The 283,333-nt window shown below is 45.6% G+C and overlaps 10 protein-coding genes and 1 non-coding gene across 20 annotated transcripts; 7 read left to right on the top strand and 4 right to left on the bottom strand.

Moving 5' to 3' along the window:
• Positions 1–13,480: 13,480 nt before the first annotated feature.
• Positions 13,481–13,610, top strand: LOC121474357. The gene has a single exon (XR_005983367.1). It is a non-coding gene; the product is annotated as a small nucleolar RNA SNORA33 (small nucleolar RNA).
• A 26,882-nt stretch (positions 13,611–40,492) lies between these two features.
• On the top strand, positions 40,493–58,474 carry MEIOC (meiosis specific with coiled-coil domain). Its single transcript, XM_041725987.1, has 8 exons — positions 40,493–40,558; positions 41,119–41,253; positions 44,418–44,575; positions 47,302–47,406; positions 48,277–50,149; positions 50,733–50,867; positions 55,257–55,437; positions 55,866–58,474. Exons 1-8 carry the CDS (start codon positions 40,493–40,495, stop codon positions 56,093–56,095), a joined length of 2,883 nt encoding a protein of 960 aa, XP_041581921.1. The 3' UTR covers positions 56,096–58,474.
• Positions 58,475–59,380: 906 nt separating this feature from the next.
• On the bottom strand, positions 59,381–69,692 carry CCDC43 (coiled-coil domain containing 43). 2 transcript variants are annotated; one of them, XM_041726414.1, is made up of 5 exons: positions 69,455–69,692; positions 65,365–65,452; positions 64,334–64,469; positions 62,624–62,682; positions 59,381–60,988 (listed from the first exon to the last, which is right to left on the bottom strand). In XM_041726414.1, the coding sequence occupies exons 1-5, from the start codon at positions 69,656–69,658 to the stop codon at positions 60,801–60,803; spliced, it is 675 nt and encodes a 224-aa protein (XP_041582348.1). In that variant the 5' UTR covers positions 69,659–69,692; the 3' UTR covers positions 59,381–60,800. The 2 variants fall into 2 exon arrangements, with proteins under 2 accessions (XP_041582348.1, XP_041582349.1); XM_041726415.1 differs by lacking the exon at positions 62,624–62,682.
• Positions 69,693–84,593: 14,901 nt separating this feature from the next.
• On the top strand, positions 84,594–116,622 carry DBF4B (DBF4 zinc finger B). Its single transcript, XM_041723927.1, is given in 14 exon segments — positions 84,594–84,856; positions 85,012–85,077; positions 96,625–96,779; positions 100,806–100,991; positions 101,601–101,651; positions 102,431–102,518; positions 104,698–104,774; positions 106,694–106,727; positions 108,173–108,218; positions 110,828–110,944; positions 113,344–113,452; positions 113,584–113,708; positions 114,562–115,260; positions 115,262–116,622. Coding segments are annotated over 14 exon segments (1,995 nt in total). The 5' UTR covers positions 84,594–84,789; the 3' UTR covers positions 115,437–116,622.
• A 5,742-nt stretch (positions 116,623–122,364) lies between these two features.
• On the top strand, positions 122,365–140,029 carry ADAM11 (ADAM metallopeptidase domain 11). Of its 3 annotated transcripts, XM_041723701.1 has the most exons (27): positions 122,365–122,435; positions 122,903–123,078; positions 131,163–131,239; positions 131,430–131,496; positions 132,491–132,576; positions 132,667–132,742; positions 133,133–133,199; positions 133,268–133,335; positions 133,688–133,762; positions 133,854–133,925; positions 134,128–134,294; positions 134,720–134,804; positions 134,931–135,021; positions 135,157–135,208; positions 135,714–135,813; positions 135,896–135,967; positions 136,081–136,173; positions 136,534–136,614; positions 137,155–137,205; positions 137,320–137,383; positions 137,605–137,704; positions 137,930–138,049; positions 138,143–138,311; positions 138,404–138,518; positions 138,606–138,696; positions 139,356–139,373; positions 139,892–140,029. In XM_041723701.1, exons 1-27 carry the CDS (start codon positions 122,372–122,374, stop codon positions 139,905–139,907), a joined length of 2,313 nt encoding a protein of 770 aa, XP_041579635.1. In that variant the 5' UTR covers positions 122,365–122,371; the 3' UTR covers positions 139,908–140,029. The 3 variants fall into 3 exon arrangements, with proteins under 3 accessions (XP_041579635.1, XP_041579634.1, XP_041579636.1); XM_041723700.1 differs by lacking the exon at positions 139,892–140,029 and having other exon boundaries at positions 139,356–139,546; XM_041723702.1 differs by lacking the exons at positions 122,365–122,435; positions 122,903–123,078; positions 131,163–131,239; ... (2 more) ...; positions 132,667–132,742; positions 139,892–140,029 and having other exon boundaries at positions 133,186–133,199; positions 133,268–133,331; positions 139,356–139,546.
• Positions 140,030–159,073: 19,044 nt separating this feature from the next.
• On the bottom strand, positions 159,074–210,681 carry GJC1 (gap junction protein gamma 1). Of its 3 annotated transcripts, none has more exons than XM_041727046.1 (3): positions 210,207–210,681; positions 165,361–165,436; positions 159,074–164,226 (listed from the first exon to the last, which is right to left on the bottom strand). In XM_041727046.1, exon 3 carries the CDS (start codon positions 164,204–164,206, stop codon positions 163,016–163,018), a length of 1,191 nt encoding a protein of 396 aa, XP_041582980.1. In that variant the 5' UTR covers positions 164,207–164,226; positions 165,361–165,436; positions 210,207–210,681; the 3' UTR covers positions 159,074–163,015. The 3 variants fall into 3 exon arrangements, with proteins under 3 accessions (XP_041582980.1, XP_041582981.1, XP_041582983.1); XM_041727047.1 differs by lacking the exon at positions 210,207–210,681 and adding an exon at positions 209,653–209,830; XM_041727049.1 differs by lacking the exon at positions 210,207–210,681 and adding an exon at positions 209,118–209,406.
• A 6,916-nt stretch (positions 210,682–217,597) lies between these two features.
• Positions 217,598–220,198, top strand: HIGD1B (HIG1 hypoxia inducible domain family member 1B). 2 transcript variants are annotated; one of them, XM_041726333.1, is made up of 4 exons: positions 217,598–217,698; positions 218,561–218,711; positions 219,275–219,409; positions 220,054–220,198. In XM_041726333.1, the coding sequence occupies exons 2-4, from the start codon at positions 218,612–218,614 to the stop codon at positions 220,116–220,118; spliced, it is 300 nt and encodes a 99-aa protein (XP_041582267.1). In that variant the 5' UTR covers positions 217,598–217,698; positions 218,561–218,611; the 3' UTR covers positions 220,119–220,198. The 2 variants fall into 2 exon arrangements, with proteins under 2 accessions (XP_041582267.1, XP_041582266.1); XM_041726332.1 differs by lacking the exon at positions 217,598–217,698 and adding an exon at positions 218,307–218,471.
• EFTUD2 (elongation factor Tu GTP binding domain containing 2) lies at positions 219,406–266,476 on the bottom strand. The gene is made up of 28 exons (XM_041726331.1): positions 266,323–266,476; positions 262,221–262,329; positions 254,517–254,682; positions 253,296–253,374; positions 250,966–251,041; positions 250,424–250,489; positions 249,605–249,640; positions 247,649–247,739; positions 246,634–246,716; positions 242,803–242,969; positions 240,302–240,426; positions 235,579–235,642; positions 235,113–235,203; positions 232,533–232,668; positions 230,038–230,165; positions 228,991–229,184; positions 227,492–227,603; positions 226,958–227,098; positions 226,200–226,301; positions 225,156–225,238; positions 224,260–224,346; positions 223,697–223,823; positions 223,408–223,495; positions 222,647–222,765; positions 222,385–222,479; positions 221,735–221,888; positions 221,480–221,587; positions 219,406–221,136 (listed from the first exon to the last, which is right to left on the bottom strand). Exons 2-28 carry the CDS (start codon positions 262,323–262,325, stop codon positions 221,041–221,043), a joined length of 2,919 nt encoding a protein of 972 aa, XP_041582265.1. The 5' UTR covers positions 262,326–262,329; positions 266,323–266,476; the 3' UTR covers positions 219,406–221,040.
• A 205-nt stretch (positions 266,477–266,681) lies between these two features.
• On the top strand, positions 266,682–270,932 carry CCDC103 (coiled-coil domain containing 103). 4 transcript variants are annotated; one of them, XM_041725975.1, is made up of 4 exons: positions 266,682–266,758; positions 267,731–267,882; positions 268,431–268,563; positions 269,447–270,932. In XM_041725975.1, the coding sequence occupies exons 2-4, from the start codon at positions 267,740–267,742 to the stop codon at positions 269,897–269,899; spliced, it is 729 nt and encodes a 242-aa protein (XP_041581909.1). In that variant the 5' UTR covers positions 266,682–266,758; positions 267,731–267,739; the 3' UTR covers positions 269,900–270,932. The 4 variants fall into 4 exon arrangements, with proteins under 4 accessions (XP_041581909.1, XP_041581910.1, XP_041581911.1 ...); XM_041725976.1 differs by having other exon boundaries at positions 266,717–266,788; XM_041725977.1 differs by having other exon boundaries at positions 266,729–266,758; positions 267,737–267,882.
• Positions 270,933–272,207, top strand: FAM187A (family with sequence similarity 187 member A). The gene has a single exon (XM_041725973.1). It carries the CDS (start codon positions 270,969–270,971, stop codon positions 272,205–272,207), a length of 1,239 nt encoding a protein of 412 aa, XP_041581907.1. The 5' UTR covers positions 270,933–270,968.
• Positions 272,208–272,913: 706 nt separating this feature from the next.
• Positions 272,914–282,313, bottom strand: LOC121474205 (glial fibrillary acidic protein). Its single transcript, XM_041727110.1, has 9 exons — positions 281,827–282,313; positions 280,885–280,945; positions 280,595–280,690; positions 279,566–279,727; positions 278,067–278,192; positions 277,646–277,866; positions 277,008–277,051; positions 275,158–275,243; positions 272,914–274,486 (listed from the first exon to the last, which is right to left on the bottom strand). Exons 1-9 carry the CDS (start codon positions 282,288–282,290, stop codon positions 274,445–274,447), a joined length of 1,302 nt encoding a protein of 433 aa, XP_041583044.1. The 5' UTR covers positions 282,291–282,313; the 3' UTR covers positions 272,914–274,444.
• Positions 282,314–283,333: the final 1,020 nt, after the last annotated feature.

Here is a 283,333-nt window from a genome sequence, read left to right as displayed (position 1 = left end):
CTCAGAAATGAGAAAGGTACAGATCCCAGAGCCAAGTGGAACCCAGTGTAAGTTCAAATAGCTGGATGCATGGTCAGCCAATCAGATTAAAAGAAGAGCTCTCCTGAGGCAGGGCGGAGGAGGGTAGAAGGAGCTGGGGTCTGGGGCCAGGCCCAGAGGGGTAAGGGTGGTGAGGTGGACACTGGAGAGCTGTGTGCTTGGCGGGAGACCAGGGGTTCTAAGATGAGGGCTGGAATGGGCGGAGGGGGGATGTGGCCTAGACTTGACCCCTGGAAGCCCAGACGAAAATGTCTGGCATCAATGTGAGGGGCACGGAGGCTCCTGTGTGGGGCCCTGGGCAGGGGAGAAGCAGCCTCTCTTTTGGTACCCCTGTGCACCAGGTAGAGGCAGGCACAGGGGAGAGAGTGGAGACTGTCCTGTCACCCTCCCCCAGGCAACCTGGTGTCTCTGAAACCCAAAGGCCCCAGCAGCCCCTCCTGCCCTTCCCTGCTCAGGCACAGTTGGTGACAGAGAACCAACTCTGAAATAAACACCATATAAGAACAACAACCCCCAGAAACTCCAAAGGGCTTTGATGTCGGGGCCAAGGGTTTTGACTAAACAAACTGGAAGCGATTTAGGCCGGAACGCTGGCGGCATGCTGAGGCGGCTGCAAGGGGGATTAATCGGGCCACCAGGAGCTAGGAGGGGACTCTCCCCTCCCTGTCCCCCAAATCAGAGAAGCGCAGGTGTGGGCATCTTCCTCATTTCCGTCCTTCCTCCTGCCAGAGGGCTGGGCCCTGTGGGGACCCTATGTCCGCCCAGCAAATGCACGGGGAGGGCAGGCAGGCGGTGTCCTCCCCATCTCTCCCCACTCAAGCCCCACTCCATTGCCCTCCATTGCTACCAAGTCTTCTCCTCCCCAGCTAGTCCTTACAACCAGTGTCTTATAAGGAACAACTCATTCTGGGAATAGATCTTGCCGCATCTGAAAAGTCCTCAGCCCTGTCACAGACATCGACAGCCGTCAGGTCCAACTAGAGAGTGAGGAGTTCAATCCTTGGAGCCTCATTGATTTCCTCCCTAGAGGGTGGCCTCCCTGAGGACAGGAACTGTGTCTTGTTTGTCTCTGCTCCCTGGTATCTACCGTAGTGTCTAATGAAGGTCGCTAGGAAGTACATGTTTGTTGAGTGAACAAGTGAATTACCGCTTGGGGGAATCATGGTGAGTGAAAGTTCTTGCTCTATCATAAGGCTCATTTCCTCTGCAAAAAGGCAATTCCCAGCTCATAAGTGGGCTTTTTTTTTTTTTCAAGATTTATTTACTTATGGGGCCCCTGGGTAAGCTTCACTCTTGAAGCTCAGGTTATGATCTCAGGATCCTGGGATAGAGCCCTGCGGTGGGCTCCCTGTTCAGTGGGGAGTCTGCCTCTCCCTCTCCTCCTACCCCCCGCCCCACCCCTGCTCCTGTGCTCTCTCTCTCAAAATCAAAATCTTTTATTTATTTATTTGAAATAGAGTGAGAGCATGCAGAGGGAGAGGTAGAGAAGATACTCCTTGCTGAGCAGACACCTAAGGAGGGCTCCATCCCACCACCCTGAGATCATGACCTGAGCTTTAAGAGTCGAATGCTTAACCAACTGAGCCACCCCAGTGCCCCTCATAAGTGATTATAAGTGATTATACACATACACACATATATATACTGTTGATACAAAATGTATGTGAAGTGCCCAGCCCAGGGTAGAGTGTGCACCAGGTACACCATGACTGGTCACAAGTATGATTTAGGCTGCATCCCAACTAGTCTGTATTTCATTTGTAGCAAAAAGAACCTACATTTAAAACACCTGGGTGGCTCAGCGGTTGAGCGTCTGCCTTGGGCTCAGAGTGTGATCCTGGAGTCCCAGGATCAAGTCCCATATTGGACTCCCTGCGAGGAACCTGCTTCTCCCTCTGCCTGTGTCTCTGCCTTTCTCTCTGTGTATCTCTCATGAATAAATAAAATATTTAAAAAAATAAAGAAATAAAAAATACAGATCGTATTTATTTATTCATGAGACACACGGGGAGAGAGAGAGAGAGAGAGAGAGAGAGAGAGAGAGGCAGAGACACAGGCAGAGGGAGAAGCAGGCTCCATGCAGGGAGCCTGATGTGGGACTCGATCCCAGGTCCCCAAGATCATGCCCTGGGCCAAAGGTGGCGCTAAACCACTGAGCCACCCAGGCAGCCCCTAAATAAGATCTTTAAAAAAAAAAAAAAAAAAAAAAAAAAAAGAACCTACATTTGTGAATGTGCACAGAGGGGCTGAGAAGAAAGAGGCTCAATTCTCCTTCCAGGGTAGCCATTCAGGCAGGCGGGCAAGGCAAGAGCATCTCCTTCCTCTGCCCAACCTTCAAGTGTGAAGAAAGCAGAAGAGTTCTGGAATCTTGTGGTGGCTTCCACCATTAAAGACCCCACCCCCAAAAGAGCCCCTCTGCTCTGTAAGGAGGTTCCCCCTGGCTCTTTCCTCTGACTGTACCTTGGCTGTTTCTATCCCTCATACCCCTTGCTGAAGGCCATCTGCCTTCCTGCCTTTTTTTTTTTTTTTAATCTTAATTACTGTTTTACATTTAATCACTAAGTCTTGAGTAATAAGATCCAAAAAGGATTGGTGAGGTCTCCCCAGGCTGGACTGACTCTCACAAAGGAAAACAAAACAAAAAAAAAAAGGAAGCCATTCAGAGACCCACACACATGCTTACACACTTTCTTAGGCAGACATCCATGCAGGGTCCTGGACATTAAAAAAGAAGTACCAGGAACACAGGTGTGCCGCACACACATATGGACACACTTAGATATACACACATACTGTCTCCAACACAAGTGTCTACACATACACACACACACACACACACACACACATTAAGCACCAACAAAGAAACCCCAACAAAGTGGCGCGCGTACAGGGACTCACGGGAGGCCTGATGACTGTACTTCCAGCTTCACCTCCCAACTCAAGCACAAAAATCTGTCTCCAATTATCTGGCCCGTGTTGGGAGCAACAGGAAATCCAGAGCTGCCTGTCTTCTGGGGGAGATGCCGGGATTTCAGCCATTTCTCCATCGTTGAAAAACAAAAGCCTTCTGGCCTCACGTCCTTCTCTCTGCGTCCAAGTCAGCTGGGGCTAGAAGGGTGTGGGTGGGGACCGGAGGGGGTGTAACATGGAGCCTAAGAACAGCTTGACTAAGAACCGCTTAAGGAGCCTGGGAAAGGGGCCAGGGGTCTCTGAGCCCTGAGCGTGAGCCTTTCAACCTTCGTCCCAAAGACTGAAGAGGGCAGTGGCTCTGGTGGAGAATAGGGGCCTTCGGCAGGGACCTTGGAAGCAGTAATGATCCTAGATACCAGCTCGTAATGTGACAATGCAGCACCGTGGAACCACCACCAGATTTGCAATCAGACTGGGCTCAGGTCCCAGATCTGCAGTGAGCCAGCTGCCAGTGATCTCACTTCTCAAAGCCCCACTTAGAGAATGGTGGTGGTACCAGTGACACACCCTTAGAGGATGTGAGGTGGGCCCAGCACTAGTGTAGCTGGGGAAAGTGACCATGAAGGTCCTTCCTGGCTGTGGGATGGTCTCCCAATCAGCCAAGTTCCCCCTAGAACTGGGAGCTCTTCTGGTCTCCTTCAGATGCACTTGCTACTCCCACAGAAGAAAAAATACTGGGAGTGCCTAGGTGTCTCAGTAGGTTAAGCATCTGACCCTTGATTTTGGCTCAGGTCATGATCTCAGGGTTGTGAGATCGAGCCTTGCATTGCAGCCTGCTTGGGATTCTTTCCCTCTCTTACTTCATGCCCCCCTCAAAGAGAGAGAGAGAGAGAGAGAGAGAGAGAGAATATTGTTTTGAGATACTTTGAGTCCACTCCTTCATCCTCCTTCCCTTAGCAGATGGAGCAGCTCTCACCATCTTGCAGCTTTCCCACTTGGCTGCACAGCCCACACCCCAACATGCCCATTCCTGAAGTTCCTTATGTCAATGGAAGTGGCGTGGGGTGGTGGAAAGACCACTGCATTTGGGGGTCTTTCCTGTTTTTAAAGGCAGCTACCCCTAATTCAGCCCAGCCTTAACTTCCACGGGCAATAGGCACTCCACCTGGCTTTGTTTGAGGGAGTGTTAGAGATTGTGACTGCAGGGGCGCCTGGCTAGCTGGGTCAGAAGAATGAGCGACTCTTGATCTCAGGGTTGTGGGTTCGAGGCCCCATGTTGAGGGTAGAGATTACTTAAAAATAAAATCTTAAGGAGGGGCCTGGATGGCTCAGGTGGTTAGGCGTCAGACTTGGGCTTGGGTCCTGAGCTCCGAGTTCTGGGATGGAGCTCCAAGTGGAGCCCTGCATCAGGCTCTGTGCTCAGGGGGAGAGCCTCCTTCTCCCTCTCCCTCTGCTCCAGCCCCCCACCCAGTGCTCAGTCTCTCTCTCTCTCTCTCTCTCTCTCTTTCAAATAATAAATAACATTTTTAAAAAAATAAAATATTAAAAATTAAAAAACAGATTGTGACCATTATATGGCATGGTTCTCAAGGGCTTTAAGGAAGGAGCTTCAGAAAGACTCTTGACACAACCCTAGTCCTTCTCTGTGGCTTCAGCACTTCATAGAATTTGCAGTTGGGAACCTACTGCTCTATGAAATAGTATTTAACTGTTTTAGTCTAAGTTCCTCCACCAGACAGGGGTTCCCAGAGACCAAACTCTGTCTCCCCCATCAGACGGGGAGTTCCGGGTCACGCTCTCAACACTCCAGTCAGGTATTGGCCCAAGCACACCTGGAGGACTGTGTGCTGTGCTGGGAGGGCAGCGGGTCTCGACTGGGCAGCCCCTCCCCAGCCTGTGGAAAGGGAGAGGTTTAATCCAGACTCTCATGGGCACTTGAAACAAAGGGATGCTAAACCCATAGAGTAAGCTGGAAAGGAAGAGTCCCCCTTCTCTTCTTTATATGTGAAAGATCTGGGATGGGCTGACAGGGTGGATGGGGAACAGCAGAAATATGGGGAGAAGGAGAAGGGAATGAGAAGAGGGGAATATGTGAGTGCCACTTGGTCAGGAACAGCTTTACACAAGGGGGCTGGAGGGTAATGAGAGGGTCCCTTAGGGGGGCCTGCTTGACACTCATCAACGGTGTAGCTGGGGCTTGGGTTTCCACTGCCAGTCAGCAGACACCTAAGATCCCAGAGCAGGGTCAGAAGCTCAGATGACCCCCTCTTCTCTCTTGGAAAGCATGGAGAAGACACCTTATCTTCCCCCTTTCAGGCCCCCACCATATGACTTTTTAACAGGGATTCCCAATGTGGGGTCAAGGGCCATGAAACAGTCCAGCTCTGGAATTCACAGGTCCCTGCTCGGCCTGTCCAACCTGGCCCTCAGAGGATTGCTCAGAGAGTCCACCCACAGTCCGAGCGGCCCTCCTTTGAAGGCCAGGCAGAGCGGTTCAGCTTTCCAGACTGCGGCGGGAGTGAGTCACGGTCTAACAATGTGATCTGTCAAGTGCTGCAGCTCCCTGGGCTGGTCTTGCCCACAGCCTCTTGCCGCCTGGGTTCTCCCTGGGCGTTCCTCAGTCTCACCAAATGTGGAGCTCGTGCTGGCAGCTTTTCTGTGCACTCCCCGCCAACCCCAGCGCCAGTTGACTTTTATAGTATAGCAGACCTGATGAGGGCCCCCAGCCAGAGAGATGGTCCAAGGTGGAAAATGCCAGAACTATGGGGCACCTTTCCCAGGATTGGAGTCCAGACTCAGAGTGAAGAGTTAGGGCCGAGGGAGAGCAAAGGGAAAGAAACTGAGGTCTGTGTGGCAAAGATTCAGATGAGCATGGAATTCAGTACAGGAGGTCAAGAGTGGATATGTACCCCAAAACTTTGAACAGTATATATATATATATATTTTAAAAATATTTTATTTATTCATTCATGAGAGACACAGAGAGAGAGAGAGAGGCAGAGACACAGGCAGAGGGAGAAGCAGGCTCCAGGCTGAGAGCCAGATGTGGGACTCGGTCCTGGGACTCCAGGATCACGCCCTGGGCCAAAGGCAGGCACTCAACCGCTGAGCCACCCAGGTATCCCTGAACAGTATACTTTAAAAGGGTGAACTTTCTGAAATGTGTATTATAAATATCAACGAAGCTGGTTTGTAGGGTTTTTTTATATTTTAAAAAAGATTTTATTTATTGGACAGAAAGAAAGAGAGAAAGAACAAGTAGGGAGAGCGGCAGGCAGAGGGTCTGCAGGGAGCCCAACGTCCTGGGATCAGGACCTGAGCTGAAGTGAAGCCAGATGCTTAATCAACTGAGCCACCCAGGTGCCCCTGGTTTGTGTTTTTTAAAAGACAAGTGTCTGAGTGGGCTGTAGGTGAGTGTGTTCCCACAGGGAGGTCATTCATGTTGGCCTTGTGGGGTAGGTAGGGGTGAAGGAGAAGATGTTTACAAGGACCCGGCTGCCTCTAGGTTTGAGTGGATCTGGGTTAGACTAGAGCAATGGCACCTATGTGGATGGTGGGGTTGGGACAAGCCCCTGCCCATGGAGATCCAAGTGAGACTCATCCAGAGCCGCAGGGGAAGGAGAGAGATGGCTTTCCATTTCTCCTTCCAAGAACTCAAAGTGAACAAATGCTCCTCCTTCCAGTCATTAGACACGTTAACCATGGTACCCTTTCTCATCCAAGGCCCATCCAGAACTTGTTGGCCTTGCTATGAGCCTCAATGTCCACATTGGACACCCTGAAACACCACCACCCAAATGACCCCTTCCACTGATTCAGTTAACAGTGTACATTTCCCAACAACCTTGAGACCCACCCACAGAAAACAAGGCAAACAAGGGATGCATCTAGTCTCATTCAGGGCTCTTATGTTTTCACTCTTTTCATCTGATGTTTTTAATTCTCACTTTTGATTTCCATTGCACAACAAGGCAGGATATAAATAACATTTTTTATTTTTTGCCATATTTATTTATTTACCCATGAGAGACACACAGAAAGAGGCAGAAACATAGGCAGAGGGAGAAGTGGGCTCCCCATGGGGAGCCCGATGTGGGACTTCATCCCAGGACTCCCGGATCACTACCTGAGCCAAATGTAGATGCTCAACCACTGAGCCACCAAGGCACCCCTAAATAACATTTTAAAAATATCATTTGCAAAACACTTTCATATACATTTTTTCTTTTGGTGCTCAGAACAGCCCACGTGGAAGGTAAAGTTTAAGCTATTTCTATTTTGAGGCCGAGAGAAATTAAGGGACTCAATTAAGGTCACCTGGCTATTGAACAGTGCAGTGGGAACAAAAACTCATATCCAAACCCTGAGATATGCCACTTTCCTCTGCAGAAGGCACCAGAAGCAAGCCCTGGAGAAGGACCAGGTTGTCTTCCTGCTGTCTTGCCAGTGTACACATCACCACCCAACAATGCAGACAGGCCTTTAATGGAGAAGTGTCTGTGCCCATCTGCTCAATGTGGGAGACCAGAGCCGCAGGAGAAGGAGAGAGATGGCTTTCCATTTCTCCTTCCAAGAACTCAAAGGAATGTTCCTCCTTCCAGTCATTAGACACGTTAACCATGGTACCCTTTCTCAGCAAAAGGGCAAACAAGACACTTTTCTCCTAAGCCTTAGGCACAGGTTCCTACTGTTCTCTGGAAGGCTGATAGGATCTCCTGACTTCACTGGGGCAGCTCTGCCTTAAGACCCCTTTCAGAGGAGAGTCCACAGGGGTGATTGCAGTGGTGGTGGCCGTGGGTCCCCAATTCTTCCCATTTTCCAAACTTAAAGCGGGGAAAGAAAACAGGCCACACAGTCAGGAGAGCCTCTTTGTTAACAAACATGGATCAACTATAGGTGACACAAGGATGGGTCACACAGTCTCTGCTTCCCAGTCTTCAGGCTGAGGTGCCACAGGAATGAGGATGCAAGATACAGCAGACATGAGTCATGAAAGAAGTATACACGATGAAGCCAGACTAGGGAACTAAGTGGGAAATCTGGGGGATCTGAACAGAGGCTCTCAGGTCAATTACATTTGGGAAGGACCCAGAAGGATATGTAAAATTCATCTTCTTTCTTCTTTACAAAAATTTATTACCCTTACTTTTTAAACAAAGGGTGGGGTGGGAAGAGAGAGAGAGAGAGAGAGAGAGAGAGAGAGAAGCGGGCATCATTGATGGAAGGGGAGCAAAGAGGAAGGTGTTCTAGGCACAGGAGGCCTGGCAGGGGCAATGGCACAGGGATGGAATGTGGGCCCACTTGGGAAGCATTGAGTAATTCAATTTGATTGGGCATGAGGTAGTGGAAAGAAGGACTGGAAAGGTAGACCAGAGCCATATCACCACGGGGGCCCCTAAATTCCAAGCTAAGGAATTTGCACTTCATTTAGTAGGCCACAGGGAACCTCCACAAGTGACTGGATTACAAGTGTGCTTTAGGAGGAAAACTCCAGCAGCCATGCGTGGGATGAACTAGAGGTAGAGGTCCCATTAGTTAAGCGACTAGAGAATGATGTGGACCTTCATATGGACGCCATTCTTGGGAACCGGAAGGCAGGAAGATACTCATCCAAAGCTCCCATGTCTTGATTCCATCTTTATTCTGAGGACAGATACAGAGATGAACAAAGACACAAGCTCTAGCTGATTCATATATAGCCTTGTGGAGAAGGCAATAAAGGAGCAGTTATCCTGCAATAGGGTCAAGTGCACAACAGGGTCAAGTACTCAGGGACTGCAAAAAAAAGGGGGGGATTTGAGAAATGGTTCAGAGATTTCCCATGTAGAAAAGAACACTGACCCTCACATTTTTTCTTCCCTGATTTAGTCTAAATAGTGCTGCTCATAGATGCATTTGTGTTTAGCTGGCATCTAATCTGAGGAAGTTTTGCCAAGCCAATCATAGGGCAAATGATCCCACTGAACACAAACAAATGTCCAGGTTCTCTGTTCACCCTCCTAACACCTAGAGGGGGAGGGGTGGGAAAACCCAAGCAGGGACTAACCCACTGGACTGGGTGGTTTGAGAAGCCCAAGGACCCAGTGTTAATTCTGACCTGAAGACACATGTCCCCACCTCTCAGCTTTGCTTAATTGGGTTACAGGAATTAGTCTTGAGAACAGAGAAAAGGCAAGAAACCACATTCTCCTCACTCTTAAGCCTCTAAAGAAGAGGTCAAGTGAGGTCACCCCTGCTTGACCTGGTGAGGATGGCCAAGCAAGGAAAATGGCTTTTTGGGAGATGTCATAAGGCAGGCCAGCAAAGGGCAGGCAGGAAGAGAGAGGGAAAGTCAGACCAGGGACAGCTGGGGAGGATGCCCCAAGGTGGTGCCTGGCACAGAGGAGGCCTCTGCTAATTATTTTACAGATTGCATGAATCAGCCCCAGAGGTCAGGGGGCACTCATTTTAGGAGAAATGCAACTAAAATGGCAGCAAGAAACCACCTTTCACCTATTGGATAGGCAAAGATCAGGAGGCTTGGTAAGATTCTGTGTCAGTGAGGGTGTAGGAAACATCCCCTCCAATGTCCTGCTGATGCAGCCATAAGTGGATAGCTTCAGTGCAAGGCAATTTAGTAGTATGGATCAACATTACAAATGTGTGTAATTTGCAGGCAAGCAATCTCACTTCTGGGAATTTATCAAGCAGATATGCACATGTGCAAAGTGACCTATATACAGTGTATTTATTTGCAGCTTTGCTTGTAAGGTACGATTAGAAAATAAAATAATCGGGGCTGGTAAAATTGATTATGGCTTATCCTCAATTAAACACAGGTATTATGAATTATGACATGGACTGATCTGTAAGATCAATTGTCCAAAAAAACTACAGGAAAAATAGTGTGTATAGTACGCACGATTTGTGTGAACAATAGAAAACAACATATGCATGTTTGTATGCTGTCCTGAGTATAGGAAGAAAAATACATATTTGCTTATAAAAGCATAGACTATGTCTAGAAAGAAACACTAGAAAACTTGGGTTTGCCCCCCAGGATGATGAACTGGGTTAGCTGTGGAGCGGGAACATTGTATACTCATTTGTACCTTTAAAATTTTGTGCTAGGTACAAGTAGTACTTACCAAAAACATTTTTAGTACAAGCAAATTAAATAGGAGAGAACTGGTCAAGGAGGCTTATGGTTGTTTCCTCCAACAGGGGCTCCCGGAGCAGTCCTGTCCCTGTGTGCTGGTCTACAGCACCCCCTGCTGCTGCTTGTGAGCACTCTCAGCGCAATGTGGGTGTGGGGGTGACAGAGCAGGGGATTCTTTGAGGGAGCACTGGGGTCTCTTTAAACAAAGAAAGTGGAAAAAAAATAAACAAAGAAAGTGGAAAGGACGGCATGCAATATTGGAGCTGGAGGAGATTCAGACAGGACAGGATGTGCCCTGTGGCATCAGAGGTGTAGCAAGCTGGGCGCTGGGAATGAGCAGTCCTGGGTTCGAGTCCCGACCCTACCCTCCCTGGCTGTGTGCTCTTGGACACATGACCCTCTTAGTAAGTCTCAGCTCTTACCCCGTAAATTGCTCTAATAATATTTACCTCTAGGGTTGTTTTGAGGATCCAGTAGGGCACAGAGTGTAAACAGTGCTTTAGAATCGGAAAAGAGCTATAAAATCTAGGGGATTATTTTTAACTAGCCCCTCTCATTTTATGAGGAAATAAGAGGTAGTATAGGGCAGTGGTTAAGACAAGGATTCTGCAGCCAGAACTGCTGGACTTGGAAGCCTAGTTTTACCACTCATGGGCTGGGATGATCTAGGGTAAATTAATTTGGAGACTTTCATTTTTCGTCTATGAAATAGGGTTAATAATGACATTTTCATATGTTGTTGTGGGGATTAAGGGAATAAATACACACAAATAAAGCATTTGGTATAGTGTCTGGCACACATGAAGTGCTGAGTAAGCATCTGCTATTATTGATTCCTTATAAGATCTACAATGCTTATGTACCTTATGTAGGACCTTGACACATATGAGCGAGTCTTACCATTTTATAGGTGAAGAAACTGAAGCATGGAAAGGGGATGTGACTTGCCCAAGCCACCCAACTAATGAGTACTAATAATTCTCCTTCCAAAGAACCTTAGGCATCTCCTGGACGTTAGCACTCTAGTTCAGAGGGCATTCCCAGGTGGGAGTGTATTTCTTACTCCCCGCAAACTGAAGAAAAACTGGACTGGATGGGGGATGGAAGAAGGTGGGAGAAAGGGGGGCATGAGGAAGAGAAGCTGTCCTGGGGGAAGATATGGAGACTAGGCTTGTGGGGAGACGAGAGGCATGCTGTGTCAGAGTCTAGGAGAATTTGGCAAAGAGATGTGGCATGACCAGGAAACCGAGTGGGAATTGGGGGTCTGGGACACTGAAGAACTTAGGGGAGAGATTCAGGCCAGGGGATTTTCAGGGGATTTTCAGCCAAATTCTTGGTAGGGAGGAACTGAGATCATGATGATAATGACCATCCTCACTGTTGAACAGTTATTTCCTGAGACGGGCAAGATGGTGTAGTGGAAAGAGCACTAATAAGAATGTTTAAAAAAAAAAAAGAATGTTTTGATCATCTATGATGTGCCAGGTGATCAAATGCATGGAGGTAAAAGACTGCTCTTTGCTAATCGGGGGCCTGTGGGCAGTTTTCTATAACTTCTGAGATTCTGTTTTCATAACAGGCATAGTAATCCTTGATGGCACTCTCATGGAAGATGAAGTTAGGCAACAATGGATGTGAGAGCCATCACGGTGCCTGGTATCCTGAGGGCACTCACGAATGTCGAATGGAGCATCCCTGTGTATGGCACTGAGCCAGGTACTATGAAGGAGACAAGAAGCACAAGATGATGGGGCGCCTGGGTGGTTCAGTGGTTGCGCATCTGCCTTTGGCTCAGGTTGTGATCCCGAGGTCCTGGGATCGAGTCCCACATAGGGCTCCCAGCAGGGAGTCTGTTTCTCCCTATCCCTATGTTTCTGCCTCTCTCTGTATCTCTCATGAATAAAGAAATACAATCTTTTTTTTTTTCTTTTTTAAAGAAGAAGCCCGAGATGAGAATACTGCGGCCAACGGGCAGGCTTGAAGTCTAGTTGAACAGACAGGACACATAAAAGGTTTAAAGACAAAACCAAATGAAAGTCACCATTTTACATTTCAAGGACTGGAATGAGTAGCTGAACAGTTTGAGGAATGAGCACCCCACCAAGGGCTGAACTGCTGAAGGAGGCTCCCTGAAGACGTGTGAGTGAGACCTTAGGGGACCTAATTCAGTTGAGAAGAAGGAGGTGTGCCCCAGGTGGAAAACAGAGTAAACCTACAGGATGAGAAAGCAGTGAGCAGAACTAGTGCTTACTGAGTGCCTGCGCCAGATCGTGCACTTTGCCTTGGGCTTTCCCAGACCTAACCTTCCTGGATCCTCACCACCACTTGTGAGTGCTTGTCTCTCTCCCCGTTTTATATATGAGGGATATTGAGAATCAAAGAAGTTAAGTAACTCACTTATGATCACTCTTCATAAATGGGTGAATCAAAATTCAAACCCAGAGCTCTGGCCACAAAATCCACATGAAGGAACTAAAGTCAGCAATATGAGGCTAAGGAAATCTATGTGTTACACTCATTCGTTCATTCAACTACTATTTAGTGAGTGTTTGCTATGTGCTAGGCATTGTGCTAAGTGCTGTCTGGGCCACCATGAACAAAACAGATCCCTGCCCTAACAAGGCTATATAGCATGGAAGGCTGGCAGATTTTAAAAAGATCTATAGCCAAATAAGTGCTATGAGGGACACAAAATGAGAGCGACTATGAGAGAATAATGCAGGTCCTTGGTAGGCTGGGGAGTCAGCACAAGCCTCTCTGAGGAAGTCACATTTAGGTGGAAGCTTGAAGAATGAGTAGAATTGGCTGAGGGAAATGGAGTCCCAAGTCAGAGGAGCATTCCAGGTAAAAGAAATAGAAAATGCAAAGGCCCACAGGAAGAAACTAGAGACTGTTTGGAGGAGTCTTGTGAAGGCAGGAGGGTGCTGAGGGGAGGCTGGGGGGTGTGGCACAGGCCATATAACACAGATCCACATACACCACATTAGGAACTTTGGACTGGATCCTCAGTGCACTGAGAAACCAGTGATGGGTTTTAAGCAGGAGAGTGACGTAATCCAACTGATGTCTGAGAAAAATCATTCTGGGATGCTGTGTGGAAGAGGATAAAGAGGCCAAGAGCGGAAGCAGCAGCAAACTGCAGTCACCTTGGAAGGCTGGTGGTGGCTTGGATGGGGATGGAAGTGTGTCTTGAGGTGAAGTACTGAGAATGAAGTGGATATGAGGAGGGTAAGGAGGGTTTTTGCAAAGTTCACTCTGAGGTCTGAAGATGTAATTCTAGAGGTAGGGAAGTCTGGAGGAGGAGCAGATTTGGGACAGCAGGGAGTGGGCCAGGAGTTTACAGGACTGTGGGCACAGGGAAGGTGGGAATATGATTTGAAAATATTCAACTCTAATCCAGCCAATGAATCTGCTTACCTGAATGTGTTTCTGCGGAAATTTAAAAATCGCTGGCAATAGTAATGCCATGCTACAAACCTTAAAGACATTGAAGTCCTTAAGGTCCCTGAAAATGGCTATAAGAAATTTTAATGTTGGGAAACATTTCCCTAAGACATGAGCTAACTTTGTAAAACTTCACCATAACTAGTGCTAACAACTTGGTAGAATTTCTAAATGTTTAAAAAATGGAAAAAAATTGAAAATATTCAATCCTTTTATAAAACAGAAATAAGTTGGTAGTTTGTTGGGACACCTGAGTGGCTCAGGGTTGAGTGTCTGCCGTCTGCTCAGGGCATGATCCTGGTCTAGGGATTGAGTCCCACGTCGGGCTCCCTGTGAGGAGCCTGCTTCTCCCTCTGCGTATGTCTCTGCCTCTCTCTGTGTGTCTCTCATGAATAAATAATCTTTAAAAAAAACTGAAGAATGATTTTTAGATTTTTTTTAAAAAATTTTATTTATTCATGAGAGACACACAGAGAGAGGCAGAGACACAGGCAGAGGGAGAAGCAGGCTCCATGCAGGGAGTCTGACATGGGACTCGATCCCAAGTCTCCAGGGACACACCCTGGGCTGCAGGCGGCGCTAAACCGCCATGCCACTGGGGTTGCCCTGAAGAATGATTTTCTTTTTTTAAAGATTTTATTTATTTATTCATAGTGACACAGAGAGAGAGAGGCAGAGACACAGGCAGAGGGAGAAGCAGGCTCCATGCAGGGAGCCTGACGTGGGACTCGATCCGGGGTCTCCAAGATCACGCCCAAGAATGATTTTTTTTTTAAAGTTGGTAGTTTATAAAATACAAGTGAAACATTTAAAGATGTTTGGGTTTTTTTTTTTTTTTTTTTTAAGATTTCATTTATTTGGGGGAGAGAAAGCACACGGGTGAAAGAGCAGGAGCAGGGGGAGCGGCAGAGGAAGAAGCAGATTCTCTGCTGAGCAGGGAGCCCAACACCAGGCTTGATCCGAGGACCTGGGTACCCCGGGATCATGACCTGATCTGAAGGCAGACACTCAACCAACTGAGCCACCCAGGCGCCCCTAAGATGTTTTAATTATAGGTGACGAGCTAGTAAGCAAAATGTTAGATATAGAGGTCATAGAATGTGTTAAATAGCAAGTAGAGCATGTGTGGATAGGACTAAGGGATACCTAATATTCACAAGGCACCTGCATACTAAGTAGTCATGGCATGCCAAATGCATAAAAGGTACTAAATATTTATGATATCCTAAACATGCATAAGACACTCAAGGTGCTAAATATACCAAAGGCACTAATATTCAGCATAGACTAAATGTACCTGGGGACTCAACGACCATGATGTTTTAATATGATACTTTGGTGACATCTTTGTCATGCCGTATGACCTTTGGCGACACACCAATGTTCCCTGTGTACTCTGCCCAAGATACACAAATATACTCATGGCTGCTCAGGAGGCTAATTAGCGAGTTACAGCTACGGCCCTGAGTACTTGTTCACGTGCCTGTCGTCGGCCCAGTGCACCTTTCCATCTGTGGGTCCCCTTGCTTGAACGGCAACTCTGGTCCTTTGTAATTTGAGCGGAGAAAGCTGATGCAGCAGAAATACAGAATACATTGACATTGCAAACCCCCGCTTAGGTAGTGTGCTCCTTCCACCCTGTTGTACCCTACTCTGAGCTGATAAAGAAGACCCCTCCCTCTCCCCTTGCTTCTTGCTATGTGTTTTGACTTCATAAACCATGTGATTTGAGCATTAAGCAAGATTCTTTCTATACTGCGACCTTAGGGATAGCTCAGCTGATCGTGAACATGGAGGCTAACATCACAGTATGGTAACAGTGGATTTCCCACCCAATAGAATTCATGAGCATTTTTTTCTTTCTTTCTTCCTTTTTTCTTTTCTTTTCTTTTTTTTTTTCAGAAAGAGAGCATGTTTAATGTGGTGGTTTGGAAAGATTATGTGGCAGCTGAATGTGGCATGGACTGAAACAGGGAGACTGAAGGTAGAACAAAGTCAAGTCCTGGCTAGGAGCCTGGGACCCCAATTCAGTGTGGGGGCACTAGGAATAAAAGGGTAGGGTGGGTTTGAAGAAACATTAAAGAGGAAATATCAGCAGAATTTATGGCATACTGGCTCGAAGTAAGACCTTGTGGGTGGAGTCAAAGAACTTAAAAAATTTCAAATGTGGGGAGTGAAGAGAGTGTTGTTAGATCCACTGAATTGAATGTGGAGAACCAGAGGAAAGAACTGGCTTGAAGAGGAAAAGCATTAGATTTTAGACCAGTTAGTTGCAGGTGCTCAGGGGGCCTAGTTAGTTCCGGCAATGGCCTTGGCATTAACTGATCCTTCTCTCTATTCCCTATATCCACATAGTCACCAAGTCCTATTGCTCTATCTCCTAAAAATATCTCCAATCTGTCTCTTGCTTTCTCTTCATGCTTACCTTACTGCCATATCTCCAGTTCAGGTTCTTGTCCTTTTTTTTTTTTTTTTTTTAAGATTTCATCTCTTTATTCATGAGAGACACAGAGAGGCAGAAGCATAGGCAGAGGGAGAAGCAGGCTCCCTGCAGGGAGTCCCATGCAGAACTTGATCCCAGGACCCCAGGATCACAACCTGAGCCAAAGGCAGATGCTCAACCACTGAGCCCCCCAGGTGCTCCAAGTTCGTGTCCTTCTCTCAGGTTCTTCCAATAAACTCTAGCTGGTGCCCTCTCACAGTCATCTGCTTCTGCAAAGCAAGGAGGGTCATGGTGGTGGGGGGTGTTAAATAATTGTTCTAAATGTATAACATGGCTTATTATGCCTTTGCTCTTCTTGCTGCCGTTGTGGATGGCTGGGGAGAAGAACCATCCTGGATCCTCACCACCACTTGTGAGTGCTTATCTCTCTCCCCATTTTATACATGAGGGATATTGAGAATCAAAGAAGTAACACACTTATGGTCACTCTTCATAAATGGGTGAATCAAAATTCAAACCCAGAGCTCTGGCCACAAAATCCACATGAAGGAACTGAAGTCAGCAATATGAGGTTCTGTGTTCTCCCACGCCAAGCACTGAATCCAGGAGTGTTGGGAGGACTGAGGAGCTTTGTTGCACTCAAGATAACTGGCCTGAAACTCTCTGATGATTTGCTATTGTGGAGGGGACACAGGCCATGAGCAATGCGCAGTGTCCTGTAGTCGCAGCCCAATAAGGACACCACAAGACCCTGGGGAATGACAATGAAGGCAGGGTACCTGGTTAATAGTTATCTCACATTCTTGTCAGTTTGGGACTTAGACATGGGAATGTAAGATGAGGTTGTGGGAGGGAAAGAGTCACCCCAGAAATGGAGTGGTATCAAGGCTTCATGGTAGAAGGGGTCAGAGTTAGGGTCAGGCACAGAAGGCAGCTGAGTTGTGGGGACAAAAAAAAATCATATTCTGAGTAGAGAGTTAAGGATGGAAGGAGCCAGCAAGAATGAGCCATGGGTTAAACAATCAAAGAGGTCAAATCCAGGGGGTTCTAGGGCAGAAAGAAAAAAGCAGGTAGCAGAGTATGGGTAGATCAACCAAGTGTAGTCTGAGGAATCAAGTGTCAGGGAGTAGGAGTTCAGGCTGAGAAACTGGACAGTAACAGGTAAGGCACCACCAGGCAGAGAGTTGTACCTCAACAGTCAAGAGGTCACTCCAAAAGAAAAGAGCAGCAAGAATGCAGCTAAAACCATTCTAAGTCAAGAGGGGCAGGGGGTCTCGATTTCCCAATTAGGAACAGACCCATTTTAGGGTGTGAGTTTCTTATAACTTGACAATGATTTTTCTATTATCATCCTATCTTTTGCCTGGCCAGGGATGTTTTTGAGGCTGCCCGGAAATAACCATGAACATATCCTTAGTATTTATCCCTATGCTTGTCTGAGCCCAAGGATCCGCTAGTCATTCCTCTGGGAATGAAATCAGCCTGCATATCTTCCAGGGTGAGAGGATGGGGAAGAGACATTTGGAGCTACCCAGGCTGGTGGCTCACTGCAGATAACCAGTTCCACCCCCTTGTGATCAAAAGCTTGAGATCTGAGAAACACCTCCATGCAAGCAAGACAAATGGAAGTTTTAAAGAGGGATGATGAGGATTTTGTGGGAGCCAGTTCTTCCCTAACTTGCCAATCAGGCCTCAGCCACTCTGCATTCCCTGAGAACAGAATTAAAATAGGTGCAATGTGACCTATTTGATAATGGTTCCAAAGCATTCTTCAATTAGTTTATTTTCATTTATTTTTTTATCATGTTGCTAGAGTGCAACAACCAAAAGCTAATGTTGAACCCCAGCTAGGCCATTAGTTGAATGGCCTCAGGCAAATTACCTCGCCTCTCTGGCCCTCATTCTGCTTATTTGGAAAACGAGGAAATTCAAATTCATGATTCCTAAGCTTCCTTCCAGCATGAAGGGCTTTTAGCTCATCATTATTCCCAGTGCTCCACACATACCCTCACCCCCTAGAGCACACTCAAACTCAGCATGGAGAACTGGGTCCTGCTATTACTAAATGAATGACTGTATCGCCTAGGAATCCAGGCTAAGAAAGGGTCATTTGATAAAAAGTTATTTTTATTTTTTAAATATTTTATTTATTTATGCATGAAAGACATATATAGAGAGAGGCAGAGACACAGGCAGAGGGAGAAGCAGGCTCCACGCAGGGAGCCCGACATGGGACTCGATCACGCCCTGGGCTGCAGGCGGCGCTAAACCGCTGCACCACCTGGGCTGCCCAATAAAAATAGTTATTGATGGTAGTTCTTCTCTAACATTCTTTTGAAGAAGTCTTACAGCAGTTTTAAAAATTGTCAGTCCACTTGACCTAAGTTGTTCATTATCATCACTTATTATCTCTCTAAATTCTTTATTAAGCATCTAAATGATGATAACGGCTTAGTAGTTTCTAGCAAATTAGAACCATGATGTCACAAAGCCATATAAGCAGGTAGCAAAGATGCTATCATTAAATAAGCCCCAACTTTTTAAAAACTAGATGAATAAAGTTTTTTAATGAATAAAAACTAGATGAATAAAATAAATAAACACTTGTTACTAGAAACAAGTGTTTTGTCCAGTCAGAAAGGTTGTAGGAGCTGCTAAGTGGCCTGGCTACAACTCAAATGCACACCTCCCATTTCCATATGTGCGGCCTCTGTCTTGCAAGAACACAGATCCAGGACTACACCATCCCAGAAGTGGCTGGCTTTCTGGAGCCGTGAGAGGTAGGTTGTGCTGGTGTGCCCAACTGATTAGAATCTGCTGAAATCTCCCTACCCCCCTCCCATGCCATACTTTTTAAAAGCCCACCTGGTCTTTGTCCCATATACTTTCCATTCTAATTTAAAATGTGAGTCTCCTCTGAGGTAAAGCCAATCCATATATTTCTTTTACTTTTTTTTTTTTTTAAGATTTTATTTATTATTCATGAAAGACAGAGAGAGAGAGAGGCAGAGATACAGGCAGAGGAAGAGCAGGCTCCTCACAGGGAGCCCGATGTGGGACTTGATCCCAGGACTCCAGGATCATGCCCTGGGCTGAAGGCAGGTGCTAAACTGCTAAGCCACCCAGGGATCCCCAATCTGTATGTTTCTGATTTCATTTACACTAAATTTCTCCAAAGTACTCTCTGATATCCCTGAGCTTCACACATTTTCTAGAAGAAAAGAGGGAGACGTCACATGTGGGAAGACTGGGAAGAGATGGAGCTTCCAGGCACCCATTGGGATTTTCCCCTTTAGGAAAATGATGTCTCTCATCCTTATGGTGGTTGCTGTGACTGGCTTCAACCCCAAATACCAGCTCCAGCTCTAGCCAAGGTGACAGTTATAATACCTGGACTAGTCAGCATGGGACCCCATCCAGAATACAGAATATAATAAAGCAAGGAATGAATTTGATCCTTGATAGGTTGGCCAGGACATGATGGAAGGTTGTGAGACAAGCAATGACTCTTGGACCTGAGTATTGATTTAAAAAAATTTATTTATTTATTTATTCATGAGAGACCGAGAGAAGGCAGAGACACAGGCACAGGGAGAAGCAGGCTCCTCACAGGGAGCCTATGTGGAACTCGATCCCGGAACCCCAGGATCACGTCCGGAGCCAAAGGCAGGTGCTCAACTGCTGAACCACCCAGGTGTCCCTCTTCCTAAGTATTTAATCTTATACCTCAGCAGAAGGGCTTAGATATTCCCTCAAGGCAAACCTGACTATAACAATAAAAGTAAAAACATGAACTGGGATAACATGATGGGTAGCCTTTGATGGAGAGACTAAATGGGGACAATGAAGCATGGTAGAAGGTGCTGTGTAGAACCCAAATCTGGGTTCAAAGCTTGGATCTGACATTAAGCCCAGAGACTTTGGGCAAATTACTTAACCTCAGTAAATATCATCAGGAAACCTCCACCCCAGAAGATGGTCCTACGAATTTTCAATGAGGCGATGTGTATGACAGGACAATTAATAGGCCCTTAATAAATGGCAGGTCGTAGTGTATTATCTGAAAGTAAAATGCTGTATGTTGAATTCTCTCTTAATTCCCATTTAAATCACACTCCAGGCAGTCTCTGACACCCCACTGAGTCCAATATGGAAGTTTTGATAACAATCAGTCAACAATAATTTAATGAGCCTGTGACTGTAAAGCCAGTGCCAGATGTTATGAGGATGGACTGGAGAAAAAAAAGTAGCAGGTTTACAAAGTTGTTGAGGAGACATAACACAAGTTGCAGATGCTTGAGAAACATCACAAAGCAATTCAGCAGATTAAAAGAATCCAAGATGAGTTTTGGGCTACTGGGGATGCAAAAGTAAGCATGGGGGATACAGGGGTAAGACGGAGAATAATCTTAATCAGGAAAGGCTTCTCTATAATTCTGAACTTGGACTTGAATTTTAAGCTTCCTTAATGCATGGTTGACCTGAAGCCTGGGATTTTATAATAAAAGCACAGGTTTTAGTGTTAAGATTTTGTGTGCAAGGGCACCAGGGTGGCTCAGTCTGTTAAGCATCTGACTCTTGATTTTAGTTCAGGTCATGATCTCAGGTTTGTGAGACTAAGCCCCGCATCAGTCTCACACTCATCATGGAGTCTGCTTCAGATTCTCTCTCTCTCTTCCTCCACAACCCTGGCTCATTTTCTCTCTCTCAAATAAATAAATCTTAAAAAAATTATCTCTTTCCCTCTGTCCTTTCCCCCCACTCTCTCAAATAAATAAATCTTCAAATATTGTGGAAATAAAAATATTTTTATTTTATTTTTTTATAAAAATATTTTTTTAATTTTTTTTTATTTATTTATGATAGTCACAGAGAGAGAGAGAGAGAGGCAGAGACACAGGCAGAGGGAGAAGCAGGCTCCATGCACCGGGAGCCCAATGTGGGATTCGATCCCGGGTCTCCAGGATCGCGCCCTGGGCCAAAGGCAGGCGCCAAACCGCTGCGCCACCCAGGGATCCCTATAAAAATATTTTTAAAGGAGTAATCCTACCAGATACTAAAAAATATCTTGAAGCTACAGAAATTAAAACAATATGTTATCAGCACAGGAATAGATCAAGGGGACACAATGGAGTCCAAAAGTAGACTCAGGTGTATTTGGGAAATTAGTATACACTAAATTAGACAGTTAAAATCAATGGGAGCAAGATGGCTTTTTCAATAAAGGTGGTTAGGACAGGTGGCTAGCTATTTGGGAAAAAAATAAAGTTAGACCTATACCTCACAGTTTACACCAAAATGAATTCCAGATGGATTAAAGAATTAAGTGTAGAATTAAGTGTAGAATTAAATGTAGAAGGATAAGAGTTCTAGAAAGAAAATATGGTAGTACTTTGTGTAATCCTGGGGTGATGAGGGATTTTTGGTTTTTTAGGTTTGACATGAATGAAGCCCTGGAACCAAAAAGGAAAAGATTGATAAATTTGACTACACACATAAAACACAAACAGAAGCAACTTCTATATATTCTGTATGGTAAAAATTACCTTAAACAAAGTTGTAAGACAAATAAATTGGAAAAATACTGGCAACTCTTATGATAGATAAAGGATTTCTCCATATTGGAGAAAGAACGTTTACAAGTTAGTAAGAAAAAGTCAATTACTTCTATTGAACATGAGCATAAGAATGGATGATTTATTAAAGAAAAGCTTAACAGTCAATAGATATATGAGAATATGTTTAACTTGGGGATCCCTGGGTGGCGCAGCGGTTTGGTGCCTGCCTTTGGCCCAGGGCGCGATCCTGGAGACCCGGGATCGAATCCCACATTGGGCTCCCGGTGCATGGAGCCTGCTTCTCCCTCCGCCTGTGTCTCTGCCTCTCTCTCTTTCTCTCTCTGTGACTATCATAAATAAATAAATTAAAAAAAAAGAATATGTGGGGATCCCTGGGTGGCGCAGCGGTTTGGCGCCTACCTTTGGCCCAGGGCGCGATCCTGGAGACCCGGGATCGAATCCCACGTCGGGCTCCCGGTGCATGGAGCCTGCTTCTTCCTCCGCCTGTGTCTCTGCCTCTCTCTCTCTCTCTCTGTGACTATCATAAATAAATAAAAATTAAAAAAATTTTAAAAAAAGAATATGTTTAACTTAATTAGCAATTAAAGAAATATAAGTAAAACCAACAAGGAGATTGTATTTATTGCTTACCAAATTGATGAAGAAAAATATATATAGAATACCCAGATAATAGATCCTCTCAGCACCTTTAGTAAAGGTGTAAAATAGTATAACTTTTCTGGAAGGCATTTTGTCTCATGTATTAAAATATTAAATGAACTTATTCTTCATAAGACAAGTAAAAAAAAAATAATAGGTAAAAATTAGGGGAAAATCCTTAAATGTTAATCAATAGAAGATAGGTCTATACTACTGAAATATTATACAGTTAGTAAAAATTACATACTTTGAGAGCACCTGGGTGGCTCTGGTTTCAGCTCAGGTCATGAACTCAGGGTTGTGAGATTGAGCCCTGGGTCTCCTCTGTACTGGTATGGAGCCTGCTTAAGATTCTATCTCTGCCCCTCCCCTCCTCTAAAAAAAAAGCATACTTTGATAATGCGTCATAATATATTGTTGGTTGGAAGTGTTGCAGAATCATATTACACTGCAGTATGACCTCATTTTTTAAAATTTATTTTTTATTGGTGTTCAATTTGCCAACATATAGAAAAACACCCAGTGCTCATCCCATCAAGTGCCGCCCTCAGTGCCCATTACCCTGTCACCCCCACCCCCCACCCACCTCCCTTTCTACCATCCCTTGTTTGTTTCCCAGAGTTAGGAGTCTCTCATGTTCTGTCTCCCTTTCTGATATTTCCCACTCATTTTTTCTCCTTTCCCCTTTATTCCCTTTCACTATTTTTTATATTCCCCAAATGAATGAGACCAGATAATGTTTGTCCTTCTCTGATTGACTTACTTCACTCAGCATAATACCCTCCAGTTCCATCCACGTCGAAGCAAATGGTGGGTATTTGTCGTTTCTAATGGCTGAGTAATATTCCATTGTATACATACACCACATCTTCTTTATCCATTCATCTTTCGATGGACACCGAGGCTCCTTCCACAGTTTGGCTATTGTGGACATTGCTGCTAGAAACATCGGGGTGCAGGTGTGCCGGCGTTTCACTGCATCTCTATCTTTGGGGTAAATCCCCAGCAGTGCAATTGCTGGGCCGTAGGGCAGGTCTATTTTTAATTCTTTGAGGAACCTCCACACAGTTTTCCAGAGTGGCTGCACCAGTTCACATTCCCACCAACAGTGCAAGTGTATGACCTCATTTTTGTAAAAAGAAAAAAATTAAAAATCATATTGCTTATTTTTGTTTGTATCAAAAGTTAGTAAGTCTGGAGGTCATATACCAAACTATTAATAGTAGATACTCTTAGAAGAGGGTGGAGAAAATAGGAGGAAGAAACTTACATTTTACTTTGTACATTGTGTAGTGGTTTAAAATGCTTTAAAGTGGGGCACCTAGGTGGATCAGTGGTTGAGTGTCTGCCTTTGGCTCAGGTTGTGATCCCAGGGTCCTAAGATCAAGTCCCACATCGGGTTTCCCACAGGGAGCTTGCTTCTCCCTCTGCTTATGTTTCTGCCTCATGAATAAATAAATAAAATCTTTAGGAAAAAAAATAAAATGCTTTAAAGCAAGCATATATTACTTTTACCAAGACAAATTGGAGGATTAATTATAAATTATAGAATATTTACATAAGGGAATACTTCAAAGGAATACATATCATATACTAATATGTATGTATTAGTATTAGTATATGTGATATATATTAGTATGTATTATATAATTAGTATATATACACATCTATGTAAAAAATCTCCTTCTAAGTTTATGGATAGAGAGATTTCCATAAAATATTGTCTGGTGGGGGATCCCTGGGTGGCTCAGCGGATCCTGGAACCCAGGATTGAGTTCCACATCAGGCTCCCGACATGAAGCCTGCTTCTCCCTCCTCCTGTGTCTCTGCCTCTCTCTCTCTGTGTCTAAAATAAATAAATAAATAAATAAATAAATAAATAAATAAATAAATAAATCTTTAACAAATATATTGTCTGGTGAAGATGGCAGGTACACATCACAATGTATCCCCCATCTCTTTTATAATGTTTCCTTAAAAAAAACAACATAATAACCAGAAGCCCCAAAGGGGGGGAAATTTTTACAACTACCCTAAATGTAATAAAAGACAGACACACAAAGATGTACATGAGTGTGATAGTGCGTGAACTCATCTATATAACTATAATTTCACAACTGTGAGGACAGAAATTAAAACTAAAAATCTTTGAGCAGCATTTAGTATTTACCAAGACCATGTTAAATAATGCTCAGTGTTTCTGTTTGTGATGTGGAGAGGAAAATTAGTATGACATGTGCTTTCCATTATGCTCATGCATGTGTATATACATGGAAGGAGAGAGACTAAAGTCTTTGAGAGCATGGTGGGATCTCTAGGGACTTTTTCTTTTTTCTTTAACCTATTCTATATTGTTTAACCTCTCCACAAGCAGTATTATCTTTGCAAACTGAAAAAAAATATTTAAGAAGTGAAAATTAACATAAAATGTATATATTTTTTTAACATGAGTTTTTTTAGTAACTGTTCCCAGCATGAGGAATTCCTGAAAATGTTTTCTAATAGCATACTGGTCAAAGATTATGTCAAAGTCATGACCCAAGCAACACCCCTACCCTCAACATTTGACATTTTCCTAAAGCCAAAAAGAAAGCCCAGACAACAAAAAATAAATAATCAAGATGGGGGGTGTATGAAGCTGGGAATGCTGGGTAAACAAACAGTACAACTCTCCAGGCATGGTTTGATCTTCATATCCAGTGACGTGACCTGCAAACCACATCACCACAATCTCTGTAACTCCTTTTGAAGATCATGTAGTATCTCTGACTAGTACAAAATACAGTTTCCGGGAGACGCCTGGGTGGCTCAGTGGTTGAATGTCTATCTTCAGCTCAGGGAATGATCCCAGGCTCGTCATAGGGAGCCTCCTTCTCCCTCTGCCTATGTCTCTGCCTCTCTTTCTCTGTGTCTCTCAGGAACAAATAAATAAAATCTTTAAAAAAAAAAAAAAAAGAATATAGTTTCCCACCAGGGCTAATCAGATAGAAACCTCCTTTCGCCTCAATTAGAGAAGTGCAAAAACCATACACAGGTCCAGACAAAACCAGACCCAGAAGTCCCCTCCAACTATTCTTTATTTGGGGATTTTATCTGTACAACACCAAAACAACTCCATAATTGGTAGAATTTACTCAACTGACAAAAATTAAGTTAGTGAAGTATGTCAATAAAATATCAACACAACCCATTAAAAAGTGGAAAGTTTCAGGGACAATGAAGGAGAATGAAAACCATAGGGGAGGAGAAGAGAGAATGTTCAACTTAAAAAAAAAAGTGGAAAATTTCGATACCAGTGTCTTGGTCTATGCTACATAATACCAACTAACAACTTTGATTTACAGTTTGAGAGACTGTTATTTTTCTTCTTCTAGTAAATCTAATTAGGTTTCCAACAGAAATTTTAAAAATATTTTATTTATTTGACAGAAAGAGAGAAAGCATAAGCAGGGGAGGGGCAGAGGGAGAAGCAGATGTCCTGTCAAGCAGGGAGCCCAACCTGGGGCTTGATCTCAGGACCCTGGGATCATGACCTGAGCCAAAGGCAGATGCTTAACCTACTGAGCCACCCAGGTGCCCCTTTAATTAGGTTTCCTAGATCAAACAGTTGCTATTTATATTACATGCACATACATTTAGTCTGGAAAAAAAACCCTATAGTTTATAGGAAAATATGTTATTGCAGAGTCATACTCATGGTTTAGTGTTTTTAAATGGCTCTTGTGAGCATTGGTCACCATTGAGCCGTACTGCATTAGAAAGTATGATCTCCACACTCTGGTTTCTCTTCAGATTGCATAAAGTTTTCTTTCTTTCTTTCTTTCTTTCTTTCTTTCTTTCTTTCTTTCTTTCTTTTTTTTAAGATTTTATTTATTTATTCATGAGAGACAGAGAGAGAGGCAGAGACATAGGCAGAGAAGCACGTATGATCTCCAGCAAATCTAAAAACAAAAACAAAAAAACAGGTGGGAGACTCCACTGTTAACCATATTGTCTCCACATATAAACCTTTGGTCTATTCTCAATCCCTATTCCACCCAAATCCACTCAGCCTCAAAGTTATGCCACCTCTCATGCGCTCTCTCTCAAATAAATAAATCAAAAAATTTATCCACGGGCAGTCCGGGTGACTCAGCGGTTTAGCGCCGCCTGCAGCCCGGGGTGTGATCCTGGAGACCCGGGATCAAGTCCCACATCAGGTTCCCTGCATGGAGCCTGCTTCTTCCTCTGCCTGTGTCTTTGCCTCTCCGTCTCTCATGAATAAATAAATAAAATCTTAAAAAAAAATTTATCCACAACACAGTTATGAAATAGGTTTCTGGTTATGTAGTTACCATGACTGCTGCTAGTAAAGAATAGCCCCTGATCTATCCCTCTTAACTGAAAGGTTGTAGGAAGCCAGGCTTCTCTGTGTTTTTTTTTTTTTTTTTTTTAGTTTTATTTATTTATGATAGTCACAGAGAGAGAGAGAGAGGCAGAGACACAGGCAGAGGGAGAAGCAGGCTCCATGCACCGGGAGCCCGACGTGGGATTCGATCCCGGGTCTCCAGGATCGCGCCCTGGGCCAAAGGCAGGCGCCAAACCGCTGCGCCACCCAGGGATCCCCCTTCTCTGTGTTTAAGATGTAGAAGGCAGAAGAAATTCTTGTGCTACGCAGGAGGCTGAGAAGTCTGTTCTTTCATTTCTAGCCAGCAATCTTGGGATTCAATCTATGGGTTAAAAATTTTTATTGCCTTTACTACCAGATGAACAAGTTCCATCAGGATATTTCCTAGCTTTTCATATTTATACCAGAAGAAGTAAATCACATAACGGTTTGTCTTTTCAATATGATGATAATAGTAGGTGAAATATACACTTGCTTTCTAGAAGTATAGACAAATTCGCGTTGCTCTGTCTATGCTCTCTCATCTTACACTTCGAACTGAAAAATAGCTGGCTGACATTATGAGGACACATTGTGGTTGAAGAGGAGTGACATTCATGGAAAGTTCTAGTCCTTTCAGCCAAATGACCACTGGAAAATGTCCTTTTGAAATCAGGTAGACATTTGCTGAGAAAGTTGTTCTGCAAGCAAAAGGGAAGTAATCACTATCAATGTTAATTTCATTGTCATGGAAAGCATGGGGAGGCTGGCAGTCAAGATTCTGGTCCTTGTGGTGCCCTTAACAGCTACACAATTGTGGACAAGACAAATCCCCTCTCCATGTCTTGGGGTAAGAGGGGAATAATATACTTTCTTTGCAAAGACAGGGGATGGCCCAGATAGTCTCAAACTTCCCTGACAAAAGCTTTGGGAATCCCTGATCTCAGCTGAGTTAGCATTTAATGTGACACAGAATGGTCAAGCTGTTCTTGGCGTGGCTCACAGAGACCAAAAATAACAACCATCAAACTCACCATCACCTACATCTTTCGCTGAATTCACCATTCAGTATTCACCTCCAAGCTTTTGGCCAAAAGGCATAGGTAAAGCAGTAGTTCTCAAAATATAATCTTGAGACCAGAGACATCAGTGCCATCCCTGGACTTGTTTTAAAAAATGCAAGTTATGGGGCTACATCCCAGATCTATTTAATTGGAGGCTCAGGAGTGGGGCCATTTTGTTTTTTTGCACATCCTCTTGGAATTTCCAAAGTAGGCTGAAGTGTAAGAACCATTGGCATAGTTGAAACTCTTCAACTGATGGCTGAAGACAGTCAGGTGGCTTATTAACCAAAAAGAATACATACACACACACATACACACACACACATATATATAAAGCATTATTGTATATTATATTTTCCTTCCCACTAAAGAAAGTGGGGCAAACCCAGGATTTGCTTCAAAATTCATGAGGAAATACCTTACTACTAACTTGTCAGGGAGTCTGATCTACATGATGCCAAAACGTCCAGGTAAAATATGAAATTTTCTGCAAATAAAATATTTGCCATCTAAGCTTTAAAATTTTGGTTTTGGGTTGCCTACTTGGCTCAGTTGGTTGAGCATCTGACTATTCATTTCAGCTCGGGTCATGATCTCAGGGTCATGAGATCAAGCACTGACTTGGGCTCCGAGTTCAGCAGGGACTCTGCTTCAGATTCTCTCTCTCTCTGCCGCACCACCCCCCCACTTGAGTGCATGCCCTCTCTTGCTCTAATAATAAATAAATAAATAAATAAATAAATAAAGAAAGAAAGAAAGAAATAAAATTTTGGTCTCAAAAAACTTAAATGCTATCCCTTTTAAAAAATAGCACTAATGTGGCCGCCCCACAGTTTACTGATTATTTCCAAAAGACATCAGCACTGTCCTGGGTTGTAGCAAGTTATCTCGGTGGTCAGTGATTATGATGATAATATGAGAAGAGGACACCTTACTACAGACTGGGAGCTGCAAACAGTGATTGTGATCCTAGGAATGGCCCTTTAACTAAGAGGCAATTCTTGCAGGAACTATCAGTTCTAGAGCCAGCTCTGGCACCACCAGCTCCCATCTGCACTTCTCGGAGCCTCAGACTTCTCATCTGGACATTTGAGGATTGGGCCAAATGATCCCCATTGGTACTTCTAGATAAAGAAATTCTTCAATTCGACAGTTCTACTAACTTGAGTCTTTCCACATTTAAAAAAATATTATTTATTTATTTATGAGAGACACAGAGAGGCAGAGACATAGGCAGAGGGAGAAGCAGGTTCCATGCAGGGAGCCTGATGTGGAACTCCATCCTGGCACTCCAGGATCATGCCCTGAGCCAAAGGCAGACACTTAACCACTGAGCTACCCAGGCATCCTGAGTTTTTCCATATTTTAAATCAGAAAAATTCAGAATTGGAAGGAACTTTACAGGTTGACCTGTCAGGCCCTTTGTTTCACAGAGAAAAGTGAAGCCCAGGAAGGTAAAGGCCAGAAATCTGGAAATCACTTGGAGAAGAACTGGAATAAAACACTATGTCACTTGATCCCCCAGCATATTTACCAAGAGAAATCCCTGATAGATTTCCCTCTGAGTGCCCAATATTTAAGATGAGTGCGACAGGAAAGCCAGGTTTGTTTAGGGTTTACCTATGCGAAAGGGTTCCTGCCTCTTCCCACTCCCAGCCTAGGGTCTAAATTCAATTCAACCATGGAGTCTAAAGACAACTGTCCAGAGGAGAGAGTTCTTAAATGAAAAAAGATGCAAGACCTCTCCTTAACTTTGACAATGATGTGTGGTTGAAATGGGGAACAACACCTCTTAGTGAGGCCCCTTTTAGTCTCTAATATTCACATCATTACAATGTTCAGGGAGTTTGCAACAAATTAGTTTATATTAGAAAGTTAAATAGTCCTAGGAATAATCAGTACAGCAAGGAAAGAAGGAATGAAGGGCCTGTGGGTGTGGGGTGAAGAGAGGAGAGAGAGGGAGGAAGGGAGGGAGAGAGAGAGAGAGAGAGAAACTCCAGACTGGTGCCAATCTACTAAGGAATGATGTTATTATGGGTGGAAGGAGCAGGCTAAAGAGGGAAAGCCAGGAAGAGCACTGTTGCCAAGAACTGTTATCAATTAACATTCTGGAGACCACAGCCATATTTCTCTTCTTTGGGGATCCTATAAAATGAGACCATAAAGATTCACTGAGCCAACAAGACTTTGGTTGCAGATTGGTGCGGGTGGTAGGGAAGAAGGATTAAGAGGCTCCCAAAGGGATCCAGACCTCTGCTTCACTAGAGTGGAAAAAATAATCATAACGATTTCCACCATATATCTGGCAGAACAAGAAAGTGTTGTAGAAGCTAACTAAACAGGCTGAGAGTAGGCATAAGCTGCACAGAGTGAGAGTTTTAATTCAAGAGGTGTTGCTGAGTTATGAAAGAAAGGGACCAATCCTAAATCAGAGCTTACCTCTCAATTTGATGGAATTATTAATCCTGGTTCTGTTGTTCTTAAGAAGGATGGCCCCAGGGGCACCTGGATGGCTCAGTGGGTTAAGTGTCCAACTCCTGGTTTCGGCCCAGGTCATGATCTCTTGTGGAAAGTTGGGCTCTACACTCAGTGTGGAATCTGCTTGAAATTCTCTCTCCCTCTCCTTCTGCCACCCCTCCCCCTGCTCTCTCTCAAATAAATAATAAAATATTTAAATAAATAAATATGCACTTATACATTTATTTATGTATTTATTCATTTGAGAGAGAGAGCTCATGAGTGGGGAGGGGGCAGGCTACAGGGGTAGAGGGAGAAGGACAAGCAGGCTCCCAGAGGAGCAGGGAGCCCCATGTAGGGATGGATCCCAGGACCCTGAGATCATGACCTCAGCCGAAGGCAGATGCTCAACTGACTGAGTCACCTAGGCACCCCAATATATAAAATCTTAAAAAAAAAGAAGAAGAATGGAGTGCCTTTTGAGTGTCTGCCTTCAGCTCAGATTATGATCTCAAGGTCCTGGTATCACTCAGCAGGGAGTCTGCTTCTCCCTCTCCCTCTTTGCCCCTACATCATTCTCTGTCTTAAGTAAATAGATAAAATCTTAAATAAAAAATAAATATAAATAAATAAGGGTGCCTGGATGGCTCAGTCGGTTGAGCCTCTGACTGTTGGTTTTGGCTCAGGTCATGATCTCAGGATCCTGGGATCAAACCCTGCATCAGACTCCCTGCTCCTTGGGAGCCTGCTTCTCCTCTGCCCCTCCCCCAGCTCATGCTCTCTCTCTCCAATAAATGAATAAAAATTCTTTAAAAAAATAAATAAAGGGACGTCTGGGTGGCTCAGTGGTTTAGCACTTGCCTTCAGCCTAGGGCATGATCCTGGAGTCCCTGGATCGAGTTCCGTGTCGGGCTCCCTATATGGAGCCTGCTTCTCCCTCTGCCTGTGTCTCTGCCTCTCTCTCTCTCTCTCATGAATAAATAAATAAAATCTGAAAGAAAAAGAAAGAAAGAAAGAAAGAAAGAAAGAAAGAAAGAAAGAAAGAAAGAAAGAAAGAAAGAAAGAAAAATAGATGCCTGGGTGGCTCAGCAGTTGAGAGTCTGTCTGCCTTTGGCTCAGGGCATGGGGATCCCCATCCAGCGATGGAGTCCCACATCAGGCTCCCTGTGAGGAGCCTGCTTCTCCCTGTCTGTCTCCTTGCCTCTCTCTCTGTGTCTCTCATGAATAAATAATTAATTAAACATTTTAATAAATGAATGAATGAATGAATGAATAAAAGAAAGAAGGCACCATGTTTGGAAAAAGAAGCTATCGAACATTTATCTGTTCCTTTTTGCTGGGTTCAGAGTTCCTTATGCAGTTCTGGAAGGCAAGAACATTTTGGGCCTACCTCTCTGATAGCCTAAATAATGCATAGATCAAATCTTGCAATTCCAGGGGGTGCCTAGGTGGCTCAGTCTGTTCAGCATGTGACTCTTGATAACAGCTCAAGTCTTGATCTCAGGGTCATGAATTCAAGCCCTGCGTTGAGCTAAAAAAAAAAAGAAAAAGAAGATTTCTGTGCCAAATCTTGCAACTCCAAGATTTGAGATTTGGGTAGTAGGGGTCAAGGAATTGGGCCTAATAGCAAAGCAGAGGTTGGGAACAAAGAGTAGGGGCAAATTAAAAGCAGAGTCCTCTCCCAGAGAGTATGTGGAAGCTGATAGTCTAGAACAAAGCTTAGCCAATATTTTCTGTAAAGTGCCAGATAGTAAATACTTCAGACTTATAAGCCATAGTGTTCTTGCCATAGCTAGTTTTTTCCTACTATAGAGGAACAACAACCATAGATAAATAAAAATAAATGAGTGTGCCCACGTCCTGATAAAACTTTATTTATGGATAATGAAACTTAAATTTTATATAATTTTCACGTATAATGGAATATCATTTTTTTGTAAAATTTATTTTCAACCATTTAAAAAATTTTAATTTATTTATTCATAGAGACAGAGAGACAGACAGACAGACAGGCAGAGGGAGAAGCAGGCTCCATGCAGGGAGCCCGACGCGGGACTTGATCCCAGGTCTCCAGGATCACACCCCTGGCTGCAGGCGGCGCTAAACCGGTGCACCACCGGGGCCGCCCCCATTTAAAAATTTAAAACCATTCTTAACTCATGGGTTATATATATATAAACAGGCAGTAGGCCAGATGTAGCCCAGGAACTATAGTTTGCAGACTCATAGTCTAGAATGATGCTGTCTTAACAGAAATATAATGACAGCTACGAATGTAACTCAAAATCTTTTAGTAACCCTATGTCAAAACTAAAAAGAAACAAGTGAAATTAATTTTAATAATGTTTCTTTAACCCAATATATCCAAAATATTTTAATTTCAGTGCTGTCAATATAAAAATTACCAATGAAGTATTTTACCTTTTCTTTTTTCACACTAAGTTTTAAAAATCTGGGGTGTAGGGGATCCCTGGGTGGCTCAGCGGTTTAGCGCCTGCCTTTGGCCCAGGGCGCGATCCTGGAGTCCTGGGATTGAGTCCCGCATCGGGCTCCTGGCATGGAGCCTACTTCTCCCTCCTCCTATGTCTCTGCCTCTCTCTCTATCATAAATAAAAAAATATTTTTTAAAAAATCTGGGGTGGGGATCCCTGGGTGGCGCAGCGGTTTGGCGCCTGCCTTTGGCCCAGGGCGCGATCCTGGAGACCCGGGATCGAATCCCACATCAGGCTCCCGGTGCATGGAGCCTGCTTCTCCCTCCGCCTGTGTCTCTGCCTCTCTCTCTCTCTCTGTGACTATCATAAATAAATAAAAATTAAAAAAAAATAAAATAAAAAATCTGGGGTGTATTTTACACTTATAGGGCATCTTGATTCATTCTAGCCATATTCCAAGAGTTCCATACCTACATATGTCTGAAGGCTATCATGTTGAAGAGTAGAGGTCTAGAACAGTGTTTTCAAATTTTAGCTTACATCATAATCACTTACGAGGCTGTTAAAATGTAGGTTTTTTTTATTCAATAGGTTTGGGCAAGGCCCCCAAACTCTATTCCTTTTTTTTTTTTACTTAGAAAAAAATATTTTATTTATTTGAGACAGAGAAAGCAAGCAAGAGAGAGAGCAGAGGTGGGGGAGAGGGAGAGGGAGAGGTTGAAGCAGATTCCCTGCTGAGCAGGGAGCCTAATGCAGGGCTCCATCCCAGGACCCTGGGATTATGACCTGAGCCAAAGGCAGATGCTTAACTCACTGAGCCACACAGGCATCCCCCAAACTCCATTTCTAACAAGTTCCTAGGTGGTGTTGATGTTGTTGATCTGGGGACCACACTTTGAGAACAGCTTATCTAGAAACTGAGCAGTAAGAAAAAGTAGAGAAGGAATTAGGAACCAAGAATATGTACAAGCAAGAGGTAAAAAATACCTTAAAACAGTGAGATACCATTACACATCTATTAGAATGGACAAAATTAAAAACACTGACAACACTAAATACTGTTGAGGAGATGGAGCAACAGGAACTCCCATTCATTACTGGTGGGAATGCAAAATGGCACAGCCACTTTGGAATACAGTTTGGCTATTTCTTATAAAACTAAACATACTTTTACTGTATAATCCAGCAACCATGCTCCTTGATATTTTTTGTACAGTTGTACACAAAAAACTGTACATGAGTGTTTATAGTAGCTTTATTCATAATTGCCAGAACTTAGAAGTGACCAAGATGTCTTCAGTAGATGAATGTATAAACTATGGTACATCCAGACATGGAATATTATTCAGTGCTAAAAAGAAACGAGCTGTCAAGTCATGAAAAGACATGGAGTAACCTAAATACATATAACTAAGTGAAAGAAGCCAATCTGAAAAGGCTACCTATTGAATGATTTCAACAATATGACATTGTGGAAAGGCAAAATATGGAGACAGTAAAAACACCAGTGGTCACCAGGGATTAGGGGAGAGGGAAGGATGAATGAGTGGGAGCACAGAGTATTTTTAGGGCAGTGAAACCTTTCTGTATGACACTATCATAGTAGATACACATCATTATACATTTGTCAAAACCCACTGTAAAGAGTGAACCCTCCTGTAACTATGGATTTTGACTGATAATGTGTCAATGTAGGTTCATTAATTGTAACAAATGTACCACTCTGGTGCAGGATACTGATAATAGGGAAAGTTGTACATGTGTGGGGGCAGGGAGTATATGGGAACTCTCTGTACTTTCCATTTAATTTTGTTGTGAATCTAAAACTGATCTAAAAAATAAAGTCAATTAAAATGAAAAAAAGAAGAAGAGCAAGCACCATATCATCTGGCCAGACAAGCAGTAGGGCTCCAGATCAGAGGTAAGGACCTGGAAAGAGAGGTAGAGCCTTACAACTAGGTAAGGCTTCCATACTCTGCTCTCCAAGGGTTTTTTTTTTTTTTTTAATTTATGATGGTCACACAGAGAGAGAGAGGCAGAGACACAGGCAGAGGAGAAGCAGGCTCCATGCACCAGGAGCCCGACGTGGGACTCGATCCTGGGTCTCCAGGATTGCGCCCTGGGCCAAAGGCAGGTGCTAAACCGCTGTGCCACCCAGGGATCCCTCTCCAATGGTTAATGAAGTAGCTTCTCCAGGTTTTAACTTCATAGGTGCCCTGGGGATAGATATAGCCTATAAGAACCCTGCCTGATTAGGGGCCAGCTCAGAACCTAAGCAGGCTTTTGCAATAGAACAGCTACCTCCAGGCTCTGACAATCTGATAAAGATACAGAGTCCCATTATTTAATACAACGATTATAAAACAACCTAACTTTCAGATTGAACCTATAGGTAGGTCCTCTCACAATATCTTAAGACTGCTCAAATAGAAAGAAAGGTAGATAAAATAATATAGAAATTTGGGCTGGTTAAAGATTTCAACAATTAAGTGAGCTGTGAGTTTTCAGGAAGATCCTATAAATACAGAATTTATTTCCCACCTTATGGGTATATAATCATACTATTTGGAAATCATACGTTTCATGAATGTTCTTTTAATTTAATTATCCTTGGGAAGGAATCTTACTTTTAGTGGTACATCATAATACACAAAGCTTTGATAGAACTTTAAAAATGGACCCTGTCATAACTTCTTGTGCTCTGTGGCCTAAATAAAAACTCTGGCTCTTAATTTTTTTTTTCAGAAGCTCTTTTCTGGTTCATTGTGTCAGAAGACTTTTCATTATATAGTCTGGGGACCCCTCAAATTCAGGAGAAATTTAAAATCCTAAAGGAAATTTACAAAGACATCTATAAAATATGTCTTTTTCTGGTGGCACTCTTCTATGAAACTTTTCTAACATCTGGTTCCAATCAAATATTGAGAAATAGAAATTCAGTTTTGGAGGGCAGTTCAGAACTTTTCATTTTACAGTGAAAGCCCTAGTTCAATGTCAATGCGTAAGTTTAAATATCAAATATACACTCTATTCTAATCAAGAAATAAAGTCATACATAGAAAAAGATCAAAATATTAAAAGATGAGGAAGAATGTTATCTTTGAAGGTATGGAAGAGCTTGCCATAGGAAATGCACATTAATATTATATTTTATAAATATTAATCAACTCAAGAATTTCCCCACACCCCAAGCAGAAACATTTCTTCAGCAAAGGTAAATGCATGATTTTTTCAGGGTCTCATCTCAAGATAAGTGGAACCCTACAAGTTTCCTGGAACACAGATTAAGAGAGAATGACCTGGAAATCCATCAAACAAAAAAGTTAAAGCAGAAGCTAGCTTACTTCTTACCAAAAAAAAAAAAAAAAGGCTGCAAATATAATGTTAGACAGTCAGAAAAACACTACTTTGAGTACTGAAAAAAAGGGAGTAGTTTCAAACAGCTCTAATAAAGAGCTGTTTGTAAGGCTTCTGTCAACCTTTTTAAAAGAAAAAGGTAAGTGATTCAGCCAGGAAAATAGAGTTTTGGGAGGAATAGAAGAAAAATTGCAATTCAGGACAAGTAAACAATGGCCAACCACAGGCAAATCCTGGGAACAAAATGGGAGAGGTCCTTCTACAGAGGTAAGGAAGAAATTTGGAGGGATGTTATTTTTTTTTAAAGATTTTATTTATTTATTTGAGAGAAAGAGCATGAGCAGGGGTAGGGGCAGAAGGAAAGGGAGAAGCAGACTCCCCACTGAGCACAGAGCCAGATGCAGAGCTCCACCCCAGGATCCCAGATCATGACCTGAGCCAAAGTCATAGTTAACTGACTGAGGCACCCAGGCACCCAGTTGGGAGGTATGTTTTGAACAAAAGTTCACTGGAGGAAAACAAGAGTTCAAAGCGGTGGCAGCCTCTCACTGGCTGTAGATGAGGGCAGCTTGCTGTTACTGGGCTGAGAAGAAATCTTCCTTCTTGCTGAACAAGGCAAGCCAGGAGGAGTGTAGTACAGGTGCGAAAGAAAGCCTCCCCTTCATGTTTTTCCAACTGTAATTTTGAGTTAAGTTTCCTTAATACATTTCCACTCTTCCAACAACCTTTTAGAGGTTGAGAAACCATATATGGAAGTCCAGTTAATTCCAGAAGGTATAATTAAGATAATTTAAGACCTCAAGTCAGAGAAGCCCATAAAGAATTGCATGGTTTGAATCAAGGTAGGTTTGCAGCCCATTCAAGTTGTTGGACCACTAGTCCATTAGGAAACTAGAAAAGCAATTCATTTAACATAGATGAGCGTATACAATAATCCTGCAGTGATTTAATGATATACTGACTTGGGATTATATGACTGCTTTCTTTCTTTCTTTTTTTTTTTTTTTTTTGAGTTTAAGAACATACTTTATTTTTGATTTTTATTTTTATTTTTTTAATTAATTTTTATTGGTGTTCAATTTACCAACATACAGAAAAACACCCAGTGCTCATCCCGTCAAGTGTCCGCCTCAGTGCCCGTCACCCATTCCCCTCCAACACCCGCCCTCCTCCCCTTCCACCACCCCTAGTTCGTTTCCCCGAGTTAGGAGTCTTTATGTTCTGTCTCCCTTCCTGATATTTCCCAACATTTCTTTTCCCTTCCTTTATATTCCCTTTCACTATTATTTATATTCCCCAAATGAATGAGAACATACACTGTTTGTCCTTCTCCGATTGACTTATTTCACTCAGCATAATACCCTCCAGTTCCATCCACGTTGAAGCAAATGGTGGGTATTTGTCGTTTCTAATTGCTGAGTAATATTCCATTGTATACATAAACCACATCTTCTTTATCCATTCATCTTTCGATGGACACCGAGGCTCCTTCCACAGTTTGGCTATTGTGGCCATTGCTGCTAGTTTTTTTTTTTTTTTTTTTAAGATTTTGTTTATTTATTTGACAGAGAGAGAGAAAGTGGGCAGAGGAGCCTGATGGGGGTTCGATCCCAGGACCCTAAGATCATGACCCGTGCTGAAGGCAGATGCTTAACCTACTGTGCCACCCAGGTGTCTCTACAGGATTGCTTTCTTTAAATTTTATTTATTTATTTATTCATGATAGACAGAGAGAGAGAGAGAGAGAGAGGCAGAGACACAGGCAGAGGGAGAAGCAGGCTCCATGCCGGGAGCTGGACTTGAGACTCGATCCTGGGACTCCAGGATCATGCCCTGGGCCAAAGGCAGGTGCTGAACCGCCGAGCCACCCAGGGATCCCCTACAAGATTGCTGTCTATGAAGAATTAATTCAGAGTTCTCTCTGGCATGGAGATTGTTCCTGATGGGATGACTGGTGGCTTAGCAGTTGAGCATCTGCCCTCAGCTCTTGGGATCCAGGATCGACTTCTGCATCAGGATTCCTGTGGGAAGCCTGCTTCTCCCTCTGCCTATGTCTCTGCCTCTCTCTCTGTGTGTCTCTCACGAATAAAAAAAATAAATCTTTTAAAAAAGAGAGATTGTTCCTGATACACTTTGAACTTTTAAAAATATGTATTTTTTTTTGAAGTTGAAGTTTTAGTTGGGAGAAAAATAAAATCCTATTATTCTACCACACAAAACATTTCTAGGAGGCAGGCTGACTTTTTTTCAATGAAACTGAATATTTTTGATACAAAACAAAATGTTTAAGTATGTGTAAAAGTATAAAAAGGGATTCACTAATGTAACTGAAGAGTACCACATTGTACATTGTCTTCCAGAGTTGCAAAACAAAAATAAAAACAACAAAAACTAACCTTATATATTTTGGAGAAGTGTTCACAAAAAATAACCTTATATATTTTGGAGAAGTGTTCACTCTGCACTAATTTTTAAGGATGGAATAGGTTTATTATTTTTTATTTTTTTAAGATTTTATTTATTGACACAGCGAGAGAGGCAGAGACACAGACAGAGGGAGAAGCCACCTCCATGCAGGAAGCCCGATGTGGGACTCGATCTCCGGTCTCCAGGATCACACCCCAAGCTGCAGGCGGCGCCAAACTGCTGTGCCACCGGGGCTGCCCCAGGATGGAATAGGTTTAAATTGTTTCTAGTTATATAAAAGAATGTTCTTAAATATTTTTTTAAATCCAATCATAAATTCAGATTCACATAAATATCCCCAAAATAGCAAGGAAAAAAAAATGAGTTTGTTACTTGAGGGCACCATTCTGAGATGGGCCAAAGTTACTGAAATGTGATCCATCTTATGACATCAAACTCTTTTATAGTTGCTCTGATATAGGAATAGTCAATAAACGGAGAAAGAAGGTCACCATTTCCCAAAAAAAACTTTATATTCAGACGAAGGCAGAGAATACATAAAACATTACATATTTCTAACTCTAATTTATTATTTTTAAAAAGATTTTATTTATTTGACAGAGATCAAGAGACAGAGGGAAAGAGATAGCGAGCACAAGCAGGGGGAGCGGCAGAGGGACAGAAAAAGCAGGCTCCCCTCTGAGTAGGAAGCCTGATGTGGGGCTCAGTCTCAGGGCCCTCAACCGACTGAGCCACCCAGGCATCTCATCCTTCTCATTTAAAAAAAAAAAATTATTTATTTTAGAGAGAGAAGCGGAAGAGGGAGAATCTCCAGCAGACGACTTGTGTAGCCGCACGGCCCAATGTGGGGCTTGATATCACTACCTGAGTTCATGACCTGAGCGGAAACCAACACTCTGACGACCGAGTAGGCTACCCAGGCGCCCCATAACCCCTTCTCATTTTAATCTGAGGTTTGTGTATATCTTTGGGTAGGATTGTGCACCCCTCCCCCCCACAACATACACATTCAAAATGAGATCTTTCGAAAAAGAAAGAAAAGAGCGGAACAGAAGAGATCCAAAATAACTATCGGGACAATATGAGCCAATAAAATTTGTGCCCCTATACTATCTCCATTTGCTTTTGTTTCCCCCCCCCCCATTTGCTTTTGAATTAAGGAACATCTTCCACTTTATTGAGCTCTTCTCAAGCTTTGATTTTTAAATATAAACAACTTAAAGGTGTTTGCAGCATTTATGATTCTCATCTTCAATATTTCAATGCACACAACATTTAGCAATGCTCCAACCACTATCATCTCTCCAAATGGCCCGGCCCACGTAAATGGCTTGTCTGGTGCAGGTCAGCGTGCACCTTGTTCAAGGGTTGCATTAACACCAAAACGCCTTCATCCCCATGGTGGCCTGGAGTCAGAGGGCATCGCTCCCTCGGAAGGACGCGTTCCAACAACTCTCAACTCCACAACGGGCTCCTCACCTTCCGTAAATGGGTACGTCTACTATTCTCTTGGCGTCTCCAAAGGATTCTGGGAGTTATGGGAGGGACCAAGTGGCAAAAAGGAAATGCACAGGTGACAAAAAGGTGCGCAGTGATAGGTGTAGTATAATCAGCCAGTTGCTGAGCGACTTCTCAAATCCTCCGATCACTTCTCCCATCCGGTAGGCCCGCACTCCTTCCCCACCTTCCATGCCCCGCCCCTCTGCTGCCCTATTAGCCAGTCACCGGGCTGCTGCTTGCCAGTCAGGGCCAATCCCGAACAGGCTTACTTTGAGCGGGAAAGGCTCAGAAGCTAAGGAAGAGCGAGGTCCGCTAACGGCCTCTTCTTGGCCTTGTCTCTAGGGGGTAACAGGCCCGGAGGCGGTTGCCTATTGGCTGGTCAGCGGGCCAATGACGGGGTGCGAAGCGGGGGGCGGGCCTCACACGAGGGAGTGGGGTGGGGCGGAGCGGGCCGGTGCGGGGTCGCGTGCGGGGTCGCGAGCCAGGGGTAGGCACTGTAACGGCCTCTCCCCCCGCCTCTCCCTCCCCGCTCCGGCCCCGCGACCCACAGACCCGCTCCAGGCAGCGCCCGGGGCGGCGGCGGCGGCGGAGGCAGCAGCAGCGACGGGGTGCGGGCTGAGGGAGCCGGGCCTCGACGCCCCCCCTCACTCCCGTGCCCCAGGAACTGTACCTAGTCCAGGAGGGGCTGGGGGCCCCCATGGAGGTGAGAGGCGGAGACACCTGCCCGCTCCCTCGCCCCTCAGGCCTGAGGGAGGGACTTGAGGTAACCGGTGGGGACCGTCAAGGTCCGGGTGGCGGCCGGGCTTGGAGGACGGCGACGGTGAGGGGCCGCTGAGGAGCAGGCGCGTCCCCAGACCGGTTCTCTGAGGAGGCCGCGGCCGGGCGGGAGAGGGCAGGTCTCCAGGGAGGAACCCCGACGGGGCACCCGGGCCGCGGGGCGGGTCGGACGGGGGGGTGGTGGCGGCGCGGCGGCCCGCAGGCCCCGGCTTGGGGGGCGCGGCGCGGGCTTGACAGGACGGACCGGCTGGGGCTGCAGTAGCCGCGACGCCGGGGCTGCGCCGCCGCCTTTTCCACCACATCGGGCGGCGGCGGCGCTGAGGTAGTGGCCGCCGGCGTGGGCCTGTCAGGGCCGTCGAGGACCGCGCCTCGGGGTCGGCAGAGAGGGAATCCCGGGGACAGAAGCGCGGGCCCGGTGATCGGTGCCCTCGGGGTGGATTCTGAGTTGAGCTGCGCGAACAGTGGCGGTGCAACAGCCGCCCGCCGTTCCAGCCCGGCTTTGCCGTGCGTGATGCCTCTCCCGCTTCCTCTCCCTGTCGTGCGCAGCCCAAGGTAGCGTTCCGTGGAGGTGCGAATCGCTGCTGGAACCTCGGTGCCGACCCCAGCAGTAGACTAACGGATGTGTTCAACAGCGTGATGCTGACTGGCTCCACTTCCTTCTATGATTGCTACAAATCACAGGTCCATCCTTTGTTAGAGGGTTGTTGTTCTGTTTGTTTTTAAATCAAGTCGTTTACCCGGAGCCCATTCACCTAAGTGTTCAGATTGCTCCAAGTTTAGGACCAGAAAGCCTATTTTTTCTTCCTTTCCTTTCTTTCTCTTTCTCTCTATTTCTTTCTTAAGCCAGTCACATTTTCAGTAGAGTCTGCACTGCACATACTTTCAAAAACAAGTCAAGGGAGATTTTTCATCGATTCTTGTTATCATTTTGTCTTCAGTGTAACATGAGGTCAGACATGTAAGAAAACCCACTTTGCTTAGTAAAACCTTAAAATAGTTTTTCCTTCAAAAGCATTTATTGCAAGTCAGCACAAACATTACTTTTTTGATAACTTGAAAGTGAAGCTTTTCTGTATTCCTTCATTTTTCTGGCCTCCGCAGTGTCTTAGATTACATGCTACCTTTTACCCCACCTAAAACATTTAGTTTTATCAATCGTATTAAATTTGGGCTTAGGGTGGTGTGAGGCATTTCCATTTGAAATTATTTAACCAGGACATCAGTGTTGATATTGTTATACTTTGAATTATAACAATATCCCCAAATAAATCATTTTATTTAATCCACACTACAACTTTGTATAGCATTACATCCAGCGTACAGACTGAGAAACTGAGGCTCAGAGAGCTTGGTTAATGCTTTAAGTGACAAAGCCCAAGGGGAATGCAGGTCATTTCACCACCAAGACTAGTATTCATTCCACTGCTCTCTATAATGTTTATACACCTCCTAAAATTTACTTGGATTTAATTTCAGTCAACTAAGTATATCAAGGATAAAAGTGATACATTTTGCAGTTATCTAGACTGATTAATATACCAGCTCCAATCATCTGCATACTTCATTCCCACAAATGTTTTAACTGAAAAGGATCCAGATATTTAAAGTATAATCATTTGAATCCACCGTGTTACTTTAGCTTTTATTTTATCCTTACAAAATTGAAATCAATCTTATAAAAGGAGTTTATTTTTCTAATCCTCAAATTTTACTTTAAAATGTAAATTAAACTCTAAAGAATGCTTCTAAAATGCAGTTAGTTTCAAATACTGTATATCTTGTTTGATATTGCATAACCTGAAAATACTTCAAGTCACTATCTCAAAAAGATGAACAATTATATCATTTTTGGATGTTTCACACCTAAAAGACAGGTAAGGTGGGCTTATGATAAAAACTTCAGAACTAAAGGAATAAAATTATGAAAGGTTCTCAAGAAAAAACCCTTTGTAAAAGTTACTGCTAACTAAGAAATTCTGGAAAAGTAGTTTTTAGTGACACACTTAGCAAAATTACTTTGGTGCCTCGGTTTCCACAGCTTCAGAATAGTCCACATGATATCTAAAATTATAATGTGTAGCTTTCAGATAGCAGTCATAACCAGAATTTAAATAAATGGTTGTAAAATATTTGAGATTCCTAAAGGTGCGTGATTGGAAGAGATTTTCATATTTTATTCATATAGTATATAAATTCTGTTATTGTTTAAAGAGTTGTATTTTAATTATGTCTATGATGAACATAAATTTAAGAATACTTTGACCTAAGTATTCTTGTCTTCTCAATGTAAATTTTAATAGAATAAAAGCAATTAGAAAATATTTTTAGTCATGATTATATTTCCTTTGTATTTATAAGAAAATAACCACTTCTGTGTCCAGATATCTATAGTTTTTACATCAGGTTTCATTTAGAGTTAAAAATTATGAATCTATATTTCAGACTTCTTTAAAGAAGCATTTTCTAGAATAAAATATATTTCAGTTTAATCTTTATCATGTGTTAAATTCATTCTATTTTAAGTATCTAAAATTATTTTCACTGAACATCAATCCCTTTTGGAAAGAGGCAGTATTTTATTTTATTTTATTTTATTTTATTTTTTATTTTATTTTTTATTTTATTTTATATTTTATTTATTTATTCATGAGAGACACAGAGAGAGGCAGACACAGACAGAGCTGCAGGTTCTCTGCAAGGAGCCTGATATGGGACTCGATCCCAGACCCAGGGATCATGCCCTGAGCCAAAGGCAGACAACAACAGCTGAACCACCCAGGAGTCCCAAGAGACAGTATTTTAAATCAATAAAATTTTAAATTCAGACTTTTTGCCTTACTTACTCAATTAGCTTGGTTTTTTTCTAATTGTAATAATATAATAATAATAACTTTTAAATTTCTGAAGAGATCATAAAATTTTATATATCATGTCATTTTTATAATATCTCTTGGAACTAGAAGCTAGGCTGAAAATTGAAGATATTATTTAAAAGGTCCTACAGTAGGAGTAAGGTCTTGAGTTTGGGGTTAGTTTTGTCACCTATCCAGCTCAGTAACTTGTAGCCTCAGTTTTCCTCTTTATAAAATAGAATACTCATGTCACAAGGTTAAATGAATATAATGTTCTGTGGAATTTCTTTGAAAACTCTGTATAAATGACATTCACTGTTTTACACAGAGTGGGGGCATTAAGACTGAATTTTGTAAATGATCTCTTGAAAATAACACTGGTAGTGTCCAAACAGCATTTATCTGTTCAGAAAAAAGTGCAGTAATTGTAAGTGTTTCATACCAGGGATGAGCAATAAGTAAAGATCAGATCTGCCAAGTGCCTGATTGTGTAAACAAAATTTTATTGGAACACAGCTATGCCCCTTATATATTGTCTGTGATTTGCTTTGATGCTAGAATGGCAGAGCTGAGGTCAACAGAGGGCTTAACAGCCAGAAAACCCTAAAATATTTATTATCTGGCCCTTTACAGAAAAAATTCACCAACCCCTAGTAGAAAACAAGCTTAAGTGGCTAAGTCTAGATTTTAAATCTCCCAACTCTTACACATGTGTTATTTCCTCTATTTTTTTTTAAAGATTTTATTTATTCATGAGATACACAGAGAGAGAGAGGCAGAGACACAGGCAGAGGGAGAAGCAGGCTCCATGAAGGGAGCCTGACATGGAACTTGATCCTGGGTCTCCAGGATCAGGCTGTGGGCTGAAGGCGGCGCTACACTGCTGAGCCACCCGGGCTGCCCTGTTATTTCCTCTATTATTATTTCACTAATATTCTATAGTAAATGTAATTTAGATGTGTCTGATATGCAAACATGTCTTTAAAATTGCAGAGTGAAGACAGTGTTGACCTAAGGCAGACCTATACTCCACTTTCTTCATCAACAGAATATTCAAGTTCTGTAGATTCTTCACTTTTTTATGCACCATGGTCTACTTATGGAGACGATATTAAACAGCCTTCTAATTCTCAGATCAATGTAAAGAACAGGTAAATTAATAAATCAGATTTTCCAGGCTAAAGTTATTTTTTAAGTTTGATTACATGGGAACCCAATTATATTAGCTCTTTGTTCCCTATATCAGCATTTTAATGTCATGGCATTACAATTTGATGTTTATCAAATTTTTAGAAACCTTAAACTAGCAGTTACGTATATATAATTTTTAGCTCATTACTTTTTTTTTATTCGTTAGAGGCAACCCTTACTGAATAAATCTTAAGTTCCTCTTTCTAAGGATAACTTATGTAAATGAGTTACAATTTGATATTTTTTCATCTAGTTCTAAATTTTCACTAATTATTTTCTTCACAAGTGTACAATAAACAGAATCTTATAAAATGTAAGATAGTTTTAGATATTTTTCAATTCCATTAATAATAAAGGCCTACTCTTATGCCAGATCTCTCCTATGGGGGTATTAGAATTAACATGCCAATATCATCTCTACCATTATAGATCTTACAATAATGATTTGACCTAAGTATTCTTGTCTTCTCAATGTAAATTTTAATAGAATAAAAGCAATTAGAAAATATTTTTAGTCATGATTATATTTCCTTTGTATTTATAAGAAAATAACCACTTCTGTGTCCAGATATCTATATGGATAATAATGATTTGACCTAAGGACTTGCTGAGCACAAGTATAGTAGGTTTAAAGAATGAAATATAGGATATTGTGGGAGCCTGTCACAAAGAGAAGCCTAAGGGTGTGACATCTACCTTTATTTTAATTATATAAAAGGGATCAGTTGATAGAGGTTGATGCATCTTTAGTTTAATTGGAAAATAATTATTTTAAAAATCTTATATGTTTATTCCTTTTTTTTTTTTAAGTAAATCCTGTGTCTAATGTAGGGCTCAACTCAGGACCCTGCAATCAAGAGTTGCATGCTTCACTGACTGAGCCAGCCAAGCTCCCCAATTTTTAACATTTTTCAATTAATAAGATTTTTAAGAGGGGTGCCTGACTGGTTCATTTGGTAGAGTACGTGACTCTTGATCTCAGGGTTGTGAGTTCAAGCTTCATGTTGGGTGTAGAGATTACTTTATTATTATTATCTAGAGAGATTTTATTATTAATAATACTATTAATAAAATTTATTAGTTTTTTAGAGCATAAGCAGGAGGGGGAGAGGGAAAGAATCTCGAGCAGACTGTACTGAATGCAGAACCCATTGTGGGGGTCAGTCTCATACCACCCTGAGATCATGAGCTGCAACCAAGAGTTGGTTGCTTAACATACTGTACCATCCAGATGCCCCTAGAGATTACTTAAAAATTTGAAAATTTTGGTAAGTTCTATAAAATAGTGATTTTATTAGACTAATATATAATTCTACAGAATATTTTTAATATTTTAAAATAATTTGATATGTGTTCATTGAAGAAATTTAGATTCTACAGAAATATACAAGAGAAAGCAGAATTTCACTTTAACCTTTAACACTTCCCAATAACAACTATTAAAGGCTTAGTATATATTACATTGAATTTTTTTAGATATATACTAATAAATTATTATCCAAAAAAACTTTACATTGAATCTTTTTGAAATAACACAACATAGTGGAAAAAGCACTAGACTTGTAGGCAGACCACTTGTTCAGCAAGTGTAGTTTGGCAAATTACATATGCTTGCAAAATACAAGTTTCTTAAAATCTCAAATGCTCATTCTTCAATATCTGATTACTAATACCTGCCCATCCTATGTTATGAAGATCAATGAAATGTTTGAATGTTATGCAAATATAAGATATATATTTTTTAATGTCCTAATACTATAAAATATGAGAAAACAAGAAGTTATAACTTAAAGCAACATACTACTTCTAGGAACAAATTACTTTAAATACATAGGAGGTAAAACACTAATTTTCCATCTCCTTGTGGTTTTTACGTTTTTTAAAAATTTATTTATTCATGAAAGACCGGAGAGAGAAAGGCAGAGATGTAGGCAGAGGGAGAAGCAGGCTCCCTGTGGGGAGCCTGCTTGTGGGACTCGATCCTAAGACAGCGGATCACGCCCTGAGCCAGGGGCAGGTGCTCAACTGCTCAGCCACCCAGGCATCCCGGTTTTTACATTTTGTATTATTTAGACATTAGTCACAAGGTAGGATTTCTGGTACATGGAGCTCTGGTTACTTTAGTAAATATTTAGGGATAGCCCACAAATCTGTTACTTTAAGGGACAACTGCAATATTAGTGTGATATCTAGGATGACCGTATCACATTTCACTTTTTAAATCCAATATTTGGTCTAAAGAGTCACAAACATAGAGCAGCAGATTCATATGGCTTTCAAATCACAGATGAAAAAACTGAGCAAGTGTTGATGGAATAATGTATAATGGTACCAGATACACTTTTAGAAAGAGCCATGGTGCCAAGCCTGTCTAAAACATCAGAGGTCAGAGATTTATATCTTGAACCTAAAATGAATAGCATGTGTTTTGGACAAATAAGAGTTAAGCAAACATTGTGAACTAGACATAGGATTTGAAATGAAGGAGAAACACTTACAATAGCCTAGGCATTATGCTAAAGTGTAAAATATTCTTGAGTTCCTGTTTCCTCTTTATTTGAAGTGATGGTATAAATCCAATCCAAATATTTTATAGAAAAGTAATGGTATAATAAGTCTGGAAATATAAATCAATATATTTCAGTAGGAGGAAAAGAATTTACACGTGATATTCATTTATTTTTAGGATTCAAACGGAAAGAAATGACTATGGCAGTGAAACAGACTTATATGGACTTGTGTCTAATATTTTGGAAGAACAAGATAAGTCACAGCCATATTTTGCTGAGGGGTTAGTATATTTATAAGCCATGTAGTATATAGTAAGCTTTTAAGTTCACGTATACTAAATTACAGTATTTATTAGCTTTTATTTTTACTTAAATAGATTTACTTGATTTTCATGAGGTACTTGTCATCTAATTGCAAGCTTCATACTAAAGTTTAATTTGCTATTAAGAACTTTAATTTGGAAAATTATTCTTGCATAATTCAGAGCTATTTCCCTTGAGTTCATGAGCTAAAGTTTGGCTTAAAGAGTATAAATTCCAAAGAGCTTTTATAGATATATCCCAAAGAATAAAACTATCATTACTGCTATGCAAAAATACGTATGGAGTTTATTCATATGGTAAAAAAAAAAATTTAATATACTGTGATTATTTTGGGGGGTGTGGAAGCCATATTACCCAAATGTCTTATTTCCTAGATAGGGAAATATGCAGTACACATGTAACCAATTAAAATATTTTAATTTCAGTAATACTTTCAGCAAAGCATATCTTTTTCATTTAAAAAATTGCAGTCAACAACATTTTTATAATCACCTATATAATAACCTAATTAAAGGAAAAACTTATTTTGTTTTCTGCTTTCTATAGATAAACAATTCATGCAAGACCATGCAGTCACCAGCCTCAGACCTTAGTTAAGATTTCTTGGGAAGGTATACCGAAGACATTTTAAGATTAAAATGCATATTTATGTAGCATGTGACACATTTCAAGCAATAGAAAATTATTTGGATGTAATAGTAGTTTATAAGGCAGAGTTAGAAAGGGACAATGAGGCAGTATAAGTATTTTGAAAACCTAACTTCTCCAATGAGGAAATAAAGTCATTTAAAACCTAAGTTGTAATTAAATATATTTACTTGTTCTAGGACCTGCTCCTCCAATTTAAAGTCAGTTTGGCCAATGAACACAAGCAGATTTGCAGATCACCATGACCTCTTAACAGAAACCAAAAGGCCAATAGATACAGCCATCTCTCAGCAAGCTTTTTATAGTGGTGAATCTGTGTCAACAGTGGAAAAGCAATACCTGCATAATAGTAATCTAATACCACAACAAAAAGTAGATGAACTTTATCATGGATTTACTGGTTTAGACCTTGAAGAACAATGGATGTACCCCTCACGAAGTGATCATTCTAACTGTTACAATATCCAGACAAATGATACAGCTAAGACAACATTCCAAGATTATCCATTTATCAAAAACTGTTTTACATCACAAACTGGTCTGTCTGACATCATGAAAGAATCAGGAGTTGATACTTACTCTTATGGAAGAGAGAAAATATGTGCTAAAGGTCTTGAAGTACCATTACAGCAAAAAAGGGCAGAAATGTTTCTTTCTCAATTTAATAGATACAGTGAAAATGCAGATTATTGTAGATACCCAGAATATGTTCATCCTAATAAGGCTAAGCTTAATAAGTGTTCGAATTTTAGTGTCCAAGATAGTAAAAAATTAGCTAATGGTACACCTGAAACACCAACTCTAGAAGCAGACACCTATACCAAGTTATTTCAGGTTAAACCAGCAAATCAGAAAAAAATGGAGGAGACAATACCTGACCAGCAGAATTTCACATTTCCAAAAACCACACCACATCTGACAGAAAAACAGTTTGCAAAGGAAGCAGGATTCACTGCTGATTTTGGCATAAAATCAGAATATGGAGTAAAACCTCACACAGCTTGTCCAGCTAATAATGATTTTGCTAATGTCACAGAAAAACAACAGTTTACTAAACCTGACCCCCCAAATTCAGAGTATTTTAAATCCATGAATTTATTATCAAACTCAGCAACATTTTCAGGAGGTATCAACTTAAGTAGACCAACGTGGATGAATGTTCAAACAAAAAGTAACACTCCTATTCCTTATCGGAATCAAGGTAACTTGATGAAATTAAATAGTCACTTAAGTGTAGCTTCAAAAGGTTCTAACCATCCTTCAGATTTCCCCCAACTGTTACCCACAAATTTAACCCCAAATAGCAGTTTATTTCAGAAGTATTGCCAAGAAAACCCTTCAGCATTTTCTAGTTTTGATTTCAGTTACAATGGTGCAGAAAGAATTCAATCTGTCAATCACATGGAAGGACTGACAAAGACTGGAGAAGAAAATCTCTTTGAATCAGTTACTGATAAAAAAATAAAGCAACCAAATGGATTTTGTGATAACTATTCAGCTCAGCAGTATGGGATCATTGAAAATGTAAACAAACATAATTTTCAAGCTAAGCCTCAAAGTGGACATTATGATCCTGAAGAAGGTCCAAAGCATTTAGATGGCTTATCTCAAAATACATATCAAGATCTGGTGGAGTCACAGGGTCATTTTAATAGCCACAGACAGGGAAGTGGAGACAACAATATTAATAGCCGTGTGAATCGCACACAGGCATCATGCTTTTCTAATAATTATATGATGGGAGATTTAAGGCATAATCAAAGTTTTCAACCACTTGGCTCAAATGGGTTTCCCCTAAGATCCACTCACCCATTTGGCCATTCAGTTGTTCCACTGTTGGATTCTTATGATTTGTTTTCTTATGATGACTTAAGCCATTTATACCCTTATTTTAATGATATGATGTATGGTGATAATTCCTTTTCTGGTTTCGTGCCAACTTTTGGATTTCAAAGACCAATTAAAACCCGTAGTGGACCAGCCAGTGAACTTCATATTCGACTAGAAGAATGCTATGAACAATGGAGAGCATTAGAAAAGGAGAGAAAAAAGGTAACATAGAGCTATCCATTTAGAACTTAGGATATTCCCTCTGCATATCTTTATTTTGTTAGTGTAGTTTACAAGTACTCACCTTATTTCTAAGCTTAATTCTTCTATAATGTACAGTTTTTAAGTCCATGACTGTAAGGAATTAGATAACTTAAAAAATTTGAAACTTAAAAAAATTGCTATTTATGTAAAGTTTATTTTGCCTATGAAGTAGACTCTTAATGGGTTAAAATTTTAATTCTTTTGGGGTGCCTGGCTGGCTCATTTGGAAGAGCATGTGACTCTTGATCTCAGGGTTGTGAGTTGGAGCCCCACTTTGGGTGTAGAGACTACCTAAAAACAAAATTTTCTTTTAAAGTTCTTTTAATTAAGTATTAAACTGTTGGTGCCTTCACATATATTATATGCATTAAATATGATAGAAAAATATGGTGGTATTTGGTTTGTATTTGTTACCTTTTGAAAGTGAAAAAATTTTAAAGTAGTGATTTTCAATTTATTTCTTAGGCCTAAGAGAAATGTTATTCAGGATTGGATCATATTTAGAAAATTCGGCATCTAAAAATTATATAATTTTTTACAGACTGAATTGGCTCTGGCCAAGAATTACCCAGGAAAAAAAGTATCCAGTACTAACAACACTCCAATTCCAAGGCTGACCTCCAACCCATCTCGAGTTGATCGCTTAATTGTGGATGAACTTCGGGAACAAGCCAGAGTAAGCTGCAAAAACACCCAATAATGGATTTTTTTAATTGCTTGATAAAATTTAAAACAAGTCAGAGTTCTGAAGGATTTTTTTTAACCTTTATTTTTTCTAATATTTTTATTTACTTATCCATGAGAGATACAGAGAGAGACAGGCAGAGACATAGGCAAAGAGAAAAGCAGGCTCCATGCAGGGAGCCCGATGTGGGACTAGATCCTGGGACCTCAGGACCATGCCCTGGGCCGATGGCAGGCACTAAACCACTGAGCCATCCATGGATCCTCCTGAAGGATTTTTTTTTTTTAAGATTTTATTTATTTATTCAGATAGACATAGAGAGAGAGAGAGAGAGGCAGAACACAGGCAGAAGGAGAAGCAGGCTCCATGCCGGGAGCCCAATGTGGGACTCGATCCCGGGACTCCAGGATCACGCCCTGGGCCAAGGGGAGGCGCCAAACCGCGGAGCCACCCAGGGATCCCCTCCTGAAGGATTTTTAAATCACATTTATACATAACTCTGAAATATATTCTTTGCCATGTTTGGTCCTAGAACTATAAGTAATACTTAGGAAAAGGGAAATAACATCCCCCCTTAATAATTTTATTTTATTTAAAGATTTTATTTATTTATTCATGAGAGACACACAGAGAGAGAGGCAGAGACACAGGCAGAGGGAGAAGCAGGCTTCCAGCAAGGAGCCTGATGAGGGACTCCATCCTGGACCCTGGGATCATGCCCTGAGCCAAAGGCAGATGCTCAACTGCTGAGCCACACCCCCACACTTAATCATTTTAAAAGTAGGTTTAGTCATTTAAATAGCTCCTCTTTAAGAAACCCAAATTAGGGGCGCCTGGGTGGCTCAGTCAGTTAAGCACCTGCCTTTGGCTCTGGATATGATCCCAGGGTCCTGGGATTGAGCTCCATGTTGGGCTCCCTGCCCATTGGGGAGCCTGTTTCTCCTGCTGCTTCTGCTGGAGCCCGCTGCTGCTTCCCCTGGTTGTGCGCTCTCTCTCTCCCAAATAATAAATAAATAAAATCTTTTAAAAAAAACAAAACAGGGATGCCTGGGTGGCTCAGTGGTAGAGTATCTATCTGCCTTTGGCTCAGGTCATGATCCTGGATCCTGGATCCTGGATCCCTGATCGAGTCCCACATCCAGCTCCTCGCAGGGAGCCTAGTTCTCCTCTGCCTATGTTCTTCTCCTCAATGTCTGTCATAAATGAATAAATCTTTAAGAAAATAAAATAAGGACAGCCCAGGTGACTTAGCGGTTTAGCGCTGCTTTCAGCCCAGGGCGTGATCCTGGAGACCTGGGATTGAGTCTCACGTCGGGCTCCCTGCATGGAGCTTGCTTCTCCCTCTGCCTGTGTCTCTGTCTCTCTCTCTCTCATGAATAAATAAATAAAATCTTAAGAAAAGGGGTGACTGGGTGGCTCAGGTGGTTAAGCATCTGCCTTGGGCTCAGGTCGTGATCCCAGGGTCCTGCGATCAAGCCCCGCATCAGCTCCCTGCTCAGAGGGGAATCTGCTTCTCCCTCTCCCTCTGCCCATCCCCCCACCACCTTGTTCATGCTTGCTCTGTCACTCTCTCAAATAAATAAATAAAATCTTTAAAAAAAAATCTTAAAAAAAAGAAAATAGTCTTGTTTTAGAAAATTAGTATATCACTTCAAATGTAAAGAATCCTGATAGGTCATTTTGTAATTTAAATTGCAAACGTATTATTCCTATTATTTCCTTTGTAATTTGAGAATTTTCTATAATTTTTTTAAAGATTTTATTTATTTGACAGAGCACAAGTAGGCAAAGTGGCAGGCAGAGGGAGTAGGAAAGGTAGAAGCATGCTCCCTGCTGAGCAGAGAGCCCAGTATGTGGCTCAATCCCAGGACTCTGGGATCATGACCTGAGCCAAAGGCAGATGCTTAACCAACTGAGTCCATCACCTAGGCACCCCTGAATTTTCTAGAATTTAATAGATTAGGGTAAAGTTTCCCCTTTTTTGACCTTTTCTTAAAAACTTATACTGCTTTCGGGATCTCTGGGTGGCGCAGCGGTTTGGCGCCTGCCTTTGGCCCAGGGCGCGATCCTGGAGACCCAGGATCGAATCCCACGTCAGGCTCCCGGTGCATGGAGCCTGCTTCTCCCTCTGCCTATGTCTCTGCCTCTCTCTCTCTCTCTCTGTATGACTATCATAAATTAAAAAAAAAAAAAAAAAAACTTATACTGCTTTCCAAATATGATGAAAGATATCTGGGAGGGGTGCCTGGCTGCTGCACTTGGAGGAGTGTTTGACTCTTGATCTCAGGGTTGTCTGCTTGAGTCCCATGCTGGGTGTAGAGATTACTTAAAAAATAAACTTAGAAAAAAAAGGGGGGATGCCTGGGTGATCCCAGGATCTGGAGTCAAGTCCCATGTTGGGCTCCCTGCAGGAAGCCTGCTTCTCCCTCTGCCTGTGTTTCTGCCTCTCTCTCTCTCTCTCTGTTTCTCATGAATAAATAAATCTTAAAAAAAAAAAATTGGGGATGCCTGGCTGGCTCAGTGGTATGCCTTTGGCTCAGGTTGTGATCCTCAGGGCCCTGGGATTGAGTCCCACATCATTCTTCCCCACAGGGGGCTGCCTATGTCTCTGCCTGTCTCTTATGAATAAACAAAATCTTAAAAAAAAAAAAAAAAAGATTCCTAGGAAAAAGCATGCAGTGAAGAAGACAGCTTGCTTCTGTGATTGAATAAAAGCTATTTCAAGAATTAGAAAAATCAACAGAGTATGTTTTATTGAACATCAGTTTCTTGTACCTTGTTGTCTTTAAAATATAGATATGAATTACTTCAATGGAAAAATACTGATTTTACTTAGCTTTCAGTTGGTCAGTTGAAATTCTTTTATCAAATTTGTAAATTTGTACAATGGATTTATTAGGGGTATAGTCATATACCAACGTGGATTATAGCCAGATGTTAATGTTAATAAAAACTTCAATTTTATATTATTTTCTCTTAAAACTATTCAAGGTTAAAATTCCTTTTTCTCAGTAATATATTTCTAGGCAATATATCAAAGGATTGCAGACTTAAACTTTTTCCAGCTTTGCTTATGCTTCACATTAATTTAGATTATGTTTATAGCTGTTGTAAATTTTTTTTTTTTTTTTATGATAGTCACAGAGAGAGAGAGAGAGAGAGAGGCAGAGACACAGGCAGAGGGAGAAGCAGGCTCCATGCAGGGAGCCCGATGTGGGACTCGATCCCAGGTCTCCAGGATTGTGCCCTGGGCCAAAGGCAGGCGCTAAACCGCTGCGCCACCCAGGGATCCCTGTTGTAAAAATTCTATCTATATTTAGAACATTAGACCAGGGGATCCCTGGATGGCTCAGCGGGTTTAGCGCCTGCCTTCAGCCCAGGGCGTGACCCTAGGGGACGCATCTAGGGGACGCCTAGATGGCGTCCCCTATTGGCTCCTTTAAAAAAAAAAATTTATATATTTATTCATGAGAAACACAAAGAGAGAGAGAGAGTGAGGCAGAGATACAGGCAGAGGGAGAAGGAGGCTCCATGCAGGAAGCCTGACGTGGGACTCGATCCCAGGTCTCTAGGATCAGGCGCTGGGCTGAAAGTGGCACTAAACCACTGAGCCACCCGGGCTGCCCCCCATTGGCTTCTTAATTGAGAAATATATTTCTACTCTCCAATCACTAAACACCAAGTTCCTATGTGAATTTTAAAACATTTAGTTCCCAAAGGCAATTACTGTATTGATTTTCAAATCCTAATTATTGAAAAACTTCTCTTAACTTTTATACATTTCAAGTTTAGAAATGGAGATATTAGGTGTATACAACTAAAATATACTCCCCTTACTGGTATATTAGATTTAGGGATTCCTTAAAACTACCTCTAGTCAGTATGATTTGAATATTTCTGATTTCCAAAAGGAGAATATTGGAAGCCCAGAAAGGACCTACTGAGATCAGGATTAATCAATCTAGGACTTCTCCCTTTTAGCGCTTTTTCCCCCCTTTAGATTACAGTACCTCCTATAAATAAATGTTCTATTTGCAGGCTGTTCTCTTATTTGCCAGAAACAATATTAGATCTTAAATTTGCACTGTCAGTGACATGGAAATATTTGAATGTTTGATTTTTTAAACTGTTGCTCATTCCCATGAACAGATTACTGAACAAGTAGGTACAAAAGGGTGACTTTTTTTTTTTTTAAGGCTGACTTTACATCTTTGTTTTCCTCAGCATGGTATCAGGATAGAGTAGGCATTCAGTTATGTATTAGATGAATATTATTGCTCTCCTCTCTATTCTGCTTCATTGAAGATTTGTCCTTACTTAAATTAAAAGACAGGGTAATGTGGTTACATGCCTTATCAAAATTTAAAATGTTTCCCTTAGGTTGTGACTCTATTAGGCAAAATGGAACGTCTTCGAAGTTCTCCCCTTCATGCCAATATCTCTACTGCTCTTGATAGACACTTGGAGTCCATTCACATTGTACAGTCACGTAGAAAGGATGAAATTGTTAATGCTTCAAACAGGCAAAGGCAAGGAGTTCCTAGATGCCAAGATGACAGAGGTATGTGTTAATGCATATTCTTTTGGTAGGGCAGTGAGATAATTTGAATATTGTTAAAATCAGATTCTGAAGTTAAAAGGTTGGATTCTAAAATTTACACTTTCCTAAAGAATAAATCAGTAACTGATGCCCACATAATTTACTCTAAAAGTACTTTGATCAGTTTTGTTAATTTTACTCATTTAATTATAACTCTGTTCTGTAAGTCTGTGTTCTACCCAAAGCATAGTCATTGTCCTACAAGTCAGAAATAGAGTATGAACAATTTTAAATATTAAGTCAAATACTTTAGTCCAGTCAATAGCCATCCTTCTCTTATAAAAATAATAATGTTTGATCATTTAATAGCACAACATTGTGCTTTTTAAGAGTTGAGAGATATATAAAATGTGTTTAACATGAACTGATCCTGAATGGTTTTTTTACAGATGTTTTTGCCCTTGCTTCAGCAATTAAAGAGATGTGTGTGGCTACTCGGAAAGCACGTACTACCCTGTGGTGTGCACTGCAGATGACCTTGCCAAAAACAGCCAGTACAGCTGGCCAAACAGATGTGGAAAAGGCTTTACAAGATATAGTAAACTGTGAAGATAAAGTCCATGAAAACATAAATAGTAGCAATCCAATGAACCAGAGAGGTGAAGCAAACAAACATTAAGGAAATGCCAGCAGAAAGAAGAATAAAAAGCTGATAAGTAAATGTATCAAGACATGCTAAAAAATTTTAATGAACTTGTCAAACTTGAAAATTTCAATACATTAATTTTCTTTCAGATTTAAAGTTAATACCTTAATGAAGTCTAACTTCTATTTAAAAAATCTTTTATTTGGAATGAATCAGATATAGTTTAAAGTGAACTCAAAGGGAAAGTTGACTACTCTAGTAGGAGTTCCAAGTAGCCAAAGATAACAAGTTTAAGTAAATTAAATATTTCCTAACAGCTAAAATATTGCTTAAGCCCATTCTGCAGTGCAGGTAAATGCAAATGTGAAATTGTTCTAGAAAATAAGTTTCATTTAGGTCTGCCTTAGTAAGTATAATTCCAAATAATGAATCTAAATGACTGTAGCCCAATTACGGCTACAGTCTAGTAACCACGACAAGTTTTGATTGTGATATAACAGTGTTTTCCTTAAAAAACTGGATAATACCTAGGAAACAAAGGAAAACAAGGATGAACCCAATATTCATGTAAAAATTTAATATTTAAGATACTACCATATTTATAAATTTGAAATCTTAGTGCCTAAGTATATGGAGGGAAATGCATCTGATTCTCCTAAATTAGTGATAAAAGTGCCAGTGTAAAAACCATGCAAGTTACTGAATATAAAACCTGTTCAATCATTTGTGTATATTCTTTAAAATTTATACTATCAATTATTACATATTTCCAATTTTAAAGTATTTAAATTGAATCAAAAACAAAACATTTCCTTTATCTGATCTTTTAGACTTGATGCATAGCAACTAAAATAATGACTATTGTTTTAATACCCTTAGTTTGCTGCATTTTATGAGGGTATCACGAAGTTCTAAAATGTATTTTTTAAGGTTTTTAGTTTAGTTTGCAATTGGTTAATGTATATTTTGTGTAGCTGTGTTCATTAGTTTGCTTCTGTATTTTTTTAAAACAGCTCTTGAAAGCTTGGCCTTTTCTGTTTCTCATCACCTAATATCTTTGTCGGAAACCCGAGTAATTTATTCATTAATATGAAATGTTGGTATTATGTGACTCAGAAGATCTTGGGTTTTAACATTTCTAGCATGAGTTAAACTATAATATAATGTACTGATGAAATTTAATTGAACTATCCTTGACTAGAAACACTAGATTTTTTAAATGTTGGTGTTTTTCCTAGTTTTAGAAATCTTGGTATTAAAGAGTGTAATCACACCACATAAATTTTCTTTAGATGATGTGCAGAAGTAACTGATTGAGAATGCAGGAGTAACTGTAGGGAGAAACATTTTGATCACTGATATGCTTTAGAACTACCCAAATGAATTACATTGAGGGTAGTCAAATAAAATAGATCACCCCACCACACTCACTGCATAGAAAGTGGTTAAGTTTGACATAAGACATGTTGGATGTTATGAAAACTAATATTGTACTGAATTTAGTCTCTCAGGAAAAAATTAATAAATTACTTTGTTGAAAACATTTGGTTTCTTTTTTTACATCTTTGTATTAGTTTCTAACATTAAGCGTCCTGCAGATAAACCAATCAAATTTCATTTCACTGATAATAAAATTTAAAACTCAGTGCCAGTTCTTAATATAGAAGAAAGGATGTTGGTAGACAAACCACTGCCATTCAGGTATCCTTGCATTGAACCTAACATCTTTCAAAGATGAAGTTTTTACTCTGCCTTTATATTAATCCAGGCAAACCAGAGTAAAAGTTCTGGGGAAGTTTTAACAGGACAGTGGTAAGAAATGAAACACTAATCCATTAACAAAAACCAAACACAAAAATTCTTTTAAATTCTGTTAATCACATCACCCTGCAAATAATTCTCATATTAGTTGGTTATCCCTCTGTAGTATACTCTCTAAAGGATAGTTCATAGCCAGCCCCGGTGGCTCAGTGGTTTAGTGCCACCGTCAGCCCAGGGCGTGATCCTGGAGACCCGGGATTGAGTCCCATGTCTGGCTCCCTGCATGGAGCCTGCTTTTCTCTTCCTGCTTCTCCCTCTGCCTGCGTCTCTGCCTCTCTGTGTGTCTCTCATGAATAAATAAATAAAATTTTTTAAAAAATAAAGGAATGGTTCACATGTATTGTCCTTCTGAATTACAACCGAGGACAACAAAAAATACATATAATTAGTAAAACTGATAAAATCAATGCTCCTATCCTTTCTAATCCCAAAGAATTTGGTGTATTTTTTTTAACATACAAAGTAATTTATATAAAAGTGGTTGAAAATTGCCTTGGGGATCCCTGGGTGGCTCAGCGGTTTAGCACCTGCCTTTAGCCCAGGGCGCGATCCTGGAGTCCCGGGATCAAGTCCCACATTGGGCTCCCGGCATGGAACCTGCTTCTCCCTCCTCCTGTGTCTCTGCCTCTCTCTCTCTCTAGGTCTATCATAAATAAATAAATCTTTAAAAAAAATAAAATAAAATTGCCTTGAACTCTATCAGCATCCTTCTTACTTGAATAATCTGCCTATAAAGTTGTAGTGGGCTGGAATTAATGTTGTGAATGAAATCTTGGTTCTGGCCTAAAATGTCCATCATACTATATAAAAATACTGGTTGTTTAAAATTTGCCCTTTGCAACATTGAACATTTTAGACATAAAGGATTTATTAGCACCTGAATTAAATGAATAACCTTACTCAGCCTAATGAGCTGATCCTTTTTTCCTGCGCCAAACCGCTGCGCCACCCAGGGATCCCTCCTATTTAAACCCTAGTTCAAAAAATAAATAAATAAATCTTAGTTCAAGTATACACCTAACTGTAATATACATAATAGAGTCCCATAAGAACTGGCTACTATTATAACACTAAAACAAGTATTCTTCAGGGGTCCATGGATATAACCTGGCTCTGCTTCAGATACAAAAATCAAGGTGAGAATAAATCAAAAATCCAAAATAAGGGTTAATCAAAGAGGTGCTCTCATAAGCTATCTGTAGCCACAGCCTATTGCTACTGTCACAGAAGACAAAGACTCCAACATAAGCACTTGTAAGGACTTCAAAGTCAATTTACTGACTTCCAAAAAAAGTTAATCTTGCTAATCTCCTAATACCCAACCTCACGGAAAGGAAAGTGGAGGCAGAGAATTTGATTCTAGGAAGAGGTTCAACTAACAGGAGAGCGTATTGGGCTAATCAAAACAAAATATAAAGCAAAATTCAACACACTGCTAAGCGACTGTTCACACATTTCCATGAATAGCTGGAAGGAATCAGAGTAAATCAGAAAACAGTGATTTAAATAGTTTATTTTTTTTTAAAAGATGGTTACTTTTTAAAAATGCAATGCCACGGTTATAGGAGTGTATAGAGATGACACACCTTTTCCTTAACCATGCTTTTTGACCTTCTGCACAAAGGTAAAAAATTTGGTTAACCTCTTGGTTAATGGTATAAAACAGAGGTTGGCAAACTTTTTCTCTGAAGGGCCACACGGTACATATTTTAGGTTTCATAGACCACAAAAGGTCTCGGTCATATATTCCTTCTTTTACAACCCTTTAAAAATGCAAAGTCCATTGCTGACTTGCACTATGCAAAAACAAACAGCCAAATTTGCTTGCCTGCAGTAGTTTGCCAACCTCAGGTATACAATACCTCTTTTCTGTCTTGTCAGGGAGATTGCTCCCTTCAGGTTTCTTGAGTCGGCTGCCTGAAGAAAAGGCCTTATTTACAATTGAATGTGGCTTGTGACAAAAGTAGAAATGGAGAGTTTCTGCTCACTTTGGACTCTCCCAGGTTTTTCCCATTCACTCATTAAATTTGTTGAGCACCCACAAAGTACACTCTTAAATATCTTTGTGTTAGCAGAGATTTCCAGTGTTTCTTCCTTAAACGCATGGTTCCTGAAGTTTCTCTCAACCTATAATTATCATGTCTTTATACTCCTGTTTTAGGGCAGATCAGGATTAAAATCTCTACTAGCACTCAAGGGCTCATGATTATAAAAAATGAATCTAGCTAACAATGATATTCTTCCACTCAATACACATTCTTTTTCAAAATCAGCCTCGATGAGGAAAAATATGTAACTATCTTTATTTTTTAAAAAGATACTTCTTTTCCCTCCCACGGGCTGAAGCTTTAAAAAAAAAAGTCAAATCTAGAATATCTACATCATTTCTTCCGTTTTCATAGTTCGTTGCCATGTTAACATAATATCTAGATCCAGGTAGGGCTCTTCATTTGTTTTCTATTTCATCCATAAAATAATACATTAAGGGGTAAATGCTACTTTCAAAGTACTTTACACTCCCAAATTTCATCTCAGGAAAGGAGTGGTCATGATTCTGCTCCTTCAGGATGAAAACTGTCAAGCTTTCTGAATATTTCTGCTATTTATCCTAGGTGAGGGAAGACTTGTAAAGTTGCCAAAAGGAGCCAGGACTTCAGTATTAAAATATAAAAGTTGCCCCCATTCCAGATCTTTGGTACAGACATCAACTTCAATAATCTGATTACCCACACCACAGAGACATGGCACATGTTGTAATTAGAAGTGTTTGTGATTTTCCTTTTGACCATGTAAACAAAAGGGAAATGCCTTGGGAAACCACTTTGCAATGTTCTCTCATTTCTCTTAAATACACGTGTGCACAATCACTTCTCCCTTTGATCAAGTCAATGAAGAGAAAGAACAGAGTGGACCAAGGTTATCGCTTCCGCTCCCCTCTTTGTGTCCTTTTCTTTTCCTTTTCCTTGCGCTCCTGCTTGGCTAGTTTGTCCCTCTCCCTCTGCAGCTTGTCCTGTTCCTTCTTCCTCTGGGACTCATCCCGAAGTGAGTCTCGCTCCAGTTTTCGGGCATTGAGAACATCTTCCACATTGGTGTTTCGGAACAGAGCTACAGGTGAGTTAAGGGATTAGGATAAGGTCATACAGTCCCAACTACCACTCTGTCCTTATTCTCTCTCTACATATTTCTAGTCTTTAAAAGAAGTCCTTATGATAATTTATCTTTGGTCAAATGGGGATTCTTGGAACTACTATTTTAAACAAAAGTTTAAAACTAATCCTCAGAATATAAACCTCAGACTTCTCTAAATTTGAAGATTAAAAAATTTTATGAAAATGAAGTTTCATTCCAGAATAAGTACTTAGATCATGGCGGAATACTGGAGTATCTAGGCTAGTTTTAGGGAATAGAGTATTAATGTAATTGGCAAAAATTTTATATACTTGGCATTATTAGAATGCTTGAAAAGAGTTGTTTAACCTTACTACACTTTATCAATTTGCTTTTTTTCCCCTAGAACAATGAAGCTTAAGTGAAAAGCAGGTTTTAATAACCACAAACTGGATTTATAAAAGATACGAAATAAGTTTAAGCAGTTAGAAAATACCTAGCCAAAACTCTACCCCTCCTTTCTTAAGACTTTAAAAACACAACCTGGGGGTGCCTGGCTGGTTCAGTCAGAAGAATATTCAACTCTTGATCTCGGGGTCATGGGTTCGATCCCCACATTGGGTATAGAGATTACTAGAAAAAAACAAACTTAAAAAAACAGAAACAACCTGTTACCACCAGACAACTTCCTTCCTATTCTTAAAACAACATTTTTTTTTGCTTTAGTGCTTTAAAATAAATAAGTCTCCCTGAAATAACCTCCTTTTCTTTGATAGCCCATCATACTTCAGAATTTTTTTTCTTTTTAAAATGTCTTATTTGAGAGAGAGATAAGCATGTGCACAGGAGTGGGAGAGGCAGAGGGAGAGAGAGAAGCGGACACTTGCTGACTATGGAGCCTGACTGCGGGCTCAATCCCAGGACCCTGGGACTGTGACTTGAGCTGAAGGCAGATACATAACTGACTGAGTCACCTAGGCTCCCTGTGAGGGGAGTCTTAATAGTTAAGTGTCCAACTCTTGGTTTCAGCTCAGGTCATGATCTCAGGGTCCTGAGATCAAGCCCTGCATCAGCTCTGCTCTCAGCAGGAGGTCCGCTTGAGAATCCCTCTCCCTCTCTTCTGCCACTTTTCCCTGCACTCTCTCTCTCTCAAACAAATAAATGAAATCAATCAATCAATCAATGCAGAAGCTTTCATAAGTGTCTGTTGGTAGGGACTTTCCTGAGCACTTCTTTCCATCTGTCCATATTTTTAGCTCAAAAGATTCAGTGTTTGTGTTCTGACAAAATTATACGGTCTTTGAGGACCAAGTCAAAATTTCAATACTGTTGGAATTGATTCCACTGCTGGTAACACAGTGCTATACACAGGGAGTAGATTCTTCTGTTCCCTTAGAAATCCTCTCTTAAGAAATCCTTCCTCCCTTCACAGTACATGTTAACATGTTTTCTTTGGTGAAATTTCTCCTTAAAATGACTATTTATGGTTGTCCTCGGAATGGGGCCCACAAAACTGGCCCAACATGAGTTCCTGTTGGTAAAAGGATCCCCCAGCAATGACAGCAAGATAAAAACTGTTCCTCAAGAATATTCAATGGAGAAACACTTGGGGACGGACAAAGAGAAGGATACATTTATCAGAACCAATGTTCATTGTGGTGGCACCTGAATCATCCTTCTCATCGGCTTCGGTGAGCGATGTTAAGGAAAGTTGGATGGAAAGCAAAGGCTAGCACATCCCAGCCCAACATCAGAAAACATTCAGTGAAGTGATGGGTAGGAAAAGCATGCTGAAGAAAAACACTATCAGAGACATGGTGGTAAACCCAGCAGTCATCTTTAGAAGTCTCAAGATTGTTTAGAACTAGTGTAAGATCTCTTCTTAAAATGTGGTTCCCAGAACTCCCTGGGAACTTGCTAGAAAAGCACATTCTTAGGCTCCCCACCGGACCTACTAAATCAGAAACTGGGGAGTAGGGGGCCCAGCAATCGGCGTTTTAACAGGTCGTCTGGAAGAACCACTGCTTAAATTGTTCTTTTCTAGCCCAAGAAAGGAGATTTTGTCATTGGAAACAGAGCTCTGCTGACCCTGGCAAAAAAAAAAAAAAAATTACAATAAACCAGAAGACAAGCTGGCCCCAAAAAGCCTAAGAATTATTTCCTAAACTTGTGATGAGACAGCTAACATTTCTGGTATGAGCCCTGCTGCATAAGATTCCACATGCTCCACTCAAGCAGGCTCTGTAAGCTAAGCATCTCCTAAACAAGTTCAAACTCACAGGGAACCAAGCCTGTCCCCATCAATAGCAATTGCCTTTTGCACAGCCCCCAAATTCCAGATTTCTCCTGCGTTAGCTGGGGATTCAGTCTTTCAATTATAAAAAAAAAAAAATTTCAAATGAAACTGCTCCAGGGATCCCTGGGTGGCGCAGCGGTTTGGCGCCTGCCTTTGGCCCAGGGCGCGATCCTGGAGACCCGGGATCGAATCCCACATCGGGCTCCCGGTGCATGGAGCCTGCTTCTCCCTCTGCCTGTGTCTCTGCCTCTCTCTCTCTGTGACTATCATAAGTAAATAAAAAAAAATTAAAAAAAAAAAATTAAAAAAAAAAAAAAAAAAAAAAGAAACTGCTCCAAATTTGGGAATCCTTCATTCGAAAATATCCATATTCTAGTCCTGGTTTTGCCACTAAATCTATACATGTCTGATCACACATTCATTTCTCACTGTCTCAGTTTCCTTATCAATTGGGAAAAGAATATAAAGATGGATTATGTGTAATACTGTACAGAAACATATTACACAAAGAATCACAGCTATTCCTTAGCTTCTGCAAAAAACAATATAAATGATCCATTATTAAGGCATTATTTCTTTTACACCTAAGTTTTCAGGAACATACTGATTATGTGCTGAAAAATGTTAAGTGTGGTATCAATTATCCCAACATTACTCCTCACACCCACAAAGAGTCATAGATCAGTGCCATTTTAAGGGGAAAAAAAATCACACCAGGGGAAGATTGGCAACTTCCCAGAGCTCACTGAAACCCATCAAACACTTCTGGGGATCCCTGGGTGGCGCAGCGGTTTGGCGCCTGCCTTTGGCCCAGGGCGCGATCCTGGAGACCCGGGATCGAATCCCACATCAGGCTCCCAGTGCATGGAGCCTGCTTCTCCCTCTGCCTATGTCTCTGCCTCTCTCTCTCTCTCTCTCTCTCTCTGTATGACTATCATAAATAAATTTAAAAAAAAAAAAAAAAAAAAAAATTTAAAAAAAAAAAAAAAAAAAAACACTTCTGACTCGAGCCTCAGGGAATGGTTACAAGACTTCAAGAAGGATATTCTTCTTCATCTGTCACATCAGCATACTGGGCCAGGAGGGCAGCTTTTCTCTGCTTCTCCTCTTCTGACACCATCCTGGGCTTCACCACAATCTGTGCCTGCTTCTCAATTAGGGTGGCAATGGCCTGTACCTCATCTGGGAGGGAAGGGAAAGGAGGGGCAACAAGGTTGTATGTGAGAGAAAACAAGCTCACCAAACCCCTAGTCCACTCAGACAGTGCCTGCAGGAAAGACAACAGCATCTGCTGATTCTTTAGGGCCCTGAGGTTCAAAGGAGGTGCCTTGGGTGCCACTGACAAAGGCAAAGCAAAGACCATGCAGGATAGGCTTTAGGTCTTGTATCCATCTTCAATCAGAGCAGCCCTGCTTTTACCTATTTTATAAATTGAAGTTCTGCTGCTTAAAAAAAAAAAAAAAAGGTTGAAAAGCGCTGTATTAGAACCAGAAAAAATTTAGTTTCAAGCATGCAACTTTTTCCCGTCTATTTAGTTGAGAGAGAGAAAAAAAGCACAGAGAGAGAGCACAGGAGCAGTAGGGAAGAGCAGAGGGAGACGGAGAAATAGACTCCCTGCTGAGCAGGGAGCCTGATATAGGGCTCGATCCCAGGACTTGGAATCACGAAGGCTGATGCTTAACCAACTGAGTCACCCAGGAGCCCTTGTGCTGGTCCCTGTCATAGTGATGATTATGCCAGGTGAAATTCATAGATTATCTTAAAATAAAATCAATTATTAAGTTAATCATTCTCAAAGAAAAGAGGCAATGGTGTCCAGTAGTGGTTTTTATGCCTGGATCCACATTAGAATCATTTGGGGGAGCTTTAAAAAAAAAAAAAAAAAAAAAAACAACCAACCAGGGGCATCTGGGTAGCTCAGTCTAGTAAGCCTCTGCCTTTGGCTCAGGTCATGATCCCACGGTCCTGGGATCCAGCTCCACATTGGGCAGAGAAAATTCAAAACCCTCTTGCTCACAGCTGTATAGGACAAGTTGTCAGAAAAGGGCCTGGAGATTAGACAAACTCCCAACGCTACCTTCTTTTTTCACTTTGGTGACGACATTCTGACTTTCCGACCAACGTTCCACAATCTCCTTGCAGATGTTAAGAAGAGAATCTTCTTCCTAGTTGGAAAAATAGACCAATTAATTTCCTGAGAGAGCGCTCGGCCTGGACAAAGCCCATGCCCAGGACACAGCTCTACCTCTGGTGATAAGGAGTCACGGGGCAGGTTTGAGAGCCACAGAATAAAAAGTATGTTTCTCTTTTCTGAGGTTCAGAAATAATCCTATGTGTGAGTCCACACCTTCTAAGTCAAGAGCACCAACTCCATCCTGCCAAGCTCCAGGGGAAAGGGTTCACAATAACTCAGGACAGTATTCCTCATGCTTCTGGAGCAAAAACCTGTTACCTGAGTTAAAACTCTCCTTTGGGAAATCTTCCTTGGCTGATAGACTTAACTCAGTACATTCTTCAAGGTTTATCAACTTTCATGCTGGAACATATCCATTACCTTGCTCACTCCACCTGAATGAGCATATGGTCTCCTATCCACACCCACCCTCTGTCCATTTTACACAAGCATACACATTCTGCATGTTGACCAATCTTCCTCCTTAGCACAGTATGATGAAAGGATGTTGGCTTCAGTGTCAGACATACTTAAATTCAAACCCAGGTCTGAGAACAAGTTTACCTTTCTGAGCTTCACGTCTTGTCAGGATTTTAGTGAGGATGAATAAGAATGTATAAAATCCCTACCCTGCTTGGTGAAGAATAGGCATTTCAAGTATGGGCATTCTCCTCCATCTTCATTATGGCTGCCTCCACAATCTTCATGTTCTACCCCTCAAAATGAGCTGTCAGAGTTCACATTTACTAAATGCTTAGCATGTGCCAGGAACTGTTCTAAACACCTCACATAAGTACTCAATTTCTCAAACAATCCCAAGATGTAAGCGCTATTGCCACTTTCAATTTACAGATGAGGAAACCAAGGTACAGAGGTTAAGTAACTTGCCCAAGGTCATACAAGTAGCAAATGGATTAAACAGGATTTGAGCCCAAGCAGTCTTATTCTCAGCCATTATGTTAAATCATCTCTCAAAGAAAGTGAGGAGAAGCAGAACACACTTTTTTTTAAAAAAAAAGATTTTTCTTTCAAGTAATTTCTATATCCAATAAGGGGCTTGAACTCACAACCCTGAGATCGAGAGTCGCACACTCTACTGAAGGAGCCACCCAGGAGCGCCCCTATTTTGGATTTCCTTATTTTGTACCCAGCAAAGGATTCTATCCTCTACTCTGCATTCTTTAAGAACAGATGCCAAATATACAGAAATTCTTTGGACGCCTGGGTGGCTCAGTCAGCGGTTGAGTCTGCCTTTGGCTCAGGCGTGATCCTCGGGTCCTGGGATGGAGTCCCACATCGGGCCCCCTGCATGAAGCCTGCTTCTCTCTCTGTCTGTGTCTCTGCTTCTCTGTGTGTGTGTCTCTCATGAACAAATAAATAAAATCCTTAAAAAAAAAAAAAGAAAAGAAAAAAAGAAATTATTTTAGCCCAGAGTTTCCTTTCTTTTTTTTTTTCTTTTTTTAGCCCAGAGTTTCTATTGTTCATGAACCCCCAGCAGGAAAAATAAAGGAAGGAGAAGGAAGGTAAATGAGTAGAGAAGCAAAAGAAAAAGGGTGTTCTCAGAGGACAAGACCCTTTATTTTCCCAGGCGTCACCCAGACCAAAGGAGTTCATTCATCCATTTGTTCATTTATTCATCCAGATGGTGCCTGCCATGTTGAAAGCACTAAGATAGTGAGAGAGATGAATGAGAAAAAGCCCTGGGTCTCATGACACTGACAATTTAGAAAGCTGGTACATATAAACAGGTGCCATAAGATGTAAGACCCCAATTAATGTAATAATCCTACTGAAAATGAAAACTCACCCCTCCATTCCACTCCTGATCTTATAATATTCTTTTTCTCCTAGTGCTTATCATTTTCTGACATACTATATAATTTACTGATTAAGGTTTTCCCTACTAGAATGTTATCCCATCAGGGCAGGGGTTTTTGTTTTGTTCCCTGAGGTACCCCAAACACTTTGGGCAGTGCTTGATAGAGAATAACCCATCAATAAAAACTTGATAATCAATCAATACAAATACCGCTAGAAGGAATTTTTTTTAAAGGATTTAAGATTTTATTTATTTAGATTTTATTTATTTATTCGTGAGACACACACAGAGAGAGAGGCAGAGACATAGAGAAAGGGAGGAGCAGCCTCCATGCAGGGAGCCCGATGTGGGACTCAATCGTGGAACTCCGGGATCATGCCCTGAGCCAAAGGCAGACGCTCAACCACTGAACCACCCAAGCGTCCCAAAAAAAGGATTAATAAAAAGCATTTATTAACTGTTATTTGCTCCTGACAAGATACAATGTTCTTGAATCTTAACTCAAATTGTTGCTGACAAACTTAATTCCTAATACTGAATTCTAGCCCAACCTGGTGATTGATTTAGCAATGCCTTTTGTTTTTTCTGGAAAGGGATTTGGTAAAACAGTCAGTGGCTTGTATATAGAGCCTGACCGACAGAAAGTAAACAGCATTACGAATTATGTGTTTGATATATACCATATTCATTGGCCTTGCTGTTCTGTAAAGTTGCTTCTCAGTTGTTTCATGAACAGGACCCCTGCCTCACCATATAACTCCTGGCCAATTCTTCCCAAAGTCATTTCCTATATAGAAGGGGTTGGGAAAACCAAGAGAAAATTAAGTATGGTGTGTGGATCCAGCAGAGAGAGGGGGAAGCCACCCTTAAAAATGACTGTGTCTTCCGTAATTCATGTAAACAGAGGCAGATATAAAGAACCAAATCTGGTTTTAGATAACTTTTCTCTCATCTATCAAGACACTTAATAGTCTAAGGCAAACTCATGCCTGCTTTTATCAGCAGCAGACATGCAGTTCTAAATGATGACACCATGAAAAGAACAAGCCAAGGAGCTAATACCAATGGGTACCCAAGTTACTTCAACTTCTTTTTCATGGAGTCTTTAGTAACTTCTAAGCTGGAAATAACAAACTAACTTAAATCGCTTGCCTCACACTATCCCCCTCCACCAACTTGCAATGTCAAGGTCCAGGAAAAGAATTTACTCCATACTGTTCTATCTCCACTGAATTTATGAGCCACATCACAAGCTGTTTTAAAGCTTTCCCATGTATAGGTCAATCTCACCAGAGCAGGCTTTGGGACTAAAAGCGGGACATTGCCAGGAGGCCCTGGGACAGCTGCACTAGTATTATATTTCAACCATTTGCCCAATCACTGAACCAGGTTTCCAACAAGTAACTATAAGCAGAGATGAAGGCAGCAGAATGGTCAGGCTGGAAAAGTGGACAACCAGGTGACTTACTACTTAAACACAGATTAAAGTACACATTTCTGAGTTCTTGAATCTGTTTCTAAGAAGCTGGTACCAAGTTTATCTCTCTTCTTTAAAACTCTGACTTTATTTCCCACCTCCTCCAGCAAACACTGACAATTTCTGCATCTCTAAATACTATAAAAGATTAAGCACAATATTTGTTTCAGTTCGGCCTAGGCCTAGACCTATACCAAGACTTTTACTGCCAGCTTACCTTTTTTGGACTCTTACCTCCAAAATAGGAACCGAGAGGGTACTTCCTGCAGCCTTTTGTCATGGGACAGCCCTGGACACTGCCTCTTAAAGAGCACAGACATCCCCAGAGCACTTTATTCCCCTCTCTGAACACTGTCAATGGATGGGAATGAGATTGGTCGTTAGGCGTTTATGACAAAACTCTCATTTAGACACTTCAACGCCTTCGGAAGAATACTCACCCAGCTCACCCACAGGCATCCGAGAGGGTCGTGTCCCCAGGAATAAGGGAAAGCCATTCTTCTTTATGCACCTGCAACCTTTTGACTTTCCCAAACCCTGGTTGGTGAGTAATCCCCTTGCCCCGAGGCCCAGACCTCAGAATATTCCTCTCCCAGGTAAGACCACTAATCATTTGGGACACCAGGTATGGGAAAAGGGGTACGAAGTACTGACAAGGGCCGCCAGAAAGCTAACAGGAACGTGTCCGGGCTTCTCACCAAGAAAGCAGAGAGGATACCCTGCAAAGCGTCCAGCTTCTCTTCTTCCTCCTCCTCCTGCAGGACACCCAAGATGTAGGCGCCGTAAACGGCTCGGTCCACTCCCAGCGCCTCCAACCGTCCGTCCAGCCATGACCCAAAACCGTCGTCCCCGCCACCGTCTTTTCCGGAGGCAGCCGCAGGCACTTCGCTGGGCGCCGCCATCTTGGGGTCAGGGTCCTGCCAGCCTCCAGGGCGCCTACCGCAGTGCCTGACGGGCCGCGCTGTGGGCCTACTGCGCATGCTCCGAGCGAGAACCCACACCCCGTGGAGCCAGTGGACCAGTAGTGACCCGCCTGGGCGTCTTGCGGCTTCTAAATAGAGCGCCTGTTGGCGAACGCACGGTTACGTCATCGCTCAGGCACCCTGGCAGGTGAATATTCTTAACAGACTCTTTTTTTTTTTTTTAACAGTTGGGGAAGTTCAGAGAGGTTCGGTAACTTGACCAAAGTCACGCGGCTACTACCTAAATAGGACTGGAACTCAACTTCGAATCCAGCGCCTCGGCTCACCGCACCGAGCTGCCCTTCCGCGCGCGTTCGTGGCGTAGATAACCAAGTCGCCCACCTTCACACACCTTTCCAAAGGGAACTCTGTCCGGAAGACCCACCGTCTCTCTCTCTCTGTCTCTCTCTCTCTCTCTCTCTCTCTCTTTTAAGATTTTATTTATTTATTCATGAGAGACCCAGAGGGAGAGAGAGGCAGAGATAAAATGCAGACTCCCTGCAGGGAGCCCGATGGGGGACTCGATTCCCGGACCCCAGGATCACACCCTGAGCCAAAGGCAGATGCTCTACCACTGAGCCACCCGGGCGTCCCAGACCCACCATCTCTTAACTAGCACCACCTTCACCTTCCCATGCGTCGCTCGTATCAAAACTCAAGCTCCAGAAAACCTTCCCTGGTTCCCGGCAATCTGTGTTAAGAGCAGTGTGCATGCGGTTGCTTATCTGCTTTTAGCATGTTAGTACGGGACACAGGAGGTGCTCAATAAATGATCAGACAACCTCAAGTTATTTTTCACTCATTCATTCTATACGTAAACGCCTATCTCTGAGGAGCCTTGTTTACTCTTGGCCATCACTGTGCTAAGTAAGAGCTTTCGATGCATCATTGCTTGTAATCCCCTCAACAACCCTGTGAGAAGATACTCTTATTGTCCCCGTATTCCCCGTATTAAAGATAAAGAAACTGAAGCACAGAGTCTCAGAGCTACAGGAAGCCTAACTAGAGGCAAGGAGCTTGTGCACAGCAGCCAGAGCCTCAGCTGAACTCTGCGAACCACCTGGCTCCGTGCAGAAATGAATTACCCAAGAACCTAGGTTGGCTTTTCCTGAACTGCAGAGAGGCTGGTAGGTCATGAACCTGACTCCTTCATTCACTAAATGTTTGAGTACTACAGCATGGCATTGCTTGTGGGCACCGCAAATACAAAGATAAATGTCACAAAAATCTCTGCCCTCGAATGAGGCTTCAGTCCAGTGAGAACAGGCATGTTTAACGACAATATGGTGACATGTTTTAATGGAGCTTTGTCCAATGGAGGCTGCAGTAGGGTGCCTAGAAGATGAAGTTGAGGTTACCTGTTGGAGTTACTTGTTGGAAGCTGTGGAGGTGGCTGGCTGCCTAGTGGAGATGGTGCTTTTACTTTTATTTGTTTAAGATTTTACTTATTTCAGATAGTGAGCGAGAGAGAAAGCATGCAGGAGCAGGGAGGAGTAGCAGAGGGAGAAGGAGAAGCAGGCTCTCCACTGAGCAGAGAGCACAACTAGAGGCTCGATCCCAGGGCCCTGGGACAATGACCTGAGCCACTCAGGTGCTCTGGTGCGTATACTTTTTTGAAGAATGAATAAAACTTCTTTAGGCAAAAAGACGAAGAGAGGGGATCCCTGGGTGGCTCTGCGGTTTGGCCCCTGCCTTCAGCCCAGGGCATGGTCTTGGAGTCGCAGGATTGAGTCCTGCATCCGGCTCCCTGTGTGGAGCCTGCTTCTCCCTCTGTGTCTCTGCTTCTCTCTGTGTGTCTCTCATGAATGAATAAGTAACATCTTAAAAAAAAAAAAAAAAAAAAAAAGACGAGAAAAGAAGACCCGGATGCAGGGAACTGTGCACAAAGGTTTGTTAGAGTCCTCCAGTGATTGATGTACAGCTTGAGCAACAGAGTTCATAAAGAAGATATGCAGGAGATGACAGCAAGAACAGGGGCTTCTGTACTTTGCAAAGGAACTCTTTTTTTTTTTTTTTTAAGATTTTATTTACTTATTCATGAGAGACACAGAGAGGCAGAGACAGAGGGAGAAGCAGTCTCCATGCAGGGAGCCCGATGTGGGATTTGATCCTGGGATCACACCCTAAGCCAAAGGCAGATGCTCAACTGCTGAGCCACCCAGGCATCCCTTGCAAAGGAACTCTTGAGAGAGTTCTCTATCCTTATTGAGATAATGTAAATGAATAGACATGGAACATTAAAATTTAGCTCAGGGGCAGCCCCGGTGGCGCAGCGGTTTAGCGCCGCCTGCAGCCCAGGGCGTGATCCTGGAGACCCGGGATTGAGTCCCACGTCGGGCTCCCTGCATGGAGCCCGCTTCTCTCTCTGCCTCTCTGTCTCTCTGAATGAATAAATAAATCTTAAAAAAAAAATTTAGCTCAGAAGTACAGGATAGTGTGAATATTAGCTCCATGGCTGCTATGTGGTCCCTAAGTTAAAATGTGACAGTAATGGAGTCAGAGGCCAGAGTCAGCCCCCAAACAACACTTGCCTGTTTCAGTCCTCAGATACAGCTTCGATTATATATATATAATTTATATATTATATGATTATAATCATATATATGATATGTATTATATGATTACATATTGTATGGTATATAATTTATATATATATATATATATATATATATATATATATATATATATATATATATGATTTCATTTTAAAATAATCTCTACACCCAACCTGAGGCTCAGACTTACAACCGAAAAATCAGGAGTCACATGCTCCATGACTGTGCCAGCCAGGTGTCCCCTCAGATATATCTTCTAACCCAGTGGCTGTCTTATAGGTGGGGCATGTCAGTCAACAGACTTGGGAGCCATCATGATTCAAGGGTTGTAGTTTGAGGTCAGTGCAGAGCCCCTCAAGCAGAAAAGTACCATGAAATTTTGTTGGCTTTTCTCTTAATTTTTATTTTGAAATAATTACAGACTCATGGGAAGTTGCAAAAATAGTACATAGAAACCAGTGCACCTTCACCCAGTTTCCTTCAATGGTAACATATAACTATGTTACAATATCAAAATTAGAAAATCGATACTGAAAAAAAATCGATACTGGTACTATGCACAGATTTTTTTTTTATGCACAGATTTTTGAAGGCATTAGGAGCTTCTCCCAAAAACTGAATGAAGATTCTTCAGACCCTGCATTAAAAACAAAAAAGCCTCAGGGTGCCTGGGTGCAGTAGTTGTGTGATGTGATGAGCACTGGGTGTTATATGCAACTGATGAATTACTGAACTCTACATCTGAAACTAATGATGTACTATATGTTAGCTAATTGAATTTAAATTTTAAAAAAAAAGTAATTGCTCATGGTTAAAAAAATCATACAACTGGAAAAGTGACAGAAATCTTACAGAAAAAAATCAAAATGACTGAACTATAAAAAGATGTTGACGCATAGTTTTTAAAATATGCAAATTAAACTTGGAGATGAGATAACCATGTTTACTTCTCAGATCAAAAAGTTTGATAATATGCCGTGTTGATCTGTGATTGAGTAGCAGGCACTGGAAAATGTTGGAGCAGGAGGTAACTCAATACAATCTCCTTGGAGGGCAATTTGAAAAGAGCCAGCATTTCTATAACTGGGAATTTATTATAATATATACATGTGTGCAGAATGACCTGTTTATAAGATATTCATTACAATGATGCTTATTGTAGTGAAAGGACATAAATAGTCTCCATTCTGTGAGTGGGAGACTGGCTCAAAAGAGGCACAAAAAGAAGTACTGGACAGCTGTAGAAACGGAGGAAGCTCTTTATGTACTGATAGGTAACAAAACTCAAGATACATTGTTAAAAAAGTGAGGCTCAGAACAGTATGTAATGTTTGCTACCAATTGTGTTTGAAAAGAAGGCTGGGTAAGGGAAATACATATACATACATGTTCTTGCATGTGCATAAAATATCTTGGGAAAGATACACAGGAGATAGGAGGATGATTGTCACTGAGACAGAGAACTCAGGGAAACTAGGTTCAAAACATCTTGTTTTAAAACTATAAGCAGGGCACCTGGATGGCTTAGTTAAGCAGCTGACTCTTGATTTTGGCTCAGGTCATGACCAAGCGCCGTATCAGGCTCTGCATTCAGCAGGGCATCTGCTTCTCCCTCTGCCCTGCCCCCAACGTGTAATCTCTCTCTCTCTCAAATATATATATACACATATATCTTTTTAAGATTTTATTTATTTATTCATGAGAGAGAGAGAGAGAGAGAGAGAGGCAGAGACACAGGCAGAGGGAGAAGCAGGCTCCATACAGGGAGCCCGATGCAGGACTCGATCCTGGGATTCCAGGATCACACCCTGGGCTGAAGGCAGGCACTCAACCCCTGAGCCACCCAGGCATCCCTCAAATAAATATTTTTAAAAATAATAGAATTATGCAATGTTGTATTTATTTACCTTGCATCTTTTTTCCCCCCCAGAAATAAAGCCTACTTGAATACTTCCTCCAATCTCATTTTCTTCCCTTCCTTCCCAGAGGTAACCACTATTCCTGAATTTGGTGTTTATCTTCCTCTGAAATTTTTTTAAGATTTTATTTATTTAAAAAAAAGATTTTATTTATTTATTCATGAGAGAGAGAGAGAGAGAGAGGCAGAGACACAGGCAGAGGAAGAAGCAGGCTCTATGCCAGGAGCCCGACGCAGGACTCGATCCCGGGACTCCAGGATCACGCCCTGGGCCAAAGGCAGGCACTGAACCGCTGAGCCACTCAGGGATCCCCGTGTTTTGAAACAGTACATATTACAACATATATATGTATGTATCCATATTACAACATATATATGTATCATATACATGCATATATATGTATCTGTAGGAATATGTCACGTTGTTTTTGCATGTTGGACTTTTCATTCTGCAGTGTGCTTTTTTCCCCACATAAAATTGTTTAGAATATTTATCCATGTTAATACATGCAGCTCTTATCCATACATTTAAACCACTCTTTAGTGTTCCACTGCTTGAATATATCCCAGTTGATCCATTCCTTTGTTGTTGGGCATTTAGATTATTTACTAGTTTCCCAAATAGTGCTTCAATTAACATTCTTATATATATCTCTTTATGTCCTTATGGGAAATTTTCTCTAGGCCAATAAGCATCAAACATACATTTCTTTAAAAGGTTATTTATTTTAGAGAGAGAGAGAACACAAATGGAGGAGAGGCAGAGGGAGAGAATCTGAAGCCGACTCCCTACTGAGCATGGAGCCTGATGCAAGGCTGGATCTCAGGATTCTGAGATCATGACCTGAGCTGAAACCAAGAATCAGCACTTAGCCAACTTAGCAAACTGTGCCACCCAGGTGCCCAGCATCAAACATATTTTTCCCACATACTCAGCAGGAAAAATATTTCACTATGCATTTCTAATGTACAAATGTGTATTTATGAATCACTATAACAAATTATTATGTCCATGATAAGACATACAAAAAGAATTATGGGGGCACCTGGGTGGCTCAGTGATTGAGTGTCTGCCTTTGGATAAGATCCTGGGGTCCTGAGATTGAGTCCCGCATCCGGCTCCCTACAGGGAGCCTGCTTCTCCCTCTGCCTATGTCTCTCTCTCTCTCTCTCTCTCTCTGATAAAATCTTTTTTAAAATGCAATAAATGGGGCACCTGGCTGGCTCAGTCAGAAGAGCATCCAACTCTTGATTTCTGGGTGATGAGTTTGAGCCCCATGTTAGGCATAGAGATGACAAAAAGAAATGAATAACATATTACAAAAATCATACATATTACAAAAATCCTTAGTGAAAATAATGTGGTTGCGTATGTATGCTTCATTACTTTCCCCACTTTTTTTCTTTTTGATTATGGTAAAATGTACCTAATATAAAATTTACCAAAAAATAAAAAAACGAAAAAAAATAAAAAAATAAAATTTACCATCTTAACCATGTTTAAGTGTATGGTTCAGTAGTGTTAAGGATTCATCACTGGCAAGAATATCTCTTGAATTGAGCGATTTTTTTCACTCATTGGCCAGCTGCCTCCCTCTCAATGCTGGTTGAATTTTCACTGAACCTGAGAGTTTGTACTTGCAGTGTTCACTTGTGAGTAATCTCGATTGTGCTTCTTTGGACAAATTTTCTTAAATCCTTTGTCCACTTGGAGGGCTAGGAAAATTAAATTTAGATAGCATAATCTATAAATCCATCCATCTGGGCATATGTGAACTACATAGAACATTATTTTTTTTTTTCTCTTTTTTTTTTTTAATTATTTATTTTTGATAGTCATACAGAGAGAGAGAGAGAGAGAGAGAGAGAGGCAGAGACACAGGCAGAGGGAGAAGCAGGCTCCATGCACCGGGAGCCCGACGTGGGATTCGATCCCGGGTCTCCAGGATCGCGCCCTGGGCCAAAGGCAGGCGCCAAACCGCTGCGCCACCCAGGGATCCCCTACATAGAACATTAAAACACAAACATACCACAGAGCTGAAAGAAAAAAAATACACTATCCCTCCAAATGTGAAGCTTCCCTTTCCCATTCCGCAGATAACATCCCTGCCTTACTACATACCCCAGGATGAGTAACAAGAGAGGCCCAGGGAGGGCACCAGTGTCAATCTGCTTATGGAAGATTAGCAAAGCTCACTTGTTTTTATTCTTTTAGATAAAAGATGAATTTAAATTTTAATGCTTCCTTTCAGTAGCCCTGTGATTATCTTTTGCTAGGAGGTACACACCTCTCTCTGGAGACCAGGATATACCTAGAAAGAGAATTGCTGGGTTGAAGGGCAGATACCCTACTGGATATCGCAAAATTGCTCTCCCAAGGGCTTGTTCCAGGTTACATTTCCACCTGTTTCCTCACATTTTTATTAAAACTTGGTTTCATTATAATTTTTCCAACCAAAAGGGTATGCAATGGCATCAGATTGTTTAATTTGCATTTTCCTAATTACTAGTGAGTTTGAGCATTTTTTGTTTGTTCTCCATTAAAAGTTCCTCATCTTAAACATTTTTTTTTCCTCATCTTTGAATTGCCCATTTATATCCCATGTAGATTTTTCTGTTGAATTGTCTTTTCCGGGTTGTAGTCCCACTGTCAGGGGGAGAGGGCAGGGAGGGGGTGGGCAGGGGAGAAGGAGAGCCTTACCTCAGTCACATACTGCAGTATCGCCATCCGGGCCAGCTTCTCCTGAATCAGCCCAAAGTTGTGAATTTTCTCCCCAAACTGGGTACGATTAGCAGCATGATCCACCTGGAAGAGGGAAAAAAAAAAAAAAAAAAAAAAAAAAAAGAATTGTCTTTTCCTTACTGATTTCCATAGAGTCTATGTTTTCCTTTTTTTCTATTTCATTATTTTCTATTTTTTAATTATTATCTGACCATCTGCAAACTTTGAATATACTCATTGTTCATTTTCTGACTTGTCAAAGTGAACACTTGGCTGATTCATTTTCATTGTTTTTTTAATTTATTTATTGTATTTTTTAAAGATTTTTTTTTTTAATTAATTTATTTATTTATTTATTTGAGAAAGTGGGAGAAGCAGACTCCCCGCTGAGCAGGGAGCCCAACACGGGCTCTATTCCAGGATCCTGTGATCATGACCTGATCCAAGGGCAGATGCTTAACCAATTGAGCCACCCAGGTGCCCTCATTCCTTTTTCTTTTTTTTCAAGACTTTATTTATTTATTTATTTGAGAGCGAACGAGAGAGAGAGAGAGAGAGAGAGAGAGAGAATGGGGGAGGGCGGGGGTTAGAGAGAGAGGGAGAAGCAGACTCTTTGCTGAGCAGGAAACCCAACATGGGGCTCTCTCCTAGGACCCTGTGATCATGACCTGAGCCAAAGGCAGATGCTTAAGTAACTGAGCCACATAGGTGCCCTGATTCATTTTCATTCTGGCTTGTTTTCTAACATAGCATATTCATTTTAGGTCATACATTTCCCTCTAGTTATTTTAGCTGAATTTTATAGCTTTTGTTTTTTTAAGATTTTGTTTATTTATTTGAGAGAGAGAGCAAGTGAGCAGGAGCAGGGAAAGGAACAGACAAAAAGGCACAGGCCGACTCCACGCGGAGCACAGAGCCCAATCCAGGGCTTGATCTCACGACCCTGAGACCATGATCTGAGCCAAAACCAAGAGTCAGATGCTTTTTTTTTTTATTAGCTTTTTTAATTTAATTTTATTTATTTATGATAGGCACACAGTGAGAGAGAGGGGCAGAGACATAGGCAGAGGGAGAAGCAGGCTCCATGCACCGGGAGCCCGACATGGGATTCGATCCCAGGTTTCCAGGATCGCGCCCTGGGCCAAAGGCAGGCGCTAAACCACTGCGCCGCCCAGGGATCCCAAGAGTCAGATGCTTAATCAACTGATCCATCCAGGTGCCCCTTTTTTTTACCTTAAAAAAAAAAGTATTGGGATGCCTGGGTGGCTTGGTGGTTGAGCATCTACCTTTGGTCCAGGGCATGATCCTGGAGTTCCAGGATTAAGTCCCACATTGGGCTCCTGCAAGGAGTCTGCTTCTCCCTCTGTCTATGTCTCTGCCTTCTCTCTGTGTCTCTCATGAATAAATGAAATCTTTAAAAAACATTATCTTTTCTTTATTGATTTCTAACTTCATTATTCTGTGGTCATAGAATATGTTATTTTTTTTTAGGATATATTCTGTATGATGTTGATTTTTTGGTATTGGTTGATACTTGTGGGAGATAGTATAAGTCCATTTTTATACTCTTCTATGTGTACTTGAAAATAATACTGATTTTCTAATATTTGCATATTAAAGTTTGTTACATTATTTAATCTTTTATATGTTAATAATTTTATTTTTGTTACATCTGTCTTACTTTTGGGGAGGAAAATATGTTAAGATGTCCCACTATATTTATAGATTTTAGTCTTTCCTTGTTTTTTGTTTTTTGTTTTAAAGTAGGCTCCATGCCAACATGGGGCTTGAACTCATGATATCAAGATCAAGAGTCACACGCTGTATGAACTTAGCCAGCCACATGCCCCTTCCCTTGTATTTCTGCCTTAAATATTTTTTTCTGCCTTAAATATTTTGAAGTTATGTTGTTAGATTCATATAAATACTAGGTTACTTAGTTTCTGGTAAATTGTTTATTATCAAGGAAGGACACCTCTATCCCTAATAATTCTTTATCTCTTAAAGGCAATTTTGTCAGATTTTAATATTGCTATATTAGTTTTCTTTGTCTGTGTTGCCCTACACTGAGAGGCAGCACAGAACAGTATTAAGAGCATGGCCTCTGAAGTCAGACTGCCCTGGTTCATATCCCAGCACTAATGCTTTCTGGCTGGCTGTGCAACCTCAAGTGAGTTATAACTTCAGTGTCCCCATGTACAAATTGGGCATACTTAACTACCCACCTAACAGGGTTTTTATGAGGATTAAAGTAATTACTATTTTTAATGTATTTTGAATGTCATAGTAAACACTACATAGGTATTTATAAAATAAAGTAATTAAACATACATATATGCATATATATATATATATATATCTGCATCCATTTTCTGTGTCATTATAAGTATTTCTCTGATAAATACCGTATAGCTGGTAGATACTGCAATGCTGCAGTAGATATTACATAAGTCATAGCACATATGTGTGAGTGTGTCTATAGACTAACTCCTAGAAATAAGATGCTGGGTGGAAAGATATGTACATTTGTAATTTTGCTAGATAATGCCAAACTGCCTTACATAGGAAGCTGATACAACCCCAATGTAAGGCAATTTGGCACTACCTAGCAAAATTGATCTTTGCCAGTCTGTTCAATGAAAGTGGCATTTTAGAGTAGATTTAATTTACATTTCTGTTAAGTGAGGTTGAGCATACTTGAATGCTCTTTGTATTTCTTTCTTTCTTTTTTTTTTTTTTAATTTATGATAGTCACACAGAGAGAGAGAGAGAGAGAGGGGCAGAGACACAGGCAGAGGGAGAAGCAGGCTCCATGCACCGGGAGCCCGATGTGGGATTCAATCCCGGCTCTCCAGGATCGCGCCCTGGGCCAAAGGCAGGCGCCAAACCGCTGTGCCACCCAGGGATCCCTGTATTTCTTTTTCTATGAATATTCCCTTACCCATTTTCAATTAGGTTGTTGTTATTTTCTGTATCTTATTTATACAGGGTTTTTTTTTTAGATATTGGGAAATCAGTCCGTGTTCTTGATATGAGCTGATTTTTTTTTTTTTAACTTTAAGCACTTCCCTTCCGGAATCAAGAAAAACGGTGAGAAACAAAATTTTGAATTACTATCTCAAAACATTTTCTGCCTTGTAGTAAAAACTACCTTTTTCTGGTCACTGACTTTGCACTAAACACATGTTTAATATTTAAAATGTCACTTTCTGGTAGATACTATTATCTTCATTTTACAAATGAAAAAACTGAAGATCAGAGATCATTTATTTGCTTAACAAATATTTAGTAAGCACCCACCAGGATATAGCAGTAAGTGAAACAGAAAAGGTCCTTCTTCTTATGGACTTGCATTCTACCTGGGGAAATATAGACAACAAACCAGCAAACAAAATACTTTCTGTTAGTGGTAAGCACTGTGAAGAAAATAAGCCAAAGTAGTACACCCAGCAAGAAATGGGGGAGCTGCTGTTAGGTTGGGTGGTCTCCAAAGTCCTATCTGAAAAAAATGAGATTTGATCTCATTGCCTAAATGAAAGAGAAGAGCTGGGAAATGAGACCATTGGTATAAAGGCCCTAAGGCACCAACACGTTGGGCTCACTCAAGACACAGGAAAGTTTGGTACGAGGAGCAAACAGGGAAAGCCTCTGGGTGGTTTTGCAAGGGAAGGTAATTTTATCCATAATTGGGGATCACAAACAGCTTTTTTGTTGATGTGTATATCAGTTATCTGTTGCTGTCTCACCCCAAAATGTAATGACTTGCCACCAATCATTGATCTTCTCTGGGTTTCTGTAGGCCTGGCATTTGGGAGCAGCTTGGTTGGGCTTTTCTGTCTTGGGATCTCTTGGGATCTCTTGTTCAGCTTGGCTAGGGCTGAACAATCTCCTTGCAAGATGGCTCAATCACATTAGTGGTTCAATTGGTGCTGGCTGTTGTTAGCAGGGAGTCTCTATTCCTCTCAGTCTCCACAAAAGCCTCTCCACAGACACACTTGAGAGTCCTCCTGTCATGATTGTTGGCTTCCCCCACAGCAGGTGATCCAAGAAACAGCAATACAGACGTTGAAATGTTTTATAACCCAGCCTCAGAAGTGGTGTGTTGTTATTTCCTCAATGTTCTATGGTACATAGCCCTATTTGATGTGGTCAGTAGTATCAGGAGTTGTACGTGTTGCAGGCCCTCTTCAGACATTGTCTACCACAGTGTTTTAGAGAATACTTTTAGGCTCAGGTCATGATCTGTCGGGGTCGTGGGATAGAGCCCTGAGTCAGGCTCCCTGCTCATAGGGGAGTCTGCTTGTCTCACTCTTCTTCTGCCCTTCTCCCTCATTCACATGCTCTCTCTCGCTGTCTTTCAAGTGAATAAATAAATCTTTTAAGAATATACATTTTTGGGATCCCTGGGTGGCGCAGCGGTTTGGCTCCTGCCTTTGGCCCAGGGCGCAATCCTGGAGACCCGGGATCAAATCCCATGTTGGGCTCCCGGTGCATGGAGCCTGCTTCTCCCTCTGCCTGTGTCTCTGCCTCTCTCTCTCTCTCTCTCTCTCTCTCTCTCTGTGACTATCATAAATAAATAAAAAATTGAAAAAAAAAGAAATATAAACATTTAAAAAAAAAAAAAAAGAATATACATTTTTTTCCAAAATAAAGATAATTAGAAGAATGGCATTGTTTTACATCTCTCATGAATCTTTTAAATAACTGATTAAACAGAAGAGTGTTCTTAGTTTTGCTTCTGCATACTCCATTAAATATTCATGAAAGAATGAGAACAAAAAATGGAAAATAAGGGCACCTGAGTGGTTCAGTTAAGTGTCTGCCTTCAGCTCACACCATGATTTCAGGGGCCTGAGATGGTGCCCTGTGTCAGGCCTCCTGCTCAGTGAGGAGCCTGCTTCTCTCTCTCCCTCTGCCCCACCCCCATCCTGCTCAAGCACTCTCTCTCTCTCTTCTCTCAAATAAATAAAATCTTTTAAAAAATAGAAAATAATGTCTTTGTGTTATTGTAAACTATTGTAAGTAGTTTGGACTTCATGGGATTTTTTTTTTTTTTTAGATTTTATTTATTTATCCATGAGAGACACAGAGAGAGGCAGAGACACAGGCAGAGGGAGAAGCAGGCTCCACGCAGGGAGCCCGACGTGGGACTCAATCCCGGGTCTCCAGGATCACACCCCAGGCTGCAGGCAGCACCAAACTGCTGCGCCATCGGGGCTGCCCTTCATGGGACTTTTTGAAAGGGCTGAGCTACACTTTGGGAACCTTGGACTAGATTATGAGGTAGTAACAAATGATACCCAAATTTCAGTAGCTTAAAATAACAGAAGTTTATTTCTTGCTTATGCAACAGATCCATTTGGGGTTGCCCATGGTTCTGCTCTACGTCATCTTCACTAAGGTATGTAAGCTGACAGATCAGCCTCTAGCTAGGACATTGCCAGTCATTGTGATGGGGGAAAAGAACTTGGTAAATGATCCTGTCTCTTAAAACTTGTGCTTGAAAGTGATGTCAATTTTTTTCCTTTTTTTAAAGATTTTTATTTATTTATTCACAAGAGAGACAGAGAGAGAGAGGCAGAGACATAAGCAGAGAAGGGAGAAGCAGGCTCCATGCAGGGAACTCATGATGTGGGACTCAATCCTGAGACTCTGGGATCATGCCCTGAGCCGAAGGCACTCAACCGCTGAGCCATCCTGGCATACCGATTTTTTTCTTTTTTCATCAGCCAAAGCAAGTCACATGGCCAAGCTTTAGTTTATAAAGGGCCAGTATGTGTAATCTAGTGTAGGGAGGGGCCCTGTGGGAAGGGATACAAAATGTATGTGAAAGGTAGAGATAGAGATAGGGATGTATCTCTGCATGGTTTTTAAGGAGTATCATTCCAGTTGTGCATGGAGAATGGATTACTCTGAGGAGATGAAGGAAGCTACTCAAGAGTAAAAGTGGTGTTGGGCCACCTGGCTGGCTTAGTCAGTAGAGCATGCAGGTCTTGAGCTCAGGGTCATGAGTTCAAGTTCCCCTTTAGTAGAGTTTACTTAATAAAAAAAAAAAAAGAGTAGAAGTTGTGTTAGAAAGTAACACAGTGCTTTGGGCAAGAAGGTATGGTTGCTTGAACTAAGATGGTAACAGTGGTCTGATTCAAGATATACTTTGAAGTTGGCAGAACTTTTTTGGAGTGAGGGTGGGGATAAGGGAAAATACTGAAATAACCTCTAGGTTTTTGTCTTGAGCAACTAGGTGGATTGTATAACACGTACTGAGATGGAGAAGAATAGGTTTTTTTTTTTTTTGAGGGATGTGTGGGTGAAACAAATGTTCTGTTTTTAACATATTAAACCTGAGGTGCCCGTTAGACATCCAAACAGAAATGTTCAGTAGCCACTTGAATATATGTCTGGAGATTAAGGGAGAGGTCAGAACTAGAGATAGAAATTCTGCAGGCGTTAGCATAAAGCTGAGTGTAAACCCATGGAGTTGAATGAGGTCTCCTAGGGAGAAAGTGTTAATATGGAAGAGAAGAGGGCTAAGGGCTAAAGCCCTGGCATGCTGCAACATTTATAGGTGGAACAATGGCTTTTGATCCAGCAAAGGAGATTTGAGGAGCCATTGAGGGAAGGTGAAAACTGGTAGAAATGGAAGCAAAATGAAGAAATTGCCTCAAGAAGGAGAGAATAGGACAGCCCGGGTGGCTCAGCGGTATAGCGCCGCCTTCAGCCCAGGGCGGGATCCTGGAAACCTGGGATCTAATCCCACATCAGGCTCCCTGCATAGAGCCTGCTGCTCCCTCTGCCTGTGTCTCTGCCTCTCTCTTTGTGCCTCTCATGAATAAATAAAATAAAATCTTAAAAAAAAAAAAGAAAATTTTTTTTTTTTTTTTTAAGGAGAGAATGGTCTGTTTTAATGTTCTAGAAATCATATTGTATGCGTATCGCAAAGTGACCGTAGCATTTGGGAACATGGAAGTTACAGCTGACCTGGACAAGTACTGTTTTAGGGAAGAGGTGAGGATCAACGCTAATTACCTGAGTAGAGGAAAAGATGGGAAGTTAAGAATGGAGACACCTCTTTTGAGAAATATTTTGGTTGGGTGAGTAAGTGGAGAAAAGGGAAGGAAACAAAGATGTGAAGAAGATGAAATGATGTGTTTGTTTTGTAAATTGTCAACGCTCTATAAGTGATAGGCTTGTTTTGTTATTTATTATCTGACTCCCAGGAATTTCCAACCATCTCAGTGTGAAGAATCACTAAGGCCAGGTATACCACTGGTCCCCAGCTTCCCGTGAGGTGCAGAGTTATCTCCAGCCAGAGATGAAGAGACGGGTGGAGAAAGCAGAGCTGAGAAGGAAGCAGATGGAAGGGAGGATTTGCTGCGTTAACATTGACCTCGCAGGGCCACCGTAGGGCAGCCCTTCGCAGGTATTACGCCGGCTTAGGGGGCGGAGCGACAGGAAATTTAAACTGAAGCCGCGTTGGAAGGCGCCTGGAGACTGATAGTGCGCTGGTGGGGTTGCCGTCGACGCTTGGACATCGGAAAGAGCTCATGGAGCCCGCGAATAGAACGCGGAGGCCTTGAGGAAGGAGTACGGAGGCCGAGAAGGAGCCGAGGGTTTGAGGAGGGAGAAAGGAAAGGGTACGGATGCCGGGAAGGGGAAGATGGGGTAAGAAAGGCGGAAGGGGTTGTGAGAGTATGGAGAGGATAAGGGATGGGGAAGGTGCCCAGGAATTGGGGAGCGGATCGGTGCAGAAGCTGAGGAGGGCAGAGGGGCCGGGAAGGGCTCCCAGGAGTTGAGGAGGCAGGTCTCGGGGGCAGAGGGACTGTGAGGGACAAGAACCTGGGAATTAGAATGTACAAAGGGTGACCAAGAAGACGGCATGGGCGTTGAGGGCGCAGAGTCCTGGAGGAGGCGGTGGGACAGGAGCCTTGAAGCAGGCGCGGGAGGTGAGATGGGATATGGGTCGAGATGGAGTTGAGTCTTGCAGTACCGGGGAGCCGCGCTGGGGATTGTGCGGGAATTGGGAGGCAGGGGCAAGGGATGGTGGAAGGTCGAAGGCTAATGATGAAGGTGGTTCTGCTGCTGTTTTGTCCTTTCTCAGGCGACGGCAGACTCTCTGAGCTGCAGAGTTCTATGGCTGAGGGTAGCCTCCGGGCTCCGGACCTAGGTAGGTAACAGGTCAGAACTAGGGATGCGAGGTCGAAATTGCTACTCTTGCACCAGAGCCTCCTGGGATGAAAAGGTCATGAAATGTTTAGCCCTATTGAGGTTTTCTAATTACTTAGTGATTTTGAGTGTGTGTACATGGAGGGATGTCATGAATCGTTTAGGAATTCATATTAAAGGTCGAACGAGCTTTCAGTCTGAATTACGAAGGAGATTAGCAAATGGGGAATCAGTATAGAGTATCTTATTAAGCCCATATTCATGGTTATTTTTACCGTAAACTTAAACACCCACCGAAATAGATAAGTATTTCTGCACGTGCTTACTTCCCTCAATACTCTCCCCTCCCACTTTCAGTATCTTCTAGTTTTAGTTCTGGATTATTCCAGATACAGGCTTTGGTTGTTGCCTTTGAACTGATAATATGCTTTACTAAATAATGTACTCTTTCTTTGCTGGAGAACTTTTCTCCGAGAGTGTTTTCAAAAGGAGGCTTTATGTGATAAACTTTCTGAGGCTTGTATACCTGAGAATATCTTGATTTCACCGTAGTGTTAAGATGCTTTAGTCAAAGTTCTTTTCCTTCAACATGCTGAAAAATTACAGTATTTTCTTCCTGCAGAAAGTAGAGGATGTTGATAATTGGTGTTGGTCTGATTCTTGTTCTTTTGTAAGTGACCTGCTTTTCTCATGAGAACATTTTAGATGATTCTTTTTATTTTCTCACATTTTATTTATTTATTCATGAGAGTCACACAGAGAGAGGCGGAGACATAGGTAGAGGGAAAAGAACTTTGACTAAAGAATTTTAACACTACGGTGAAATCAAGATATTCTCAGGTATACAAGCTTCAGAAAGTTTATCACATAAAGCCTCCTTTTGAAAACACTCTCAGAGAAAAGTTCTCCAGGCTCTCTCCTGTGGGAGCCTGATGTTGGACTCCATCCCAGGACCTTTATAGTTATATAATTTTAAAAGGTCAGGTCTGTCTCTTTCTTATACACACTCCTCCTTCCCAAAAGTGGGTGTTGCTCCTAGGGTGCCATTATTTACAATTCTTCTAGTATTTACCTACTTATTTCTTTTTTTTAAGATTTTATTTATTTATTCATGAGAGACACAGAGAGAGAGAGAGGCAGAGACACAGGCAGAGGGAGAAGTAGGCTCCATGCAGGGAGCCGGACTTGGGACTCAATCCAGGGTCTCCAGGATCACGCCCTGGGCTGAAGGCGGCGCTAAACCTCTGAGCCACCTGGGCTGCCCCTACCTACTTCTTTCTAAATAGCATACTCATAACCACTTCTATTGTTTTCAACTTAAATTATATCTGTTGATTTCTTTCCTTTCTTTCTTTTCTTTCTTTCTTTCTTTCTTTCCCTTTCTTTCTTTCTTTCTTTCTTTCTTTCTTTCTTTCTTATTATTTTTTTAATTGAAGTTCGATTTGCCAACATATAGTATAACACCCAGTGCTCATCCCATCGAGTGCTGTTTACTTCTTAATATGGAAAATATTTTTTTCTGTGTCTCCACTTACATGCAGCACACACAAACACACACGTTTCTGTCCTCTTCTCTCCTCCTTCCAGTGTATTTGTAGTGTTTGTTTTGTTGTTTTTTGAGTAGGCTCCATGCCCAAAGCAGAGCCCAACGTGGGCCCAAGCTCACAGCCCTGAAATCAAGACCTGAGCTGAGATCAAGAGTTGTATACTTAATCCACTGAGCCACCTTGGCTCCCCTACATGTAGTCATTTTTTATTGGTCATTTATTTATTTGCACTATCATGATTATGGTTATTCACAGATGTCTCATGTAGCAAACTAGGAAATATACTTCATTTTCTATGTATAATCACTAACTCATGTCCAGATTCTACCAGAATTATAAATCTTCCCTCACTACTTTCAAGTTCATCATAGAATCCATGTTTTCTTCTTTGTCTGGTAGACATACTTTCTGAAACCATTTGTCTAAGTCTTTTAGTCTGGTCCAGCTATTCCTAAGCTTGTTGCACCGGTTTCCTCCTAGAATTTCCCCTTCATCATTCTATGGATTTCCCTTTGTTGCTTTCCTGTGTGGGATCCCCTATATTCCAAATTCCTATTTTCTTCTCTCTTCATTTACTTCCTCATTTTGATAGAGTACATCTTCTAACTTAGCTTCCTGAGGAAGGATACATGATAAATATATTTTTCAAGACCTGCAAGTGTGACAATTCTTTTATTCCTTTTTTTAAAGATTTTATTTATGTATTTGAGAGAGAGAGAGAGAGAGAGAGAGAGAGAGAGAGAGAGAGAGAAAGAGCATGAGGCAGTAAGTGGGGTAGGGGCAGAGGGAGAAGGACAAATAGACTCCTCACCAAGCAGGGAGCCTGATGTGGAGCTTGATCCCAGGACCCTGGGATCATGACTTGAGCCAAAGGCAGGTGCTTAACCAACTGAGCTACCCAGGCACCCCGACTCTTTATTCTACCTTACATTTGAATGATAGTCCAGCTATTTAAAGAGTTCTAGGTTAGAAATCGTTTTTCCCCAGAATTTTGAAGACATGTTACACTCCCTTTTTTTTTTAAGTGTACAAATCTTGTTTTAATTTTTAATTCCAGTATAGTTAATATCCAGTGAGTGTTATATTAGTTTCAAATGTACTGTATAGTGATTCAACCACATTCCACTTCTTACAGCTTCCAGTGTACTGTGGCAAAGTCTGATGCTATAAATATTTCTACCTTCCTCCTGAACATGATAAGGGTCTAGACTGGTCTGTCTGTAAACTACAGCTGCCCTCATCTAGCAACAATGTGATTATTGTCTATCTTTTTTACTTCCAAATTAGTCACTATTATTGTTGTTTTATACAGTCAGCAATTGTTTGGATTTATATATATTTTTGGCAGATTTTTAGACCCCTTCTGGGTCTAGCTTCCTTCATCCCAAAGTATACTTCTGTGAAGTCATTAAGTAAGAAGTGGTTGGGGATGAAGGGGTTTTCTTTGTTTGAAAAAAGCCTTGGTGGTTGGGCACCTGGGTGGTTCAGTGGTTGAACATCTGCCATTGGCTCAGGTCGTGATCCTGGGGTCCTGGGATCGAGTTCCACATCAGGTTCCCCTCAGGGAGCCTGGTTCTCCCTCTGCCTATGTCCCTGCCTCTCTTCTCTCTCTGTGCCTCTCATGAATAAATAAAATGTTTAAAAAAGAAAAAGAAAATTGCTGTGGGTTTTCTCTGTTAAAAAATGGGTAGCTCAGTCAGTTAAGCATCCAATTCTTTTATTTATTTATTATTTTTTTAATTTTTTTTTTAAATTTATTCATGAGAAGAGAGGGAAAGTCAAGCTCTCCATGGGAGACTTGATCCCAGGACCCCGAGATCACAACCTGAGCCAAACCACTGAGCCACCCAGTGTCCCCTCTCAGTGTTTTAAATACTTATTTTAGTGACATAAAGCATTTAATAATTTAATTATTTTGTAGTCTATATCTGATCATTTTATTTGAAGCTCTTAGGGATCTAATTTTGTTCTTATTTCTGCTGATTCTCATCCACAGTGGCTTGTTTCCTTCATGTGTTTTATAATGTTGGAGGGTGAGCTAATGTTTGATGATGCTTTATCTGAGGAAATTTTGGGAACCCTGAGCTAAGCTGTGTACCCTCTAGAATTGCTTTGCATTTGATTCTTTGAAGTATGTATGCCAAAGGCGTTATGAGCTGGGATTACTTTTTACATTAATTTCTCTGTTTGGTGGTGGGTTCTTAGACCACATAAGTAATGTGAATTTGAATTCCAAATTCTTGGGAGGCCTATGGTTATAAATCTCAGAGAAGACTTTTGTCATGTGGAGCCCAGGCTTACCCCTTTTATCAGTTTTGGTGGATAGATTATTTCCAGATTTACCTTTTCTCCTAAATTCATGCAGGAGTTCTCAATTCTAACTCCTTCCTTGAGGCAGGCACAAGACCTTATCTCCTGGGCCCATCTGGCTCATCAATCCCAAACCCTTTTCTTTTAAGCCCACAAACTCCCTCAGGGCAGTCAGCATTAGCTTTCACCACTGTGGTTTTCAGCTTTCTCATCATTTGGGGCATTTGAGAAGTCCTCTTATTTATTGGTTTTGTGAATTTAGCAGTTAGATGGGATTTGTGTTTATATTTTAGCTAGTATTTTTAGATATTTTGTATTAGGAAGGCTTTTAAATTACTTGGTCTCCAGTATGGCCTGAAATGAAGCCAACATCTTCGTTCTCCTTAATGCCCTAAAATTTCTTGACAGAGTGCCCTGATGTGGGACTTTTTTCATTCATGCAGCTGGCACTTGGAGACTTTCAGTCTGGAAACTCATTTTCTTTTGTTCTGGAAATTGTTAGCATTATTTCTCTAAGATTCACCCCCCCCCCCCATTTTATTTTATATTTCTGGAACTTTATATTGTTCAGATATTGGATCTCATGGACTGATTCTTTGATTTTACTGTCTTTCCCACTTTCCATGTTCTTTTGTTCTCTTCTTTGGAAAATTTCTTCAACTTAACCCCTAATCATTATATTTATTTCTGTAATGGATCTCTCATTTCCTTTCTTTTTATTTTATTTTATTTTATTTTATTTTATTTTATTTTATTTTATTTTATTTTATTTTATTTTATTTTATTCATGAGAGACAGAGAGAGAAGGCAGAGACATAGGCAAAGGGAGAAGCAGGCTCCTCACAGGAAGCTGGATGTGGGACTTGATCCTGGAATACCGGGATCACACCCTGAGCCGAAGGCAGACGCTCAGCCACTGAGCCACTCAGATGTCCTGGCTCTCTCTTTTTCTAAGAGGTTTTTCTTCTCTGTAGGTTTCTTTTTTTTTATAGTTGCTTACCTGTTTATGGAAGGCAGTGCATTCCTTTACCTCTCTGAGCTATTCATGGTATTATTTTTTTGGTTTCCTTCAGCTTTACTGTATTGTCTGTTTCCTTTATGTTCTTTTTTCTGTTTGGTGGTCAGATTTCTTGTTAAAAGCTTTCTTTTCTTCTTTTTTAGAAGCTTTCTTTAAATATCTGACAATCTGGGGACGCCTGGGTGACTCAGCGGTTGAGCATCTGACTTTGGTTCAGGGCGTGATCCAGGAGTTCCGGGATCGAGTCCCACATCAGGCTTCCTGCATGGAGCCTGCTTCTCCCTCTGCCTGTGTCTCTGACTCTCTCTCTTTCTGTGTGTCTCTCATGAATAAATAAATAAAATCTTAAAAAAATCTGACAATCTTTGGTTATCTGCTTTTATTTAAAAGTGAGGCAATAAAATGCCAATTGGAGGGGGTTGTCAGTGGTAGACTTGATTGTAGGTAATCAGGCTGGAACCTGGAATTTTGCGGAAGTGTCTTATAGCTCAGACTGCTATGACAAAACACTGTAGACTGAGCGGTTTAAACAAAAGACATTTATTCCTTATACTACCGAAGGCTGGTAGTCCATGATCACAGTGCAAGTAGATTCAGTTCTTAGTAAGGGCTCCTTCCCTGCCTCACGTGTGACTACCATCTCACTGTGTATTCATACAACTTCTTCCATGCACGCATGGTTGGAGAGAGAGAAAGCTCTGGTCTCTCTTCCTCTTATAAGAACATTAGCCCCATTAGGGGAGCTCGACCTCACAATTCCACCTAACCTAACTATCTTGCAAGGCCTACACCCCTACTACTATCACACTGGGGGTTGTAAGTATGGTCATCAGCATTCTGGGAGCTCCGTAGGGGAAGAGGTTTACAGGTCTCATGGTGCAGCATGTAGATATCCTCTTAACCTTCTGTGTTTTCACTGGGGCTTTATCCCTGCTCTCACCTGTGCTCCATTTTCTCCCATCTGGGCAACTTTCATACTCAGCGCTATTGACATTTAGGACAAGATAATTCTGTTATAGGGGATTGTCCTATGTCTCGTGAGACGTTAAGCTGCATTCCTGGCTTCTACCAACTGGCTAGAAGCACTCCTCCTCCCAGTTCTGACCACCAAAAATGTTTCCAGATATTGTCAGGTTTCCTGGGCAGGGGGGCAAAATCTCAAATCTCCCCCAGCCAAGAAGCACTGTTGGAGTCTGCTGGGATGGGAGATGGTTCTAGGTACCTAGCTAGGTTCCTCCACCTGAACCACCAACTCACACTGTGTTATAAGATTTAACTCACTTATTGAAGATTTGGGTTTTTTCTCTTTCATTCTTCACTTTAAAATAATTTCAGACTGGGACATCTGGATAGCTCAGCAGGTTGGTGTCAGACTCTTGGTTTTGACTCAGGTCATGGGCTCAGGCTCATGGGATTGAGCCCCACATTGGGCTCCACGCTTAACAGGGAGCCCACTTGAAATTCTCTCCTCTGCCTGCCACCTATGCTCTCTCTCTCAAATAAATAAATAAAATTTTAAAAAATAGTAATAGTAGTAATAATCATTTGAGACTTAAACAAACATTTCAGAAACAGTCAAGGGGTTCTTGTATACTTTTTACCCAGCTTCTCCCAAATATTAACATCTCAAGTAACCATAGTACAATTATAAAACTCAGGAAATTAATATTGATAAAATATTCTCTGACCTACAAATGTTACTTAAATTCTACTAGTAGTTCCTGGCATCCTTTTTCTGGTTTAAGATCCATTCCAGGGCAGCCCTGGGGTCTCAGCAGTTTAGTGCCACCTTCAGCCCAGGGCCTGATCCTGGAGCCCCAGGATCAAGTCCCACATCAGGCTCCCTGCATGGAGCCTGTTTCTCCCTCTGCCTTGTGTCTCTGCCTCTCTCTCTTTCTGTGTGGCTCTCATGAATAAATAAATAAACTCTTCAAAAAATTTTTTTCTTTATTTATCTGAGCCCGAGTCAGACGTTCAACCACCTGAGCCACCCAGGCACTCCCAGGTTGTGCTTTTATATATATATATATTATTATAATATACATATAATATTATTATATAATAATATATAATAAAATATATTATTTGTTTATTCCTGAGAGACACAGAGAGACAGAGACACAGGCAGAGGGAAAAGCAGGCTCCCTGCAGGAAGCCCGATACAAGACTCGATCCCAGGATCCCAGAATCACGAATCATGCCCTGAGCCAAAGACAGATGCTCAGCCACTGAGCCACCCAGGCACCCTGAGGTGGTGCATTTTTGACACAGAAGTGATGTTGTGCCCTTTGTACTACATGGTGTCAGAAGGCACATGAATAGGACAGGGCTCATCACTGTGTCCCATTAACTTTGATCATTTGATTACAGTGGTGCCTGGCTGTTTTCTCCACTCTAAAGTTACTATTTTACCTTTATATTTAATAAGTATCTTATGGGGAGTCACAAATGTGACTAAACAAATACTGAGGTCTAAACATTTTTTTTTCCCCAAAGAGTCTAAACATTTTTAACAGTAGTTTTTTATTGAGATGTAATTCACATTCCATATAATTCATCCATATAAATTTGATGGTTTTTCATATATTCACAGAGTTGTACAACCACAATCAATCTTAGAACTTATATCACTTCCAAGAAAGAACCCCATACCTAGAGACGGTTATTCCCAGTTTTCCCCTAAGCCCTGGGCTCTAGATAGCCACTAATCTACTTTCTTTCTATAGATTTGCTTGTTGTGAATGTTCCCTATAATTGGAACCATGCCATATGTACTCTTCTGTGACTGGTTTCTTTCACTTAGCATCATGTTTTCACAGTTCATTCATGTCATAGATCAGTATGTCATTTTTTTGTTGAATAATAATACTCCATCATATGCATATGATACTGCTTGAATGTTTGTTTATAAGCTATCATGTGGACATGGGTTTTCATTTCTTGAGTGTATACCTAGGAATATAATTGCTAGGTTACATGGTAATTCTGTGTTTAACCTTTAAAAAAAAAAAGTTTATATGTTTATTTATTCATGAAAGACCCAGAGAGAGGCAGAGATATATATAGGCAGAGGGAGAAGCAGGCTCTATGCAGAGAGCCCATGTGGAACTCGATCCCGGGACCCCAGGATCATGCCCTGGGCCAAAGGCAAGTGCTCAACCACTGAGCCACCTAGGTGTCCCTTTGTTTAACCTTTTGAGGAACTGGCAGACTGTTTTCCGGTGTGGCTGCACCATTTTATATTCCTTCTGGCCAGATATGAGGATTCTGATTTCTCTATGTCCTTGCCAACGTTTGTCTTTTTTGTTATAGCCATCCTAGTGAAAGTAGTATCTCTTTGTGGTTTTGATTTGCATTTTCCTTATGGCTACTGGTCTTGTGCATCTTTTTACATGTTTATTGGCTATTTGTATATCTTTAAAGAAATTATATCTATTCATTGCCTTTTTTTTTTTTGAGAGAAAGAGTGTATGTGCGTGGGGGTGGGGGTCACAGTGAGGTGGAGGGAAAGAGAATCTTAAGCAGGCCCCGTGCCTAGCAGAGTCTTTTGCGGGGCTTCTTCTTTTAACCCCAAGATCATGATCTGAGCCAAAATCAAGAGAAGGACACTTAACTAATAACTTCACCACCCAGTGCCCCCCCCCACTTTTTTTTTTAATTAATGTATTTCTTTTTTAAGTAGGCACACACCCAACATGAACTTGAACTCATGACCTTGAGATCAAGAGCCATACTGTCCCGCCAACTGAACTAACCAGGCACCCCTCGTTGCTCATTTTTAGTTGGATTATTTATCTTTTTATTATGTGAGGGGTTTTTTTTAGGTATTGTATTTTTCATATCATTTATCTCCTATTCTTTACTTGCTGTTCCTGTTTTATATTTCTAGTATTCTCCTTTTGAGGTGATTTATTATACTGTAAAATTCTTTTCTCTGTCTGGTCCATTACTTAAGACAGACCGACAATCTACACCAGAGGAAACATCTTTTTTTTTTTTTTTTTTTAAGATTTTATTTATTTATTCATGAGAGACACAGAGAGAGGCAGAGGGAGAAGCAGGCTGCTTGCAAGGAGCCTGATGTGAGACTCAATCCCAGAACTGGGATCATGCCTTGAACCAAAGGCAGACACCCAACTGCTGAGCCACCCAGGTGTCCCAAGGAAACATCTTTTATAGTACTTGTCTTCTCCCATGCTCAGGCCCATGTCTCCTGGAGACAGCCACTCTCATCGAAATATGCTTCTGGGATGCAGATGCAGAAGCTTATACCCTGAGTGGCTCAGTTGGTTAAATGGCTCTTGATTTTAGCTCAGGTCACGATCTCAGGGGATCGAGCCTCATGTAGGCCCCATGCTCAGCATAAACTCTGCTTGTCTCTCGCACCCTCTTGGTTTCTCCCCCTCCAGCATAGGCACGCACCCACGCTCTCTGTTATCTCTTAAATAAATAAATAAATAAATAAATAAATAAATAAATAAATAAGATCTTTTTAAAAATCTGCTCCAAACCCCTTATTTAAAATCCAGCAGTTTGGGGATCCCTGGGTGGCGCAGCGGTTTGGTGCCTGCCTTTGGCCCAGGGCGTGATCCTGGAGATCCGGGATCGAATCCCACATCGGGCTCCCAGTGCATGGAGCCTGTTTCTCCCTCTGCCTGTGTCTCTGCCTCTCTCTCTCTCTCTGTGTGACTATCATTCATAAATAAATAAATAAAAATAAAAATAAAATCCATCAGTTTAAGGGACACCTGGGTGGCTCAGTGGTGGTGCATCTACCTTTGACTCAGGACGTGATCCCAGAGTCCTGGGACCTAGTCTCTCGTTGGGCTCCCTGCATGGAGCCTGCTTCTCCCTCTGCCTATGTCTCTGCCTCTCTCTCTCTCTCTGTCACTTATGAATAAATAAATAAAATCTTTAAATAAATAAAATTAAATTAAAATAAAATAAAATCCAGCAGTTTGGGGCTCCTGAGTGGCTCAGTCAGTGAAGTGTCTATCTTCAGCTCAGGTCATGATCCCAGGGGCCTGGAATCACATCCAGCAGGGATTCTGCTTCTCCCTTTCTGTCTGCCCCTCCCCCCTGCTCATGCTCTCTCCTTTTCCCTCTCTCAAATAAATAAATAAAATATTTTTGAAAATAAATAAAATCCAACAGTTTTATTAACTAAATCGTGGTGTTGGCTGTTCTAGGTCCATTTTTTCAAGCATAACAGACACTTTGAACTTGTTAGTTTCAAGTACATTTTTTTTAATTTCAGGGAAGTTTTTAGTATCCTGGGGATTTTTTGTTTTATTTTTTGTCTTCAGGAACTCCTATTATCTGTATAATAGAACTTCTTTGTAGTCAGTGTTTGTCACAGTCTTGAATCTTTTTTATCTCTTCAAGTTTTAACATTTTACAATGAAAGTTTTCAGCCCTGCAACAAAGTCAGAACAATTCTATAGTAAGCACAAAACATAGACACACCATTTAGATTTTATCATTGACATTTTAATGTACTTATTTTATCATAATGGATTTCTATCTTATATTTTTTTATTTCAGGTTATTTGTAGACATTAGTACCCTTCCTTTTAAATAGTTTAGCATGCATTTCATGCTAAAATTCCATATTTGTTTATAGTGTTTTCCTTTTAATGTCAAATTTATATGCAATGAAATGCACAATTCTCTAGATTATATTCATTGAGGGTTTGGAGGGAGTTACCTTTACTGAAATATAATATGTGCCTGGGTGGCTCAGTGGTTCAGTGTCTTCCTTCAGCTCAGGTCAGGGTCCTGGGATTGAGCCCTGCATTGGGCTCCCTGCTGGGAACCTCCTTCTCCCTTTGCCTACGTCTCTGCCTCATCTCTCATGAATCAATAAATAAAATATTTTTAAAAATTTACCTATAAAATTCATTTATTATAAGTGTTTGCTTTCGGTGGTTTGTAGTTAATTCAGAGTTGTGCAATACACGTAGCAGTATAATTTTAGGATATTTTCATCACCCCATAAAGAACCTCATGCCCATTTTTAGTCACTCCTTATTCCAACCCTCAGCCTTTAAGCAACCATGGATGTAGTTTCTGTCTCACTCTGTTTTCCTTTTCTAGGCATTTCACATAAATGCAGTCATGTAGTATGTGGTCCTTTGTATCCGGCTTTTCTAATTTTGCATGTGTTTGAGGCTCATCATGGTTGTGGCAGGCCTGTGTCAGTGGCCAGTCTTTCTTACTGCCCAGTAATAGTATATTGACTGCATGTGTTGCGTTCTGCTTACCATTTTATTTACATGGGAATTATTTCGTATGGGTTAAATGAGTCACGCTGCCATGAACGTTCTTGTACAAGTTTTTATCGGGACATACACTTTCATTTCTCCTGTGCATATGCCTAGGAGTGGAATTGCAGAGTCCTGTGTTAACTTAATGGTTAGCATTTTGAGAAACTGCCAAACTTGTTTTCTCAAGTGGCTGCAACATTTTACATTCCTGCCACCCATGGACGAGAGTTCTGGGTTCTCCACAACTAAGCTTCATGAGGGCAAGAACGCTAGTCTCAGATTCATCTTTCTGTGCTGGGGCCTAGCCAGGGCACACCACCCGGAGGCTGTTGGTGAGCATTGCTTGGCTTGCAGGGACTCCCTTAGCCCCTGCTTCTCACTTTGCACCTTTTGTTTTTCTTTCCTAGGGACTCAGCTGGGAGTTTCCGCTTCTCTGAAAAAATGCCGGAAGACCTCAACAGATGCTGGGAGGCAACCCTTCTCTGGAAAGTCCTTTTATCTGGATCTGCCTGCTGGCAAAAGTCTCCAGTTTTTGACGGGGGCCATCCAGCAGCTAGGTGGGGTACGTAATCTACTTCTGACCTGCGATATGTGCCTATGGGGGTTGTAGGGCAGGAGCTGGAGAGAGATTCTGTGACTTCCAGGTATTTTTAGTGGTACGATCAAAGCAATTTTAAGTATAAGCCTTTTTTTTTTTTTTTTAATAAAGTTAAAAAATTTTTCCTGGTTAGAAAAATATCTGAGAAATTTTGCAGAACATAGAACTGTTCCAAGTGAAAACCATCATTTTGATGTATTTTCTTCTGGACTCTTCTCTCTCCCTCTTTGTTTCACAGCTTTATTGAGATGTAATTCAGGGACGCCTGGGTGGCTCAGCAGTTGGGCGTCTGCCTTCAGCTCAGGGCATGATCCCAGGATCCGGGATCAAGTCCTGCATTGGGCTCCTTGTGGGGAACCTGCTTCTTCCTCTGCCTGTGTCTCTGCCTCTCTCTCTCTCTGTGTCTCTCATGAATAAATAAATAAAATCTTTAAAAAAAAAATAAAAATGAAGTGTACAACAGTCATTGTAGAACATTTTCATCACCCCAAAACAAGCCCATACCCATTGTCAGTCACTCCCCGTTTCTCCTAAACACCCCCAACCTGGGTAAGCATTCATCTATTTATGTATTTTTCCCTCTTTATAAAATTTTATTTTATGTTACTTAGAGTAGGGAGGGACAGAGGACAAGGGAGAGAGAATCTTAAGCAGGCTCCACACCCAGCTCAGAGCCACACAGCGGGTTCCATCTTACAGCCCTGAGATCATGACCTGAGCTAAAATCAAGAGTCACATGGTTAACCACTGAGCAACCCAGGTGCCCCATTGCTTTTTTGTTGTTGTTCATTTTCTGTGTAGCTATGATCATGAATACGTTTTTGATTATCAACTTTTTGCCCATATCCCTAATGCATTAGCACTTTCCTATCATTATTGTCTCTCATATACATTATTTATAGTGAGAATATAATATCTTTGAGTGGATTATTAATTTATTTAATTGTTACCTTATGGACATTGAGATTATTCCATTATTTTAGATTTTTAAAATAACGGGTGAAAAACTTTGGGTAGGGATGCCTGGGTGGCTCAGCGGTTGAGTGTCTGCCTTTGGCTCAGGGCATGATCCCGGAGTCCTGGGATTGAGTCCTGCATCAGGCTCCTTGCATGGAGCTTACTTCTCCCTCTGCCTGTGTCTCTGCCTCTCTCACACTCGCATGCGCCCTCTCTCTCTCTCTCTCTCTTTCTCTCTCTCTCTCTGTCTTTCATGAATAAACGAATAAAATCTTAAAAAAAAAAAAAAAAAAACATTGGACACTTAACAACTGAGCCACCCAGTTGTGCTGAGTGTCTAGCTTTTGATTTCAGCTCAGGTCGTGAGATAGAGCCCTGTGATATACTCCACACTGGGTGTGAAGCCTGCTTAAGATTCTTTATCTCCCTCTCCCTCTCCCCCACCCCTACCTGCTTGCATGCAAGTTTTCTCTCTTAAAAAAAAAATTAATTAACTCTTTAAAAAAGGTCTTTTTTCTCATGACTCTGGATCGGCTGAGTGGTTTCTCTGCTGGTGTCATCAGGGCTCACTCCTGCAGCTACATTTGGGTGGAGGGTCAGCTTGGCTGGAAGGACCAAAGTTGGCCTCACTTACACATCTGGCAGTTGGTGCTGGTTGCCTCTATATAGCTTCTCATGTGTCATTTGAGAAGCTTCTCACATATGTTGTAGGAATGTATAATATCATATGTATGTATAGTAAGCTGAGCCAACCTCTTTATACAGCAGTGTCATGGTAGCTTTCAGAGAAGTTGAAGAGAGAAGCTACAAGGCCTCTTAAGGCGTAGGCTCTAGAACATCTTTCACTACATTGCATTGTTCAAAAGGAGTCGGATTCAAGGCAATGGAAAAATGGGCTCTGCCTCTTGATGGGAGGAGCAGCAGTCATGTTGCAAAGGGGTAGGTGTACTGGAGTGGAAGGGATGTGCAGCCATTCAACCATCTACTCCATTCATACTGGAAAGTCCTTGCCCTGCTCCTACTTGCTAACATTTGTTTTTGCCATATTACAGAAGGTAGATATGCTCATTTAAGCCATAACTTTATTTAAAAATTTTTTAAGATTTTTTTTTAAGATTTTATTTATTTATTCATAGACACAGAGAGAGAGGCAGAGACACAGGGAGAGGGAGAAGCAGGCTCCATGCAGGGAGCCCCATGTGGGACTCCATCCCAGGTCTCCAGGATCACACCCCAGGCTGCAGGCAGCACCAAACCGCTGCGCCACCGGCACCAAACCGCTGCGCCACCGGGGCTGCCCCAAGATTTTTTTTTTTTTTTTTTTTTTTTTTTGACAGAGAGAGAGACAGAGGGAGGGAGAGAGCAGGTGAAACAGTGACAGAGAGAGACGGAGGGAGAGAGCAGGTGCAAGCAGGGGAGCAGCAGAGGGAAAGGAAGAAGCAGACTCCTCGCTGAGCAGGGAGTCCTGATAAGGAGCTCTGGAGCTCCATCCCAGGACCCTGGAATCATGACCTGAGCCAAAGGCAGACGCTTAACCAGCGGAGCCACCCAGGCACCCCTCAAGTCATAACTTTAAGGATTCTTTTTAATTGTGACGAAATGTATATAGCGTAAACTGTGCCATTTTAATCATTTGTAAGTGTACAGTTATCAGCATGAATTACATTCATGTGGCTGGGCAGCCTTCACTGCTTCCACAGCTTTTTATCCCCAAACAGACATTCTGTAACCAGTGAGCAAAAACTTCCCACTTTCCTTTTCTGCAACCCCTGTCACTCAAATCTCCTTTCTATCTCAATAAATTTGCTTATTCTAGAGCCTTCATGTCAGTGGAACCATGAATATTTTTCTGTTGTGTCTGGCTTATTTCACTTAGTATGATCTTTTCCAGGCTCATCCATGTTGTAGCCTGTGTCAGAACTTCATGTCATGGCTGAACAATATTTCACTGTACATATACATCACATCTTGCTTACCCATTCATCTGTTGGTCACTTGGGTTTTTCTGCTTTTTGGCTGTTATAAATAATGCTGTAGTGAACATGGCTGTACAAGTATCTGTTCAAGCCCCTGTTTCCAGTCCCTTGGGGTGCATGCGTAGAAGCAGAATTGCCAGGTCCTGTGGTAGACCACGTTAACTTTTTTGAGGAACCTAAACGTTTGTTGGTATTGTATAGTTTTTTTTGGGGGGGGGGGGTTTAAGTTCAGTGCCAAGTTTCTTATCCAGTCACCCTTTAGAGACGGCCATCATCCAGCCTTATTTTTAGTGGTGTGCTGGAGGTAGAGCCAACTGTTAGCATCTCTTTCCAGTTCCACATTCAGTAACATCATGTTGGTAGCTTGAAATCAACCACAGTGAGAGTGTTCACCCCCCAGAAACCGGCACACACTACAAAGCAGGGCTTTTTCCCTGGAGAGGGGGGTCATTAAGCATTCAGTGCCTTACTGCTGCTTATGTCCATCTTTTCTACTCCCCGCAAATGGGAGTTAAGTGTCCTTGTGTCTCAGGCACTGTGTTGGGCCCTTGGGATACAAAGATGTGTCAGATCCTCTCAATGCCTGTGAGGAGCTTACAGGTAGGACAAGCAGGCACTTGTGCAGCTGAGTAGTAGCCAGACCCTTTCTTGTTTCATATTTTTGCCCCTTTGGGTATTGTGGTCCAGATGCCCCAGTGTGTCTTAGCAGGAAAGCCATGGCCTAACTAAGCTACTCTTGTGTCAGGCCCTGTCAGTGTGCTCTCACTTTGTGTGGACTCAGACCGGTCAAATAACAAAGCCCATGGCCTTCTGCTGCTGGGTCAAAAGAAGTAGCTCTGGAGACAAAACCTGTATTTTATATATCTATATCTATATGAGCCCTATCATGTTTCAGGATGATGTCTTCTTGGGGGCTCAGTACAGAACTGCATTTGGTCTATTTAAAGACATTGATTCTGAAACTTCTGGCAGCCAAGATTTCCTTCCCTAACCTCTCAAAGTCGATGATTCTACATCTGCCTTTTGGTTTTCAGCCACCTCTGTGATCTGGTTTCAGGTAATTGAGGGTTTTCTGAGCAAAGAAGTAAGTTACATCGTGTCCAGCCGTAGGGAGGCAAAGGCAGAGAGCAATGGGACAAGCCCCAGAGGCTGCCCCAGCCCCAGCGAGGTCAGAGGACAGACGCCGTCCATAGTCCATCCAAAGGATGGCCACACCAGGCCTTCACAGAAGCCTGCAGACTCGGTAAGAACCTCATCGGGTAGGAAAGGTATGTTCTCTGAACAAAGGAAGTAAGCCTCAGTGGGCCCTTGGGGTGGTCTCCAGCTTTAGTTTCATCTGGTTTAATTTAATCTCATTTGAATTCAGAGACTGAAAATATGTTATCATAGCTCTGGATCTAAAAACCTCAGCAGCTCATTATCCCCATGCTCTCCCTTCTGTGGTACGTTTCACTTTTCCTGGAACTTCCATGTCAGAGGTTCCAAAACAATAAGAAGGTCCTCTGTAAACCAGAGAGGGCTTGTTGAAATTGGCCCAGGCTTATCTGCGGGTGGTGGGGGTGGGGTTGGGGGTGGAGATACTTAAAGAGAGGTCTTAGAACATTGGTGACACTTTGACCTCGGGTAAGTTCAGAACGCCTTCTCCACCTGGGTCTAAGCTGCAGCCACCTGTGGGTGACCTGGAACTGTTTGTGGCTTCACCTTTATGCCAGAAGGTTTTCTAGGCACTCATTCCCCTGCTCCTCAGCTGTCACTGCTCCCAACTTTCTAAGAGACGTGACTCCTAAGACCTCATGAGTGCCTGTGTGGAATATCTGTTTGTGCACACCTCATTGCTCTTCTCTCCTGCCAGGTCCCTATGAGCAGAGGGAAGGAGTTACTGCAGAAGGCCATCAGAAACCAGGTGAGTCGAGGGAAGGGGGCTGAAGGTGGGCGGCTCCAGCACAGGGGAGGTTTAACCTTTCTTCTGAGGGTCTTCTCAAGTACTGCTATAAAACGTACCACTTGTGAGATGTCTCATCCTTATTTTCTTACAAATGAGAAAGTAGACCTCAGAGAAGTTAAGTGATTTGTCCAGAGTCACCCAGGGTGGCAGTGGTAGAGTTGGATTTGACTCCCCAATCCTTCCATCTCCAGAGCCCAGCAAGAGCACCTCGAAGGGATGTTGGAGGACATCTGTGCTGTACATAAGCCAGACTTTGTATGTCTTTTACAAGTAACTATTTATCCCTTTTGCAAGATCCAGAGCCATTAAAGTAAAGTGGTGGGAGGAGGAGTTAAGGTGATCTTATGAGAAAAGTGGGTAGTGACATCGAGAAAGGTGCTTGGGCTATGACAGGGGAAGGTGGTGTCGCTGCACTTGGGGCGGGTGCAGCCTGAGACAGTCACACCTTCCTGCCCAATCATGATGACTGTCGCTGCTGTTTGTTGTGTCCTTACTGGGTGCTGAGAGCTTGCCTCACAGAGGCCCCCCTGATAGCTCCCTGAGAAGCCTGTGCTGCTTCCTGATCACAAGTGGCTGGGCAGCGGTCTACCCGTCCGGCAGTGGCCAGCCCATGTGGAGAACAGGGTCCTCCAGTGACTTGGAGTAGACCCTCCCACAACATCTCTTCAGGGGGTGACCCGGAGCCATTCAGGCCCCGGGGAGTCTCTTGCTCCTGCCTGACTGCATCATCCTTCCAGGAGAGCAGCAGTAGAGGAGGTGGCGGGAGCAGCAGTAGTCTCCTGACCAATGCCCGCTCCTGGGGAGTGAGGATCCTGCATGTGGACGGTACCGTTTCTACCTGGGGCTTCTGTGGAGGGGAGGTGGGGACTGGCTGGCAACATCCACTCTTAGAGGGATGTCAGCCAGTGTCAGCTAGCTGAAAGTAGATGTGCTCACTGTGTTGACCCACAAAGGTCAGGGTGTGGAGACCAGCGGTAGTGATAGCAGGGCAAAGGTACTGGAAGATGCTCCTTTGTTTAACTGCGCTACATGTAGCTCTCCTCCAGCTGCTGTCATGATCCTGAATCACAGGAATCCTCCTACTGCCCACAACCACTGATCAGGTTTTACTCTGTGTTGGGAATTAGCTCAATTAATCCCACTGCAGTCTTTCTTGCCCATTGTACATATGAGGAAATTGAGTCTTAGGTAGTAGGTAAATTATCCATAGTTTTATCAGAAGTGAGGAGTGTGGCCCACATTCCAACCTAGTTTGACCCAACTAAATTTCATGTTCTTTCAGAGCACCTGGCTGGCTCAGTCAGTGAAGCATGTGACTCTTGATCTCGGGGTTGTTAGTTTGAACCCCACATTGGGTGTAAATATTACTTAAAAATAAACTCTTTTCTATTTTAATTTTATTTTTGTATATAAAGATTTTATTTATTTATTTGAGAGACAGCACAAGTGGGGAGAGAGAGACAAGCAGACTCCCTGCTAAGCAGGGATCCGGACAAGGGGCTCCATCCCAGGACCCTGAGATCATGACCTGAGCTGAAAGCAGTTGCTTAACCAACTGAACCACCCAGGTGCCCCTAAAATATTTTATTTATTTTAAGTAGTCCCTGCACCCAACATGGGGCTTGAACTCACAATACCAAGATTAAGAGTCAAATGATTGGGGATCCCTGGGTGGCGCAGTGGTTTGGCGCCTGCCTTTGGCCCAGGGCGCGATCCTGGAGACCCAGGAGACCCAGGATCGAATCCCACGTCGGGCTCCCGGTGCATGGAGCCTGCTTCTCCCTCTGCCTGTGTCTCTTCCTCTCTCTCTGTGACTATCATAAATAAATAAAAATTAAAAAAAAAAAAAATCAAAAAAAAAAAAAAAAAAAAGAGTCAAATGATTGGGCAGCCTGGGTGGCTCAGTGGTTTAGCACCACCTTCGGTCCAGGGCGTGATCCCGGAGAACCAGGATCGAGTCCCATGTTGGGCTCCCTGCATGGAGCCTGCTTCTCCCTCTGCCTGTGTCTCTGCCTCTCTCTCTCTGTGTGTGTCTCTATGAATAAATAAATAAAATCTTAAAAAAAAAAAAAAGAGAGAGTCAAATGATCCACTGACCAAGCTAGCCAGGTACCCCAAAAATAAAATCTTAAAAAAAATTTTTTTTCATGTTCTTTGTTTTATGTAGGGTTGCCTCACAAGGTAACCACCTATTTGCAGGTTGTAATAAATTTACATTAAAATAGCTGTCCTGAATGGGCTGGCTGTGAAGGCCCTCATACCCAGTTCTACTTTGAGTCCAGAGGTCCCCCCCACCCTTTTTTTGTTTTCTGAAGATTTTATTTATTTGTTTGACAGCAAGCAGGGGGAATGGCAGACAGAGAGTGAGAAGCAGGCTCCCCGCTGGGCAGGGAACCCAGGACCCTGGGATCATGACCTGAGGCGAAGGCATACACTTAACCAGCTGAGCCACCCAAGCACCCCTAGGGTTTTCTCCTAATGACATCGTAGGGGCTGATCCAGATCCAGCTCAAGATGTGCCTGAGTGTTAGAGAACTGTGCTCAGGAAGATCCTGGTCTGGGATGTGGGGGGCTCCATTGTCACTGGAAAATCAGCCATTTCTGATGTGGTCTAATTTTCTGCCTTCCTGTGTGTAAGAGAAGCTCCTGCTGGGACTTCCATCTAAGGCTGCATCTGAGTAACTCACATGGCTGGTCTCCCCCATGAAAGCAGCTCTTCAGTGGTACCTAAAACCCTTGTGAGCAGCAAGGCACCTCCTGTTCAAGAGCTATACTCAGTGCTACCAAATAGCGTGAAGCCAGCTTAGGTACTTTTCCAAGGATAGAGGACGCAGCCCTTTATTATCAATAGGTGCAGAGATGACACATAACCAGAAGGTGGCAGGCAAGGCTGGTATGACCCAGTGGGCCAGGCCTTGAGAAGTTTAGCTCCCAGCCCCAGGAAGGAGCCATGCTGGGGAAATGAATGGGAGCCTTTGGCCATAGTCCTCTGTTTCCTCCACAGAAATGCTGATGCATGTGCAACAACTGTCTCTCAATGCTCTGTGCGTGAAGAAACAAGGGCTGGAGAAGAAGCCAGAGGTAGGTTGTCCTACTGAGCTGAAGGGAAACGGATGGCTTGCAACAGCGAAGTTTGCGACAACTTTGGTGAATCCATGACTCACACAAGCCATGTCTTCTGGCCATCCTGGAAAAAGTACAAGGAGTGCAGCCTCTCAGCATGTCCCTGGTGTCCACAGCCTCTCCTTTCAGTGCTCCCTACAAATCTCCCATGATACACTGAGGCATTCACCGTGGCCTAGGCCAGGGACTGCCTGTGGGTAGTCCTGGCCTAGATAAAACATAAATGCTCATGGCCTGCTGGCCAGGCTGCCATTCTGGGGACAGCTCTTGGCCCAGGAATGAGCCTGCAGATTGTATGGGTGGGGGCAGGGGATGTTGCAGTTTGAAAGAGCTGTCACCTTCCAAATTCTTATTTGGCTTTTCCTTCCTTTGCTGGAGTTAGAACTGTGTGTACCACACATCAAGAGAGCCCCAGCTGATTTTTATTTTTTTTTTTATTTTTTTTTTTATTTTTTATTTTTTTTTTTTTAAATTTTTTTTAATTTTTTATTTATTTATGATAGTCACAGAGAGATAGAGAGAGAGGCAGAGACACAGGCAGAGGGAGAAGCAGGCTCCATGCACCGGGAGCCCGACGTGGGATTCGATCCCGGGTCTCCAGGATCACGCCCTGGGCCAAAGGCAGGCGCCAAACCGCTGCGCCACCCAGGGATCCCCCCAGCTGATTTTTAAAGCCATGGTGTCTTCACCTAGCCTGACTCTGAGGAAGGATTAAGCCTTATAGGCCCACCCCAGGGCCTCCTGGCACCCAGGAGCAGGGCCAACAGTGGTAGCAAACCAGTCCGTGCAAGGTGGAGCCCTCCACCTCAGTGCCCCTTGCCCCACAACCTCTGGTCTGCGAATCTTTAGGATTCTACTGCTGCTGTTAGATAGATTTGCATTGTTCACAATTCAAAAGGTTGTATGATGAAAGTCTCTCTCCCCTGTGACTCCTTTTCCCCAGCCATTGAGCTTCCTCCCTGAGATAAGCAGCATGAACCGTTTCTTGGGTATCCTCCCAGGATCCAGGCTTATACAAGCAGATAGGTCAAAAGCCCCCCCCCCCTTTTATGTAAATGCAGGGAATTTTTACTTTGCTTTGTTCACTTACTAATCTATTTTGTAGATACTCGGGTCTTCCAGAGTGAGTTGTGGGTGCAGTCTGCTGATATTCAAGGGGATAGGGAAAGCTTCTTTGGGTTGTTTGCCCTGGAGGTGTGGCCTGGAGGAGAATTCAGAACTTCTGTGGGCCCAGAGGTACAGTCATGGGCTCATTGGATCTTTCCCGTCTCCCTCCTTGCTGAATCCTACTGATTTCTTGTTTTTTTCCGTTTAGTTTATAATATTAGCTTTATTTGACCTTGACCTAAACACTGGTCTTGACCAACAGGGTCCGAATACACAAAACAGGGCACAGGAATGTGAGAGGCATGCGCTTCATGTTTGTCTTGTAAGCTGACCTGGAAGGACAGCAGTGCCTAGAAGATGCAAGCTGCCATGCATGGGCATCTGCTTTGCTTTAGGTCTATCACCTACTCCCTTTGCATCTGTCTGTCCATTGTCGCCACAACAGTGAGGCAGGCAGGTGCTCCTCACACCCTGGGCTTCACAGTGCGGGCCTGCACCCAGGTCCGGGGGCTCTGTAGCTTCTGCTCTTCGCTGTGTCCTGCGTTCCCTCCACAAAATCAGCTGCCATTGAGATGCACACGTGGGCCTTGCCAGTCATCACGTCCCCGGGGAGGCAGAGGGAGCCATTGTGTTGGGTCTGTTCTAGCTCAGGGCCCAGCCAACAGCAGGAAGCAAAGTGGGGCAGATTCACAGCAACTCGCCTCACCAGGCCCGCTTCCTCGACCCTCTACCTCCCTTGCATCCTTAACCTATTTTCCCTTTCCATTTAGGGAACGTGTCCAGCAGAGCCAAGAACGCGGAAAGGTCAGTGTGGTAGCTTTCCTCATCTAATTGCAGTCCCTCCCTCCTAAACGCTTCCCCACGGCTCCCTCTGTGGCAGCATCTGCTCGCTTTTCTGCGGCAGGAAGCAAGTCCAGGTTGTGTTGTCCTGTTGTGTTTGCAGGGCCTGAGCTTTGAAGACGAGAGGGCGGGAGAAGGGTATCCATGAGCGAGCCCAGAGCCGCCCAGCCAGAGCTTTTCTTTAGCGCCAAGACCCCACATGGCTGCTCTGGCTCTCGTACCCTCTGCCTATTCCTGGGCATTGACCAAAGTTCGGCCTCCTTTTCCTTCTGACTCAGGAGCAGTTTGGGGTGGGCAGTTTGACAGCTGCCTACCACTCTCCCAAATGCCACACTCCCTGAAACTGACAAACAGGCAGATTGACAGCCCGGCTCCCGGCCCCTCTTGGACCGCAAGAGAGTTTCTCCCCCTGGATGTTTCTCCCAAAGATGCTCTTTAAGTGGCATTTATTCGTGCACAAGCAGGAGCTAAGAAAAGTAACTTGGCACCTCTCATATTCAAAATTCAAGGAAATCTGTGGGGGAATTGATTTTAATCACTGTCTCAGTTAATTAGAAAGACAAGAAATCGCCCCCAAAAAGTAATTAATGGGAGCTGCTGCCTTATGAGGAGTGAGGCTGCTTTTTGCTTGGGCGCTAGCAGAACCTCGAGCAGGTCTGTGAGTGAGGAGGTGCCACTCCAGGCGGATCTGGGGGCTGCTAGGTCTGCCCCGGCCCCCAGCCTGCTTTGGGTGTCCTTCTGACAGGGATTCTGTGGGAAGTAGAAGTGGCTCTTAATACCTAAGAGATTTTGTAAACTATGTGAATAACTAGCTAGTAGAGGTTGAATCTCTTGATTAACAGCAAATTCATCTTCCCAGCACCTCTTTGATCCTGTCCATCTCTGCCCCACTGCTATGATCCATAAACATTCTCCAGCCCTCTTCCTCCCTGCTTTTCTGCAGAAAACCTAGGATCCTCCTGAGGTGTCCTGCCTGAGAGTATTCTCAGGCCCCTCAGGATTCTGAAGCAGCAAGAGGGAATGTCGGGGAAGGACCTGAGGCTTTTAGCCCAAACCAGCTGGGGCCAAACTCTGCCCCTACCCCCGCTCTAGTCAGGTTTCTAACCCTCAGCTGACAGCCTCCAGAACCCACACACAGAGCAGGGTCCTGTGTCCAGCTTTGGGGTGGGGGGCACTCCGTGGCCTCTCTCCCGTAAAGGAACTGTCACCCAGGGTAGAGGCCAGAGGAGATAGGGGTAGGTGCCTGACCTCAGCCAAATGGAAAGGCATGCTTTGGGGTGGCGTGGGCTCCAGCTCTGCATAGCTCTTGGACCTTGGCAGAGCCTCGCCTCTGAGCATTTCCTGTGCGTGTGGTGCAGGCCTGGCACCGTAGCCAACAGATGGCTAATGTGCGCACTCTTCCTTTCCAGTGGCCAGGCTGAAGGCACCATTCCTCAAAATTGAAGATGAGAGCAGGTGAGTGGTGGGGGGACCCCATCTCCCTCCCCTCAGCCCACCGGGCTGCATGGAAGAGAGGTGCTCAGGGGCCCCAAGCTGATGGGGTCATGGAGCCCCTCAGTCCTACACCTTCATCTTCCCCAGAAGCTGCTCTTTCCCCCTGTCCTGGAGAAGTCTCCAACAGACCAGGAGGAGCCTCTGAAGGTGGCATTACACAGTTGGCCCTCCTCTTGGTCATGAGTCAGAGGTTAGTGACCTGTGTGTGCATTACCTCCTTTTAATGCTCTGCTTTTATGAGCACACGATGTCCCGCCCAGGCTCATTGCTCCTTGTTTCCCCCTGGGCGTTCACTGGCACTTCCTACCGGACCCGTGCTGGCCCAGGACACTGCTAGAATGGTCCTCTTGGCTGAAGCCAGGGTACTGGGGGTGGTGCTGGTGATTCCCTTGTCCAATCGTCTTGAACTGGAAGCCTTTCTGTTTGGCTGTGCAAAACCAGTTTCTGACACATGTGATCTTGTGGGGACCCTGGGAAAGAGTGGCATGAGGATAGCCTAGTGGGGAAACTGAGGTCAGAGAAATTAAGGGACTTATATACAGCCATTTTGCCAATGAGTCTTAGCCCAAGGTCAGCATCCAGGGTCCTGCCTGGTGTTCTTGCCTGGTGTCCTCTTCACCCTGCCCTGTCTGTCCACCAGCGGGGCCCCTTCTCATCTAGAGCAGGAGGGACATGTTGATAACCTGTGAGCTGTCAGGCCCCTTGGTTATCATTGATTCTCCAGTAAGTCCTAGATCAGAAACCTGTAAATCCATAATCACTTCAAAATAAAAAGTTGGGTGTTTGTTTGTTTTTAAAGATTTTATTTATTCATGAGAAACAGAGAGAGAGAGGTAGAGACACAGGCAGAGGAGAAGCAGGCTCCATGCAGGAAGCCCAATGTGGGGCTCGATCCCGGGACTCCAGGATCACACCCTGGGCCAAAGGCAGGCGCCAAACAGCTGAGCCACCCAGGGATTCCACTGTTTTTGCTTTTTAAGAAAAAGCCCACACGAACCCAGCAGAAACTCTTAGAATCAGAGCTTTCTAGGTCCTTTCGTCTCAGTATAGGCAGCTATAAGGCCCAATACTGGGGGCCTGCCTATCCTCCAGGGGACTTAGGTTTCCTTCTTGGCACTTGAACACAGTGGAGAGTTGGCTTTGGTGGCCGGAACATGAGTGGAAGGAAGGCAGGGAGGTACTGAGGATCTCTCTTCTCCAGTTCCTATAGAATGGAAGGTACACGTCCCCTACCCCAGCCCTGTCACTACCAGTTAAACACAAGTAGTTATGGCTTGTACACACCGCCAGTGCCTCAGTGTCACAATGAGCATGGCAGGCACACAGCACTTCCAGAGGGGCATACATGTGTTGGTGTGCCCCTGGCATCATAGGCGAGAGCGGGGATGAGGCTTCTTGTGGTTCTGTTTATGTACTCTCCTGAAGCTCGGTAGCCTTACCAACCTCAACTTTGCAGCCTTCTGAGCAGAAACAAAACACTGAAGAAGAAGAAGAAGAAGAAGAAGAAGAAGAAAGAGGGTAGTACTGTGGCTGTGAAGGGTGCCTCCTTCTCCTAAGGGCCTGAGAAGACTCATGTATTTTTTTTAAAAAGATTTTATTTATTTATTCATGAGAGACACAGAGAGAGAGAAAGGCAGAGGCACAGGCAAAGGGAGAAGCAGGCTCCATTCAGGGAGCCCGATGTGGGACTGGATCCCGGGTCTCCAGCATCAGGCCCCGGGCTGAAGGCGGCACCAAACCACTGAACCACCCAGGCTGCCCAGACACATGTATTAATTCACCCCTGAGGCCACAGGACTCTCACCATGCCCCCCCCTCCCCCCGCCCATACACACACACCAGGAATCCCTGGCCCGTGATCTCCCCTGGAGCAAAGGCCGTAACAACCAAACGCAGCATGCCTGCCAGCTACAGCAGCAGGCTTTGCCCAGGATCCACAGATCACCAGACCTGGCCCTGAACATTTCTTGAATGTGAGCAACTTGGCAAACCACCAAAACCACTCAGTGTAGGTCTGACTATCCAGAACCTTCACTGTGCTTCTCTTTTCCATTCAGAATGCCTCCCCTCAGGTGGTAACAGAGGAGTAGCCCAGAGCAAAAATGTTCCTCTTCATGGAATAGGAAAGTCACTGTTCTGGTTTAAATATTCCTTCATTAAGAGCTGCCAGGCTAGAGTCCTCAAAGGTGGTTAGGGTCAGGAAGCAAAGTGGAAAGATGGATCAGGAGTCGAAGACATGGCTTGTTGCCTGGTCTGGACCACTTAACAGTCGTGAGCCCTTGGACAAGTCACAAAACGTTTTGAGCTTCGGTTCCTCTTCTGTAAAATGGGCTGACACCGCTTGTTCCTCTCAGCTCAGATGAGGCAGAGAGAGTAGACCGGCTTGATGAGTAGCCAGGGAGTGCATCAGTCTTACCAAGAAGGATGGGGAGGGTTTGGTTTTAGAACTGAAGAGGTATATGGGGGAGAAGCCACTTTCTCAGGATCAGGATTCTGAGGGTTTGGGCTGGGCCTCTCCTCCCCCTCTTCCTGCCCCCACAGTAGTCAAAATGAAGTTCTCTGTGTTTCAGGAAGTTTCGTCCCTTCCACCATCAGTTTAAGTCCTTTCCTGAAATTTCTTTTCTGGGACCCAAAGATGCAAGCCCCTTTGAGGCCCTGATGACCCCGAGCATCTTGCATCATACCAGGTGGGTGTTCCTGGTCTGAGTACCTAGGGCTGGCTGCAGGAAGGGTCCTCCCCCCGGGGAGTCTGCTGGTCCAATTTGGGAATGGCCATGTGTTCACTCCTGAGGCAAAGCCTGTTCAGGGAACTTCGCCCAGAGAAGAGAGATACTAGGAGTCTTCATCCGTTTTACTTGGTGTTCTCCATCCCTACTAAGGAATTTGACTTGTGTCCAGAGGGCAACAGGCTAGTTTCTGAAACTCGGATCTACACGCCACCCTTAACAGAGTCCCCTGGGCTCCCATTAAAGATGCAGGTTCTCAGACTCCACATCTACAGAATCATGGTCTCTGATGATGGAGTCCCGAAAACTGCATTCTTATGAGCTCCACGGGTGATCTTTATGCACATCAGAATTGGAGACCTTTGTAGCTAAACATCAGGAATAACCTGGGGGCAGGGGATCTGGGGACCTACGTCATTGTGTAGCTCAGAGTGGCTGGTAGGCTTGTGGGTGTTCCTTCTCTGCAGATGTGTGAGAATTTGAACCTTCACTGAGCAGAGGGCAGAAGGGATATGGCTCGGGAGATGGACCCAGATGCCTTCTTGGACCTGTTCTAACTTCTGGATCACAAGGAGAACAGGCCAGGCAGATTCCCAGCATGAGAGTTCCCAGGGCCAAGGAGGGCCTGTGGGTCCCCCCAGCAGACAGAGACCATGAACAAGCCGAGGTGACGGCTAGGTACCCCGCATACCTTTCTCAGAAGGTGCAGGGGACACCAGTGGGTGGTGTCAGGGCTGGGATGGCTGCAGATTGCAGAGGAGCAGAGGTTGTAAAAGATAGTGAAGCGTTGGGTGTCTGCATGGGAGAAGTATGGGTAGAGAGCGGCCCGGGGTCAGGGGCAGGATGGGAGGTTTGGGGCGGTGAGAAAATCTATGAGAGGAAGTGTTTAATTTTTTAAATTTAAAAGTGAGTAGTATACTTTGGTTCCAAATCCAAGAATTACAGAGGGTTTAAGGTGAAAAGTCTGTATTCCATATCTCCCCTCCAATCTCCAGATCGAGGCTGTGTCCAGAGAGAGTTTGTGTGGCCGGAAGTACATCATACATCCTTTGATCCTCTTCTGTAAAGAGGGATTGAACAGTGGCTGGGCTGGACCTAGCCTTTCCCACTTGATGTATCCTAAATGAACTTCCCATTAGTACCTAGAAAACATCCTCATTCCCTTTTATGGCTTCAAGGTCTTCCATTGTATGGTCTTACTGTGTTTTCTTTAATGAATCCCTTATTGATGGATACTTAGATTTTTCCAGGCTTTTGCTGTTATAAATAATGCTGCGGTGAATAGTCTTAGAGTGAATTTGTAGAATAAATTCCTAAAAGCAGAGGTGCTGGGTCCAAGGGTTCCTGCATTTATAACGTTGATAAACACAGCCAAATTGGTTCTCACATCGTGCCTGGGCCTGTCACCTCCTGCCTGGGCTGCCACTCAGAGCTGTCCCCTGTGCCACCCTCCGCCAGCCTGCTAGGTTAAAAACTGTCTCTTGGTACGATCTGCATGGTCATTTTTTCTCATTATGAATGAGGTTAAGTACATTCGTATGTTTGATTATTTGAATCTCTTTCTATGTGAACCTTCTTTATATCATTCATCCATTTTTCTTTTCAGTCATTGATTGCTTTTCTTATTGATTTGTAAGGAGCCCTTCATGCATTAGGGAAACAAGCCCTCTGTGTTATTAATTATAAATACTCCTACACTCACACCCTGCCCTGTCTGTGATTTGTCTTCTGTTTACATTTTCTGCCATGCATACATTTCTTTAGATTGCATGTAGTTGAATTTATCAGCTTTTTTCTGTTTTCTGGGTTTTGCATCATGCTTAGAAAGCCCTCACAGGGGACTATTTTGGACTTCGTTGAGTTTGCTCAGACAGCCAAGCAGCCGCTAAAAATATGGGCCTGAAATTCAGACGAGAAGTCGGGTTCAAGAAAGAGATTAGAAAGTCCCCGGTGAAGGTGACAGCTGTGCACAGGGCAAGCCAGCGTGAGGGAGGAGACAGCCTGAGCCAGAGGAAGGGGACAGTCCAAGTAGGGGAGGCCAGGAACAGCACAATCCCCTCACTGCCACCGAGGCCTTTCCCCTTTCATCCTGCAGGGCAGATGGACATAGGTTCAGATGTGAGCTCGAGCTGGAAGAGTCCTGGGAGGCCTTCTTGCTGCCACTGGCACCTGTCCTCACCTGTGCTTTGCAATGTTAGGGCAGGGACAGGACAGAGATCTCTCACCTTCCTTGTTGGCACTCCTGCCACCCCTGGTCAAGGGTCCCAAGTGTCAGCAGGCCTGCCAATGCCTGTCAGCCCCTCTGAGGGCCCCACAGTGACTGCTTTCTTGCCCTCGCCCCCAACCCACGCTTTCTGCAGAGAACCCAAGGACCGAGAGCCAAGCCCAAGATCAGCCACCCGCACCCTGCCTAGGAGGAGGAAGGGCTTCTGTGAGTGCTGCCAAGAGGCCTTTGAGGAGCTCCATGCGGTGAGCCCTCCCTGCCAAGCAGCTTCTCCCGGGCTGCTCTGACAGCACCTTTCCCACCCAGCCTGCACCCGACTCGCATCCCACCCTGGTCTTGCCTAATGAATGCCCTGTGCCCCTCTCACCCTGGGCAGCATCTCCGGAGCACCCAACACCAGGGCTTTGCCTCGGAAGCCCACCCATATGCAGAAGTCGATCGGCTCATCGCCCAGCTCAGCCACAGCTTTGCCGATGTCCCCTTCCAGACCAGCCTGCCCAGGTGAGTGCTTTTTGTGCGGCCCTGCCGGCGAGGCAGGCGCAGCCACATCCTCGCTCTCGCTGCCGAGCCGCCCGTTCTTGGGGAGAAGGAGCCCTCAGGCTGATGACGCCAAGGACCAGGCTGTGGCGCTTTTCTCCTAACCACCATCTTCCGTCCTGTTTCTTTCGGGGATTGGTGGGGGTTGGGAGCCCTCCATCTGTGGCTCCAGCTGACAGGGACTGGGCCCATACCAGCACGTTGCTCCTTCCTAATGCACAGGCATTGCAGTGCTTGTGGGGGTGGGGAGAGCAGTTCAGCCGTTGCTCTTGCATGTGCCTGGTAATGTGCCTGTGTGACCTTCTAGAAGCAGAGAAGGGAATCCCCCTCCCAGATGGGGATCTCTCTGCCGTTCTAGAAGTTACTCCCAGAAAGAAGGATTGCAGGAGGTTCTCCAAAATCCCAGAGCCCTCTGAGCTCACCTTCCCTGCTGCCGACCAAAGAGCTGTGGCTTCCCCTCTCAGGCCAAGTCTTCACCTCCCTGGGCTCAGCTTGGAAAGCCAGGTTTTGTGCTGCATTCTCTAGCCACCAAAGGGCACAGCCTCCGCTGCAAAGTTATTAAATGGAACAGCCTCTAACCTGTTCCTCTGGCCAGCCCAGACCACAGGCCACAGAGCCAAGAGAGGTGTAGATAGTAGTGGCCGCTACTGCAGGGCAGCCTGAGAACAGACCTTCCACAGAGCCCCAAAGTGGGCCACTCTCTTCACACCAAAACCCAGGAGGGCAGCGCCATGGGTACCCTGCCCCAGGAAGATCCCAACTTGCCGTGTGCTCTAAGGTGAGCCTTGAGGCCCACTGGATGCTTCTGTTTCCACAGGCAGCCAGGCTCCCCATCTTCAGATGGTGACCCTCTGTGGCCTGAGACTCTGCCTCCCAGCCAGCCCTCTCATCCATGCAAGGCAGCATCTCCCAGTATGAAAGAGGAGGACAAGCACCAGGCCTCGGGCGCCGGAGAGCCAGATGGAACAGTGGATAGCATGAAGTCACCCACAGAACCTATGGAGACTGGCAAGATGCTGGGACCAGCAGCAAGCTACCAGGAGCTAGGGGGATCAATTGATGTCATTGCAGACCCCCCAGGGACACCAGTGTCTCAGAGCCCTGTACACGAGTGCCTCCTGACAAGCTCTGGTTCTGCAGAATTCTCAGGCCTGGACGTGGCACTTGTTGGCCACAAGCGGAAGGTTCAGTTCCCCAAAGGCAATCCTGAAAAGAGGTCAGGGGTCTCTCAGCCACAAGCCTCATTCTTTGTCCCTAGAGCCAGTAGTCCTTGCGGCACCAGGACAACCAGTGGCAGGCCTCTCCTCTCCCTTCCCCTCCCAGGCCATGAGCGCAGGCCTTTGACCTCCTTCCTCCCCTTGTGTCCCCCACAGACCTGCCTCTCTCCCCCGGACTCCTTCCCCTGGCAGCCCCCAGATAGGCCAGCAGAGTGCTGGGCTGCACAGCCCCCTTGGCCTGGGGGAGGATGGCCCCCCGGGTCTGAGGAGTCTGAGCGAGCAGCCCCCAGCCCGTCCGCAGCTGGCTCCAGGCCAGCTGTCAGCCCATCTGCACTCGGCAGCTAACGTGCAGCCCACAGGAGGACCTGCAGAGAGCCAGTCTACCTCTGTCCCCTGCCCTCTGCCAGCCAGCTGGGTGGGGGCAGCTGTTCTCAGTGGTTCTAGGCCCCCTAACCTCCCTGTCTCCCAGCACTAGCAGAGAACTGCTCCCGTGAGTTCTCTGGGACATGCAGCAACTCTGGACTTGAGGGCCAAATACACCGGTACAAGTTCTACCTCTGCTGAGTACTGCACGCCCGGCCAGGGCAGACCAGACACAAGGAGGACAGCACCTCAGGGGCTCCCCACAAGAACCAGAAGAGCCCAGGGGGCCTGGCCTCTGAAGTCAAAGCAAACAGCTGTTGTCATGGCCAAGCTCTGTGGGGTCGACAGAGCTGGTCCACCCACTCCCTGGCCTTTGGGGTGGGACTGAAGAGTCTGGGCTGGGGGCAGCCCTCTGCCCCCACCTCCAGCTGTGTCCTGAGCAGGCAGAGGTCTACAGTGGGCCCCTCCGTCCACGCCAGCCGCCGGCACCTGGAGGCAGAGGCAAAGTTGGCATGGGGAGGAACCACAAAGAAGCTAGGAGCAGCAGGATCCCCAGCCTGGCTTCCTGTCCCTCTGTAGGCACTCGCCTCTTGCAGAGCTGGGTTTCTGTGCTCCCCACCCCCACCCCAGCCTCCTTTCCCAGGAGCATGTGGCTCTCCTGCTTTCTGAAATGCCTGTTTGTCCCTTCCCCCAGCCCCCCACGCTCGTGCACACAGATCCTCAGGAACATATGAAGCAGAGGAGGGGCTGACTGCAGCACCTCCAGAGCTCCCTGGCCCCCACATTTGGTGGGAGCCCAACACTGAATGGACCTTTCCCCTGAGCCCAGGTTATGGCCAGATGCCCCCCTCTAGGGACCCCTCCACTCTTCCCTGGCTGCCCCCCCAACCCATTTCTGCTGTTCCAGGGTCAGTGGTTCACCTGCCAACTTCTGCATCACCCTCTTCCCTCCCTCCTTCCCTAAGGACCTCCCCCCATTTCTTTCAGCCAAGCCATTAATCTGCAGACAGAGATGGGTTTGCTATCGATTCTTTGGCCACTTTTTTTTTTTATTACATTTTGTGCTGTGGTTCTTCTCACCCTTCTCTGCCTCTGTGTGTTTGTTTCTTTAAATGTTGAAGCTACAAGAAGCCTGGTGCTATTCTGTGTCTCATTTTGGAGGAAGAAAGGGGGGCCTAGCTGTGGGTGAGGACTGGAGTTGTTACTTTGGAAATAGAGCAACTGTGTGTACAACCCTCATAGAGGTCATGTTTGGCCTTTTTATGCCATTCCTGTTAAACTTCACAATTAATCTTGGTTCGGAACTGTAAATAAATTTGTTAATAACAAATAGCAGAGGATAAGGCTGGAGTGCAGTGTGTCAGGCCTCAGTGTGCCATCCAGTGACCCAGAGCAGGGCGGCGGGCCCAACATATATGGGCAAAGTGAGTGGCCAGCAGGATGGGTGCCCCCTGCAAGGGGGAAAGCATATGTCAGAGCCACCACCCTCCCCGGCCCAGTCCCTGAGGGCTGCATCTGTCCCATCTCCCCTCGTCGGTCACTACGTTCTGCTGCCCACTGAGTGGTTGCCTACGGAGAGCATGCCCACAGCCCACTGCTGAGGAAACTCCTTTGCCCTTAGGAGCCTTCCTGCAAGGGGCCCCCTCCCTTATCCCCATTGCCTCTCCCACAACACCGCCACTCTGGCTGAGAAGTTTTCCCCACTCCTTCAGACCTCCAGGATATCCTGATGTGCTGCTCAAAGACCAACGCACCCAGTGTCAACACCCTCCTCACCGTCTGCCCAAGACCTCCCAGCCAACTGACCTTCCCCTCCCACTTCAAACAATCGTGACCTTGGACATCACATCTCAGCCAGGCCAAGCCCCAGGGTTGTCTCCCCATCCGCATTTTGGTCCCAGCATTCAGGATACACATTTAGAAGGGACCCCAGGACACCTGAGACCTGAGCTAGGACAGACCTGGGGTTATTCAAACTCCCTTCCACTCTTCCACAGATGACCTTGACTCAGACTCTGCAGGCACTGCCTACATCCCCCTGCTCTCCGTCCCCTTCCCACATCTGACTCTTGCAAAGGGAGCAGTGTCCTTCCTTCCAGTCACCCTCACTGCTCCCTGCTCCGCGCCACCCCCCCTCAAACCTGGTCAAATTCCTTCTCGGATTTGCCATCTCTTCTTCCCTCTGCCCTAAAACTCCATCCTGGAAGACACTTGCATTGATTCAGCAGGCTCCCCCTGCTCTCTAGCTACTTCCTGCGGTCTCCAGCCACTGCCTCCATGTCTGCACCTCCTTGCCCTTCCAAACCCACGGAGGCTCTGCCTGAAGCGCTCCACTGGGCTTGTCTGTCCCAAGGTCACCAGAGAACCTGATAATTACCAAAGTCAGGTCCCTCTTCTTTTCCACCTTGAAACCTGGCTCCCCTGCTCCGTGACCCGCATCCCCCCACACCCCCGCTGGCCTGGTCCTTCTCTCCGCCAGCCTCTGACTTCTACACCAGCCTCGTTAGGCACCGGCCTAGATGTCTGCCTGAGCTGGCTCCTAGAGCCCTTACCCGCCCTCCGGCACCCCTGCTACCTTTACCTGGGCCTGGGAACTTGACCTCACCTCTGTACACTTCGCAGATGTGACCTGAGTTGGTAGCGCCACCCCTGACTCCCTTCTGAATTCCACTCTTCACTGTGCTGGGTGGGAAGGCACCCCGACTCACGCCGTGACTTCAAGGAGTCCCTTTACTACTCTGGGCCTCGGTTTCCTTGTGTTTCAGTGAAGGGCCCTGCAGGCTCCATATTCTCCAAGGACCCTGTATTGTATGCCTGCAGGCTACACAGGTCCAAGTTCACATCCCAGTCCTGCCTGTCACTGACCTGGGGCAAGGTTTCTGAGACACTTTTCTTAATATGAAAAAGGGGGATAAAAAAAAAAAAAAGAAAAATGGAGATAATGGTAGTTTTTGCCTCACTAGGAAATCTTGAGACATCTGTTAGTGAGGTTATAAACACTAGAACACATTACAAACACAGCAAACTTTTGATCCGCCCTCCCCTCAAACCCCCTGCCCAACACATACCTGTGAGGCTTCTCCAAACCCTTCGATAGAGCTTCTTTTCACTAATATACCTTGTGACCCACAGCCCCATATCCAGTGTGTGTGCGTGCGGCTGAAGCTGCTAAGGGGCTCAGTGAGACACACAGGCCCCAGCCCCCACCACTTTCCAACAGCTGAGGATCCCATGCGTGGGGGGAAGGGGGCAAGGGCATGGGTGCCACATTTCCCCAACCCTGGTGTGTTCAGCCCTTGGGAACATGACATTTGTGCACTCCAAGCCTCTCAAAGGATAGGTGTCCTGGGAACCCCGGTGCCTCCAATTCCTCCCTGAGCTTCAGAGGCTGAAGGAAGGCTTCCCAAGGACCACTGAGGGAGGGACTCCCCTCAGGAGAGCTATCGGTAGGAAGAGTGGCTCTCTCCTGATGGAGAGGACGGGGCGCCAGGCTGGGGTCTTCTGATCCCGAGGCTCTGGACATTTGCTCTGCTCTCCCCCACCCACAGCAACAGGTCAGCAGGCATCTCTCCATGTGCTGGGTGGAGCACCCCGATGAGGCCCCAACCCACAGTGGGGTCCTGTGGGTCCAGGACAAGAGTCAGGAAGCCAGTTTTCTCCTTGGCACCTTTAGGGTCATAGAGACAGTGTGAGCCCAGATCAAGTGAGCTTTCTGTGCACCTGGCCTGGCTCTGAGCACTTAAGACCAGCCACTCATTTAGCCCCCAGCAGCGCTGTCAGGAAGGGCCTTTCTACCCCCATTTCACAGACAGGAAACAGGCTCAGGGAGGCTGGGAGACTTGCTCAAGGTCACACAGCCCTTCACCAGGACTAGGACACCAACTTGCTGCCTGGAGCCCTAATTCCCGCTCCTCGCGGGGCACCACCCTGCCCTCACCCAACACGGTCTCTGCTACAGGCCTTGCAGCCTGGGCATGGGGCCTGGCGACCTCTGTTGGCAGGAATCACAGCCCCATGTCTTCCGGGATGGAGTTTTGGGGCAGAAGGAAGGAGGGGGGCCGGGGGGCAGCAGACTCGCCTCCCTTACCTGCAGCTGTTGGGACTCCGTCTTGGCCCCGCATCAGCCCAGCTTGGCCCCCGTGCAGGAAAATGTGAGGGAAGAACTGGCTGAAGGGCAGGACTTCGGGGAAGGAGGCCCCAGGCCTCTTGGTGGTAGAGGCTCCTGAGGGAGGGCTAGGGCTGGTGACCAGAGCCTACCAGCTCCCTCAAGCAGGGCTCACCCAGAGGGTAGCATCAAGATGGAATAGTGGCCCCCGCCTCTGATGTCCAGAGTCCTGTCCTCCTCCCACAAAAGCAATGGGCAGAAGAGATCAAAGGAGCCCGCCATAGCTGTGGCACTGGGGTGACGATTCTCCCAGGCACCCCTGCCTCTGCAGCTCTTGAGCTCAGGAGAGGAGGTAGGGGAGAGAAATGGGAGAGGTGGGGGATCCCTGGGTGGCTCAGCGGTTTAGCGCCGCCTACAGCCCAGGGTGTGACCCTGGAGACTTGGGATCAAGTCCCATGTCAGACTCCCTGCGTGGAGCCTGCTTCTCCCTCTGCCTGTGTCTCTGCCTCTCTCTCTCTCTCTCTCTGTTTCTCATGAATAAAAATCTTAAAAAATAAAAATAAAAAAGAAGAAAAGAAAAGAAATGGGAGAGGTGTAGCTTGTAGCAGAACTGCCATGGAGGGGGCACCTGGGTGCCTCAGTGGTTCAGTGTCTCCTTTCAGCTCAGGTCGTGATCCTGGAGACCTGGGATCGAGTCCCACATCGGACTCCTGGCATGGGGCCTGCTTCTCCCCCTGCCTGTGTCTCTGCCTCTCCCTCTCTCTCTCTCGATCTCTTTCTCTCTCTCTGTGTCTCTCATGAATAAATAAATAAAATCTTTAAATTTAAAAAAAAAGATACCAGCTGGGCCTGCTTAAAGCTGCCAACCCAGGGCAAGGGGCTGTTGGGGGTCAAAGGGCCACACAGTTGAGCCATCACTGGAGCTGGCTCAGGATGCCACCAGCAAGGAGTCAGTCTGGGGGCCAGGAAGCACTCCTAACAGGAACCCCAAATAACCAGAGCCTCACTGAAACCATAGCAGTGCACCTCAGCTGGGAGGGCCAGGCCCCAGACTGGGCATGCTGTGCTCTTGCTCATGTTGGGGGAGGTGGCCAGAGTGTCCGTTGTGAAACGACAGGCCCCACCTATCCTTTTGGGAAGCACACTGGATGGCAGCTCACTGATGTGGCCCTGGAACTGGCAGGGCAAGATGAACTCATCTGGGGGGCACCTGGGAGCCAAACCGTGGAAGGCAGGCTGGATGGCCTCTCATGGACTGACTGTCACCCGTGACTCTGGGAAGCTCACATGGGCACCTCTCTCTTGGAGCCTCCGTTTCCCCATCTATGAAAGGAGAAGCACCATCTCTCCCTTCTGACTGAGTTTCTAGGGACTATCCCATAGCAGGCTTTCATATCTGGGAGCCCCTCACCCCTACACCCTGAAAGAGGTTTCCAAGATGTCTCCAGAGTGAAGGACCAATTGCCTCAGTGTCGCTGAGCATCTGGTACTGGAGTGGCAGGTGGTTGTTGGGGGTAGTCACCCTGGTCCTGCACTGATGTCAGCACCTCCCGAGAAATTGCCTTCTCACCTCTCCTGAGCCTAAAATAGAGCAGGGGGGGTGGGATGCTGTCACGAGCCAGAGACAGCTTCCCCATCTCTGGCAGTCCCTGGTCCCTAGGGAAGCAGAGGACCCAGGAAGGGATTCCCTGTGTCCACTCCTGCTCCCAAGCCCAGTGTGGGTTTGAGGAGGCTCTGGCCTTGGGCACAAGGTCATGATGAGACCTCACCAGCAGTACTCAAGCCCCCCACCCCCCGCCCCATCCATCTCAGGTCTCTGGTTCTTGGGATCCCTAGCAGAGATCAGATTCCAGCCCCCAGTATGGGGACCCATCCTACCTAGGAGCCCATGCGCTGAATTAGGGTGCAGAGCAAGAGAGGAAGGTTGAAAGGTCAGGTGGTTTGCAGACAGCGCAACCCAGTCCTGCCTGAGAGGGGAAGTTGGGGGGACTCCAGAGGTGTCTTCTGCCCCTCAAAGATTTGGGCTGGGGGGGGGGGGCAGGAATGGGATATGCTAACAGCATGTAAAAGAGCTGGCTAATTTATATATTTAGGGGCTAGAACTGGGGCGCCTGCCCTGTGTGAGGGATTCAGGAGCCGAGGCAGTAGGCCAAGAGCCCTTGCCGGTGGCTCTGGTGACAGCAATCCCTGAAGCCCTCCCGGAGGCAGGGGCATCTTCGGCCTGGAAACCCAGCGGCCAGGATGGAAGGGGGCCTGGCCCCGGGGCGTGGGAGGACCCGCAGGGCCGGCTCCGCTGCGGGGGGGTGAGAGCTCCCTCGGTCGTCGCCTGTCCTCCCACCTCCCCAGCTCCAGCAACCTGCAGTCGAGCCCGGGCCCTTGTGGCGGGGCCCCGGGACACCCCTCCCGGGCGGCGCGGAGGGGCCAACCCCAGCCGGGCAGCCACGCCCCCGCACCTCGACCGCGCGGGTCCCCAGACGGGCCGTCACCGGGTCCCTGCCTCCCTCCCCCACCGAGCCCCGGGCCCTCGAGCTCCCCCACCGAGGGGCGCACGGCCGCGCCCCGCCGCACCTGCCGGGGGGCCACCGAGCCGCGGGCAGGCTGGTCTCCGGGCGGCGCCTCTTTTGTCCTCCCGGCGCGGCGGCCCCGGCCCTGGCCGGCTGGGGGGGCCCGCGGGGGGCGGGGGCGGGCCCTGGGCTCACGTGCTCGCCGCTCGGCTCTTAACCCGGCCCGCCGCCCCGCCGGGATGGCCGCGGCCGGAGCGCGCTGAGCCGGGCGCCCGCCCCGCCGCCCCGCCGCGCCCCCCGCCCGCCGCCCGCCGCCCGCCGCCCGGCCCGCGCCCCCGCCCGCGGCTCCCGCAGCCGCGCCTCCCGCCCGCGCCGCCTCCCGCCCGCGCCGCGCCGCTCGCAGCCGCAGCCCCCGAGCCGGAGGATTATGAGCGAGCCATGAGGCGGCTGCGGCGCTGGGCGTTCGCGGCGCTGCTGCTGCTGCTGCCGCTGCCCCCGCCCGGTGAGTGCCCCCGCGCCCCCGCGCCCGCCCCCCCCCCGGCCCCGGCCCCGGCCCCGGCCCGCCGCCCTCCCTGCCCCCGCCCGGGTTTTGCGGCGCGCTGCTGCAGCCACCTTCTCCTGCAGTGCTCGGGGTGACGGCCGGTCCGAGCGGGGGGGGAGGGCGCGGGCACCCACCTGTCCCCAGCTGGCCCGCCCCACCGCGGCCAGCCCCTGCCGCCGGCCCGCCGGCTCTGCGGGTCCCTGCGGGTGGGGGGGGCAGTCGTGACGGGCGGGCGGGACGGAAGCTCCTGGCCCCCTCCCCATCAGGCTCTTCCCTCTGCAGGGGAGCCGATCCTCCCACCCCCCCGGACCCCCACCCCAGGGCTGCAAGGGCCACGCCACAGCGGGGGATGAGGTGCGCTCACCCCTGTCCCAAGACTCTTGCCCCTCGGCGGGCATCTGCCTGCAGCTCTGGCCTTGTCTCCCCAGGTCTTGGGACCCGCGGTCCCTTCGGGGCTCTGCGCTGGCGGGTCTCACCCCATTTGGGGCGTCCGGGAGCCCCTGAGGTCACAGAGCCCAGCCGTCTGGTGGGGGAGAGCACCGGGGGAGAGGTCCGAAAGCAGCAGTTGGACACCAGAGTCCGCCAGGAGCCACCAGGGGGCCCGGTGAGTGGGGCTGTGTGGGGAGGCCAGGGGGCTGGAGCAGGCCTGGAGCCCAAGGAAGGCCCCCCCAGGCAGCCAGGGTTTGTGTGCGCCCCCCAAGCTGGGTCTGCAGCTTCTCCTTCTGTACAATGGGCTGCCTACCGGTCGGGTGCTGGAGCCCACTAGTGGGGAGCACTTGCCTCACTCTAGGCACCCCTCCAATCATCATGGGGATCCCCTGCCCTCCGTGGACCCTGGAATGCCCAAGACTCAGTCCAGCCTTGGGTCAGCCTTCCACCAGCCCCCACTCCCCTCCTGCCATAGCAAGTGGTTCTACTTCAGATGCGGCTTGGGGAGGGCAGTAGAGGGCAGGGAGAAGCAGCCAAGAGCCCAGGCAACGGTTTCTCATCACAGCCCCCCTCAGCGAGCTTTCTTGGAACAGCTCAGCGCTTGCTTCTGCCTCAGTTTCCCTCTGTGCACTGATAGGCTTGTCATTCTTCCTGTCCTCACTAAGGGTGGGGCCTCGGAAGGAGGTTGGAGACCCCAAGCTCACCCACAAAGGCCAGCTCCACACCCCCGCCCCATCCCTTTCAGCTACCAGGCTCCTTCTGCCTCCCAGAGGAAGGTTAGGAATGAAGGAGATTAATTGCAATTAATAATTAATTAATATCATGTGAATAATAATTACCCAGATGGAATATTCATTCAGCACGCCTCGGCTCTCCAGGAGCTGGAAGCTGAAAGTTAGCCAGGCCAACGGGGGCGGCGGAGGGCGGGATGGCGAGGGCCTGGCAGAAAGAAACGGGAGGTGTAGAAGAGAGACTCAGAGGAGGGGTACAGCCCAGGTCTGGGAAGTTCTGGCAGCTGGGGGTGGTGGGAGGTAAATTGGGCCGGGCAGAGGGAGGAAGGAGGGAAACGGAGGCTAGCATTACAGACATCTGTCAGACTGGCATCTGGCCCTGCCTAATGTACTTGGTTAAAAGCCCTTAGGGGGGTGGAGGGGTTTGTGGGGGGGGTGCAGGGGGCGATAGATACTCGGGAAATGGAATGGAGCAGGAAGGCAGCATGCATAATAGATGGACCATCACTCCAGGCAGGGCGGGGGAAGGAGGGGGTGGTTAATGGTCCTGGGCAGGCAGGCTTGGGTGGGGGTGGGGGTGGAACAAGGGTAAGAGGGAAGGGGTCTGAGGCTGCCTTTGGTGTCTGTCCAGGTTCCTTGGGAGGTGGTAGACGGGCCGTAAGGATGGTCCAAGGCCAGGGATGAGTGGTCCTTGGTCCACTTTCTTCCTTAGGGTCGCCCCACCCCCGAGAACTGTGCACCCCAAGCCTGTGTTGGCTAGGAGTTAACCGCTCAGCTCAAATGCTGGGACCCCTGGCAGGTGCCTCAGAGGCAGTCCAGATGGAGGATCGGGTGATGCCATGGTGGGGTCAGAGGGCGGGGAGGGACGAAGGCATGGGGACCGAGTAGAGATGAAGAATGGAGTACTCCTTCAGCCCAGTCCTTCCTGGAGGGAGAAAGGGGAGGGAGTCATCTGGACTATGATGGTGCCTGGAACTGTGTGCGGGATGGGGGGTGGGCAGGTGCCCAGGATGGTGTAGCTGGACTTGATGAGTTGGGTACGCAGGCAATAGGGGCGTCTCTTAGAGTGTCATTCTGTGGGGTGAGTGGGTGGCATGTGTGCATGTGTGATGTGTGTGTGAGTGACCAAGTCTGAATATGCCCAACGGGGTGTCTGAGGGGTAAGGGCAGGAGTGAAGGGTTCATGGATCCGAGGGGCAGTGGTCACCTTCAGTGGGGGTCTCTCTAGCATGGAGCCTTCCCAGGGATCTCCCTGCAGCCTCCCCAGGGGACATACTCATAGCCCTGCCTTACCTGTACCTCAGGCTCTCCTGAGACCGGTTTCTCACAACTCTATAAAGCAGGGAACTTTTGCCTGCCCATCTTACAGATGAGCAAGCTGAGGCTCAGAGAGGTTAAGTAACTTGCTCAAAATCCATCAGCAGTGGAATAATTCCCTCCAAGGCTAGGTGCTTCCCACTGCACCATTCTGCCTCCAGGGACTTTCAGTTTTGGCACCGGGGCACCCCCACCTCGCAAGGTGGAAGAAGGTCAAGGGAGTCAAAAAGACATGTCCAAGATACTCCCCGTGACTGGAAGGAGATATTGCAACCCCCTGCCTCCCACCTGGCCTTTCTCCCTGAAGCACTTCTGGTTTTGGACCATCCAGGGCTGATGACGGAGCCTGTGTCCCAATGGGAAGTGCCACACCCTGGTGCTGCTGGGCTCAGTCCAGAATTACTGCATTGGTTTGGGACCTCAGGCTGAGCCAGGTGTTGGGTCAGCAGCAAGATCTTTATTTGCTCTGGGTCATGTGGTGAGGCTGGGGGACACTGGCTGGCAGGACTGGGTGGTGGGACCTTGGCTGCTCGCTGGCTTTGGCCTGGGACTGGTCACATCACCTGTCTGAGGCCAAGCTTTCTGATCCCTAAAATCAGAATGATGCTAATATTAATTTTGGCCTCATCCATCTTCAGGAGGTGGTGATAAGAAAGGGTTTTGTGTGCTGAGGAATCCTGGCTTTTATGGGAGGGGCGGCGGGGGAGACAGAAAGTGGCCAGGAAGGAATTAGAAGCTAGAGAAATGAGTTTACTGGGCCCTTACTGGGGCAGTGTTATGCCTTTACACGTATTGGTTTATGTAATGCTCATCACAGCTCTAGAGATGGGGCTGTGGTTATTCCCATTTTACAGGTGGGGAGACAGGCACAGAGAGGTGAGATAACAAGCCCAGGTCACACAGCACTTACATAGCAGAGTCAAGACCGACACCCCAGATGGATACTCTGAGCCTGCCTGCCTCTCACTCAGGCTTATAGCGAGTGAGGAGGGCCACAGGGGACCCTCTGCCCTCTCTGCCACTGCTCTCAACTCCTCACCTCTGTCCAGTTTGGAAGTCCTGAGGCCCACAGAGGTGGGGGAGCTTCTGGAAGTGCAGAAGCCCGTGGTCACAGGGAGCTTGAAGCAGAAGGTTGAGACAGAAGAACCAGCAGGGCCACCGTGTACAGTTGGGTTGGTTTTCTTTCTTCTTTCCTTCTTTCTTTTTTTTTTTTTTTTTTTTAAGATTTTATTTATTTATTCATGACAGACACGGAGAGAGAGAGGCAGAGACACAGGCAGAGGGAGAAGCAGGCTCCATGCAGGGAGCCCGACATGGGACTCGATCCCGGGTCTCCAGGACCACACCCCGGGCTGAAGGCGGCGCCAAACCCCTGCGCCACCGGGGCTGCCCTGGGACCCTCTCTCTAGTCCACACAGAGCTGCTGTGTGGGCACGCCTGCCCCCGGGGGGGAACTCAGACTCCTTCAGAACCAAGAAAAGTGCAGGATGCGGGGAAGCAAACAATGGGAGTGGAGAGGTTCCAGGCTCCAGGCCTAGGAGACAGGTTTATCAGAGCCAGCTGGGGGCGGGGGGACCCCAGACACGGGCTGAGCTCCTATGAAAGTTTCCCAGACCAGGATTTACTGGCTGCTACTATCTCCGAAGCCCTCGCTGAGGGTGTGTGTTTCAGTGTTTGTGTTTTCTTGCTGTAGGCGGGGGCCGATCCGGCAAGGCTCAGTCCCCAGCCCTTACTGGAGGGCGGTCACCAGCAGGAAGCCACAGGGCCTTGTGCCTGGAGCCCTAATACTGCACTAGGGCCACCGCTGTGCTGGTCTGTGCAGCCAAGGTCGCAGCTCTGTCCTGGGATTGGAGGCAGGAGGCCGTTCCTGGGAGGGGACTGGTGGCTAGAGGCCGCCCCGGGACTCACACTGGGCCCCACTTGCTCTGGGAAGGCCAAGGCCATGAACTGAGCCCCGCAGTGAGGTTGGGCAGAGAGATGGTTCACACAGGAGGCTAGGCTTGGGTCTGAAAGGTTTTGGGATGGAGAGGGGGGCAGCCTTGGTGGCTCCTGGTTCTGCAGCCTTCTGAATCCCACCTTCCTCATCCATAAAATGGGGCTAAGAGTCGTCTCTCTTTTGCCAGGCTGCTTGGGGGACCAGAGGTGATGGTGTTGATCAGGTGTCCTCCCTGGGATCTGGCGAGAGCAGATGTTCAACATCTGTGAGGCCTGCCGTCGCTCCTGAGTGTCAGGGTGGGGGTGGGGGGAATGCGGGCAGCTGGCACCAGCATGAGAGGGCTAGTGTCTGAGACAGAAGCCAGGGCATTTGGGGGTTACCTGTCAGGCTCCAGGTGGTGCAAGAGTCTTGAGTCCTCCCCAGCCAGACACTGGCCTGCCAGCTTGGCCTTGCCTGATTTCCCGCTCCTGGCTGCCTAGAGGGACCCAGTTGCCCAGAGTCTGTCCCCTGAGGGACTAATGACCCTCTAAGGAAATGATTCTGTCCTCAAAAATGTAGATCAAATCCTATGATCAGAAATGTGTTCAACTGCTCCGTCTGGGATTCCCACTGTCTAGCCGATCGGTTGAGCCTCAGCACGTTGTGGGGGACAGCGGCGGTGGGGAGGGGATATCTCGAGGTGGGGCCCTGCGTCTCTGGCTCCCTGTCTTCTGCCATCACCCAGCCCATGTGGTTCATTGAGTTCCTCAAAGCCCTGTTCAGCTGGAACATTTACACTTCATTCTTCAATTATTAGTAATGTGGTTACTTATCCTTGCGATAGTTACACGTTAAAAAGGGTTTCCATCTAATCTTCACAATACCCCATTTTACCGATGGGAAAACAGGCTCGGGCTTCTGCTGCCTTTCCATGCAACACGAGTGTTGAGCTCCTGGGCAGGGGAAAAGACAGGCGTGTCGTGTATTCAGGGGACTAGAGGTCACCATGTGAAAAGTTGAATCAGTGATCAGAGATGTCCAGAACTGTGTGCTCACAGACCCAAAAGTAGAGGGGGCTACGGCCCTCTGTGGGTTACCTTTGCAGGCAAGGGTGAGGAGGAAAAAAGCCAGGGTGGAGATGGAGGTTCAGGAGCAGGGATTTGGGGTGACAGTTTGAGGGGCACTGCTTAAACACTCAAATTGTTTGGAGCATCTGAAAACCCTCAAGATCCTCAGACTCCCCCTTCCCAAGACTGGAATTCTGTGGGTCTAGGGTAGAGACCTAGCGTCTGTCTGTATTTGTGACTCTGGAATGTCGATGGGATTTTTGCCTCCTTTCCGCACCCCAAATCTGGTTGAGCCTGACACAGGTCATCAGCCAATGCCTAGGGGGTGGCCGGGCTGGTAACGAGGGGCCTCGGGGAGGGCACAGCCACTGAAGCCAGGTGGCCACAGCTGCCACGGCAGACTTGAACTCCAGCCTCAGGGTGAGATCTGACCCTGCACCTCCCCAACATGGCCCTGGGCCAGTCACCTCCAAGTGTCTCTCCCTGAGCCTTGGCCTGACATTTGTAAAATGAGCACCAGACGATCTGGGGGGGTTGAGATCAAATGAGCCAGGGCACGTGAGAGCCGGATGGCCACGGAGCAGGAGGCAAGAGCAGGGCACGGGGTCGAGGCCCGGCCGGCCGGTCATCAGGAGCGCTGAGCTGGGCACAGAGGAGGGCAGGCAGATGGCAGGGGACAGGGGCTCCCAGGGGAGGAACTGAGGGATAATGGGGGAGGTCGAGGGCAGGTCAGGGGCAGAAGGCAGACGTAGCAAGGAGAGGTTTGGCTTTGACAGAACTGGTGCCTGAAGCTTGGCCCAGGGGGCTGTCTTAGGAGGTGGGTTTGCTTGGTCTTTCTCTTCCTGCAGACAGGGGTTGTCCCAGGTAGCCCCTGCCCAGCTCTCCAATTTCCCTCCTCTTCCTCCAGCACCTTGCTGGCTCCCCCAGCCCTCCCAGGGCCTGCTTCCCATTGGCCCCAGCACCCCCGCCCCCCCATCCCAGCAGCTCCCCTTGCCCTTATCTGGCCTGCGCCCTGTGTCCTGCTGGGGGAGGGGCAGCCCAGCCCAGGTGAGGCCCTACCAGGTGGGACAGAATGAGGCTGCAGGAGATGGGGGACACGAAAAGAACCTAGCATCTGCTCTTCCAACAGTCTGGGCTTTCCGCAGAGTGGGGTCAGCTTGGTCTGCACAGAGATGGGGAGGTGAGCCTGCTGGCTTCCTGAGTGGTGGAGAGTCTGCTAGCACCAGGGCCCACGCTGCCAGAATTCTCCTGGCCTAGGACGAACCCCAGCCACACAAAGCCAGCTTCACAGCCTTGCATCTAGGCTCATCGTACCATTTTCAGTGGAAAATATCTGAGGCTCAGAGAGGCTGCTTCATCATCCCTGAAGCTACACAGGGCAAGGGGTCTGGACAGGCTGCCCCTCTGGGGGGCCGGTCGGGGCAGAGATAGGGGCTTATCAGTGGGGGTGCAGAAAGAACAAGCGCATACAGACTCGAGGGCAGGGGAAGGCAGAGGTAGTCCAGGCAGGGGTGGGTAGGGAAGGCAGAGATAGATTGAGCCTAGGAGAGGAGCAGGAGGGTGGGCATAGTCCAAGCCAGGGCGTGGGGTGGGAAGGGTACGGGTGGTCCAGGCCCGGGGCAGGGAAGCAAGCAGAGAGCGTCGGGGCAGGAAGAGGAAAGCAGAGACTCCTCGGCCTTGACTTTTCTATTTCAAGTCTGATCGACACTCTAGGGGCTTAGGGTGGAGCTTGGAGCTCAGTGAGCCTGGGACTGGCGAGTCAGTGTCCTTGGGGCTCAGCGGCTGCCTTCCCAGGCGCTGGCCCTTCACCCCACCTCACCTCCTCTCCTAGGGCCTCTTGAAGACACTGGGCCATTTCCTCACCTTCTAGGTGAGGAAGCCTTGGAAGCTGATTCTGTGGACTTGAATCCCAGCCCCACCACTTAGCTGTGTGACTTTGGGCTAGTGTGTTAGCCTCTCTGTCCTTGGGTCTCCTCATCCGTCAGATGAGGAAAGCAGTGGCATCTATCCCACTGGCTAGTTGTGAAGAGCAAAGATGATAATACTTCTATTTAGAACAGTGCCCGGCACATAATAAACACTCAGTAAAAATGAGAAATCTAGGTGGTTGGTAAGGAAGCCAACTAGCACCAGGCTGTGAGATTTTGTGACCTTGGGGTTCCCTTCCATCCTGCAGCCTGGAAGAAAGGTGGCAAACAAAAGCCCCACACCTGCATGGCCGAGTGGTGGGCCCCTCGCTGGGGGTGGGGGTGGGGGTGGTGTCTGGGTTTCAGTCTTAAATGGATAGGGATGTGAGGAAGGCTCTAGTCCCTCTCAGGCCCTCGCCGTGCTGCTGGTGTTCGGTGAGGCCTGAGCTTGGAGTGGGCTCGGGAGAGCCCCGAAGGCCCGCTCATCCCCTTAGCGCAGACCCTCCAGCCCTTTGTTCTGTCCAGGCCCCTGTTCCTCCAGGCACCGCAGCTCCAGGCCTGGAGTCCCCGCTCCCCACAGACGCTGGGTAGGGCAGCCATCTTGCTCAGGCCGGGTACGTTGCCATGACAACCTGGAGCCTCCCAGCCCCACTGCGAAGGCCCCTCTGAAAAATTTATCAGGAAAACTTCCGTGTTTAAAAATTAACCACGGGATTGAAATATTAAAGATGAGCTGCTTTGGGCAAGGCGGAGGGCAATGGACTTGGGGGTAGAGGAGCCAAGTTCTTTCCTCCCGACAGGATGGCCTCTGCCCATCACCCCGGCTTCCCATTCTAACCCCTGCTACCCTGCCTGCCGAGCACGAGGCCTCCTCCATAAATCCAGACCGGACCCAGATGCAGGAAGGCAGGGGCCTGCTTTACCAGGCCCCGGGGGTCACACTGCACCCCATCTCCCGTTTGCCCCCTTCCCATGGTACTTCCTGGGGGGGGCTCGCTTTACACCCCCTGAGGCCAGGAGTGGTCCTGCCAACAGCAGGGAGGGCCTGGCATGAAGCAGCGGGTAGGCTGAGATGCCTTCCGTCCCTGCGGCTCAGGGAGACCGGCCCCAGGAGGTGCCTACACCAGGAGGTGGGCTGTGCCCAGGGCTGTGTATTCCTGCCCCTGCCCCCAGGGAAGGAACAGGGTCCCAGAGAAAGATGAACTCTTGCCCCCAAATCAGTGGTACCCCCCAGCTCCCGGGCCAGGCCATCCTTTCCCCAGCACTACTCCTTGTTCCGGGGTCCCCACGTTGACTCACTTCTGTCCTCCCCCCACCGCCAGCCTGTCCACCTGGCCCAAGTGAGTTTCGTCATCCCAGCCTTCAACTCAAACTTCACTCTGGATCTGGAGCTGAACCAGTGAGTACGGAGTACGGCCTTGGGCCGGGAAGGAAGGGCAGCGGGCAGGTGGGCGAGGTGGGGGCAGGCGGGGGGAGATGGGGGCAGGGCCGGCTCATGGGACCTGGATGTGAATTGGGTGGGACCCAAGTGGGACCCACAGCCCCAGCAGTGACCCCGTCCTTCCTCCTGCCCCCTCTGTCTGTCTCAGTCACCTCCTCTCCTCGCAATATGTGGAGCGCCATTTTAGCCGGGAGGGGACAACCCAGCACAGCAGCGTGAGTGCCTTTGAAAGGGGACAGGGAAGTGGAATGAAGGGACAGGGGGTCAGTGGAGATGGGGTCCAAGGTGTTCTCTATATTTGGCTGGGCCCTGCCCCTTGGGACCCTCCATCCCTGCCCACCATGGAGGCTCCAAGGGTCAGAGTCAGAATTGGAGCGACGTATTGAACAACATGGAGCCTGGGCTCCCTTCACCCAGTGCCCAAGGTCTGACTCTGCTGGTCTCTCTGCCTGACACGGAGGCTTTCAAGGACCCTCCCTGCTCCATGCCCAGACTTTTCTAGGAGGCAGCACTTGGGGAAATGTCCTTACTCAGCACCAAGGCCCTGGGAATTCCTGGCTGCCTGGGACACCAGGGTCCCAGCCCCAGAGGCCCAGGGGCCTAAGCAAAGATGAATGAATGTCTATAAATAGCCTCCTTCCCCCCCACCCCCCAACAACCAGCCAGTTCAGTAACTGGAGCACAAGTAATTCTGCAGGAGCAGGGAGGGGGGTGCTTGTCCCCTCTGACCCGAGAGCCCCGGCCAAGAGGACATGTGCTGCTCACACTTCCTCAGCCACAGACCATGTCCAGAGGTGGTCCATGGAGGCAGTGGTGTCTGTGAACCCACTGTGTGTGCAGGTGTGTGTGTGCTGGGGGTGAGTCCACAGCTTTCATCTGATTAAGTAAGTTCATCTATGGTAAGTTCTTAGAACAGTGCCTGGCACACGAGTGCCAGTCCTTCTCCAAGGAACCTGTGAACCATGTACCAGCCCCATCAAATGGTCAAGAACCACTGGTATAGACCAACTTCCTCATCTTACAGATGAGGTGAAGGAGGCCCGGAGAGGACCAGGCACTTGCCCAGAGTAGAACCAGGCTCCAGATCCCCAGGTGTAGCCAGCGACCAGGGCCACCTGTGCCCTGAGCAGCTGCAGTGGCCCTCACCCCTCCTGGTGTCTTCAGGCCAGGGCAGGGGGTATGTTTGCTGATGTTCTGCTGCTCCTCCAGGGGGCCGGGGACCACTGCTACTACCAGGGGAAGCTCCGGGGGAACCCCCACTCCTTTGCTGCCCTCTCCACCTGCCAGGGGCTGCAGTGAGTAGGGGGGAGAGGTTGGGGGGAGAGCCTTTGGCCCTGGCCGGCGTGGGGGATACATGGTGGAGAGCTGTGCCTCTCTTTCTGCAGTGGGGTTTTCTCCGATGGCAACTTCACCTACATCGTGGAGCCCCGTGAGATGGCCAGGCCGCAGGAGCCTCCCCAGGTGAGCCCCCCACAGGCTCCTCTGACAGCCCTGCTACACTGCCCATCCTCGTGGCTTGTGGCTGCCTCCTCCCTTCGTAACCTCAGCCTTCCTGCCCTCCTCAATCACCTGAGCTCTAGTTCCCTCCCCGTGTGCCCTCAGCTCCAATGTCCCCTCTGGCCCCCAAGTAACCTCCCATTGGGCTCCAGTGTCCTTTGCCCCTGTCTCTCAGGGCGCCCCCAGGTCTTGACCCCGGAATCTGAGCATCTGGGAGATCAGATCCGACATGGGAGCTCTGGCCAGTTCTGGGTCACCTTGGGGTGGGGTGGGGGGGAGGGCTGGAGCTGTCCCTCATCTGGGCTCCGAGCAGACCTGGTCAGCCCCCCAAGAACTGATTCCCCCTCATTTCAGGGACCCCTCCCCCACCTCATTTACCGGACCCCTCTCCTCCCAGCCCCCCTCGGATGCAGGGAACCAGGTAAGGGAGGGAAAATGGGGCTGGGGAGGGGGCCGGCTGTGCCCCCCTCACCTGCCCCCTCCCCCCAGGCTGCCTATTTGCTGCCCCTGCTCGTACTGCTCCCGTGAACCGGCCGAGGCTGAGAAGGAAAAGGCAGGTACGGGGGCCCGCACAGACCTCGGGCTGCAGAGACCTCAGGCTGTGGTCCAGAGCAGAAGGACACCCCATCCACGATGGGGGCAAAGGAGGGCTCAGACTGGTGTGGCTGGGGGCCAGGGTACTGTGCCTGAGAGGAAGCCCCCACCTCATTTCCTATTGCCTGTATCAACACCTGCCCGAATTATGGACAAACTGAGGCTGCCTGCCCTCGTACCAAGGCTGGGGAGGGAGGGGACCCCCAACAGTGGGGGATCAGCCTCATCCCTGACTGGAGCTCAGCACCCCCGCATGGCTTGGCCCCAATGCCAGGCATGGAGGGGACCGATTCCAAGTGCCCACCCACCGCCCAGGTCCGCCGGGGCCACCCTACCGTGCACAGTGAGACCAAGTATGTGGAGCTGATCGTGGTCAACGACCACCAGCTGGTAAGTTCCCAGCCTGGGGACAACGCCGGGAGGGGGCCCCTGCCGAAACAGACCTGGAGGCTGGCCCTCCGCCCACTCTCTTTCCTCCCAGTTTGAGCAGATGCGCCAGTCGGTGGTCCTCACCAGCAACTTTGCCAAGTCGGTTGTGAACCTGGCAGATGTGGTGAGCCATCTCCCTTCCCTTCCCTCTCCTCCTCCGCCCCTACTCCGTTGCACACATGCTTGGGGTGAGCTCTGGAGGGTCCCCTCAGCCTCTGATCCCCACTTTCTGGAGAGACAGGCTGAGGCCCTCCTCCAGCCAGCCCTGTGCCCCTGCCCTCTCCTGCCCTCCAGCCCCACCCTCATGTTCTTCCCTCTGGGCTCAGATGTACAAGGAGCAGCTCAATACCCGCATCGTGTTGGTTGCCATGGAAACATGGGCAGATGGGGACAAGATCCAGGTGCAGGATGACCTCCTAGAGACCCTAGCCCGGCTCATGGTCTATCGGCGGGAGGGCCTGCCTGAGCCCAGTGATGCCACCCATCTCTTCTCGTGAGTCCGCCACCCCACACATCCTGCCAGCCTCTGCTGGTTGCTGCGATGCACAGGGTTGCTGAAAACCTGCTCTGTGCCAGGTGCTCTTGTAGAGTCTGGGGACTGGGCTCTTCTTGCCCCACCACCCAGACACTCGCAGCAGGCTGGGCATCTTTCCCTGTATCTTAGGCTGACGCACCTTTTTCTGGTCCCTAGTGATCTTCTACTGCCTATCATCTCCCCTCTTGTCCCCTCTTCTCCTTTCAAAATATCCCAGCATCCCTTCCTCAGGGACTCAGAGCTCTGATAGAAGGGAAAAAATCTGGCTCCCCTCCCCAGGGAAGGGCTATAGTGTGGGAGGCTCCCCAGTATCCCCCTCACAGCCTCCGGAAGCCACCACAGGCAAGGCAGTTGGGATCTCCTGACACCCCCCTCCCTTCCAGGGGCAGGACCTTCCAGAGCAGCAGTAGCGGGGCTGCCTATGTGGGGGGCATCTGCTCCCTGTCCAGGGGTGGTGGCGTAAATGAGGTGAGCGGTGTGAGGCATGGCTGTGGTGGGGGTTAAAGGAAGAGGGGGTGCTTGCTGTGAAGGGCATGAGCCCTGTGCCTTTGGAGGGATGTAGACATCTTTGTCCCTCATCTTCCTCACCCCCAGTACGATAACATGGGCGCCATGGCAGTGACCCTAGCCCAGACGCTGGGGCAAAACCTGGGCATGATGTGGAATAAACACCGGAGCTCAGCAGGTATCAAAGAAAACCCCCAACGTGGCCCCACAACCAGCCCAGATCCACTCCCAGCAGCCCTAGAAATGGAAAGGGTGTCCATGGGAGGGGGTCAGTCCTCCACCCTCCCTTATATCCACCTGGCTCACCTCTCAGGGGACTGCAAATGTCCGGACAACTGGCTGGGCTGCATCATGGAAGACACCGGGTGAGTTCTTGGGGACCAACTGGGGGAGGGTCTTGGGCGAGGGAGAGCTGAGGGAGTGCTGGGTGGCAGTCTGGATCCAGTGGCCTCAAGAGGCCCGGCTATTGGACCCACTTAGGATTTCAAAAAGCCCAGTGTTCCACGGACACTGCCCACGGAGACCCACGTTCTCTAGCCCGACGCAAAAACTGCCAGACTGTAGTGTGCGCTGTCGCCACTAGGAGCCGCCAAAGCCTCATTTGGAGGCACCCTCCCTCCTTGGCTCTCCGAGCCACGCCTGGAGTCCTGAGGTTTGGGGAAGGGGACGCGAGCCACGCCCCCCGCCCGTCCCCGCTTGATGGGCAGGCAGGAGGAGGACCGTGCCGTCTCCCAGCGCCTAAGTCCTCAGCCTCCTCGAGATGTGACCGCGTCTCCCTGCGCACCCCATCCCCAATCTTGAGAAGGAGCGAGAGTGGGCTGGGGGGGGGCGCGGGGGGACTCAGCGGCTTCGTGCCCTTACCCTGCCCAGGTTCTACCTGCCCCGCAAGTTCTCGCGCTGCAGCATCGACGAGTACAACCAGTTTCTGCAGGAGGGCGGCGGGAGCTGCCTCTTCAACAAGCCCCTCAAGGTACCAGCCCCAGGCGGGGACGTGTGGGAGCGAGGCTTGGGCAGGGCCCCGGCCGGACTCCCGACACCCCTTCCCCGTGCAGCTCCTGGACCCGCCAGAGTGCGGGAACGGCTTCGTGGAGGCGGGGGAAGAGTGCGACTGTGGGTCGGTGCAGGTGAGAGGCTGGTGCGGGCGCCAGGTGCGGGGCGGGGGCGCGCGCCCGGGAAGGTCTGGGTGGGGCAGCTCAGGGCTCGCCCACCCGGCCCGCCGTGTCCCCGCGTCCCTCAGGAGTGCAGCCGTGCGGGTGGGAACTGCTGCAAGAAGTGCACCCTGACTCACGACGCCATGTGCAGCGACGGGCTCTGCTGTCGCCGCTGCAAGGTGAGGGCACCTACCGCCGGGGCGGGAGGGAGGAGGCGGGAGGAGGCCCGGGGCTGGGGACCTCGGGGTAAAGGGCGGGACTTGGGGAGGAGGAGCCGCTGGAGGCGGGGCAAGTGCAGGGGCGGGACTTGACGCGAAGAAAGCGCCAATGGGGATGGGGAAGGGCGGGGCGTGCGCGTCCGTGGGCCCGCTGAAGAGCGGGGCGGGGTACCTGCCCAGGGGCGGGGGGGGGGGAACCGTGAGCCGGCCCGGGGGCGGGGCTGACTGGGCTGGGAGGGCCCGGGGCGGGGCGGGGCCTGGGGAAGGCGGGCGCGGAGTCCGCGGTTCTGGCCTCCGCCGAAATATGCATCCCTTTCCCAGTACGAGCCGCGGGGCGTGTCCTGTCGAGAGGCCGTGAACGAGTGTGACATCGCGGAGACCTGCACTGGGGACTCGAGCCAGGTCGGTCCAGCCCAGCCGCCTTGAGGGTCCCCGGGCGAGGCAACCCCTATCCTTCTCGGTTCGGCCCCGCCGGGGCCTCGGTTCTCTGCACCCCTCCGCTCCCCAGCTGGCGTGGCCCCGGCTGGACAGGGTACTTCCCCGCCTGAGAAACGGGTTCTTCATGCGTCCTGGTTTTGCTCCTTCCGTCATTAAGTCTGTATAGTGTGGCTGGGGTTCCGAGGGCCTGGCACGGTATTGGTGTGTCCTCGGGATCAGAGTGTATAATAGTACAGTTAACATCTCTTAAGTCCTTACTACATGCCAGGTGTTTAGTTCCCGTAAGTTCTCCTAGTCCTGTGATGTAGTTACAGGAAACAGGGAGACAGGAGAGCCTATGGGACTTGCCAATCTGCATGGTCTGAATTCGGAGCCAGGGCTCTTGTCCTTGCCTTGGAAGAGCCCTGTACTATGAGCCCCAGGAGGGGGGCGTTTGGCACCCCTTCATTCGTCAACTCCCAGTCTTGGGGGCTCCTGTGCTCAGTCCAGCCCCTCTGTCCACAGTGCCCCCCTAACCTGCACAAGCTGGATGGTTACTACTGTGATCACGAACAGGTATGATGGGTGGGGGCCCCTCTCCCTTGGGCCCTCTGGCTCAATACAGTCTTTTGTCTTCTATCCATTCGGACTACTCAGGTCTCAGTCCCTTGTCTCCCGTTTGTTCCTTAGGGCCGCTGCTACGGAGGTCGCTGCAAAACCCGGGACCGGCAGTGCCAAGCCCTTTGGGGCCATGGTGAGTCTTTGGCTCAGAATGGGAGAGGAGACTCTGGAGGACCCAGAGTCAAGAGGCTGGGGAGGGGGATGTTCTGGCTAAATATACCTTCTACCAAGTGTGTGGGTCTCCAGGATCTCAGAGTGGACTGGCGGTCAGGCCAGAGTGTTGGAGGCAGAGGGCTGAGGTCCTAGGGCTGGTTCTGGGGTGGGTGGGTGACGCCTGGCATCATCTCTTTACAGCCGCTGCTGATCGCTTCTGCTATGAGAAGCTGAACGTGGAGGGGACGGAGCGTGGGAACTGTGGGCGCAAGGGGTCAGGCTGGGTCCAGTGCAATAAACAGTGAGTTACCAAGGTTCCTGATTGGCCTCCCTGGCTTGCGGGGCCGGGGGGAGGGGAGGTGGTTCAGAGTTGGGACAGCAGGTCCTAGGATGAGCCTGAGTCCCAGTGGAGAATATGTGAAAAATCAAGCAGTGGGGAAGAGGGCAGATTTGAGTTCAGTAGTAGTAACAGCAGTTGAGTTGGAGGTAAGACTTGGAGCTCACTGTCTCCACACTGCCCCAACAGGGATGTGCTCTGTGGCTTCCTCCTCTGCGTCAACATCTCCGGAGCTCCTCGGCTGGGGGACCTAGGGGGAGACATCAACAGTGTTACCTTCTACCACCAGGGCAAGGAGCTGGACTGCAGGTCTGGGGTGGGACCGTGTCTGGGGAAGGGCAGGTCTCAGCCGTGATGGGGGTGGGAGGGCAAGGGTCAAGGCTGGCTCCCCCTGTTCCCCAGGGGTGGCCATGTACAGCTGGCCGATGGCTCCGACCTGAGTTACGTGGAGGATGGCACTGCCTGCGGGCCCAACATGTTGTGCCTGGACCATCGGTGCCTGCCAGCCTCTGCCTTCAACTTCAGCACCTGCCCGGGCAGCGGGGAGCGCCGGATCTGCTCCCACCACGGGGTGGGTGCCCAGAGGCCAGGGATGGTGGAAGGGGCTCCTGAGATGGGCAGGACCCCCACTCACCTCTCCTGGCCACCCCCTCACCTCTCTAGGTCTGCAGCAATGAAGGGAAGTGCATCTGTCAGCCAGACTGGACGGGCAAAGACTGCAGCATTCACAACCCCCTGCCCACGTCTCCACCCACGGGGGAGACAGAGAGATATAAGGGTGAGGCTGGAGCTGGCCAGGGTCGGGGTCTGTCTCTCCCCTTCTGCATACCTGTCCTTGCCAACCGAGTCCCGTCCTTCTCCCCAGGTCCCAGCGGCACCAACATCATCATCGGCTCCATCGCGGGGGCTGTCCTGGTCGCAGCCATCGTCCTGGGCGGCACAGGCTGGGGATTTAAGTAAGAGACATACACGTGACCCCCCACCATTCCCCAGTGTTCTGGGGGCGCATCAGGACCCCATACTTCCCTGAGAAGTTAGCTAAGCCAGAGCTTGCACATCACAGTGTGGGCCAGCCGCAGGGTCTCGTTTTGCTTACATTTCCAAGAGATTAAAAAACAAAAACAAACCAAAAAAAACCCAAAAGATAACCAGTTAACAGTCCTGGTTCCCAGCTTTTCTTGCAAAAGGAGAGTGGGCCTCTGTGCATCCCGGCACTGCGGTGGGGCAGAGCCAAGCAGGAACAGGAGCTGCCTGAAACTGGCTGTGTCCTCTGTCCCTAGACCCCAGGTGTTCCCTAGACACCCCCATCCCTCGGTGTTCCCCTGTGGGCACCTGGGGCTGGGGCCCTTGAGCTGGTCTAATTCCTCCATGGTGCAGAGGAGGGACCTGAGTCCCAGGGTCACTTGGGGAGTTAGTTGCAGAGTCAGGACTCAAACCCAGGTAGGGCCTAGGTCCTCCCTAGGCCGCTCGTTAGTGACCAGGTCTTGGGGACGCTGGCCCATCTCTTGGGGAAAGGGTCTCATGGGAGCCAGGAAGGCCCTCCCTGAGAGAAGGGCAAGGTCACAAATGGCTCCTTTTCCTTTCTCTCTCTGTCATCCTCTCCTCTCTCCTTTAGAAACATCCGCCGCGGAAGGTACGACCCGACCCAGCAGGGGGCAGTGTGACGCCGGCCACGTCATCCCTCCCGCTGTCCCTGTCTCCTCCATCTCATTCGTCACCTCACATTCTGTTGATGGGGAGCTGGGGGCTGATTCCTCCACCCCTGCTGTCACTGCTGTCACTACAGGGGTGGGGGAGCCCCACTCCGGGAAGAAAGTCCTCAGCCCTCGCCCCTTCCTCCTGCCCACCCGCCGTCCCAGGCCTTGGTCCCTGTACTCCCACCCTTCCTGCGGCCAGACCATCCTGGCCAGGTGGGGCCTTGGAACTGTGTCCCCCGCAGCCCCCTGCTCCCGGGAGGGGAGCCTACCTCTGCGTCCCATCTGTTTTGTCTTCCATGTCACCGCTGTCTGAACTTCCCACCAGATCCCCTCCCTGGCCAGCCTGTGACTTGCCGCCTCTAGGGCCCAGCACTGACCTCCCAGGGCCCGGCTCAGGGGCTCTCCCTCTGGGCCTTGCCTCACGTCCTCCCCTGACGCCCCCTCTCCGTTCCAGGTCCGGAGGGGCCTAAGTGCCACCCCCTCCCTCCGAGCCTGGCGCCCACCGTCTCTCCGCCCTGCACCACGAGGCTGCCCCCGCCCAGCCACGGAGGGAGGCACCGTGCAAATGTCTTCCGGGCCCAAGCCTTTCAGCTCCTGGCCCCACGGGAGGGGGGTGGGGGTGGGGGTGGGGCTGTGGCCCTGGCCTTCCCACCGCCAGGGTGGACCAGGCCTGGGGCATTTCCCTCATGGTCCCCCACCCCACCTCATGCGGCTTTGGCCTCTCACACCAACTCTCCCTGTGTGAATGTAGCTTCCATCATCACAAACTGCCACAGCTGGGGGGGGGGTGGGGGCGAGGGGACCCCCCCCCCCAGTGGCCATGGCCTGGGAGGGCCCCTCCTCAAAACCAGGCAGCTGGGACCAGGGTTTTAGCTCTCTGGGACTTAGGGGGAGGGGACTGACATCTACCTTTTATTTATTTTTTTTTTTTTACTGAATCTTAACTGATGAATGTAACTTTGGGGGTGCTGGGGCAAGGGAATTTGTGGGGATATTTTGACATTTGTGGGAGGGATCAGAGGAACCAAGGCATGGCCCTCCCCCCGGGGCCCTCCCCTGGGAAGATACACCTGGAATCCTCTCATTGAACGGAGCCTTCCCCAAGCCAGGCAGGGGCAGGGCACACTTGTGTGCCCCTCGGCCAGCCCTGCTGAGCTTGGAGGGAAGAATGAGTGCTGATTCAAACCAAAGCTGCCTGTTCTGTGCCCAAGGCCTAGGTTATGGGTACGACGACCACATGTCCCAGATTGTCTTCAATTTCAAAATGACCATCCTGCTGTCCCTGCCAGGATGTATGTATTTGGGAGAAAATCCAGTCCCTGAAATAAAATGACAGCTCCCCCCTTTCAAGAAGGGTGATTCTGGGGCTGACTCAGGGTTTAGCTGCCCCCCCTAGCATGGCCTAGAGGTCCCAGGCTGGGCCATCTTCCCAGGGAGGACTCTCCCAAGCAGGAAAGGCCAGGGAGGGCCCAGTGACTGGAGGGTTAGGGGTTTTGCCTGTGATGTACCAAGAGGAGGTAAAAAAAAAAAAGGCAGGTCTCATATCCTCAGCTTCTAGGAAAGTCCTCAAGGCCCTGTCAAACCAATTCGACTCCTTACCCTCATTCCAGGGCTGAGTAGTAAGTTTACAGTTGTTTTCCCCATTATGTCCTCTGATCCCCACTGCAGCTGAGCCTGACGGACAGGCTGAGGCGGGCAGGATTCCTCATTCCTGCCTGTGGCCTTCCCTCATGACCCATGGGACCCATGGGACGGCGGAACCTTGGTTCAACTACTACAAACCAGCCGGCAAGGGCAAGATGGGGGTTAAGCTACCTTATGGATGAAAGCCACAAATGAGCAGAGCCCCTCACCCCAGAAATACCCCACCCAGACTCAGCAGGGATTTCTGGACACCCCAGGGCCTTTGAGCTGCCTGTTCAGTCCCTCTGTTTCTGGGGCATCTTTGAGTAGGAAATGGCTCCCTGTTTATCTGCACCACCCCTCAGGGCAAACTGGGGACTGAGACCCTTTGACACCCCTTTGGGAGGCCGGATGCTGCTACAGTGGGATCCTCAATACTGAGCTCCAGCTGGCACTGCCCAAGAGAAGGGGGTGAGTGGGATACCCCCTGGCCACTCCTGCTCTGCCAGCCCCACGAACTGGAGCAGGGGCAGGAGGGAAAGGGCTGGGTTTGGCACTGCTGCCGAGGTACCATAAGGCATTCTCTGGTGGCACACACGTACACGCAGCTGGTAATGCATCTGGCACAAGCATTTGGATCCACATCTCTGCACAAGTGTGAATACCTCTGCACATGCAGACAGGCCTGTGTGTGCGCACACGTGGGGTTGGGTGTGGGGTGTGGAGGACTCAAGACTTCCTGTGAGCAGTCCACCTGGCTCCCAGCTGTCTGCATCCTCCCAGCCCACCCTGGCAACACCCAGGGAGGAGTGGAGGCTGCATTGGCCCCGGCCTGGAAATGGCTCCATACAGCATCTTGTAAATATGTCATCTGGGGCTCGGGGTGGGGAGGCAGGGACAGGAGCATCAATTAAAGATCATGTCCTGGGGCTTCCGTGGAGCTCACACCAACCTGTGTCTCTCCTTTCTATAAATGACCGCACTGTGACTTGGGCCCTTCCTTGTCCTCCTTGGCCCTGGAGGGAGCATGATGACTGGGGCACTGGAGGTGGGAAGTGAGCACCCAGGACTGGGAGCTGGGAGACTGAGACGAAGGAGTGTAGCTTTCCATTCCCGGCCAGGAAATAGGCGCTGATGGGTGGAGGGCCAGCCTTTCCGCTTCCTCGGCTCTCCCAGCAAAGATAACTGCTTCCTTCTGGCTTTGGCAAAGCAGAAGGGGAGGTGAATAGGAAGCATCTTACTCAAAGGCAGGAGCCCCAACTTCCCTTTTATGGTTACAGCCAGAGAAGCCTCTCCTGGTCTCCCAAGAGATTCCAGAAAGCTGGATAAAACCACTAATCTGGTCCCAGGGCACCTGCTCTTTGACCTGCAAAGAATCTGCTGTTTCTCACTTCTGCTCGCTCCCACCATGCCTGGGGCAGGAAGGGGCTGAGCTCCACCAAGGCTCAGAGCCCCTCTCATTCTTCCCATCTTCCCCTTCAGAGGCTTTGGGGCCGGAGGTACTTGCCTCTGGAAGCCCCACTTGTTCCCTTGTTCGGGTTGGGGGCAGATAAGATGAGCGCTGGGGCAGAGAACGAAAGCAAGGTGATTTGGAGTACAGATAATGCGAGCAAGAAATAGCAGCGGTCAAGGGCCCGGAGAGAAGGAGCAGCTGGAAGCTCCAGATTCCCAAAGGGGAGGGGCTCCCAGGACCACCGCGGCTCTCATGCAGGGAGAGTAGGACTCAGGGCTGGGCCAGCCTAGGTTCCTGGTCCCTGCCCTGTTCTGACATGTGAGTCTCCCGGGATATTGGGAACATCTACCTCCTGTCTCCCCACCCTGGCAGCCCGGGATCCTTCTCAAACCTGCCAGTCCCTGCTCTTCTAGGCTTGCCCTGTCTGCTCTGGATGGGAAGCCTTCTTCACTTTCTCCACTCCTGCTGCCTCTCCTCCGCTCTTCCTTCTCCCTCCTCAGTCTGTCCTGATCTTCAGACTCTGATGGGTCACACAGCTGACCCTTCAGGTGGTGACAAACCTGGCTGCTGCCAGAGGGCATGGGTGAGGCTTGTCACCAGGGACTCATGAAAGTCTGCTCAGTCACTCTTGATACCTGCTTCTCTGCCTCAGACCAAACCCTGGAGCCCCTGGAGTTACCCAGGCACCCTGCGTGCCCAGAGAGCAGGGGGCAGCAAAGCAGAGTGGACACCGGGTGGCATTGGGAACGCCAGGCAGGTGGCTTCAGCCTCTGCCCCTGGGCTGCCCTCTGATGTCAGCACACCTCCCATCTGCCCAGGTGGAAGGCTCTGTGGGCTGGAATGGAACACCAGATCTGGTCCAAACAGATCATCAGGAAAAGTACTTGCTTTGGCTTCAGGACACATCACAGGCAGTTCTGGCAGGGTTCCTAAAGAGCGTGCAGTGGGACCAGAAATTCAAAATTTGCTGTGAAGGTCACAGTTGTGAGAATTCCCAGGTATATATTTTTGATATATTCTGCTCCAAGATCCTTTGATAGGATCACCACCCCAGGCTGAATCTGGGTCACTCTCTCTAACTCAGCACTCACCTGTTCAGAATTTCTGGATGGATTGTGGGTCCAGATTTTATTTTATTTTAAAGGTTTTTTATTTATTCATGAGAGACACACACACAGAGAGAGAGAGAGAGAGAGAGAGAGAGGCAGAGACACAGGCAGAGGGAGAAGCAGGCTCCCCTCAGGGAACCTAATGTGGGGCTCCATCCTGGGTCTCCAGGATCACGCGCTGGACTGAAGGCGGTGCTAAACCGCTGAGCTACCGGGTCTGCCCTGGGTCCAGATTTTAATTCCCAGTTCTATTTGTGGGCTTCCTCAGTGCCCTCCTGAGGTGAGGGTGGCCACGATGGACAGCTGGGGTCACTAAGCCCCATCTGCACCTTGCATGTGCTCAGAGTGTGTTTGTTGAGTTGAAAGAATGATTATAAATTCATTATGGGGCAGCCCCGGCGGCCCAGCAGTTTGGCACCACCTTTGGCCCAGGGTGTGATCCTGGAGACCCCAGACTCGATCCAAGCCTGCATCTCTCCCTCTCCCTCTGCCTGTGTCTCTGCCTCTCTCTCCCTCTCTGTCATGAAAAAATAAATAAAATCTTAAAAAAAAATTCATTATGGTCCATCCTAGTGTCTAGACTGGTGTTGTGCAATAGAATAATATACATCACCCACAAAGGAAAGCGACGTAGGTGTCTTTAAATTTTCTAGTAACTTCACTAAAAAGAAAGAAACACATAAAGTTAACATTTAAAAATTTTTTTAAAGATTTTATTTATTTATTCATGAGAGACAGAGAGAGAGAGGCAGAGACACAGGCAGAGGGAGAAGCAGGCTCCACGCAGGGAGCCTGATGTGGGACTTGATCCTGGGTCTCCAGGATCACACCCTAGGCTGAAGGCAGTACTAAACTGCTGAGCCACCCAGGGATCCCTAAAATTAATATTAATACAACTTATCAAATCAAATATATCCAGGGCAGCCCCGATGGCGCAGCGGTTTAGCACTGCCTGCAGCCCAGGGCGTGATCCTGGAGACCCAGGATCGAGTTCCACGTCGGGCTCCCTGCATGGAGCCTGCTTCTCCCTTTGCCTGTGTCTCTGCCTCTCATTCTTTCTCTGTGTATCTATGAATAAATAAATTAAAAATCTTTAAAAAAAAAAACAAAAAAACCCCAAATCAAATATATCCAAAATATTCTCAATTCAATATGTAATAAACATAAAATGATAATTGAAATGTTACATTGTCTTTTTTTTTTAATTTGTCTTTGTACTAAGTCTGAAGTCAGGACTGTATTTGGGACTTCAGGTACATGTCAGTTTGGACTAGCCCCATTTCAAGTGCTCAAGAGCCACATGTGGCCAGTAGCTACCATCCCGGATGGCACAGGTATAGACAAGAACTACTGAATTGCATCATCTCAACCCAGGAAACTCTGAAAGGAGGAAAGGCCAGAAGAGAGGACATAGATGAGGGCAGGAGAGACCAGGTTTGGCTGCAGAAGACAAGACCTCATTAAAATTCAGAGGGAATCTGTGTGCGCCTTCCCAGGAGGCAAGGGAGGAGCTAGGATGACCTTGGCAAGATTAGGGAATTTTAACTTAATCTAGAGTGAGAGAGCTAGATGCGCCCTGCCCTGAAAGTGGCTCTGGCCCAGGGAACTCGCTGTGGATAAAGTGAGACTTTGATCACCCTTCTCAGAAGGGCAGTGGAAGACCAGGGACAGCCCTGGCCCTGAGGCTTGGTGCCCAGGAAGCCTCTTCTTGCCAAAAGCACTCCGCAGGCAAGGGCTGTCAGCTGCGGCTCAAGCATCAACTTCTGGCCTTTGAAGCTGGAAATTCATTCTTGTTTCTTGAGAAGCCACAGACACAGGGAGTGAGATCTGCACCCCACCCGCACACAGGTCCCTGAGGCCCTCCCCCCTCGAACCCCAAAACCCTCCATGCCCCTGGCTCCAGCATCTGTGGGGGCCCTTCAGGCCTTCTGGTGCTGAAAGCAGGAGCAAGCATCGTCAGCGCCGCGCCTCAGCTTCTGCTATGGTGTGTCCTACAAGAGCCCTAAGATCTTGCGCCCTAAAGACCATCCCTGGTGACAACTCCTGAAGTGTGCCCTGGCAGCCCTTGCAATGGTGCAGGAGGCATGGGCACCTGCTGTCACCGGAGCCCTTGGGAGAAAAGTGTCTCCCTGCCTACGAGACGACCGATAAGGCTGTAAAGCCATGGGCAACGTCACCCACGCAGCATGCTGCGAGAGCCTTTGTTTGGTCACATCTGCCCTCCAGGTCGGCTGTAAGGGGACAAGGTGCCACCTGGTCGTCCAGGGTGCCAGTGGAACACCCCTAATGCTTGGCTGCCCACTGCTTTTGCACACAGCCATTCACGTGCTCCATCCGACCACCAGCCAAGATGAAGCCTGACCCACCCCCACCCCGAGTTCAGGGACGACAGCGTGCTCAGTATGCCCACTGGGCCCAAGCTGCCTCGGGGCTCAGGCCTTGGGTCTGCACTGCCTCCTTGGGCAATGCTTCCACTGGGCTCTGGTTTTATTTTTTAATATTTTTTTAAAGATTTATTTATTTATTTATTCAGAGAGAGAGGCAGAGACCCAGGCAGAGGGAGAAGCAGGCTCCATGCAGGGAGCCCGACGTGGGACTCGATGCCGGGTCTCCAGGATCATGCGTTAGGCTGAAGGCGGAACTACACCGCTGCGCCACTGGGGCTGCCCTACTTTCCGCTGGGCTCTGGAGTGTGTTTTGTTTTGTTTTATATAAAGATTTATTTATTTACTTACTTGAGAGCGAGACCACACAAGGCAGGAGAGGTGGAGGGAGGGAGAGAGTCTCAGACAGACTCTGCACCGAGCACTGAGCATCACGTGGGGCTCGAGCCCACGAACCTGAGACCATGAGCTGAGCTGAAATCAAGAGTCGGATGCTCAGCCGACTGAGCCACCCGGGTGCCCCATTGGGCTCCAGAGTGTTAACTGCTGCTCCCCTCACCCCCACCCTGACCCCTCATGCACAGGCCTGGCCTTCAGCCAATCTGAACCCCTGCCCATTTGGCAGCCTGCAGGCTTCCTGACAAGTGTCTGACCAGATGCCAATCTCTATTCTCCCCGAGAGCTGTCTGCTTCTCCCTGGCAGCTGTAGTGCCCACTTGGGTTTAAAAATAAACTCACTGTCTGCTTCCTCCAGCCTGACCCCAGGAACTCCTTCCAGGTTGAGCCTGGTCCCGGCTGCCTCTGCAAATGAGGTGACACCATAATTCTGCCGTAAGGAATTCGTTCCAGTGTCCCCACTGAGGGCAGACCGTATGAAATCCATTCTAGGAAATGCCATCCTTAAAAACAAGACCACCAAAAAATAAAAAACAAGACCACCACTACCAAAAACAGACCCTGGCCACCAGCCCCACGTCTTCACAGCCACACCTGTTGATAGAACCACCTGCCCCCCCTCCCCCATTTCCTCACCACCCATCCAGTCCTTGGAGCAATAGTAGAGGTTGCCAACTCCAAATCATCTCCCTCATTCCATCACCTGGATCCTGACAACAGCCACCTCTGTTCCTCTGGCCCTGCCCTCTACAGGCCTGCCTCAGTCCCCGAGCTCTGGCTCACCTGTTTGCCTTCTACTTGCCTCTACAGCTCATTCAGGGCCATCTTCCCTTCTCGGCTCCAATGTCTTTCAGTTCCTTGAAAATTTTTGCTTTGGATCTTCTCATTTACAACTCCATCCCTCACTTTTTCTGCTAATTATTATTTTGCCTCCAGCTCTCAATTTATGTTGCTTGCTCCAGAAGGCCAGCCTGGCTTGGGTGTCTCCCCTGCAGGCTCTTAATAGTGCTCCCTAGGTCTACTTCCTCCGTCAGAGCACTTGGCACACTCTACCTGCTGGCCTGTCTGCTCCCCTACAGACAGCATCAGCTCCATGAAGGGTGGCCCGGGTCTGCCTTTTACCATATTCCCAGCACACTCAACATTCATGGCACTCAATAAATGCTTGTCGAATGAAAAAAAAAAAAAGAAGTGTCATCCAAAGACTACAGCAGGCTGGCTGGTTGTGTGTTGAGCTAGGAGAAAAAGGAGGAACATAAAATTGGACCTGAAAATCCGGGTTGGCTCACCACTGTTTTTGTTTAACTGGAGTTTAATCTGGAATTTGAGCGAGCTTTGGGGCGTGGAAGCAAAATAGTTTCATTTGAACCATACACCATGGCATGTGCTCATGGTGGAAATTTCTTTCCCGATGCACAGAAGGAATAACTGGAGCTCCTGCATGGCTCAGTCTAATAAGCGTCTGCCTGTGGCTCAGGACATGATCTCAGGGTTCTGGGATCGAGCCACAGGTTGGGCTCCCTGCTCCTCGGGGCACCTGCTTCTCCCTCTCATTCTCCTTTTCCCTGCTCATACTCTCTCTTTCTCAAATAAACAAAATCTTTTTTAAGACTTTATTTGTTAATGAGAGACACACACACAGAGGCAGAGACATAGACAGAGGGAGAAGTAGGTTCTGTGGAGAGCCAGTGGACCCCGGGATCACGACCTGAGCCAAAGGCAGAGGCTCAACCACTGAGCCACCCAGGTGCCCTCAAATAAATAAAATCTTGAAAAGAAAAGAAAAGAAAAGAAAAGAAAAGAAAAGAAAAGAAAAGAAATAACAAATGAACAAACTGACTTGCTGCTGTAAGGAAAGAATTAGGAGTATATTTACAAATCCATCCCCTCCCCAACTAGCTTCTCTCTTAGCCTCTCCAGATGGATCATCATGCTTCTAGCACCAGGCCCCCCCTGTCTATGGGGCCTTAGAAGTCACAGCCCCAGCTGAGTGCTCACCGTGGGCCAGGCTCTGGGGCAGCATCTCCTGTGATCCTCACTTGTCAACCATGGTGGGGCCAAGACTAGCCCCACTTCACAGATCAGCCCCACTCAGCCTTAGAGGATGCACCCCGTCTGACACTGTCGCTTTTATGTAAAGGTCTATTTTCTTTTTCTTTTTTTTTTTTTCCTTTTTTTAAAAAATTTTTTTATTTATTTATGATAGTCACAGAGAGAGAGAGAGAGGCAGAGACACAGGCAGAGGGAGAAGCAGGCTCCATGCACCAGGAGCCCGACGTGGGATTCGATCCTGGGTCCCCAGGATCGCGCCCTGGGCCAAAGGCAGGCGCTAAACCGCTGCGCCACCCAGGGATCCCTAAAGGTCTATTTTCTGCAACTCCGTGGAAGCCACCCAGGAGTTTCATTTTCTGTTCTTGCATCTTCCCCTGAGCCCCTACACAGGACCACCTGACATAACCTCAGTGGGGAGGACGCGTAGCATCTGTGCTGTCCCATCCCTGTGGCCAGAGAGGAGCAGCAGAGTGCAAGGTACAACAGGTCCGCCTCCCCTGCAAGGACCCTGCTTCCTTCCAAGGACCTTTATGGTCATTCCTCTTTCAGGGGCTTTCATAAATGTCAAAGACTTATAGTGTTTATTTGCTAAAATACTTGCCCAGAATCTCCAAGAGCTTAAGAGGAAAGAATAAAAGATGTGAAGAAAAAAGTCTAATGACTGACTGGTGTGGCAAAGGGAAGGGAGACTGAAACCCTGCTTAATCAGATGGAATTGCAGAATCTGGAGACAAGGGCCCCCTGCCTGGGTGGCTCAGTGGCTGAGCCTCTGGCTTTGGCTTAAGTTATGATCCTGGGGAGCCTGCTTCTCCCTCTGCCTGTGTCTCTGCCTCTTTCTCTGTGTTTCTCATGAATAAATAAATAAATGTAAAAAAAAAAAAAAAAAGAATCTAGAGACAAGGGACCTAAAAAAGTTATCTGTACAGCTTCCCACAGACTCTTCATGCTAAACTGACCAACCCGGCCTGTATAAAATCCTACAGTGATGGGAAACACACACCTCAAAAAGCAACAGATTCCTGATCTGAACATAAAAGCTACAACCACATTCGGCCTCCCTCCCATCTGTCCACACTGGTATCCCTCCCCTAGGACAGTGCTTTCAGTGTGTGAAAACTGTGGGTATGACCCGGGCGCAAATCTTCTCTTCCTCAGACTCAAGATCCTCCCAATTCAAGTGCTCCTCACCATCTTACTGGCCTGCCAACCTGTCTTGCCATTACCTTCTGGGCACACCCCCAACCTACCCACGAGCTTCCTCAGCCTGCTGCTCAGACATAGAGAGAACCCCCCAGCGTGGCGTGCCCAGCAGAGCCAGAGCAGTGGGTCTGTCTCCATTGTTGACAAGGAAATCTTATTTCTCCAGAAGTAGTAACCGCCCTGATCAGACCACATCAGCAATGTGTATTTACTGGCCATCATCTTACCATGATTTGGCCTAAATCTGTAGACATGAAATCTGAGTAAGTTATTATTTTTTAAGATTTTATTTTTAAATAATCTCTACACCCAACATAGGGCTCGAACCCACAATCCCAAGGTCAAGAATTCTGTGCTCCACCCATAGAGCCAGCCAAGCGCCTCTGAGAAAGTTTTGTTTTTGTTAAGATTTTAATTATTATTATTATTTTTTAAGATTTTAATTATTTATTCATGAGAGAGACACACACACACAGAGGCAGAGACACAGGCAGAGGTAGATGTAGGCTCCTTGCCGGGAGCCTGAGGCGGGACTCAATCCTGAGACCCCAGGATCACGGCCTGAGCCAAAGGCAGACGCTCAACCACTGAACCACCCAGGCGTCCCTGAGAAAGTTCTTTGAACTAAATTTAATATAGCTTTTATTTTTTAGGAAGGAACCAGAAACTGCATGTCAATCTCTGTTCAAAGAACTTACTACATGGTGACACTGGAAGTTATGCTTGAAAAGGCAGCTGAGGACTCACCAATAAGGATCTGCATGGTCTTTCTTTTGGCGAGTGCTGCAAATTCCCTTCTGTGAAGTGATCTCTCTTGTTCTCTTGAGAATGTGGAGCCAGATGAGGCCTTGTTCTTGGTTGCTGGAAATCAGAGGCTGAAGGTGTTCACAGCTGGGCCATGGAGCCAAGTAGTCATTAAAACTGTGAGGTAGGTCTACAGGTGTGGGTATGAGAAGCACTCCCAGATGTGGTTAAGGGAGAAAGCACAATGCAGAAAGGCTTATAAATTGACACCTTACATGTTGGCTGCTACCAGCATAGGAAAAAACTGGGAGAATTCACAAAAATGGACCAGAAGTTACACATGGGAGGAACGCTGCTGGGAAAGGGATATAGGGATTTTTAAAAAAAATATTTTGTTTATTTATTCATGAGAGACAGAGAGAGAGGGGCAGGCAGAGGGAGCCCGATGTGGGACTTGATCCTGGGCCTCCAGGATCAGGCCCTGGGCTGAAGGCGGTGCTAAACCGCTGAGCCACCAGGGCTGCCCCGATATAGGGATTTCTATTTTTCATTCATTTAATACATTTTGGTGATTTTATTTGCTTGCTTACTTACTGGCTTCTTGGAGTTTATTTTCTAACTGGTGCAAGGCATACAGTTATAGGGTGTCATGAAGACTTCGTGTGGCTTGGCTACTAAATGGGGGGGGGGTGCTTCTTTCAGCTTCCTTTTCGGTGTTTTGCTATAAAAGAACCCAGATGCTTCCTCTTGCTGCAGCCTGTAGTCTATGAAGTGAGGGGCTCTGATGAGCCTAGTGCCTCCTGATGCCTGGCAGTGGCCTTTCAGGACTGGGGTCCGATGTTGGCTTTGCCAGATTGGCCACCAGGCTGCTTCCTCAAGGTTTCCAGAGCCAAGTCACAGGTGATCCTGCTGCTGGAGGCCTGGGGGAGATTCCAAGCTAGGGGAGAGCTTGTGCTCAGAGGCTGCTTCCACCACCCCCGTCTCCCACGCTGGCCCCGGGGAGGGTAGATTCACCATTCTGGGGACTCCAACACGGTGGCCACAGACGGGAGAGTGGACTTCCTGAAAAAGAAGCCTGCCCACTTGGGTGGGCCTTGGGGAGACCCGTGTGGTGGGGGATGGCTTCCCCAGGATACTCTGCCCTTGCACAGGACCTGTCATTGGAAGTGGAAACCCGGCGGTGCCGGTTCACAGTGGTGGGTGGCCACAAGCCAGCGCTGGAGGGGATGGCTGCCGGCGGGCGCTGTGGGCTGGTGGAAACCTCTGCGGGGTCACCCCGTGGGCCTTGGGCGATCCCAGGTGGCGCAGACAGGGGCACTGGGCCACGGAGCCCATTTGCAGCGGAGACCACGCAAGGCTGGGTGCGCATGTGCTAATTTTAAGACATGAGTGTATATTACCTTTTAAGTATTAGCAAGGGTTCTCTGAGTATGTAAGTTGTGGGCCATTTTTATTTCCCACATACTTTTATGTGTGTGTGTGTGTTTTTAAGATTTTATTTATTCATGAGAGACACAGAAAGAGTGATGCAGAGACACAGGCAGAGGGAGAAGCAGGCTCCTTGCAGGGAGCCCAACGTGGGACTCGATCCCGGGTCTCCAGGATCAGGGCCTGGGCTGAACGCAGCACTAAACCACTGAGCCACCCAGGCTGCCTGCTTTTTTATGTGTTTGAAGGTAAATAAATGCATGTGTGCTTTTAACAAGAGACACTGCTAGGAATGGCTTTTTAGGGATGGGGCAATTATTTTTTTTATTTTTATTTATTTATGATAGTCACAGAGAGAGAGAGAGGCAGAGACACAGGCAGAGGGAGAAGCAGGCTCCATGCACCGGGAGCCCGACATGGGACTCGATCCCGGGTCTCCAGGATCGCGCCCTGGGCCAAAGGCAGGCGCCAAAACGCTGCGCCACCCAGGGATCCCGGGATGGGGCAATTATTGATGTCTTTTGTTTTCTCTTTATTCCTTCCTGAGTTTTCCAAGTCTTTTATAAGGAGCATGTAATACTATCTTCATGACTAGAATAAAATGTCATTAAATTAGAATAGTCAACAAAGAAAAAAATAAAAAAGAACCCCAGAAGGCAATGGTATTTATATTAAAAAAAAAAAAAAAAACTCACAAAAGTCATTGAACTATATACTGGAAAAGGGCACATTTATTGTCTGCAAGTTATGCCCCATAAAGTTCATTTAAGGAATTAAAAAAAGCTTTAGAGCTCTTACATTTCATTTTAAGTAGTCTATGTTATAGTACAGAACTTATCTTCATGGAAAGTAAATGCATGTGTACTAGCAGCAGATGCTCCTGTTAAGTTTCTAAGTGCTCCCTTTCAGGACAATTCATTAAATTTAAGTTCTCTAATTTTGATGTCACCAATTTTGGCTCTGGGGTCCTGTAGCCTATTACTAAAGATGACAACTGTAATTCTGTTGAATAAATAGTTTGCTTAATGGGGCGCCTGCCTGGCTCAGTTGGAAGAGCATGCAACTCTTGATCTTGTAGTCATGAGTTTGAGTCCCACACTGGTTGTAGAGATTATTTAAATAAATAAAACTTTTAACAAAAAATAATAAATGGTTTGCTTAAGCAAAGAACAAACATGTGTATATGCTTGTGTGTGCATAAATATTTCTGGAAACAGTGATTAACTCTGAGGAAGAGTAATAGGAAGGAATGTGAGGGGGGACTTTTACGGTTTTATATCTTTTAGTATTGGTCAAAATGCTTTTATTATTTTGTTTTGTTTTCTTTTTTTTAAATTATTTTGTTTCTTAAGTTCAATTTTTTTTTCTTTGAGTATGAGGAGGGGAGGGGCAGAGGGAGAGGAAGAAGGAGAGAAACTTAACCAGGCTCCATGCTCAGTGCAGAGCCTGATGAAGGACTTGATCTCATGACCCTGATATCACAACGTGACCCAAGATCAAGAGTTAGATACTTAATGTACTGAGCCACTCAGGTGCCCCCTTACTTTTTTTTTTTTCCTAAAGATTTATTTATTTATTTATTCATGATAGACATAGAGAGAGAGAGAGAGAGACAGAGACAGAGACACAGGAGGGAGAAGTGGGCTCCATGCCGGGAGCCCGATGAGGGACTCGATCCCGGGACTCCGGGCCTCGTGCCCTGGGCCAAAGGCAGGCACCAAACCGCTGAGCCACCCAGGGATCCCCGCCCCCTTACTTTTTAAAGTAAGTTCTGTGTGCAACGTGGGGCTCAAATTTACAACCCCAAGATCGGGATGCCTGGGTGGCTCAGCAGTTGAGCATATGCCTTTGGTCACGGTGTGATCCTGGGGTCCTGGGATTGAGTCCCACATCAGGCTCCTTGCATGGAGCCTGCTTCTCCTCCCTCTGCCTGTGTCTCTGCCTCTCTTTCTGTGTCTCTCATGAATAAATAAATAAAATCTTAAAAAAAGAAAAATACAACCCCGACATCAAGAGTTGCAAGCTCTGACTGAGCCAGCCAGGCGCCCCAACAAATGAGTTTTTAAAAAAGTAGGCTGGCTGCTGGCTGAATTTGGGTTGATATGGCTATTAAATTGCTACTGATAAAATCATAGAACCAAAAAATGGTTTGCATTAAACAGAGAATTGCTATAAACAGGGAACACCAAAATGCCTTCCGCACTGGTAGCATGATTTCTTACCTTTCTGCACGAAGTGGCTCAGACTTGGCAGTTTATGCTGGTGGTTTTTCTGATAGTTGACTAAAGCCTTTTCCATCCTGTTACCAGGCCTCAGAACCCACGTTTGACTTCAATCAAGATGGGGTTGCTAGTTTTAGCAAATAACATAGGACCCTCAGTCACATTTGAATTTTGGATAAATGATAATTTTGAACATATTTTCCATATATAAGATGCAATATATAATAAATGATTCACTGTTGATTTGAACTTCAAATTTAAGCAGGCATCTTGTATTTTATCTGACAACCTAAATCAAAGGTAATGGGTTCCTGCCCAGCGCATGTATTCCAGGCCAACCTATGTCAATCTGTTCACAGCCTTCTCTGGCAGTCCCTGGTCGTGCTCTGGTATGTCACATTCCTCCTGACCTCACAAGAACCCCCACACCCCATGCTGAAAGCTCAGCCTTTCCCTTTCCTAGGATCCTAGAGACTACTCAGAAGAGCTGGCTTGAGTGGCCACTCACTGCCTAAGGGCAATGAGATAAATAAAACGAAAAGCAGTCCCCACCCCACACTATCTCTTCTAGGCCAACAAGTCCCCAGAAGCAGACCACTGGAATGAAACAGCATAATCACAAGCTGGTCTGAGAGGGGGCCAAACTAGGCAGACCTTTGTCCACGATCATTTCCCCATCAGAACATGAAGTAAACAATCCACTGACAACCTGCACTAATCCTATTTCCAGGGCTTTTGACTCTAAGAGCATCTGGGGAGCCCAGATCCTCGTGCAGACCATTCTGCAGAGGCTGTAGCCTGTCACTGCTGTCAACAGCACCTGGGTACAGGATCGAACATCAGCCTCTGCCTGCTGGGCACAAGCCACAGCTGCAACGTGCTTTCAGAAAAATGGGCCAGGCCAAAGGGGCTCCCTGTCAGTGCTTTTCAATGTTCCAGTGCAAAGATAAAATTTCACTTTCACAGGACTACACAAACTAAAAATAAAATAAAAAAAAAAGCGATCTAGTTCTGTATCATTTTTCCCCATGGTCAGGTCCCATTCAGGTCACTGGCTGTGCAGGGAAATCAGTTATGAACAGTTGCTTGGCTCTGCCTTGCCTGGGGTTTAAGGCTGTCAGCCAGCCATGCCCTCTGTGATGGCCCCGGAGAGCAGAGCAGACAAGGATACTTGTGGAAGGTTTGGCCGAGGGTAAAGAGGGAATCCGGTCAGCTTTTCCTCCAGGCACTGGCAGTGGGCTTCCTTGGGTTTTCTCTCACAATCCCCGAATCTAGTTGAAAATAGGCCTAGCGTGTCAAGGACAGGGCAAGGAAATGCTGTGCCATTTCCTCAGGATTGAGAGGGCAGGAGAAAACCAAGAGACAGCTAATGCTTGTCACCATGTCATCTTTTTCTTGTTTTCCACTATTCATTTCCCATTTCTAATCTCCTCAAAGATGTCATTCAACATAGGGTGGAGAAATTTCTAAGTAACGATGCTAACTCTTTGACATAGAAGGTGGTTCTCTTTGCATGGACTAGTTATAGCCATAAAGTGGAAGCCCTGAATCCATTGGATTTTTTTTTTAAGATTTTATTTATTTATTCATGACAGACACACACAAAGAAAGAGAGAGAGAGAGAGAGAGAGAGAGAGAGAGAGAGGCAGAGACACAGGTAGAGGGAGAAGCAGGCTCCATGCAGGGAGCCCGACGTGGGACTCGATCCCGGGTCTCCAGGATCAGGGCCTGGGCTGAAGGCGGCGCCAAATCGCTGGGTCATCGGGGCTGCCCACCATTGGATGTTTTACAGTTATACAACACAGAGTCCAGGACTACATGCTACCCAGCACCTACCCCCTGCAAATCACTTATGGATTATTCGGTCCAGCCCTTTAGTCCTCCACTCCAGGGTGCCATCATTCTGGGCTGGCTGAGAAGACACGTGCTATGCCAGGTCTAAACCTCCTTGGAAATAATCCCTTCCCCTTTCACCCTGGCAGGCACACACTTCAAGTTTTTCTTTTCCCTAAGATAAGTGGTTCTCAAAAATCAATGTAGGTGGTGATTGTGATACAGAATTGTTGCCTGATGCATGTATTCACCTTCTAGTGGTGGTTACTCAACTGTATGTATTTGTAACTATGTATTATATGCTAAGTAAATAGGGTGAATTTTACTACATGTAAATTATGCCTTAGCAAAAGATTTTTAGGGGTGTCTGGGTGGCTGAGTTGGTTAAGTGTCTGCCTTCAGCTCAGGTCATGATCCCAGGGTCCTGAGAGCATCAGCTCCCTCTGCTCAGCAGAGAAGATGCTTCTCCCTTTCCCTCTTCCCTGGCTTGTGCACTCTCGCTCACACTCTCTCTCAAGTGAATAAATAAAATCTTAAAAAAAAAAAAAAAAGATTTTATTTTTTATTTATTTTTTTGGGGGGGAGGATTTTTTTTTATTTTATTTATTTTTTCATGATAATCACACAGAGAGAGAGAGAGAGAGGCGTGTGTAGGCATAGGCAGAGGGAGAAGCAGGCTCCATATAGGGAGCCTGATGTGGGATTCGATCCCGGGTCTCCAGGATCGCGCCCTGGGCCAAAGGCAGGCGCTAAACCTCTGCGCCACCCAGGGATCCCAAAAAAAGATTTTAAATAATCATCTAGAGAACTTAGTTCTGACTATGTAGGCCTGAGATGCATCTGAGGAATCAGTATTTTTTTTAAAAAAGATTTTTTTATTTGAGAGAGAGGGAGAGAGCACAAGCAGGGAGCCCAATCCTAGGACCCTGAGATCATGATCTGAGCCAAAGCAGACACTTAACCGACTGAGCCACCCAGGTGACCCAAAAGCCTACATTTATTTAAAAAAGATTTGTGGGGGGCAGCTCAGGTGGCTCAGCGGTTTAGCGTCGACTTCAGCCCAGGGCATGATCCTGGAGACCCAGGATGGAGTCCCACGTTGGGCTCCCTGCATGGAGCCTACTTCTCCCTCTGCCTGTGTCTCTGCCTCTCTCTTTCTGTGTGTCTCTCATGAATAAATAAATAAAGTCTTAAAAAAAAATTTGTGGGATGCCTGGGTGGCTCAGCGGTTGGGCCTCTGTCTTTGGCTCAGGGCTCCCAGGATGGAGTCCCACATTGGGCTCTCTGCATGGAGCTCCTCCCTCTGCCTGTGTCTCTGCCTCTCAAGAACAACTAAAACCTTTAAATAAAAATAAAAAGATTTGTATTTATTTGTTCATGAAAGACACAGATAGAGGCAAAAGGAGAAGCAGGCTCTCTGTGGGGAGCCTGAGGTGGGACTCGATCTCAGGACCCCAGGATCATGCCCTGAGTAAAGGCAGACACTCAACTACTGAGCCACCCAGGTGTCCTGGAACCTTCATTTTAATAGGCATTCCTGTTACTTCTTCCATAGGCAACTCAACGGTTATATTTGGAAAAAATTCTATAGATACAGCAAGGTCCACCCAGCAAAGAGCCACACACCTATCTGCCCCGATGAGAAAGCCCACTAGCAGCTGCTGCACACCCCCCCAGGAAAAGGGCTAAGGGTGCTGTATTGAGCCACTGTGCAGACCTGGCGTCTGTTCTCAGCTCTACCTCAATCTCCATATTCTTCATGCCCCTGGGTAACATGCTTCCAATGTGAACTCAAGGAGCGAAAACCCTAAAAATATTGTATATTAAGATTCATAAAAGCCTTAGAAAGTTTTAAACTCCATGTAGCAAAGATTTTAACTTTGATGACAACACCTCTTCCAGGTATTAGTTCTGTTCTGATGGCAAATCTGCCCAAGAATCCACTTTCAGAAGGAGCAGAGTGTGCCTTCACTGCTCTGGCAGCTTTTGAACAGCTCACAAGTTCATTACCAAATATGGCTGGCTGACCAGTTTACAATCTGTTGTGCTGAGGGTGCACTCTGTGCATGACCTACCAGCCAGCCTTCTGCGTCTGGGGGGAAAGAGGGTATTTGTACAATAGATACTACCCTTTTCTACACTTACCTCCCAGAAGGCACTCCTCTTGTTGAAAAGGCCCTGAGAACCAAAGGGAGCCTTAGACAGGGTAGGATCCCAGTGTCTACGCTTAGACTTTAGCCTCCTCACTCCTCCCACACAAGGCCACATACTCTTCCCAGATGATGATGCCAGAAATATGCCCATCCAGGCAGCCCCAGCACTCCCAGGGGTTGTAACTCAGCTATGAAAAAAAGGGCATGTTTTGAGCCCAAACATCTACTTGGAAAATTTCCTGCTTGTGCATTCCCACTGAGATCAATTTACAGGTGAAAGTACTAGAAGAGGTTTTCATATCAGGTTTTCTGTACAAACCATTAAGCTCTCGGGTACTATTTTACACAAAGAATGGGATAAAATCCTTAATATGACACTGGCAGCTGAGTTTTCAAGTTTGGGAAAAGATGCACAGACCACGAACGAATCTTCTAAACTGTATTTGGAACCGACAAAACATTGGGAACCGACCAGTCTTCCTGAGAAAAAGCCCCAAGCAGAGTCTGTCCCCATTATTAAATTTTTACATTAATGTACAGAACAAAATTAGCAATGAGTGGTCTTTGGCACTAGAACGGGTAATTCCTTAGCTGTTCATACCACATCCAGACTGCACACATGACATTAGATTGCTGGTTAACAGTTAAATTTTACATTTAAATTATCTTAAAAAACTAGAAGTCCTAGCTAAGTTTTTCAGTATCAGTATGCTAACCATATCTTGTACTTAGTGCCTGAGGTAGACTTCTCTAAGAGCTTTATTTAAGAAAACACATTGAGAATATAATAAAAACATTTCCAATCTTAGAAGCATAGAGCCAAATGCCTTTGCTGGTTCAACAAGCCAACCCTGAAATACGTAACGCTTACTCCTTTTATTTCTGTAGAGATTCTGCATGGGAATTAAGATTTTCCTTTGTTTGGACTCCTGGACTTGGAAATACTTATGGATTGCCTCTTTGGAAAGTATGATTATTAAGGTGGAATGTGCACAAACCAAAATCACTTAACATCATTATTAAAAACAACACTACTGCATTAGGGACAAATAAAATCTTTTAATCTCTCCATGATGTGTGGCCAGAATGAGTAACAAGTATGCAATTCAACCTAATGATTCTAACATCTGATGGTGACTATAAACTATTACAAATTTAGGATGTAGATGAGTCGAAATTTTATTTCCCAACTCTGCACTGTATAGGCACAAGGGCTTCTTATTTTCATGAGATTACATGATATTATAAAGATACAATTAATCTAATACCAGGAATCTTCAATCAAAATGACCAGCAGCTGTGTATCTTTGACTTTGGGTACTTTTCTTCAGTTGGGAAAGGTCATTCCTTTATAAAAAGGCATTTCTTGAAATAGGTTCAAGTATAACATACTTGCCTTTTATTGAAAGCTAGCGGGCCAAAAATTTATCATAAACTATAAATGTTATTTTTAGAGGTGTACTGCCTCTTAAATGAGACAGAAGGAATAAAGCATGGACATTTATAAGCCGAAAGGGTAAACCATTGATATGACTAATGGGAATAACATTTAAATCCATTCTTGGTAGGAACTGCTTAAAGCAAGTGTTTTAAGCCATCACTGATTCCTGTGCTCAAGAGCACTGAAGGATGTCTGAACTACCATCATGTAGTTCTGTCAACTATTTTTTTCTTGAAGCTCCAAGTTCAGACAAATGACCAATAGTTGGTTTTTTAATACCTTTCACCAGAGGATCTAACTACTTAACATTTAGAAGTAAGTAGCTCCTGAAGCTTGGAAAAAAAAAAAATCAACTGAACTGCCTAATTTCACACCATGAAAAAATGACAGAGTTAAGGAACAGAATGAGGACTTTTTTTCCTCTTTTAAGACATAGGTGCCTTTCTGAAAGACATGTATGAGAATTGTTGGGGCTGTGAAAAACATTTTAGATGGCAAAGTTCATTTTTATCAAAAGTAATTCTACAGACATTAGTCAAGGAAAATCCCCAGAAAAATGACCTCGAATGAGATAACACTCTTGTGGTTTTAAATAAACAAATATAGAGGCAGGAAAAACGAAGTCATAAAGCAAAAACAAAGCCACAAAGTGAACATTAACATTTCTTTAGGGGAAAATGTTATCTAATTCTCCCTTCCAATTTGAACTAAGAAAAAAGCCTGTTTTATAAGTGTTTTCTGAATAATAGATTTTAATACAGATGATGAGCAAAAGACACACTACATCTGAGTAAATCCAATAGTATGTTAAGAAATATAAACTTGTCGACTATACCCTGGTTCCAGTATATGAAGGACTAAGCACTCAATTATTTAGAAAGTATATGTCATGCGACAAAGGCTGTTTTCAATGGGAGTTCAGAGGAACAGGATTTTGATAGGGGAAAAAAAAAAAAGAGGTTGATTTTATCAACCCCTGCTGACAGGCTTTTTATACTAATACCTGAAAGTTCCAGAATAACCAGAACGGTATTTTTAGATTCAATGTAGACCCAACTAATGGGCTAAGCTAGACACAGGTAGGGCCATCTTCCTAATGGAGGTCCTCGACATGCCATTATGGGAAAATGGCTTTGGCAAATTCCCACGTGCAAAGGCTGAAGGAAATATACCAAGAAAGCAGTGAGACTTGGGAACTCCATGTCATAATTAAAACTTCAGTGAGAGAATAAAAATAGATTTTTAAAGTGTGTGCACATGTGAAGTGACTGAAAGTATCTTTCCATATACTTTAAGATGTTAAAGAAATGATCCAGACACAATGTAGCATTCTCTTTGGCACAAGCTGAGAAGAGAGGTCTTGGGCACTACTTGTGGGAACGAGTTCCCACTCCTGACACTGTGTCTCTGCCATGCATTTTGGCTCGGCTCCCTCTCGGTCCTCAACCTTCCCAACAGTGCTGGTGAAGCCGCTCTGCTTTCTTTCAGGCTCTGCTCAGATGGACTCGAGTGTATGTGTATTTTCTGTTCTTTGATTAAGAAATCTCCTTGAAGCTCTAGTGTCATACAAAGCTAAGCTAAGTTTCAGTGTTAAAATCTTGTTTTCTAAAAAAAATAAAATAAAATAAAATAAAATAAATAAAATAAAATAAAATAAAATAAAATAAAATAAAATATAATCTTGTTTTCTAAGAAGAATCAGTTGAATTTCCTTATAAAGCATGTGGTATGAAGGACACTCTGCACGTCTACTAATCCTCCAGGACACAACAGGTGTCTCATTCTCTGAAATTTCCCCTTTGGTCTTACCTGAGTTTACTTCCTGCTTAAGACGTGTAGAGATTCTAAGGAGCTTCTCTAGGCTAAAATTTATAAATTTAAGAAAAAAAAGCAAATAAAGCAAAATAAGGTTTAATGCATGGCTAGAAAATAAGCTTAAATTTTCTATTGAGTAGAACAAAGAAAGAAAGAAATGAAAAAGAAATGCCCAAAGGTGCTGCAGGATTCTCCTAAATAATAAAGAATTGACATTCTAAAATTAAGACATAAAAAAATAATACTTTTAGAATTTCAAAGTCAGAGATGGCTTGTCTTCTCTTAGAAAAGAGTGAGACACTCAAACAAAGATGCTCTCTGGGAAAAAAAGGCCCCTTCCTATAAATCTTTATCAAGCTCTTACTCAGATGCTCATAAACTCTGAGATAAATGATGTGAACATGATGTGAGAGCAAAGCTCTCCAACATAAAATAGGACCAAAAACATCAATAAAATACTGCAAATTACGGGTGTTATGTGAACACTAATGCTAGCCATTAACAAAAAGATATGCCTATAGGGAATAAATACTGAAATTCTCTTTAGGTCTATTTACAGGTAGAATCCTCGTTCTGACTGGTTTCCACACAAAAATCCACATGGGCAGAAGTACAGAAATGATAAAAGCTTCACAGTAAATTACAAAAATTAGGAATTCGGATTTAGGCTTTCTGTCATATGCAGTGCAAGTAGCTTTGAGTATTCTTAGTCTATAAGGGAGTTTTTTTAATCTCTAATATTAACATATAAAGAAAATATCACTGGTTTCTTAAGAAACCCGGGAGGCAAGTTTCTGGATAGAAATTTAAGGCAAATCAAATAGGGCCACAACTAAACAGTGTAGTGGGGTTCATTTTCCAGGAGTGGCTTTGCTTTGCAATAGAGAAATGTTAGTCACAACTCTGGTCAGGGTCTCTGCAATGCTTCAGACTGGGGAATATCTTTGTGTATCAGCCTTTTCAAAGAACTTAGATTATATACACACCAAAAAGGCATATACGGGTAACACTCGATAATTAAAGGAATCCTGCAGTGAATCATTTCTATCCTTTGCAAACACGAACAGATTTTTAAAGATTGGATTCAAGTCTGGGTTCATGAATGAGAGTCAAAGATTTCTTAAGTAAAGGAGAAAAGATCTCAACCTCCTCCTACTGTGGATTTTCTTTCCAAGACTGAAAATTGATGCTTCCTCCTCTGGCTCCTTACATATCTGAAATCTTCTCTGCAACACAAGAGGCACTTTTATTAGGTGTGGCATCTATTAAAACTTTAAACCCAGGGTAGAATTTAAGTAATAACACTAGCCTGATAGGCATTACCTTAAGGATTTTTTTCCTTTAATATAAAAGTATAACTACAGTGGTCCAATATACAAATACAAAAAAAATTCTCATACTAAAAAAAGTACCATAATACTGTACATACAAAAACTTTTCAACAAGAATGATTTAAATATATCTGTTCTTTTCCAGATCTGGAAGACACAAATGTAGAGTTCCATAACGGTATTATTGCTGGAATATGTGCCCAGGAACACTGTGTTTTCCCCTTTTCTTCCCCTTGTCCCAGCCCCGCTTTCAGAGTCCCCTGAGCTTGGATCATGAGCCAACAGCATCTCTGAAGATAACCAGAGCCAAATGTTTACTCAATGGAAGTCATTATTCAGTGAGCCGCTGCTTACCATAAACTATGAAAAGCACAAGTTTTAAGCCCAGCCAAGACTAAATCCAGACGGAGGTCTTCCCATCCCCTGATTTGCTACTAGCACTGCTCTTGTTGGACCCAGCTTTGGACCCCGCTTTGGCTTTTTTTTCCCGGGGTCCATGGGGGTTGTTTTGGTGACTGTAGGCCTGGATTGCTAGATCCAAGCGTTCCTGAGCCATTTTGATCTCCCGCTGCAGAGTCTCCAGGTCAGCGGGGAGGTTCTCCTCGTGGCTGCCATACTGTTGTTCCTGGGCGATGTTGGCCTTGTTTTGCTTGTAGGCAATCTTAGCATTGGATAGTTCGGTGTACTGGATCTGATCTGGTTTGACGGCAATGTTATAGCCAGGGGGAGCAGATGGTGTATTCCAAGTGAAAGGATAATTATAAGCACCCGGATCTTCCAGTTCCCTCCTTTTATTGTTTAGTGAGTCTCGAATTGTCCCAAACCCTAAATGAAGCATTTCCCAAATGTTAAGCAACAGGCAAAGGCCTGTAACACCATACATTATTAGAAGGAAGATGGTCTTTTCAGTAGGTCTAGAAATAAAGCAGTCTATTTTATGAGGGCAAGGAAGTCTGCTGCACACATAAAATGGGTGGACTTGGAAGCCATACAGAAAATACTGCCCTATCAGAAAACCCACCTCAAATACGGTCCTTGCAAGCAACTGCAGCACGTAGATTTTCATAAGCCCATCCTCCCGAATCCGCCGTCGGCCATCATGCTTGGGTTTAGGTTGGTTCTGCTCCTTATTTTCTTTTTCACTTTCCAATTCCATTTCTGGATACATCATGGGATCCTCTTCATGGTCCTCTTCTGTTTCTTCCAGAGCCCGGTGCTGTTTCCAACGCATTGCATACGGTTTGCTCCGAGCTGCCTTCTTGTCTGCTTCTCCATGCTCCATTTTGGCAATCTTATGAATGGCATAGCCCAGGTACATCACTGAGGGAGTTGCCACCAGGATGATCTGGAATACCCAGAAGCGCACGTGGGAGAGGGGTGCAAAGGCATCATAGCAGACATTTTCACAGCCTGGCTGCTCTGTGTTACATACAAATTTGCTTTGCTCATCATAATAGATGGACTCCCCTCCTACAGCTGTAAGTACAATCCGGAAGACAATCAATACAGTGAGCCAGATCTTCCCCACAAATGTGGAATGGTTGTGGATCTCCTCTAGCAGGCGAGTCAGGAAGCTCCAACTCATGGTGACCGAATTGGTTTGCCCTGATAAAAATGGGAAAATGCCAAAGGAAAATCTGAACAACTTAACTTTTTGATGATACCTCTAGGAACTACTCTTGTGAATACCTGAAATCTAACTTCAAGGCTCATGTTAGAATGACAAAAGAAAGAGCATCTCAGTGTCTCCTATGTCAGGTAGGACACTTTACCTCAGTCTATGGAGCACTTGTTTGGGCCTGCAGAATCCTAGGATGTCTGGTCAGCTTTCACGTCTTCCCTGGTCCCAAAGGTAAAATTGTAGCTATCATCTGAGATGTATTTCTCAGACCCAGCATACTGGATTCTTTATGTATACTATTATTTCATAAGACTTTTTTTTTCTTTCATAAGACTTCTTTGTGAGATACAGATATAAAAAAACAGAACAGAGTATAGTAAGGCTTATTCTGTCCACTCATGGTGACTAGCACTGAGAACACAATGGGGACACATGGGCCGTGGGCAGACTCCAGTGTGAAGAGACGCTGTATTAGGAAATTTAAATTTTGGACTCGGTTACAAAGTATTAAAAAGAATTAAGATGATACAGCTACAAATAACTGGCAATAATCAAAGAAAAAAAAAAAGACAGAAAGGAAATAGACACTCCCTAGCTGGGCTGCACAGCATAGGAGATTCTAGGATCCTGTGTATTGCTATACTTTATGGCAGATATTAAAAATGTTTCCAAACTAAACTGTGAGGACATTAAATCCAATCAATAGGCAAATCCATTTAAAACAGCATTTTGAAGGATTCAGATTCTCAGAATCTGAGATTCTTAGATCTATGCCCAGAATCCTGCTAAAAATCATTTAAATGAGGTGATATATATATATATAAAATCCCTAATGTAGGGATCCCTGGGTGGTGCAGCAGTTTAGCGCCTGCCTTTGGCCCAGGGCGCAATCCTGGAGACCCGGGATCGAATCCCACGTCGGGCTCCTGGTGCATGGAGCCTGCTTCTCCCTCTGCCTATGTCTCTGCCTCTCTCTCTCTTTCTGTGTGACTATCATAAAAAAAAAAAAAAAAAAATCCCTAATGTAACCCCTGACCCAAAGCACACTTCTATCTCCCAGTTTACTTTTGCAGATTATCGGTGATTATCGGAATGACCCAAGTTTAAATATTCTTTACCTGTTATCCAGAACTTCTGGTATCCAGAATTTTCTTAGAGGAACGATGTTTTGCTTACAACTTTTCCAGATTTCCTCTGGAAGGAAAAAAGACAAGAGAAGGTCACAAGCTTCCTTCCACAGAAAATAATGAATCATTAAAATGTCATTATCAGGAACAAAGTTTTCTATGGAGCATAGGAATCAATGAGGATGAGGCAGAAACAGGCTTGAATGTGAATTCTACTATTTATTTCTCCCAACACATGCGGTAGAGAAACTATGTTTAACAGTAACCCAAAGATAATCTTAAGTCATTGCAGTCTAAGGAAATATGACAGGAAGATGAGTCATTTGTGCAAATCTGAAGCAGATCAACTCTGGCACCTATAGGAAAAAGCCAAAGCAGGAAAGTCTCAACATATTTAAACCGGGTCACGAAAGGCCTTGCGAAAATCTTCACCCTGGATGCTCTATTCCTGTTCTATTCCCTGGAGCAGCTAAAACCTCTCACTGGGATTTGAACAGCCAACTAGGAGCAAGCTGTTTAGTTAAAACACCCAACAGCTGGCTCTCAGTCACTGGGACACCCGAATCCACACAAGGTGATTTATAGATTGACACAGACCGCTCACAGAAAGAAAACACCTGCATCTGCGTTGTGATTTAAAAAAAAAAAAAAAAAAAAAAAGGGAAGCCCGGGTGGCTCAGCAGTTTAGCGCCACCTTCAGCCCAGGGCCTGATCCTGGAGACCCAGGATTGAGTCCCACATCAGGCTTCCTGCATGAAGCCTGCTTCTCCCTCTGCCTGTGTCTCTGTCTCTCTCTCTGTGTCTCTCATGAATAAATAAATAAAATCTTAAAAAAAAAAATCCAGGGGTGCATGGCTGGCTCAGTTGGTGGAGTGTGCAACTGATGATCTTGGGGCAGTGGGTTTAAGCCCCACACTAGGCGTGGAGATTACTCAAAATCTTTTTAAATATCCAGGATAAATTATTGCTTATTATCAAGTTCTGCCAACTCTGAATAGCATAAAGTGCCAATTTCGTTCATCTGCTATCATTTTTAAAAAAGATTTTTACTTACTTGAGAGAGACAGAGACTGCAACAGAGACAGTGAGAGAGAGCACAAGCAGGAGAGAGGAAGAAGGCTTCCTGCTGTGCAGGGAGTCCAATGTGGGGGGCTTGATCCCAGGACCCTGGGATCATGATCTGAGCCAAAGGTAGATACTTAACCAACACCACCAACCAGAAGCCCCTGCTATCATTTAATTTCATAAATAAAGGTCAGGGAAAGAATAAGAAAAGATAGAAGTCCTGGCACTCACATAACATGCAAGTATCAAGATTATGTACAGAATCTGACCACACAAGCATCTCACCACAGGACTTCAAATACATTTCCACTCCTAATGTCTAAATGAGCTCAGTATTTCTCCTACTGAATACACAGATTATAAAACCACTAAGGAGTAATATCCAATCTTTATATAAGGTGACATAAGTCAAGCTTCCAACATGGAACTTCTGTAATGATTCATATCCCCAAGTTCAGACTCAGATTGTTCCATACTTAACTGACCACGCCACCCAAATGAATATCTTTTTATTAATTGTTGCTATGAAAGAATTTCTCAACAGTTCAGAATCTCATATAATAATCTAATGTCTTTGGGGGGAGGATGAATGGTGATATGTCCTTCAAAGCTTATGTAAATTATAAAGCGCAACTTAGACACAGAAGTAGGCACTGTACACTGGTTAAGATGTAGGCTAGGCCTAGAAAAGTGCTGAACCCTTAGAACCTGGTTTCCCACGGGCATTCATAAGTACCATAGCACCCCATATCTGTACCTTGAGTATGAATGATGTTGCATTTAGTAACTTAATTCTAGCATGTCATAGAACAGGTAACTGGAATTTTCTTTCTAAAGTAACCATGGGCTTCCTAAAATGAATGGCAACATCACTTTTATCTACTGGGGAGTCAAACAGATTTTTCTTTGCTACTCTTTGCAAATCCCTTTCCTTTCCTTGCAAGCATTAAGAGAATGGCTTATATACAGACTACACTATTCCAAGGGTGTGGAAGGGCAAGAAAGGGAGGGAGGCAGGGAGAGAGGGAGAGAAAATAGAACAAGTGAAAGGGTGGGTTCCGGAACTGACATTTCTAAACAGAACCTGTCATTGCCAAGTGTGGTCTCATTGTTCTTGCTCTACTACAGTTCCCTCTCTTCCACCATAGTCTTCTCTGACTTCTCTGTTTCAGCAAACAGACATAGATAAGGAATGGGGAGGGAGAGTGTGCAATTAATCTGTGAATGTCTCTCATGAAAAAATAAGAATAATTTCCATTATCTCCATCTATGAAGGAGAAAGTGACAGTGGAGCCTGTGACAAGTGGTGGTGAGGGGGGGGGGGGTGATAGATACCTGAATGTTTTTTGCTAACTAAGAAAGCCCCAATTGATATGTATTTTTTGTACTTAATATCTTTTTGACAAAATAATACTCTTTATACTCTGGCTGAATTTATCTACAGACAAATTCTAGGAAGTGGTATTACTAGGCCACAGGAAATGAAAATCTGCATGGCTCTTGCTTTGTACTATCGTCCAACTTTCTTTCTTTCTTTTTTTTTTTTTTAAGTAGGCTCCATGCCCAGCATGAAGCCGATGCAGGGCTTGAACTCATGATGACCCTGACTGAGATCAAAAGTTGGACCCTTGACCCTTAACCAAAGAAGCCACCCTTGTCATCCAACTTTCTAAAAAGGTCCTAGCAATTTATAATGCCTAGCAAAGAACAATTATAATTTCACCTCAACCTCATCAGCACTGACCTTTATGCTACTTCACTAGGATGCAAATCACATATCAAAATTGCATCAATTTGTATGTTTTAAGATTTTATTTTAAAGTAATCTCTGGGGCAGCCCTGGTGGCGCAGTGGTTTAGCGCCGCCTGTAGCCCAGGATGTGATCCTGGAGACCTGGGATCAAGTCCCACATTGGGCTCTTTGCATGGAGCCTGCTTCTCCCTCTGCCTGTGTCTCTGCCTCTCTCTCTCTCTCTCTCTCTGTCTCTCATGAGTAAATAGAGTCTTAAAAAAAAACAAACTTAAAAAAAAAAAAATCTCTGCACCTAACATGGGGCTTGAACTCACAACCCCAAATCAAGAGTTGCATGCTCTACCAAATGAGCTAACCAGACGCCTCTCAATTTGTATGTTTTTAATATACCAGGACATGCTTCCCGCATATTCCACCCCTTTCATGGACTATTTCTAGCCCTTTGGCCATTTATTTGCAGAGTGTATTCTTAATATAGTATAGACATGAACCAGTTGGCTTTTTTTTTTTTTTAAGATTTTATTTATTTGAGAGAAAGAGAGCACGCAAGACTCTCACGGGCAGAGAAAGAGGAAGAAGTAGGCTCCCCACCGAGCAGGGAACCTGATGCTGCTCGATCTCAGAACCCTGGGATCAGATCTCAGAACTCTGGGATCATGACCTGAGCCGAAGGCAGATAGATGCTTAATGGACTGAGCCACCCAGGTACCCCCCATTTGACCTATAATATAAACACTTTTTTTTTTTTTAAAGATTTATTTATTTATTCATGAGGTGGGGGCAGAGACCCAGGCAGAGGGAGAAGCAGGCTCCATGCCGGGAGCCCGACGCGGGACTCGATCCCGGGACTCCAGGATTGCGCCCTGGGCCAAACGCAGGTGCTAAACCACTGAGCCACCACCCAGGGATCCCCTAATATAAACACTTTTAGTTTACTGTCTTCCTTCAAATTTCCTTATTTTTATATAGTCACATGGGTCAACTTCTTGAATAAATTAAAAGGTGGAAAAGTTATTCAGTTATTCCTTCTAGCATGACTTTTTAAGTAAATAATACTGCAATTCATGGTAGCCCATAATTCAAAAGGACTCACACACACACACACACACACACACACACAAAACACACTAAAGAAAATTATGTTTGCTTATATAACATTTATTGGACAGAAATCAAATATGCTATTTTTAGTCCATTTTCCAAATAATGAAAGTTACAAATCTACCTTGTCTTGTACTAGAAAATAGAATTTTCAAAATTAGTTGGCATAAACATGGTAATAAATTACATAATTCCCTCCTAAATTCTTTGTATTTGAAGTTTTCCACAGTTATATCTTAACAGGATCAAGTCAAAGTTTACCACGTTTTCTTTTCTTTTTTAAAAAAATATTTTATTTATTGGGGATGCCTGTGTGGCTCAGCGGTTTGGCCCCTGCCTTTGGCCCAGGGCACAATCCTGGAGTCCCGGGATCGAGTCCCGCATTGGGCTCCCGGTGTGGAGCCTGCTTCTCCCTCTGCCTGTGTCTCTCTCTCTCTCTCTCTCTCTCTCTATCATGAATAAATATATTTATTCATGAGAAACAGAGAGGGGAGAGGTAGAGACACAGGCAGAGGGAGAAGCAGGCTCCACGTGGGGAGCCTGACGTGGGACTCGATCCTGGGACTCCAGGATCACACCCTGGGCCGAAGGTGGCGCTAAACCTCTAAGCCACCCAGGCTGCCCTTACCACATTTTTCTGTAAAAAAAGAACTCATAGGATTTTTGAAGATTAAAGACAAAGCATATTATTTGGATTATCCCAGGATGTAGATTATACAACTAGATCCTTTCTAAAAATGAAGAAATGAGGGATGCCTGTGTGGCTCAGCGATTAAAGTGTCTGCCTTCAGCTTGGGGCATGATCCTGGAGTCCCAAGATTAAGTCCCACATCGGGCTCCCTGCATAGAGCCTACTTCTCCCTCTGCCTGTGTCTCTGCCTCTCTCTCTGTGTCTCTCATGAATAAATAAAATCTTAAAAAAATAAAAATAGAAATGAGATCCACAAAACATACAAAATTTGCCCAAGATCATTTATTAAAGATCAGTTATTAAAGTGAAGCCAGAATCTGAAGTCAGTCAGTCTTGCTCCAGAATGGCTCTTAACCACTAGTAAAGAATTACATTACAGATGGAACTATGTATAGATTCCATGTGGACACAGAAAGGTGGGAGGGAACCTAATCCCAACCTTTGGCATCAGAATTAAACTACATAATAAAATAAATTTACAAAGATCAAAAGGAGAAATTTCAGAATTCAAAGTCAAAACAAAAACAATACCAGAAAGAATGCAAAGGTTTCTTAGCATTTGGGGGAGGGGGGGATAAAACTAGAAAAGTGGTATCTCTAAGAGAAATGGTTTAATTTTTTATTTGGGCATTGAGAATAGGGACTAGAGAAGTTGGTAAACTCAGTTCAGGAGATGCTAGTCAGAGATGTGAAAGGGGAGCTACTAGGATGGTATATACAGAGCTAAAAGCTGTGCTTGATCTCAAGGCAAGCACTGTTATTATTCCTAGTGCTGTTACAACCTTTGGGCTTGTCACTGTATCTGAACTAGAAGCTGTTAGAGGCTACACCTCTTTCACTTCTGCTTCCCTAACATCTAGTCCAATAACCAGCACACATTAAGTGCTAAATAAATGTCTGACAAACGAATAAATGCATTCCTATGGGACCTGCTTTGTACTTATTACAACCTATTCTATATTTTTCACCTATATTCCCAATGCATCAGCCTGTTCATAAAAAGAGTAAGTAGCCTTGGGGTGCCTGGGTGGTTCAGCTGGTTGGGTGTCTGACTCTTGATTTCACCTCAGGTCATGATCCCAGAGTCATGAGATCGAGCCCCATGTCAGGCTCCATGGTTAGTGGGGAGCCTAGGTTCTCTCCCCGCTCACCTTGCTCATGGGTGTGTGTGCACTCTCTAAAATAAATAATTTTTTTAAAGAAAAAAAAAAAACCCAGCAGCCTCATGAGTCAATGAATCTTGGTTCACGGGACAGTTTAAGCAGAAAATGGACTGTTGTATGGAGTCAGGTGTTAGGCAAACCACTGAGCTAGAAATTAAGAATTTTCACTTCAAAATTTTTGTTTTGGTTTAACACCTTTCAGAAAACTATTTGCTTACTTTTCCCAAGTTGTCTCCCTTTCCTGTTTCCCACCATTTTCTCTTCAAAATCTCTACCTTAAATTCCCAAATCCCAGCCCAATTCCAAATTTTCAGATGCTCTTACATTCCTCTTCACTGAGGAAATAAGTGCCAACAGATGGAAATGCTCTCAACTTTCTTCTCTTCCTATTTAAAAACCAGACAACTCTCGGCCTTAGCGCCATCTTCTTGGAAACCTCTGCGCCATGAGAGCCAAGTAGAGGAAGAAGCGAATGCGCAGGCTGAAGCGTAAAAGAAGAAAGATGAGGCAGAGGTCCAAGTAAACCACTAGCTTGTGCATGCATGGAGCCACGGGAGCAGAAATAAGAAAAACCAGAGGCCAGAGATGCTGGTACCAATTGCTGGACTGCATGCCTACTTTCTAGAGCTTGATTCAGGGGATCTAGAACATCCATCACCATCTGATTACAACGACCACCTCTGAGAGACCAGACTGGATCACACCAAAACCATCCCTCCTTGGTCCTTTGCTCTGGACCTGTGACTTTCAGGACTAAGTCTGTTTCCATTTGTCGCTGAATGTAACACGTGTACGTCTCTTCTGCTGTCTTAGCTGAAGAAAAAAAAAAGCAGACAAAATATATGAAACAATAGCTATCAGACATCAGACAACAGGCAGCACAAGACAGGGATCCCTGTGAGAAGGGACATGAACAGGTGAGACTTCTGACAGTTCTAGCTTACTGCCTGGAGATTTTCCAGGCTACAGAGCAGGGAGGATGGAACCCAGAGGACCTGGTCGACTCACTGAATTGAGGAGACAGAGTACCCAATTTGGTGAGGCCAATGTAGCTAGAATTCCCAGGGCAGAGTACTGGAGAGGACGAAGCTGCAGAGAGAGCAAGCTCTGGACATCAGCATGGGACTCAACTCTGTCCAATCAGCTGAGTACTGGCCAGTGAGGAAAATACCCAAAGAAGGGATGCAAACTAGAAGAAAACATGTAGAATAACCTCCAAGTATCACATAGGGCAGGAATAATTTTTGTTCCTACTAGCCAGAGGGGAAAGACATCCTCACACATGGGACATCATAGAGTACTCAGAAAGGTAATGCCTCAGAAGTGGGGCATAATTAGTTCTAGACTAAACTCTAAAGTTCCCCTCAACAGGGGTGCCTGGCTGGCTCAGTCAGAGGAGCATGCAACTCTTGATCTGAGGGGTCATGAGTTCAAGTCCCATATTGGATTAAATAGAAATACCTTAAAAAATTAAGTTCCCCTTAATGAAGTTTATTTTTTTTAAGATTTTATTTATTTATCCATGAGAGACAGAGAGAGAGAGAGAGAGAGAGAGAGGCAGATACACAGGCAGAGGGAGAAGCAGGCTCCACGCAGGGAACCCAATGTGGGACTCGATCCTGGGACTGCAGGATCACTCCCTGGGCTGAAGGCAGATGCTTAACCGCTGAGCCACCCAGGCATCCCCCCTTAACGAAGTTTAAAGGCAAGCCCTGAAGACTCAAATTGTTTTCAGAAGTTAAAGGAGTCCAGCAAAAATCTCAAAAATATTTAAAGGAATCAAAATATCAAAACCCAATACCTAACAATTCATAATATTTGGCATCCAATAAAAAATTACCAGGCATACAGAAAAATATGATACATTTAGAACTAGGAGACAAAGACATTTAAGCTGCTATTATAAAGGGAGACGTGGAAGGGAGACATGGAAGATATAGACTCAAATTGAACTTTTAGAGATGAAAGTTACACCTAAGATGAGATAATGTGTAAGATTTTTAAAAACTTGAAGGCACAGCAACAGAAACTATCCAGAATAAAACAAGGGAGTGGAGAACAGAAAATAAATAAGAGTATCAGGAAGCTGTGAAACGACTAAGTGCTCTAATACATATAATTATAATGCCAGTGCAAAAAGGGGGGGGGGGAGTGCAGAAATAATGGCCAAAATTTTACATCTTTGGTGAAAACTATAAATCCACAGAACAAAAAAATTCAATAAATCCCAAGCATAAGAAAAAAAGACATTTTATAAAGTGCAAAGATAAGAATGACAGATTTCTCATTAGAAACAATGCAAGCTGGAGGTGCATTGGTTGGTTAAGCATCCAACTCTTAGTTTCTGCTCAGGTCGTGACCTTGGAGTCATGGGATCAAGCCCTGTTGTCAGGCTCCACACTCAGCATGGACTCTGCTCGAGATTATTTCCTCCCTTCCTCTCCCCAACCCTACTCATGTACTCTCTCTCTAAATAAATAAAATCTTAGAAAAAAAGAAAAACAATTCAAGCTAGAAAATGTATAACAATGCATTTCAAATACTGAAAGAAAAAAACAATTCTATTCCTAGCAAAACGATCTTTCAAAAATAAAGATGAACTTCCCTGCTGGGGTGGTGTCAGAGGTCTAGTGGAGAGTCAACTTTTACTACTCTTCAGGTGTAATATGGCCACTTCCTCATAGTATCAATTGAGGTCACTTGAGGAACAGTAATGAAGCATCCTTGCCCCTCCCAGCCACCCACCAGTGGAAGTCTAATAAATTCCCACAGTCACCCTGCAGTAACAAAGAGCCCATCATCGTCCCTTAGGGTCAAGAGACCCAAGTGGAGAAACTGGACTTCCAATCTTGGTTGGCAGTAAGGAAGGAGCACCCCCTTTCTCCTTTGGAGAAAGTAATGTCAGAGACGTGCTAATATAGAAGACTTAAGAAGATCTAAAATCTCTTTAACAACCAAAATGTCCAAATTTCAATCAAAAGTCACATGTCATACCAAGAACCAGGAAAATCTTAACTTGAATAGATAACAATACCATGATGACTAAAGATGCTAAAATTACATGACAAGGATTTTAACAGCCTTCATAAAAATGCTTTAATGAGTAATTATGAAACACACCTGAAACAAACAAATAGAAATCTCAGAAAGACAAGATAAAAAGTAAAGCCAAATGAGGGGGCATGGGAATACTGTGGCTCCTACTGGTGATTCTGCAGGGCCAATGTCCAAGCTTCGTGGTCATGGCAGCAGATGCTCACTGACTGACAGCAGAGGACAGGAACCAAGCTATACTTGATCTTAAAGCAGCAGGATGGTCAGAATTAAATGAGACAGATGTCATCTATAAAGAGTTCTCCTGGGATCCCTGGGTGGTGCAGCGGTTTGGCGCCTGCCTTTGGCCCAGGGCGCGATCCTGGAGACCCGGGATCGAATCCCACGTCAGGCTCCCGGTGCATGGAGCCTGCTTCTCCCTCTGCCTGTGTCTCTGCCTCTCTCTATCTCTCTGTGACTATCATAAATAAATAAAAATTAAAAAAAAAATAAAAATAAATAAAGAGTTCTCCTTCAAAAATTCTAATCAGACAGCATTTGGCTTTATGTCCTGAGTTGCCCTGCAAGCAGAAAAGATGAAACATCACCCAGAATGGCTCAATGTATACAAGGTGCAGATTACCCCGACTTTGCATGACTGACCAAGAGAGCTGTGAAACTAGCCAAGTTTACTGAAAAGGCAATTGTTTCTTTTTGATTTCTTACAAAATGCATGTCAAACCCTATGCACACTTTAGCTGTCACGGATGTTGAAGGCAGTTTACATGAACAAACTAAGTTGTAAATGTAGCTCACCTTTTTTTTTTTTAAGATTTATTTATTCATTCATTCAGAGAGAGCGAAGAGAGAGGCAGAGACACAGGCGGAGGGAGAAGCAGGCTCCATGCAGGAAGCCCAATGTGGGACTCGATCCCGGGTCCCCAGGATCACACCCCAGGCTGCAGGTGGCGCTAAACCGCTGTGCCACCGGGGCTGCCCTGTAGCTCACCTTTTGACTGATCTTTTGTACAATCAGTACTTAATTTTAAAAATGATTTAAACTTGAAAAAGAAAAAAGTAAGGGCATCTGGGTGGCTCAGTCAGTTAAGTGTCTGCCTTTGGCTCAGGTCATGATCCCAGGGTTCTGGGATTGAGTCCCACATTGGGCTCCCTGCTCAGCGGAGAACCTGGTCTGTCCTCACCCTCTGTTGTTCCCCCTGCTTGTGCTCTGTCAAATAAATGAAAGAAAAAGAAGAAGGAAAGGAAAGGGAAAGGGAAAGGGAAAGGGAAAGGGAAAGGAGAGAAAAGAACCAAATAGAATTTATAGAATTAAGAAATATAATCACCAAAATAAAAAATTCAGTGGATGAGCTTGGCAGTGGAAGGGACAGTGAAAACAATCAGTGAACCTGAAGACAGAAGAATATATATTATCCAATTTGAATAAAAGAAAACAGATTGGGGGTGGGAGGGGTGTGGGGGGCACAGGGCAGGGAGAAGCAGTTTCAGGGATCTTATAAGAATCTTAACAAAAGATCTAGAATCCTCTCATCAGAGATACAGATGGAGAACTGAAAGAAGATGAGGCTAAAAGAGTATCCAGGGTAGCCCGGGTGGCTCAGCGGTTTAGTGCCGCCTTCAGCCCAGGGCGTGATCCTGGAGTCCCAGGATTGAGTCCCACGTCAGGCTCCCTGCACAGAGCCTGCTTCTCCCTCTGCCTGTGTCTCTCCCTCTCTCTGTCTCCTATGTTTGAGTATTCAGAGAAATAATGGCTGAAAATTCCCCATATTTGGCAAAATACAAAACTACAGATTCAAGGAGAGATCCAACTCCAAACAGGATAAACCTAAAGAAATTCATGTCGAGGGATGCCTGGGTGGCTCAGTGGTTGAGTGTCTGCCTTTGACTCAGGGCATGATCCAGAATTCTGGGATTGAGTCCCGCATCAGGCTTCCCACAGGGAGCCTGCTTCTCCCTCTGCCTATGTCTCTGCCTCTCTGTGTCTCTCATGAATAAATAAATCAAATCTTAAAAAAAGAAAAAAGTGGGATCCCTGGGTGGCGCAGCGGTTTGGCGCCTGCCTTTGGCCCGGGGCGCGATCCTGGAGACCCGGGATCGAATCCCACGTCGGGCTCCCGGTGCATGGAGCCTGCTTCTCCCTCTGCCTGTGTCTCTGCCTCTCTCTATCTCTCTGTGACTATCATAAATAAATGAAAATTAAAAAAAAAAAATTAAAAAAAAAATGTTTAAAAACAAAAAAGTACTAAAAAAAATAATCACAGAGGCTAGAAAGTAGTAGTGCATTTTCCAAGGGCTTTAGCAGAACAACTGTCAATCAGAATTCTATATCTGGGATCCCTGGGTGGCGCAGTGGTTTGGCACCTGCCTTTGGCCCAGGGCCCGATCCTGGAGACCCGGGATCGAATCCCACATCGGGCTCCCGGTGCATGGAGCCTGCTTCTCTCTCTGCCTGTGTCTCTGCCATTCTCTCTCTCTCTCTCTCTCTCTCTCTCTATCATAAATAAATAAAAAAAAAAAAACTTAAAAAAAAAGAATTCTATATCCAATCAAAATATCCTTCAGGAATTATGGAGAAACCAAGATAATTTCAAGTGAAGGGAAAGAAAAAGAATTTAAGGAATCTTGGAACATCAGAAAAGAAAAAGTAAAAATACGGTAAATACAACAGACTTTCCTTTTCCCTGAGTTTTCTAAATTGATTACTGAAGCAAAACTTCTAACACTATCTGATGTGGTTCTCAACATTTGTTGAGGAAATATTTAAATATCTACATTATAAAAGCGGGGATTGGGATGCCTGGGTGGCTCAGCGGTTGAGTGTCTGCCTTTGGCTCAGGGTGTGATCCCGGAGTCCAGGGATCAAGTCCCACATTGGGCTCCCTGCATGGAGCCTGCTTCTCCCTCTGCCTGTCTCTGCCTCTCTCTTTCTGTCTCTCTCATGAATAAATAAATAAAATCTTTAAAAAGGGGTGGTGGTGGTGGTAAGGGAGGTAAGGTTTCTCTGCTTCTCAAAAAAAATTTTTTTTAGAGATTTTATTTATTTATTCATGAGAGACAGAGAGAGACAGAGAAAATGAGAGAGAGAGAGAGAGAGAGAGAGGCAGAGACACAAGACAGAAGGAGAAGCAGGCTCCCCGTGGAGGAGCCCGATGTGGGACTGGATCCCAGGCCCTGGGATCATGCCCTGAACCCAAGGCAGATGCTCAACTGCTGAGCCACCCAGGCATCCCATTTTCTTAGGAACAATAGCCAATAAGCCATTAATTCATAAATTATTACTTCATGATGCTCTCAAATACATCACCATACACATCTGAATTTGAATATCTAAAATATCATAAGAATGGAAAAACTACCTAAATAGCTATTAATTGATGATGAGTGGTGAATAAACTACTGGTAACATCTACATTATGAACAGTATACATACCAGTAAGCCTTTATACTACCAATCTACCAAAACTTCTTGCCAAAGATACTTCTTTAGTGCCAAATTCAATAGTCAATTCTCTTATTCAACCTTTTAAGCCATATTTGATACAGCTGATCACTACTTCCTCTCCGAAATACTTTCTTTCCCCCCCCCCCCGGCTTCTCTGATACCTAGTCCTCTGGCTATTATTTTTCAGGTTATATTTCAGTCTCACTTCTCCTTTTTCGAACTTCTAAATACATATCCTGATCTTTATCCTCTCTTATTACCCTACCCTTCCTCAGTGTTCTTTGCAGCTTCCTCAAACCAGAATTCAAGCTATGTCCCATTTGCTTCAACAGCTCTCTTCAACTTTATTTTTTTTTAAGATTTATTTTTTATTTATTTATGATAGACACACACACACACACACACACACACACACAGAGAGAGAGAGGCAGAGACACAGGCAGAGAGAGAAGCAGGCTCCAGGCCGGGAGCCCGACGCAGCACTCGATCCCGGGACTCCAAGATTGCGCCCTGGGCCAAAGGCAGGCGCAAAACTGCTGAGCCACCCAGGGATCCCCTCTCTTCAACTTTAGACCTGAAATTCTACATTTTCTCTTAGATGTCTAATAGGCACCAATTTAACATACCCAAACCAATCTTCCCATTCTCTGAAGACCTACCTACTCCATCTTCAGTTAGCCAAATCTAAGTAAATGGCTCCAGCATTCATGTTCCTCTAGTCAAAAACCTTTAAGTCAGCCTCACTCCTTTTCTCATCTCAAGCCAAATCATCAGCAAATCCTATTAGTTCTATCTTCAAAATATATCCACAGTCCAATCACTCCTTACCACCTCCATTACTACCACTCTGATCCAAGCCACCTTCATTCCTAACCAAGACTACTGTAAAAACAAAAGTCTTCTAACTGGTCTCCTAGCTTTTTTTTTTTTTTAAAAAGATTATTTATTTATTCATAGAGACAGAGAGAGAGAGAGAGACAGAGGCAGAGGGAGAAGCAGGCACCATGCAGAGAGCCTGACGTGGGACTCGATCCAGGGTCTCCAGGATCACACCCTAGGCTGCAGGCGGCACTAAACCGCTGCGCCACTGGGGCTGCCCTGGTCTCCTAGCTTATGCTCTTACCCCTTTCAAATCTATTCTCTTAAAGCTTTTATTTATTTTTATTTTTTATTTTATTTCATTTTCTCTTAAAGCTTTTAAAAAGTTAAGTCATATCATGTCCCTTTTCTGCTCAAACTCTTTTGGAATAAACCCAACAATCTTTACCAGTCTACAAAATCCCCTATCATACATCCACAGTTTGCTTCTTGTCTCATAAACCTTCCATTCTCCCTCTTGCTCATTCTGACTCAGGACCAGCATCCTATCCTCACTGCTCCTCAGACTGCACCAAATACACCATGCGTTTCTCAAGACTTCTTCTGCATTTGCTATTTTCACTGCTTTGAACACTGTTTTCATAGCTACTGGCAGAATTGTCTCATTCAAGTCTGCTCAAAAGTCATCTCCTTAATGAAACATCACTTGAGGCACCTAGTTGGTTCAGTCAGTTGAGCATGTCACTCGTGATCTTGGGGTTGTGTGTTCAATCCTCATGTTGGGCATACAGATTACTTTTAAAAAAAACTGAAAAGAAAAGAAAAAAGAAAAGAAAGAAAAGAAAAGAAAAGAAAAGAAAAGAAAAGAAAAGAAAAGAATAAAAACCTCCCCCAGACTAGTCTCATTACTCAGCTTTTTCTTTATAAGCACTTAAACTTACATAATACATGTAATTTTTAGTTTATAATTTAGCTATTTATAGAACATAAGCTCCTGAGGGCAGAATTTTGTTCTTTATTTCTAGTATCAAAACCCCATGGCCTGACAAAGGGTGCTAGGCTGTCAATAAATATCTATTGAATAAATAAATTCAGACATTTAGAAAAATAATGTTCATGGTTTACTATTTGAAAATGTAGAGTACAAAACAGAGTTATCCCAAATTTGAGAAAACATATAAAATATATGCATTAAAAAATCTTAGAAATGGGGTGCCTGGGTGGCTCAGTCAGTTGAGTGAGCAGCTTGTGCATTTGACTCAGATCATGATCTCATAGGTCATGGGATAGAGCCCTGTGTCAGGCTCCATGCTCACCAGGGAGTTTGCTTGAGATTCTCTCTGTCCCTCTTCCTCTGCCCCCTCCCCCCTCCCCAAAATAACACATACATATATAACTTTTTTAAAAATCCTAGAAGAAAACAAAAAATTAAAATATCTGAAAGGCTATCAACAACACCCATTCTACTTTCTTCTTTAGCCTGTTTCCTGGAACATTACCACTAGAATTCTCTAAAATGGTTACTCCTTTGCCAAAAAGCCACTAATGGAGGTGGCTCCTCAAACCAGGGGGACAAAGATGGACTTTTAAAGATTTATTTATTGGACGCCTGGGTGGCTCAGCAGTTAGGTGTCTGCCTTTAGCCCAAGTGTGATCCTGGAGTCCCACATCGGACTCCCTGCATGGAGCCTGCTTCTCCCTCTGCCTGTGTCTCTGCCTTTCTGTCTCTCATGAATGAATACATAAAATCTTAAAAAAAAAAAAAAAAAAAAACTTATTTATTTGGAGAGGGGGGAGGAGAGGGAGAGAGAAACTCAAGCAGACTCGTGTTGAGCTGGGAGGGGGGAGGTCGATCTCACAACCCTGAAATCAGGATCTGAGCTGAAACCAAGAGCTGAACACTTAACTGACTATGCCACCCATATGTCCCAAGATGGACTTTTAAATTAATGGTTTTTGGGCAACAGGAACCACCTGGAAAAAAGATAAAAAGGGAGAATTCACACCTCCCATTAGATATCTAGATAAATCACAAATGGGTAAAAGTATTAGACTAAAACAGCTGATACCTGGATAACCTTCAAAGCAGGAAGCAAAAGATAAAAAAAAAAAAAAAAAAAAGATCAATTTGAGTATGGGGGAACCTGGGTGGCTCAGTGTTTGAGCATATGCCTAAGGCTCAAGTCATGATCCCAGGGTCCTGAGGTCACGACCCGCATCAGGCTCCCTGCAGGGAGTTTGTGTCTCCCTCTGTCTATGTCTCTGCCTTTCTCTCTGTGTCTCTCATGAATTAATAAATAAATAAAATGGGGGAATCCCTGGGTGGCTCAGCGGTTTAGCACCTGCCTCAGCCCAGGGCATGATCCCTAACCTATAAAAGAGTTAGGAAAGAGGCACCTGGCTGGCTTAGTTAGTAGAGCATGCAGTTGTTGTTTTTTTTTTTTTTAAGATTTTATTTATTTATTCATGAGAGACAAAGAAAGAGAGGCAGAGGGAGGAGAAGCAGGTTCCATGCAAGGAGCCTGATGTGGGACTCGATCGCAAGAATCCAGCCAGGATCATGCCCTGAGCCAAAGGCAGATGCTCAACCACTGAGCCACCCAGGCATCCCCAAGCATGCAGTTCTTCATCTCAGAGTTGTGAATTCGAGCTTCATAAAGATTGCTTAGAAATAAAATCTTTTGGGGATCCCTGGGTGGCTCAGCGGTTTAGCGCCTGCCTTTGGCCCAGGGCGTGACCCTGGAGTCCCGGGATCGAGTCCCACGTCAGGCTCCCTGCATGGAGCCTGCTTCTCCCTCCTCCTGTGTCTCTGCCTCTCTCTCTCTCTCTCTCTGTCTATGATAAATAAATAAATCTTAAAAAAAAAAAGAAATAAAATATTTTAAAATAATCTTTATTATTAAAGAAATAATTTAATAGGCTCCCCTGCAGGAAGCCTATAAAGACCTAATTCCCCTGCTATATAGAGTTCCAAAAATAAAAACAAAAGAAAAAAATAAGAACACCCGAAACCTACAAAACCAAAACCTACCCAATATCCAATAGAAAATGGGCAAGGAACACAGACATTTCACGACAAAAGCCCCTATAGGTTCCCCTTAAAAAAAATGTACAACATAGATAGGTGAACTTTGAAAAAATAATGCAAAAAAAAAAAAAAAAAAAAAAAAGAAAGAAAAAATAATGCTAAGTGAGGTCAAACACAAAAAAACCATATATTATATGATTCCATTTATATGAAATGTCTGGAACAGGCAAATCCAGAGACAGAAAGATTAGTGATTGTCTGGGGCTTTGAGAAATAGAATGTGACTATTAATGGATACAGGGTATCTTTTTGGGATGATGAAAATTTGACAGTGTGATAGCTACACAACCCTCTGAATACTAAAAACCACTGAATTGTACACTTTAAAAGGATGAAATTTTAAGGCACGTGAATTATATCTCAAAAATAAAACAAACTCCTTTGAGATACAATTCTTCTATCGTGTTGGCAAAAATCCAAAAGTTGTGGGATGCCTGGGTGGCTCAGTGGTTGAGTGTCTGCCTTCCACTAGGGCGTGATCCCAGGGTCTGGTGATCGAGTCCTGCATCGGGCTCCCTGCGAGAAGCCTGCTTTTCCCTCTGCCTGTGTCTCTGTCTCTCATGAATAAATAAATACAATCTTAAAAAAAAAAAATCCAAAAGTTGAGGAGGCCATGAAGAAACATGTTTTCATACATCGATGTTGGGAGTGGTACAACCTCTCGTGGAAATTTGGCAGTATCTAACAACATCATAAATGCATCTATCCTTTGACAGGTAATCTGACTTTTGGGAAGAATCATATGGGATCCCTGGGTGGCGCAGCGGTTTAGTGCCTGCCTTTGGCCCAGGGCGCGAATCTGGAGACCCGGGATCAAGTCCCACGTCGGGTTCCCAGTGCATGGAGCCTGCTTCTCCCTCTGCCTGTGTCTCTGCCTCTCTCTCTCTCTGTGACTATCATAAATAAATAAAAAAAATTAAAAAAAATATTATAGCTTTTTTTTTAAAGACTTTATTTACTTGGTGGGGGGAAGGGAGGGAGGTAAGAAGGGAGGAGGAGGGAGAGAGGAATAGAGAGTGAGAGAGAAAGCACATGCACAAGCAGGGGGAGGAGAATCAGAGTCCCAGCTGAGCAGGGAGCCTGATGTGGGGCTCCATCCCAGGACTCTTGGAATCATGACTGGGCCAAAGGTAGACACTTAACCAACTGAGACATCCAGGTGCCCCTAGAGCATGGTTTCTCTAAAGGACTCAAATATCCACCATCTAGGGAATAGTTAAATTCACTATTGTTTATCTATACAAATAATGAGAAATGCTATCCCTGCATAGAAAGACACCAAGATATTTAATCAGTGAAAAAGGGTAGGTATATTAAGTGTATACAGGTTTGTCTTTCATGTAAGAAGGAAAAAAAAACTGCAATCTGTGTTTTTTATTTTATTTCTATTTATTTATTTATTCATGAGAGACACACAGAGAGAGGCAGAGGGAGAAGCAGGTTACCCTGTGGGGAGCCTGATATGGGACTTGATCCCAGGACCCTGGGATCACGACCTGAGCCAAAGGCAGATGCTCAATCACTGAGCCACCCAGGCATCCCTGCTTTTATTTCTATAAAGAAACACAGGGGTACAACAGGCTGGCTCAGCTGGAAGAGCATAGGGTTCCTGATTTCTTGAGTTTGAGCCCCACATTGGGTGTAGATTAAATAATTGAATAAGCAAACTTAAAAAAAAAAAAGCCACAAGAACACACAAAAAACTAGCAGACCAACACTTCTGATCATATATCTTTTCTTTTAAAAAATATTTGAGACAGACAGAATGTGAACAGGGGCAGGGGGAGAGAGAATCTCGGACTCCCAACTGAGTGCAGAGCCCAATGTGGGGCATGCTTGAGATCATGACATGAGCCAAAACCAAGAATCAGTTGCTCAACTGATTGAGTCACCCAGATGCCCCTATGTATCTTTCCATAAGGTCTTGTTTTTTTGAACAAAATGAATATATTGGCTTTTTAAGGAAAACACCTCTAAAGGCATTCCAAGCCCTATAGAATAAAGTCTGCTTGAGATTTTTAAAAAACCCTTTTATAAACTTTTAACATTAAATTTTTCTTCAAAAGCTCAAATGTTCTTTATAAAGTATTCATCTTAAAGATTTTATTTATTTGACAGAGTGCATGAGCACAAGCAGGGAGAGATGTATAGGGATAGGGTGAAGCAGACTCCCTGCTGAGCAAGGAGTCCAATGTGGGACTCCATCCAGGACCCTAGGATCATAACCCAAGCTGAAAGCAGACGCTTAACCGACAGAGCTACCCAGGCACCCTAATAAAGTGGTCATCTTAATTTGTTTTACTTCAAAGGAAAAATTCATTATTTACATTAATTTACACTATGCATTTTAATATATGATTTGTTGTTTCCTTTATTAAAAATTTTTATTTTTTATTTTTTTATTTTTTTAAAAATTTTTATTTATTTATGATAGTCACACAGAGAGAGAGAGAGAGAGGCAGAGACACAGGCAGAGGGAGAAGCAGGCTCCATGTACCGGGAGCCCGACGTGGGATTCGATCCCGGGTCTCCAGGATCACGCCCTGGGCCAAAGGCAGGCACTAAACCGCTGCGCCACCCAGGGCTCCCGATTTTTATTTTTTAAAAAATATTTTATTATTCATGAGTGAGAGAGAGAGAGAGAGAGAGAGAGAGAGAGAGAGAGAGAGGGGCAGAGACACAGGCAGAGGGAGAAGCAGGCTCCATGCAGGGAGCCTGATGTAGGACTCAATCCTAGGACTCCAGGATCACGCCCCAGCCCAAAGGCAGGCGCCAAACCGCTGAGCCATCCAGGGATCCCCTAAAAGAGTTTATTTATTCATAAGAGACACAGAGAGAGAGGCAGAGACATAGGCAGAGAGAGAAGCAGGGAGCCCGACAGGGGACTTCATCCCCGAACCCTGGGATCACACCCTGAGCCAAAGGCAGACAGTTAACTGCTAAGTCACCGAGGCATCCCTGTTCTTTCCTTTATTAAACCCACTTCTTGGGATCCCTGGGTGGCGCAGTGGTTCGGCGCCTGCCTTTGGCCCAGGGCGCGATCCTGGAGACCCAGGATCGAATCCCACATCGGGCTCCCGGTGCATGGAGCCTGCTTCTCCCTCTGCCTGTGTCTCTGCCTCTCTCTCTCTCTCTCTCTCTGTGACTATCATAAAAAAAAAAAAAAAAAAACACTTCTTCTGGGGCACCTGGGTGGCTCTGTTTTTTGGCTGAGTCTGACTCATGATTTTGGCTCAGGTCATGATTTCACAGTTGTGAGACTGAGCCCTGTGTTGGGTGCTGCCCTTAGCACCTGGCGTGCTTGAAGATTCCTTCTGCCCCTTCCGCCCCCTCCCCCAAAGGAGCTCTCTCTAAAATAAGTAAACAAAATCTTAAAACAACAAAAACAATACTACTTCCCTGGACACCCTCATGTCTGCTCCTCCCTCACTTCATTTATGTTTCTCTTCAGAGGCCACCTCCTGTCGTGACACCTTCTCGGACTACCTACGTATAACATCCCTCCATCACTTTCTATACTTTCACCCTGCCTTTCTCGTTCAGAACACTTATTAATACTACCTAACATATTTTTTATTTGTTAATTTGTTGATCATAAGGACTTTTTTCTTGTATCTCAGGCATTTACAACAATGAACATCTCAGCAGGTGATCAATAACTAGTAATTTTAAGACTTAATAAATTTGAATCTTTGCTCATTGATTTTCCTCTACTTTATTTTTAAGTAATCTCCTCAGGAGACATTTGGACTCAAACTTACAACCCTGAAATCAAGAGTTGCATGTTCCATTGACTAAGCCTGCCAGGCACGCTCCTCCTCCACTTTAAATTGTCCTTCCACAGGGGTGCCCAGGGGGCTCAGTGGCTGAGCTTCTGCCTTCCACTGAGGTCGTGATCCCAGGGTCCCCGGATCGAGTCCTGCATTGGGCTCCCTGCATGGAGCCTGCTTCTCCCTCTGCCTGTGCCTCTCAAGAATAAATAAAATCCTAAAAAAAAACCACAGAAAGAAAAAAAAAATAAATTGTCCTTCCACAATTTCCTACATGAAAAAAATTTCATTCCTTAAGAGCTAGGTCAAGGGTCACTTCAAGTTTCCTTTTTTTTTTTTTTAAAGGACTTTATTTGTTTATTTATTCATGAGACAGAGAGAGACAGAGAGGCAGGGACACAGATAGAGGGAAAAGCAGGCTCCACGCAGGAAGCCCGATGCAGGACTTGATACCAGGACCTCAGGATCACACCCTGGGCTGAAGGCAGGCGCTAAACTGCTGAGCCACCCAGGGATCCCCACTTCAAGTTTCCTTGACTTCCTCAATCAATATGCTCCCCAGAAAGCTCTAATAATTCTTATTCCTTCTTTTTTTTTTTTTTTAAAGATTTATTTATTCATTCATTCATTCAGAAAGAGAGAGAGAGAGACAGGCAGAGGGAGAAGCAGGCTCCATGCAGGGAGCCCCACCTGGGACTTGATCCTGGGCCTCCAGGATCACGCCCTGGGCTGCAGGCAGCGCTAAACCGCTGTGCCACCAGAGCTGCCCTAATTCTTTATTTCCCTAATATCAGGACTTACTCTGTGAAATCAACATTAGTGATACTGGTTTCTTCTGCTGGAACAGGAGTTCCCTGATGTTTGAAAAGTCCATGTTTCTTTAAATTTTCTGGACACTGGGCAGCCCGGGTGGCTCAGCGGTTTAGCGCCGCCTTTAGCCCAGGGCGTGATCCTGGAGACCAGGGATCGGGTCCCACGTCGGGCTCCCTGCATGGAGCCTGCTTCTCCCTCTGCCTGTGTCTCTGCCTCTCTCTCTCTTTCTCTCTCTCTCTCTCTCTGTGTTTGTGTCTCTCATGAATAAATACATAAAACCTAAATAAATAAATAAATTTTCTGGACACTTAGCTCCTAGTATGCTGCCCACGATACAAAAAGCACTCAATGAATGTGTGCTATATTGAACAGAAGATCTGAATGAATTTGTATGAAGTGGAAAATGTAAAACATGTTTACTAATACAATCATATTTCAGGAAAGAATACAATAAATGGTATAAAAGCACAAATGTGATAATAATCAGAGAAGGGAAAGAAACTAATTCCTATGAATTAAAAAAGTACAAGTGGTCAATTATACCTCAATGAAGTTGAAAGAAAAAAAAAAAGTTCACTGCAGAAGACAAGTGGGTGTCGGAAGGGTGGGTATGGTTTCACCAGACAGAGCTGGGGTGGGAAGCAAAGGCAAGGGAGATGCAGAAAATGGTCTGAGTGAGAAGCTGCACAAGAAGCCTCTTAGACTGGAATATGGTGGAGGATGTTTGGAAGTGATTGCAGAGAAGGCTGAAAAGGGAAGGCACATCAGTTTGCAGGGAGTCTTAGTATACCATGGAACCTGAAATTAAAGCATTTAAGTAGTGATGAGTAAAGGTACTTAAGATGTGGTCCACAGACCACCTTTATCAGAATTATCCAGAGGGCAATGTTCAAAGTGCTGACTTGCATGTCCTATTTACCCAACTCCCACTCGCAGGCCCACCAATTCAGAATCCAATTAATCTTCTATGGTTGGACATTTAGGTTGTTTACAGTGGCTTGTTATAATACTCATAACTTTGTATACAGACTCAATTATAGACTTAGTTTTTATTTTATTTTTATTTTTTTAAGATTTTATTTATTTGACAGAGAGAGAAAGAGAGCACAAGTTGGGGGAGCAGTAGGCAAAGGGAAAGGGAGAGGCAGGCTCCCTGCAGAACAAGGATCCCAGCAAACTGGAATCATGACCTTAGCTGAAGGTAGATGCTTAACCAACTGAGCCACCGAAGTGCCCTTTAGGATACACTTCTAAAAGAATTGCTGGTCAACAGTTGTATGAATTGTGAAAACTGTGTGTGTGTGTGTGTGTGTGTGTGTGTGTGTGTTTACAGGAAAAGGTCTTCTTTGCCCACTCTCTCTCTCCAAAAATTCTAAAGTTTTTGCCCTGTATTGCCAAATTACCCCTCCAAATAGCTGGTACCTATTTATATTTCCACTATCAGGTGAAAATGCTGGTTTCCTCACTCCCTCACCAATGATTTCAAAATATATGTATTTTTAAAATTAATTTATTTATGATAGACATAGAGAGAAAGGCAGAGACACAGGAAGAGAGAGAAGCAGGCTCCATGCCGGGAGCCCGATGTGGGACTCGATCCCGGGACTCCAGGATCGCGCCCTGGGGCAAGGGAAGGGGCTAAACCACTGAGACACCCAGGGATCCCCTCAAAATATTCTTTAAGAAACAGTTTACAGGGCAGCCCGGGTGGCTCAGCGGTTTAGCACCTGCCTTCGGCCCAGGGTGTGATTCTGGAGACCCGGGATCGAGTCCCACGTGAGGCTCCCTGCATGCAGCCTGCTTCTCCCTCTGCCTCTCTGTGTCTCTCATGAGCAAATAAAAACAACAACAACAACAAAAACAGTTTAATGTGAAATGGTGGAGCCACTCTGGAAAACTGTGTGGAGGTTCCTCAAAGAGTTAAAAATAGATCTGCCCTATGACCCAGCAATTGCACTGCTGGGGATTTACCCAAAAGATACAGATGCAGTGAAACTCCAGCACAGCTGCACCCCGATGTTTCTAGCAGCAATGTCCACAATAGCCAAACTGTGGAAGGAGCCTCGGTCCATCGAAAGATGAATGGATAAAGAAGAGGTGGTCTATGTATACAATGGAATATTACTCAGCCATTAGAAATGACAAATACCCACCATTTGCTTCAACGTGGATGGAACTGGAGGGTATTATGCTGAGTGAAATAAGTCAATCGGAGGACAAATATTATATGGTCTCATTCATTTGGGGAATATAAAAAATAGTGAAAGGGAATATAAGGGAAGGGAGAAGAAATGGGTAGGAAATATCAGAAAGGGAGACAGAACATGGAAGACTCCTCACTCTGGGAAACGAACTAGGGGTGGTGGAAGGGGAGGAGGGCGGGGGGTGGAGGTGAATGGGTGACGGGCACTGAGGAGGGGACTTGATGGGATGAGCACTGGGTGTTATTCTGTATGTTGGCAAATTGAACACCAGTAAAAAATAAATTTATTATTAAAAAAACTGTTTACATTAATAAGAGTTTAAACTATAACAAGTTTTAGACTACCACAATCACTAGGGCAATGCAAATAAAAAACATGAGATACCGCATCACACCCATCAGATGTTTATTACAGGGGCACTTGAGTGGCTCAGTGGTTGAGCATCTGCATTTTTAAGATTTTATTTATTTATTCATGAGAGACACAGAGAAAGAGGCAGAGACATAGGCAGGGGGAGAAGCAGGCTCAACCACTGAGCTATCCAGATGCCACCCCCCCCCCCCCCAACTTTTAAAGATTTTATTTATGAGGAGCATCTGCCTTTGGCTCAGGTCATGATCCCAGGGTCCTGGGATCCAGTCCCACATCGGGCTCCCCACGCAGGGAGCCTGTCTCTCCCTCTATTTCTCTCTCTCTCTCTCTCATGAATAAATAAATAAAATCTTAAAAAAAAAAAAAAAAGAAAAAAAACAAGATGTCTATTACAGAAAAGAAAAGAATAAGTGCCAACAAAGCTGTGAAGAAAGTGAAACCCTTATTGGGCATTGCTGGTGGGAATCTAAAATGGTGCAGCTGCTACAGAGAAAACAGTATGGCTACAATTTCCTCAAAATATATATTTTTAAAGATTTTATTTATTTATTCATGAGAGACACACAGAGAGAGAGAGGCAGAGACACAGGCAGAGAGAGAAGGAGGCTTCATGCAGGGAGCCTGATGTGGGGCTCGATCCCAGGACTCCAGGATCACGCCCTGGGCTAAAGGCAGGCGCTCAACTGCTGAGCCACCCAGGTGTCCCAATTTCCTCAAAATACTAAATATACAATTACCATATGATCCAGCAATTCTCCTTCTGGGTATATACCCAAAGAAACAAAAGCAGGGACTCAAAACAGATTCTGTATACTCATGTTCACAGTATAATTATTCACAAGAGCCAAAAAAGGTAGAAGCAACCCAAGTGTCCACTGAGATGAATAAACAAAATACGACATTTTGTAATATACAATGGAGTATTCTTCAGCCTTGAAAGGAAGGAAATTCTGACACATGGATGAACCTGGACAACATTATGCTAAGTGAAAGGAGTCAGTCACAAAAGGATAAATGTTACATGATTCCACTTACATGAGATAGTTACAGTAAGCAAATTCACAGAAACAGAAAATAAAATGGTGATTGCCAGGAGCTGAGAGGAACAGGGAACTAGTGTTTAATGGGTACAATTTCTTTTGGGAAGATTCAGAAGTTTAGGAGATAGCTGCACAATGATGTAAACTGACTTAATGCCACAGAACCATACACTTAAAAAAACTGGTTAAAACGATAAATCCTATGGTAAGTATATTTTGCCATGATGAAAAAAAGGATAATAAAAGTTTTAGACTATGGAGCCCCTGGGTGGCTCCATCAGTTATGTATCTACCTTCAGCTGAGATCATGATCCCAGGCTCCTGGGATGGAGCTGTAAGTCTAGATCCTGGTCAGCAGGGAGTCTGTTTTCTCTTGCTCCCTCCGCTCATGAGCTCTGTATCAAATAAATAAATAAAATCTTTTTTTGTCTCTCCCTCTATTTCTCTCTCTCTCTCTCTCATGAATAAATAAATAAAATCTTAAAAAAAAAAAAAAGAAAAAAAACAAGATGTCTATTACAGAAAAGAAAAGAATAAGTGCCAACAAAGCTGTGAAGAAAGTGAAACCCTTATTGGGCATTGCTGGTGGGAATCTAAAATGGTGCAGCTGCTACAGAGAAAACAGTATGGCTACAATTTCCTCAAAATATATATTTTTAAAGATTTTATTTATTTATTCATGAGAGACACACAGAGAGAGAGAGGCAGAGACACAGGCAGAGAGAGAAGGAGGCTTCATGCAGGGAGCCTGATGTGGGGCTCGATCCCAGGACTCCAGGATCACGCCCTGGGCTAAAGGCAGGCGCTCAACTGCTGAGCCACCCAGGTGTCCCAATTTCCTCAAAATACTAAATATACAATTACCATATGATCCAGCAATTCTCCTTCTGGGTATATACCCAAAGAAACAAAAGCAGGGACTCAAAACAGATTCTGTATACTCATGTTCACAGTATAATTATTCACAAGAGCCAAAAAAGGTAGAAGCAACCCAAGTGTCCACTGAGATGAATAAACAAAATACGACATTTTGTAATATACAATGGAGTATTCTTCAGCCTTGAAAGGAAGGAAATTCTGACACATGGATGAACCTGGACAACATTATGCTAAGTGAAAGGAGTCAGTCACAAAAGGATAAATGTTACATGATTCCACTTACATGAGATAGTTACAGTAAGCAAATTCACAGAAACAGAAAATAAAATGGTGATTGCCAGGAGCTGAGAGGAACAGGGAACTAGTGTTTAATGGGTACAATTTCTTTTGGGAAGATTCAGAAGTTTAGGAGATAGCTGCACAATGATGTAAACTGACTTAATGCCACAGAACCATACACTTAAAAAAACTGGTTAAAACGATAAATCCTATGGTAAGTATATTTTGCCATGATGAAAAAAAGGATAATAAAAGTTTTAGACTATGGAGCCCCTGGGTGGCTCCATCAGTTATGTATCTACCTTCAGCTGAGATCATGATCCCAGGCTCCTGGGATGGAGCTGTAAGTCTAGATCCTGGTCAGCAGGGAGTCTGTTTTCTCTTGCTCCCTCCGCTCATGAGCTCTGTATCAAATAAATAAATAAAATCTTTTTTTTTTTAAGATTTTATTTATTTATTCATGAGTGACAGAGAGAGAGAGAGAGGCAGAAACACAGGCAGAAGAAGAAGCAGGTTCCATGCAGGGAGCCCGATGTGGGACTTGATCCCGGGTCTCCAGGATCAGGTCCTGGGCTGAAGACAGCTCTAAACCACTGAGCCACCCAGGCTGCCCTAAAATCTTTAAGAAAAGTTTTAAACTAAAATTCATTCATGCAACTGGTACTTACTACCATCAAGAAGCTTGCAATCTAGTAGTTTATAAGAAATTTACAAACACTTTTAAAAAGTATAGCTGGGGGATCTCTGGGTGGCTCGGCAGTTTAGCACCTGCCTTTGGCCCAGGGCGCGATCCTGGAGTCCTGGGATTGAGTCCCGCGTCGGGCTCCCGGCATGGAGCCTGTTTCTCCCTCCTCCTGTGTCTCTGCCTCTCTCTCTCTCTCTCATAAATAAATATTAAAAAAAACAAAAAACAAAAAAAAAACTATAGCTGTATTGAAGAGGTATTTAATGTACAGTTATATATGCTAAGCAATAGAGGATTAGAGGAAGCTAAGTAGAATCATCTGTTAATCAGCACTTTATAGTGGTTAACGGTATAGGGAAATGCTTTATTTTTCAGTTTATTTGATTCATTTTTTCCATTGCAAGCTCTTTACTATTATGTTGGCCACAAAAACAAGTTATTCCAAAAATATCACTTTCATATATTTCTTTGGAAAAGTCTCTCTAGTAGACTCAAGTTAAAAAAGCTCCCAAGGGTTCCAGATCAACAACTAAAAACTCAATAACTTGTCCCCTGTCAATTTTTAATCTTACTAAACTATAATAACCAGGAAATTAAAAATTTTAAGGTAAGTAGTGTTGTTCTAAATGTTTTGCAAATCCAACAATCAAGTCCAAATGGGTCAGAGCCAAGTTTTAATCTCTTTCTAACCAAAAAACAAACACCCCAAACCTATGAGAGACCAGATTTTAAGAATTTTAATTCCTTTTTAAAATAAAAAAAGCCCAAGATTAACTAAAATTAATTTTCTAGGATAGTCATTCCTAACCTTGAATTTTATGAGTCCAAGATGGAGTAAGCACTGAACTAGGAGCTAAGAGATTCTAACAGGCACTTCAGGAGAAAGTATTTCTTTCCATTTATTCATTTGTGAAATAAGTGGAGAATATCAGATGATTTCTAAGGTCCCGTCTATTAACATTTGATGAAAATCACCTTAGGCAGAATAAAATTTGTAAAAATAACCAACAAATTATGTGGAATTCAGAACTCTACAGAACAGGAAAGAGGTGAAGTAACTATAGTGAAATTAAACAATGATAAGATGTCAAACTGTCAAAAAAGCACTTCCCAAACAGTCATCCCAGAAAATCTGTAGTTGAGTCAAACTAAAAAATTTCAATATTGACTCACCATAGTTCTAAAGTATTAACTATCTGGGCATCCCAGATCATAAGCTGAGCAATCCATTAAGAATTGTGCTAGTGACTCACACTCCTGAATGAGACAGCTTTATGTGCAGAGACAAGGAATCAATTAAAGGGTTTACAATGAAGTTTTGTTTAACTGGAATGTTTTAAGTGGAAGTTAATTCTGCATGAGCGATAATAGATGTTTAATAACTAGCTAGTGACAATTTCTAAGCAAAAGCATTATGGCAGCTCACTAGCAAACAGTAATCTATGTGTTACAAACATAAAAACAACTTGTTTTCAAAAGAGCTCTTGGCTATGGACAATATTTGAGAAACACAAAATATAATTTGTTGTGAGTCAAATTATAAAACCTAGTAGAAAGAAAGTAGTTTGAAATCTTGGCTCTATCAACCAACAAAGAAACAAAATACATCACTGTGGGTTGAAGTGTCAATTTGTGCTGGCAAGAAGCCACTCTAGATGTAAGAACCTTCAGGAACCAGCTGGAGAAGTATGAGGAACCTGGGATAATGCATTCATTCACATTGTAAGTGGTACTGTCTTCGTGTAAAACAAAAGGACAGTGTTGGTACACTTGTCTCAAACAGCCTGAGTTTAGGTCAAATCAACTGTCTGAACAATGATCAGTCTGAGAATGAACATGTCTAAGACAAAATAAAAAACATGTAACATTTCCAATATGACTAGGTTCACAACTTAAAATCTGCAAAAAAAAAAAAGGGATCCCTGGGTGGCTCAGCGGTTTGGCGCCTGCCTTTGGCCCAGGATGTGATCTTGGAGTCCTGGGATCAAGTCCCACATCGGGCTCCCTCCATGCGCTTCTCCCTCTGCCTGGGTCTCTGCCTCTCTTTCTCACGAATAAATAAAATCTTTAAAAAAAAATTGCAAAAAAAAAAGAACTATCATCTACTGATGGGTGAGGACAGTCTGGCAAAACCTTTCTGGAAGGTATTGTGGTTAATATTCAGGAACTTTAAAGTGTTTACATCCTGGGATGCCTGGCTGGCTCAGGCAGAAAAGCATCCAAATTTTGATCTTGGGGTTGTGGGTTTGAGTCCCACGCTGGGTGTAGAGACTACTTAAAAAAATTTTTTTAGGAAAAAAAAGAAAATATTAAAATGTCTACATCCTTTGATCTGCAATTTCACATCTAGTAATTCATCTAAAGTAAATGCCCAATATAAGACAAATTTTATGCAATTTAGGATATAACCTCATGATGAAATACTGCACAATTACTACTATAAATCCTGTTTTAGAAGAGAGTTCAAAAAAAAAAAAAAAAAAAAAAAAAGGAAGAGAGTTCACGGGAAGTCCAGGTGGCTCAGCAGTTTAACGCCACCTTTGGCCTGGAGTGTGGTCCTGGAGACCAGGGATCGAGTCCCACATCAGGCTCCCTGCATGGGGCCTGCTTCTCCCTCTGCCTATGTCTGTGCCTCTCTCTCTCTCTGGGTGTCTCTCATGAATAAATTTTTTTTTTTAAATGAATGAAATTTAAAAAAAAAATAAGTTCACAAAATTCAGATGTATACAATTATTTAAAGACAAAAGTAGACTAGTAGTTGCCTAGATCCGAAAGGGAGATGGGGCAGGGGCGGAATAGGGAGTGACTGCTATTAAGTGTGGGGTTTATTTTTGGAGAAATGAAAATATTCTAAAGTTAAATTCTGGTGATGGTTACAAACCGTGTGAATATACTGAAATTTTTGAATTGTACACTTTAAACAGGTCGACTGGATAGTGTATGAATTATCTCACTCAAGCTGCTTAAGACACTTTTAAACAATTTTTTAAAGATTAGTTATTTATTCATGAGAGACATAGAGAGAGAGAGGGGCAGAGACATAGGCAGAAGGAGAAGCAGGCTCCATGCAGGGAGCCCGATGTGGGACTCAATCCTGGGACTCCAGGATCAGACCCTGAGCTGAAGGCTAATGCTCAAACACTAAGCCACCCAGGCATCCCTGTTTTAAGTCACTTTTAAAATGTTTAGATACCAGTGAGGGGATATAAGTAACCAAAACAAGAAAACGGGGCATGGAAAGTAGACATCAACCAAAGTGGGGGCTACTGCTTATTATTAACTACAGCTATGGAAGTTATCAGACTGTCATATCTTTTTTTTTTTTAAGATTTATTTATTTATTTCAGAGACAAGAGTGTGTGTGTGCACATGCAAGTGGAGGAAGGGGCAGAAGCAGAGAACCTTCAAGCATATTCCTCACTCAGCAGAGAGCCCAATGTGGGGCTCAATCTCAGAACCCATGAGATCAGGACCTAAGCCAAAACCCAAGAGTTGGACACTCAACCAACTGAACACTCAACCAACTGAACCTGACAGGCTCCCCAAGACTGTCAAATCTTTCAAAAGAAATCTTCAATGTGGATGTTTATGTGAAGTCTGATTTTTATGTATATTTTTGATTTAAGTGGAAAATACCTACAGAAAGGTACATAAATAGGGCACCTGGGGGGCTCAGTGGGTTAAGCATCTGCCTTTGGCTCAGGTCATGATCCCAGGGTCCTCAGATACAGTCCTATAATCCCTGCTCAGCGGGGGTCTGCTGCTCCCTCTACTACTCCCGTCCCCGACTTGTGCACTTTTTTCTCTCAAAAATAAATAAATGAATCTTTTTTTTAAATCTTCTTTTTAAAAAAGGTGCATACAGGGAATCCCTGGATGGCTTGGGGATCCCTGGATGGCTCAGCGGTTTAGTGCCTGCCTTCGGCCCAGGGCATGGTCCTGGGGTCCCGGGATCCAGTCCTATATCAGGCTCCCTGCATGGAGCCTGCTTCTCCCTCTGTCTGTGTCTCTGCCTCTCTGTCTCTCATGAATAAATAAAATCTTTTTTTTTTTTTTTTAAAGGTGCATACAGGGAACCCTCAGTGGCTCAGTGGTTGAGCATCTGTCTTTGGCTTAGGGTGTGATCCTGGGGTTCTGAGATCGAGTCCTGCATTAGGCTCCCTGTGAGGAGCCTGCTTCTCCCTCTGCCGATATTTCTGCCCCTCTTTCTGTCTCTCATGAATAGATAAATAAAATCTTTGGGGAAAAAAACGGTGCATACATACAAACATGCAGTGCAATGAATTGGCACAAACCGAATACACCCCTGTAACCAGCACTAAAATCAGGAACAAAACATTACCACCCACACAGAGCCAATCACACCCGTTCCTACCCAAAAGAAACTACCATCCTTTGGCTAACAGTATAGATTAGTTTAGCCCAGGGATAGTTCTTGGTTGTGAGAAACTGTGTGCACAGTAGGGTGTTTTGCAGCATACCTGGTCTCTCTCTTCCAGTTGTGGCAACCAAAGATGTCTTCAGACACTGTGAAATGCCCCATGGGGAACAATATTACACTACATTGAGACCCACTGGTTTATCTGTTCTTGAAGTTGATATAAATGGAATCATACAAAATGGACTCTCTTGTATCAGAATCATACTCTTTTGTGTCTGACTTCTTTTGTTCAGCATCTGTTGAGTCACCAATTTTGCTGCGTTTAGCTCTAGTCTGTTCATTCTCTTTGTTTTACTATATTGCCATTGTATGACCATATCACAATTTATCCATTCTACTGCTAATGGGCATTTGAGCCGTTTCCAGTTTGAGGATATATGAATAATGCTACTATGAACATTCCATATGTCTTAGAGTGAATATATGTATGAATTCCTGTTGAGTACCTAGAAGTAAATTGTCACGTCAGCTTCAATAAGTTAGTACTTTTCCAAAGAGAGTTTTATCAATTTACATTCCTACCTATTTCCTCTTCTTTCGTGTAAGCAACTAACAGAAAAAAAAATTAGAAATATATATGTACGGATTTTTTTTTGCAGAGGGAGAGAAAGAATCTTTTTTTTTTTTAAGATTTTATTTATTTATTCATGAGAGACACACACAGAGAGAGGCAGAGACATAGCCAGAGAGAGAAGCAGGCTCCACGAAGGGAATCCGATGTGGGACTCAATCCTGGGACTCTGGGATCATGCCCTGAGCTAAAGACAGACAGACGCTCAACCGCTGAGCCACCCAGGTGTCCCAGGAGAGAAAGAATCTTATGCAGGCTCCATACCAAGTACAAAGCCCAATGAGGGGCTCAATCTCAAAACACTGAGATCATGACCTGAGCTGAAATCCAGATTCCAACACTTAACCAACCGAACCACCCAGGCATGCAACATTTAAATAACATTGAGCCAGATATCTTATCAGCTAAATAAAGCCTGCCAATTTGTGACCTGTTTAAAAAGAATATTTCATTATGTGGGGAAATGCTCATATGTAGTAGAGACAAACAAACAAACAAAAAACCTCCAGTAACATAATATACATGAATGGAAATACACCAACACTGATAATGGCCTACGAACAATTTCTACTTGCTTTTCAGTGTTTTCTACAATAAACATGTTAATAAAGGAGTTGGCAAAGCTTTCCTATGCAACAAAAGCCCTGAGGGAAATTTTAAAAGTAGGTCGGGGCACACATTCCATATTTGCATACATTCATAAAGACCTAATTAAGTAATGGATATATCACAGAAAACTATCTCATAGAGCCTTTGATACAGTTACTACACCCCCTTGCATAAAGAGATTCAAGACAGAACTTATATAAAATTCCACTCCAGAGTAAAACCGAGTCTAGAGGCTAATTCTTAATTTGTAAGGATATATAAAAAGATAGTATTTTTTAAAAGATTTTTAAAAAAAGTTTATTTAAGCAATCTCTACATATAACATGGGGTTCAAACTCATGACCCCAAGAACAACAGTGAGGTGCTCCACCAACCGAGCCAGCCAGGAGCCCCAAAAAAGAGTAGTATTCTGACATGATGTCTTATATACAGCAGTTTACTATCATAATGTTGTTCTTTGCATTTCTTTATAAACTCACTATAAAATGGTTCAGAAGCAACACAGAAAATTAACATATCTAATATTCCCTTGAAAAATATAGTAGTTGTCACTGCTACCTGCTGGTTATTGAATGTCTGATATTGAGTATTTGGAAAGAGTTACCTTTATTTGAGAAAATGATTATTAAAATAGCCACCAAAAACTTAACCAGTCTTCATTATTTTTTTATAAAGATTTAATTTTATTTATATAGAAAGAATGCCCACGAGAGGACACGAGCAGGGGGCAGGGCAGAGGGACAAGAACAAGCAGACTCCCTGCTGAGCAGGGAAACCCAATTAGGGTTGGATCCCAGGACCCTGAGATCATGACCTGAGCTGAAGTCAGATGAAGTCAGACAACCCACCAAGCCCCCCAGTCTCCACTGTAAATGAATGTTATTAAATCCTCATTTGCCATATAAAAATGTTATAAAACTCATACTTTCGGTCCTAATCACTCCACTTCATTTTTTTCTCCTTCATTTCAAGGGTTCTTCTGTTGGGATAAGAATATGCCCATGAGATTCAGTACAAACCCAAGAGATATTTCTGAGAGAAAATGCTAAGTGTTAATATACTGCCCTAGAATTTTTTTTAAAAAGATTTTATTTATTTATTCATGAAAGACACACACACACACACACACACACAGAGAGAGAGAGAGAGAGAGAGAGAGAGAGAGAGAGGGAGGGGCAGAGACACAGGCAGAGAGAGAGAAGCAGGCTCCAGGTAGGAAGCCCAATGTGGGACTTGATCCCGGAACTTGGGGATCATGCCCTGGGCCAAAGGCAGATGCTCAACTGCTCAGGCATCCAGGTGTCCCTAGATGAATTATTTAAAGAAAAATTATCGGGTAGCCCGGGTGGCTCAGCGGTTTAGCGCTGGGCCAGGGCGCGATCCTGGAGACCCAGACCCAGGATTGAATCCCACGTCAGGTTCCCTGCATTTCCCTCTGCCTCTGTCTGTGACTCTCTCTGTGTGTCTCTCATGAATGAATGAATGAATGAATGAATGAATGAATGAATGAATGAATGAATAAATAAATAAATAAACTTTAAAAAAAGCGCAAAATTATCTATTACTTTAAGGCTTTGAAGATTAGCTAAACTGGAATCTAATAAGACCACTATTCCGAGCATGGAGTCTCATCTCCACTTTCCTACCTCAAATAACTATTCTGATATATATGTAATTTCAAACCACAAAGAAAAACCAAAACAACAGTTTTCTGAGATAAAGAAAATGAGGTAAGAAATAAATTTCTTCTTTTTCTTAAATTAAGTTTCTTTACCAAACATGGGGCTCAAACTCACAACCCCGAGATCAAGAGTTGTATGCCCCACAGACTGAGCCAACCAGACACTCTAGGAGGAAATAAATTTTTATTAAAAGAGGTTCAAAATGCTAAGATGCAGGGGATTAGCTGGCTGGCTCAGTTGGTAGAATGTGGGACTCCTGATCTTGGGGTAGTAAGTTCAAACCCCATGTTGGGTGTAGAGTTTACTTTTAAAAATGCAAAGGTAGGGCAGCCCTGGTGGCCCAGCGGGTTAGCACCACCTTCAGCCTGGGGTGTGATCCTGGAGACCCAAGATCAAGTCCCACATCGGGCTCCCTGCATGGGGCTTGCTTCTCCCTCTGCCTGTGTCTCTGCCTCTCTCTCTCTCTCTTTGTGTCTGTCATCAATAAATAAATAAAATCTTAAAAAAAAATGCTAAGGAATAAATAAATAAAAATAAAAAAATAAAAAATGCTAAGGTTGGGCAGCCCAGGTGGCTCGGCGGTTTAATGCCGCCTTCAGCCCAGGGTGTGATCCTGAGACCCAGAATCGAGTCCCATGTCAGGCTCCCTGCATGGAGCCTACTTCTCCCTCTGCCTGTGTCTCTGCCTCTCTCTGTGTCTCCCATAAATAAATAAATAAAATCTTAAAGAAAAAAATACAAGCAATAAGTGTAACTAAAGAAAAGTCCCCTTTAAAACAACGACAAGTAGGAGTGCCTGGGTAACGTTGTTAGTTAAACTGTCTGGCTCTTAGATCTGGCTCAGGTTTGATATCAGGGTCATGAGATCAAGCCCTGAGTCCAGCTCTATGTTCAGTGTGGAGGCCCCTTGAGTTTCTCTCCCTCTCCCCTTCCCCCAGCCTCCTTGCTCTTGCTCTCTCTCAAATAAGTCTTTTTTAAATGCACTTCTCTTTTTTTTTAATTAAAAATTTTATTTATTTATTCATGAGAGACAGAGAGAGAGTCAGAGACATAGGCACAGGGAGAAACAGGCTTCCTCTGGAAAGCCTGATGCGGAGCTCCATCCCAGGACTCCAGGATCATGACCTGAGCCAAAGGTAGACGTTGAACCACTGAGCCACTCAGGTGTTCCTCAAATAAATAAATCTTAAAAAAAAAAAAAAAAAAAGAGCAACAAATAGATGAAATACTTAGGAATAAGGCTAAGAAAAAAATATACATCTTTTAAATAAAAAACACTTAAAAATTACTGCCAAGAGGGGGATCCCTGGGTGGCTCAGTGGTTTAGCGCCTGCCTTTGGCCCAGGGAGCGATCCTGGAGTCCCGGGATCGAGTCCTGCGTCGGGCTCCCGGCATGAAGCCTGCTTATCTCTCTGCTGGTATCTCTGCCTCTCTCTCTCTCTCTATCATAAATAAATAAATCTTAAAAAAAAATTACTGCCAAGGAATGTAAAACACTTCAAAGCTTTAGACATAAAACATTACGTGTTCTTGGAAACAAAATCATCATAAGATATTAGTTCTCCCTAAACTGATCTAAAATATAATATCATCTTGATTTCTAAACATGCCAATAGAATTTCTTAAGGACCAGAAAAACTGACTTTTTTTTTTTAAAAAGATTTTATTTATTTATTCATGAGAGACAGAGAGAGAGAGGCAGAGACACAGGCAGAGGGAGAAGCAGGCTCCATGCCAGAAGCCTGACATGGGACTCGATCCTGGGACTTGAGGATCACACCCCGGGGCCAAAGGCAGGTGTCAAACCACTGAGCCACCCAGGGATTCTCCCTCAACACACCCCTTTTTAAAGATTTTATTTATTTATTTATGAGAGACACAGAGAGAGAGAGGCAGAGACACAGGCACAGGGAGAAGCAGGCTCTTCATAGGGAGCCCTATGTGGAACTCGATCCTGGGACTCCAGGATCATGCCCTGGGCCAAAGGCAGGCACGAAACCGCTGAGCCACCCAGGCATCCCCAGACAAACTGATCTAAATTTAATGTGAAGAGGTGCCTAGCTCAGTGAAAAGAGCATGTGGCTCCTGAGGGTCCTGTATTCGAGCGCCATATTAGTTGTTGAGATTACTTACACACACACACACACACACACACACACACACACACACAAATAAGTGAATGAATGAATAAATACATAAATCTATTTAATGTGAAAAAACACATAGTTAAGAATAGTTGGGAATTTTCTGAAAGAATAAGAAAGGCATACAAGCTTCTCTAGATATACAGTATAAAGCTCTAATAATCTTAAAAGGTAGAACTGGCAAAGAGTTCAACAGATCATTGGAATGGAATAGAACACAAAGTTCAGAAAGACCAAAATACATTTGGAAATTTAACATATGATAAGGTGGCATTTCAAACCAAAGGACAAAAGATGGAATATTCAATAAATGATGAAGAACTACCATGGGTAGCTCTCTGGAAAAAATTAAAGTTGGGTCTTTAAATTTCAGATGAAATCAAGGATTTAAAATTAAAAACAAAACAATGAAAGTCAGACAAAACCACGGACATTTTTGTCTTAATAATCTGAGTAGCAAAGATTTCTAAAATGACACAAAACCCAGAGATCAAATGAAAGAAATGGCAGGTTCATTTATACACAGTATAATTTTTGGAAAGCAAAACAAACAAACAAACTAAAGAAAAACTAAAAACAACTCAAAAGATGTACCGAATACTTAAAATGATTTTCAGTTCTCAGAATAAAAGGCTAATTTCTCTAACACATAAAGAATTCTAACAGATCAATAATAAAAAGACCACTCAATAGAAAAATGTGCAGTGGATATGGAGGTCTCAGAAAAAGAAACAAATGACTTTTAATAATGTGAAAAGATATTTAATATCACCTGCAATTAAAGACTTACAAATTGGGATCCTTGGGTGGCGCAGCGGTTTGGCGCCTGCCTTTGGCCCAGGGCGCGATCCTGGAGACCCGGGATCGAATCCCACGTCAGGCTCCCGGTGCATGGAGCCTGCTTCTCCCTCTGCCTGTGTCTCTGCCTCTCTCTCTCTCTCTCTCTCTCTGTGTGACTATCATAAATAAATAAAAATTAAAAAAAAAAAATAAAGACTTACAAATTAAAACTATACCAACATATTACTTTTAATTTATCCAATTGGAAAAGATTTGAGAATTGACAACAGATCATTGACAAGGAAGGGTGTATAGAGGCATTCTTTGTGCTTTACTATAAGTGGTATGATGAACAACTGGCATATGAAGAATAAACATACCTTTTGACCCAGCAATTCCAATTCTCAATGTTCATCTAACAAATACACTCACAGACATACAAAATAGCATACAGGAATATTCACTGCAGCACTGCTGATAATGTGCTGTAAACAATTTTTTTTTTTTAAGATTTTTATTTATTCATTCATGAGAGACACAGAAAGAGAGAGGCAGAGACAGGCAGAGGGAGAAGCAGGCTCCATGCAGGGAGCCCGACATGGGACGTGGGACTCGATCCGGGTCTCCAGGATCACACTCCAGGCTGCAGGCGGTGCTAAACCACTGTGCCACCAGGGCTGCCCTGCTGTAAACAATTTAACAGTCTATCAGAAAGGGACTGAGTAAAGAAATTGCAGCACATCTGGTAGTCAAAGAGCATAAGATAATGATATGAAATAAATTAAGATATATCAGTGAGCATTGCAGGCTGTAGAACAGTACTTACAGTACGCTATTTATGCATGCATGTGAATTACTAATGTATGGATACTTCTAGAGGAATTCATAGAAAAGGGTAAATAATAATTGCCTCAGGAAAAAAAAAGTGACTGAGTGAGAATAAAGGAAGACTTAGAATTTTATACTACATAATACATTACCTACTCCAAAAAGCAATTTTTAAGGAGTCTACGAAGTAAAATACTCAAGTGAAAAACTGTCAACATTGGCCTTAATGTATAAACTGTCCCAGTTTCTTGGGTCATTAATTATACCGAAGGTTGACCCAGCAAATAAGAAGAAATAAAAATCAGAACTAGATATAGAATGTCAAAGATGGGCAGCCCGGGGGACTCAGCGGTTTAGCGCCGCCTTCAGTCCAGGGCCTGATCCTGGAGACCCGGGATCGAATCCCACATCAGGCACCTTGCATGGAGCCTTCTTCTCCCTCTGCCTGTGTCTCTGCCTCTCTTTCTCTCTCTAGAACTCTCATGAATAAATAAAATCATTAAAAAAAAGAAAAAAAAGAATGTCAAAGAAAAAACCTAATCTCCAATTTCTTTATTATAGCTGACAGCCTATATAAGCTAGCTATGATTATTTTCCTGGGAGGCAAGTGTACACGTTGTGTATACTACCACCATTGGTGACCACTATATTTTTGGTCTATTAAAACCGAAGATCAGTCAGGTCATGGCTATTAGTAAGTTTACATCAATAAGTATTTATCAAGGAACTAGCACTGTATTGGCATAGAAGACCAACAGTGTAAAAAATAACATAAAATAATGAGGCTTTTAATTAGAATAATAAAAGCTTTGTCAGAAGTTACTTGCCATATCAGCACCTATAAATAAAAAAGAAATTAGTAAGCACTCAAATAATTGTTGAATACAGAAATGAACTACAAGCTAGGTACTGATGATAGATATTACTACTGACTTCATGAAATATGAACAGTCTACTGATAAAAGTCATACAAATAATCAGTCAAATGGTAAATAATACAAATAATTAACAGTCTAATGGTAAAAGAGTCATACAAATAATTAATCAAAATTAATTCTTAAAAAAAAAAAAAAAAAAAGACAAAATTAATTCTTTGCAAGAGAAGTGCAGGATGCCATAAGAGTATGTTATTGAGTTCCCTAACTGAATCTAGAAGGATCAGAAAATGTTTCTCCACAAAAGCAATATTTTAAGCATATTCTGAAGAACTGAGGAGCTGCCTTTCAGGCAGAAGAATTAGCTACAGCATGTTCTAAGCCCTTAGGTAAGCTTTGAACCTTTAAGGAATAGGGGAAGGGAAGAAAAAAAGAAAAGAAAAAAGGAAAGGAAAAGAGAAAAGAAAAGATCAATAAACTAGACCACTCATAACAAGAAAGTAAATACAAAGACATGATGCTGGAGAAGGAGGCAAGGCCAGATTAAACCTTGTTAAATGAAGAGGGAAGGCCTAAAATGGAAAACAGAAGTTTTCAGGTAAGTGAGAGACTTCCTTAAATTTGTTTTATAAAGGGATGCCTGGGTGGCTCAGCGGTTGAGCCTCTGCCTTTGGCTCAGCGCCTAATCCCTGATTCCCAGGAGTCCATGAGCTCCTTGCATGGAGCCTGCTTCTCCTCCCTCTGCCTTGGTCTCACTTCTCTTTCTGTGTCTCTTATGAATAAATAAATAAAATCTTTAAAATAAATTTGTTTTATAAAGACAACTGTAGCTGCTGTGAGAAGAGCTGATGAGGACATACTGCTTAGGGTATATACATATGTAGTAAAAGTATAAAGAAATGCAAGGAATAATAAATTCAATTGGTGAATTACCTACACTGAAGGTTGAGGGAAGGAGGATACAATCAGGTGGGGAAACACAGAAGACCTGACCTTTACTGGTAATATTTTATTTCCCTAAGCTGCAAGGTAGTTAAAGTATTTATTGTAGTATTATTTTTATTACTTTTTCTGTCTTAAGTATCTCAAACTACCCCCCCCCCTTAAAAACAAGAGTGAATGAGGAAGGACTATTCATAATTGATTATAAATTGTCTTAGAAAAAGGTGACCTAGACTAGATAGGAAGACAAAAGGTAGGGGTGGCTCAGCGGTTTAGCCCCTGCCTTCGGCCCAGGGCGTGATCCTGGAGTCCCAGGATCAAGTCCCACATGGGGCTCCCTGCATGGAGCCTGCTTCTCCCTCTGCCTGTGTCTCTGCCTCTCTCTCACACATCTCTGTGTTTCTCATGAATAAATAAATAAAATCTTAAAAAAAAAAAAAAAAAGGAAGACAGAAGGTAGAAATCACAAGAGTCAGTAAGTTGTTGATAGAGCCACTTAATGAAATGGTACAGTGAAGAAGGTCTACTTGAAGCCAAGATCAAGAGGTCAGTCTGGGCAACTCAATTCAAAAAAGTACCTCTGAAAAGGACATCTGGGTGGCTCAGGGGTTTGGCGCATGCCTTCGGCCCAGGGCGTGATCCTGAGGTCCTGGGATCAAGTCCCACATCGAGCTCCCTGCATGGAGCCTGCTTCTCCCTCCGCCTGTGTCTCTGCCTCTCTCTTTCTCTGTGTCTCTCATGAATAAATTAAAAAAAAAAATCTTAAAAAGAAAAAAAAAGTACCTCTGAGTAGTTAAGTAGAGATGCTGAGTGGGCAGCTGGGATAAGAAGTTTTGGAGGCAGACAAAAATTTGGGAGTATTAAAAATACATATGGTAACTGAAGCCACAGAATGGATTAGATTAGAGGACCAAGAGTTGAGAAAGACTGTCAATTAAAGATCTGGTAGAGAGGATGGGGGAAAAACCTGAAAGAACAATCAGAGAGCAAGGACAAGGGGAGGCAAGAATCAGAAACCAAGAAAAAAGAGCACTTCAGGAAGGAAATTTCTGAATCCAAATAAACACCTATTCTGAAGTGGGCAATTAGGAATCAGAGGTCCAGGCACCTGGATGGCTCAGTGGCTGAGTGTCTGCCTTTGGCTCAGGTTGTGATCCTGGGGTCCTGGGATTGAGTCCCACATCAGGCTTTCTGGAGGGGGCCTGCTTCTCCCTCTGCCTACATCTCTGTGTCTCTCACAAATAAATAAATATAATCTTAAAAAAAAAAAAAAAAAAAAGAATCAGGAGTCCAAGAATGAGTCAAAGGGAATTCCCTAAAAATAGAAGTCCAGATCGACCTTATTCTGAACATTCCCAAAAGAAATGTTATAATTCAGCTAAGTAACAATAAATTCAGTCAAAACTAATAAATCATACAAAGAGGGATGCCTGGGTGGCTCAGTGGTTGGGCATGTGCTTTTGGCTCAGGGTGTGATCCTGGGGTGTCGGGATAGAGTCCCGCATCAAACTCTCTGCACATGGCGCCTGCTTCTCCTCCCTCTTCCTATGTCTCTGCCCCTCTCTGTGTCTCTCATGAATAAATAAATTCTTTTAAAAAAAAAAGAAAAAAAAGAAAAAAAGATCAGGGACGCTTGGGTGGCTCAGTGGTTTAGCGCCTGCCTTTGGCCCGAGGTGTGATCCTGGAGTCCCAGGATCCAGTCCCACATCGGGCTCCCTGCATGGAGCCTGCTTCTCCCTCTGCCAGTGTCTCTGCCTCTCTGTCTGTGTGTCTCTCACGAATAAATAAGTAAAATCTTCAAAATAAAATAATTTTTAAAAATCATACAAAGATGTACATGAAAATATTCTTATAACTATGAGACGTGAATACAAATTAGAGAATAGGGATGTGTGAAGTTTATTCCATTTCTATAAAAACTTTCTCTTAAATCCTATACATTTCTTTTGTTTCAAAGATTTCAGATAATTTCCAAATTGTTAAATCTTCTAGCACGTTAAACTGTAAGCATTTTGAAAGCAAAACCATAGTACTTAATCTTCAGTATCTAGTTTAGTGTCTAGCAAATACTCAAATGAAAAGAAATAGTTCACTAATGAATGAATGGCACCAGAGTACTTTTGTCCAAATTGCGCTGGTGCTACAAGCAATATAGCAAAAAACAAAAACAAAAACAAACAAAAACCAAACTAACTGAGGGCTCTACTCATTCTACATAACACTTGTTTTCTTTAGAAATTAAATGAAATCTGCAAAGAGCAAAGAGATCTCATCCTTTTCTTAGGGGAAAAAAACTCTTTGGGCAACACATTCCACACACAGGTCTCAATGACAAACTTGATGGCTGTCAATACCTATAGTGTTTGCAAAACTCAAGAATGTACTACCACCATATGCCAGCCAGTATTGACCGTCTGGTCATTCATTCTAAGGAGCTGTAGAAAATAGCAATGCTCAGACTTAAAAGAATAGGTCCTTACTTTCACAAAAATCAAACTCATCAGTTGTAGTATATATCTGAAAATTGCTGGCACTTAGCTGATATTAACAGTTCCTAATTGTGTTTTAAGTTAAAATATCAGCTAAAATCTATTATCATATGTATTCTAAAAGAAATGGTCTAAAAAAAGTCATCCCATTTTTCTTTCTTTCTTAAAAAATATTTCATTTATTTGAGAGAGAGCATAAGCAGGGGGAGCTGGAGAAGCAGGCTCCCTGCTGAGCAAGGAGCCAGATGCGAGGCTAGATCCCAGAAGGCAGATGCTTAACCGACTGAGCCACCCAGGCGCCCCATTGCATTTTTCTTTCCCTAAATTTCTATCAGATATTTTGGCTAGGAGTCACACATTTCTATGCTATAAGAAAAGCACTGATCAATAAAAATAAATACATTAGTAAGTAAAAAAATGCACTAATTTGGAAATAAATAAGTATATTCCCAGTTGCACTAACTGTCCAGACTAATAATAATGAAAAAAAAAAAAAAAAAAAAAGAAAAGAAAAAGAAGAGAACACAGCTCATTTATTCTGAAATGTGAATAAACTTCAAATAAAAAGCCTAGCTTTTTGGAATTCATCTCTTCGCAGTGAATTAGGCATGGAACAAATTATGGACTTACTAAGAGAATGAAACTCTAGATTTTAATGATATATTTTGTATTCTAGGATCCCAATTACTGAATTGATAGGGAGAGCCTGGAAATATGGTGGTGGGTGGTGAGGCTAATCTGAGACAGGCCATCTATTCCTTCCCTTTGGTTAATTTATACAAATATAAAATAATATAAATATTATCAAGGGGTGACAGTATTTAAGTAAGACTGTTATGCTGAAGATACGTTAACCTTTTATATCCTTTGGACTGAAGGCTAAAAGTCAATTCTACCTTCATGAACTGAACTGAAAGTCTCAGGGTCCTTTGCTCTTGTTTGAAAGAACTGTGGTAGTTACTTAGTACAGATAGAAAACCAATTCTGAAGTCACACAACCTAAAAAAAAGCTAAAAGCAATGACTTTTAGAAAGGGTATTTGAAATGCTCTGGAAAAGCACACGACAGTTTAAGACAAGCAGTAAATAGTTATCAAACCATTACAAATCAGGACAAAATAGGGAGAACTTTCCATAGAGCTCCTATATATTCTCTTCAAAGTGTCCTTTGCTTACAATACTCTGCTCACAAAGACCTGGCGAACACGAAGATGCAGATTTGTTTACCACACCTTTTTACCTTTTACCCAGAAGAGTCAGTTCATGTTTAATTCTGTCATTCTATACCACTGAAGAAATCTAAAGCAACTGCAATATACTATGCTAAATTCCAAAAAATAAAACCAGCGAAACTCCGGAAAAAAACGTCGTAACCACGATTCACAATATATTTAGTCAGAAGCTCTGGAATTAAGTTTATTTTTCTGCATTCTTGCTCTGAATAATACCTAAACTCTCTTTAGGGGGTAAAGGGCTTGATCCCTAAATTATTACTCCCCTTCCCTACAGATAGGTTATGTACTCGAAATGTGCTGTTCCTCCGTTTATCAGGAATTTAAAATCCCCTTTATTTACACAGCTTGATTTTTATAGAGCTTGGACACACACTCACTTGCAAGGATGCACAACAGGAAACGTACAATCATTTTAGACGAATTCGGCACAAGATAACGCTCATCCAGAACTTATTCTACCTCGATTTACTCGATCCCACAAAGTACGGTCCTGATGCTACCAACAAAATAAAGCGTGAGCACAATGAAATCTGTACCGCTTGCAGGTTCTCAAGGAACAAACATTCCTTCAAACGATAAATCCACACCCGCCCGCCTCGCAAAGAAAAAGTAATCCCGATTTTAGAAACAGTCGCAAGGGAAGGAAAACAACGCAAATTCTAAACCACACATTCATGTAAATCCTTTCAACTCGAAAGCTCCAAACGCAGCCACCAGCCACACAATTGGCCACAATCGCAGCTTTAGCGCCTTCTCGTCATTTTGAATCTGGAGACTGAAGGGAAAACAAAACAGTCGTCCAAAGTTTCACGAAGTAGGGGGGGGAAATCACTGTAAGTAAAGGAAACATGCTAATCAGGAGGCGACCGCGCCGTGCCCCCGCACCCCGACTCCCCTCTGCCAGCCCTCCAACTAAAGCTTGTCTGAAACACTGACAGGAGGCAGGAGTCCAGCCGCGGTGCTGGAGGAAGGAGTCACACGAACCGCACGCCGCCCGGAGGGATGTCAGGGGCCGAGCGTCGGGAGACAAAGACCAGCCCGCGAAGCGCCCGGGCGGCGAGGGGCGGCCCCGGCGCGGCCCTGCGCCCCTAACCGCCCCGAGGAGTTGCGAGCACCGCCGAGCGCCGCCCAAGTGCGCGCCCGGGGTCCTCCGGGCTCCCCGCCCACCCGGCGCGGCCGGCACCGCCCGGGCCCACCCCCGGGCCGTTTCCCTCCCAATTTGGGAACCGCGCGCCCAGGGACAAAGGGGGAGGGCGCGCCGGGGGCGGCGGCGGGCCGCGGGGCAGACGCCCCTCGGGGGTCGGCGGGAAGTCTCGGCAGCAGCCCCTCCCGCCCCCCCCGCGCGGCCGCACACTTCCCGGGACCCCTGCCCCCCCGCAGCCCCTTCCCCCGGCCTCCGCACAAGTTCTCCCGCCCCCCCCGAGCCCCGCCCCTTGCCCGCTTCGGAGCCGGCCCTGCGGCCGCCCCTCACCGGGCGGCGTGTTCCCCCGGAGCCGCCTCCTCCGCCGGGCCTCGGCCCGTCCCACCGGCCGCCGCCTCATGTGCCCCGCGTCGCCATCGCCTTCGCCGCCACCTCTCCTCCAACTCTCGCCGCCGCCCTCGCCTCAGTCTCCAGCCGAGGCCGAAGCCGAAGCCGCTCCCGCCGCCGCCTCCCGCTCCCGCCGCCCGGACCCGCGGGGAGGCGCCTGCGCACTACGCGCCGCGGTGGGGGCGGGGGCGTCCCGCCGCGGCCTGGGAGCAGGGGGCGCGCGGCACGTGGCGCTCGGGTGGGAGGGGGCGCCCCGGAGCGCGGGCGGCGGCGCGGGCGTCCAACTTTCCGCGGGCGGGCCCTCGCGCGCTCCCGGGCAGCCCCGGAGGCGCGGAGCGTGTGGGTGCCACCCGCGTGGAGTCTGGCCCCGGGTGGGCGCAGACCTCGCCCCCAGGACAATTCATTCCTCCAGCTTGCTCCTTGGGGCAGCAGCCCCCCGCAGCCAGCGCCTCACTTTGCGCTTTGTGCCTCTGTCTCTGCCGGAGGACACGCCTTACCTGGGCATCCTAGGTCGGTCCTACGAGCCTCGGAGTTGTCTTCTGTGCGCTCCGCCGAGGCCTGGGTCCAATGTGACACATCAGGATGCTGACGCCCGGGTCTAGGTTCTGCTCCTACAGGCAGTCGTCGGGCTACCCATCCTCGCTCCTTTGAGTCGTGGCTTTTAGTGGCGTTCTAGATACTTTTGAGGTCCTGGGCTTCTCGGATTTGCAAGACCCTAATAGGCCATTTCCTCTTAACCCCTTGCATCCCAGTGGGATCCCATTCAAAGGACCTTCCGACGATTTGCACGCATGGGAATCTCCAGCCTTAAACTTCCTCGCCTCTGAGGAATCTGGAAACTCCTTCAAAATGCTTTTAAGTACAGTGAGTCCGTGCCTAACAACGGAAGTCGTACTAAGGAGATGATAGAGTACTTGGTATTGTGTTAGACAACTCCTGTACTCCTGAATTATCTCATTTGACCATCACTATACAAAAGGATAGGCTTCCACTTTACCCTTTTGACCACAGAGGAAATTAAGCTCTAACAAATGAGGTGACTTGTTACAGGTCAAACCTCCCATCCCGAAAGCCAGAACTAAAGGCTAGTTCATAGGGCTGGGCATCTGGCCCACTGACAAAAGTTTTGTTTGGCCAGTACGATGTTTTCTAAAAGTATGAATTAATTGCGGAAAGTTTAAAATCCAGAATTTTGGCTTCTCTCAAATAGTGGGAGGGGAAACGCGCCCTTTGAGCCTCTAGTTTCAATGGGTGCCTACTTCTGAGTAGTATTTATTTATTTAGGGCAGGTACTGTCTCCATTTAGCTGTTTGAATCATTTTCATTACCTGCTTGACCTCTGTATTTAAGTTCTCCTCCCCCCAAACTTGCCATGCCCTAGTCACTCCCCCACTCCTTATCACATCACCTTTCTATAAATGTATTTAAAATGACAAGTGTGAGGACCCTGTAAATATATGAAGATATGATAAAGAACATGTCTTACTCGGGATGCCTGGGTGGCTCAGCGGTTACGTGTCTGCCTCTGGCTCAGGGCATGATCCTGTGGTTTGGGGATCGAGTCCTGAATCAGGCTCAGGTTGTGGTCCCTGGTCCTGGGATCAAGTCCCACATTGGGATCCCTTCAGGGAGCCTGCTTCTCCTTCTGCCTATGTCTCTGCCTCTCTCTCTGTCTCTCCTGAATAAATAAAATCTTAAAAAAAAAAAAAGTCAAACTAAAATAACACAGGAGATAACATCACTATATAGATTAAAATATTAAAACTAATATCCTGCTAGTGCACCTCTACATTGGTACAAATCACTTTGGAAAATGGCAGTATCTACTAAAGCTAAACTTATGCCTACACTATGACTGCAGTTCCATGGAAATTCCACAGGGATCCCTGAGCTGTACACTTTTGATAGTACGCTTTTGTGCGGCATATTAAGATTTCAATAAAAACCTTTAAAGTGTGGGGCGCCTGAGTGACTCAGTCAGTGCTCGCTTTGGCAGCACATATACTGAGTGGCTCAGTCGGTTGGACATCTGACTCTTGGTTTTGGCTTGGGTCATGATCTCAGGGGTTTGGGATCAGGCTCTGCACTGGGCAGGGAGGCTGTTTGAGATTCTCTCCCTCTGCCCCTTGCCCCCCCCCCCATGCTTTCTCATTCAAATAAACAAATCTTTAAAACATTTAAAGTGGCGTTAAAACATTTGATTATGTATGCATGTATTATATATAAATAAGATATATTGAATGTGGGGGATCCCTGGGTGGCTCAGCAATTTAGCACCTGCCTTCGCCCAGGGCGTGATCACATCAGACTCCCTGCATGGAGCCTCCTTCTCTCTCTGCCTGTGTCTCTACCTCTCTCTCTCATGAATAAATAAAATCTTAAAAAAAAAAAAAAGATACATTGAATGTACATTAGGTATTATTCTCCTATAAATTCATGGATGAAACTGCTGAGGAAGGCTTCCTATCTGCCCATTCTTCATGGAGACTGGGAACAATACACTTTGTTACCTTACCTTACTACCAAACCTGTAGCCCCATCTGTCTTCTGGTAGAAGAACCTTTTAAAGATGGAAATAATGATACCCAAGGAAGTTATTTTACCTGCAGATAAGTTAAAAAACAAACCAGAAATATAACTCTTCTTTCTTCTATCACCTTGCTAGCTAGTGACATCTTTTAATGGGTTCTCTGATCCAGGCAGTCAGCAGCGATGTAGGAAAGATGCTAGAGTTCGAAGCTGATGGCCAAGAAAGAATTCTTGAGACGTCTTTGGTGCAAAAAGGTAGTTTTATTAAAGCACGGGACAGGACAAGTGGAAAGAGCTGCACTGGGCTTATGAGGAGCAATTAATTACATACTTGAAGCTGGGGGAGGTGAGGGAAAAGGGAAGTTTTCAAAAGAACTTTCATATGGTAAAGAGGATCTTTAAGATACTGGAGGGCTTGCCAATGTCAAGTTAAGGTTATTTTTTCCCTCTAGCAAGGCATTAGCATTAAGACAGTAGGGATCTTCCTGGAGGAACATTATAGTCTCCCTGGTTCGAGTATTTGTCAATGGGCTACAGGACATTTAATTTTACGCACACTTCCTTCTGGAAGTTAGGTTATTGATAAGAATGTTTTTTTTTCTTAAAAATCACCACGACATTTGTAAACTGAGGGAGACTCTTGTCTTGCAGGACTTTTAATCTCTATAAATGTTTCCTTCCCTTAGCAGCTGGGAGTGCCTGAGGAATGTCACACGTATCCCACCTAGGGGGTGGTTGCGGTGGTGTCAGCTTGTGCTTTGTCTTTAGTTTGCCTTCTGCTCCTTCATCAACCAGGATCTGGAGCAAACCAGGGCAACTACTAGAATGTGAGTTCCCTGAAGGCAGGACCAATGCCTCTCAGCTTCTGGAATAGAGTTCAGCCCATAGTAGGTGCTTAGCAAGTATATGCAGAGTGAATGAGTAACTGAGAGCTTGCCAAGGCTAGCACAAAAAGGACTACGAGAGGGAAGGAAAAAAAAAAAAGCCCCAAGCTTCAAATAGGGATGGGTCTGGTTTCCAAGCCTTCGGCAAAGAGCAGTGCAGGCGGGTGCTGTGAGAACCGTATTGCTTTTTATTCACATGGGGCCCAGGCAGGAAAGGATCAAAATCCAGTTTGAGAACTTGAGAGTCACCCTGGGGCTCTGTGGTTTGGGAACTGCAGGGTCAACTTGAAGACTCCAGTGTGTCACTATTTCCATTACACATTTTCCAGGGTCCCTACTTGGCTGATAAAGTCAGAGTAGATTGTTGTATCCTGGGGGATGGGAGAAAAGGCTCAGAGAGGTAGAATTTTCAGAAACCTCCCTGTTAGCAACAGGAAGCCCTCCGGGGCCAGGGCCCCGGACTGGCTGGATAGTGAGGAAGCTTCTTGTTAAAGCAACTCTTGATTGCACGTGCTGATGGGGAGGCGGGTGTTTGTAGCACATCCCTCTCCCCAGTAATCCCCTGCAGTTTCAGTTGACCTGTGGGGCACATTATACTGTTCTCTCAGCCACAGGGATGGTAAGGCAGATTTTTTTGTTGTCAAAAAAATATTTTGAATATGGTAATAGTAGTACAGAACAGTAAGATGACCCCCACCAGTGCTTCCCTGAGCTCAGTTAGCAGTTCCTGTGTATTAATGAAGAAATTTAAATTAAGGTCAACTTATTTGTAAATGAGGGATAGGTGAAGTGTGTGCAGGAGATGGGGGTGGGGGAGAAGGGTATGGGAGAGGACCTGTTCTGGTACTACCCACTAGGGAAGGACTTTTGGATGCACTTAGAACACAGTGGGCTGGCTCAGGAATCACCCTGCATTGGTAAGAACCAGTGCAGTACGTGAACAGTCTTTGAATTTCTAGAAGTTCTCTCTGCCCAACTATTTGTACTTGTTTACTCATATTTCTAAGATGGTGTGAGAATGTGATGGTGAAATGTACATGAAGTCCCATTATTACTTGCTGTGTTAATTTTCCACTGTAAACTGGTCTATAGTGGTTAACATCATTGGTTGGATAGCTCAGCCATTTAACTTGCTGTGCCATCTGGCTGTTACTTAACCTCTGTGAGCCATGGTTTATCTGTAAAATGGGGATCATGAAATCCATCTGTTGGGGCTGTTGGGAGGATTAGGTAAAATATGTTAAGTGCCAAACCTTGTAGGCTCCTAAGGCATTAGTCCCCTCCCACAGTGTTCTTTAGAGGAAGCCAGGTAATTTGGATCTTAGCAAAACACTGCAAATCTCTGGAGCACCCATTCATCATCTGATACAGGTGTCTTAATATGCAGTTCAAAATTGGTCCTTCACAAGACGTGATTCTACATCGTCAGCATTACTACAGTCGTATGCAGCCTTCCAATCACTTCTATCCACACCCTCTTAGCTTTTTCAATATGTGAGTAGTCTCCCCAGAAAGATTAGTGGTGCATCAAAGCACTTTCCTGGCCCCAGGCCTGTGGCTCTTGGGGCTGTCCTTGGACAAATACTGCAATGTCCTTTGAACTCACTGCCTGCTTTCAAGGGAGGGGATGTCCTACCCTCCTTACCCCAGGCACTTCCTAGAGGCTGCCTCAGCCTAGGCACATTATCTGGAAACTTCCACTGCCCCAGCCTGTTCCTGTTTCCCCATTCCTGGCACCTCAAGTCCCTGAGACACTACTATATATGGCCTAATGCTTTCTCTCCTGCGATTCCCCCAGCCCTTCAGCCTGGGTCCTTCCAATTCAAACATCGTCTTCTGTTCTTTGTCCAGTTCATTCTTCAGCATCCCCTCACTCACAGCACTCCTTAGCTCAAGGCCCCTAGCTCCCTTGGACTATATATAGTACAGCAGTGTCTTAGATTGTGTAGCACTTCGAGTCCTAGCTACCCCCCTCCAATGCAATAGGGAGAACAAGACTGAAGCTTTTAGTTAGGGTCAGGAAGCCCGAGAAAGAAAAGAAAGTTGGAGAGGGGCAAGGTTGTGCTGAATTGTGACCACTTAGAATATTGTAACCTTTCTATCTGTTGTCAGGGACTTTCTACCTCTCCCCCAGCCTGCTACCCGTTCCCTGACACTTGCTCATTTTGGAGGAAGAGGAGCAAGCAGTGTGCAGGGGAATTCTAACAATCATCTTATTTAACTCTTACAGTGATTCTATGAGTAGATACTACCTCTATTTTACAGAGATAGCATAGACCCAAAAGAAGGTTGAGGTTGGGATCCCTGGGTGGCTCAGTGGTATAGCGCCTGCCTTCGGCCCAAGGCTTCATCCTGGAGTCCCAGGATTGAGTCCCACATTGGGCTCCCTGCATGGAGTCTGCTTCTCCCTCTGCCTGTCTCTGCCTCTCTCTCTCTCCATCTCTCATGAATAAATAAATCTTAAAAAAAAAAAAAAAAAAAAGGTTTGAGAGGCATAAGACCAAGTATTCAGAGTGGTCATTCAAGCAGCTAACTGACCCCATGTCTGACTGTGGCCTACACTTTGGATCCATTAAATCTGTCTGCATCCCTCAATTAGACTCCTCTAAATTAGAATTTCTAGGAGTCTGACATGACCTGGAAGGAAAAAAGATTTACTAAGTAAATTACTAATGTAGAAATGCTTAAATAGAAATAATTATTGAAGACATGGAATAACAAAAATGTTATAATTTATCATAGCTGTTTACTGAAGTAGGACTCTATATAGAAATCTATTCCTTGAAGTTTTAGTTACTGTGTGTTCTCAGAAGTAAAAAACAATTTTATTTCTTCCATTTCAAGACTTTCTCTCCACTCTACAATCCTTCTCCCGTTAGTCCAGAGCAGTGAGATTTGACTTTAGGAACAGTTAAAAATCTGGGGGTTTTCTCTGTTCCTTACTATGACCTGAGGCAAGACCTTTAACACAAGCCTGTTTTTCATCTGTGAAACGGGAATAGTACCTACCTTACAGAGTTGTGAGGATTAAATAAAATAACCTAATTAAAGCAATTAGCATATTTTTTCCCCACAGGTACTCAGAAAACTCATAGCAACTTTGTATATTACTCTTTTCTCCAATCTGGGCTGAGTTGCTATAGGAGCATCAGCAGAAGCCCAAGAAGGGAGAACTTCTCAAGGAAGTTGAATTTCACTTTCCATAGCTTGGCCTCTGTTCTCCAAAGAGCTTGGAGTTGATCCTGATTTTTGCTCTGTTTCATCCAGGCATTTCCATCCCACCTCTGACCCAGACCATCCATCTCTTGAGAATTCAGGCCACCATTGGGACCAGGAGAGGCAGCCCAAGAGAGTGTGTGTGAATGACTGGGAGGAGAGTTCCCATGGACGCTGGGGATATGTGAGGGCCCTGGGGAACTGCTCTGACCCTGGATCTCTTCCTAGAGCAGTGAGTGCTGGGGAGAGAAAAAGACATCAGCTGCTGGACGGACTTCCAGTGCTGAAAAGCCCCTTTAGACAGACACATGGGGCCGAGGATCCAGGGAATGAACAAAGGCCTGGGATGGAACAGGACTCTCCATAGTGTACTCCAATCTTTTTTCACTTGTTTATTGGCAAGAAGGTTCTTTCCTCCTCTTTTCTGAATCCAGGGTACCACAATTGATTAGCATTCCTAAACTTCAGCCTTGAAGAAGAAAGAGAGAAACCCTCTTTCTTGCTTGGCCAGCCTATGGGAAGCAGGATAGAAGTACAAACTCTGGAGCCATTCAGACCTAGATTCAGATCATGACACTGTCATTTACTAGCTGTGCACCGTTAACATAAGTTAGCCTCTTAGAAGCTCAGTTCCCATTCTATGAACAAACTGCTAATTATCATGTAGAACAACTTAAAGGCCCGAAATGTAAATACCTCAAAAAAAAAAAAAAAAAAAAAAAAAAGACAATATAGGTCTGTTGTCACCTCTGTCCTGAGTGAGCATCTTACCTGGAGTCAGTTTAAGGAGCCCTGGAGATGGAGGAAATCCTAGTGGTTACAAACTGGATGAATCTCCTTGGTCCTGAAAGCATCCTTGAAAGGATCGAGACCCAGACCAGAGGGCCTGCCTCCCACAACTGGGGCCTTTTTTTTGGGGGGGGGGGGGCGTTTTATTTGTATCCCACATTGTTCATGAGTGTTTGAAGCAGTATAGCTTGGGTGGGGGGGTCCCAGGATCCCTACCCTTCCTAGCCTCTATATTCCCAGCTCAGTTCTCTGTAGCAGGTCCCTGTCTGATCCAGCCCCTTACATCCATGGGAATAAACAGACTGAATCTAGTTAAGGGCTCCCACCATCTCATCTTTCATTACTTTTCAGTGCTTATAACCCTGGCCTGGAACTCAGCAAGTGGGGGGTTAAGACTAATGCCCTGGCCTATCTCCTCCCCTCTCCATTCCTGACTTCAAAGTCCCCATTAAAGCTTGCTTCCCTGACCCCACAGTGGCAGCTCCATCATCGGCTTCTGGCCAGTTCAAAAACAGCAGATGCTGAGCCCTGGCTGGGCTGCTCGCACTCTACTTTCTAGCCATCTCCTAGGGTAAGCACCAGCATGCTGAGAACCTGTGGGGCCCGACAGTCCTTGCTTCTCCAGGAGAGAAGCAGCAACTAGGAATAGAGGTTACCTCACACAGGGAGTCTGTCTCATGGTTAGACCTAGACGGCACCCCACAGGCAGAAGCCCTGGTCTGTGGACCAGGACTCTGGGAGTCTGTCTAATTTGTAGTCAGAGAAGATGTTTACTGGGTTAGCAAGTAGAGCAACAGGGATCACCTACCCTGGGAAAGAGGTAAGGGTTTGGCAATGGCAATGAACCTGCCAAGAGATGAAAACGGGAGTTCAGGGATCAGAATTAGTTCTGTTAGTACTAATGTCCAAAATTCATGCTAAATTATTCACAAATCAATGTCTAATCATTTTCATGTTTGGCTCTGGTGATTCAGTAACCAGTGCTGGAACACTGTCCGGTATGGCTCTGGTTCCCCGGGGCCAGATCCTGTTCTGTAGCTCCCTCAGGAACCACCGTCACAGATTCAAGGCCAGTGGGGGTCCCAGGGCTCAAGGCCTGTTCCTCCCACTCTCATCTGTGGATTTTTCCAGCTGCTTTTCTTGATCCAAGGATCACACAGGGATACAGATGGAAGGGTGTGGCGGGGGGGGGGTGGTGGCAGCAGCAGGAAAACCAGTGAAGTCAGAATGAGCTGGGGAAGAGGCAAATGTTAGGAAGAAATGGGAGAAATGGCACTCGTGGTTCAGCCATCTGAGACAAGGCACTTGGGACATCTTTTCAAGTAGCGGCTGAGTTGAGGCATGGTAAGAGAGGGTCTTAGCAGGCAACTCCCTCCTTTCTCCCCCAGACTGAGGAGAATCGGGAGTTCTTATTGTGGGGTCCCTCCTTCTAGGTCTGGGCTGAAGCCTCAGAGCCCCAGCTGCTAACATCTGGGGCCAGGATCATGTCTGCTAACAAAGGCTGGTGGGTACCACCTGAGGGTGAAGACAGTGTGTCTCAGAAGTTCCTGAGGAAGACCAGGGAGTCTCCCCTGGTGCCTATAGGTGAGTAGGACAATAAGGAATGAAGGTGAGGAGGGGCTTTCCCTCAGAGATAAGGTCTGATCTTTTCAAATGAAGCAGAGAACTCAAGTGTCATACCCACTAAGCAGTCAACAGCTAGGAGAGGAGTGAACCAGCAGCAGAGGTGCCAAGGGAGAAAGGGACATGCCTGACAATGAAATGAGGGAGTCTGGGTGGGTGGAGGTGGAGGCCAACTGCAGACCTGGGGTGTGGGGACAGGTGGGGCATTAGCACCAGCATCACGATAGGAGCAGTTTGGGATCTCCCAGGGCTTCCTTCCTCACGGCCTTGGGAGAGTATGAAAGTAGTTGGGGGAGCCAACAGAGATGATGGGGGTAGGAGGCTCAGGATGGGCTATTCATACGTACAGGGATCACCGGAGGGGGGCAGCAACTTGATATTCTGATGATGCCGGCCCCTTGCCATGTATAGCAGCAGGAAAGTCGGGGTTTGTCTAGATGCCCAGCTGCCTGGTGAGGGGTCTCTCATCAGGGGAGCCGTGTGGTTGGTGACTGAGGGCCAGCCATCACGTTCTCTGCCCACAGGCTTAGGTGGCTGCCTGGCAGTGGCAGTCTACCGCATTTATCGGCTGAAGGCCCGTGGTTCCACCAAGATGTCCATACACCTGATTCACACCCGAGTGGCAGCGCAGGCCTGTGCTGTGGGTGCGGTCATGCTAGGTGAGTGGCTGCTGGGGAGTGGGTGGCCCTAGGAGAAGGGGACAGCTGATGAGGAAGAATCTGCCTGGGAGTCCTGACAGTTAAGGGATCGTGATTTCAGCCTCCGCCCCCTCCGGATGGCTCCACAGCAAGCCCTGGGTCAAGTCCTCAAGCCAAGCCATTTTCGGGGTTCCCTTGTTTTACCTCCTGTCCCAGGGCCAGTGGGGATGGTACAGTTGGTTTCATGAGTTTGTCCTAGAGGTGAGCAAAATCACACAGCAGAACGCATGCTGACTTTCTTTTCCTCTCTGGGTCAAGAGGCAGACAGCTACTTACTAGCTGGGTGACAGCAGACAAATCCCTCCTCTGAGCCTCGGTGTCCCTGTATACAGCATGATGATAAGCAGCCTGGCTTGCTGACCTCACAGATTGCTGCGAGGTTTCTCCGATAGGTGATCTATGTGGAAGGGCTTTGTGAATGGTCAAGGGGGGGGTTTCCCCTAGGCCATGTGGTCAGGTGCTGGCAGCAGCTGTTGAGACCTCGAGCAGAAAGAAGAGCAGGAAAGCTGGACTCTCAGGGGAATGGCTGGAGTCAGTCCCAGGAGAGCCAGAGGATGCGTGCAGGGCTCTGTGTTATGGGATGTTTTCCCTTCTCCTTCTTGCAGGTGCTGTGTATACGATGTACAGAGACTATATCAAGCGAACAGCACAGGATGATGGGGAGAAGTAGGATTCCTGTAGGGCCTGGGGCAGCCAGAGCCTCTTCCATCAATCCCTGGTATGTTCCTAATAAAGCAGTTTTGAGGAAAACCAAGTCTCTTCTTCACATGGGGATACAGGAGGGTACTGGTAGTGGCTGGTGTATGTGTGGTGGTGGTGGAGGGATTAGAGAAAGGGCTAGAAATCAGAGTTCTGGCTCCCTCAACTCCAGGGCAAGGGAGATTGTTCAATGGGAATGGCCTCTGGTTCCAGAAGCCTAACATCTCCCAAGCCATCCCAGGTCCCACCCAGAAAAAGCATAACAGAAAGACAGGTGTGGGTGGGGAAAGGTGGAGGCAAGAAAGTGGCCTCAACATTCATGGGAACACTGAATTAAGAGGCAGGCATCCCTCTCACCACAGATTGCTGCCCTGGGGACCCGGGCAGGAAGACTACAGCTGCGAGGAAAGACACAGGAGACATATATTCAAAACCCAAGTGTCAGGACCAGAATACGCTGGAGAGAAGGGGATGAGGGGGAGGGGGAGGGGGTGTGGGGGATGAAAAGAACAGAGTAAGGCAGAGGTCAGAATGTTCTGTTCAGTTAAAAACCATGTCTAAGGTCAAACTTGTACAAAAAAAAAAAAAAAAAATTCCACGTAAATCCTGAAGACAGGGCCCTTGGGGTTAAACACTTCGTCCCCTTCTTCTGAGCCCAAGCTCCACTCTGTTCCCTGGGAATGGAGCCAGGCAGAGGCCGCAGAGGAATCAGGAGGCCAAATATTCCTCCCTTGCTGGGACTCTGGGTCGGAGGGCTTGGGGTTGTTAAAAATGGCCATAGCAGCTCTCAGACGCTCGCTGACAACATGGGAGTCCGGGTCACACCAGGTCCCAGCTTTAAGTCCAGGATACAGCCTGCTGCAGGGAGCAGGGGCTGCCAGGAGTCCCAGCACTCACATGGGGTAATTGAGTACAACATCCTGCTTGGCGAGCTCCAGCAACATGGGATCATCGAAGAACTTGCTGATGCTTACATCCTCACTCAGGCCCTGCAGAATGGGGGCAGATGCAAGAAAGAGCCCTATGTGGTGGCCACCAGAGCTGGAGACCGCCCAAGACCTGTGCTGGAGGGGGAGGATGGTGGGAGATGGAACTTTTGCCCAGCTATTCAGGAATTGCCACTGGGGAGGAGAAGGTGCTCCCTTCCCAGCCAGACTGGTCCCAGAAGGCCAGTGACCCGAGGCCTGTAAAGTTTGCACCTCTCTGCATGGTGTAGTGAACAGTTCTTTCAGTCTTTGGGAGAAAGGTCCCAAAGTTAGAAATGAAGAGAGATCCAACTCCTGCCAAGAGCCCTAGGATTGAAGGTTGGCCATGGGCCTCAAGGATGCATACCTTCCTGCGACGGGTTTTGATCATGAATTCCCGGGCCAGGTGAGGAGCAGGCTGTGGCTCCAGGGGGCGAATGACAATGCTCTTGTCCAGAGGATCACCAGGTACAATCTAAAAAGTAAGGTGGTTATCGATGGTCTAGGGCTCTTCTCTAGGATGCTAGAAATCTCACTTGGGGCTTGGAAGGGGAACAGATCAGTGGGGGCTGGCCTTGAACAGGTGGGAGGCCACCTTGGCCAGTCTGCACCATTTTCTCACCTGCCAATGGTGGAAGACAGATAACGAAAAGGCCTGCCCTTGGGTGTGAGTCCGTAGATCAGTCTCAAAGCCAAAAGAGTCAATGGCGGGGATGAAAGCTTTGATTGTGTAGAGAGGGGAGCCTGGGATGGGTGCATCCTGAGTCACATGCCCCCTGCGACAAAAAAAAACAAAACCTGAGTCCCTTGTCCTACAGAGACCCAAAGCAGAGAAAAGAATCTGGCCCCAAATGTACCACAACACAGAGTGACCACCAAAGAAAGAATAACCACAATCATGCTATAGTGGGTGGAAAAGGCTTGGGGCCCTCAGTATCATTTCCTGTGGCAGTCAAAGGGCAGTGACTGCTAGGCAAGAGTGGAAACTCTGATGGGACAAGGTCCTATAGACATTCCCCCCACTGACACACTTCAGTACTTTCCCCAGGGGCTAAGGAGAAAGGGCCCAAGAAGGAAACCTCAAATTTTTATCTGCAGTGAAGCTGGGGATTGCCTCAAATCTTTCCTACTTCCTCTGAAAAACTAGCTCACTAGGTTTTAAGGAGCAAATACAGTGTAGGAGGCTCATCTCCTTCCACACAGGAACCCAGTTACCTCTTGCTGGGCTCCTGCTCTCTGCACCCTCCCTGACGTGCCATGCTGGTGGCTCACCTGCGCCTGGCCAGGACGGTGTACACAGCAGAGACACAATCTGCAGGGGCTTGGACCTCTACAAAGTAGTATGGCTCCATCAGACGAGGAGTGGCCTGCAGTGGGTCAAGATGAAAGGTTTCCTCAGCTTGGGGAAGGCTGACGACTGAGGACCTGGGTAAAGAAAAGGCTGGAGGGACTGTAGTCTTGATGCCCCCAAAGCCTGGACCTCCTGGACCTGCAGTTAATGCCCTCCTGGAGCAGGCTGGCCCTACCCACTCACCATGAGGAAGGCAGAATAGACGACTCTCCTTGCTGTGGGGATGATTTGGCCCCCACCCCGGTGCAGGGGCTCTTGGGCAACCACTGCATCCAGGATCTTAAACTTGACATTTCGAATCACTGAAACAGAGATGGGGAAACTGCTGAGTGAGGAGCAATTGAGGTGTCAAGGGCCCAAGGGCAGAGCAGCAAAGAGCCTCTAGCAGCATGGGAGCTATCTTGAGGCCACAAAAGCTATGGCACAAAATCATCCTGCAGATGGGTGTTTTGTTAGGATACCATGGCCTAAAGCAGAGGACAGAAGTTAAGCACACATTCTTTGTGTTCGTTTCAGGTCATGCCCAGACATCATAAAGCTTTCCTAGTTTATGTGCATTTTCTGCAGGTATTTAATTATTTCTGGATAGAGAATAAATTCAAGGAATTGCACATTTCTTCCCACTAAATCCAATCCTGGTCTATAAACTATTCCAATACATCTTCTTCCTGATACTTCTCTTCAAACACATTACTTCTCAGGACTGAAGAGCAAATGTCAGCCTAGAAATAACTGTATATCCAGGATGTCCCAAGCAATAGTAATAGGACAGGGAGAGAGGAGAGAGAAGAGAGGAGGCTGCCCCAGGACACAGGCTAGCCTTGTGTGCTCTGAGCTGCCTCTCCTGCCAGGGCCCACAGGTGAGCCTATTCCACCTCATATGCCCAGGCACAAGGAGCCTAGAAGACTGTAGCTGAGGACACAGAGGCGCTGGGGGGACTTACACTCATCACAGAGGGGCCCCTCCCTGGTTCCCCACTGGAAACCTTGAACAATGCTGTCCTTCACTGAGCCGAGAAGAGCCTTGTCCACCTGCACAGAACATGAGGGCATGTGTGAGCACACTGACCATGGCAACAACCAGAATTTAGAGGGACGAGAAGGTACATATACTGGTAAGAAGATTCACGACAAGCCACAACATACTTTTGGGGAAAGAAGTACACTTTGTAGTTTCCTCCACTCAATAGCAAAGAAAGCACCCCACATTGGCTCCCGCCAGTTCTGCTGTACCTCAGAGGGCAGGGTATCATCTACCAAGATGTTGGGGCCAGTGGCATCAGGGCCGAAAGCCCAGATGGAACGTGCAGCCAGCAGATCCCAATCGTACTTGGTCTGGAAGAATTCTCCCAATTTCTTCCTGGGGGAAGGAGGAGAAAATGGAGGTATCCTGCAGCTCTGCGATTATTACCTGCTGGGGTCACAGATTCTGCCTTCCTGGAGGACAGTCTGCTTCCCAGGACAGGTGGTATGAGACTCAACAAGTAGGCTATGGCAGCTGGTCTTTTTTTGTTTTAAAGATTTTATTTTTTGCGCATGTGAGAGAGAGCGAGTAAGTAAGAGCATGAGCGCACACAAGAAAGCATGTGCACGTGCTCCAGAGCACAAGCAGGGGGTGGGGGGAGGGAAAGGGCAGAGGGAGCAGCAGACTCCTCACTGAGCAGAGAGCCGATATGAAACCTGATCCCAGGACCATCATGACCCAAGCCAAAAAGAGATGCTTAACCAACTGAGCCACCCAGGCACCTGGTGCCTCAACCCCTTTCAGCTTTGGAACCAGGGCCACATTCTCTCACCTGTTCCACGTGATCTGGACCACCTCGTTCTCTATGTCCTCGGCAAGGCCCTTCTCAAGAGGCTCTGCAATCATGGTAATCTTGTTTCTAGTCAGAAAGGAAATGGGTAATGATGAGGATCAGCAGGACTGGCAGAAGGGGCATTCCTAAAAAAAGGCCGACAAACCAGTGTTATCAGTAAAAGTGAGAGGGCCAGAGAAGAGCAAAAATGGTTCATCTTCTGTCTTCTTTCATTCGAATCTATCACTCTTTAAAAAAGTGAGGTCTGGGGATGCCTGGCTGGCTTAGTCAGTGGAGCATGCAGCTCTCATCTTAGGGTCATGAATTAGAGCCCCATGTTTGGTGCAGAGATTATTTAAAAACAGAATCTTAAAAAACAAAAAACAACAAACAATAAAAAAAGTGGAGCTGGGCAGCCCCAGCGGCCCAGCGGTTTAGTGCCGTCTTCAGCGCGGGGTGTGATTCTGGAGACCCGGGATCGAGTCCCATGTCGGGTTCCCTGCATGGAGCCTGCTCCTCCCTCTACCTCTCTCTCTCTCTCTCTCTCTCTCTCTACCTCTCTCTCTCTCTCTCATGAGTAAATAAATAAAATCTAAAAAAATGAAACAAAACAAAAAAAGCCAGTGGAGCTGCTAAGGCAAATTTAAGATGATTATATTATACAGAAACAAGTGGCAATTAGGACACTCATCTTTAGGGTACCTCTGGCAAAGAATCCACAGCATCACATCTACAGGCCTAAAAGATGAGAGCGCTGGCATAAAACTCAAGCATCCTAAGATTCCATCCCAAGATTTAGAAGCTCTCTATTTCTAAAGCACTTGTGAACAGGGTGGATTGGGGTGGGGAGGAGAGTGTCCCGTCAGTCCCAGGGTCACTTGGACCCCACAGCTCACTTTTTATTGGGCGTTTCAGCAAAGCACTTGAGGGAAGATGTTTCCACCACCGTCTCACAAAATGTGACAACAGGGTCAGCCACCTGCGAAATGGAATAAATTGTCAGGCAAGGTCTAAATTTGTCGGAAGGACAATCTTCTGACAACGGGAATCCTGAGTTCCCCTTTGTACTACCTCTGCAACAACTCTCCACTCTTATCGGCGGCAGCAGCAAGTACAATAGTGGGCTAAGAGTCTGTGCCAGTGCTAAGAAGCCTGAAGAAACGCAGCAGAGTATGGAGTTTATGTTCCTCAGTCAAGACAAAGTGCGAGTTGAACCTGGCCCTAAATGATAGTCCCCGAAGGTCTCTTTCAAAATCCGTTCAGCCATCCCACTGCCATTCACTGAATACCTCCCATGGCTCTGCTGCAGCTGGCAGTAGGGCCTGCCCGGCAGACCCCTGTTCCATTCTTAACCTCTGGCTCTGGGTAGCACAGCTCCTCCCCGAAGCTCCCACGTGGTCCACTACTGGGGAACTCAGTATCTCAGAGAGCACTGGTCCCCCGCACATCAGAAGGAGTGTCTAAGACAGTTATGTGAGAGCACTCACTCCCACTTCCATGGGGGCTAGGAGAAGATATGTGTACCAATTAGGAGACAGGAGTCATGCAAAGCACACTTTAACTGAGAGGCCACATCATGGCTCGAGAGCCAGTCCTCACGTCCTGAAACATCCACTGAGCCCTAATCACCAGAGATGGGTTAACTATGTAACTGTTTTCTTAACAAAAGACTAAGAATCACTTCGGCTTGGGAGCCTTGACTTGAAACGTTTGACATTAAGAATAACTCTGCAGAAAGGGGCAAACCAGATCTCAAACACCTTCCCATATAGGGAGCAACAGGTCATGTTTTTCCGAAACATGTCTCCTCCCCTAGTGCCCCCCTCTTCCCTCCGGTCTTCCAAGGGAATCAAAGGTTTGGTTGCTCATAAAATCAGTCTGGAGCTGAGTGTCAAGCTCCTGGCCAGGCAGGAGCTCAAGAAAGGAAAACACTGATTTACCTTGATGTCGATCTCTGAGTACATCTTCCGCAAATCGTGCATTACACAGTCTAGGTAGAGTTCCCCAGTACCCAGAATCACGTGCTCCCCAGACTCTTCCACCTGAAATGCAACAGCCCTGGTGGTCATGGCCTTGACCTCTGTGCCAGCAACAACTAGCAACAGAATCAACGCTAGGGCCGAGGAGGCGGTGCCCGAATGCACTATTAGAAAGCCACTGCTCAACATCAGTTCTAGCTTCTTCAAGAAGGATCAATGGGGAGCAGGGACTTATGAGTTAAACCTCAAGACACGTAGACCATTCAGAATAGTGCTACTAGGCATAAGGTCACCAATTTATTCCCGTCACAACTCCTTAGGGAACACCCTGCCCTATGTCTATGGATGTAAGTTGACCCTTTAGCCCAGGCCGACTACTCTGAAAAGTATGCTAGATGGCTCAAGAATGTAGAAGGATCAGAATGATTCACTTTTCCCTCTATAATTTCTGGGAAATCAATTCGAAGTGTATTCTCCAAAACACATCTCTTTCACATTGAAAGATACTAGGGAATATGAACACACCCATGTGTACTTTCACTGTGCCCCATCCCCCCAAACATATCCTGCTTTCAAATGATAGTACTAGACAGGAATACCTGCTCCTGACATAGGCTGTCAAAAGCAGCAGATCAGAGACACCTGGTGGACACGAAGCAGTGGGCAGCACAGACCCACAGGCCCTGGGGTTTGGTAGCTCCTGCAGGTCCTGTGCATACCTTCGTGGTGAGGGATGGATAGCTCTTGTTGACCTTGCGCAGACCATCCAGCATCTTGGGCAGCTCTGAGGGATTGACTGGTTCCACAGCAATCTTGATAACAGATGTGGTGTTGAATTTCAAGGGCCGGAAAATCTGAGCCTGATATTCAAAATGCAAAAGAGTGAAGGCACCTGGCCTGAGTAGGCACCAAAGGTGCAGAGGTCAGAGCAGACCATTCACCAACCAGGAGCCACAGTGCTGCTTAGAGGCAGCCTGAAGAGCCATTTATTCCCATGCATTTTGGCAGAACAAAGAGAGAGGGAAAGATAAAAGGCCCACCCCTCCCAATTCCTAGCATCCAGGGAGAGTATAGGGAGAAGAGAGCAGAGTCGGATCTAGAACACTGAGCTCATGCTGAGGTATGGAACCAGGAAGTGGCCATGACTGGGTTAGTACCCTGATAGTTCTGCTACTGGTTGCTCATGTGTGGTGTGGCTCTATGTGACATCCTAGCTTAATAAACTAATCCCGTTGCCTTTTTAAAAACTCTACCTCCTCATTGCCCCGGGGTTCAGTTATAGTTGCTGTCTTTACAATTGGTTGATCAACACCTTCAATCAGAACCCAGTTGCCAGCAGGAACACGGTTCACCTCAATGTGGTACCTGGAACAACAGATAAGCAAAACGAAGAGTGCAAAGCACTGAGTCAGGAGCAGGGGTGAGCCAAACAGACACATTCCAGGACGGGAAGGATACCATAAACAATCATACAGCCTCATATATGTGGACAGGCGACCCTTGAACAACACTGAGGTTAGGGGTGCTGATCCCCCATGCAGTTGAAACTCCATGTGTATGTCCTGACTCCTCCCAAAACTTAACTACTAACAGTCTCTTGTTGGCTGGAAGTCTTACTGATAACAGACAATCAACACATACTGTGTTCTATACTGTAATTCTTTTTTTTTTTTTTGAAGAGAGAAATTTAGCAAGAAAGTACACGAGCAGGGGGTAGGGAGAGGAAAAAGCGATGCGGGGCTCCATCCCAGGACCCCAAGATCATGACCTGAACCAAAGGCAGACACTCAACCAACTGAACCACTCAGGCGCCCTCTATACTTACAATAAAGAAAGCTAAAAGGAGAAAATACTAAGTAAATAATAAGATAAAGAAAATACGTTTATAGAACTATAGTGTATTTATTGAAAAAAAAAAAAAAAAAACACCTCACAAACATATTAAAATGGACCCATGTAGTTCAAACCAGTGTTATTCAAGGGCCAACTGGAGATACAAATTAATTAATTAGCCCATGACAGAAAAATGCATGGTATTGTAAGAGGACAAAGAGGAAAACTGAATTCCAGTTGGATACTAGTGGTAAGCAAGGCACTGCGCCCAAGGGGTAGAATGTAAGGAGATGCCAAAAGCATCACAGAAAATACTGTGACTGTCCTAGCTCATCAATCTTCTGCCTTCTAGGGAACGGGTGAATCTGGAGTGGGGGAAGGGGCTGGGGGCCAGGTGCTGCAGGCAACATCAGGAACACAACTTCCTGCACTCTGCTTGCTGGCTGAGAAGCCAAACTTATGAACTCATGAGCAGCCCAGAGGTTCAAGCTAAGTCTGATTCTGCAGATGGGGAAGCTACAAGGGATCCAGCAAAATCTTCTATCTTGGTCAAAGAATAGTCAGTGGAGGCTGGGAGACAATTTCGTTTGGGAAGAAACACAAAGGTTATGACTTAGGAACACAGAAGAGGAAGAGGATTAAGAGTAAAAATAGAAATCCTGCTACAAAGTTTATACAAGCCTTCAAAATGTGAAGGCAAGGCTCTTGGCATTATCCCAATAGTAGTTGCCTTTTGGCCCTAGCAACTCTGGGTAGTAAGAAGTAGAAGTCAACAGATGTGAGGGAGAATGGGCTGATCTCCTGCTGTAGGGGGGCCATGAAGCTGCTGTGCTTCCAGGGAGGACCACTTCTCCCAGCTCCTGTGGCAGCTCCAGTAATAAGGCCAAGGCATACCTCTACAGGTGATGGTTGGCATTACCTGGCTACGGAGATCCAGAGACGGCCCACAGTGCATATCTGGGAGTCCTCCTCATCTTCCAGGGTGTAGTTCTCCCCCAGGACCTTCACGGGCTGCCCAGCGTGGATGGTGCCACTCAGCACCCGGCCAAAGGCATGAAACTGGACTCCATCATCTGTGCTGTACATCTTGGTAGTGTGGCACATCAGAGGACCCTGGAGGTGGGGACAGAGCACAGGCTCAACCACACATATTCCCAGGGTAAATGCCATGGTCTCCACCTCCCTTGACAGCAATGACATGGGCTCTGTGAAGAGCCCGGACTGAAAGGAAGATGCGTCAATCTCCTGGGAAATTCCAAGCCATGCCCTACCCCCTGCTTAGTATATAGATGTCACAGGCATAGTAAAAAAACCTCTTTTCCTGTTCTCTAGGGAGATGTGGGTAATGGCGAAGAAAAGCAGGTTTAGAATGCCAGACTGGCACTGCATTACAGTACAAGGTTATAAGACATGCTTGCCCCACATTCCCTCTGAAGACATAACTCACAATTTTCAACTGGTTGTATGTTTATGCTGAGAAACTAGACTGACTAAGGAATGACTGGGAAAGACTTTTATTTTTTAAGTAAGCTGAACGCTCAATGTGGGACTTGAACTCATGACTCAGAGATCATGCTCTACTGATGGAGCCAGTCAGGTACCCCTGGGAAAGATGTTTTTTAAAGCCCAAGACTGACGAGGTACACTTGTTGAATCTTTACTAGTTCAGGTACCATGCTGAACAACTATAATACTTTCCCTATCTCATTCAATTCTTATAACAACCACATACATATTTTAATCCTCATTTTATAGACCACGACTCTTAGAAAGATTAAATAATGTTCCCCAAATCATACCACTAGAAGTGGTAACACCAGGCTTTGAATTCAGGTCTGTTTGACTTTGCTCATGGGGAGTGAGTGAAAAGCAAGGATGGAAAGACGGCATTATTCTTATGACCAGAAAACAGGGGACTCATACAGGAGGGGACAAAAATCAAGAGAAATGGTAGGCTTTCCCTTACGTCAGGGTCACAGTCGCTCATGGCCTCGCCGAGATCGGAATCTACACCACCAGTGTAGGTATGCTCAATCTTGGGCTTGGCGCCCACCTTTGGAGAGGGGATATGCTGCACACACATGTCCACAAAGCCTGTGGAAGGAGAAGAGCAAGCCATTACTATACACTCTCACAGGAGTAAGTGAGCGGCTTGAGATACGGATCTACTTGTGATTTCCAGAAAGCTAAAACTGAAAAGACTGATTTTCAGCTCTTCAAGTTATAGCACCATGAGCTCAGAGGGCAGTACTATCCTGCTTTCCTGGGAGTATGTTCTAAAAGATGTCACACTGAGGCCAGGGAGGAGCAAGAAGCAGGGCTCAGTGGTTGCTTGGAACTCAGCTGACAAAAATTTTCAAGTATCTCTACAAATCTATAATCTTTTTTTTTTTTTTTTAGATTTATTTATTTATTCATGAGAGACACACACAGAGAGAGGGAAAGAGGCAGAGACACAGGCAGAGGGAGAAGCAGGCTCCATGTAGGGAGCCCGACGCAGGACTTGATCCCGGGACTCCAGGATCATGCCCTGGGCCCAAAGCAGGTGCTAAACTGCTGAGCCACCCAGGGATCCCTGAATCTATGATTTTTTATTGAATATGAGCACTTACACTAAATTAAATAAGTATTTCATCTCTTTAGATCTACTCAGAACAATCCCTGAACTGATTCTTTCCCTTTGGGAAAGATTGCACACGTTTCTATTCTACACGTGTATCTGTTTCTTTCTTTCTTCTTTTTTCTTTCTTCTTTCTTTCTTTCTTCTTTCTTTCTTTCTTCTTTCTTTCTTTCTTTCTTTTTCTTTCTTTCTTTCTCTTTTCTTTTTCTTTTCTTTCTTTTCTCTCTCTTTCTTTTTTTTTTTTTTTTTTAAGATTTTATTTATTTATTCATAGAGACACACACAGAGAGAGAGGCAGAGACACAGGCAGAGGGAGAAGCAGGCTCCATGCAGGGAGCCCGACGTGGGACTCGATCCTAGGTCTCCAGGATCACACCCCAGGCTGCAGGCGGCGCCAAACCGCTGTGCCACCAGGGCTGCCCTGTATCTGTTTTTCTTTTAAATTTTTTTTTTTTAAATTTTTTATTTATTTATGATAGTCACAGAGAGAGAAAGAGAGAGAGGCAGAGACATAGGCAGAGGGAGAAGCAGGCTCCATGCACCGGGAGCCTGATGTGGGATTCGATCCCGGGTCTCCAGGATCGCGCCCTGGGCCAAAGGCAGGCGCCAAACCGCTGCGCCACCCAGGGATCCCCTGTATCTGTTTTTCTAATGGCTAATGAGCCATGCAAGAGAGGATGACCTCCATTAGTACCTGGGGGAAGGCAGATCTGTTTTCAGTTGGTATCTCCTGGTCAGACTGATGGCCACCCAGAATGTACCACTAGAATAATAATGATAATAATAGTAAAAATAATTTTTACAATAATAATTATTATCATTATTATAGATTTTATTTATTTATTCATGAGAGACAGAGAAGCAGAGACACAGGCAGAGGGAGGAGAAGCAGGCTTCATGCAAGGAGCCTGATGCAGGACTTGATGCCGGGAATCTGGGATCAGACCCTGAGCCAAAGGCAGACGCTCAACCGCTGAGCCACCCACATGTCCCCAAACTACTAGAATTATGCACTTGGAGGATTTTGACACTTAATTCCCACCAGACTCAGAATCAAGAGATTGCTGAGGGGACAGGGGCCTTAGCTGTTACCTTCTATGCCTCCTTTATTTTACAGCTGAGATATTCGAGTCACAGAGAATTGGGTGGCTGGCCCAGGTTCTCACTACATGGAAGGGTTGGGGCCATTACAGAGGCAAGACCTGGATCTTTTCTTAACCAACCAAGGGCTTGGTTTACTATATTACCTGCCTTCTGTGCCACTCAAATAGAGGATACAGGAGCTCAGGGGAAAGAGAAATCTGAACCTGGTGCTTTCCCCAATATTTCACATCACTCACAAGTCTACTTTTCTGACTGCTCCCTGGCAAAAACACTGCTTCCCCATTTCCTTTATTTGCACGCTCCTCCTGGTAGGGAAATTTAATTGCTTCTGTTTCCCAAGACAGAGTTCCTGGTACTGTCCACTGAAGAAGAGAGCTAGGTAGAAAATACAGGTGCTATACATCCAGCCTGTAGTTTATTTATTTATTTTTTTTTTAATTTTTATTTATTTATGATAGTCACACAGAGAGAGAAAGAGGCAGAGACACAGGCAGGGGGAGAAGCAGGCTCCATGCACCGGGAGCCGGACGTGGGATTCGATCCCGGGTCTCCAGGATCGCGCCCTGGGCCAAAGGCAGGCGCCAAACCGCTGCGCCACCCAGGGATCCCAGCCTGTAGTTTATTTGAAAGAACCTCACATCTCTGAACACCACTGTGGGATGAGGAAAAGATTCTCATGATACATGTGGCAGAACATGATAATGGTGATGGGAAGGGGCCATGAGCTCTTTTGTTACCTGTGAACTCTCCAAAGAATTTTTTGCAGACCAGCCTGAGCAGGGGGCGGATGTTTAGCTTCAGCTCCTCCTTGGTCAGGTGAATGCCAAGCTCGTCCAGAGTCCTGGGGAGGCTGGTGTCCACATCACCCACAACCTGTATGGGTATCAGATACATCAGCTGTAATAGGTTTTCTCTTTTATTTTTTAAAGATTTTATTTATTCATGAGACAGAGAGAGAGAGAGGCAGAAACACAGGCAGAGGGAGAAGCAGGCTCCCTTCGGGGAGCCCAATGTGGGACTCGATCCAAGGATCCTGGTATCACGACCTGAGACAAAGGTTCAGCTGCTGAGCCACCCAGGCTTCCCAACCACATTAGCTGTAGTGACAGCCTCAGTGTAGTGCCTGCTAAAGAGGGCAAGGAAGGCCAGAAGGCAATCTGAAGGGTCACTGCACTAAGTTCTCTTCTATAGGAAGAGCTTTTGGCAAGGACAACCATTTGGTTTCAGGGAAATCTTTGGTTTTTTTTTTTAATTTATTTTTATTTTTATTTTTTTTTCAGGGAAATCTTTGGTACCCACTCTTCAAACCAACCCCAGGTGAGAAGGGCTTGCCCACATCAGGAACGCCTGGGTGGCTCAGCGGTTTAGTGCCTGCCTTCAGCCCAGGGCGTGATCCTGGGGTCCATGGATCGGGTCCCGGTATCGGATCCTGCATCAGGCTCCCTGCGTGGAGCCTGCTTCTCCCTCTGCCTGTGTCTCTGGCTCTCTCATGAATAAATAAATACATACATACATGCCCACACCAGCCAATAAGCCTGGCCCTTTCAGATGTACCTTCAGTGCGGCCCCCTGGTGTCTAAAAAGCAGCATCTCATCCCAGTCAGGAAATCCCTTACTCTTCCCTATTTTAGAGACTTCTCAGATTTAGAGGATCACTGCACTGGAAGGAACCAAAAAAGGTCACCTGGCAGTCCATCTGTTGGTAGGGCAAGGCCAAGCTAAATCATCCTCAGCAGACTCAAGGTCTCTACTGAGACAGATTCTATAAATTTCTTTTATTAATCCATTCCAGTCTGACACAAGATACTCAGTATTTTTCAGCACTAATAAATTTTAATCATGCTCTTTTGTCTTGTTGCTATGTTTTCCTTTTTGTCAACTGGAACACACACATTTTGTGTATATGTGTGTGTCCACTGTGCACAGTGCTTATTAAACATCTGAATATTTTATAACTCGTGGAAAAAAAGGCTCTGAAAATTCCCATACAATGTTATCCTTTAGCTGCTGCCTTTAAGGTAGCACAAATTCATGCAAATGCAATCAATGCCATACTCTTTTCTTTGAAGCATCTCACATGTTTACTTTTTTTTTTTTTTTTAAGTCATGAGAGACACAGAGAGAGGCAGAGGCACAGGCAGAGGGAGAAGCAGGCTCCATGCAAGGAAGCCCGATGTGGGACTCGATCCTGGGGCCTTAGGATCACGCCCTGGGCCGAAGGCAGGCACTAAACCAGGCGCTAAACTGCTGAGCCACCCAAGGATCCCATTTAACTACATCCTTACCACCACTGTCTGATGCATCTTTTTTTCTTTTTTCAAGTAAGCTATATGCCAACATGGGGCTTAAACTCATGACCAGAGATAGAGTCACCTGCTCTACCAATTGAGCCAGCCAGGTGCCCATGATGCATCCTTTTCAATCTGACAAACATCATATACATACACGCCCAGAAAAGTCATTAAAAGAAAGCTCAGGGCAGCCCGGGTAGCTCAGCAGTTTAGCGCCGTCTTCTGCCCAGGGCCTGATCCTGGGGGCCCGGGATTGGGTCCCACATCGGGCTCCCTGCATGGAGCCTGCTTTTTCCTCTGCCTGTGCCTCTCTCTCTCTCTCTCTGTCTCTCATGAATAAATAAAATCTTAAAAAAAAAAAAAAAAAAAGCAAGCTCATACAGCCATTCTTTTAATGGATGCAAAATACTTGAAATGTGCCTAATTCATTTAATCAGATTCTCATTGGTAACTTACTTTCAATTTTCCCCCCTTGTGTTAAAAATAATGCTTTAATGTACACATATATATGTAAAGCCTGGAGAACTTTCCCAATTATATTTGTCAGTCAAATTCCCACAACTGAAATTATTAGTTTTCAAGTGTCTTTTTTAAAAGATTTTATTTATTCATGAGAGAGAGAGAGAGAGAGAGAGGCACAGATACAGGCAGAGAAGAAGCAGGCTCCATGCAGGGAGCCCAACATGGGACTTGATCTCGGGTCTCAAGGATCACACCCTGGGCTGAAGGCGGCGCTAAACCACTAAGCCACCCGGGCTGCCCCATTTTCTTTTGAATAGACAAAATATTCACATGAAATTTCTCCAGTGCTTTTTTTAATCTTGTGTACCTTCCCCCTTCACTCTGAATTCAACAGCATTTAGAGAACCATAGTGTCCTAGATCTAAGAGACTAGTGATCAACTATCCTCATACTTAGTAATACGAAACTGAGCATGTTTAGGGGAAAGGGGAAGTGGGAGTTCCCTAGCTTTTCCACTTTGTGCTTAGAAGGGCAGCCCTGAATCAAGAGGCCTGACACACTCACCTGAGCGAGGATCTTATAAAGGGGCTCCAAAATAAACTCCACGAAGCTCCTCTGGGAGCTGCTGGTTGGGGCCTTTTTTGTGAACTTTCGTCTAAGGAGGAAAAAAAAGAGTTATGGGTGACCCAGTACGGAGAAGGCAGTGTCACTGACCCCAAGGGTGAATCCCCTAAGTTCTGAATCTGTAGGGTCAAGGGAAAGGAATGTGTGTATGATCATAACATTTCCAAAGAGATTCCTGAGAAGACATATGGCTATGACTCGCATGCATGCCCGAGCCAAGCTGTGAAGCCCTCAAGAAAAATATCCTCATCCTGCTAGGAGCTCATGAAGCCAATTCACTTAGAGGAGGAAAGATGACTGTTCACGTCTAATAAAAAAAAAAGTAAGTTTTAACCTTAGGAACTCGGTTCTCATTTCCTGGGAAAATGGGTCCCCCTCTAGAGTGTCATTTTCCCATTCTACTTACGTTTTGGGGTTGAAGTAAATGTCACCCCAGAGTCTTTTAGCAAATTCCTGGTAGTTAATGTCACCTATAAGAGAAGAGATACAATTATAATCTACCTATGTACTGTTTGAAAGTTTGTTCCAAACAAACAAACAAACAAAAAAGAAAGTTTGTTCCAGGTGCATAAGTGGTTTACAGCTGAGTAATTCTAATATCATTTTTAATTTTATTTATTTATTTATTTATTTATTTATTTATTTATTTATTTATTTATGATAGTCACACAGAGAGAGAGACAGAGGCAGAGACATAGGCAGAGGGAGAAGCAGGCTCCATGCACCGGGAGCCCGACGTGGGATTCGATCCCGGGTCTCCAGGATCGCGCCCTGGGCCAAAGGCAGGCGCTAAACCGCTGCGCCACCCAGGGATCCCCAGCTGAGTAATTCTAACAGCTTCCTTTCCAAGGTCCGGACATTTCCTCCTACCCAGGCAGGCAGACAAGAATATTGAGGCACAGACAAGGACAGGACTCCAAAATTGACAAGACTATGCTAGAGCCAAAATGAGCACCCAGGTGACTCCATGTCTAGAGAGCAAAAAACTGAGCTATGGACAAGGGAATGGTTTATACTTTTTCCTTCGATAAAGCAGGCTCAATCGCCAAAATGCTATGCTCTGTCTGCCCCTAAACCCCATTCCTTCCAGAAGTGGAGCTTAATGGCTCCCTCATTCTTTCCTGATCTACAGAAGCTATCTGCTTCCAGTGTGGGCAATCTCCCAGCTGCAGTGCCACGCTAAAGCTCCAACTAGCCCTCAGCCTCTGGAAGGCAGATATCTAGTCCTCTGGAGAGAAAACACCAAAGCCAACCTTTGTCTCATCTTTTACCAATTAATCCTTTTAGTTTGACTGTAACCTTTAATTCTGGTCAGACTGAGCTAAGCGATGGTGGCTTTTAAAATTCAAGATCTTCTCAGTGAAGGGCTCCTGTAACAGTCAATTGGATCACTGACATCACCAACTAACTCATGAGTATTTCTATCCAGATGTCAGACTGTTCTCTCTCACTCAAGATGGCATAAAGGGAATTTATCATCTTTTCCCTAAAGCTATGCTTCCCTTCAGACTATTCTTTCAGTGAGGCTACCTTTGGCACCTTGTCCAAGCTCAAAATCTTTTTCTTCCTCACTATGTTAACTACCAAATTCTTCCCTTCCTTCTCACATTAGTGAAACTCTCTCCTCTGAACTGATATGTCTTTTACACACTTCCATTACTGCGCTTAATATATGGTACAGCATACTCCCTGGACTGAGCTGCTGGAGTGCTCACAGGAACCAGGCCCAGTGTGCCACTGAAAGAACAGGTGAATGTCTCCCTAACCCAATTCCTCCTTTCCAATTTCATAGATAACAGGAATCCAATATTCACAATTTTGTACCGGAATATTGGCAAAAAATTTCTAAATGGGTGTTCCTTCCTCCACCCTCTCCTCTCTCTGGCCTATCTTCCATCAGCCCAACCTAATCTTTGTTTTTATTTATTTTTTTAACATAATTTTACAGCATTTTTTCATTTATTTTGTGCACATCATTCCTAAACAGGTTGTGAGAGAGAAAGTGGATCCTGAAAAAACATACAGATGCCAGGACACTACAGGGGTTGTGACTAGGATACTAAGTGGCCTTGGGACATGAATTTCCTGTCTCTTTTGCTTGAGGAGAAAGCTGCCAGAGGAGGAAACCATTTTGGGATACAGGTTTTTGTTCTGCCCAGGGGCACCATCTCCTTCTTTGAGGACTTTTGAGGTAGATGTTTGAACAGGGGGAACAGGGTGGAGGAAACGTTGCCAAAGCGTACAGTCAGGAAGTTTTAGATTGGCCACCATGCAGGAAGTCTAGCTTCTGGGAAAGGAGAATTAGTTGAGGCAGCTGATTTGTGCAAGAAATCTTCCACGTCCCACTTCAGAGTGTCCTCTGCATGTTTGGTAAGGAGGGTCAGTGCCTCAGGTTAAGTGCGGGGTAGCCTTATGCAGGTACCGTCCCTGACGGTTAAATTCAGCTCATAGCCTATGCCTGTCCCTCTAGGAAAGCACAGGTTCTGTCTGCATGTTTCAATGGTTGACTAAACCAAAAGAAGAGTGTTTTAGGACACGTGAAGTTCCTATTTCGCGGCTCATAAATAAGGTTTCATGGGAACATGGTCACATTCATTCACTTACACATCATCTGTGACTGCTTTTGTGCTCTATAAGGGAAGTTAAGTAGTTGTATAGTTGTGACAAAGACCATGTGGCCTATAGCCCAACTCTATCTTTAATAGCTCCCAACTGCCAACAGGATAAAGTAAAAATTCCTTAACCTGCATTCCAAACCCTCCTCAATGTGACCCCAATTCAGCCTGCCCACAGTTTTATTTCACCTCTTCTCCTAGGTGAAATGGTCCAGTATTATTAAGCAAGCCATGGGTCCAAACCACTTGCCTCTGTGCCTTCTTGCCCAACGCTGTGAGTCTGGAGTTCCCAGCTCCCTATTCTCCACCCGTCCACCAAACTCCATCTCCTTCCAAAGTTGATGCCAGACACTGTTCATCACTGTGTGGGTTTCTGTCAACTGCCTGGACAGAGTTCCTAGAAGTCACAGATTGTTCCCTATGCCCTGCCAGATTCTTAGTTTAGAGGACAAGGCATCAACTGTGGCAGTAGGATGTAATGGAAAAAATCCCAAGTAGATTCTAGTCCCAAGCCCATCAGTAGGTTCTGCAACCCTGGACATAGTTTCCCATATATGAAATGAAAGGGAAGGACTCAATTATCTCTGATATTCCCTTGAAAGCTGACTTTCTAGAAGCCCATACATGGCTTTCATCATGATGATGTTAGAGCCCATAGCTGGCTCCTTTGTAAATGAACAGTGGGTTCCAAGGATAGGTAATACTCTTGAGGCTTAGGGCCATTTTCAATCAGAAATTGAATCATTAACACATTGTAGTTACAGAAACTCTCTTGGGTTTTGCTTCACATGCTGATATAAAAAACATTCCGAAACCTGCCCAGATGAGTTTCATTTGTTGTCCATCTATTTTCTCCTTTTTATTTATTTATTTTTTAAAGATTTTATTTATTTATTTATTTATGAGAGACACACAGAGAGAGAGGCAGAGACACAGGCAGAGGGAGAAGCAGGCTCCACTCAGGGAGCCTGACGTGGGACTCGACCCTGGGAGTCCAGGATCACACCCTGGGCTGCAGGCGGCGCTGAACTGCTGAGCCACCAGCCAATAACCGCTGCCTTATTTTCTCCTTTTTAAAGAGTCACCTTGGGCAGACTGGGTGACTCAGAGGTTTAGCGCCTGCCTTCAGCCCAGGGCGTGATCCTGGAGACCCAGGATCGAGTCCCGAATTGGGCTCCCTGCATGGAGCCTGCTTCTCTGTCTGCCTGTGTCTCTGCCTCTCTGTCTCTCTATGTGTGTCTCTCGTGAATAAACAAATAAAAATCTTTAAGTAAGTAAGTAAGTAAGTAAATAAATAAATAAGCGAGCCATCTACAAACAACTAAAATATATGTCTAATGATAAAATGGTTAAATTATAATACATTTATATAGTGGAGCAATAGGCAGCTTTAGAAAATAATTTTTAGAAATGAATTTTAATAAAATAGGCAAAATCTTATAATCCAATTCTTTTTTTTTTTTTTTTTTTTGTTTTTTTGTTTTTTTTTTTTTATAATCCAATTCTGAATGAAAATTTATCTTGTGTTATATATCTGTTATATCTTTATAAAATGTGATCTCATTTATGCAGAACACTAAACAAAAAAGAATTCTTTTTTTTTTTTTTTTTTTACAAAAAAGAATTCTAACAAATGTTTGCAATAGTTATGGTAATAAGGTTAAGGGTGAATTTTGCTTTCTTGACTAGATTTTACTATATCTTCTATTTTTCTACAATGAGAATATAGTAAATATGTACATTTTTTTAAAAGCTGTATTTGCCCATTTTTCTCACAAAAGCAAACAAGAGAGTGATGAAGGACAACTGGGTGGGGTGAACAGAAACACTGGAGTTCTAGTGCCTGTCAGCTGTGAGACCTCTCACACAGCCTCTCCTCAGCTCTCAAGGCGGGGTGATAATGACGCCCTTAGGGGGTACAGCATTGGACACTCAGGACACGGTTGTTATCAGAATCTGAGGGAACTGGGAGGCAAGGATGTGGGAGTGCCAGAGTCTCCTGAGTGGGGAAGTGGGTCCCGGGGCTCCAGTGTCAAAGTTCCAAGGACTGTAAAATCATTCAGCTGAGCATCCCAGAGGACTGCAAATCCAATGTGAGCTCTTGTGTAGGCCCACAAAAGTTGATGTACCTAGATACAGTCAGAAAGACAGCTAGAAGCATCAGTAGTGAGAGACTGTATCTTTCAGAAAGGTCTGAAAGGGTTTTGTGGGCATGGGCCATTCCTTTTGGATGGTATCTCTCTCACATTGGGAGAGATTCTTATTCCTATAATGATTCTCTCTTCACCCCCTTCTTATGCAGGCACATTTATTTTTCTGTTCTTTAGAAACTACTTAGCCAAAACAAAGGGTCTAGGGGTCAAAAAGAGTGACAATAATAGTTGTGACAGTAACAGTTGATAAAATGCTCCCCCAACAGGGGACTCTGGCATGAAGCCATTTCTAAACTCTTCAGCAGGAAAGGCACATATGACTCTGGGGAAGCTGGGAGGCGAACTGCCAGGTAGAGCTTACCGAAGGTGTCAGCATAGATCTTGGCAAAGGAGCCCAACGTGAAGCAGATGCTATACTGGGAGCTGGAGAAGCAGACGTTGCCCAGGAGTGGGGAAAGGATCAGATTCTCATCAGTGGAATACATGCTGAAACAGAGAGAGTTGTGAGCGCAGAGCCAGGCTGTGCAGCAACACTGACACAAAAACCAGTGGGGAAGGGCAAGGACTCTGGGTCACGGCTTCTCTACAGCCCTTGCCCTCAGAAGGGGCTCGCATCAGACACAACTTTGCCACCAGCCTGGCCCAAGAAAGTGACATGATGGAGCTATCCCCTAACTCAATAACAAGCTGATTTCCCAGAACTGGGAACTTCATGCAGGATCCTCTAACACCATCAAGTTAATTGCACCGGACAGACAAGGGGAAACTTGGAGGTCAGAGACAAAGATCTTTGAACACAGGAAACAAATCTAATGTGAAAGAGTATATTTTAGAGAAATCTCAATTTCACAAATATAGACAGAAACACAGAAGTGGACAATCAACAAAAGGGCAACTTTGCTCCCCACTCTCACTGCCTTCTTCTTTATTCTGTTTTGTTTGGTTTCGTTATACAAATTCATGTTAAAATTTTTCCAAAAGCCATGCACAAAACTACAACATCCTAAGTTCACTAATGCTTAAAAGAAAATCAGTTGTACACGGGAATCCAATCCACAACCTTAGCCTTACTGACCGACTGTTTTACGGAATTTCTTATTTTGGAAGTAAAAATATTAGTTTATAAAGAGCAGTCCCCTACCTTACCCCATTCTCTTTCAAGTTATGCTCCCCAGAGAGAACTACTTCCAACTCTTAAAGCTTTCAGAGCACTTGCCCTACATTTCTAAAGAATATGTTTATGTTGCTATTACTTGTTTTAGGGCTGAGTTCTGACTTCCTATTTTGGTGATCAGGATTTAGCCCTATCCCCCACTCTAAGGAGATACATAAAGAAGTTTAACATTTCATTTTGGGGGCTCCTGATGTTATTTTAATCTCCAGTCACCGTCAGCCCTTCTGGAGCCAGGGAGAGCTCAACTGCTGTTGAGAATTAGGGCCACAAGGGCAGCCCCGGTGGCCCAGCGGTTTAGCGCCACCTTTGGCCCAGGGCCTGATCCTGGAGACCCGGGATCTAGTCCCACGTCAGGCTCCCTGCATGGAGCCGGCTTCTCCCTCTGTCTGTGTCTCTGCCTCTCTCTCTCTCTCTCTGTGTCTGTCATGAATAAATAAATAATAAAATCTTGAAAAAAAAGAGAATTAGGGCCACACCCTGAGGATGCTCCTGAAGGTAAATCTGACTCTGGCCATGGGGATACTATCCTCAGTCCTTAACTGGAGAGGTGCTCTTTCAATAGGACAGCCTCTTCAGTGGCCCTTTGAGGGGCCTCAAGAAGTCATCCAGTCAATTTGTCAGCCTGCAGATAAGACTGTCGTTGGGATATATTTAATCTATTCTTCCAAGTCACCTTAATACTGTATTCTAAGGTCTCCCAGTCATCACTCAAACTTATTAATATAAACACAAGATGCATCTTGCTGAAAAGCAGCTATGTCCACAGAAACAAAAGCCAATAGTTTCAATTATTGAGTCTGCGTTTAGAAGTTAACAGCAGAGCAGCCCAGGTGGCTCAGCAGTTTAGCACTGCTTTCACCCTAGGGCCTGATCCTGGAGGCCCGAGATGGAGTCCCACGTCAGGCTCCCTGCATGGAGCCTGCTTCTCCCTCTGCCTGTGTCTCTGCCTCTCTCTCTCTCTCTCTGTGTGTCTCTCATGAATAGATAAATAAAAACCTTTAAAAAAAAAAAAAAAAAAAGAAGGTAACAGCAACTAACATGATTCACCAGGCAGGTACTATATGCTAAGCACTGTGCTAAGCGTGTTATATCAAATATCTATCTAATTTCTTTCTTTCCTTTTCTTTCTCTCTCTCTTTCTTTCCCTCCCTCCCTCTCTCTCTCTCTCTCTCTTTCTTTCTTTTTAAGATTTTATTTATTTGAGAGAGAAACAATGAGAGCACCAGAGAGTATAAGCAGGGGGAGCAGATGTGGGGCTTGATCTCAGGACCCTGGAATCACAATCTGAATGGGAGGCACTAACCAATTGAGTCACCCAGGCACCCCTATCTAATTACTTGCTACAACCCATTAGACAAATCTAATCATATTCTCTTTTCACAAAGGCAGAGGCCGAGGTTCTAGGAGCTTAAGTCGCTTGCCCAGGTTCACAACTTGGTATGAGGTGAAAGTGAGAACAATTCTAGAACAATGCAGAAATGAAGATGTGTCTTAAGTTGCATAGCTGGTTAAGGCACAGGATCAGTGAGGCCCCTCAAAGCCTGAAGGGCCCTGGAAAGCGCACTTAGCCTTATCTAAAAAGCTCATTTTTAGAAATCATATTTGGAAATCATATTTGCCCTCCAAAGGAGTTCAAGGTAAAAAACAAAGTTCCTTAGGACAGGAAATCGACTCCTGGGGTCCTATACCTTATTAATCCATTGACCTCATCTACGATGTGACGCAGCTTGTAATAAGCATCAGTTGGAGGCAGCTTCAGCTCCAGGATCAGCCGGTCAATCTTGTTGATGCACACAGTGACCGCCAGCCTCTCCTGCACTGCGTGCTTGATCAGCCGCTCAGTGTTCAGCATTACCTGAGAGACACAAGGCCCAGAGGTGGTAATCAGAGCAAAAAGGGCAGAAAAGTTCAGAGCAAAGTCAAAGAGGGTACTATATGAAAATATGAAGTATGAGGAAAAGAGGACCTGGGGAAAGAGATTGTTGGGTGGAAGCAGAGGGTATCTCTGCCCAAAGGCTGATTCAGGAATGTGAAGAGGGTACCTGGCAGGACTGAGAAATGAATAAACACACTGGTGATTCTGGGAGCCAGGTTTCTCGGTTCTAGAGGAGTGGAGGAAAGCTAGGAAGCACCTGTGGTGCTTAATGGAATGTGGATATCAATACTGACACACAAATGAGTTCTTCTTTACTCTTGATAATCATATTTCATATACATGTGTAGAAATAGTTACAGATATGTGGGGGTAGGTACTATGTTCAGTGAAAGGGTCTAGAAGTATTGGACCCTAAAGCAGTGAATACAGCCTGACCTTTGTTTCTAAATACCAGTCTCCACTACAAGCAGCCACAATTCTTTGAAGAAACAGCTGATTCCAGGATTAGGGCAGAGAATGCGCAAAATGAGTCTAGAACATCTTTTTTGTGTGTAAGAGAAGGAAGTACTTGAAAAAAGATAGGACATGTCAAAAGGACAAAGAAGCCAACCTGAAGGAGCTCTACTTAACCAAATCTTGGGGTAGCTAGAGTATCAGAAATATAGCAATGGATTATAACCCACTGAAATAAAAATCCATGTACCCATACCGATAAGAACTAAGCAAACGAGGGAGAAGAGAAAGTCCTTCCTTACAACAGAATTCCAACCAAAAAATATAGTAGGAATAATAAGAGTTAGAGAAATCAACTTTTGCAACTACTACAGAAATAAACCTGGAATGACCAATGAAGGATAAAACTTGAGGTGCCTAGCGGGCTGAGCTGGTGAAGTGTGACTATTGATCTCTGGGTTGTGAGTTTGAGCCCCATGTTGGGTGTAGCATTTACATTAAAAAAAAAAAAAAAAAAAAAAAAAAGTAGAGTGCCTGGGTCAGTTAAGTGTCTAATCCTTGGTTTCAGCTCATGTCACAATCTCAGGGGTTGTGGAACTGAACCCTTGTCAGGCTCTGAGCTCAGTGGAAAGTCTGCATGGGACTTTTTCCCTCTGCCCCTCCCCTGCTCACACACATTTGCTTTTTCTCTCTTTCTAAAATGAATCAATCTTTTAAAAAAAAGTAATAAATGAGGGATCCCTGGGTGGCGCAACAGTTTGGTGCCTGCCTTTGGCCCAGGGCACGGTCCTGGAGACCCGGGATCGAATCCCACGTCGGGCTCCCGGTGCATGGAGCCTGCTTCTCCCTCTGCCTATGTCTCTGCCTCTCTCTCTCTCTCTTTCTCTATCATAAATTAAAAAAAAAAAAAAAAAAAAAAAAAAAAAAAAAAAAAAAAAAAAGTAATAAATGATAAAACTAACATACAAAGTTTGGAAAAGAGAATGTATATATAGGCTCAAAGTATAGCTCCATATGTATCACTAAGAGAAAAACAGTAACTTTACAGTAGGAAAACCTGGCAAACCCACCCCAACCAACCAATCAAAGTTAGTATCACCAGTAATGGAATAAGGTGACACCATGGGCCTCCTGATGCAATGGACTAAGAACACACAACTACATTTATGCAGCATTCCTGCCAAAAATAATGTGGAAAGGGGTACCTGGGGGGCTCAGTTAGTTAAGCATCTGCCTTTGGCTCAGGTCATGATCCCAGCCCTACATGGGGCTCCCTGCTTAGCATGGAGTCTACTTCGCCTGCCACTTCCCCTGCTTGTGGGTGTGCATTCTGTCAAATAAATAAGTGAAATCTTAAAATAATAATAATAACCTGAATGTAATCATCAGTAAACATTCAACAAACCCAAATGGAGAGACATTCTACAAAACAAATATAGCTTACGCTCTTCAAAAATGCCATCATAAAGGACCAGGAAAGGCTACAGAATAGTTCTAATTAAGAGGCTAAGGAGAGGGCAGCCCCAGTGGCTTGCGGTTTAGTGCCACCTTCAGCCCAGGGCATGATCCTGGAGACCCGGGATCAGGTCCTGCATCGGGCTCCCTGTGTGAAGCCTGCTTCTCCCTCTGCCTGTCTCTGCCTGTCTCTCTCTCTCTCGCTCTCTCTCTCTCTCGGTGTGTGTGTCTCTAATGAATAAATAAAAATCTTAAAAAAAAAAAAAAAAGAGGCTAAGGAGACATGAGAACTGAATGCTAGGCAGCATCCTTGACCGGGGGAAAAAAAATCCTATAAAGGATATTACTGGGACAGTTAATGAAATTCAATAAGGTCTAGAGAAAAAGATTCGCACAACAATACTGTATCAATGTTAAATGCCCTGATTTTGTTAACTGTATTTTGGTCATGTAAGTGAATGTCCTTTTCTTTGCTAACCTGCGGAAGTATTCCACTTTCTGACAATTCAAGGGGAAAATACACACATGTGTGAGTATGTGTACAGAGAATCACAAAGCAGATGGTAGTGTACTCCTTGTATTGTTTTTGCAACTTTTCAATAAATTTGAAATTATTCCCAAATGAAGTCAATTAGGGGAAAAAAGAAAAAGCAACTCTGGCTCCCTCTATTGGCTATCTCACCAATGACAACATGAATGAAGTTAGCCAAATTATCTTTCAATTTGTTTTTTTTTTGTTTGTTTTAATTTTTTATTTATTTATGATAGTCACAGAGAGAGAGAGAGAGGCAGAGATACAGGCAGAGGGAGAAGCAGGCTCCATGCACCGGGAGCCTGACGTGGGATTCGATCCCGGGTCTCCAGGATCGCGCCCTGGGCCAAAGGCAGGCGCCAAACCGCTGCGCCACCCAGGGATCCCTTATCTTTCAATTTGGAAATATATAAAGACACTTTGGGCTTTTTAACTTCAATCTCTCCAGTTTAGAAAAATTCATTAATATTTAAAATCCATTTACATGAATATACTCTCCTTCTTCTCTTTTAATTACATTTGTCATTTATTTTGAGTCCTATCACTTTGAACTTCAATGGGCAGAAGTGAGGGACTCATACTGAGGACTCATTTTAAACTTTATATGCTGCCTTAATATCAGAGCAAATATGAGCCTTAATCTCACAGACTTGGGACAGTTGGGTGGCTCACCAGTTGGGGGTCTGCCTTTGGCTCAGGGCGTGATCCTGGAGTTCTGGGATCGAGTCCCACATCAGATTCCCTGCATGGAGCCTGCTTCTTGCTCTGCCCTGCCTCTCTCTTTGTGTGTCTCTCATGAATGGGTGGACAGAATCTTTATTTACTTATTTATATTTATTTATTTTTAAGATTTTATTTATTTATTCATGAGAGACAGAGAGAGAGAGAAAGAGGCAATGACACAGGCAGAGGGAGAAGCAGGCTCCAAGCAAGGAGCCTGACACAGGACTCGATCCTGGGACTCCAGGATCATGCCCTGGGCTGAAGGCAGGCGCTAAACCGCTGAGCCACCCGGGCGTCCCCTGGATAGAATCTTAAAAAAAAAAAAAAGAAAAAGAAAAGAAAAGAAAAGAAAAGAAAAGAAAAGAAAAGAAAATCCCACAGACTTTAATCTTCTCTGACTCCCAGCTCACTCTTCTCTTGGCACTGAGTGGGGCAACCTAACAGGGAGGAGGGGTCATAAGAGAGTAGAAGCAGACTCACGCCCTCAGCAGCATCAATGAAAAGGACAACTCCATCTGAGATACGCAAGCCAGCCGTGACCTCATCAGAAAAATTCACGTGACCTGTAAAACAAATACCAAGTAAGTCACTACCTGCACGATACCAGGATGAAGCACAATTAACTTGCAGGTGGTCTAAGGGAATGCTGCTAAGCATGCAAACCCCCCAAAACGCCCTTTCTCTTTCCCTACAGCTCCCTGTAGGTATATAAAATTCCATCAGTTAGTCACACGCTTAGATTAAACTTTCATACGCTAAGTCCCCAAACATAAAAAGAATGAAGTGTTCTGGATGCCCTGGGAGGGCATAACATATCAACATTCACACTTCAGCTTGGTCTCAACAGCAATAAGCAGAGTTCTGTGGGGCACAGGACAATTCAGAGGCAGAACGGGCAAGAAGGGCCTGGTGCATGGGAGACAATTCCTGGCAAGGTGCTGCTGGTGGTGGACAGGGGCTGAGATGTTCCAAGGCACTGGGCACCTGAAGGTGAGAAGGTCCATGTGTCAAAACTCCAATTTTTCTATTTATAACTCTGCTCTGAGTGGGTCCTTTCCAAGACAGAGTCAGCTACAGCACAAGGTTTATGCTGCTCCTATGATGACCTTTATGTCATTAGTTTGTGTGTAGACCCCATGGCCTCCTTCAAAAGACTAAGAATGCCTGAGGCCAGGGGCATGTATGACTCACCCTTGTTACCAAGTGCCTAGGATGGGGCCTGACACAGGCTGAAATGAGTAAATGAATGAAATTGCCCCATATTTAAGTATTTTAGACAAGAGCAAAGAGAGGAACAAAATAGAAAGCCTGGTGCACAATGCCTGCTAATTAATTAGGCAGAAGCAAAGGAGACTGTGGAAAACGGAAATTATCTCAATGAAAGGAAAAGTGAAGGGAATGTAAACACAACAATGAAACACTGTTCTGTTCTGGAAAGAGTGAGAACACAAAAAACAAAGAGGGAAAGGTCCAGATAATAAAAGGAACATCCTACCCGGAGTGTCCATGATATTGAAGAGGTAAGATTTTCCTTTGGTATCTGGCAAGACCACCGTCACAGGAGTGCTTTTGATGCCAACACCTCTCTGAAAGTCACAAAGACAGAATGGTCAAGACTTCTTCCTATGCAAGAGGGCTTCCTTCTGCTCTTGGAGCTTGCCTATTGCTAGTAAGTTACATTGATGTCTCTTCTTGAGTGTGATTTTTATCTAGACCTCTAACCAGAATGACCCTTGAAGACGAAATCTACTGGTGTTAAACATCATTTTTGCAAGAGTTTGGTTCAAATACTAAAAAAACAAAAATAAAAATGAACAAGCAAATAAAGTAGGATTAACCTAACAGTGAATCCAGTGCCCTACTATCCCATCTTTATACACCGCCAACAAAAATAATAACTAAAGCATCGGGATGCCTGGGTGGCTCAGCAGTTGAGTGTCTGCTTCTGGCTCGGGGTGTGATCCCAGGGTCCTGGGATCGAGTCCCGTGTGGGGGTCCCCTCGAGGAGCCTGCTTTTTCCTCTGCCACTCAACCACTGAGCCACCCAGGCGATCTATTGTAGGAATTCTTAATTAAACCTTGAAAAACAAAAAGTGTACACACACACACACACAAGCTATAATAAGAAGGACTCTTAGCTGGCTTAGTAGAACATGAGACTCTTTACCTTGGGGTTTGAGTTTGAGTACCACATTGATGGATGGAGATTACTTTTAAAAAAAATCTATAGAGAAAAAGCTAGGGGCACTTGGGTGGCTCAGTTGGTTAAACATTCAACTCTTGATCTCAGGATTTTTTTTTTAATTTAAAGATTTTATTTATTCATGAGAGACACACACAGAGAGAGAGGCACAGGCAGAGGGAGAAGCAGGCTCCATGCAGGGAGCCTGACATGGGACTCAATCCCGGGTCTCCAGGATCACACCCTGGGCTGAAGGCGGTGCTAAACCACTGAGCCACCTGGGCTGCCCTCGATCTCAGGTTCTAAGTTCAAGCCCCACTCTGAGCTCCATGCTGGGGGTGGAGCCGACTTAAAAAAGTCATAACAAAAACTGTAGCTGAACATATTAAGACACAATAGATAAAATGTTGATTACTCGTCATAAGCCTGCACTGTTCAAATTTCATTTAGTAAACCACACTTACAAACTTGAGCTCTCCAGGTGGTTATTTAAGAAATAGAGGTAGAAATAAAGGAGAGAGGAAAGACAGGGGTCAGGGAGTAGGGGAAAGATCCAGATAGAAAAAAAAAAAAAAAAAAAAAAAAAAAAAAACCCACCAGCTGGAACGAGACAGCGATGTATGCTCACTGCTTTACACAGAAGAGAAGCACAAAGACAAAGGAACCTACTCTCAAAGAGAAACTACTCCTAGGAAAGAGATCATCATATAGATAGAATCATCTTCTAGATTTTAAGGATGTCATCTAAAAAATTCTGTTGAGTTTCGGTATAACTTACAGTGTAAATAGTTTTTTAAGATTTTATTTATTTATCTGAGAGAGAGAGCATGAGCAGGGGGAAAGGGCAAAGGGAAAGGCAGAAGCAGACTCCACGCTGAGCCGGAAGCTCGACTCAGGGCTCAATCCTAGGACCCTGGGATCATGACTTAAGCTGAAGGCAGACACTTAACCAACTGAGCCACCCAGGTGCCCCACTTACAGCATAAATTTAGACATCACCTCTTAGCATTTGCCCTACTGGGCCAAATTAAATCCAGTCAACAGCAGGAAGGTCCTCCCCCTACTCTGTGGCTTGCCTGCCCTGCTCTCTTTCAAGTACTAGATCAGGGGATGACTGGAAGAAGCAGCAAGATAAAGAGGTGTGAGGTGGCAATGAGAGAGGGGTGTGGTACACAGCAAAGTGTTACCAAAAAGGCTCCCCCACATTCCCTGAAAAACTCCTGCTGGGTTTGGTGTGAGCAACAGTTAGATTTCCCCAGGCACACTCACCTCCTGCTCTGTGAAGAGGATGTCAGTGTAACATAGCTGGAAAAAAAAAAAAAAAAATGAAGTGCTGTTACCACCTGACTCCAGACTCCTCTCCCATACAAACCATCAATCACTTTCCCCCACCAGCTCCCAACTCAAGGGTTTCTGTCTCAGGAGGTTAGATGGAAGACAGAAGGGTATCCTACAGAAATTCTAGACAATAAAACCAAGGCCCTCTCAGATAGAAAATGCTTCCGGATGGGTGTTTTTTTTGGGGGGGGGGGGGGTAGGAGGGGGTCAGGGTGGTCCCTGAGGACCAGGTATGGCTGGAGAGAGCTAAATTCTATCAAATGCACTGAATCCTAAAGTAGTAAAGGGAGACACATCCAGCCTTTATGGAACCCCCCACACGTCAAAACACTCAATCTAGCAGACATGGAACATTTATTGCGCTGAGACCTGTAGCCACATTTGGCCTCATTCACAGGCATTTAAATTTATCACAGAAAACAACAAGGTCCAATTGTATTATATTTATAGAGTAGGCTATTAATACCATGACAGGAAAGAATAGGCTATAAAAGTCAGGATATATCAGAACAGAGGAAAGATCCCAAGTGCAGAACAGATCATCCAAAAATACTGCAGGTTAATATTCTCTAGTCTCCTAAGAAAGTTAAAATTACTTTCTTTAAGGCTATGAATAGAGATTACAATTATAAAGCAGCGCTTTGTAGGCGTCATTATTTATAATGAGAGTGGGAAGGAAGGGGAAGGAGAGCGACACCCCTGTATATTCTGAATGGTTCATCCTAAACCTTCCACAGAATTTCTACTTACATCTTGGTCATAGCGCTTCCTGATTTCCGGGTGAGTCTGCTCTATTAAACAATCTACAAAACACGTCTGAAAGAGAAGAGAAGATTAAGATCTGCCAAGCACAAAGGAAAATCTACTCTACCCTTCCCTCAGTGCCCAAAACACCACCTAATTTAGGGATAAAGAGAGGAAGAGGAGAGCAAGGAGGATTATGGGACAGCAAGGGATTAATACTGAAGCCACTGAAGCCATAGGATTATCTTCAAATGAAAGATGAAATCTTTCTTGGACAAGCATTCCCCTAGGAAATGAAAACTTATAAAATCAGAGTAAGGCTCAATTTCTCCTCTTCTGTATAGATGTAGACACAGGCTGCAAGTGGCTTAGAAACAGGCTCCATCCACTGTTCAGGAAAAGCTAGAATTTCATAGCACAGTTTCACACTAAGCATGGAGGTAGAGGTCCATCATGATGGCCTCAAACCCCAACTGTGACTCTGAGGCCTGAATAAATGAGCAGAAACTAAGAGAAATCCTGTTCCAAGTAGCTGAAAGTTCTCTCACCTTGCCATGGTGGAGATGGCCACAGAGGGTTACATTTCTGATGAGCTCCGAATTATCCATCAGATCTGCCAAGAAGCTGAAAGGAGAAAGGAAAAGAGAAAAGGAACTTTGGCAAAAGCTTCCAAATGGGAAGTGGTACAAAAGTGTTTCATGAATTTTGTCAGGAACAATTTTCAGACCAACTGGAGAATGCTCAGAGGCAGATGTGAATTTCTACATCTATATGGGTTTGGCTCTGGAAATGGAACAGACTTATCCATGACATGACACAACCCATGAAATGGGTTTCAACAGCAAAATCATGAGATTTCAAAAGTAAGCAAGAAAGGCAAAACCAAATATAAGCACACATGCACGCACATACACAAGCACTGTCCCTTTCAAAATCCTCAGATTAGATACCACACATTTATTTCATTAATGCAAAGGGGATTTAAAATCACTTTGAGAGTTTCTCTTTTATTTTTTTAAAGATTAAAAATAAATTTTTTAAAAAAATATTTTATTTATTCATGAGAGACACGGAGAGACAGAGACACAGGCAGAGGGAGAAGCAGGCTCCATCCAAGGAGCCCAATGTGAGACTTGAACCGGGGACCGTGGGATCATGCCCTGAGCCAAAGGCAGGCGCTCAACTGCTAAGCCACCTAGGCATCCCTAAAATTTATTTTAGAGAGAGAGCGAGAGAGAGCAAGCATGAGCGAGCAGAGAGGGGAGGGGGAAGTAGGGGGAGAGAGACAAGCAGACTCCAGGCTGAGTGCAGAGGCTGATGTGGGGCCCAATCCCCATGACCCTGAGACTGTGAACCAAGATGAAATCAAAAGTCAGACGCTTAACCGACTGAGCTACTCAGGCACCCCAGCTTCTCCTTTGAAATTGCCCTTAGAAAGAAAAAAAAAAAAAAAAAAAGAAATTGCCCTTAGAGCTAGTTAACAAAACTTTTGAGAAAACTCCATCTCATTAATGATGCTGAGGAGTTCCATCTTGATCAGAACTGGCACTGTCTTTCTTGCTTACCACAGTAACTCAGAGGACTTTGATTCTTTGAAATATCAAGTCCACTTTAAAAGATTGGAGATTTTAAAAACCACCACTGAGAACACACAGGAATCTGAAGCAAGTTCTAAAGATAACTGAAAAGTTGTTTCAAAAATGGCTGAATGTTGGCAGGTGGGCTGACCATTTCAGAAGGGATCCCACTCTTTTATTTTTTTAAATTTTATTCATTCATTCATTCATTCATTCATTCATTCATTCAAAACAGAGAGAGACTACAGACAGACAGAGGCAGGCAGGGGGAGAAGCAGGCCCCATGCCAGGAGCTCAATGTGGGACTCGATCTCAGGTCTCCAGGATCACACCCCGGGCCAAAGGCAGGCGTCAAACCGCTAAGCCACCCCGGGACCCTCTTTTTTTTTTTTTTTTTTAAATAGATTTTATTTATTTATTCATGAGACACACACACACACAGACAGGTAGAAGGCGAAGCAGGCTCCATGCAGGGAGCCGGACATGGGACTCGATCCCGGGTCTCCAGGATCAGACCCTGGACTGAAGGTGGCGCTAAACTGCTGAGCCACCGGGGCTGCCCGGATCCCACTCTTTTAGACACACTAGATTTCAACATGTTTATTTTTTTTATTTTTTTTTATTTTTATTTTTATTTTTTTATGATAGTCACAGAGAGAGAGAGAGGCAGAGACACAGGCAGAGGGAGAAGCAGGCTCCATGCACCGGGAGCCTGATGTGGGATTCGATCCCGGGTCTCCAGGATCGCGCCCCGGGCCAAAGGCAGGCGCCAAACCGCTGCGCCACCCAGGGATCCCTCAACATGTTTAAAACAAAGAAAAGTTTCATTATCTAATAAATGAGTTCCAAGCACTTCAATATATGAGGACCTTACAAGTACATTTCATCAATGAAAATATTTTCAGAAAGTCTGCAGTACAAAGAATCTAAAGTACTCTACACATGTAGATTATTTCCTTTCCATAATAAAGAGTTGTTATATTCCCCAAACAGTATTCTCACCAAGTCAAAATAGGCTCTGGTTGCCCCAACATTGATGATTACAATCCCCAGTTCTGTCTCAAAGGCCAGCTTCTAATACCCAACTAAAGAATTGGAAGAGAAAAGGCTGAGATCTGAAGGAGAGGCAGGAGAAAAGTTAAGATGGACTCTACACATTCCAGCAAACATGTATGCTCAAGGAAAATTCTGGCAAATTGCAGGAGAGGATTTTCACTTTTACAATTTACTAGGTACTTCAACCATAAACTACCTCCTACCTACACAAAAAAATGAACCCACACTGAGACCTTATAACTTACTCCATTTCATACACCGTGACAGGTAATGTCTGCTCCATCAGGGTGAATTTCTTGGTTTTCACTGGCTTAATAATAGGTTCTAGGGGAGAAAAAAAGGAGTGATGTACAGGTTGGCATGAAACATAAAAATGCAGAGCCCCATTCCATTAGACGGAGCTTTCATTTTTTAAAAAATAAGATTTATTTATTTGAGAGAGAGAGCACGCGGACGAGCACAGGGAAGGGGGGGAGAACAGAATAAGAGGGAGGGAAAACATCTCAAGAGACTCCCCACTGAGCACAGAGCCTCACGCAGGGCTTGAGCTCATGACCCTGAGATCATGACTTGACCCAAAACCAAGAGTCAGACATTCAACCAACTGAGTCACACAGGCGCCCCTAGACTGAGCTTTCAGAATGTATGATATGTGACATCAATTTGTTATAATCAAGGATCACTCATACATTGAGGTAAGTTCTGAGAATGCTATCTGGCACAAGACAGTGAAGGATCTCAAACTGTGGACTAAAGGGTTTGGACTTCATTTTGTGGCAGGAGGGGAGAGGGACTGGATATAGGCTGAGGTCAATGTCAGTTCAAAACCTCTCCTTGCATTTATAAAATCTAACCACTTCCCAGAAGATCAATGAAAAGGATTAAAGAAGTGGAAAATCAGCACTATGAAGACTGGTTAAAGGAGCTGGGATTATTTGGATGGAAAAACAGGTAACACCAGAGGGAGAACTTAAAAAACAGTCTTTAAGTTGGGGCACCTAGGTGGCGCACTTAGTTAAGCATCTAACTCTTTTTTTTGTTTTTTGTTTTTATTGAAGTTTGATTTGCCAACATATAGCATCTAATTCTTGATCTCAGCTCAGGTTTTGATCTCAGGATTGTGAGCTAAAGCTCCATATCGGGTTCCACACTGGGCATGGAGCCTACATAAAAAACAAAACAAGAACCAAAAAAAAACCAAAATAAAACAAACAAAAATAATCTTTAAGCACCTAAACAGATACTCAGTAAATAAGGAAGTAACTCCCATTTGCTTAGTAACAAGCTAAGAGTTATATTGAATATTAAAACAGGGTGGAAGGAATCTCAATCCAGAAACAGTACCTGAAAATAGTAGAGAGAAGCCAATCAATTCATTTACTGAACTTTCAACACTGCCGACAGCTATGAACTGAAGTTTTCTAGGATCCATCTCACCTCTCCCAACCCAGTGCCTCCTGACTTACCGGTGAGAGGCTGGGTGTCTTCCTCCTGAACAATGGTCTCTACCTCGGGGCCATACACCTCCTCAGCTGTGGGGTAGTACTTCTTGTCCTCATGCAGCACCACCTCCATCCCAGGGTGGTCCTCATCATGATCTCCTACATCATCGTCATCATCGTCATCGTCCATCTAAGAGCAAGAGAGGGGAGGAGGTCAGGAGAGGTGTATATCCTTCCTTTTCAGTGACTGTCTACATTATACAAGTTAACAGCAATGAATCCCTGGGCTTGACAGCTTCTTATTTTGAGTTCTGTGCCAAGGAATCAGCAGGACAGGTCCTGTTCTTGCATGATCTTTCACAGTAAGCCATGGCTACCGATGGCTCTCTTGTATCAAGTTGGCCCCTTTTTAAACGTGGGCCACCGGTCCACAAGTGGATTGAGATTGGAAAAAACAAATGGCTTATCACAGCACACCCTTTTAAGGGGAAAAATAACTTTCTTCAAGGGCAGAAGTCAGAAACCAGAGGTAGAAACTGGGAACAAGTCCATACCTTTTAGAACTGTTTTTGTTTTGTTTTTAAAACATTTTATTAATTTATTCATGAGAGACACATAGAGAGAGGCAGAGACACAGGCAGACAGAGAAGCAGGCTCCACGCAGGGAACCCAATGTAGGACTTGATCCCGGGACTTTCGGATCATGCCCTGGGCTGAAGGGAGGCGCTCAACTGCTGAGCCACCCAGGCATTCCCCTAGAACTGTTTTTGAAAAAGACCTTTGTGACACATAAATAACAGGTGTTGGTGAAGATGTGGAGAAACTGAAACCCTCAGACACTGCTGGTGGGAATGTAAAATGGGGCAGCCACTCTGGACAACAGTTTGGTAGTTCTACAAAATGTTAACCACAGAGTTATCATACAACTCAACAATTTCGCTAATATATGCCCAAACGAAAATCTGTATTACACAAAAACTTATAAACAGATGTTCATAGGAGCATTATATATAATGGTCAAAAAGTGGAGACAATCCAAATGTCAATCAACTGAGGACTAGATAAATAAAATGTGGTATATCTAGACAATGGAATAATATTGGGCAATAAAATGGAAGTATTTATACCTGCTACAATATAGACGAACCTTGAAAATATGATACCAAGTGAAGAAGCCAGACACAAAAGGCCACATGTTGTATAATTCTGTTTAGATGAAATGTCTAGAATAGGGAAGTCTATGGAGATAGAAAGTAGACTAGTGGTTGCCTAGGGCTGGGGGAATGGGAGAATTGCAGGGCAATGGTTAGGGGGTACAGGGTTTCTTTCTGGGATGATAATAGCATTTTTAAAAAAAGATTTATTTATTTATTCATGAGAGACACAGAGAGAGGCAGAGACACAGGCAGAGGGAGAAGCAGGCTCCACGCAGGGAGCCTGACGTGGGACTTAAGCCCGGGTCTCCAGGATCAGGCCCTGGGCTGAAGGCAGCGCTAAACCGCTGAGCCATCTGGGCTGCCCTATTTATTTATTTTAGAAATAGAAAGTGCAAGTGAGCAGGGGAAGGGGCAGAGGGAGAGAGAGTCTAAAGCCAACTCCATGTGAAGCCTAACACGGGGCTCAATCTCACGACCTGAGCCAAAACAAGAGTCAGAGCTTACCTAGCTGACTGAGCCACCCAGGTGCCCTTCAACAAATATTTATTGGGCACTTACTATGTGCCAGGCACTTCTACAGTATTAATAATATAGCAATGGGGGAAAAAAGAAAGAGGTGATGACATTTGAGTAAAAGTCTGAAGGAAGAAAGTTCTCCAAGCGGCTAAGGAAGAGTATTCTAATTGGCTGGAACAACAAATGCAAAGGATCTGGGCCAAGATTAGCAAGGAAGCCAGGATGGGAAGAACAGCACAGAAATGTGAAAGCCCTCAGTGAACAGAATGGATTTGATAGAGTGGATGAGACTGCCAGGGAGTGAGCCTACTAAGAGAAGAGGTGTGAGGAAAGGAGCCTTGGGGTCTGTTGACATTTAGAGGTCAAGGAGATGGGGAGGAACCAGCAGCAAAGATGGAGAAGGGATGGCCAGTGAGGAGAAGGAAAACCAGAGAGTTCCATGGAAACCAATGGAAGAGGGGATTTGAAAGAGGGTGTGATCAGGTCAGATGAGGTCAAGTGAAATGAGGACAGTGTCTGGGACAGAAGTCACTGATGAGCAGGGAACAGAACAGGAGAGGCAGAGGACAGAAATTAGCTTGAGGAAAAAAAAAAAAAGAAATTAGCTTGAGAGAAAGTGGGAGGCAAGTATCAAAAACTGTTTTTGAAGTGTGCTGCACAGGGAAGGAGAGCAATAGGAAGGGGAATATGGGATCAGTGTGTCATCAGTGTCTATGCTGATGGGGATGATCTAGTAAAGGGAAAATGGATACAGGAGAGGGGAGAACTGCTAGGGTGAATGTCTTGTGCAGGTGAGAAGAGATAGGACCTAGTTTCTAGCAGATAGACAAATCATTCATAAGAGCAGGAGGGAAGGCAAATAGCACAGATGTACAGAAGTGGGTAGAGGTATTGATGGGAGCCCGTTTCCCTTCTCACAAATTCCAGCATGTCAACTTCTTTCTTAAAAAGAACAAAAACCCTCCAGTCGTGTGCTGACTGGCCACTTCCTACCATCCTTATGCTCTGCTTCTATTAATGTAGCCTGACCTTACATTAGCTCTTTGGATAGCTGTACCTATCCCACTAGCAGGGGCCCCCAAACAGCTATTAAGTTAGTTTCCTCCTGCCCCATCCTACTGAATGCATTTTCCATCTAATTGGAGGATCTGGGCAGCTCCGGTGGCTCAGCGGTTTAGCGCCGCCTGCAGCCCAAGGTATGATCCTGGAGACCCGGGATTGAGTCCCACATCAGGCTCCCTGCATGGAGCCTGCTTCTCCCTCTGCCTGTGTCTCTACTTCTCTCTCTCCTCTCTGTGTATTTTCATGAATAAATAAATAAATAAAAATCTTAAAAAAAAATAATTGGAGGGTCTGTGTAATAATTTCCAACTACCTGTAATTATTTCCAAATGGGTGTCCTGTTGGTAACTTGAACCTGACAAGTCTAAAATAAAACTATGCAAGCGTCCTTTTCTCATTTCTATTTGTCTGTTAATAACCACTATTCCATTAATCATCCCACTCACCCCAATTTCTTCCCCCCAACTCCACACCTGTGCACCCTTCCAGTGTGATGAGCTCCTGGCCTCCTGATCCCCCAATTCACTAAAGGAAGGGCCCCAGCATCTTGTTTGATCATGTCACCTCTTCTTCCCTGTTCTCCACTCAGTGCCTTCCAGGGTCTCATCCCTCCTCTGTGCCTCACCCCTACAGCCATCTTCCAAAGACTACACTTTGGCAATTGGGAGGAGAAATCATTTCCTCTTAACACACTACCTCTGGACCCCCCACTCACTGCACTTCTTTCGAGAATGTCCTTCCTTCTTTCTGGTCTCCATTATCAAAATCCTATGCATCTCTTTAATACAATACATTTAGATAAAAAATGTTTTTTAAAAAAATCTGTGCATCCCCATGTGGACCAGGAGGCTATAGGAATGCTCATTCTAGTGGGGAGTATGGACTAGTCCTGGCAAGCTGAGGAGCAATCTGATTGCACTTAATAAAAACCCCTTTACTAAGTATAAACACATTAAGTATGTACATGATCCTGTAATCAGCAGTTCTGCTGACTCAAAGACATTTTCACATGCAGGGGTGCAGGGGATACATATCTGCGAATATCCACTACAGCATTATCTGTAGCAAGGAAAGGCTGGTGGCAGGTCACCTGGGTGCCCATCACTAAGAAAGTAATGCATACCAGGGATTACTGAGCAGCAGTCAGATGCCAGACCAGATAGACACACAGCACCAAAAATGGATCCTAAACCAAATCACTTACCACAATGCTGGGTGGCAAAAGTGAGAAGCAGAATGATGCAGACAAACTGATACCACTTCAAGTACTTATATTACCAAAACCATTCACATTTTGTAGCTCATAAAAACCAAGACAAACACACACATGCTACAACAATCACTACGGTAATACATACATACGTATGAGAAAGAGATACAAAGGAATTAATAAATTAATTAAACAAGAGCAGAGACAGCACAAGCAACAATACTGAGGAGCATGAATGAGAATGGGATGATATTAACATTCAGTACTGAGGTGAACACATGCACACAGGGCCTAAGTGGTCCTTTTTCTTTAAAGGATTTAACAACTTTAGTGAAACAGAATTCACATTCTACAGTTTGCCTATTTGTTTGTTTGTTAAGCAGGCTCCTCGCAGGGAGCCCAATGTGGGACTCGATCCCAGAACTACAGGATCATGCCCTGGGCCGAAGACAGATGCTCAACTGCTAAGCCACCCAGGCGTCCCCACAGTTTACCCATTTAAAATGCAAAAGTGATGGGTTTTTAGTATACTCAGAGCTGTGCAACCATCATCACAAACAATGTCAGATTTCTGTCACCCCAAAAAGAAACATGTATCCTTTAGCCATCACTCCCCAATTCTATGCCCCAAAACAAAGGCAACCACTAATCACTCTGCGTCTTATCCCTACAGATGCCTACTTAGTCTTTGGCTCCACTATGAATGTCACTTCCTCAGATACCTTTCTTGGTCATCCCAGGAAGAAATGATCCCCCTCTTTATTAACCATTACTACAGTACTAAGTTAAAACTATCTGAATGGAGCACCTGACTGGCTCAGTTGGTGGAACCCACAACTCTTGGTCTTAGGATTGTGAGTTTGAGCCCCACACTGGGTGTGATTACTTAAAAATAAAATTTCTGGGCAGCCCCAGTGGCTCAGCGGTTTAGTGCCGCCTGCAGCCCGGGGTGTGATCCTGGAGATCCGGGATCGAGTCCCACGTTGGGCTCCCTGCATGGAGCCTGCTTCTCCCTCTGCCTGTGTCTCTGCCTCTCTCTCTGTGTCTCTCATGAATAAATAAAACCTTTTTAAAAAAAGATTATTTATGATTAATTATTTATTTTTAGATTTTTTAAATTATTACTAAGATTTTTTATTTATCTATTCATGAGAGACAGAGAGAGAGAGAGAGGCAGAGACACAGGCAGAGGGAGAAGCAGGCTCCATGCAGGGATCCGGATGTGGGACTCGATTCTGGGACTCCAGGATTATACCCTGGGCCGAAGGCAGGCACTCAACCATTGAGCCACCCAGGTGTCCTAATCATAAATAATCTTAAATGGTACTTGTCCATCCTTCCTGGCTTCATACTATAAATATTTTTTTGTACTTCATCTCCCCTGGTGAAAGTAGGTTCCTAAAGAGCAGAGATAGTGCCTCAGCTCTTTCCATATCATGATTCTTTGGAAATAGTAAGTGATTACAAATACTTAATGAATGGGATGCCTAGGTGGCTCAGTGGTTGAGTGTCTGCCTTTGATTCCGGGCGTGATCTTGGAGTCCCCAGATCAAGTCCCACATCAGGCTACTTGCATGGAGCCTGCTTCTCCTCCCTTTGCCTATGTCTCTGCCTCTTCTCTCTCTGTGTCTCACGAATAAATAAATAAAGTCTAAAAAAAAAAAGAATGGGACCAAGCACAGACACCTGAGGCATGTCACCTCTGGTGGTGATCCATTAATCAGCACTCTTAGGGTCTCACTGTTCTATCAGCTGCGATCTCTCCTAAATACATTATGACTCAACCTGTACTCTTCCCATAAGGACATCATAAGTTACAATGATTATCTTAGGAAAAGTGAAATGGAATAAGGACCAACAAGACTTTTTATCTATTTGATCTGCATGAGAATGTATTCAAATTGCTTGTAAAATGAAAACTATCATTTTAAAATATTTTTAAAAAGAAAAATCTGGCTTATAAAAAAATTAAAACTTCAAATGCCTTGCTCAAATCAAGATACGTAATATCTAATCTACAGTATACCTCTGACCTATATCTCAATCTAGTAACCATACCAAGAAAATCATTTTTATAAAACTCGTATGAGCTACTACCTAAAGAGTTCAACAATCATTTCTTTTAAAATTCCTTCCATCAGGGCACCTGGGTGGCTCAGTGGTTGAGCATCTCCCTGCAGAGAGCCTGCTTCTCCCTTTGCCCAGGTCCTGTCTCTCTGTGTCTCAAATGAATGAATGAATGAATGAATGAATGAATAAAATTCCTCCCATCATTTTTATCGTTGATGCACATCACACTAACTAGTTGGTAGTTTCTGATGCAGTGCTGTATCTCCATCTTTGAAAAGTAAAAAACTTGCCTGATTCACTTGCTAGCACCACAGTCACTCCCCAGTTTCTTAAGGATGACCACAATGGCTCTCTCAGCTTACCCCACCACTCCGACCCAGGAAATAATTCATCTGGGCCTAGAGACTTGACTACACCTAAAGCTGCAAGATGCTCTCTTTTACCTTACCTAGATGGCCTCAATTTTCTTCTTCTAGTGTTTATTCTATTTTTTTCTTATTTGAAGGGCATTTTCCCTAATGGAGAAGACAGATGCCAACCAGGACTTTTTTTTTTTTAAGATTTTATTTATTTATTCATGAGAGACACACACACAGAGAGAGAGAGAGAGAGAGAGAGAAAGAGAGAGAGAGGCAGAGACATAGGCAGAGGGAGAAGCAGGCTCCATGAGGGGAGCCCGATGCGGAACTCGATCCCAGGACTCCAGGATCACCCCCTGGGCTGGAGGCAGGCGCTAAACGCTGAGCCACCCATGGATGCCCTGTTCTGCTTTCCTGCTGTACTGTTAGTATCATGCCTCCACTGGTAAGTGGTAGGCCCATCTATTTCTTGTTCATCTTGTTCTGAACATTGCTAACACATAAAAGCTACCTTTGATATCTTTTGCAAACTTTAGACCACTTTGGACTTCATCTGCCATAGCTCTCCTGAAGGGAGTCATAAGAATCTGTAGCCCCCCCTGCTTTTTTAATACTTATTTGAGAGAGAGAGACAGAGAGAGAGAGAGAGAGAGCATGTGCAAGCATGAGCAGATGGAGAAGTAGACTCCCCACTGAGCAGGTTGTCCAAGGTGGGGCTTGATCCCAGGACGCTGGGATCATGACCCGAGCCAAAGGCAGACAATGACTGATTGACTGAGCCACCTAGGCGCCCCTGTACCTTACCTTTCTATTGCTTTTATTCATCTTTCAGGAGCTAAGCTATGAAGAAGTTGCCAGTGCAGCTGCACTTGGAAAAACTGACTATCTTTTCTAAGTTGGTATTACTCATAACTGTCAAAAAGAACGTCAGGTTAAGTGGAAGGAGAGCTACTACCAGATGAACCAGAGATTGTATTACAAAACCACCCCACCTAGGGACACCTGGGTGGCTCAAGTCCCGGAGTCCCGGGATCGAGTCTCACATCAGGCTTCCTGCATGGAGCCTGTTTCTCCCTCTGCCTAAGTCTCTGCCTTCTCTCTGTTTCTCATGAATAAATAAATAAAATCTAAAAAAATAAAAAACCACCCCACCTATGGAACCAACTTATATCACCTTTTGGAACTTCAGTAGCTAAGCTTTTTAGGGGAAGCATAAGACCCCAACAAGTATTCATTTTAAAAGGTACAATGTGAGAGATGTCCACAGGATATTATGGGAACACAGAAGATTCAGTACTTTTTTTTTTTTTTTTTTTAAGAGAAAGAGATGAAAACAGCAATATATTTGTTTTACCTCATCGAGATCTTTAGTCTCTCTGCCCAATTCATCATCATCTTCATCAGAATCAAGCTCTGGTCCAATATAATTCCCAAACTCATCATACAAGTCAGTATCCATGATGCTAAAATTCAAGGAAATGAGGCATTAGATTCTGACGAGGTAACTAAAGCTTCTACCCACAGCCCCCGTTTCTAACCTTATGGCTGACCATATCCCTTCACATATCTCTTCAGCTGGACCAATCTACTGACTGCTCCTCCCAAGGCCCTGTACTTTCCCCTCCTCACTGTTTTACCTGTTGTCCCTGTGTACATTTTCTCCCACTCTAATAATACTAAAAAAATTTTAACTTAAAATAATACCAAGAAGTTGCAAAGTAGCACAAATAATTTTCTTTTTCCTAAATTACTTGAGAAGTTGCTGACACAATGCTTCATCACTCCCTAATACTTGAATGCAGGAGTTGGCAAACTATGGCCTGTGGCCAATCTGGCCTGCTGTCTGTTTTCATACAGCCCCCAAGCTAGAAATGCTTTTTACATTTTTAAATAGTTGAAAAATATCAAAAGAATATTTCATGATAAGTGCAAATTACATAAAATTCAAATTTCAGTGTCTATAAAAACAGCTTTATTGGAACACTGCCAGGCTCATTCATTTATAATGTCTATGGCTGCTTTCACACTGTTACAGCAAAGTTGAGTAGCTACAACAGAGACCATATGGCCCACAAAGCCTAAAATATTTACTATCTGGCCCTTGATAGAAAAAGTTTGCCAACCTCTGCTTTACTGTGTGTGATTCCTACAAACAAGGACATTTTCCCACATAACCGGAACACAACAATCAAAATCAGAAAATAGTTACTACTAATATTACTACTACCTAATCCACAGACTTCCATTATTAGAACAAACTGGGGTTTTTTTGTTTGTTTGTTTTTTGTTTTTGAAGTAGGCTCCAAGTGTCCAGTGTGGAGCCTAAAGCCCAGCTTGAACTCATGACCCTGAGATAAAGACATGAGCTGAGACCAAGAGTTGGACACTTAACAGATGGGGCCACCCAGGTACCCCCAGAATGAACTGTTCTAACAATGTCCTGCACAGCAAGGATCCAATCCAGGATGACATGTTTGGATTTAACAGTCATGTGTTTAGTCTCCTATACTCAGGAACAGCTCCTCAGTCTCTCCTTGACTTTTACAATGTGACACTTTTGAAGATTACAGGCTATTGATTTTTGTAAAATGTCCCTTAATTTGGGTTTTTCTGATGTTTTCTCATGATTGGAGTCAGGTTTTACATCATGGGCAGGAATATCTCAGAAGTAATGTGGTGTCCTTTTCAGTGCATCTCCTATTAAGTGGTACATGGTTTTAATCTACCCCTTTAGTAATGATGTTAATTTAATCACTTGATTATGGTGGTGTCTGCCAGGCTTTTCCAAAGTTACTTGCTTTTTTTTTTTTTTGTAATTGATAAGTATTCTGTGGGTTCTCTCCACTTCAATTACTGAAATTCTATTCAAGTAACAATTCAAATGCCATCTCTTTAAGCTTTTCTAGATACTTAGTTTCTCACTCCCCTACACTGCTATAGCCTTTTGTATCTTTTTTTTTTTTTTTTAAATTTTATTTATTTACTCATGAGAGACGCAGTGTGAGAGAGAGAGGCAGAGACACAGGCAGAGGGAGAAGCAGGCCCCATGCAGGGAGCCTGATGTGGGACTTGATCCCAGGTCCCCAGGATCAGGCCCTGGGCTGAAGGCGGTGCTAAACCGCTGAGCCACCAGGGCTGCCCAGCCTTTTGTATCTTAATCAGCATTTAATTCTGCCTTGAGTGGCAGTTAACTAATTACCCTCCCCAACAACTGTACAGTTTATAAGTAATAACAGATCAGAGGCAGAGTAAGGGTACGGCTCTGGAGTTGAAAGGCCTAGACTTGTTCTGTTTTTTTTTTTTTTTTTTGACTTGTTCTGTTTTTGTTTTTAAAGATTTTATTTATTTGAGAGAGGGAGAGCGCACATGAATTGAGGGAGGGGCAGAGGGAGAGCAGGGAGACTGACTCGGAGCTCCATCCTAGGATCCCAGGATCATGACCTGAACTGAAGGCAGACGCTTAACCGACTGAGCCACACAGGTGCCCTGAAAGACCCAGATCTGAATCCTAACTTTGTCACTTACTATGTACTTTCAGGTATGTTACTTCACATCTCCAAATCTATTTCCTCAACTGGAAAATGGAGTGAGTAATCCCCATTGCATAAAAAGTTATGAGATTTAAAACAGTCTATGTAAACAATTTATCACAGTCCCAGGCTCAGTAAATGTTAGGAAGCATTATTTTTTGGCCATTCTTGAATACAGGAACTCTGTGTTCCTTGTGCCTACTTGCCAATGCCCAATATAGTACCGTGCATAGGAAGGAACTGGATAAATGTTAACTGAACGGGATATTTAATTTTGAGATAGTGATATTTATCTCAAGTAAAGGACTAGCTCCAAGGACTTAAATGTAAATTATTATGGTAACTTTCATTTGCAGAGATTCTTTTTACTTCCCAAGAGCTATCAACATCTGTGCTCATTTTATTCTCCCAAGATCCATGAAGTGACTGCACACATTTTTATAAAAGGCAGCTTGTAACAAAGCAAGCTCGTTTCTGCTCCAGGGCCACTGCTCTTGAAATTCCCTTCCAAAGGGCCCCTGGGTGGCTTAGTCAGTTAAACATCTGCCTTCTTCTGGGTTCATGGTCTCAGGGTCCTGGGATTGAGCCCCATATCCTGCTCCCTGCTTGGCAGGGAGTCTGCTTCTCCTTCTCCCTCTGCTCCTCCCCCAGCTCCTGCTCACACTCTATCAAATAAATTTAAAAAAATTCTCTTCGGAAATGCTCTTCCTGGGATTCCTGAGTGGCTCAGTAGGTAAGTGCCTACCTTTGGCTCAGATTGTGATCCCACAGTCCTGGGATTGAGTCCCACATCAGGCTCCCTGCAGGCAGCCTGCTTCTCCCTCTGCCTTTGCCTTTCTCATGAATAAATAAAATCTTAAAAAAAAAAAAAAAAAAAAAAAAGGAAATGCTCTTCCCTTTGATATTTATACCTTGTTACTTCATTTCACTCAGGTCTCTACTAAAATGTCACCAGAGAATGTAACTCTAAAATAGTCCTTACTACACACACTTTCCAACCCCCACTTTCACTGTTTTTTTTTTAAGATTTTATTTATGATTCATTCATTCATTCATTTATTTTTTATTTATGATAGTCACACACACACACACACACACACACACACACAGAGATGCACCGGGAGCCCGATGTGGGATTCGATCCCAGGTCTCCAGGATCGCGCCCTGGGCCAAAGGCAGGCGCCAAACCGCTGCGCCACCCAGGGATCCCAGATTTTATTTATTTATTCATGAGAGACAGACATAGGCAGAGGGAGAAGCAGGTTCCTCGCTGAGGGGGGCTGACCCCGGGACCACGACCTGAGCCAAAGGCAGACAGACGCTCAACCACGGAGCCACCCAGGCGTCCCTACTTTCACCGTTTTATTATTATTTTTTACTAGTAGTACTAGACCCTCGTTCACATATTTAGGTCATTTTCACTGTCATTTCCCCAACTAAAATTTAAGCAAGGACTTTTTTTCACTTAGAATACGCTGGTACAAAATAAGACCTCCGTAAGTATTTGTTGAATGAATGATTCCTACAGCGCACAGAGAGGTAGCTGACCTGTCCACAGTTGCACAAAACTGGTGACCAAATCTCACTGCAACTTCCCGCTATAACGTAGGCTCTCAAACGAATACACAATAAAGACGAAAGGAGCTCGGTAAAGAAGGGGTGAAGAACGCACAGATGGAAGAGGGAATAAGACAACGACCTCTGTTCAGGGACGGGGTTTTTACGGACGGTCAACATTTATGCCCTCCCTCCCCACGCTCCCGGAATAGAGGTATGTGCTGTCTTTCCTTTCCCGCTCCACGCCTCAGTTTACCCATCTACAAAGTGAAAGGGGCAGAAAGTCTACAATGTCTCTTCCAGACTGGACATTACTTCCCATCCCGCCCGGAGCAACTTTCTCCGCCGTTGACCCGCGCGCCAGCTCACCTGCCGCCCGCTCGGCCTAAAGCTCCAAGTCCGCCGCGCGAGACCGCGCTTCCGCCCCACGCCGCCGCACCGCTGCGCCCGCCGAACGGAAGGACCCCGCAGACGCCGCCGTCGCGTTGCTGCCCCGAGACAGCCCTCTGCCTGAGGACCGGCTAGGAGGAATGCCGGCCGCGGATCCAGGAACCGGCGACGTGGAGTCGTAGGCCCCGAAGCCAAGGTGTGGGCTGCTCCAAAGAGACGGACGCCTGAGGAGGCACGAATCTGGTCAGGCGCCTCGAAGCCACCCTGAAAGGGGGCCTTCGGGATGATCACGTGGTCAGGCTGCTGGAGCAGTTGCTGAGCAACCACGGCGGCTGGGCGTGGTCTACGCCGAGCCGTGCGGTTCTGGTGGTGTAACTGAGTATTCTCAAGGAAAGCAAGGGAATCTAGGCCTGAGGTCCTGGGGTGAAGGGCTGGGGGGCAGAGGGTTAGTTGTTCTCTCTCATCAATGACTGGGGAGGGCTCAGAACTGGACAGGAGCCGGGACACCTGAGTTCAGTTCCCGGCCTACCCAGCCCCTCCCCCTCCTGGCCTACCGCGCTGGGGTAGAGGAAAAAGGCTCTATGAGGTTGCTAGCAGACCTCTTGCTTCCCTGCCCTGTTGATGATGACACCACCACAAAATCTAGCTCAACGCACCGAAAGTCTGAGGTTCAGAGAGGTCTCATAGCAAGTAAATGCCAGAGCCACTACTAAAACCTGCATAGATGATTTCCCTGTAGAAGGATCAATCAGCCTCACATGCAGAGGCCGCAGAAGTACCGGGGCAGAACTAAAGCCATTGCTCAAGTGACCTGTGCTCCAATTGGTCTGAACAGAGGGATCATTGAGCCCCTTCTCTGCCACTTCTGCGTGATTTCGTACTTAGTCCTTGCATCTGGTTTGGGTGAAAACTATCATTCCCCATGACAAAATTTAAATGATGGGTGAAATTTCATCCCTCGGCTCAGGAGCATAGTTAACAGTAGTTCTGCTTTTGTGGAAGGCCCTTTGTCATAGCACCTCACTATAGAGTGAGCCCATGTGGAAGAGAGAAGGGACTTAGTTCCAAGATCCAAATGTCGCGTCAGTGGAAGCTCCAAAATTGAAATGCTTTCAGAGGCAGAGAACAAAATTACCACTGGAAGCCGAACTGCAAGTCAGAACTCTGTGTTCTATTTCCAGTGACAAGTCTTAAGCAACTCCTCACTGTGCAACTCAGCTCCCCTCAATAAAGTAGTGGAGAATTAGATTGTTGTAACACCCTCCAAAATAAGTAGAAAGATATTCAGAGTGCTTTGGGATCATTTTGCAGGCTGGCAAAAAATGCAGACACGTCCTTCCCCCTGATACATGTCATCCACAGATGTCCATTCCCTTTGCCTTCCTAGAAACAGGCCATGGAAAGGAATGACATCATCGACTTCAAGGCCTTGGAGAAAGAGCTGCAGGCTGCACTCACCGCTGATGAGAAATACAAACGGGAGAATGCTGCCAAGTTACGGGCAGTGGAACAAAAGGTGGCTTCCTATGAGGAATTCAGGTTGGCTTAATGCTGTTTTTCTCAGACCCTCCCATTACAATGGATGATACTGGGTAAGAGCATGTGCTTTGAAGTCAGACAATTCTGGTGTCAGTGCTGGCCCTGCCTTCTGCTACCTGTGTGATTTATTTTTCTTTAAGATTTTATTTATTTATTCATGAGAGACACATAGAGAGAAGCAGAGACATAGGCAGAGGGAGAAGCAGGCTCCTTGCAGGGAGCCTGATGCAGAACTCGATCCTAGGACCCCAGGATCACGACCTGAGCCACCCAGGTACCCCTACCTGTGTGATCTTATGCAAGTTATTTAACCTCTTGAAGCCTCTGTTCCTCGTGTGTAAAAGAGAATAACCTATTTTACAGTTAAATAAATTATTACATGTAAGATTTCAAGCACAATATCTGGCACATGGGGGGTGCTTAAAAACTGTCAGCCACTGTTGCTGTTAGGTTTCACTGGTAGGTTTCACCTCTGTTAGGCAAAGTCCAGCCACCTCACATCCACAGATAGCAATGAGACTATGCTCCACTCTGTCCTTTGCCCACAGGGGTATTGTCCTTGCATCACATCTGAAGCCACTGGAGCGGAAGGACAAGATAGGAGGAAAGAGGACTGTACCCTGGAACTGTCACACTACTCAGAGAGGGACCTCTCAGGATGAGGCCACTGAAATCACCCAGGTAGGTGAGGCCTAGCCTTTTCAGACCAGTAGGATTCTCTGCGTTGAACCTCCAATCTGGTCTTCTTACAATACATAGTTCTTGTTAAACCGACAGAGGCAGGTTTCTGTCTCCAATCCCAGAAAGAAAAGCAACTAGCAGATGATGAGGGTGAGTTAAACTGGGCAGAACAAGTCAGAAAGGTGACCGGGCTGGATGGCTCAGTGGTTGAGTGTCTGCCTTGGCTCAGGTCATGAGCCCTGGGGTCCTGGGATCGAGTCCCAAGTCAGGCTCCTTGTAGAGAGCCTGCTTCTCCTTCTGCCTGTGTCTCTGCCTCTCTGTGTGTGTCTCTCATGAATAAATAAATATAAATCTTTTTTTAAAAAAAGGAAAGGGAAAGGTGGGATAGGCAGGTCTTCTCCACTCACTCCTTTGACTTGTGCTCCCAGATCAGATTTGAGTTGCTTTGCCCCCGGGTTATATAGTATATAGTGTAATGAACCTGTGGCAATGTTAAGAGAGACACCCAGTCTGTCAGATTTTTAACACTTGCCTTGAATTCCTTTTTGTCTTTCTGAGGTGTTAACCATCCCCTCTGCCCTGCTCAGAGAAAAGCCTGACTTACACTCATAGAACAGGGCTAGGTCCACATTCATCAGTGGGAAAATCGTGGTACACCTGAGATTCTCAAATCATGTCCTGGGTTCCTTGGGCCCTCCTTCCCTATGCCACTCCCAGTTCCCTGATCTGAAAACCAGGCTCACAGGGACCACAGCCTACCCAATGCTCAGAGAACAACACTAGAGCTAAGATGAAAACCCACAGGCTCCCCTCGCTGTCACTGCCTCATTGGCACAGAGCAGCTGGAAGAGCTCAGGACTTCCTGTCTTTCCTTGTGATCCAGGTGAAAACACTTTTCCAGCCTGAGACCTCCGCAGAGTTCTACCGTGATTGGCGGCGGTATTTGCGGAGTGGGCCAGAGCGCTACCAGGCCTTGCTGCAGCTTGGAGGTCCAAAGCTGGGTCATCTCTTCCAGACGGACGTGGGGTTTGGACTTCTAGGGGAGCTGCTGGTGGCACTGGCTGATCATGTGAGGCCAGCTGACCGGTTGGTGGTACTAGGGATCCTGCGCAGCCTGGCGGGCACCGGGCGCTTCACTCTGAACCTGAGCCTGCTGAGCCATGCGGAGAGAGAGAGCTGCAGAGGCCTGTTTCAGAAGCTGCAGGCCATGAGTGCTCCCAGATCCACAAAGGGGGGCTTCAGCCAGGCGGAGTGGGGTCTGGAGGAGCAGCCTGGTGTGCTCCAGGAGGAGGAGAGGCTCCTGAAAGAGCTGCTAGGGGTATACCGGGTGGATTGATGGGGTCAGTTGCCTTCAGAGGACCCCAGTGGCCCCTGAAAGAATTTTTTGTTTGTTGAAGGGGGCTCTTCAGGACTGTAATGAGAAGCCCACACCTAATCCCCATCTCAACTTGGAATTTTCAGAGCAGATGCAGGAATCGAATCTTCCCCATTTCTCAGGGCACCCTGGAGGCTCAATATTCTGTACTATGTAGATCAACAGGATGGACAAGGGCCCAAGAACTTGAAAGAATTTTGCTTGCCATCCTTAGAGTCTACCAAGCCTCCCATAGGCCCTGAGAGATGAGTGTGTGCCCAACCAAATGCTGGCTATACCCGTTGAAGCCTCTATTCAAAATAATAGTAGTAGTAGTAATAGTAATAATAGTAATAAATAAGAAGAGGAAAGAAAAGAAAAATAAAAAAACAAATTCATTCATCTTCCATGGTAAACAAATACTGATCTCCACAGCTCTTAACAGGAATACCCCAAGCCAGTGAATGGACATTTAATTGGCAAATAATCAAATGCTACCTCATTGAGGTATTCTATGTTCCTCAGGGGCTCCTCAGGGAATTCCTGCGCTGGGGAGCCTGGGAAAGCCCCAAGCCATCAGCTTAGGTCTGGCCAGCCTCCCAGGCTTCAGATGGCCAGATGTGCAGGCAGGTGGGTCTTCTTCAATTCCTGGATTAACCAAAGGGAAGACCTTTCCACTAACCAGGCAGGCAGGGCCTGAAGCAGGAAGGCAGAGATTTTCCTGTTCTGGCACCTGTGCCCTTCTCATTCCGGTTTCTCTTGACCCATTCTTGGGCGAGTGCCAGTGTTCTAGAAAGGGGAGAGAGGGCTAGGTTCTAGAATGGTTTTCCCTCAAGATCACATCTGGAACATGAGAAGGGCATCTTGTACATCAGCTGGGAATAAATTGCCTGGCCTTTGGCCACTTCCTCTGCAGATTCTTGCTTCTCTTCCTGGCTGCTTAATTCTTTCTCATATAGATACCCGCTCCTGGAAGTGATTTCTAGAAGTCCTGTAGGCCTTTCAGTGCCTTGGCTTTGCCCTGCCCCCCTGACCATTGCCTCTTGTGGGCATGAACATGGCCCACCCCACTGTGCTCCTGTGGGTGTGGGGGAGTCTCCAGGCCTTTGAACTTGTGGAGAAGGAGAATATTTTTCAGAGGACCCCTTGCCCAGCGTTTCTGATGTTTGACAATGCAGCCTACCTGGCCGACATGAGCTTCGAGCTTCCGTGCCACTGCAAGCCTGAGGAGGTGTCTGCTGTGGTCTGGTACTATCAAAAGCACCTGGGCAGCCGCCACACCAAAGTGCTGACAGACTTCGACGGGCGGGTGCTGACAGAGGAATCCCAGGTGCGTGTGGGCAGCGACATGCTGGTTCGTTTCAGCATCCGCATGTTCAGCCTGTTGGTTTTCCGGGCCCAGCCTGAGGACTCGGGCTTGTATTTTTGTGGCACCCGCAAGGGGGACTACTTTTATGCCTATGATGTGGACATCCAGAGCAGTGAGGGAATGGTGGCCACCTTCAAGGACCAGGGCCAGGAGCCCATTGCAGATGAGCACCGCGGGAGCCTCCACATCTTCACCACCTTCTGGGAGTGGACCCCTTGTGACCGCTGTGGGGTGCGTGGGGAGCAATGGCGCATTGGCCTCTGCTACTTGCAGAGCCCAGATCTCTCCCCACGTTACCACAAGACACTACCTGACGTGGTGTCCTGTGGTTCACAGGCTGTGCCCAGAAAGCTTCGGGCCCAGACCAGGGAGCATACACCCGAACTACTGGTCCAGAGCTGTGTGGTGCCCTGTGAGAAGAAGGTTCAGGACGGCCTGATGGCCATCTTCAGCTATGTGGCCAAGGTGGGCAGCCGGCCCTGGGTGCCTGAGGTCCCCATTCAGTTCCATGAGCAGAGGCTGGGCCATGGACTCATTATCTCCTGTCCTGGGTCCCGGCCCGAGCACGCTGTGGCCTGGGACAAGGACCACCAGTACCTCTACCGCACACAGTACCTGAAGGGTGTCAACAGGTCCATGAGAGTGTTCATCGACCACGGCAACCATCTCCACATCCGTTTCACCCAGCTGAGTGACCGGGGCATCTACTATTGCTGGCGGCAGGGGGTGCGGGTTGCAGGGTTCCGACTGGGTGTTGCATCTCGGGGCCGCTACCGGATCTCATTCTCAGACCCGGAGACTCGCTTTGCTATGGAGCTCACCCTACTAGGCTACCTGTTCATCACGGCTGTCTTTGTCACCATTCACCTCTGTAGGTGCTGCTGTTACTTATTTCACTGTTGTCCCAACTTCTCCCCTTAGATCCCCCTTTTTTCCCACCTCTGAAGACCAGCTGTGCTCAGATGTGTTTGTTAAATGATGCCGGATGCCTCTGGGTGGGCATCCCAGGCTGGGCTGTGTGGCAAGGGGGTGTGTGGACAAATCTGTTAGTTACAACCTGCTCCTGGCAGGTGGAAAAGCCTGAGGCAGGTGGGAGATGGGGGGCTGAGGCCAGTATGGAAGTAGCTAGGGTGCACGTCTTCCAACTTCACGCTCAGAGAAGGAAGAAGTGAACCTAGTATTTATCAAATGGCCTTTTTGATGCTGGAACAGTGTTTGAGGTGCTTTATTTTCTTGTCTTGGAGGATTGCTAAATAGGCGCTGGTTGAATTAGGGGTAGCAGGGAGAGGAAGAGGGAGTGGGGGAGCCTCATATATGTTCTTGTCTCCACAATGGCAGGTTTGAGGGAAAAGGTAGAGACTAGTACAGGGGAAATGGGTGAGGAAAGTGGAATTCAACATCAGGGTTTTTCCCAGGGCTAGGGACTGAGTGAGAAGAGGGGCGGGGGGCACCAGAGCTGCCATGGGGAGCATGGTTAGAGCTGGGATTTGTCATGTGCCTGCTGCTTGGGGGTTTGGGGTCCCAAGATGATCAGCAATAAGAAGCAAGTTGAGTCTTGCCCAAGGCTACTTCCTGCCCTCTCCCCCAGCCCCAGCCTCCCCTGAAAAGATCAGAGTCCACTCTGGGAAAGGCCACAGCAATTGTCTTTATTTACCTTAGTAAGTAAAGGCTGCAGTGGTACCCCGAGGGTTAGCAGCAGCGGGTGGCAGGAGGGAGTGAGGGGAAGGGCACCAGGTCTTGGAAAGAGGGAAGGACTCTCACTTTTCTGGCCTTGGAGGGGTGAGAAAGACCCTGGAGCAGGCCCTCTCAGCCCTATTTGTGGGCACAGATAGTCCTGTGCCTGCCCCTCACCCCCAGTCTTCCCATGGAAAGCAGAGCACAAACCAGTCTTCATTCGGTTTGTGCCTCCATTCCCCAAACGATAAAATATAGTGCTACCTACAGTATGAGGGTACATTTTGCATTGGAGTAGGAGGGGAACCACAAGGGCCCTTGGGTTAGGACAAAACAGCAGGTCACTGGAGGGTGGGAAGTATCTGATGTAGGACAGTGGCTTCACCCAGCAGTGTTACTGGGGTTGGGAGGCAGCAGCTACAGTGGCTCCGAGGTCTGGGTGGGGGAATTATGCAGCAAGGAGGGAGGCTTTAAAATAGGAACAAAGTGTGCCCTGCCCCTGGGGACAGCAGCCCCTCTCTCTAGTGTCAGCATCTTCAAGAGGATGAATCACTTCCTTGATTCCCATGACCCAGAGGCCAAGTGTATCTGGTTGCCCATAACCCCCTACTACGATGTCTAGCATCATCCTAACTGCCTCCTCTACCTTCTCCTCTTGCCTCCCCTCCAGCCTTATGGAGGGAGGATTCCTGGGCTTGACTTCTCTGTATCCAAGCTAGGGGCCAGGCAGCCCCCCTCTACTCCTTCCCAGCACCCCATCCCTCTCCACTTACACTATAGATCCTCCAAGTGCTGAGAATCAAGCTCCCACACGCCCATGGCATGCCCAAAGCGTGCCCACATGTCAGCTCAGTGGGACTGAGACATTTGAATTGTCACTCAGGAGGCCCCTCTGAGATCTGGGCAGGCCAGGCATTCTGTCTGGGGACTACTCCAAGTGGCAGGATGTCCCCACCCAGTCTCAGACTGCTCAGGGTCAGTCTAGAATAAGAAACCTCTGACCAGGGCTATCTTGCCCGTGGGGAGTTGCCCTTCCTGTCTGAGTCTCTGTTTTCCTCCTACAGCCTGAGGAAACTCTTAAGGCCCACTTCCCAGATACCCCCAGGGACCTCCAGTTCTGGCAACAGTTGCCATGACAACAAGGATTAGGGCTATGGAGGGTGATTTATTGGGTCCCCTGACCTCAACTTCTTCCTCCCACAGTTCTAACCCAAGCTGCTAGCCACACCCCTCCAGACCACCCCTTTGGGTGGGGAGTGACTTGTTAGTTGGAATTATTGGGTGCAGGGTGGGTGCCCTCTGGCAGGCCTACTACCGATGGAGCCTAGAGCAGCAAGCTAGCATAGAGGTGGAGGGATGAGGGGAGCAGCTGGGGCAGGTGGGAACTCAGGTCTGGGGAAGTCAGCTATAGAGGAGGGGCAACAATCCCATCCGCTCAGACCCCTCAGGCTGTGTGGGACATGGGCCACCAGGTGGGTCCTGCTTCACATCACCTCCTTGTGCTCCTGCTTGGATTCCTTAATGACCTGCAGGGTACAGAGAGAAGTGCACAACAGTTAGGGGCTCACACAGACATCAGGTCCACCACTGCTAGGCTATGCGACCTTGGAGAAATCCCCAGTTTTCCTGGGTTTTTCTTTTCTGTGATAGTAACCAGAACCCCCTCACGCAGCTGCCAGGAAATGAGGGAATACTTGCAAGCATTTAGCACCATGCCTGGCCCATGGTGAGCTGATGTGGTAAGTTAGCTAGCTGCTATCGCTGGCGTGGCAAGGAGGGGCTATGCCAAATCCCCCCTTCCTGTTCCTCTGGCAGGTTCCTTTTATCAAGCTGGAAATTGAAAGCTGGGAGTGAAAGCTACTAACTTTATTTTCCTTCCTCTCTCTCCCCAGGCTAGAGTCTGAGGGCACCTGAGTCTGAGGGTACCTGAGTCTGAGGGCGAGACAGGGAGAAAGTCCAAATCAGGACTCCATCCAGTGGCCTAGACACCCAGGGTCCCTAGAACTGCCAGTGGAGGGGATTGGGAATTGAATTATATCCCGGTTCCTTCCCCTCTTCCAGAGCCTCCCTGGGAAGCTCTTCTGAGTAATTGAGAACCTTCTATGTGCCAGTTCAGGCTTTCTTCCAAAGTCTGGCCTCGAAAATTCCTGCAGGCAGCCAGAGCCTGATAGGGCCAGAATCTCAGATCTGACCTTACCTCTCCATCCCGCATCTCCACGGTCTTTACCACGATGTTCCTCTTGAGGTGGCCTTCTGACACGGACTTGGTGTCCAGGCTGGTTTCTGCAGTCATGGGGACAGGAGGCCCCTTGTTGGCTCTTGGGCCACTAAACATCCTCCCCCACTCCCAGCTTCCCTATGAAACCCACAGTTTTGGGAATTGAGTATGAAAGTCTGTCCAACCAGGCAGAGAGGGCTAGGCTCTTTCAAGGAGGCTGGAGACCCCCCAAGTTCCCACAGTGCTAGGCAAGACCTAGCTGTTCCAGCCAGTGCTTTGCTCACTTCCCTGGCCTGGCTGCATTTTGGTCCCTCTGCCAGCTCTGACCTGGCACCTGGCTTTCTGACAACCCAGTGCTGTGCCAAGGAAGGAACACACGGGCTTTGAAATCAGGTAGGCCAGAGCTCGAGTCTCAGCTCAGCCTCAAGGCTGTGAGCAAGGTAATTTACCTCTCCCAGCCTCAGTTTCCTAATCTGCAAAATGGGGGTGATGGTATCTACTTCTCTAGGTGGGAGCAAGGAGTCAGTTTACTGAAATAATACATGTTAAGTGCCTAGCACATACTAGTGCTCAATATACACGGGTCCCTTTCCTGTTCCCCTTCCCTTCTACTTCTCTCTGCCACTTCTCTGGTCCCTACTGACCCTTTACTGTTTGGCACTTGGCAGTATTACCTTGACCTGCTCTGCCTGGTTAAACTTCCGATGCTGAACTGAGCCCCAGGACATGCAGATCTAGGGTTCCTAGATTTCTAGAGCAGAATTTTTTTTTCCCCTTAGATAAGAATCATGTGAGGGCCACATACAAGTAAGAAGTAATTTAGTTTTTCCCCCCCTCGGAGAGAAAAATGCAATATGTCACTCTCACTAATATTTAAAATTAAGAGAAGGGAGCATAAAACTTTATTCACTCCAAGAGCAGCAGTCTAGGGGGAAATACTCCTCTGGGCTGAATCAGCACTGAGCTGAGCTGTGGAGGCTCAGGGACAGATGTATCGAGCAGAGAACCTGGCCACCAGGCACGGCAAAACCCAAGGGGCCCTCCCACTGATGGGGAAGAGGTGAGGCAGAGGCTGGCATTTGCTCAGAGGCCCCAGAGCATCTCGTCTGAGCACCAGAGGATATATCACTTTGAACACCAGCCAGCTCTGCTAGTTTAACCAACATTTACCCTGTGCCAGGTCCTGGGCTGGGCACTGAAGTTGCTGAGATAATGACACAAGCATGGCCCTTTAGGGAAACCCGAGAGGAGGGAGCCCAGGAGGGCAGGGTAAATGGGCCTGGTGAGGCTCGCTCCCTGTCAGGCTGAGAAATGCACCGTGTCAGAGGCAGGCTGCTAACCGAGAGCCGGCGGGGCTCCATTTACAATCTGGTGAGCCTGTATTGGTATAACTTGTATTGTGAGGCTTTTGAGATGTCTTGTGACCTTGTGACTTTCCCCTTCTTTGGTGCTTTTGCCCCCTGTAGTGACAAGCAGTTAAAAAAAAAAAACAAAAACATAAAACACTTAGATGGGCAGAGCTTGCTCAGGGATCTGCAGACAGGACAGAGATGGAGACCTTCACCCAATTCTGCTGTAGGATGGGGTGGCAGGGTTAGGGAATGGGACACAGGGCAGAGCAGGACAGGAGAAGCTGCAAGCCCCACCTGGAATGCTCTGAGCTGCTGTGTTCTGGCTGGAAGCTCTGCGGTGAATTATGTAGGCCCCCAAAGAGAGCCCTGGACCGGACCCCTTTGCCCTGGTCCTCAGCCCCAGGCCAGAGCAGCTGCCCACATGGGGGGAGGGGGCAGGAATCCAACACCCTGCCCACAAGGCCCTGCTCTACTGACCTCGGATCTGCAAGTTGGAGAAGGTCTGCACGGGAATGGTGATGCTGAAAGATAGCAAAGGCAGAAGAGTGACCGGGCTGTCCAAGGACATCCTTGGGGCCAGGTCCTGGTCTAGGGTTATCAGGACAGCCTCCAAGCTCTTCTTTTTGCCAGGAAGAGCTGAGCCCATCTCCTGGCTTTCCCCAGCAGCCTACATGCTCCCTGGGACTCCTAGAGTCTGCAAGGGGCTTGGGTGTTGTCTGCCAGAGGCACATCTCTGTTTGAAAGAGTGGAGGCCTGGAGGATGGCAGAGGGAGAGAGGAAGTGGTGAAGAAAGTTCTGAGGAGGCAAAAGAGAGGGTCAGGGGAAAAGTCCAATCTTCATTGGGAGGGTGGGGAGTAAGCCTCTTAGTTTGGGGGAGGTAACCCAAGTCCTCACCCTATGACCTCACCAACACCAACTGAATGGACTCCATTAATTCATTCACCAAACATTTGTGAGTACCTACTGTGTGTTAGGTGAGCACTGTGCTGGGCACTGGGATAGGAGGGGGCACAACACAAACTGAATATGACAGTCCCTGACGGGAGCAAGGAGACTCCAGGGAGGGGCAGCAGGGAGGACACCCCTCCCCAACCACGCCCCCGGTGGCCTCTCACCGGTTCTCCTCGCCCTCCAGCAGTTTCCTGTAGGTGGCGATCTCAATGTCCAGGGCCAGCTTGACATTCAGCAGGTCCTGGTACTCCTGCAGATGGCGGGCCATCTCATCTTTGAGGTTCTGTCCCTCCTCCTCCAGCCGGGCTAGTGCCTCCTGGTAACTCGCCGCCTCCCTTGCATGGCGCTCCTCCTGCTCCCGCATCTGCCTCTCCAGGGACTCGTTCTGCAGGGTGGAGTCGGCAGGTGCCTCGGGGAGGGATCACTGCCCGCCCCCGCCTGATCCCCAGCCTCCCCTGTGGCTCCCCGCCCAGTAAGTGTGCAGCGCCCCTGCCCTCCGTCCGGTCCCCGTCCCTGGCTGGCAGGTCCCCCAGGCTCAGGCTGGCGCACCAGCATCTGCCCCGCTGCGGCCCTGCCGGCGCTCACCGTGCCGCGCAAGGACTCCAGGTCGCAGGTCAAGGTCTGCAGCTGGCGACGGTAGTCGTTGGCCTCGTGCTTGGCCTGGCGGAGCAGCTCGGCGTTGCGGGCAGCGGCGTCGGTCAGGTCTGCGAACTAGGGCGGAGAGCACTAGTTCTCTGTGGAGAACTGTCGAGGGAGCTGTGCGGGCTGGTGGGTCTCTGGGAATTCAGGGAGATGGCCAGGACCCCAGGCTTGGTGTCCAGATCTCCCTGGGACTCCGGCCCTGGGTGGGATTATTCCCAGTGACCGTGTCCCATGAACAGAAGGCAAAGAAGGTCCCTGCTAGGGCCCCGGCAACTAGCACAGTGCCTGGGCAGGGAGTGAAGAAACCAACGGTGCTGGCAGCAGAATCCAGAAACTCCTGTGCTGGCAGCCTTCCAGGAGCCTGAAACACCCCCCCCCCCCCCCCGACCGTGGACAGGGGTTTCTGGTGAGCAGTACCCTGGGTTCTAAAAGTCCTTTCTCCCCCAGCTGGCAGTGAAGCTCTCATGGCTCCATCAGGCCTTGACCTTCTCAGAACCATCACTGGCTTCTGCCACTCACACTCCTTAGCTCGGACGCTGGGCTGGCATCTCTGGGCCCCTGCCTCTCTGTGCTTTCTTACCCTCGGAATGCCTCTCCCCTCTTCTCTTCATGTTCTTTGGCTGCCAGTCTTTCCTAGCCCAAATGCCCTCCCTTCTATGGTATGTTCCCCATGTCGCATATAAGCTGCCCAGCAGTGTTCTCTCTAGACACCATATTTGGGTGCATATCACATCTCCCTGGTTTGACAGGTCTCTGTATCCTGGGCAGTGCTGACATGCAGTGGATGCCCAGTGACCCAGGATACAGACAACAGAGGCATCAAGAACGCAGGCTCCCAAGTGTGATGGCTAGGGTTAGACATCCAGCTCTACCACTTAGGAACTGTGTTGACTTTGGTCAAACTAGTTAACCTCTCTGGACTTCAGATCTCTCATCTGTCGAGGAACACTACTTTCTTTGTAGTAAGATAATGTATGCAAAGCACAGGGCCTGGCATACAATGTTGGCTAATAATAGTAATAATAACAATAATAATGATAGTAATAGTAATAAGTACTTATTGGAGGAGCATATGGGGAACGCAGTCGGTTTAGCATCCGACTCCTGGTTTCAGCTCAGGTCATGATCTCAGGGTCATGAGATCCAGCCCTGTGTGGGGCTCTGCACTCAGCCTGGAGTCTGCTTGAGATTCTTCCTCCCTCCCTCCCCCTCTGCTCCTCCCCCTGCTCACACTCTCTCTCAAATAAAATCTTTTTTAAAAAGTACTTATTGCAAGTAATGGTGACTGTGTGACCCTGGGCAAGCCCCCTCATTTCTCTGGTGAAGGTCAATGACCTGGAGAGGATCCTCTCCCAGCTTCCCCAACCCTTGTTCCCTGATTCTCTTGTATAGAGCCAGTAGGGCTCCCTGGAGGAAGCAGCCTGGCCCACAGTCAGCGCTACCTTGGACCGGTACCATTCCTCTGCCTCATGCATGTTGCTGGATGCCATGGCCTCGTACTGCGTACGGATTTCTCTTAGGGCTGCTGTGAGGTCCGGTTTGGCCACATCCAGCTCCACATGGACCTGCTGCCGGGCCAGCTGCTCCTGGAGCTCCTGCACCTCCTGGCCAGGAGAGAAGGGATGCCAGGGCTTGGGGCCTAGGCTGCAACTGGCATTTCCCCACAATATCATGCCCTTGCCTGCCTGCCCCTTGGACACTGATGTTAGCTAAGGGAAATTGGGCAGTCCTAGTTAGAGGAAGTGGCACAGGCCAAGGGAGGCGGAGGGTAGTTTGGGGGCCTCAAGGTGTCCTCCTCCCAGGTTCCACCAGGCAGGAGCACTGAAAGTGTGCCTGTGTTCTTATGGAGAGCAACTGAGTCCCTGTGGTGTGGGTGTGTCTGCAGGGTCCCAGGTTCCATGGCATCACAGATTATGAATCTATAATCTGAAGTCAGATCTCAGTGGTGTCTTTTTAAAATGAATGGCTCACATTTAAATGGAGACAGGTGGCAGTGGGGGTGATGTCAGAGAGACTAACTATGTGACCTCAGCAAGTCACATATCTGGGCTTCGGCGTCCTCCTCTGTGAAAAGGAAATAATACCGGAAGGGTTCCTATCACACAGGGCTGTTGTGAAATAAAAAATGGGGTGGGGCACCTGGGTGGCTCAGTGGTTGAGCGTCTGCCTTTGGCTCAGGTCTTAATCCTGGGGTCCTGGAATCGAGTCCCACATCATGCTCCCCATAGGGAACCTGCCTCTCCCTTTGCCTATGTCTCTGCCTCTCTATGTCTCTCATGAAGAAATAAAATCTTTAAAAAGGGGGGGGGGCAACAAGTTCTGTTATAATTCTTAGTAAGTGGTGTGTGTCTATGGATTTCACCAGGGGCTAAGGATGCTTTCTTATCTCTATGTCTGTCTCCCCTATGCCTATTTTCTTTCTGTCTGTCTCTGTCTCTCTCTATCCATTTCAATCTCTCTGAGGGTCTTACCTCATCGTGGATCTTCCTCAAAAACCGGATTTCCTCCTCTAGAGACTCAATCTTCCTCTCCAGATCCAGACGGGCTAAGGTGGCTTCATCTGCCTCCTTGAGCAGGGAGGGACAAAAGGCTGCTCTGACCCCAGACTCCTTCTCCCCACTCCCATGTCTTGTCTGGTCCCTCCTTCTGTGGCTGGGGAGAGCAGCACATTGCTCTGGAGGGCTGGGCTTAGGGGCTGTGTGAGTGAACTGCCATCAACTCTTTACCCCCCTCCCCCATCCCTCCTCTCCACCCCCCTCACCTGTCGGTAAGTGGCCAGGTTGTTCTCAGCCTCCAGCCTCAGGTTGGTTTCATCCTGGAACCTGGGGTGGGGGGACACATTCCCGGGTGTCTGCCCCAATCTCCCTGGAGGTGGCTGCCAGAGAGACCCCCACCCCTACCCCTAGGCCCAGTGGAATGGCAGGAGGAGTGAAGGGCAGAGGGTCCCAGACAGAGCCTTGGCCAGAAGGGTGAGCAGATAAGGGCCTGTGCTTTAACTCATTACTAAAGTGCTTTATCAAGGTTGGTGCACCTGCTCCTGCTCACACAGGCGCTTTCACCAACATACACTCACTGCTGCATGCACACTCATCCTCCTGTACTTGAGGGCACACACGCCTGCCCTGCCAGCTCAGCAAAACACCATGTCCCTGGGGTTTCCTCTGACCTTTGGAAATAGGTTTATTAGAATCTCTACTTCACAGCACCGCAAGCTAAAGTGGCTTGACCAGGATCATAAGCTGGTGACAGGCAGTATCACCTGAGTTCCCAAGCCAGGCTCACCTGCTCTTTCCCTCACCTCCTCCTTTGCCCCAGAGCCCCGTCCTCCTAGTGAACACCAATCTTCCCTTCCCATTCCTCCACTCCACGGACCTGGGCTCTGCAAGGGCACCAGGCCCAGCAGCAGCGAATGAAATATGAAGACCCTGCCTATGGGGGTCCCTGACTTTTCCCACATGGCTTTCCCCAAAGGGGAGGTGCTGAGAGCACTGTGGCTCCTCTGCAAGAGGTCTTTGGGAGTCAGATCCTTGGGACTCTGGGCCTCCTCCCATCATCTTGGGGAGCAAGGACGGCCCTCCCCTCCCAGAGATGGATAAACAGAGGAGCCAAGGATCACAGAGTCAGAGACCGGCCTGAGGTCCTGGGCCTGGGGGCGGGCATCTTCCCTGCTCAGGAGGTCCCTCACCCCGGGCCCCCTCCTCACTTCTGCCTCAGGGTGCCCAGGTCCTGTGCCAGATTGTCTCTCTCGACCTCCAGCCGGGCGCTGTTGGCAGTGAGTTGGTCTAGCCGCAGCCTTAGCTCTCGCAGCTCGGCCTGGTAGACGTCGGCCAGCTTGGTGGGCTCCTTGGCCCGCAGTTGGTTCAGCTCAGCAGCCAGAGCCTTGTTCTGCTGTTCCAGGAAGCGCACCTTCTCGATGTAGCTGGCAAAGCGGTCGTTGAGCTCCATCATCTCGGCGCGCTCGCTGGCCCGCGTCTCCTTGAAGCCGGTGTTCAGTGCCGCGGCCAGGGAGAAGTCCACCCGGGGGAGCGCAAGCGGCATCCGAGCCGCGGAGAGGGAGAGGCGCGGGCCCGGCCCCAGACGGCGGCCAGAGCCCAGGCCTCCCCCCGCCATGTCCGACGAGGAGACGTAGGAGCGGCGAGCGGCCGAGGCGACCCGTCTCCTCTCCATGCTGGCCCTGCCCGCTCCCGGGAAGTGAGGGCTTTATGGAGGCGAGGGCTGGCCTGGCACGGCCCCAGCTGCCCCTGGCAACGCCCCCTGGCATGGCCTGAGGGGGAGGGGCTGGGCCGCAGCTCGCGGGGGGCGGGGGGGGGCTCCTCTCACCCCACGGAGGTCACTGTGCCAGGGGCTGGGCCTCGTGGGCACGCCAACCCCAGCCGGGTCACAGACAGAGGTGCTGGTGGGCGATGCCTGGGGCCTGATGCTCCATCTGCGGCCCTGACCACTTAGGCAAGGAGGCCCTTTCTCTGGAAGTTGGGCCAAGAGAGGGCTGGATTAGATGACCTCTGACCCGCTTTCCACCGCTTTCCACCTCTTAGATCCCATGAAGCAGGCCTTCCCGGCTCAGCACTCCTCCTAGTGCCTGCTAAGTGCTGGAATTTGCTTACAGCAAATGTGTTCCATACTCTCAAGAAGCAGCCCGTGTTACAGTGCTGAGCCCCGATCCTAGTGGACTGTTGGACTTCTCTGCTCTGAACACAGGCGTCCTGCATTCCTGCTTTCTCCCCCTTCCCCGGAGGTCTGGGGCTGTGGGCTGGAACTGGTACCAGCCCTTTGTCTAGAGGGTCATTTGAGGCCTCTGTCCAGCAGTGGGGGAGGGGGTGAAGGAAGGGACATAGAAGTTTTGAAGGGGCAAGAAGGGCAGGTGTTGGACTCCCTGGCCTTCTCCCTGGACCACACTTAAGCCCCTGCCTCTGTCCCACCAAGTTCACTTCCCCCGTGCCTGGCCTCCCTGTACCCCTGCCTGGTACAGACAGCTGCACAAAGCAGTTATGGATGAGCTGGCTGTCCCAGCTCCCATCTTTGTTGCTCCATCCCCCAGTTTCCCCACCACCCCTCACCTCACTTTCACACTGGAGATTTATCTCCTTTGAGTTCCCACACATCAGGCTGAGAGGATGGGAAACGCCTCTGGGAATGGGTCATTTTGGGAACCCAGGAGCCACTGGGTCCATATTAGGAGCCCAGGCTGGCGTCTTGTAGCCTGACACTTC

Source organism: Vulpes lagopus, chromosome 12 (assembly GCF_018345385.1).
Source record: "Vulpes lagopus strain Blue_001 chromosome 12, ASM1834538v1, whole genome shotgun sequence".
Classification (NCBI taxonomy): Eukaryota; Metazoa; Chordata; class Mammalia; order Carnivora; family Canidae; genus Vulpes; species Vulpes lagopus.
The sequence above is the reverse complement of the archived record's forward strand: the minus strand, read 5'-3'. Positions and strand labels throughout refer to the sequence as shown.

What these genes read in the sequence shown, in the direction of transcription:
- GJC1 (XM_041727046.1), bottom strand. Translation starts at nt 164,206, where the DNA reads ATGAGTTGGAGCTTCCTGACTCGCCTGCTAGAGGAGATCCACAACCAT.
- LOC121474205 (XM_041727110.1), bottom strand. Translation starts at nt 282,290, where the DNA reads ATGGAGAGGAGACGGGTCGCCTCGGCCGCTCGCCGCTCCTACGTCTCC. An exon ending in AGGAATGGTACCGGTCCAAG is followed by an intron (nt 278,193 to 279,565) that starts GTAGCGCTGACT and finishes TCTCCGCCCTAG; the next exon opens with TTCGCAGACCTGACCGACGC. An exon ending in TGGAGTCCTTGCGCGGCACG is followed by an intron (nt 277,867 to 278,066) that starts GTGAGCGCCGGC and finishes TCCACCCTGCAG; the next exon opens with AACGAGTCCCTGGAGAGGCA.
- FAM187A (XM_041725973.1), top strand. Translation starts at nt 270,969, where the DNA reads ATGAACATGGCCCACCCCACTGTGCTCCTGTGGGTGTGGGGGAGTCTC.
- MEIOC (XM_041725987.1), top strand. Translation starts at nt 40,493, where the DNA reads ATGGAGGTGAGAGGCGGAGACACCTGCCCGCTCCCTCGCCCCTCAGGC. An exon ending in CAGCCATATTTTGCTGAGGG is followed by an intron (nt 47,407 to 48,276) that starts GTTAGTATATTT and finishes TACTTGTTCTAG; the next exon opens with GACCTGCTCCTCCAATTTAA. An exon ending in TAGAAAAGGAGAGAAAAAAG is followed by an intron (nt 50,150 to 50,732) that starts GTAACATAGAGC and finishes AATTTTTTACAG; the next exon opens with ACTGAATTGGCTCTGGCCAA.
- EFTUD2 (XM_041726331.1), bottom strand. Translation starts at nt 262,325, where the DNA reads ATGGATACTGACTTGTATGATGAGTTTGGGAATTATATTGGACCAGAG. An exon ending in GCCATCTCCACCATGGCAAG is followed by an intron (nt 250,490 to 250,965) that starts GTGAGAGAACTT and finishes CTTCTCTTTCAG; the next exon opens with ACGTGTTTTGTAGATTGTTT. An exon ending in ATTCTTTGGAGAGTTCACAG is followed by an intron (nt 230,166 to 232,532) that starts GTAACAAAAGAG and finishes CTCCTTCCACAG; the next exon opens with GCTTTGTGGACATGTGTGTG.
- CCDC103 (XM_041725975.1), top strand. Translation starts at nt 267,740, where the DNA reads ATGGAAAGGAATGACATCATCGACTTCAAGGCCTTGGAGAAAGAGCTG. An exon ending in GCTTCCTATGAGGAATTCAG is followed by an intron (nt 267,883 to 268,430) that starts GTTGGCTTAATG and finishes CTTTGCCCACAG; the next exon opens with GGGTATTGTCCTTGCATCAC. An exon ending in AGGCCACTGAAATCACCCAG is followed by an intron (nt 268,564 to 269,446) that starts GTAGGTGAGGCC and finishes CTTGTGATCCAG; the next exon opens with GTGAAAACACTTTTCCAGCC.
- ADAM11 (XM_041723700.1), top strand. Translation starts at nt 122,372, where the DNA reads ATGAGGCGGCTGCGGCGCTGGGCGTTCGCGGCGCTGCTGCTGCTGCTG. An exon ending in GGCAAGGAGCTGGACTGCAG is followed by an intron (nt 138,050 to 138,142) that starts GTCTGGGGTGGG and finishes CCTGTTCCCCAG; the next exon opens with GGGTGGCCATGTACAGCTGG. An exon ending in GGCACAGGCTGGGGATTTAA is followed by an intron (nt 138,697 to 139,355) that starts GTAAGAGACATA and finishes TCTCTCCTTTAG; the next exon opens with AAACATCCGCCGCGGAAGGT.
- HIGD1B (XM_041726332.1), top strand. An exon ending in GTCTCCCCTGGTGCCTATAG is followed by an intron (nt 218,712 to 219,274) that starts GTGAGTAGGACA and finishes CTCTGCCCACAG; the next exon opens with GCTTAGGTGGCTGCCTGGCA. An exon ending in TGTGGGTGCGGTCATGCTAG is followed by an intron (nt 219,410 to 220,053) that starts GTGAGTGGCTGC and finishes TCCTTCTTGCAG; the next exon opens with GTGCTGTGTATACGATGTAC.
- CCDC43 (XM_041726414.1), bottom strand. Translation starts at nt 69,658, where the DNA reads ATGGCGGCGCCCAGCGAAGTGCCTGCGGCTGCCTCCGGAAAAGACGGT. An exon ending in GTATCCTCTCTGCTTTCTTG is followed by an intron (nt 65,453 to 69,454) that starts GTGAGAAGCCCG and finishes TTTTCCAACTAG; the next exon opens with GAAGAAGATTCTCTTCTTAA. An exon ending in GATGTGACAGATGAAGAAGA is followed by an intron (nt 62,683 to 64,333) that starts ATATCCTTCTTG and finishes AACATCGCTCAC; the next exon opens with CGAAGCCGATGAGAAGGATG.